This window comes from Tamandua tetradactyla, chromosome 5 (genome assembly GCF_023851605.1).
Source record: "Tamandua tetradactyla isolate mTamTet1 chromosome 5, mTamTet1.pri, whole genome shotgun sequence".
In the NCBI taxonomy this organism is placed as follows: domain Eukaryota; kingdom Metazoa; phylum Chordata; class Mammalia; order Pilosa; family Myrmecophagidae; genus Tamandua; species Tamandua tetradactyla.
In genome coordinates, this window is record NC_135331.1 from 178,007,021 (window position 1) to 178,275,976 (window position 268,956).

At 39.0% G+C, this 268,956-nt stretch overlaps 2 protein-coding genes and 1 non-coding gene across 5 annotated transcripts; 1 reads left to right on the forward strand and 2 right to left on the reverse strand.

Annotated features, from left to right (window-relative positions):
* Positions 1–55,480: 55,480 nt before the first annotated feature.
* Positions 55,481–55,551, reverse strand: TRNAS-GCU (transfer RNA serine (anticodon GCU)). Its single transcript has one exon. It is a non-coding gene; the product is annotated as a tRNA-Ser (tRNA).
* A 40,844-nt stretch (positions 55,552–96,395) lies between these two features.
* Positions 96,396–103,868, forward strand: VGLL2 (vestigial like family member 2). The gene is made up of 4 exons (XM_077159307.1): positions 96,396–96,630; positions 98,794–99,103; positions 100,876–101,397; positions 102,603–103,868. The coding sequence occupies exons 1-4, from the start codon at positions 96,550–96,552 to the stop codon at positions 102,641–102,643; spliced, it is 954 nt and encodes a 317-aa protein (XP_077015422.1). The 5' UTR covers positions 96,396–96,549; the 3' UTR covers positions 102,644–103,868.
* A 7,011-nt stretch (positions 103,869–110,879) lies between these two features.
* On the reverse strand, positions 110,880–242,352 carry ROS1 (ROS proto-oncogene 1, receptor tyrosine kinase). Of its 3 annotated transcripts, none has more exons than XM_077162741.1 (44): positions 241,917–242,352; positions 230,987–231,031; positions 227,295–227,354; positions 225,543–225,569; positions 221,111–221,171; positions 217,470–217,618; positions 216,665–216,803; positions 211,487–211,688; positions 210,767–210,843; positions 209,192–209,314; positions 208,848–209,032; positions 208,015–208,112; positions 204,386–204,882; positions 202,867–203,079; positions 202,018–202,128; positions 200,791–200,969; positions 198,760–198,951; positions 193,599–193,699; positions 168,940–169,154; positions 168,448–168,608; positions 167,942–168,086; positions 165,638–165,900; positions 163,630–163,693; positions 163,122–163,324; positions 161,112–161,317; positions 159,939–160,225; positions 158,966–159,142; positions 155,772–155,974; positions 154,048–154,192; positions 152,947–153,179; positions 152,682–152,858; positions 148,838–149,006; positions 147,962–148,079; positions 145,347–145,537; positions 143,583–143,666; positions 140,421–140,556; positions 139,217–139,379; positions 137,452–137,516; positions 136,433–136,562; positions 128,616–128,713; positions 128,188–128,391; positions 127,012–127,146; positions 121,028–121,191; positions 110,880–112,833 (listed from the first exon to the last, which is right to left on the reverse strand). In XM_077162741.1, exons 1-44 carry the CDS (start codon positions 242,037–242,039, stop codon positions 112,520–112,522), a joined length of 7,032 nt encoding a protein of 2,343 aa, XP_077018856.1. In that variant the 5' UTR covers positions 242,040–242,352; the 3' UTR covers positions 110,880–112,519. The 3 variants fall into 3 exon arrangements, 2 of the variants coding, with proteins under 2 accessions (XP_077018856.1, XP_077018855.1); XM_077162740.1 differs by having other exon boundaries at positions 168,940–169,157; XR_013176386.1 differs by lacking the exons at positions 110,880–112,833; positions 121,028–121,191; positions 127,012–127,146; ... (3 more) ...; positions 137,452–137,516; positions 139,217–139,379 and adding an exon at positions 142,090–142,257 and having other exon boundaries at positions 140,457–140,556; positions 168,940–169,157; positions 241,917–242,347.
* Between the last annotated feature and the right edge of the window lie 26,604 nt (positions 242,353–268,956).

Consider the following 268,956-nt stretch of genomic DNA (forward strand, 5'->3'; position numbering starts at 1 on the left):
GCCTCTGTTTTCCTCACCCAGAAAGGGCAAGGTGACTCCTAACCCATCAGCTAAAATAAACTGTGGCTTCCTGCCTGGAGTCTTTCAAACCTGTTCATCTTTTCTGATTAGCTTTTACCTTCAAGTAGTTGTTCTCAGAGTTCTCAAGGGGGATCAGCAGTTCACATCACTGGGAATCTTGCTGAAAATACAGATTCTCAGGCCACACTTCCAGACCCACTGACTCTGATATTCTGGGGATGGGGCACCGAGATCTGTGCTCCATTTATTCTGATGCAGCTACAGTTTAAGAACCATTCTCTCAAGGATACAGGCACAGTGAAAAACAAACATATCAGAAGTGTGGAGGGGAAGGCCAGGGAACCACTGATCTCTTTCCAAGAAGGCCTAAAACCACCACTTTTCCTTTCTTTATTCTCCCATTACAATCTCCAGATAAATAATCCCACCAAACTTTTTTTCTTTTAAACCTTTATTCCAAGTACTATATAAATCAGTATCTTTCATTAGGGAATTCTGATGTACTGTGCTTGTGTCGATTAACTTAGTATCCCCATCACTCACTCACACACATGCACTATGCACACATACACATGTATATACTATATCCTATCTGGAAAGAATATATTATGTATTTATCTGGTGCAATTGTTTTAAAAATGTATATAAAGACAGCCTTGAAAGTAGTACAAGTCATAAAAGGGCAGTCCATGTGTGTGACGGTGGGATAAAAGGAGGTGGGTGGGAAGGACAAACATGCTCCTTTCTGGAGGTAACAGGGGAACCTCAGAGATGCAGCATTTCTCTTTTGATAGCCCATCCTTACATCTTTGCAAAAATGCAAGCAGCGCAGGCCTTCAAAGAGTGACGTGCAAAATGACAACATATATTAACTCTAGGTAAAGAGGAGCACTATGAGTGGTCTTAGGCTTTAAGAAATCCACTGAGAATCACAGTATTGAGTTCAGGACACAAACAAGGGTCATGAGACGCCACAACCAGTGTTCCAACGGTCTCCAAAGTAGGATGGGCCCCCCCCAAGGCGGTTCAAAATAGCCCATGAGGGTGCAGGGAGAAAACAGCAGCACTTCTGCTTTTAATTCATTTTATCTATAAATGATAAAGAAACTAGAGTATACTAACGCTAACACGCAGATGAACACTGACCCCTTAACTTAGATGGTTACATGTGACATGGTGTAGGGGTTCCACCAAGGGGCTCCCACGCATGCATTTGCTTCCAGAGAGTCAGAATCTATAAGCAAACTTGTGATTTTAACTCAACTAACCCTTACAAAATGTATACACAACTTTAAATGGTTCTTAAAAGAAATCAAGTTCTGAAAATCATACTAATAAGGCATGCGCAGTGGAAAGGAGAAAAATGAGGATGTGATCATTAGGTCTTCCAATAATTTGGCAACAAAAATTCTACTGAATAAGAAGATAGTTTGAAATGAATGTTCATAACCACTCTTCTATATAATGACTTTGCCTTAAGTATATTTTCTTCTTGAGACAATAGCAAATAATGATATAAAACTATTATGACTGAAACATTTGCAAATGAAATGAATATCTATGACACAAAGTGAAACCTCTAAACATTGTCTTGTTTGTTTGTTTTTAAGGTGCATAGTCCAGGTATCAAACCCGGGTCTCCTGCAGGGAAGGGAAGCATTCTACCACTGAACCGCCCATGTACTACTTAAAAATTGTTTTAAGCAAGGTTCAAAGTAATGCAATTTAAAACTCTGAGCCTATTTATAAATTTATTTTGTGGTTTCTTACTTATTAACAAAAGTTTTTGGAAATTAGGCTGCAAATTTTTCACACAGAAAAAAATGGCTAATGTAGATTTTTACTTGCAATAAAAATGGTTGAAAAATCAAATGAGATTGATAAGGTGACAAACTAAATTAATTCACTTGTCAGTGAATACTGTTGGAACGTGCCTGGAAGATTTAAAATATCAGATTTATTAAATAATATGTGTTGTTTGTAATATAGTTGGTTGAAAGTAAAAATGTTTCTAATGCCTCTCAGCTTACAATAATTGCTAGATTCAATTTCAATAATGAAATACACAATAAAATGATTTTTTGGTGAACCATCCACCAAAGAAAAGGATGTTGCAGAAAAGATATGTTAACAATAAATAACAATCAACTAAAAAAAAGTTTATAAAAAAAACAGAAAAGTAATTACTGTTGAAGCAGTTATTTTCACTGAAATTATAAAAAAGATTCCAGAGTAAATTTATAGAGCCAACAGCATACTGTATCATTCATAGGTAAGGGTGTTTTTTTTCTGTAATTACTAAGAGATTTATTGTATAAAATTGGCTTGCATGAGCATGGATATTGACAAGGCTGAATTCCATAAGGCAGGCTACGAGTTGGGAACTTGAGTGAAGATTTTGGTGAATTCCCTAGGAGAAGCTGGCTGGCTGAAGTAGAGAGGGAAGTTCTTTCTGATTGATGAAATGATCAATTACCTGTAAGACCCTCCTCCCCAGCCAATTGGATGAGAACCCTTTTTTTCTCATGATTGAAGGCAATCTTCTTTTTTGACGGTATTCAGGAGCCGAAGGGGGCCTTCAACATCCTCCCATTTCCAGTCCACAAGCGAGTCTGTAGCAGCAGCTCCACGATTATTTGCAGAGCAGGCCCCACCCAGTTGCTTGCTCTCCAGCTCCACTTAAATCTCCAGGTTTCTTCTGAGTGTTCATTCACCTGCCCTGCTTTGGGGCCATGGTTCTCCGGACACCTCTTGCTTAGTCCTATCCAGATCAGCTCCATCCATATCTCTAGTCAAAGTTTAATCCCTTTTCAACTTCTTAAACAGTCCCTGTATGGGGTACTGCTGACTTTCACAGCTTCAGAGCTGTTACTCTGAGTCTCAGGTGTCACATAAATACCTGGAGTCAGGGAATGACCAGGATATATACAAACAACTCAGTGTTTCAGAATTCAGAAATAACAGTTACAACTCCAGAATAGATATGATTACTGTAAGAGCTTGCAATTCAGACCCTTTGCAATAGGCCCCAACCTGATAACCCATGCTCTCGACTTCAATTCTCCGAGCTTGTATATTATAGCTAGTCCATATGCGCGAGGTATGATAATATGTGCCTTTTTTGTTTCTGCCATTTCATTCAATATACAGCCCTTAAGATTCATTCACCTAATCGCATGCCTCACAACTTCATTCCTTCTTGCTGCCACTCAGCAGTTCGTTGTATGTATACACCATGGTTCCCCCTTCCTTCCCTTAATTCTTGTACCTTTAGGCATAGGCAAGTTTTTATAACAAAGAAATCTAAACCTGTGGTGCAGTGCTATAAAATGACATAGGTAGGGTGAGATTTTTTTTAAATAAGAACTTTGAAATATCTTTGTAATATTTTCTAATTGGATAGGGGTAGGGTTAAAAATTAAAAAAAAACACTTTACATCACACAGGGTATCACTAATTATTTTATTGCAACTTATTTTAAAAATTATATCTTTTTCTTCTACAGAAAGGCAAAAAGGATTCTAAACTCACTGATCTTTCCTGTGGTGACAAAAAGTTGTCGTTAGTATTCTGCCTAGCATTACCAAAAATAAAAGATCACATTTACTACGTATTTTCTAGGTAATAGTGCTGTCTTAGTAACCGATAAGAGAGTAATTAATTGCTTGGGCAATTAATTGCTTTCTGAATTAATTCATGCTTCAGAAAGTTGGAAATGTTTCCATTGCTAAATGATTTTATTGCTGGAAACAATTTGGTCACCTTGAGAAAATAATTGAAAAATTTCGCTTATTTTTTTGAACCAATTTGTTAAAAATATAAACGTGTACTATCTTCCTCTTGGTTTCCATGAAAAAGTGATTAACATCTGGGAAGATGGAAATTTGCTAGCCAATTCTCAGCAGAAGTTGTTGAATACATATTGGATTAAATGGGACTGAAAAATGAGCATTGTTATTTAGTAATTCAGTCTTAGTCTCCAGTCTTAGCTTATATGCACAAGTATATGAGAATGGAGTTTTCATTTTTAAAATGATGCACACATAAGCACAATTTTGATCAACTAGTTGACTTTAAATAGGCCATGATTAGGAATTTTAATGCATTGTGTTTGCCTAGCTGTATCATTGTTCACATGACTCATTCTATTGAATTTTGGGGGCCAGATAGAGTTATGTCTACTTGTCTAAGCAAAACAGTACGAAATACTTCTCTTTCATGACATTTACCTTACCTGTAATCATTTGTTTAGTATCTGTCTCCCCCCTACACTCTAAACTATAAGTTTGGAACAGGGTCTGTTTTATTTGCTACTGACACTATATCCACATCCAGACTTGCACTAAATAAATAGTTGCTGAGTGAATGAAAGCAAACAAACAAAAAAGAATATTGTATAAGCCTGGCATGAGATTTTATTTAATCCTCAATTTTCCTTCCAGCCAGTTGCATATCCTTGAGCAGATCCCTAACCCGTCCAAGCCTTAAAATTTCTATCAATAATACCAGGAGGTGCATCCTTGTCCAGTTACCACGTGAGAGGGCCATGTGGACCAAATAAGGACCTCTACATGAAAACACAATATTCATAGGTAGATGTTGCCATTTAAATACGGTATATAAGGAACGTGTCTGTCTTAGGCATCTTGGTTTGTCTTAGGGCATTGAGAGCTATATAAATGTAAAGAAAAGGGAAAGTCATTATTTCCATTCCAAAATGTATCACCCCTAATCTGCTCTCTGTATCCCTTCTGCCCTGTATTTTTTTCTCCGTAGTATTTATCACTGCCTGGCAAAGGATACAAAATAATTATTTGTTCATTTGTTTATTGTCTGTCTTCTCCACTAGCTAGAGTGTTATCTCTTTGAGTGTAGAGATTTTGTTTGGTTCACAGCTGTACCCTGGTACCTGCAACAGTGCCTGGTTACATAGTGTGTACTTAGTGAATATTTGTTGAATGAATGAATGAATGGAAATTTGAGAAGATCATGGGTGCCATGTAAGGTTAGCAATCATACTGCAAATAGTTCCTTGTTTTTTTCTGTTATATTTGTAGACTATAAGTTAGCATGCTGCTGAGGCAGGTTTATTCCTTGTTCCCAATTTGATTCTATTTCGCTTGCCTAGAACCCTTTAAGCACAGTCACTAGATCATCCTTTTACTGGGAGCATGACATTTTTGTAGAGAATGGTGGAGCAGGTGTCTCTGCTCTCCTCTAAAGCTTCTCTACAGTGTCTTCACAGCTCAGACTCCTGTGGGAGCACTCAACCCTCCACCAGGCACTCAAAACTCTTGGAGAGAGAATTTCTTCTCTAGCCAAGTCCGAGCCACCCTGCTGGGTGGCCAAAACACAATGCATTTGATCCACACAAAGCAGCAGGTTTGGAATGTCTCCCATTACTAGGAGTCATACACAAAATCAAATTGACTAAATCCTTCTGGAATTCCTCAAGGCAGCAATTTTCCTAGCTCCCAGTTCCACCACATTTGCTGTCCTTTACGCCTGCAAAATGTAAACTTTTTAACACCTCTTCTCACTCTGTCACTCATTCCTTCAACCCAGTTTCAAGTGCCAGGAAGTTTGAAAAAGAGGGAGAAATGAGCTGCATAACATTGAAACAAATTGGAAAACAAGAGTAATGTATGTGATATAAACTTAACTCATTATGGATGGATATGGTTATATCATATGTCCCTACTTAAGCTTTATGGTCACTTTAGATTTTATTCATTTCTGTAGGTCTGCAACATTATAGAATTAGGATGATTTTATTAGAATCTGACTACATTAATTGAATCAAATGGACACTCAATTTAGGAAACATCTTTAGGCTTTAACATTATATCTTATGCTCTCCATCATTTAAAATGAAACCCTCACATCAGTACACAGTTTGTTTTGGTTTGTTATTAATGCTTTCCTCATCCCCATTGTTTAACGTTTTAAAATAGCAATTATTGCATTCATCCAAAAGAAGTTTCTTTAAATAAGAAGTGCTTTGTTTTGACCACAGACAAATTATATTAAAATTGCAGCTGCCTCTCAATAGGTCTGTGGTTCGGCAAAAAACAAAAATCCTTCACTGGTTGCTGCTGTTACTTGTCTTTGCCTCCATCTCACCAGCCTATGCTGGAGCTCAGGCAACAATGTCAGTTCACACCTGCAGGAATAACTGATGAACATTTGGGGAATGAATGTGGGTGAGTGAATGACTGCCAGGTAGTACACTTCCAACTAGCAGGAGGACTGAGAGCCCGTCCCAGGAACTGCCTGTCCTTGAAATATGGTCAACTGTAGATGTAAAAAACAAAAAGGTGGGGAGGGGTATGTGTGTGCAAATCTTTGCCAACAACCAGCCAATAAAATGTTTCAACATTTTGGTAATTCAATACATATGAAATTAGGGTTTTCCAAATTTAGTCAGTTCATTCAATTATCACTTTGGTTGAGTTATTTGAACTTAATTCAAATCTGGATCTTTAATTGCTGCTTAGAATATCTTTTAAAAGATTTGAAGTGATATAGCATTGAAATAGTAAGTTATTGTATATGCCAAAGCATGGAAGTAAGATTGTGAACAAATATTTACAAAAAGTGCAGCAAATATTTGTCACTAGGGACATAAGTAAACTTCCATATTTTCTTAGAAAGTTCACAAAATACAGAACACAGTAAAGAAAGAAATTGGATTTTATTAAAAGTTATAGCTTTTTCTCTTCAGTAAATACCACTTAAAAAAAAAAGGCAAGCCATTGGCGAAGAGAAGATATTTCCAATACATATATTGACAAAAAGACTATTATACAGAATAATAATATGACAAATCATTTCATAATAATAAAGAAATGGACAAAAGTTTTGAACAGACAAAAGATACACTAAAGTCTACCAGTCATTAGGGAAATGTAAATTACAACCACAGTAAGGTATTACTGTATTCACACTAGAATGGCTAAAATTGAGCTAGTAGCAATACAATCTGTGTTTTGTGTCCTATCAAAGAGCTGGGACAACTGGAACTCTCATACTCTAGTGATAGGAATGTAAGATTATACAACCATTTTGGAAACTGACAGTTTCTTAAGAAGTCAAACATAATGCCCCAACTATTCCACCTCTATGTTCTTATCCAAAAGAAATGAAAACACGTGTCTGCACCAAGACTTCTACATGAGTGTTCACAGCAGCTTTATTCAAAGTAGCCAGGGACTGACCTGACATCCAACAACAGGTGAATGAACAGAAATGTGTGGTCTATCCGTACTGTGGAATTAAAACCCAGCAATAAAAAAGAATGAATTACTGACACAAACAACAACATGGAGAGATCTTAAAATCATTGTGCCAAGTGAACAAAGTGGGACCAAAAAGTACACACTGTACATACTACTTATATATAATTCTAGAAAGTGACAGCAATAAGATCAACAGTTGTCTGAGGCTGGCGGTTGAAAGAGAGAGACTGCAGAGGAGAAGAGGAATCTTTTGGGGTGCTAGAAATGTTCTGTATCTTGATTGTGGTGATGGTTTCATGATTTATATTCTGTCAAACTCATCCAGTTCTACACTTTAAACGTTCACTTTCATTTGTGAACTTTATTCTGTGCAATTTATACCTCAATTAAAAAAAAAAATTTAGGCCGGCTTTCAAATGAAGGAGTATAAACTCTAACTATAGGTGATTTAATTAAGAAAAAAAGTCACTATAGATTTAACAAATCAGGAAATGGAGACAAAAACTCTCCATCATTCTCTGATGAGCTTCAAGTTTATAATGTCAACCCTCAAGATCCTAAAGAGGTCAGGAGAACCAGCACAGCTTATGTAAAACAGAAAACACCATGTTATTAGAATGATATACATAACTGCTATCACCAAAATAATTCAGAAATGCCTTCAGACTATAAAAAGGCTCCCTCCCCTTACCAACATCGCCCTTCCCTTTTTTCTTTTTATCGTAAAACTTATCACCTGCTGCCTTAGGTTGGGCTCCTTGGCAAACCTTCTGAGTTGGAGATTAGGGAAAAGGACATTCATTAGGAAGTGCTTGGGATCACAAGCTGCGAAGAAAGAAAGCAGGATTGGGAGGAGAAAAAGGGAAAAGTCAAGCTGTGGTGCAGTCCCAACAAAGGTCTCAGCTAACATCACAGGGACTGGTAGAGCTGGGACACCCTGAGTTGAAGTGAGAGGGTTGAGCTTTCATATCCCTTGATGTGAGCTGAACTTGGGAGAAAATGTCACCTTTGTGAGGCAGTTTCCTTCAACCAAAGGAATCCCAAAAGAGGACCGACAACAGAAGGTTGACTTCTGTCAGTCACTGAGAGAAGTAAGTGGGTACAGCATCAAAGCACCCACCACACCGTGGCCCAAGAGTCAAACAGCTCATCTATACACTGTGATATTGTCCTCCTCTCTCAGCTCTAATATAAGCTCCATAATGGTAGGGTCTTTGTTTACTAATATTTACAGTGCCCTGATACATAGTAGGACTCAAGAAATACATTTACATGAATTCCAAAGCAATTTTTTGTCTATCCAAGTTTCAAATGACTCTTCCACTTTAAAGTTGTGTCTTGGTGTCTCTTTCAAGCATAATTTCTCTGGGACAAATTTAGAAAGAGCTACATGATCACTCAAAAACCAAGAATTTGACTCATTATTGCCTCTAGGAATTTGGGGATGTGTTTCCTTCCCTGGGACCAATTAAGGACGAGCCTTATTTGAGTGGTGGAAGTTCAGCAGCATTTTAAGAAAAAAAGAGAAATGGATTGCCAGAAAGGATAACCAATCAACAAGTAATATTTCAAAATAGTATGCTTCCATAAAAGAGGAAAGGAAGAGATGAGGAGAATGTAAATGTGTGAATAAACATATTCCTTTATCAAGTGTCAGTATTTAAGGTGTTTCTTTTTACTATCACAAAGTTGTTGCTAAATAAATGGTGCAATGGGTATGTATTTAAATAAAAGAAGTATGGAACAACTCTACTCTTGAAGTTTGTAAAAAACATTATATTTCAAAGGTTCTAAAATGCTCTTGCAGTAAAGAAACCTGATTAATCTTACATTACCTTACTTAACTCAGTTTATCAGCTTTCTTGTCCACAGAATCTCAGAATTTAGTGTTCTGAGGAACATACTTTAGAACATGTTGGCTTAGAATATAAACTTGTAAGACACATAATTAGAAACTAAAAAATAAAGTTCAATATATGAGACACTTAAATAATTTTTCCAGTGTTTTTATCCCTCTTTTTCTTCTTGTCTCCCTTACAGTAACAAAGGATATCTTCTTTTTATTATTATTCCCTCAAAGTTGAGTTAGATATTTCTAAATAAAAGATGAAATATCAGGAATTCCAAAGTCTAATTGTATGCTACTGGTTATTATATAACCCTAGGAGAAACAAAGACTATTTTTAAATATGGGTCAGAATCTATTCATGAAGGTTACAAAGGGTAACCACCAACTGCTATTTTAATGGAATTACAGGGCAGGCAGTGTTTGTTACCTAGCCCGCATTCTTTCCTCCCTTCTTCTTTGCTTACACCGCCTTGATTCGGCTGTTAGGGCAATTGGCCTGGTTAAGTACTCACTTGCCTGGTCTCTTTTAAAGCTAGGAATAGAGAACCACACGACACAGTTCTGGAGAGTGAAGTCTGCAGGGGAATTCAGCGGTATCTTGTACTTTCCTAATATGTAGACACAGATACCTCTAAAGCTGGTCTCCTCCCTTCCCTTTCCTCTTCTTGTCTCTAATATGGTCAGGATGTCCAGCGCTGCAGTAGCCATTTTCATCCCATGAGGTAGTATGTATGAAGACAGAGCAACATGCGAAGGATTTCAGAGTGGAATGATAGGAAATGCTTTGTTCTTTTAAGACATGACTGAGAAGCTGAATCTTCCAATACCATCTATTTTAAGACTTTTTATACTATAGGAAAAAAATCTCTATCAAGTATTATATTACATCTAAACGTGATCCTAACCAATACAATGTAAAGCTCACATCAACTAGAGAGAAAGCATAGGGTAAAATAGAAATGTATGCAGGTGAACAGAATAAGGAAGAAAAACTACCTTAAATTCCTTTTCTTTATGCCTATAGTTTAATAACACAACAGATTTGACCACTCAAGAAAATCTATTTACTTGGACCCAGATTCCAACATAGCTACTCTGTATAAGATGAAGTAGGGTTTAGTGATGGAGAACCATGTCCATTGTGTGGCCTCGCTATACCTAGTATCGCTATATTCTTCTTATTTCTTTTCTGAAGTGTTGAACTTTTAGGTTTAACTTCTCATTGAAATGATATGCCATGTTAGAGAGTCCCAAAAATGAAATATAGAAAAAGCTCTACGTAGCACACATAAAGACTATCTAATTCAATACTGTAACAACCCTTGGAAGCAGCTTTCTTCCCAGGTGCAATCATATGCTTACCATGAAAGCAACATAAAAGTTAACTCTGGCCTAAAAGAATGATTATCCTTCGGTAACAGTCTCGGTGAAAGAGAGTGAGAAAATCTGGGTCCAGATGGTCCAGACAGGACACAGATTTCTTCAAACAAATGGACATCTGAATCCAATCCAATATTTTATTCCGTTTTTTCTGGATTCCAGTTCTACCTCACTTGTACTCTCACACTTACTCTCTTCCCATCAGATTCCTTAAGAATGGGTTTCCTCTGTACCGTAGGGCATTGGTGATTTTAAATCACCTGGTGATTATAGGCTCCTAGAACTGAAGAACTTATTTGAAATAGTTAAGATGTAGGACAGCATCACAGAACAAGCACTGAGGACTGAAAGATCTTCCTGCATCTCAGAAACTTCTCCACAAGGAACAGAATAACTGTCAGTCAAGGACCCTCTGATGGATAGCCAACTGCCTGATCACATACAAAGCCAGGCAAGTCTAAAACGAATCTATTCATCTGTAAACAGTGCCCACGATCCACAGAAGCTTTTTCCCAAGTGGAAGATCTAAACAAAATTATTTTACATTATTGAGATTTCTCTTTAACAGTGTTGCCCACTTTGGTTGAAGTCGACTTTTCCCAGTTTCCCGGGGCTCCCTATAGGCTCTAGATCCAAACAGTCTGTTCAATTTCAATTTAAAAAAGAAAGGGAGAGACTGACTATGAGAGTCACACTTTACACGTACACTAAGAAATAATAGATTTATAGGAAGGGTTACTGGTTGCAAGTTCCTTTTTATTTTTATGAGTAAAACTTACGTTTTCTAGAGATGCTAGAAGCTCAGGTTTCACAACCCTGTCTTTTCCCATTAGTTCCACTTACCACGAGGATAGGTCATGTCACCCACTAAAAGGCACTATCTGATCCCCTCCCCTAATCTGTTCAATATTTTTCTAAATGAATGTTGGGATTATATAAATTGCATTTCATTTAACTCCATAATGGCTTTTTCCACAGCTGGGTTTGCCTGAAGTAGGGAAGAAGCTGTACTCTCCTGCTGCAAGGACAGAAATAATTTTACAAAGTATAAAGGCACTAACATTAACTCAACGTATCAATCTTCATGTCGTTAACATATTGGTATGCAGATCAATAACATTTGCCTGCTTAATATTAATAATAAAAATAATTTATACCTCAGATATTCATCTCCTGATTTTTAAGTTATTTTTTATGAGAAAGAAAACTTGCTTTAATAGTAGTCCTGCCTTTAAAAGACATTTTGAAATGTCAAATACCAGGTTCCCCACACATATTTTTGAGAGAGTCTTTAGTATTTGATTTTAATGGCATGATTGCACTGGGAATTTTGAGGAGAGGTCCCCTTTATGTTTGCCGGAGAAGAATGGACAATCCAGTGCTCTCCTGGCATCTAGGGAGCAACTGGCCCTGGACAATTTATGGATTAACCAGTTAAGCCTGCAGTTGCTGCTCTGCCACATTGTCGTTTTTTAAGACCCAGGAAGCACTGACATCACTGTGGAAGTATAGAATTTAATTTCACCAATAAATCAAATTCAGCTCAAGCTGTTAGCAATACTGTCACATTTACAGAATTAGGCAGAGACAAAATGACTCAATGGACTGATAATAAGATAAAAAGTGTTTTACCTCCAAGACCTTGCTTTTGACCAGGCCCATAAAAGGACCCAATTTGGAAGGCTCATACTCTGCAGCGCCAGTGCCCAGGTCGCTCTCAGAAATGGCCCTGATGAGAATCCACACAGGCAGAACCACAGACACAGGAAGGCCAAGTTTTGGGTTTTCATAAACAAATAAGTGGTCAAAGGGCTGGATGTGGTCAAAAGAGATGGCCAAAGAGCCAGGCGATAGACTTTAAAAGAAAAAAAAACAGCTTTAAAGTAGCCAGGCACAGGCATGGCAGAAAGGATGGTCACCCCCACACTAGACACCCTACTTTGTCTCTTCTTTAGACAATGAGAAAGACGTCTAGAAAGAGGTGCTATCAGGATGCAGACAGTCAGAGCACGTGTCAATCCTGTGAAAACTCAATAAACGTCTTTTCCTTTCTTGCTCTGACCCTGCTTCACTTTGGTAGAAATACAGAACTATTTAAAATTCATTTCAAGGTGAGGGAATCCCATGACAAGATCTACTTCAGGAAGATAAGTCACAGCAATGTGGAAGAAGGATTGGGGAAAGGCAGATTGGATTGGTCAGAACAATAATATTTATAGACTTGTGCTGTCCAACATGGGTGCCACTAGCCCCGTGTAGCTGTTTAAATTAGATGCTTAGTTAATTCAAATTAAAATAAAATTTAAAATTTCATCCTCTAGTTGCATTAGCCAAATTTCAAGTGCTTACCAGCCACTTGAAGCGAATGGCTATGATATTGGACAACGCTGGTTACAGAACATTTCTAGCATCACAGAAATGTCTATTGGACAGCAGTAGGATAAGGAGCTCAGGAGGGCCTCCATTCTGTTTGTGGCAGTGGAAAAGGAAAAAACAAGAAACTCATCGTCCTTGGGTTGTTCAATATGTGTTAAGTAATGTGCCTCGATGTAACGTTTCTTATCTCAGGTGATCATGAACTCTACCCTATGGTATACATGGCCAAAAATAAGAAATTAAGTTTCAGCAAAGTTTCTTCCTCATGGACAACAGCAAGAGAGTGATGACGGTTAGAATAAATCCAGGCAAGTTTATCTCCACACCTTCCATGGATATGGATGACGATCCTCACCACATTTGGGAAGAGAACCTTATACAATGAATATCCTAATGTTATATTAGACTTCCAGCTGGAATCTTGAAGCCATTACATTACATTTATGGGCTTTTCTGTCTAGCAACCACCTTTCTGCCTCCCTAGACCTGTGAAGCAAAAAGTCCTCCACAAGTCTACTAATATTTAGAAGTCTGTAAGTCCCCTCTTTGACTACAATTTTTATCCCTCTAATTCTTCCACTCACATTTACTCCCCCCACATCCCCTATATTGGCTAGGTCAGTCTCAGCCGCTACAACAAATAGCCCCGCAACTTTGTCACTTAGAGCAATGCAACTCTATAAACCAATCCACAGACTGTTAACTTTTCTGTAACAAGATGAGCTTGAAACAGAATGTAAAACAATACACTACTTCCATTATTGAGAAAGTCTTGCTATGAAAAAAAAATGTAACTGAATAGAATATTGCCGTTAGTCATACGACTGATTAAGCTCCTTTACTCCTCTCAGACCTGGAACAAACTGATTTGGGACAAACACCGGCTGATGACTCTTGCTTAGAATAGCAATGGCTCAGGGATTTGTGACTTTTTAAAGGCTTTTGTTATGTTTCCAAAAGCCTCGATCCTACAGGCATCATCCATGCTCTCCAAAGATCTGAATCCACTAGTCTTGAAGTCTTTCAAATTCTCTGTTTTGCTTTACAACTCTTGAAATGGCTATTGATCCTCACCCTTTCTTTCACAGCAAGACATGTCAGCAGTCCTCTACAATGATGAGCCTTCCTCTTGAGCTAACCTCCACCTCCTAAGTCCTCCAGCAACTTAATTTATAAATTATTCCTTTTTCTCCTATACTGTGAAGTCTCTAGCTTCTCTACTGTTTTTTTTGAATCTACATCCATACTCGTCTCCTTCAGCCTAAAAACCCCCTCATTCCAAGCCTGCCTGAGCCATAAATAAGTTAACATCATAACTCTTGCCATCTCCCTTTCCATCCAGATTCCATTTCCTAGCTAGTCATACTCTTTCCACCATGCTACTGAACACACTTTAACAATAATGACCACAATGATAACTGGCATCTTAAGTGTCTATTACGGGCCAGAATTTACAAAGTGTTGATCACTTTGTAGAAAATATTTCTTTAATTTTTCATCACACAATGTGAAGCAGACAATTATCATTAAACCTACCACATTGTGGAAGAGAAAAATTAAGGCTCAAAGATGTTAAGTAATTTCTTGAAGGTCACATGGCTACTGAGCTTTGATCTTTTCACATCTAGTTCTACCTGGTCTCTCCTTGGCATTTTCTGACGTTCCCTGACATCCCAGACCCTGTCTCCTTTTCTTCTCCTCTCCTTGCAATCTTCTGTTTGTCCACAGGGGGCGCCCTGAGCTCTACATTCTCTCAGTTGGTGACCCATAGTTGTTGCCTTCAGGGCAGACCTGTCAGCAGCACAGCTTAGGGGATTCTGTTCTTAAATTGCCATGCTGTCTGAGGGAGGGAAGGATGCCTGCACCTGCTGTGGCATTTTTCTATCTAGCCAGGCTTTGAGGCATCCGAAGACTTGATTCCCCAAAAGAAAGTGAGAGAAGCACGGGGGTGGGGGAGGAGCAGGGGCAATGAATGGGCCTGCCTGCCAGGCCTGCAGGGAGTGGCCAGACAGCAAACAAGACTGAGAAAGAAAGAAGCAAAACCAGAGAAAGGCAATGCCCAAATATCATCCTAAGAATTCAGTTTTGTGGAGAGATCACGTGACCCTGTAACCACACTTAGCAGGGAGCTGGCTTGCCCCCAGAACGTGCCATTGGGTTCTAACAGTCATTTCAGCACTGTCTGAGGAGTGGATTTCTTACACACAGCTGCAGCATACCAAGCTTCCAAGCTTTCCCTCAGGTTCTCCTATGAGATGGACCAATTCTCTCTCTATTCTGAAAAACACCTTATTATCCCTCCCTGATAACACATTTACTTTTCAACAAGTGCCTCCCATGCCCTAGGAGTAAGTGATTACAGTGAAGCCTTCAGGTGTCTTCATTGACCAGTGACAGAATATTTGGGTGGCATCAAATCAAGCTGGGTAGGCAGCTGTCCTCTCCCTTAGAGATATGGCCCAGTTAAGGGTGTGATGAGAGAGTTCCCTGATTCCGTATTGCATCCATCATCCCCTGAACTTGCATGCACTTCCTTGATTCCATTTGCATTTCCACATTCCTCTTGGTATCCAAAGTCTAATTTTCACATTCCCTAAGAGGGGGGAGTGAAGGGGGCATCACTGCATCCATTTGGCTGCTCCCATGGAAGCCATTATGCTCCTGATCCCAAGCTTTGCGGCACCCATTTCCCCCACTTATGTGAAGAGGCTGTCAAAAAGCTTCTCTTAGCAAGGCAGTGTTGGGTTACCAACAGCTGGTGGTTATTCTCTGAAGCCAGGCTCGGGGCTACTGGGCGATGATGGGTTAAATGCGTGGCAGTGCCTATGGGTGGTTGCAGGAGGCCAGGAGACACAGAACCTTTAACCAGAGGATGGCTCTCACAGTGGGAATTACAGAACCTGGCAAGACAGCAGGGAGAGCTATTTCAGGGTGGACAGGCTTTCCAGCACCCAAAATAACATCCTGTAGGAGGCTGCCTAGTGGCCCCCATAGAGGTCAAGCCACCTCTGCTCTGTCAGCACGAGCCCTTTGAATCATCTCAACACTTTCTATTTAGCTAAGCTCTTCCTCTCCTCATCCCCCACTGCTGTCCTTCTCAGGCTTTAGATCTAGCTTTGAAATGTAGAGGCAAACAAGAATCATGTTATCTTTCTACGTGGATTAGGTAGAGAATGAAAAATGGGTAAAGCACAAGGAACCAGGGAACGAACATCCTCCTCTGATCTACAGAACCATGGAAGTCCAGCGCTGGGGCAGCCTGTGGAGATCTGGCTGGACACACATTGCCAAGATCTCTCCCATGAATTTCAACCACCGCTGATCTGTTCCTTGAGTCACTTCTCCTTTTCCCTCAAAATGGGAGAGCTGTATATGACAATCATCCACACAAAGGTTTCTCCACCACCACTCACTCCCCATTTCTCCTAGAGGCTTCCAGGCACAGGGAGTTAAGCTAAAGATTCCCTGGATTCCCCACGACATAGCAATCGTGCTTCAGGGAGTTTCTGCAGCTTGTTATGAGAGATGCCACACGAGGTTCCTGGAGGGTATATTTTCATTTAGTCTGGATGTTTGGCACACTGAGACCATAAACAGAAGCCCAAGGTAGAAATAGATGGCGTGACTGGTTTACCCAGACAGTGCCGAAAATATGTAATCAATTAATGGTGATAATAAAAGGTCTCATTGGAAGATAAAATGACAGTTTGCTGGGCTACAGCACATTCAAGTTTCAGCCTAACAGCTTACAGGCATTTAGGGTGACTGATGGACAAACATGAGAACTATGCAAATAATGAGAGTCCCCTTTTATGTTTACATTTCTGCATATTTCTGGCTATTTTTGCAGATAGACAGATTAGCAGCCCTGCTGATAATTTGATCTCTCTGACAGAAGTGAAAAAAATCATTCACCCATCCCAGAAACATTTCCCATTAGGGCGGTGTGCGAAAGTAATAAGCTGTCTGGGTGTTACTGTGTAGACAGAAGCCAAACACATGACCAAGCAGGGGCTTCCTGAGGCAAAATCAGCCCAAAAGGGGATAAAAATGAGCAGTCAGAGCAAATCACATCTAAGCAAGTAAGCATCTGGTCAAATGAAACTTCAAGTATTTCATTCAAATAATTTAAGACCACAAGAATTTGTGACATGACCACAAAGGAATGTTGTAGAATTTACTCATTCATTCATCACCCAACTTCTTTTACTTGCATGGAAGCGTCATGAGGGCAGAGATTTTTGTCTGTTTTTGTTCACTCAGTGAGTGTCTAGTTCATAGAGCCAGCTCAGAAAAATATTTCTTGAGCTGAATTAATAAGCTCATTAATTATTCATCAAATATTTAGTAATCAGATAATGTGGCATCCAGTGGTTCCCATTCTTTTCTAGTTATAATCCTTACCTAATTATTGTACAATTCCTCATCTAAAGGATTTTCCTTCTTTTGGGGCTGTATAAATATCTCGACTTCCCCTGAGTTTGATCTTTGAAAAATATAACATTTTTTACATAAAAAAGAAAAATTAATAATAATTTAAGCCTCTATGACATGCATTGACCTGTCAACATACCGAATAAAAATTAAAAATGATTTTACAAGAGGCAAATGATTATAATGAGTTTATACAAAAGAATTGCTTTCTTTTCCCTACTATGGTTATTGAGGATTTCAATTGCACTAAACACATTGAAATATTTGTGTAGATCTTCAAACTAAAATTAGAATTTTTAAAAAATTCAGTCAAGTTATTTAAAAATGCTAATCATCTACTAACAAAAATACAAATGCTTATTTGACTGAATTCATCATTTAAAAACTATTTTAGGTCAGCAATGAGATACATTTTAGAATAGCTAAAAATAATGTTTTCAAAACTGACAATACCAAATGATGATAAGAATGTGAGGCAACAGGAGCTCTCATTAATTGCTGGTGGGAAAGTAAAATAGTACAACCATTTTGAAAGACAGCTTGGTAGTATCTTCCAAAGCAAAACAAATTCTCACGATGTGATATAACAATTGTGCTCCTGGGTATTTACACAGCTGATTTGAAAACTTATTTCACGAAGAAGTCTGCCTGCAAATATTTATAGCAATTTGACTCATAATCTCAAAAACCAGCAAACAACCACGATGTCATTCAATGAGTGAATGGATAAATAAGCTATGGAGCATCCACATAATGGAATATTACTCAGCAATAAGAAGAAATGAGCTATCAAGCTACAAAAAAAAGACAGATGAATCTTAAATTCATATTACTAAGTGAAAGAGATCTGATTGAAAAGATTTGTAATGCTTTATTTCAATTATATGATGTTCTGAAAACATTAAAAAACGGTGAAAAGAACAGTGCTTGAGGGGATTTGTGGGGAGGGGGTTGGATTGGATATGCAAAGCACAGGTGATTTTGAGGGTGTGGAACTATTCTGTAGAATACTGAATTGGTGGATACCTGACACTGCATTTGTCAAAATCTATAGAAATTTACAGCACAAAGAGTGAATTTCAATGTATGCAAATTAAAGAGATCAGGAGAATCACAGGATGGAATGCAGACTATGACAAAATAATCTAAATGAAGGGATTGGGGGTAAATGGTGCTGACCCCATAACTTTGAAATGAGTGGCGTCTATAATGCTAAGAGCAAAAGTAGCTGCATGTAAGCGCTATGTCTAGTTGGTAAAGTGGTTTCCACTAGGGTTACAGAGGAGCACTTTTGATGCTACTATACCTGTATATGAGCAATTAAGTAAATGGATGGCAAGTGGTGGGAGCTAGTCTCTTCACTATTGAAGAGATAATTTTCAGATAAAAAAGGGGAAGAGGCCAAAATGGTCAGCAGGGTAATGGGTTAGAGTTAGAGACATCTAAATGAATTCAACCTGCCTTCTGCCTCTTCCTGCCTCTGCTGTGTCAGTCTAGATTTCCTCTCCTGATGAGGACTTTAGTCACATTGGATTAATGCACACCCCAATTTGATTTGGCTTCATCGTAACAGAATCTTTCCAGATTCCATTTGCAAATGTGTATATACCCACAGGACCAGAGGTTAGAACTTGAACGTGTCTCTGTGATATTATCCAATCCACGACAAGAATTTATAGACATGCATGTTTATACACATTACCATACACACGTGTATTTCTTTGCTCTGTCAGATGAGAATGCCCAGAAACAACAGCATCTCAGTAGCAATGAGCATACCTAGTCCACAGATCTTGGTTTCTAATACAAATCTCCACTAAAAGAACCAGGGCTTCTTGGATAAATGGCTGATGCTAGGATGTGAGCAGGAAATTTATAGACAATCCTGGAGAATCTCATGCTGCCAGAAAATAAGGAAGTCCTTAAAATTTTTACAAATTAATAACAGTAAAAAAAAAAGAAAGAAAAACCATGAATGGCAGTATGTCAGAGATACAGGAGCTAACTGAAACAGCTCCCAATAGCAAAAGATGGACCAATTTGAGCAAAAAAATAAAGTAGTATTAGATGATAACCCAAAGTATAAAATATCCATGAGTTCATGTTGATGTAAATAAATATTGAATAATTAAGTAAGTAAAGGGGAAGATATAAAAATTCCATGAAGTAGAATTCAAAATAATTTATGCAGTTACTTTGCACTTAAGGAGCAGGGCCATAACTCCCCAGTCCTGAGGTATGGTTGCACATAGTGACTTCCTCCAAAGAGTACAGTAGGGAAAAGGGAAAAGTAGAGTAACTTTATAGTAGAAAATCTTGACAAACAGTACCTTAGTCAGGTGATAAAAGTCAATATCAACAGTGATAAGTCACATTGATATTATGTACCTCTGTTAAGATGTGATGAGAATGGCACTTTATCTCTGTGGTCCTCAGCCCCCAAACCTAAAACCCCTGTCTAATCATGAGAAAAAAACAAGATAAATCCCAATGCCAAATCATCCTAACACAATCCCTGGCCAGTATGCCTCAGAACTGTGAAGGTCATCAAAAACAGGGAAAGTTCAGGAGTTGTCTGCATTAGTCAGTTTGGCTGAGTTATGGTGTCCAATTGTTTGGTCAAACAAATATTGGCCTGATTGTTTCTATGAAGATATTTCATGGATTTAAGTCATTAGTCAGCTGATTGCCTCTATGACTGATTACACCTACAATCAACAAAGGAGATCGTTTTTCAATGAGAGAAGTCTCATGCAATCAGTTGAAGGGAATGTCATAGATGAAGCCAGCCAGCTTCTCCTGGGGAAATTTATCAAAGCCTTCATCAGAGTTCCCAACTTGTAGCCTGTCCTATGGAATTCAGACTTGCCAATCCACACAGCCTTGTGAGCCAATACTAGAATAAACTTTTTATATGTATATATCAGTATTTATCCTGGAGAACCCTAACTAATACCCCACCCAACCAAGAGGAGCCTATGGGGACATGATGGCTAAATGTAATGTGGTATCCTAGATGTAATCCTGGAACAGAAAAAAGACATTAGGTAAAAATAAGAAATTCTGAATAAGCTGCGGACTTTAGTTAGTAGCGATAAATCAATATTGGTTCACAAATTAGGAAGTGTATGACACTAACATAAGATGTTAATAATGAGGGAAACAGTGTAGGGTATACAGAGACTCTATGTACTATCTTCAGAATTTTGCTGTAAGTCTAAAACTTTTATGAAAAAAATAAGGTCTTTTTTTTAAAGCAAACTGTTTTAGCTATGTGCAGAAAAATCAATCGCTGAAATACATGTTCTCCAACTAACTAGACTGTGAGATGCTTGAGTCAGGGGCCACCTTTTACATAGTATTTTCCTCAGAGTGTAATGTGCCTTTGGTTAGAGAGCTGGAGATGATCTTTACAGATGCTGGAGATGATCTTTACAGATGCCTATTGAAAAATTTGGACTGAAGACAGGGGCTACTTATTGATCTTGTTCAGCTTGGACCACTCTCTTGCCCTCAAAACAAGTAAATATAAATTCCATTTTAACTTATGCCAACCAAGCTCAACTCATGATAATTTGCAACTCATCTTGAAGTTCTCATAGCTTGACTTATGCTTGACAGATAAGAGTGATTTACTCATTCTTCCTCTGGGCCAGAGGATTTACACACAACTGACACAGAAAAGACCAGAGATGTCTTAGTAGACAAAATAAAGACATTTGTATCTCTAGCTTAGATATGATTTTTTTAGAGCTAGGCTCATTTACAAGTGCTTTCTTGAGAGGTCTGCTTATTTAATTCTCAGTCATCCTACATCTGACCTATCCTCATTCAAAATCTTAAATATCTACTAAACCTGCTATTTTGCTACATTCTCCCTTTCAGTAAAATGGTGCTACCATTCACCCAATTGCTCAAATTGGAATCCCAGAATCAAATACCTTTGATCTTGACAATGTCCTCTTCCTCTCCCTCCCATATCTGTCACTAAGGCCTGTCAAAAATGCTTAACCCCTTATCAAGTAACCATCAGCTCTCACTTGCACCACTTTGATAAACTAGCAGGTTTTTCTTACTCTCTCAGCCAGATGATTAGGAAGGCTGGAATGCTAGAATAGGTGAATACATTTATGAGGTCACAGCACCCACCAAAGAATTTTGTTCCACTGGCGCACCCAGAAGACACATCATTCACCAGGACCATCAGGAATGCACTGTAAGACGGGCATAGTTATCACCAAGAAAGTCAGCGGGAGCTCTTTTCTGCAGGCCAAGGTTCACCGTAGAAGAAGTGGTCATGGAGCTGGACTTGTTAATAGCCAAGGGAATAATGGGAACCACTCAAGCATTAGAAGCAAAATGGTGATGCTTAATTGCCAGTAGCCAGGGGCTCAACTATGGAAAATGCTGACAAGCCTAGAAAAGCAACCTCCTCTCCTTGACATAGGGAAAGTTATGGAGACAGTTAACAGAACATGGCACCCTTAGGAACCAAATAAAAGATCAGCCAATAAGGGTGCTGCTTAGCATTATAATCATAAGAAGGCAAGAATGGAAGAGAAGGAGACTGAGAATTGCTGCTCCAATAAAAACTTAGCACTTTTCTCAGTTCCTGGTGTCTGTTTGTATTAACCAGGGTTCTCCAGGGAAACAGAACTGACAGAAAAGAATATATGTATGCACATATTATGTAAATATTATGATATTTATTATAGGAATTTTCTCATGCATCTGTGGGGATTGGCAAGTCCAAATTCCATATGGCAGACTGCAAGCTGGGAACTCCCAGGGAGAAGATGGCTGACTGAAGTAGAGATAGAAATTCTTCTGACCACTGAAATCATCAGTTCTCCCTTCAAGGCATTCAGCTGATTGGATTAGGTTTCCCTCATAACTGAAGGTGATCTCCTTTGTTGAAGGTAGATGAAATTAGTCATTGATACAGCCAACTGACTGATGATTTAAGTCCAGAAAATGTCTTCACTGTAACAATCAGGCCAGCATTTGCTTGACCAAACAACTGAACACCAAAGTCCAGCCACATTGATACGTGAACACTGTTTCTCATCACATTGTTTCTCAGAGGACCACATAAGATTTTCCTTTGATCTAGGTCTTGTTCCATGCATCCTCCCTAAATTTTATCATTAACTTCACAATAATTCTATGAAGAAGGAGCTATTATCACTTGCATTTTGTATATGCAGAAAGTGAGATCCATGAAGGTCAAGTAACTTGCACAAGATTACACAGCAGAAAGGTGAACTGTAAACTTGCAACTTAAAAAATTCCCTTTTTAAAAGCCATTCAATTTCTGGTATATTGCATTCCAGCAGCTTCCGCAAACTAAAACAGATTTTGGTTCCAGAGAAGTGGGGTGCTACGGTTTGCAAATACCAAACATATTGGGATGGCTTTTTAAATGGATCAGAGGAAGATTCTGGAAGAGTTGCGAGGCATTTGACAGAGAAGTCCTAGAATGCTTTGAAGAGAGAAATTTGGACTCTAAAGATACTTCCAATAAGGCCTTAGACAGAAATGATGCACATGTTATTGCAAACTGGAAGTAAGGCAACCCTTGTTTTAAAATGGTAGATGATCCAGCAAAATTGACAAATGGTTTTGCATAGAAGGCAGATTTTAAAAGCCACAAGCTGGGATACTTAGGTGAAGAGATTTCAAGTTAAATGTGAAAAGTGTTGCCTGGTTTCTCCTTGCAGCTTATAGGGAAATGCTACAGGAAATGTTATACACAAAGAACTCGGCATCTCAGAATTTAGAAATAGCAATAAGCTTCTTTACTTATTGTTTCCTTGGCACTTTAGATGAATACAATTCTTTAAAGCTAGAGGCCAGATGGGACCACCAACCCCTATGCACTATGATTCTTTACTTATTGCTTCCATGGTGCTTAGAGAGCCACTCAGCCTTCCAGGACAAATCCACTTCCTTTAACTTCTAAACCTATACACATGCTGAAACTCCCCTCCATATTCCTTTCTCTTTAATTCAGTAGAAACAGATTGTTCCAGTTTTCTAGCTGCTGGAATGCCACACATCAGAGACAGATTGGCTTTCAATAAAAGGGGACTTATTTAGTTAACATATAGTTCTTCAGAGGGAAGGTAGCTAACTTTCAACTGAGGTCTTTCATACATGAGAAGGCACAGGGCAATCTCTGATGGCCTTCTCTCCAGGCCTCTGGGTTCCAACAACTTTCTCCAGGGTGATTCCTTTCTGCATCTCCAAAGGCCTGGGCTGAGCTGCAAGTGCTGAGATGAGGTATGCCGAGTTGCTTGGGCTGTGCTACGTTGAGCCCTCTCATTTAAGCACCAGCCAATTAATTCAAATATCATTCATTGCAGTAGGCACACCTCCTAGCCGACTGCAGAAATAATCAGCAACAGATGAGGTTCACATGCCATTGGCTCATGTCCATAGCAATAGAACTAGGCACCTTCACCTGGCCAAGTTGACACTTGAATCTAACTACCACATATCCACCTCTTGTCAACTACATGCATCACCTTAAACAATATTAGAGCACAAAAAAATTCTCTTCTAGCTGTGGACTTATGAATCTCAAAACAAGTTATCTGGTGTCAATATGCAAAGGAGGACATTCACAGGATACAGGTTTTCATTACCATAAGGAAAAATTGGAAGGAACACAGGAGTCACAAGACTCAAATAGTTCTGAAAACCTGCAGGGCAAACACCATTGGATTTCAAAGTCTGAAATTCATTTATCTTTCAGCTTTAGAAAATGGCAGTCCCACCCTTTCCAAGGGCCTATACAGTGGCCCACATCTTTCCAAATCAACCTCGAGGGACTATTTAGGAGACCACTTTTATCTTGGCTCCACCCTCTCCAGGCCACACCTGGGCTCTCTGCCATTTCTGGGGCACACACTCAACCCCTACATGTGGTGGCAGTCAGGCTCTCCCCAGTCCCCAAAGAGCGTGCTGTACCTTTTCCAAGGCCTGAGGTGGCACAACTCTTCCATCGCAATGAGGTGGAGACTCATCCTCTCCACATACATGGGTGGATCCACTCTCCTGGCTGAGACTTCTTGGCTTTAGACCCAAGCTTCCATGGTTCTCACTCTGCAAACTCCAACTTGTCCCTTTGCGTGTTCCCCTTTGTCCAGATTGGCAGTGGTTTCATTTACACCAACAGTCTCTTCAAGTGCTCCAGGACTTCTCCATCATTCTCTTCACAGTTCCTCCAAAATCTTCCGCTTATCCATCAAAAAAACTGATCCAACATGTCTGGTGTTTGCAAACTGCAGCAGCACCCCACTTCTCCGGTACCAAATCTGTCATAGTTTGCTAGCTGCCAGGATGCAACACACCAGAAATGGTTTGGCTTTCAATAAAAGGGGATTTATTTAGTTAACGTATAGTTCTTCAGAGGAAAGGCAGCTAACTTTCAACTGAGGTCTTTCTTACATGGGAAGGCACAGGACAATCCCTGATGGCCTTTCCTCCAGGCCTCTGGGTTCCAACAACTTTCCCTGGGGTGATTCCTTTATGCATCTCCAAAGGCCTGGGCTGAGCTGCAAGTGCTGAGATGAGGTATGCCAAGCTGCTTGGGCTGTGCTACGTTGAGCTCTCTCATTTAAGCACCAGCCAATTAAATCAAACGTCATTCATTGCAGCAGGTACGCCTCCTAGCCAACTGCAGATGTAATGAGCAACAGATGAGGTTCACGTACAATTGGCTCACATCCACAGCACATGAGGCACCTTCAGCTGGCCAAGTTGAAACCTGAATCTAACTACCACACAGTTCATTTTCTAATGATCTTTATTCTTATCCAAAATGAAACAAAAGGTAAAATGTTTAAAACCTAGGGAAAAAAAACAGCATCAAAGGACACGAAGCAGGATTCACATTGTTCAGCAATTACAACGTGGTCACAGATGATTGGTAAATGGCAAAGCCTTGTCTTCTATTCAAATTGTCTGCCAAAGAAGTCCCATTTCTCTCAATTTGTGACAGCTCTTCATTTCAAATTTATGTCATTCATTTATTCACTTGACAAATAATCGAATATCCATCTAGTTCTAGATACTGGCAAGTCAGTAGAAATCAAATACAGGCAAATGTGAAACTTCTAAAGGAAAGACAAATATTAATAAAATAATTATGTAAAGAAATGTAAAACTATGACTTTGGTTTGTGCTAGGAAACTAGAGATTTGATCCAGCAATGGAGTTCAAAAATTAATACCTAAAGTTGAAAAATTTTTAAGTAAGAATAATGACATGCTATTTAGATTTTGGAGGAACGTATCAAAATAATAAGCTAAAGAAATGAAAGTGGTTATCTATGTTAAAGAAGAAATAGGAGAAAGGAGACAAGAAAATGTTATTGTTAAATATTACTGAATAAAATTCAGCAAATCTGTTGGTACGATTTATCACACCAACTATTTAAAGCAGAGAAACCTATGATCATCTCAATAGACTCAAAGAAAGAATTGAATTTCATAAATTTTTTAAAATTTTAACCAAACTAGAAGTGGAAAGGACTTCTTTAACCTGGTAAAGTGTTAACCTCCAAAAACCAAATTATATTAATGGTGAAATACTGAAAACATTTTTTGATTAGGAATGAGACAAGGAACCTATTATCATTGTTTGTATTCAATATAGTACCAAAAGATTCTACTAGAAGTATGTGAAAAAAAATTATTGTTGGAAAAGAAAAAACTGAGTACTATCCAAATTAACAACAAAGAAAAGTCAGAATAACCTAGAAATTATTAGAATTAATTTGAGAGTTTCAAGAAGCAAGCTGAGTATAAGAAAGAATGGTCTAGTCAACAAGTTGGCATGTTACAACTCATTAGTGATATGAAAAATTCAAATTGGATCCACTCCTCACATGCTACACAAAAATCAATTCCATATATAAAAAAGTAAAAATGTGAAATTCAAAATTTTAAAGTACTTAGAAGAAAATATACTTGAATTTATCTTTATGACTACCAGGAAGACAATGAATTTCTAAACAGGACACAAGTGATCAAAAAAAGATTGATAAATCAAGAATTAGATTTAAGATATTTTTATCAAAATATAACATGGAGTGAGAAGAAAAAACAGATGTAATACCAATAAAAGATTCATATCTGGAATATAAGAAGTAGTTTTTGCAAAGTAAGGACAAAAACACATTCAAAAAATGTGCAAAAATCTTCAACAAAATAAACATATAAAGTATTTCCACCTACTTTCTTTCTTCTGCTTGGTTTTGGTTTATTTTGCTCTTCTTTTTTTAGATTCTCCTACTGTGAGAGTTGGTCTCTGATTTGAGATCTTTCATCCTTATTAATGTAAATATTTGTAGCTATAAATTTCCCTGTCAGCACTTTCTTTGCTGCATCCCATGTTTTTGTATGTTGTGTTTTAATTTTCATTTGCCTCAAAATATTTCCTAATTCCCTTGTGATTTTTTCTTTGACCCATTAGTTGTTTAAGAGTGGATTACCTAATTTCCACTTACTTTAAAAATTTTCTCTATAGTTGACTTCTCACTTTATTCCATTGTGATAAGAGATGATGCATTGTAAAATTTCAATATTTTTTCATTTATTGAGATATTTTGTGACCTAATACATGGTATTTCCTAGAGAATGATCCATATGCACTAGAGAAAAAGTGTATTCTACTGGTATTGGGTGAGGTATTCTATATGTGTCAGTTAGGTTTCATTGACTTGTTCAGGTCTTCTATTTCCTTATTTATATTCTGTCTAGATGTTGTATCTATTCTTGAAAGTGGTATATTGAGGTCTCCTATTATTAATGTGGAATCATCTATTTTTCTCTTCATATCTGTCAATAATTGCTTCATATATTTTGGAGCTCTGCATTAAGTGCATACATATTTATAATTATTATGTCTTCTTGTTGAATTGACCTTTTATCAGTGCATAGCAACCTTCTTTGTCCCTCAAAACAGTTTTTAATTAAAGTGTATTTTATCTGATATTGCTGTAACTATTCCAGCTCTCTTTTGGCTACAAATTTTTTTCTCTCCTTTCACTTTCAACCTACTTGTGTCTTTAAATTTAAGGTGAGTTGCTTGTAAACAGTATATACTTGTATCATGCTTTTTTTTTTTTTCCAGCATGGGCAGGTGCCAGGAAATGAACTGTATCATGCTTTTTTATCCATTCTGCCAATCTCTGCCTTTTGACTAGAGAGTTTAATCCATTTACATTTAGAGTAACTTATTATCATGCAGGATTTTTTCTTCCATTTTACTTTTTTGTATTTGTAAGGCTCATACTTTTTTATCCCTCAATTCTTCCATTAATACCTCATTTTCATATTTATCTGGTTTCTGTATTTTACCATTTTGAGCCCCTTCTTATTTCTTTCTATATTTTTTAAATATATTTTCTCTGTGATTACCATGGGGCTTAATTACCATTCTGAATCTATAATTATTATATTTGATTTGATACCAACTTAACTTCAATAGCATACACTGTTCCTATACCCCTGCATCCCCCCCATGTTTTTGTTGTGTTTGTTACAAATTATATCTTTATATATGCATATCCAAAACAATATAATTACTTTTTTATACATTTGCCTTTTAAAACCTGCAAGAATTAAAAAGTGGAAATACTTACCAAAAAATACAATACAATAGTACTGACATTTCTAATCACCCATATGATTACCTCTATCAGAAGTCTTTACTTCTTTCATTTGCTTCACTCCACTTTCTAGCATCCTTTCTTTTCAGTCTGAAGAACTCCCTTTAGCATGGCTTGTAGGGCAGGTCTACTGGTGAGGATTCTCTCAGGTTTTGTTTGTCTGGAAATGTCTTAATCACTCCCTCATTTCAAAAATCAGTTTCACCAGATATTAAATGTTTGACTGACATTTTTTCTTTAAGCACTTTATTTTGTTCTGCTGCCTTCTTGTCTCCATGGTTTCTGATGAAAAATAGGCACACAATCTTATCATGGCTTCTTGTACATAACATGTTGCTTTTCTCTTGCAGCTTTCAGAACTCTCTCCTTGTTCTTGATATTCAACAGTTTGACTACCATGTCTCTGGGAGTGGTTCTTCTTTAGTTAACCTTGTTTGGGGTTGGTTGGGCTTCTTGAATGTGCATATTTCATGTCTTCCATTAAATTTGGAATGCTTTCTGCATTATTTCTTTGAATATTCCTTCTTCCCCTTTCTCTCTTTTCATTCTGGAATTCTTATAAGATTTATTGGTATGCTTGGTAGCTCCACAGGTCTCAGGTTCTGCTCACTTTTAAAAATTCTTTCATCTTTCTGCTTCTCAGCTTGAGTCATTTCAATTGCCTTGTTCAGTTACTCTTTCTTCTGTCTGTTCCAATCTGTCATTAAAACCTTCTAAGAAATAATTTCAGTTATTGTGGCCTTCAATTCCTATATTTCTGTTTGTTTCCTTTTTAAAAATTCTATCTCTTTATTCAGAGTGTCATATTGTTCATCATTGTTTTTCTGATATCCTTTAGTTCTTTCTCTGTAATTCTCTTTGTCCCTCTGAGTAGATTGAAGGTGATTTTTGAAAAGTCTTTGCCCAGTATATTCAAAGTCTGGACTTCTTCATTGCTGGCTTATGAATTTTTATCTTGTTCCTTTGGTGGACTGTCATTTCCTGTTTATTTGTCTTTTAATCTTTTGTCACACACTGCATGTTTTAATATTTTATGGTATTGAATATGGGGCTTAGTCCCTGAACTGTCTGTTCCTTGAGTTTGTATCCAGATAGTAGTATGACAAGAGATTTCCTTGAGTGCCAAGAGCTTAAGCAAAATCAAACAAACCAATGCAAAAGAACACCTTCCACAGTCTTTGCAAATTGACTCTGCTGTTGCTCTTCTTTAGAGTTCAGCCCTCCTATAAAGATGACCAGCCCAAGTCAAATGTAAAGAACAGGGTCCTTTCTGTCTTTTCTAAGCCTACACCTTGTCATATACTTGTGCTTGCTCATGGTCTCAAGAGTGCCTCCAATTATAGGAATCCCCTCTTTAATAACTATGAAATATCCCCTTTCCAGGTGCGCTATTGTTTGGCTTTAAGCACATAATCTTTTCTCTCAGGCTGCTTTGATTTCATTGTTTCTTACACTGCTTTAGCTGTATGCATGCTGTTTCTGCCTTCATGGCAAGTTCTGGGAGGGTGAGCCAAAAATAAGTTTTGTATTTCAGTCTACAGGCTGTCACTCAAAAGTTTGGCACCAACATATGGGAACCTTAGTACATGCATAGGAGTGACTCTGCACCCTCCAGAGCAGGACAGAGACCCACACCATGCCAGCACAGAGGGCTAGCAAGGGCACATGAACTTTTCCTACTGTTTCTAAACCTGTAATTACTTGATTAGGCACTCACCCAAGTACTGCAACTCTTTAATCTTTTACAGGGGTTTTGAGAAAGATGGCTCTAACAGTTTTTGTTAGCTGTTCAAAGATCTGTGGGGGAAATGACACCCTGGAGTGTATTTTGCAGTCCTCTTGGCCAACTGGAATGCCTGGGTGTCTTTTAAATATGAACATGTACTCTTAGTTTTCCAGAGCTTCTACACAAATCCTATACAATGGGTTGACTTAAACAAGAGGAATTTATTGGCTAATGGTTGTGAGTTTAGGAAAAGTACAAAATTGAGGGAACAGCAAGGCAATGTTTTCTTTCTGAAGATTTTGGTGTTCTGGTATTGGCTCTGTGCAATCATTGCAGCTCTTTGACTTTTATCCCTGCCTCCCATCAAATGATCTCTCCTTTCTTTTCCAGGCTCATTTGACTTCCAGTTTTAGTCTCCTTCCTGTTCAGACTATTTCTGAATTTCTTCTTCTTATAAAGAACTCCAATAATCCAGATTAAGAACCAATGTGATTCAGTTGGGTCACACCTTAACTAAAAATACTGTCTCCAAGAGATCCTATTTAAAATGGGTTCATACTCACAGGAATGTGGAATAAAATTAACAATATGTCTAAATTGAAGTATATAATTAAACTACCACATGCACATACTTTTCATTCCAAGGGATTCAGACTATCCCAGAGAAACTCCTTTAATTTGAATTAGGAAACATTATATGAAAATACACATAGTATTTGTTCTAGTTTGCTAGCTGCTGGAATGCGATATACCAGAAATGGAGCAACTTTTAAAAGGCGGAACCTGGTAAGTTGCAAGTTTACAGCTTTATGGCCATGGAAATGTCCCAGTTAAAACAAATCTATAAAAATGTCCAAATTAAGGCACTAACAAGAGATTACCTTCACTCAAGAAAGGCCAAGGAAATTCAGGGTTTCTCTCTCAATTGGAAAGACACATGGCAAATATGGCAACATCTGCTAGCTTTCTCTCCAAGCTTCTTATTTCATGAAGCTCCCATAGGGGTGTTTTCCTCCTTCATCTCCAAAGGTCTCTGGCTGCCTGCACTCTTGTGGTTCTCTTGGCTCCATTGTGGCTCTTTTGTCGTTCTGTCACTCTCTTCAAAATGCTTCCTCTTTTAAAGGATTCCGGTAAACTCATCAAGACCCACCTGGAATGGGTGGAGACATATCTCCCTCTCCTCAAAGGCTAATACCCATAATTGGGCATGTCACATCTCCGTGAGATAACCTAACCAAGTTTCCAAACCACAGTACTGAATGGGGATTAAAGAAAAGGCTTGCCTCCACAAGTGGATCAAGATTAAAACATGACTTTTCTAGGGTACATAATCCTTTCAAATCAGCAGAGTATTTATAAGAACAAAAAAAAAAGAAAACTCAACTACATGTAAACAAGTGGACAAATGAATCATTTGTGACACAGAAAAAAAAAAGGAATGTTATACAGCCATGGAATCAAATGAACCACAGCTTCATGCACAACTTGGATAAATTTTAAAAATACAATATTGAGTATAAAAAAGGCTCAGAAGATCTACTGAAATTATGTTTATAAAACTCAATGACAAAAAAAATCAATGGCAAGAAAAACTTTTCAAAAATACGCTTTTAAGAAGACATATACATTTGGCAAAACCATTCCATTTTTAAGACAAGAAATGATAAACACAAAATTCAGGATACTGTTTACCTTTGTTTGAGGAGGAAGAAGCAAAGAGGGGATTTGGAAAACATACATTTATACTTTCAACGTTGTAGTCCCTACATAAGGGGTTAGAATTAAAAGAGTGATTTTATTGTTATGCCCAATTACATTTTATATTACACGTTTTATATATCAAATTTTACATTAAAAATATCTTAAAATATTATTTTTCTTTCTCCTATCACATTGAAACACAAATTCTCACAATTCTTGGACAAATGTACAGAAGGTTTCTTTTCTGAAGATTTATACTTACTTCACCTCTGGTCTACTGATAAGTATCTCACACACGCACACATACACAAAGACACACCATCACCTGAATTTTTGTGGCAATGTAATGTTGATCCATTAGAGTTAATTGTCAATAGACCTTTATAAAAGGGGCTTGGAAAAAAGGTAACTGCCATTGAATCACTCACGTTGGTGGGCATATAAAAGTATATAAAAGTGGATAAAATTCCCTATTATATCTTTGCCTCTTTTTAGCTCCCTCATGTGGCCACCAGAGAAAAAGTCAAGCATTGCTCGTTATTAGAGATGCATTAACTTCATAACAAGGCCTATATTGGTATTCCTATATTTTACTATCATGTTGTGTTTATTTGATAGGATAGAGATAGGCTTATTTACAGAAACAAGCCATAGAGGAAGTTATTGATTCTCTCTACAGTTTTATTACTGGAGTGTTGAAGAAGGGAAAAACAAAGCATGTTACACATGATAGAAAACAGGCAGGGAAGTAATTCTTAAATTAACCAGCAAATCCAAAGTGTGTTCTGCAGAACATAGTGTACACAATTTTCTTAGAGAAACAAACCATTCATCTAGAATCCAAGTTACTTTTCAGGCATTATTATCAATTTGTTGTACGTGAGTTTGAGAAATTCGATGTATTGTCTCCACTGGATAGTCACAGTGAACATTAGCTGAGTAAAGGCTCTGAAAACTCCTGCAGTCAAAAAAATCGGTTTAACTCTGTGTCATCCAACACTGCTCCTTAACAGTAACATTCTGCAAAAGTACTTTTTAAATATATCTTGTCTTAAGACTTAGTGAAACAAAATTTTAACTCCTATAGATTGTTGCATTTACTTAGGAATCTGATTGTTGTCCTAAAAGTGACACTACCCAAAATAAAAAAAAAATTCAGACAATTTAGATAAGTATAAACTTGAAAGACCCCCTCACTTCACCTTATCTTACTACTCTCTCCAAAGTAACTGCTGCTTAAAGTTTAGTTTGTGTACTTCCACCCATTTTTATGCAATTAAAGAGACAATTGAGATAGGTAGGAAGGTAGATGATTGACAGAAGATAGATGATTAGATAGATAGATAGATAGATAGATAGATAGATAGATAGATAGATAAATAGATAGATGAACAGATAGAAAGATATAGATAGATAGATAGATAGATAGATAGATAGATAGATAGATAGATAGATAGATAGATAGATGATAGATAGATATAGATAGATAGATAGATAGATAGATAGATAGATAGATAGATAGATAGATAGATAGATGATAGATAAATGATAGAGTGCTTGTTTGAAGCTGCCATGTACTCCAGGAAAGGCCATGTTCTTTCAATCCATTTCTATGGCTGCAGACATGTTGTGGTTGGGACCTCTTACTTAGGTTATTTCCATTTAAGATGTGGCCGAGCTCATTCAAGGTAGGTCTTAATCCTTTTATTGGAATCTTTTATAAAGGCTCAAGGACAGAAAAAGCCAAGAGAGTTTAGAGAGAAAAGCCCCAGAGAAGCTAATAGAGGACGCACAGAGGAAGCCATTGAAACCAGAAGCTGAAAGCAATGAAACCCCAGCGTGAAAGACCAGCAGATGCCAGCCACGTGCCTCCCCATGTGACAGAGCTGCCCCAGGTGCCAGCAGCCTGTCTTCAGAGTCCAGGTATCATTCCGTTGATGCCTTAGTTGGTACATTTTCACAGCCTAAGAACTGTGAATTATAAATGAATAAATCTCCATTGTAAAAACAATACATTTCTGGTATGATGAATTCTGGTAGCTTTAGCAACGGAGATAGATAGATAGGTAGATGGATGGATGAATGGATGGATGGATGGATGGATGATGGACGGATGGATGATCAATAAGTAGATATGACTAGACACTCTAATATCCATAGTTTTTCATAGATGGAATTATAATCTGTATTAATTTTCTCTAGGACTTTTTTGCATTTTTAGTAGCATAGCCAAAAGCACACTTTTTTCTATTTGCTATGGAAATGTCCAAACCTATCACAGGTAAAGAGAACGATACAATAAACCCATATATTCCCATTACCCTCCTTCAACAATCATCAACACCTTGCCCATCTTGTTTCACCCATTGCGTACCCACACTTTTTAATTCTGGGATATTTTGGAGCAAATCCTATACCACCATGCCTTTTCACCTGTAACTATTTCATTTTATACCATTAATTGATAGGAACTTCTTTTTATACTACTAATTACCTAACTACTAACGTACCCAACAAAATCAACAGTAGTTCCTGGATGTCATCTAATGCCCAGATCTTGTTGAAAATTTCTCTAACTGACTCAAAAGTTTTCTTTTGTAATTGGTGTATCTTTGTATAGATGGACCAAAGAAGGCCCTCATTATGTACCTTATTGTTTTCCCCATACCCTCTCCCATACTTAGCCTTTAATACTTGCCAACTAATAGGCAGTAATTATACATTTGGTTTTTTTTTTTATTTCCTTGATTACTAATGGAGTTAAACATATCTTCATATATTTGTTTGCCTTTTATCATCTTTTTGTGAATTGCAAAAACATTTTCTTTGTCCTTTGTTGTGTTTTTCCCCCTTAAATATTTGTAAGCATTCCTTATATAATCAGGAAATCATTCCTTTCTTCTCATTGCATCACAAGCATTTTCTCCTAGTCTGCTTTTTGTTTTTATAACTTTTAAATTTCATTTGTTTGTCAGTCTTCTCCTCTAAGACCCCTGTAATTTGATGGTATTATATTAAAAAGTAGTCTGAATTTGTTTCTTTGTCCTGAGAATTGTTTTCTCACCAGCTATTGCATATCGATTAGTAAACAGCTTCCCTAGCATGGATTTTAGTCAAATTCTAGCCTGGTCTTTAGGAAGACATTCTGCAAATGATCTGAATTATGCATACAAAATTTTACTTCTACAGCACACACACACAACAAAAATAGAGTTAAAACTCCTAGCCCAAGCTTCAATTTTGTATCCTGAAACCACAAAATATTTTTTTGACCTAAAATAATAGTTAATATTTTGAGCAGCATTTGGCAATACCAAAAATCTAGTACAACCAAAAACAATTCGAAGGGGGTTGTTGAATACTCCCTAAAATGGAACGTTGGTTATCCAGGAATATTCAGAATGATCTCATGCTCTTTTATCAAAATAACTTTTGGAGAGATTATTTTAAATGTATGTTTGAAATCTTACTTCATGAAAACTAGAGCTCTAAAACCCTCTACCATCACTGCAAGCCAGGGAAAATACCATGACAATTTTGATGCATATTTGTAGAATACTCTTTTATGCATATTATTTCTATTGAGGGTAGAACAGCTGCAACAGAGAGTCAGAGAGAAAGAGAGAGAGAGAATTAATACATGGAAGTAGAGGGAAGAGAATCTTATGAATTTTGTTAGAAAAAAAGAAAAATGATCCCAAAAGAAGATTCAGGAGAGTTTATGGTTTGTCCTTTCTCTGACTTCAAGGAACAACACATTGATATCGCTTCTCCATTCACTCAGACAACTGCTCCTATGTTTACCAGTGTCAATATATGTACCCATACGACATGGGATTTCAAGACAAAATATTATACAAGTAAAGATAGTGGTTCTCTCCAATAAATCACCTCTCTGCTTTTCTTCTACCTTTGGCTTCCCTATTTCTCGTAAGCTTTGAATCTTTGAAGCTACTCTCTTAAAGCGTGTCATACGTCCCGTGTCCAAGTATGGTCGCTATGAGGGAGCTGTCACTGAGAGTCCTTGTGGAAAATTAATGGCTAACTACAGAGGACAAAACTGATAGGACAGATGGCTCTGTCACCACCGCCAGCCTGGGAGGCTGAAAGAAACTCAGTGTCTGGGCAAATACCACTGCGTTTCATACACTTGCTTCTTTGTTAATCCGATCTCCCTGTCAGCAGCTGTCCTTCATTGTTTGGATTGGGGGTGGGGGTGTGGAGAAGGTTGTTTCATTTTCTACAGACATGTTCAATTTCTTAATGACTCAAAGGACACATTTCAGAAATTCCTGGAAACCTCAAACCAGAGAGGCGACTTCTCTGTCATTTCTTTAAAGAAAACAATGAAATTTCTACTTTGTACAAATGCCAATTAATATTGGTGTCCATCCTGCCATGGATTACCGAATTTAAATTCTTTTAAGAAGTTCTGTAGAAATCAGCTAGTGAAACTTCACATCCTAAGCTCATATCCAGCTAATACCAACACATAATTACATTAATACAGGTAGGGGAGTAAAAGGTCAGTATGGTAAAAACTAGTCAAAATAGAATGATTAGATGAGTCATCAATTTTCTGCTTCTCAACAGTGTTTTAGAGTCATTTAAATATCCTTTATATTCCATTCCCAGCCCAGTAAAAGGCAAGGTAAAATAAAGTTATAAGAGGTTCACAAAACATGTTTCCTCTTCCTCTATCTTTTGTCCAGCCTGAAATCTCACTTCTCCATCACCAGGATACCTCTGGTGTTAATAGCTGGCTTCAGAAAAGTGGCAGAATGGCTAAGCTTCTCAAGTGTCAAGGTCATGCTCCAATTGAGCAACAAAAGGATATTCCCCAGGACAGAGAATCACCAGCATTCTAGTTCTGCATCCTTTATAAAAAAACAAACATGCATCCTTGCCAGGAAAAGTATTTTTCACATAAATCCTTAAGAATTTTCATCAATATGTAACACTCCTTTCATTCATTCATTAATGCTGTTTGATTTTTAACCAGGGAATTAGCCTCACTCCTGTGACCCTACACAAGGAATGATCACAGATTTCACTGCAAACATCATTGGTGCCTCAGTTTTCCTTAGAGTCTCCTTTGATTTTTTAAAATATTTTCTATTGGGTAATATAACATATAGACAAGAAAGCAATAAATTTCAAAATATATTTTAACAAATGTTATAGAACAGATCACAGAGTTTGGTAGGGTTACAGTTTCATAATTTCAGGTTTTTCCTTCTAGCTACTCCAAGACACTGGAGACTAAAAGAAATAACAATATAATAATTCAGCAATTATACTCATTTGTTAAATCCTATCTTCTCTGTTACAACTCCGCCTTCTCCTTTGATCTTTCCCCCAATCTCTAGGGATATTTGGGCCATGCTTTTTCTGACTTTTTCATGTTAAAAAGGGTGTCAACAATATGGGATAGGAGGATAGAACTAGTTGATGCACTTGGAGAGGCTGGGTTTCAGGACTTATCTGGCCTAGGAACCAACTGGAAGTTGCAGGTTTCTGGAAAGTAAACTAAGTGTGTGAAGCTTTAGTAGAATCTCAGAGCCTTAAATGTTCTTTAGGGTTAGAGTAGCATAAGAGTAGCCTCCAGAATAGCCTCTAGACTCTATTTGAACTCTTAGCTACTCATACCTTACTTTGTTTTGGTTTGCTTATACTACCAAAATGCACTATAGCAGAAATGGAATGGCATTTTAAAAAAGAATGTATTAAGCTACAGGTTTACAGTTCTAACACCATAAAAATGTCCAAACTAAAGCATCCAGAGAATGATACCTTGACTTAAGAAAGGCCAATACTTGTCACATGGGAAGGCACATGGCTGGTGTCCACTGGACCTTGTTCCTGGTTTCATTGCTTCTAGCTTCTGATGCCAGTGGTTTCCTCCATTTGTCTCTGGAGGCTTCACTTAGCTCTTCCAGGACATAACTCTGGTTCTGGCTTGCTTAGCATTTCATGGAAAGGCACATGGCAACTTATGTTGGGCTCTGCATCTTCAAACATCTGTGTCTAGGTATCTCTGTCAATTCTGAACCCACTGTTTTCTCCAAAATGTCTCCTCTTTTAAAGGACTCCAGTAAAACAATCAAGACCCACCTTGAATGGGCAGAATCTAATCAAAAGGCCATACCCACAACTGGGTGTGTCGCATCTCCATCGAAACACTCTGATTAAAGTTTTCTACCCTGAACAATTGGTCTGGTCCCATAAGATTGGCTCAGGATGAAAACATGGCTTTTCTGGGGTACATAATTGTTTCAAACCAGCAAATATTTTCCCCCTTTTGATCAGGAAGGTGTTGTCAATCCCATGATGCCAGGACCAGGCTTATCCCTGGGAGTCATGTTCCACATTGCCAGGGAGACATTCACCCCTGGATGTCATGTCCCACATAGGGGGTAGGGTAAATAGAGAATCCATATCTGACCAACAAAGGAGGTTTTCTGGAAGTAACTTTTAGGCGTAATCATAGGTAGGCTTAGCTTCTCTGCTGCAGAAATAAGTTCCATAAGAGCAAACCTCAAAATCAAACGTTTTGCCTATTAACTTGAGAGTCCCTAATATTTGAAACAGTATTAGGGAGTTCCAAGGTAAGGAAGTTGATAAGTTCCATATTTTTATAAGTCTTATATTTTTATGAGTCTTAGGTGTCACATAGGTACCCAAAGTTTCAGAGAAATATCAGGTTATACACATACAGCACAGCATCTCAGAATCTAGGAATAGCACTTTTACTTCCAGATTAAATGAGACTACTATAAAAGCTTACAATCTAGGTCCCAATTTTCTCATTAGTATTTTCTAAAAGAGACCATACAACATTTGCTCTTTTGTTTCTGGCTTTTTTTGCATGACATAATGTCCCTAAGGTTTATTCACCCTCATTGCATGTCTCACAAATTTGTCCCTTTCTGTTGCCGCACAATATTCAGTCATATGTATACCCCACAGTTCATCTTTCTGTTTCTCAGTCAATGTAGACTTCAACCACCTCCATCCATTGAGAATCATGGGTAATGTTCAAAATAAACAATTTTCTGATGTTTTTATAGTTATAGTCCTAGAACTCTAAGGAGCCATTTGCTACTTCTTGAAACTATTTGAAAGCTTCAGGAAGGTCATTACTTTCACATGTTCTCTCTGCAAATAGAGGGAATAATATTATGGAGATCCTAATTTCTACTTATATGGATGTACAGAAAGTGCCCTCAAAGCAACCTATTCAGTTAGCAAATACCTCATCTCACTTGTTAGAAAAAGTCCATGCTAAGAGACTTCCCCTGGGATTCAGATCTCACAGTCAAAGTATCATTGCTGTCTGGTGATGTGACCCTTCTCATTGCCAAATCTGATTTGTAAAACTGTTCTGCTAAAGCCATTTGTAAGGGGATTGAGCAGTGCCTGATTTCTTGGCATCCCTATATGCCTTTTACTAAACCTTATAAATATTAAAAACTGTGTCACACAAAGTCTGAAAATACTTGAATAACAAATCAAATCATTTGAAAACAATGAAGAATTGGAGACTAAATTGTTATCTACATGGCTTCATCTGAGCCTCACAAAACACAAGTGGTGTCCTTCATTATCCATGAGAACTAACCAATTCCAACTCCATGTTCTTAAATCACATTAACTGAACAACTATTGCATTAAGGTACAAAGCACTGGCTACATCTCCTTCCCTCTCTTTGCATCTCCTTGGTTTCCTTTAATTCCTGCAACTCTAGCTTTCTCCCGTTCATGTATGCATACTGCCATCCTCACATGACACAGTACAATGTATATTTTATATTCTCCCCACTCCTCCACAGGCATATGTTGCATTCCGTCATAAAGCAAACCATTGTAATTGAATTTGCTGAAAATTAATGGATTTCTATATCTTTTTATGTGCAAGAATAACCACATAAACAAAATTTCAAATAGGAAAAAAAGTCAAACCACCCTTCAATTTCTATGCATAAACAAGTATATATTGAGCATCTACTCTAGGCAGAGTTTTCTGAGAGAATATAAAAGAAGTATATGGAAGAAGTTCTCAAATGTGCTTCAGGGGTCTTCTCAGATGTGCTTCAGAGACATGTAGCATTCTCAAAATGATTTTAGAGGGGTGCATGAAGCAAAACTATTTTTATAATGTTATTAAATGCTGTTCTAGTTTGCTAGCTGCCGGAATGCAATATACGAGAAATGGAATGGCTTTTCAAAAGGGGAATTTAATAAGTTGCAAGTTTACAATTCTAAGACTGAGCAAATGTCCCAATTAAAACAAGTCTATAGAAATGTCCAATCTAAGGCATCCAGGGAAAGATACCTTGGTTCAAGAAGGCCGATGCAGTTCACGGTTTCTCTCTCAAGTGAGGAGGTACATGGCAAACATGGTCATGGTTTCTCTCTTATCTGGAAAGGCATATGGTGAGCAAGGCTTCATCTGCTAGCTTTCCCTCCTAGCTTCCTGTTTCATGAAGCTTCCCAGGAGGCATTTTCCTTCTTCATCTCCAAAGGTCACTGGCTAGTGGACACTCTGCTTCTCATGGCTATGTCGTTCTCTGCTCTCTCAGAATTTCCCCTTTCCTCCTTAATGTTTCCTCTTTTATAAGATTCCAGTAAACTAATCAAGACCCACCTGGAATGGGTGGAGACATGTCTCTACCTAATCCAGTTTAACAACCACTCTTGATTGAGTCACATCTTCAGGGAGATAATCTAATTAAAGTTTCCAACATATAGTACTGAATAGGGATTAGAAGAAATGGCTGCCTTCACAAAATGGGATTAAGATTAAAACACGGCTTTTCTAAAAAGTACATATATCTTTTCAAACTGGCACAGATGCTATTTGCCTTTTTCTCACTTACTCTTGCACAAGTGTTACTGAAGTTTTCCTGAGAATATAAGATAAGTGATTTCTTAACAGAGTGATTGCAGAAGAGAACCAAAAAATTCTCTTACAGCTGAACTGGGAGAATGAAATTTAGAATACATGGCACACGAAAAGATTACTACTAAACGCTCTGTAACCAAGTCATACTTGGGATTATCAATTTGAGCTTCTGCGCTATAAAATGGTTATAACAAAATTTACTGAAGAGTGAGGTTTAAATGAGATTATTGAAGCCAAACAGAACATTGGAAAACCTCTAAAACATTGGACACATCCTGAATGAAATTCTCTTTTTAAAATGAAAATTCTGTTTTTAGTTAGGAGCTAACACTCACAAGTCTGTGAGACTTTAATTACTCATATTCCTTTTCTCTAAGAATCCCAGCACAATAAAGAAATGGGAACGTTAAGGACTGATGATGACAGGGAGGGAAAAGGAAAGACAATTTGGGGTCACAGGTTACTTCAAAGGGACAGAGAGCAGTTAAAGAGCCCTGGTTCCAGGATAAGGAAGGTATACAGAAAGTGCCAAACACCAACGGCAAAGCACAGCTTGGTGGTAAAACTGAGGCCACTCTGGCCCTATGACTTGGCTTTGGTACTTGTTAATTACATGACCTTGAGAAAATTACATTTTTAAGTCTCTTTTTTTCCATTTATAAAATGAAAATAAAAATAATACACACTTCCTTGGGAAGAGAACTTGCTCTTGTCTTTGACTGGCCTTTCCCCAAATCCCTTGTTTTAAGTCTATATCATTCTCCTCAGGTAGCAGACTTTCAGCCCTTGCTCTCTGTGGTAGTTCCCTATTGTGTTTTATATTTATTCATTATTATGTCTATTATTACCTGTCTAGCCCCCTAGAATGGAAGCTCCATTGTTATGGTTTGAATTGCACCCCTTAACAGATATGTTGAAGGCCTAACATTTGGACCTGTGAATATGAACTTATTCTTAAATAGCATTTTTGAAGATATTTATTGGCTAAGATGAGCCAATATGACTGGTGTCTTATAAGGAGAGAAAATTTGGACAAAGAGAGAGAGACAAGTAGAGAGAGAGAGAGAGGGTGTGTGATGGTCATGTGAAGGAGGCAGAGATTGAATTATCCTGCCGTAAGCCAAAGAACACCACAGATTGCCAGTAACCCACCATAAACAAGAGTACTGGCATGGAATGGAGTCTCTTCTTTAGGAGAAACCATGGCCTTGTCTACTTGTCAGTTTCAGACTTCTAGCCTCCAAGAAGATGAGACAATAAATTTCTGTTGTTTAAGCTAGCTGGTTCATAGCACTCTGTTATAGCTGCTCTGGAAAACTAAGAGACTTATGAAAGCTCAGATCATACCTATCTGAAAAACACCTCAGGTTCACTTCTGTATCCTCAGTACCTGGAAACAGTAGTCTGGATAAAGGAATACAATTGTTTAGTGTGGGAGCAGACATGTAAAATCAGTAGAAGGAGATTACTTAGTTGGGTATCGGATTACATTATTTGAATTATCATGTAGTTGCTTAAACTATCTTATAGAAGTCATTATAAAGTACCTCAAAGCTCACCTAAATTGGTTTACATTTTGTTGGCAGTGTATCTAGTAGAGTATTCCTTGGATTTAGTAGAACAAGTGTTCATCCATCCATTAAATCATTCGTCTATCTACTTCTCTACTGTGAGTCCAGAACTCTGCTTAGTACTATAACAAACAAGATAAGCATGGTCCTTAACTGCGCAGAGTTTATAGGTTACTGGGGAAGATTATTTCTGAAAGTAATAATTCTTTTTAAAATATGGGCGTTGTGTCAGGGGAGATACAAGTTGCTATGGAAACAGGGTTGTCCATGTGGGGCAAGGAGAGGGAGTCATCAAGGAAGTCTCTCAAAGGTAAATTACAGGAAAACACCTGACAGATTAGTAGGTGTTAGCCAAGTAAAAAGAGGGGAAATTGTTTTGTAGGTTGAAAACCCCAACTGATTAAAGTTTCTGAGATGAGGCTGAGTGCTTTTGACAATGAAAAGGAGCTCAAGAAAAGTGGGAAGCCAAGGAAGGTTTTCAAGCAGGGGAGCAACCTGATCAGAGGTCGTGATTACCGCATGAAGGATGGGTTTGGGGGAGAATCAAGGCTGAAGTAGAAAAGACAGTTAAGAGTTATGGCAGAAATCCTTATGAAAGGCAGTGATGCCCTCCGCTAAGGGATTGGTGGAGTGAACTTTGAAAAGTGGGACTCATTCAGAGATCGTGAAGAGAAAGAATCATAAAGTTCAGTAGCCAATTGGATGCCTGAGATGCGAAAAAAGGAAAGATCAGTGGTGGCCCAGAAATATCTAATGTAACCCTGCTGTTTCATGCCCCATGGTGTTTGAAAAATCAAGCAGTCTCAGTCCATTACCAGAAATAAAACAGCCTCAGTCAGAGTTAGTCATGATAGACATCTAGAGCAGGGTGTAAAATATTTCTTTACTGTTTATATTCAAGCGAAGTTAGCTTCGGATAAATGCCCAGAACCTCTTCTCCTTTATCTTCCTTGCTTGGAAATCCAGACTTCACCCCACATCTGCTCCTTCTGGCTGAGATTGGCAATGTTCCAACATCCTTTGCCAGAGATTACAACTGTCCACTTCTATTCTATGGTTGAAGAACAATAGGGAACTTCAGCACAGAGAATTTACAAGACAAATACACCTCTTCTTTACTACTATTCCTCACTCACAGAGTATAATTTTGATGGTTTTCTGCTCGATCTCTTCCTCCCCACAAGACTGGAAGAGACAAGGAGCCAATGAGGACAAAAGCTCCATCCTGACACAGTGACTTAGATGACTAGACATGGGAATGCAATTCACAGGGCTAAGGTGCACTGGAAAAAGAGCAAAGATGGGGAGAAGTGTCGTGATGAGATACAGGTCAGCATTCAGAGACTCCCAGAACAAAACTGAATTAATGAATGAACTAGTAATACATATAAAATAATTATGGGCATATAGAAGTTAATTTAAACAATGGAAATAAATAAGTTTATAGACCATAAGAGAAATTCCCAGGACAGAACTCCAAGGAATCCCAACATTTAAAGCACAAGTAAAGGAAAACTCTATAAAGGTAACTGAGAGGAGGTGGGTCAAGAGATAGGAGGAAAACTAAGAGAGTGCGGTGTTATAGAAGCCAATGGAAAAGAACATTTCAAAATGTAGGGAGTGAGATCAGTTCAATGCTGCTGAGAGATCAAATAAGATAAGGATTAAAATGTGTCTTTTGGGTTTGGCAACAAAGTCACTGCAGTCCTGACAAAAAGTAGTTTAATGGGTATGCTGGTTTGAAACTGTCATGCTCTTTAATCCTCATTCGATATTGCTGGGTGGGATCTTTTTTAATGCTTCCATGGAGATGTGACCCACCCAATTGTAAGTAGTACCTTTTGATTTGGTGATTTCCGTGGACGTGTATCTCCATCCTCTCAAGGTGGGATTACTTATTAGAGTCTGCTCTAGTTTACTAACTGCCGGGCTGCAATATACCAGAAACAGAATTAGTTTTTTAAAAGGGGAATTTAATAAGTTGCTAGTTTATAGTTCTGAGGCTGAGAATCCCAATTAAAACAAGTCTATATAAATGTCCAACCAAAGGTATGCATGGAAAGATACCTTGGTTCAAGAAGGCCGATGAAGTTCAGAGTTTCTCTCGCACATGGAAGAACACATAACAAACACAGCCAGAGTTTCTCTCTCATCTGGAAGGCACATAGTGAACACAGTCATGGTTCCTCTCTCATCTGCAAGGGCGCATGGTGAACATGGCATCTTCTGCTAGCTTTCTCTCCTGGCTTCCTGTTTCATGAAGCTCCCTGGGAAGCATTTTCCTTCTTTATCTACAAAGGTCACTGGCTGGTGGACTCTGCTTCTTGTGGCTATGTCATTCTGCTCTGCTCTCTCTAAATCTCCTTCATTCTCCAAAATGTTTCCTCTTTTATAGGACTCCAGAAACTTATCAAGACCCACCCGGATGGATGGAGACATGTCTTCACCTCATCCAGCTTAACAACCAATCTTGATTAAAATCACATCTCCAGGGAGATGATCTAATAACAGTTTGAGTGGCTGCATTTACAAAATGGAATTAGGATTAAAACATGGCTTTTCTAGGGTACATACATCATTTCAAACCAGCACAGAGTCCTTTAAGAAGCAACCATTTTGGTAAAAGCTTCAGAGCCCACAGTGCCAATAGAGTCCACACAACCAAAGATTTCTGGAGATGCAGAAGGAAAACAGCCCTTGGTAAGCTTTATGAAATGAGGAGAGAAAGCTAGCAGAAGCAACCGTGGCCTTCCCAGCTGACAGAGGAGTTCCAGACCCATCTGCCTTTCATGAATTAAGGTATCTTTTCCTGGATGCCTTAGTTTGGACATTTTTATAGCCTTAGAACAATAAACTTGGAACTTAATAAATTCCCTTTTTAAAGCCATTCTGTTTCCAATATATTGCATTCTGGCAGCTTTAAAAAATGAAAACAGTGGGATATAATATATTTATTTGTCAATAACAATATTTTTCTTCAAGTTTGAGTATTATATAGCCTGGTAATAAAACTATAACATTTTGATTAATGAAAGGTGCCTGACCAAACCCTTTTCCAATTCCTCTCTAAGTATTTTGCTATGCATTCAATTGAGCAGTATTAAGGAACTTTAAAGACATGGTACTCTTTTGTTGCTCAGATGTGACCTCTCTCTCTAAGCCAACTCTACAAATAAACTCAGTACCCATCCTCCCTCCTTGGGGCATGATTCCCAGGAATGAGCCTGGCCCTGGCATCATGGAATTGAGAATGCATTTTTGACCAAAAGGGAAAAAAAGAAATGAAACAAAATAAAGTTTCAGTGGTGAAGAATTTCAAATAGAGTTTAAGAGGTCATTCTAGAGATTATTCTTATACATAACATTTTTAGTTTCTAGTGCATTAGAATAGCAAGAAAGAAACAGCTGAAACTGTTGAGCTGCAATCCAGTAGCCTTGATTCTTGATGATGAGTGTATAACTATACAAATTTTATGGTGTGACCATCTGATTGTGAAAACCTTGTGACTGACACTCCTTTATCCAGTGTGTGAACAATTGAGTAAGAAAATAAAAACAGAGAAATAAGTAAATAATATGGAGAAATAAGGGGAATGGGATGTTTTGGCTGTTCTTTTTAGTTTTATTTTTTATGTGTGTGTGGAGTAATGAAAATGTTCTAGAATTTATTATGTAATGAATGCACAGCTATATGATGATACTGTGAATCACTGATTGTATACATTGGATGATTATACACTATACGAATATATCTCAATAAAAATGCATTTTTAAAAAGATGGTATGTTTTGAGGTTAATTTAAATGCCTTCTTTCCTGATTGGTCACTCCTGAGAAAGCATTAAATCCTCCAGTTGGTGAAATATTGAAATAATTTATTGCAGGTGGAAAGCATCTTCAGCCTGAAAGTTTCAATGGAGCAGAAGCGTTAGGCAACAAGGGAAAGGTGCCCATACTAGACACATAATGATGGGAAATGCCAGAAGCTTTAGAGGAATCGAGACACCCCATGAATCACAGCTACAATTAAAGGGAAGAATCTGAAATTACCAGAGAGAATGTGATAACTTGCAAGTGATTATATGAGCGAAGTGGGGATGTTATTTGGTTGATTTGGTTTGTTTCTTTTTTTATTTCTTTGGCCCTGGTTTTAAATATTGTGTGATAAAAACAGTAGCAGCCTAAGAGTCTGGTTGCTCAGGTTTAGGTCCCTCAACAGACAGCAATGAGCTGTCATCAGACTTTCTCTGAACTTTTATGGTTAATCTCAGTTAAGTATAGAGCTATGTGTGTCATATAGTCATGTCTGATGTGAAGACAACTACTTCTTTATATAAGTCACAAGTTCTATCAAAAGATGTATTTGCCAATCTCTCCACCCTTCTTGCACCTTCGGTCTCCCTGTTTGTTTACATCTCTCTCTCTCTCTCTCTCTGTCACATCTACTTGAAAAATCTCATCTCCATAATCACTGAAAAGAGAAATGCTTTTTTTTTTCTTCTAAATTCCTTCATAAAAGGTATGTGACAATCATGCACTACCATATTGGGGTATGGTAGTAGAGTAGTAGAATAATTCTTCTACTATTATCTCAAACTGCTATTGAAGAGTCGAAAGGCTACTCTGGAAGTCACTTTTTTTTTTTTTTATTAATTAAAAAAAAGAAATTAACACAACATTTAGAAATCATTCCATTCTACATATGCAATCAGTAATTCTTAATATCATCACATAGATGTATGATCATCATTTCTTAGTACATTTACATTGATTTAGGAAAAGAACTAACAAAAGTCACTCTTATACAAGCTTCAGTTAGACATTGCTGCCTATCACAACTTGCCAAACCCCAACCAGGACCACTCCAGCCAATCCTAAAGAACACCTAGGGCAATATGTAAGATTCTACAAAGGTTCCATGCACTAGGGTAAACTTCCAGAAACCTACAATCTCCGATGGGTCCCTGGACCATTTAAGTCCTGAAACCTGGAGGGCCCAGCCTCTCCAGAACATCAGCTAGTTCCATCTCCCTACCCCATATTACTGACAGCCCCTCCCAACATGATAAAGTTAGAATGGTCATAGTGCAAATACCCCTAAAGAGTGGAACAGAAAGATCAAAGGTGATGGTGGAATTATACAGAGAAGGTAGGGTTTAACAAACTAATATGACTATTGAATCATTAAATTGATATTTCCTTTAGTCTCCAGTATCTTAGAGCAGCTAGAAACAAAAACCTAAAATTGTGGAATTGTAACCCATACCGAACTCTGAAATCTGTTCTACAACTAATCATTTTGATATGCTTTGAAATTTATTGCTTTTTTGTATATACGTTATTTTTCACAAAAAAGAAAAAAGTCAATTATGATAATAAAAAAATATTTATTCCTTCTAGCCTCCTATATTCTGGGGCAGCTAGAAGGAAAAATCTGAGAGGATTGTATGGTAGCCCATGATAAACTCTGGGATCTGTCCTATAACTACTTGTTGAAGAGTGTTTCGAAAGCTATTGCTTTTTTTTCTTTGCTTTGTATATATGTTATATTATATAATTTAAAAAGTTTTTTTAAAAAGCTGCTGTTGAATTTTTGTGGTTGTTGTTTAATTTTTCTTTCATTTCTGTCTTGTCGCCACAAATAGATTGTGCACTCCTTGACAAGAGAGACATATTAGGATTTATCTCTCAATTCCCCACAACACCATACCTATAAAGTGGGCCGCCAAAAGATATTTACTAATATGATTGAAAAATTATGTGCTAAAATATTTTTGAAAAGCTTAAAACTATTATACAAATGTAAGGAATTATTGTTCCTATCTTTTGTTTTCATTTTATGACAACCCCTCATCTATCAAATACTTGTCAACTTGAAAGAAAATACTCGAACATTCCTCCATAATGCAAAATACTTCCAAATGCTGACATCTTTGAAATCAAAAAAAAAATTATATTACTCTAAAAGATATATCTGTTTGCTCTGCTTGGGTCACCATTCATATCAATAATGTGATATGTTATTGCTGCTCCTTAAACTCTCCTCCAATTGTTCCAGACCTTTCTTGACAAAATTGGGCTGCTGTGGCAACACTGATTGTTAGAAAGCCAGAATGCAGTCTAGTTAGTTGGTCTATTTTAATTCTAATTCTGCATAATAGAAGCAGTTTGCTAAGATGCATGTGACTGAATTGGCCCATAGATAGGTCCAATTTCTCTTAAATAGACATCTCCTCTTTGTTGAAGACAAGTGTGTCTTGTCACAATTTGGCCCCCTAATTTTAGCTACAAGGGTTTGCCTAGGCACCAAGCTCCAAATCCAGGCCAGAAATAGGCAGAAGAGTGACGGTCATGTGTTTAGCAAGAGCCCAGGCAACAGGCCAACACACATTGGAGCTAGGGTGGAATTTCTTGCCCTGCGAAAATGTAGTGCTAAATCTTCCTCTCCCTCTTCTCTCTTTCTGAACAAGTGGATCCCTCCTGAACAGTGAGCTGTCACCTGAAACTAACAAGGAGGCTGTGTCTCCCAGCAATCTGAGCTATGGTCAAAAGTGCATGACCTACCAGCCTTGACATGCCAACTTGGACCACAATTTCTGGAATGGTTGGGAAAAAATATTTTAATGTAGTTCAGTTTGCTATACTATTTTATTAGTAACTTCAAAAATTCACAAAATACAGCTTTCAGGAGCCTTAACATCCTCAGCACATAACACGTGGTGGTTCATTTTTTACTATAGGAAATGACCTCTTTGTTCTTCTACCACTTACTCTTTCTCATTTTGTCTTTTTTTGTTTTTTGTAAATGAAATCTCCCACTCACTTCTTTCTTTCCTGCCCCTGATTATTATGGGTGATAAAAGGATATTTTCTGTGAAAATTCCTAACTTTATAAATGCATCTTATTGTACTTTATATATTTAAATTCAATCCATACTGTCTGGGGCCCTTACATCCCCTTTCACAGAAACTCTGCCATGTGTTAACATAGGCCGTAGAACCAAAAGTAAAAATAGCATATTTGTGAATTCATTATTTGTTTTTTATAGTACCAATTCCCTAGGAGGCTTAAGAGGACATAAGAATGAAAGAGTCAAAGATCAGGAAATATGGAAAAGCCCTCCAACCTAGTATAAAATCCCTAAGTTATTTTTGGAAGATTTTTCATAATTGTTAGGTACCTACAGTTGCTAAAATTCAAAAAGCACCATATATTACAACCAACCACCAGGTTTTAAGATATAATTAAATTTCGGCACCCTACTAAAACACTTTACCTTATGGAAATGCCTAAGGCACGCTAATGTGTCCCATTCAGGGGGATATCTGACCTTCACTTGGATCTGAAGGGCAGACCCAGGCACCCCTTCATATGCGAAGGGCATAGGCCTCAGGCAGCTTTTGCCCAGGGGTAGTAGAAATGGATTTGCCATGATTCTTCCCTTTTCACTGTTTCCAATTTGAATTACATGCTGCAGGTAGGGACACCCTCCCACTGCAGACCTAAGTACCCCAAACCCCGGTAAACAAACCTCTGTGATACAAATTAATTCAGTGAGCTGTCTGAGCTGACCAGTAACATCGCTGATTAGCTAGTGATCTGGTAAATGGAGATGAGCCAGGGGCATATCTGATGATCCAAGCTTAAATCAAGGAAAGTTCTAAGCATTGTGTTAAATATTTTGACCATCATTCTTACTGACCTGAGATGAATTCTGAAAGCTTATTTGGGAGTCTTAGAAGGAGAGAAAAGTGACTTCTAGATTTTTGGTCAAAAAGCACCCCCTCTCCCTCTGTGAAAGTCATCCTCCTGGACCTAGGATGCTTCTTCAGGAGGAAAACCCCTTGGGTTCCAGGGACCCACGAGGCTCTCTCCTGCCACCAGACCTTGACACCCTTTGCTTTTGCTGTTGCTTTCCTCTCCCTTAGGCCCTTTTGCCTGGCTAACTCCTACTCCTCCTTCAAGTCTTGGATTCTGTTCATATTTTGTAATAATTTGCTGACAAAGTTTACTTCCTGTTCACTGGCAGTTTCTGTCCTACAGGCAGCTCCTAACCCTGCACTCAGGCCAGAGAGTTCATATTTGTGCAGAGGCCACAAGGATGGGGTCCAGGGATGGTCTTGCATACCAGACTCCGGCCTCGGTTCAGAACTGACACCATACAAAGCTCCTCCTCTCTCCCCAGGGCTGCCATTGCTCCTGCCTCTGCTCCTGTCATTGCCACCCCTAACTGCACCTTGGTTTCAGCTGTGGCTGCCCAAACTGCTCCGGCGCCTGCATGCAGGGCAGCCAGGCCAGATGCAAGGGACCAAAGCACTTACACAGAGATGTTACTGCTACTGCTACTGCTACTGCTGCTGTTGCTGCTGCTGGCAGGGGGAAGGGGTACCTCCTCTGCCTAGATGCATGCCCCTTTGTCCCATTGAACTTCACCAAAAGCTCTACATTCAAAGACTAAAAGACTTAAACTTTTGAGAAGTCCACAGCAGGACATTACAATAAGCCTGGGGCCCCTTTTGAAAGGAGGGATCCATTGTGACTACAGTGGGTAAAGGGAGTCTTTCAGGTAGTCTGGGGACAGGTTTTTACCTTCTCTTAAAGCCTTAAGAAAGAGCTTATGATATGTCCTGTGGGGCACAAGGGAGTCATTACCTATTTTGAAGTGCGGAAGGGACATTAAATTTTAGAAAGGACACTCTGGTGTCCAATCTAGTAAAAGACTAGCAGATGGATCAACCAGAAGCCTGCTCTGAAAGACAGGCAAACGGATTGGAGGGACTGAATTTGGGAACGATAACAGATTCAAGAAATAAACACAGTAATTTGAGTACCAAATATGTGGTAGGTACTTTCCAAACATTCTCTTTAATCCTGGCACAACCCTCTAAGGTGGATTTTATCTCCATTTTGCAACTCAGGAAGTTGAAATGCTGGGGCACTAGCTGCCCAGGTCCGCACAGCAGGCAGGTGCAGAGCTGACCTTCAGCTCTTCCCCGGGTCCCCACTCTCTCCTTCCAGGGTCTCCACTTCTCAGCTTGGGGAGGAAGTTCTAGAAGGTGGTGACTGATCTCTGCAAGCTCCAGGGAAAGGAAAGAGTCAGATTCATTTAACATCTTCTCCTCTCCATCCCCCAGGTCCTCAAATTGCCCGCATCTATTATTCCATTTGTCCTTTTTAAAACTCCTATGAGATCAAAAGGACTAAGGTCTAACAGGGAACACAGGGCGGTAGACTCTGAAAGTCAAGGGTACAGAGTCAGTCGGCATCTCTAAACATTCCTTCCCTTTCCTTACTGCTTCTACAGTTATGGTCCCACAGTGCTCCAGTTGGGTTGGGTTTGGTGTTTGCTTTTTTATCTGCTACCATACCTACGTGTCTCCCCTTCGTCACTATAAATTTGGCTCAAAAGCCTTGGGAAGTGTGTTTATTTCCCAGACTGCAGAGATGCTGCCCTCATTTGGTTCAAGAATAGCTCACCAGGCAGGGTTCGGAGAAATGAAAGAGATAAAGATGTAAATGAGTGAGGTGATTAGCACCCAGTCAGCGCCCAATATATGTCAACAGCCTCAGTCACTAGGAGAGATGTTTAAAGGGCCTTTTGCTTTCCTTATCTATCACAGAGCACTTGAAATCCCTTACTCAGTGACTATTCCCATGCTGCAGAGAAACAGTCACAGCCTCCAAAGAGAAAATCACTTTGCATTCATCAGTCAACAAAAATATATTGAATACTATGAAAAAGACACTATGCTTGATGTTTTAAAAATCTGACATTCCCTATTCAGTTAACCTTAAAGTTCTTGGCAATTGATAACACTGGAATATATTACATGGGGCCACATATGAACAAACTAAGAGAATGAGTCTTGTGGAATTACTTCGTCAGGTCCCGGGCCAGCTCTCCACAAGCAACGACATTCAGTTACTCTCAGTTTAAATAAGTCAGGAATCATTTTAGCATAGAAAGTTCCAAAGGACCAGTTCATTTTCCATTGTACCAATCCTTGTGGTATTATTCCTTAAGAAATGAATATTGAACTGCTTAGCCATTTTTTTTTTCAGGATAAAAATAAAGTTCAACTCAACATTTCAAGCCTACATAACAGTGAGGGAGGGGCTCTCACATTAACTGAGCAATGGCCTTGTGACACATACTGAGAAGCCCCTTTGCATACATTTCCTCATTGATTTTGACAACACCATTTTTACTTCTGTTTTACAAATGAAGAAATTGGGACTCAGAGAAGTGAAGTTTAATTGACCACATATCACAGCACTACTACCAGACAGAGCCCAGAATTTTATAGTAATTCTGTCTGACTTTAAGTGATCAACTGGTGTCAGAAATCAGAACTTATAGTTCATTCCTGGACCCTTGACTAAGTAGCATAAAAAGCCAGCACATGAGTACAAGCCTATCCCAAAGCAGAAATGTGGTCATACTATCTAAGAGAGGTACAATGTCATTTACTTCTTTTGTGATTTCAAAGCTAATCGCTATTCTGCAAATAAACAAATTGTTTCCTGGAGTTTTAGTAAAATTAAAGCCGTAGAACAGAAATAGCATTCTCATAACAGGTCCTCAGAAAACATCAGCTTCTGTAGGAAAGTGAGAAACCATTGCTTCCCCCACTGATAATCCTGGCAAACCCAGAAATACTGTGAATGAGCTTGAGTTAGGCAGCTGCTTACAGTTGTATCCTGTATACTCTGCTTAGCAACAACCTTTTGGTCATCCAATGCTGAAAGAGCCATGGGAGCTGTGTACTGACCCCATGGAATGTCTGCAGCACTGGACGGACTGGGTGCCGGAAGGCAGGAGATTCGAGAAGGGCTGGCAAGTGTGGGCTGGAAGGAGCCCGCGGCACTGAAAGACGTACATGTGTCCAGTGCAGGGAAGAGAGTTGGGCCACCCAGAAACATCTGATTGACCAAGCAGAGGAAAAGGTTACTTGGATAATCTTTTGAACAGACTGAAAGTTGTACGAGGTACCTGACTCCCCAAGCCACGCATCCGAAGTACATGCCCTCTCTTCACCTCCCAGCTCTCAGTTGCTCAAAAAACCTTACAAAGTCTCTTGCATTTCTTACCTACTGGAACCCACATCAACTTGTGTTGTACTTATTCCTGCTGATCTATTACTGTCATGAAGAGGTGAGTCACCTCCTTCCCATTCTTGTCTTCCTCCTCCCCCTTCTCACGTCTCCTCTCCCAGATTTCCCTCCAGTACACAGAGGATATTGACAGAAGCAAGATTCCAGCAGGGCCTGAGAGGTGACCCTGAGCTGCCGGGATGAGGCTTCAGACATATTCTCTTAGAAGGAGAGAGCCTTGAGGCGTGAGCTCAAGAGGATAGTGCAAATCACCTGTAATCCCATCACTAAAGAGACAGCCATTAACATTTTGATAATTTCTTTCCAGGCTTTTTAATATACCTAGAATTTTTTTGGTCACAAAATTAGGATTATGCCAAAGTTGTATACATAGAATTGTATGCAGCCTGCCTTTTCACTCAAGATCATATATAATCAACATTTCTTCATGTCAATGAATAGTCTTAGGGGACAAGATTTTTTAAATAGCTTCCTGACACACTGTCTTATAAATATAATTTATTTAAGCATTTTCCTGTTGACAGCATTTGTATTGCTTCAGGGGATTATTATCGAAATAATGCTGTAATAAAAGTCCTGCATATAATCATGTCTGTACATTTATGTTTATTTCCATAAAAATACTAAGAGCTCATATTTACTGGGTTTAACTTCACACTTGTTATCTCATTCAACCCTCACAGAAGTAGGTACTTTTATTTTCTACATTTCACAGTTGGATGGGGGCACGGAGAGGAGTTAAATAAATTGTTCAAGATCACACAAGAAAAAATAGCAGAGTCAGGTTCAATTTCAGGCAGCCTTACTCCAAAGCCTGAACTCAAATGCTCTGCCGTGACTTTCTAGACATGCAATTCCATGGAACCAAGGTTGTGGAGATATTTTAAGTTAGTGTCTGTTTGTTTGTTATAAAAGTAATTCCTAAAACTGGTATAAGAAAAATCCAAATGGCAGAGGATGGTATTAAATGAAAAGTCCCACTCCCAAGGGTAAGCCCTAAACCTTTCTTCTCTTGTCTTCTCTTCATCCTCCTTTGTCTTCTCATTTTTGTTGTTGCTATTTTGATGAGTCCCATGACAATTTTCAATAAAGAAGAAGTTTGGGGACCAGGAGTTGGGGTCAATTATTGAAAAAGTCAGTTAACAGGGGAATCCTTGAAAATGATACATGCAAAACATGGCTGTGTGGCCAAGGCCTCTTGTCCTATTAAAGACAAAGCCGTCCAGCATCTTGTGATCTGTCATGTATTGACCACAGCTGTAATGTCCAGTCCAGGATTTACAATCTTAGAATGAGGAGTTGAAGCCAGCTACATAGAAAACTCAATCTGTATTGCCTTAGTTTCTTGTAGTCTTTTACATTGCCTGCCTGCTCCTAATCCAACACCAGTATTTTTTTTTAGCAACGCACCTTGTAAAAAACAAAGCGTGTTCAAAGCATTCAACTGACTTTTCAGAAAAAAGCACCTCTTAAATCACTCATTTTTTGCTATCAAAATTTAATGTTTTCATTATGATAATGAAATGTATGTATGTAATCATGAAGACATTTATATAATTGTGTATATAGTAACTTAATTATGTACAGATTTTTCTTGTCTTGTTTAGTCAAAGACAGGTCTGTGACAACACAACCGACTCTTGTACGTGAGCGTACAAGTGAATTGATGGGCACCGAAGTATATGAACATCTAGAGAGGTCATTTCGGAGAACTACAGTTTTATACTCATAGCTCTGTTTTTTAATATGTCAGCTTTGAGAAACACCTAGTAACTCCTAACTGTGAGCCCAACACTTCATACCAGCTCCTCTCTTTCCTTCTTTCGTTAACATTACTTTAATTCTTCTATTATTTGCCTTTTAAACTTAAATAACACCTGACGCTCTCTTTCTTGTCTCAATTTTAAAGAGTGTCTCTCAATACCATGCTATGTCAGAAGAGCGAATTCCCCCCACATCTCTTCTCCATCTCCACGTTCCAACTTCTAACAACTATATCACTATTTTTACATTGCCTAGGCTTATAATACTCGTTTTCCAATCTGTAACTATACTTAAATTTTAAGTTGTCTTATTTATAGTTTGATTCTAAAAACTGAAAAAAAAAAGTGGCAAGATTCTGTAAGTCTTCACAGCAGAAACAATAGTATGATTGAGCCCATAGAAAATGAAATGGCAATTCTATCTCCATATATCTGTGCTGTTTAAAGGAGAGTGATACATGTATATGTATGGCAAATGAATTCGTATTTCTTCTATTAGTTAATAACCCCAAATAATGTAATATTTTACCTTGTTTTATAGCTGGACTATACACACATTTTGGAGGGTGTGTGGAACATTGCTGGAATATCAACTTCCCCTTGTTTCTTGTTTTATTTTTTTGTGTGCTGTCTGGTGGCGTCACATTTCATTATTTTTCCATGTGAAAAATCCCATTATTGCAGCACCATTTGTTGAATTTTGTTTTTTTGTTTTGGGGGAACTGCATGGACCGGGAATTGAACCCAGGTCTCCCGCATAGCAGGCAAGAATTCTACCACTGAACTACCCTTGCACCCCCACCTCCTTGATTTTTATTTTCATTTATACTATCATTATTGATTCTTAGATATCATGCCTAATTTCTCAGATCTCGTCCTTCTTTTGCTAGAGTGAATTTTCTCGTAATTTATAATAGTTGGTGCTGTTCTTATAAATAATCTCCTGTCAATCTGACTCTCGTTTCTCTCTCTGGAAACCTTTAGAATTTTCTTTGTCTTTGATGTTCTTTAATTTTGTAATAAGGTAGGTAGTTGAACAGTTTTGTTATTCAGCATGCTATGTACTTTTAGATCTGAGGCCTTATACTTGCTTTATCAAAGAAATGCTCAGTCCATATTGTAAATATTTTCTCCCATCTGTTTACTTTTTTCTCTCTTTCTGGGCCTCCTACCAAAAATATGTTGACATTTTTACTTCTGTTATCCATATCTTTCAAATTTTCTTTCCCTCCTGTTTTGTTCTACTAAAACTGCCAGAACGCAATATACCAGGAATGGATTGGCTTTTTCAACGGGAATTTATTAGTTTATAAGTCTGCAGTTCTAAGGCCATGAAAGTGTCCAAATCAAGACATAAAGAGGAAGATACCTTCTCTGAGGAGAGGCCGCTGGCATCCAGGTTTCTCTGTCACATGGGAAGGCACATGGTGACGTCTGCTGGTCCTTGCTCCCTGGGTGCTGGTTTCTGTGGCTCACTCACTCCTCCTCCAGGGATTTTCTTCTCTTTCGCCTTCTCATAAAGGATTCAGTAAAGGATTAAGACCCACCTTGAGTGGACTGGGTCCCCTCCCAATGGAAATAACCCAACCACTGGTCCCACCCACAATAGGTCTGCTCCCACCAGAATGGATTAAAAGAACATGGCCTTTTTCTGAGGTATATAACAGCTGCAAACTATCACACCCTTACAACTTTTTATCACTTTTGATGGCTTCTGAATTTTTTGACTTGGTCTTTCAGCTCACTAAATTTACTTTTGCCCATTTTTCACTTCAACAATTATAGTTTTCAAACCCAGTATCTTCAGTACAATCTTCTTCATGACTTGGTGTCCCTGTTTCATGTCCCAACATGCTGCTTTAACATTTTTATTCTCTGTCCCATTAGTTTGGCTGTCTCTGTTACAGAGGTTTCATTTTTTATTTTTCTTTCATCATGTTTTCACTACTCAGAGTTCCTATAATGTCATCTGTGAACTCATTTTTTATCTCCTTTAGGATCAGCAGCCTCTTCCCCTCCACATCCAGGCAGCATCCCATTTTCTCCACCCCAGGCACTGAGCTTAAGTGAAAGCAGCCTCTCTCCTTTCTAAATGCAAGGACTGAACAATAAGGAGAGGAGAGGGAGGAAGGCGTCACACTCTCTGCTGTCAACTCTCTAGCCTCTCTAGCCAGGCTCCAGACAGTGAATGATCTTCCCAGAGCAAAGCTGAAGGGAAAGAGGACTCAACAAGAAATCTTTATTCTGGCTCATCCACTTCTGTGACTCCTGGACCTCTCCCACCTCAGTTCTTCACTCTTCCAATTCTATTCAACCATATTCTAGCTTCCCAAAGCTGTCTCATAGGATTTGGGTTACTTCCTTGGCACAAATCCATCAGCTTCCCTATTTCTCTTTTGTATTTACTGAGTTAAGGTTGGGAGGTATGGTGGTTTTAGACTGCTTTCACCCCCAGAATAAAAAAATATGTTCTTGAGTCTAATCCATTTCTGTGGGTATGAATACAGTAAAAGTAGGACCTTTTGATGAGGTTACTTCAGTAAAGTGTGTGTGGCCCAGCCCAATCAGAATAGGTCTTAATTCTACTAATGAAGGCTTTTTTTTTTTTTTTTAAGAAGAATGGGTTCATAAGCGAGAGAGAGAAAGCCACAGGAAGCAAGAAGCTGAAATAGAACCTGGAAGAGAAGGAAGAGACCAAGAGATGCCACCATGTGCCCTGCATGTGACAGAGGAACCAAGGATCACAGGTAGCCAGCCCAGAACACTGAAGTTTATACAGAGAAAACTTTGCCTTGATGATGCCTTGATTTGGGCAATTTTCCAACCTTAGAATCATAAGAGAATAAATTCCCATTGTTTAAGTCAAACCATTTCATAGTATGTGCTTGAGCATCCTAGGAAACTAAAACAGGAAAGGAATAGAAGCCCATGCTAATTCACCATCATGGTGTTTATTGTTGTTGTTTCAGAAAAGATACAAAGAGTTAAAATATCTGAAAACTTACGTATCAGTCACCTCTTACATAGCACTAACCTGTCTCTCATTCCAGCTCTATGTGGGCTCTGCTTATTTCTCACTTTCTACTCTCAGGCTTCCCTGATGAGCCACCACCAGACCCTGCTCGGCACCTGTCATGATCAGGTTTATGTGTCAACTTGGCCAGGGGGTAGTGCCTGGTTGTCTGGTCGGGCAAGTGCTGGCCTGTCTGTTGCTGTGAGGAAATTTCATGAACTTAAATCATGACCATGTTGGCAGCATCCACAGCTGATGGCATTTGCAATCATCTAAGGGGAGTGTCTTCTGCAATGAGTGATACTTAATCTAATTACCAGAAGGTTTTTAAGGAGGACTTAGAAGAGACAATCACTCTTCCTACTTCAGCCAGTCAGCCTCTCCTGAGAGATTGTTGAGGAACTTCATTGGAGCTGCCAGCTTGTGGCCTGCCCTACAGATCTTGGACTCTACATCCCCATGGTTAGGTGAGACACTCTTATAAATTTTATATTTACAGATATCTCCTGCTGATTCTGTATCTCTAGAGAATCCTAGCTAACACAGTGCCTATCCTCACAAATGTGGATCCCACTCAAGTTGGGGGTTAATGGTACAATACCATATATCCAAAGAGTGACAAAATCAATGAATAAGTTCATTCACTTTCTCATGGCTTCAGGGGTGCAGTTCCATGAATCCAGCAGTTAATCACAGTTATTCATCAGTCTGATAATGCGTCTTCATATAGACTCTTCTTCTTTCTTGCTTCACTTTCCCTGACCTCTATGATTGGCTCATGGGATTGTACTCACCAACAAAATATTACCAGATAACTACTCAGCCTCAGTTCTGTTTTCTGGCAAAAGCAAATATTTTGGTTTCCTGGGTGCTAAAGCAAATACCATGCAATGGGTTAGCTTCAACAACAGAAATTTATTGGCTCAGAATTTTGAGGCTAGGAGAAGTCCAAAATCAAGACGTCATCAAAGCAACTTTCTCCCAGAAGATTGGCATTTTGGAACTGGCTACCTGCAATTCCTGCTCCCCAAGTTTTCTTTCACGTGGCAATTCTCCTGATGGTCTCTCCTGGTTTCTCTTCTGGGTCCTGTTGACTTTCACTTCTGGTTGCTCCCTGTGGTGTCCTTTTTCTGTGTGGCCCTCCCTATAAGGTCTTCAGTAACAGGATTAAGATCCCTCCTGATTCAGTTGGGTCACATTCATCAGTGGATCCTATCTACAGGGGTTCACACCCACAGGAATGGATTGAGTTTAAGAACATGTTTTTCTGAGGTACATTGCTCCAAGTCCACCCTTTGGACCACAAAAAGACATACAAACTATATTAATTCATCACAACTTACCAAAAGTTTTACTCACTTAGGCAAAAATGCTAAGTACAAAGCCTCATCAAATTCAGATATTGGTGTGGTCTGTCCTGGGGAAAAGTTCTTCTCTTTGGGGACCTGTGAATCCTAGAAAACAAGTTACCTGCTTTCAGTATATAATGGAGAGACAGGCAAAGGGTAAACATTCTCATTTCACTAGGGAAAAGTTGGAAGGAAAGCAAGAAACACAGGTCCTAAACAATTTTGAAACCCAGCAAGACAATCTCTATTACATTTCAAGGACTGCGAGTCATCTATAGATTAATGAGTTTGACAAAGCCTAACCCATGATGAGCAGTCCTCGCTGCATGCCAAATTAATATCCCTGGGTCGGATGCTCTGTCTCTACAAGGGCTCAGTAACATATCAGAAGTTGGTTTTTGAAAGATATTTGATTCTCCACTACTGATGCCACAGTCTTCTGCCAGAATGTTGTGGGTGGCAGCTTTTTGTGTCACTAAAATGTGGATGAGAGCAATATTCCCAAGTATGGAACATGCTGCCTCCTGAGCCTAAAAGGCACCTGAGGCATCATCCTTCCTTCTTAGTGGTGGGAGGTACAAAATGCAATTATTTATTCCTTAGTTTGGTGATATGCCACAGAAAGCTCCAGACACTAGGCTCCTCAAAAGTTCAATGATGTGACATGTGCCTGAATCTTCAGGGATATGTGTGCCTTGTTAGAATCTTCAGTGTACTTGCAAATTCTTGCTCATCTGGTCCAACTATCCTGATATCATCAATATAATGGACGAATGCAATGTCCTGTGGTATATCTACATGGTCTAGGTCCCTTTAAACTATATTGCAGCAGAAACAAGGAGAGTTAACACAGCCATGGGCTAGATCATATTTTCTTGCTCTTTCTTCTTATCTTTTCTGATAGGGGTAGAAATGTTCACACTCAGCAGAATATTCATCACATTCAACATAACTGAGGGTGTCTTAATCTACTCTAGAAAAGATATCACATCTGACATTGATGCTGCAATTGAAGCCACCAATTGATGAAGTTTCAGTTAGTACACTTCTATCCTCTAGGATTCACCTGATTTTTGTAGAGGTCAGACTGCTGAATTAAATAAAGATGTGATGGAAATTACCATGTGCTTGGTCCTTTAAGTCTTCAAAGGAATTATTCAAAGGTGCCAATAATCTCTGCATTCTCCCTCTTTAATGGAGAATTCCACAATTATATCTTCCACAATTATAGTTCCTACCTCACAGGCCAAGGAACCATCTTATAATTGTATACAACTCTAATTGTACTTTATAGGACAGGGGCTATTTTCTGACATACATTCAATGAGATTCATGATAATATTTTGGGTCTCCTGGTTTCAGTGTCAACTTGGAAGCTCTGCCTGATAGTTATTGAAATATGGACATCTTTCTCTTTCCTCAGTTTTTGGTTACATGAATAAATGGCCATAAATTCCTTAGAGGTAAGATTGAGGAACTACTTGCTATAATGTTGCAAAGTCCTTCCTCCTGGAGACTCAACCTCTCCTTCAATATAATGGATTCCAGCTTCTGTCTGATAACTGGCTCATGACCAGAAACTGAACAAAGGGCCCTGATCTTCTATTGTGGCATCTTAGCTTCCTGATCATCCATCCTCCCTTTTTTTTCAGGTGACAAAATTAAGCAACATCCTCTCTAGCTGCCCATCTATCTTGTTCTTAGAATCGCTATTTTATTAACCATCTTCATAGCTTTCTGCAAGTCAGCCCTCTCCATCTGCCACTCCAAACTTATTGCTCATACAATACCTGCACCTACTTTGTTTCTGATGGTTGAGTGCTACCACTAGACTGTTATTATTTTGGATATCCTATCATTCCCATTATTATCAGTAAATCAAGTTCTGATAAAGCATCTTCTACCATCAATTTTGACCTCTGGAGGACAATCATAATTGAGCTTCTCACTGATGCCCACTGGTGACCCTCTCACCAGTGCATACCTCCATGCCTCAAAGGCATCCTGTATCCAAAGACTAGACAGTAAAGTGTAAAGATACAACTCCTTCACTGAAATTTGGGACAACTTTGAGGGGTGACCCTGGTTCCAGAGCTCCCTCTAGGGTTGGCTGATATCGTTGTTGCAACTTCATCACTCGTCACCTTTTCTCTTTTAGCTCCCACACAGTCATTGCACCCGGTAAATTCCTGAATGAAAATCTGTCTTGGACTTGTCTTCTCAGTAATTTAAAAGCTAACCAAAAAATTATTTCTTTTGGATCTGATTTACCTCTGATTTATTGGCAATGAGGACCCCATCATGATTTTCGGTGAGAGAACTCTCTTCAGCTGAAACAAGTCTCAGAAAGGGATTTGGCTTTCAATAGTCCCTGCAGCTCAAGGAGTAAGTGTGTCAGTCTTGAAAGATGGAATCTTGGCAGTACACCAACAGTATCCATTATATTTATATTCTCTGAGTGCGCCTCATTTGTAGTAGCCCATTCTTGTTTTATACTACAATATGTTCTTGACTTTCTCATAGGATAATAATTGGGCTTTAAAAAATATTCTTGTTATTCTTTAAATAAACGGTTTCCTTTGAGTGATCGTAATTGTCTGTGCTGGTTTGAAACTGTTATGTACCCCAGAAGAGCCATGTTCTTTTTCTTGATCCAATCTTGTGGAGGTAGACATTGTTTAGGGTAGGACCTTTCGATTAGGTTGTTTCCATAGAGATGTGGCCCACCCAATTGTTGGTGGAACCTTTTGATTAGGTGGTTTCCATGGAGATGTAACTCCACTCATTCAAGGTAGATCTCTTTTTTTTTTTTTACATGGGCAGGCAACCAGAAATCAAACCCGGGTCCTCTGGCTTGGCAGGCAAGCATCCTTGCCTGCTGAGCCACCTTGGCCCACCCTCAAGGTAGATCTTAATGTGCTTACTGGAGTTTTTCAAGAGGGAACAATTTTGGAAAAAGTTCAGAGCCAACATACACAGAGATGTTTGGAGATACAGAAAGAAAATATCCTCAGGGAAGCTGTTTGAAACCAGAAGACAAAGGACCAGCAGACACCAGCCACATGTCTTTCCAGTTAGGCCTTTCTTGAGTTAGGGTATTTTTATCTGGAAGCCTTAGTTTAGATGTATTTGTAGCCTTAGAAATGTAAACCTGTAAATTAATAAACTTCCTGTATAAACCAACCTGTTCAATTCCCAGCCCATGTACTTCTCACCCAAACAAAGAAGGAAACAAGCAAACAGAAAAACCAAACAAACAAACAAACAAAATCAACAAATGGCACTGCAATAAAGGGATACTCACATGGAAAAAAGAGTGAAATGTGACTTCCATCGTACAGCATACAAACTAAAACATTGTCCATTTTCCTTCTCTTTTTTTATTGCTGAATTTCCTAAAAATATATAGTGCTCTTTGGTTGTTTAAGAATGGAAGACTTTGTTGATTAGCATCAGAGTCTACTGTTCTGGTGTAGGTCTGTTTCCCCAACATGACTTTCTCCTAATTAGGAGTGCTGAGCACCAGCCAGTAGGATATTGGCTGGCAGCTTCTCTTTGAGGTGCTCTGGAGGGGTCCACACAGCAGTCTGGGTACCTTTCATCCCAAATGTCAAAATAAGGAGAATTTACTCTGGGGCACTAATTCCCACACTTTCCCATGTAGAAAACCCTAAACTTTCCCATGTAGAAAGTTCTAAGTCTTAAAAGAACAGCCCCTGTTTTTAGACTGGGGATAAATGGTGTTGCCACTCATCAACAGATCTGTGTAGAGGAGTCCAGAGTATTTCTAGAGCTTTTGATACTTACTGCTAAACTGTCCTACATAAAAGTTTTGCTAATTTATCCCCACCATTTCACACTCTTGAAAACAAAAAGTATTATAATTTTTAAAATATTTGCCAGTTTTATGAGCAAAAATTACATTATGTTAATTTGCATTTCTTTTATTATTAGTGAGCTCAAACTTTTTTCATGTATTTATGAGCTCCTGGTTTCCAAATCTTTTTGAAGGTTAGGGGAAGCAGATGAGTTCTTAAATTCATAGTACTGCTATTTTCTATGCAACTTTGCATTCTGGAGATACCACAGAGAGAAAGAAGAACTAAAAATTTTATTAATATGTCACTTGCAATGTTTGCTTCCTAGCCTATATCCAGTTCATTACAGCACAAATTGATTCTATAATGTTTACCAGTCAGGTTTAATTAGTTGTAAGTTGTTTCATATCTCTAAGCTTCAACATTAAGGATATATTTAGGCAGCCCTATGAGCTATGTCATTTTTCCAGATATAACACACTGACGCTGAACCAGGCAATCAGATAATAAGTTATGAAATTACTATGCAAGGACACACTGTAAGCAGACAGGATATTTCTGAATCTGGAAAGTATCTGTCCTAACAAAAGACTGACATATTCATATGTTCCATCATGACATTGTAGGGTTTCTCTTGCAAGCTTGAATAATTTCTTCTTGCGCCTGTCAGCAGTCAGCGGATCACGCCCACAGGTTGGCTCTGCCCTCTTCTCATTGGCGACGGGGACGTGATGGACAGCAGCAGCTGCCGAGTCTCAGGCTCTACCTTCAGCCTAAAGAGATCAGGAATTGAAATGCTTCCGAGACCACTCACTCAGCTGTCCGGTGAAAAGCCCTTGTATGGGACTGGCATCGTGTGCACTCGCACATGACCTGAACCTAAGAGTGTTTGGCTGATGGAAGAAACAGTGACGCTCCATTTCCACTTTCCCCCAACCTACAGACACAGCGTTGGGACCTAGGGCTGCAGGCATATCGGGGGTTGGGGTGCTAAATGGTCATTTCTAGCTCAGCCTTAATGCGTGGGTCAAACGTTTTTGCTGAGGGGCCAAAGTTAAGCAAAATGAAAGGGGGTTGGCCCTCCTGGTGCCTGGTGGCTGCTAACCTCCAGATAGTGATGCCCCAAGCTGGCGCTTATCAGGTGCGTCTGGGAATGTTACGTTCACTAAACCTGTTAAGCAGAGTGTGGGCGATAAGGAAGAAGTGGCACAGGAAAGAGGAAACATCCGTGGGTGCTGGGACTTCTCAGAGACTCCGGACTGGGCAGACCAGTGAGTTTTATACAGCCGCTCTTCTGAGAGTGTGGATTTGGGGGCTGAAACTTCCTAGCCTCAGCCTTCCAGGTAACGATCATCTAGATACTAGTATTGACTATCTAGGGGCTGGGGAGCTATGGCCTTTTAAAAGCTCCAGTTCCTAAATGTGGGGCCCCTGTTGTCCTTAGGGCTTCTCCAATGAACAGCTGACTTGCTTCTGGTGAGTATCAATAAAATCTGGAGGCTGAGAGACCCGGCTAGGCTGACAGCAGCATCTGCTGCTCGTCCATCATCTCATCCAGCCAATAGAAATGGAGCATGGGCAGCGTGGCCTGGAAAGGCCCTCACTATCCCCCTCTGGTTGCTGTGCCAGATGAAGAAGTCATTACTACTCAGGCCTGGAAAAGAAACCAAGGATGTCTGGAGGGAATAAAAGAATGAGAGAACAGGATACAGTCAGCCAGTTGGTCGCTGGAGCACGTTACATCCTCTGGGCACTCTTTCCAGATGCCTTGCATTTTTCAATGTGCAGCCACTTTCCCCATCCCTTCACTGGGATTCGAGGTTTTCAGCATCCTTGCACAGTGTACTGTTTGGAAGAGTGATAAGGATGTCTTGAAAAACAGAAACAGCCATGTAGCAGCCCAAGAAGAAATTCAGAGTTTTCTCAAGGTCTTGAGATTAATTCAGGAAGTACAGTGAGGGAACCTGGGTCCCTTAGAAGAAATGAAATGTCATTTAGAGAAAGTGAGAATGAAATGATGAGACACGCAACTATTCCATGTTCACCCAACATTACCCACATTGTCTCTGTGCTCAGGACGTGTGTGTGTGTTCCAGGGCTGCTCCCATCAGTATTTTCATTTCTTGTCTCCCAAAAGCTCTATGGTTATTGACAGTGGTGATACTGAGAATATCCTCCTTCTAAACAATGCACAACATTTGCAAAGATTTTTCATGCTCATCCTTCAACTGACCGTAGACAAACCCTAGGAAATAAGAATAATATGTGTGGTCATTCCCATTTTAGAGAAGAAAGCACTGAAGGTCAGAAAAAGTGTGATCAGGCTCAGGTGGTGGAGCCAACAGAGGCTAAGGAGGAACTTGACCTCAGATGTTATGTTTCCAAGTCCAGTACTCTTTCCATATTTATGGGTCGCATTACATCAGCCCTGTCCGCAACTCAAGTAACAGCAGTCAGCTGTGATCCAGAAGCAGAGACAAGGTGAAATACATAATATATAGTACCTGGGACGTTTGTCTGGGGTATGTGAAGAAAGTCTCATCATACACAACATATCAGTGTGTATGCATGTGTGTGATTATTCTTTTCATTTTAATCTGTTCATTGACTAATAAAACTTGGAGCGGCTGAATAATCCCAGCCCCTTTTGGAAGAGCATCCCCTCTCATTTGAAATTTGGTAAACTTTTCTCAAGTCCTTGGGAAATGAGAAAGGAACAAGGGAGCCAATTAATTTATGCTGAGGAGATACAAAAAAAAGGTAGAGTTTTGTGCTTGCAATAAAAGAGCTATTTTTTAATTTTTAAAAAGTAAACTATTTCACTTTATTATCCTATGGAAATGATTTTTAAATAATAGTTAAAAGCAGAATTAATGCAGAAAGACATTTAGAAATGGCAGAACATACACAGCAGTAAATTAGATATGCTCCAACTATTGTCAGCTTTAAAAAATGCCTTGTCTTCAATTTTATTTCTTCAGAAGCCATTCCTTTAAATGTTCCTTTCTTTAACCTTATCCCCTTTACAAAAATGGCATATATGACAATAAAACCTCTTTCCCACCTCCTTAAAACTACGTAAGATAAAAGGGCTTTATTGCTAGCTTAAACCAAATATAGTAAAACAGCATGCCCAACCAGTTTCTCATTATTTTGAAGCCAATATTTTTTGCTATTTTGACTTTCCTCACCAATTAAGAGATTTGGATTAGACACTGAAGCTTGAATAGATTTTCACAGGCCCTCAGAGTAACTCTTAGCAGACTTTAATTCATAAACCCTGGAGAGCACTGACTCATCACAAACACACTTTACAAAGCACATCAATTAAGAGAGAAGAAAAAATATATATTGATTTTTTTAGATAACTTACATAATGATTAGGGTTATAGGATTAGACCATTAAGAATGTAGAAAAATGGAAATTCCACGAAGACCCAAATTACTACCTCTATTATCAAAGCAATGAGAGCTTTGGCTCTTTTCCTAACTTGATCCCAGGACAGGCTTTTCTCCCACCTTTAGATCCATTTGTCTCCCCAGTCGCATGAACCAAAACAAAAAAGTGAAAGAAGTAAAAAAGTAGGCATTAAAAACAATAGCCCTGAGGTTCCGGAAAGATGGTGGAATGGGTTAGATGGCGTTCAGCCCTGCTCCAAGGAAAAGTTAGAGAAGGAACTGGAGGGTGACTGAGATGGCGACTCCAGACTGCAACTGACCTAGGAGAGTCTTGTGCACCACAAAGGGCAGCCCTGGCTGCAAAAGCTGAGGAGCCGAGAAGCAGTGAACTGGAGTCTAATGCTGAAACCCAGAGCGCTCAGGAGTGCATGGACCGGGAGACAGCGACTAGGAAGAAAGCCAGGCTGCGTTCCTTGTAAGCGCTACCCTCACCAGCGCAGCCGCAGGACTGTAACTCACCCCACACCGCACCTGAACCCCGTCACCTGCCCCCACTCCCCGTGCTCCAAGCGCCCCACCCCACCAACCCCCAGTGCATGTCCCCACCCCACACCCACACCCCAAGTGCATCCCAACCCCCCCGTTCCTGTACCCCTCCTGAGCACTACCTCCCCCTCCCTGCTTCCTGCAGACTGTCACCAGTGCCTAAAGCCTGTGGGTACTTACCTGGAAACCCAGCTACACCGGCCCCCAGCCCAAGCAGTCACACGGCCTCACCCCGCCCTCCCTGAGCTCTGAGCACAGGTACATCATTTTAGGATACTCCTATACCCACGCATGCGCACGGCCTTCAGTTATGCCCGCCAGCTCTGGGAAAGAGCTGACCTGCACAGCCAGTCACAGCCACCCTCAACCCCTGTAGACATAACACAGACCCGCTGCCATAGCTCTGAGCATGCACACAAAGGGTCCCGCACTTTAGGCCAGTGCACACCAGGGTTACACCCCCCAGACCCGTGCCCATGCAGAGCTACATCCACCCTGGCCGCTGGGCCATGTTCACAGGCACCAGCATAGCATCCCCAGCCTGTGTTTATGCCTGCACTACAACATATCACCGCACTGTTGAGTTCTGCCGCATGCCCTGCATCCAGCTACACATTCATCCTGCAAACACAAGGCTTTCAACTACTCAAGGAAATCAACTTCCAAAGTAAATCAATCAAGATATATACATGTGATGAAAACAAGAGAAGATCACTAAGCATATCACAATACAGACAGATATAGCCCAGCCTAAGGACCAAATCAAAAAACCAGAAAAGACACAGACATTGGGACAACTAATCAAAAATGTTCATATACCTCTACTAAATAAAATAAGTGGCACGGCTAATGACATAAAGGAGATCAAGAAGATGGTAGAAGAGCATAAAGAGGAATTTGAAAGAATAAATAGAAAAATAGTAGATATCACAGAGATTAAAGATTCTGTTAACCAAATATAAAACATACTAGAGACACACAACAGCACATTTGAAGAGGAAGAAGAAAGAATAAATGAACTAGAAGGCAGGACAATTGATTTTGAACACTCAAAACAGCAAATGGCAAAAAAGATGGGAAATTTTGAATTGGATCTCAGGGAAATGATGGACAAAACAAAGTACACAAATATAAGAATCATTGGTGTCCAGAAGAAGAGAGGAGTAAAGGGCTAGGAAGAGTAGTTGAGGATATAATGGGGGAAAACTTCCCAACCCTTATACAGGACATAAATATACAAGTCAAAGAAGCTCAACAAACTCCAAACAGAATAAATCCAAATAGGCTTTCCCCAAGAAGCATACTAATCAGCCTGTCAAATGTTGAAGAGAAGCAGAAAATTCTGAAAGCGTCAAGAGGAAAACAACCTACTACACACAAGGGAAACCACATAAAACTGAGTTCAGACTACTCAATTGGCATCATGGAAGTGAGAAGGCAGTGTTATGATATATTTAAGATCTGAAAGAGAAAGACCTCCAGCCAAGAATTCTGTACCCAGCCAAATTGTCCTTCAAAACTGAGGGAGTGATTAAAATTTTCACAGACAAACAAATCCTATAATAATTTGTTAACAAGAGACTGGCTCTATAAGAAATACTAAAGGGCGTTCTGCCAGTTGAAAAAAAAAAAGACAGGAGAGGAAGGTACGGAGGAGGATACAGAACTGAGGAGTGCCACTAAGGGTAATTTAAAGAATACAATGAGAAAGAGGGAAGAGAATATACAGATCTGACAAGTGAAATAAAAAAAGATAAGATGGTGGATTCAAGAAACATCTTTTCAGTAATAACTTTGAATTAACCTAAACCTAAACCTACAGATTGAAATTTATAGATTGGCAGAATGGATTAAGAAATATAATCCAGCTATACGCTGCTTAGAAGAAACTCATTTTAGGCACAAGGATACAAATAGATTGAAAGTGAAAGGATGAAGAAAGATTTTCCATGCAAGTGGTAACCAAAAGAAAGCAGGAGTAGCTGTACTAATATTGGACAAAATAGCCTTTAAATGTAAAGACATCATAAAAGACAAAGAAGGACACTATATACTAATTAAAGAGACAATTCACCAAGAAGAAATGGCAATCATAATTGTTTATGCTCTCAATCAGGGAGCTCCAAAGTCTACGAGACAGATATTGGCAAAACTGAAGGGAGCAATAGATGTTTCAACAATAATAGTAGGAGATTTCAATACACCACTCCCCTTTATAAACAGAACAACCAAACAGAAGATCAATAAGGAAATAGAGAAGTTAAACAACTTGATAAATGAATAAGACCTAACAGACATATATAGGTCATTACACCCCAAAGCACAAGGATATGCATTCTTCTCTAGTCCTCATGGAACATTCTCCAGGATAGATTATATGCAGGGGCACAAAGCAGGTCTTTATAAATTTAAAAACATGGAAATTATTCAAAGCACTTACTCTGATCACAATGGAACAAAGCTGGATCTCAATAACCACCAAAGAATGAGAAATTTCACAAAAATATAGAGATTAAATAACATAATTTTAAACGATGAGTGGGTCAAAGAAGAAATTGCTAGAGAAATCAGTAGCTATCTGAAGATGAATGAAAATGCGAATACAACTTATCAAAACTTATGGGATGTGGCAAAGGCTGTGCTGAGAGGGAAATTTATTGCCCTAAATGCCTATATTAAAAAACAATAAAGAGCAAAAATCAAGGATTTAAGTGCTCACCTGGAGGAAATTGAGGAAGAACGGCAAACTAACCACAAAGCAAATAGAAGAAAAATAACAAAGATTAAAGCAGAGTTAAATGAATGGGAGAACAAAGAACAACAGAAAGAAGCAATAAAACCAAAAGTTGGTTCTTCTGAGAAAATCAATAAAATTGATGGGCCACAAGCAGGACAGACTGAAAAAAAAAAGTGAGAGAGAGAGAGAGAGAAAATGCAAATAAACAAAATCAGAGATGAGAAGGGTGCATTATCAGAGACACTGAAGAAATAAAAGAAATCATAAGCAGATACTAAGAACAACTAGTTCAACATGCCAATGCATTTTTAGACAACTTAGATGAAATGGACAAATTCCTGGAAACACACAAACAAGCTACAGTGACTCAGGAAGAAATAAAAGATCTCAACAAACCAATCACAAATAGATTCAATAAGTCATCAAAAATCTTCGTACAAAGAAAAGCCCAGGGCCAGACGGCTTCACCGGGGAATTTTGTCAGACATTCAAAAAATAAAAATAAAAATAACACCAATCCTGCTCAAACTTTTCCAAAAAATAGAAGGAAAGGAAACACTACCTAACTCATTTTGTGTAACTAATATCATTTTAATACCAAAACCAGTAAAGATGCTATAAGAAAGGAAAACTACAGGGCAATCTCCCTAATGAACACAGATGCAAAAATTCTCAACAAAATATTAGCAAACCGAATCCAACAACACATTAAAAGAATTATACACCATGACCAAATGAGGTTTATACCAGGAATGCAAGGATGGTTCAACACAAGAAAATCAGTTTTAAAATTAATTTTCGAATTTCACAAATCAAATGCTTCTGCACCTCAAAAAACTTTGTCAAAAAGGTGAAGAGGCAGCCAACTCAATGGGAGAAGATATTTGGAAATCACATAGACAAAAGTTTGATATCCTGTATACACAAAGAAATCATACAACTCAACAACAAAACAAACAACCCAACTATAAAATGGGCCAAAGATATGAATAGGCAATTTTCTGAAGAGCAAGTATAGATGGCTCAAAAGCACATGAAGAAGCACTGAAGAAATAAATAAATAAATGGGAGCTCCTCAAAATTAAACACTTTTGTGCATCAAAGAACTTCATCAAGAAAATAAAAAGACAGCCTACACAATGGGAGACAATATTTGGAAATGACATATCAGATAAAGGTCTAGTATCCAGAATTTATAAAGAGATTGTTCAACTCAACAACAAAAAGATGGCCAATCCAATTACAAAATGGGAAAAACACTTGAACAGACACTTCTCAGAAGAGGAAATACAAATGGCCAAAAGGCACATGAAGAGATGTTCAATGTCCCTGGCCATTAGAGAAATGCAAATCAAAACCACAATGAGATATCATCTCACACCCACCAGAATGGCCATTATCAACAAAACAGAAAATGACAAATGCTGGAGAGGATGTGGAGAAAAAGGCACACTTATCCACTGTTGGTGGGAATGTCAAATGGTGCAACCACTGTGGAAGGCAGTTTGGTGGTTCCTCAAAAAGCTGAATATAGAATTGCCATATGACCCAGCAATACCATTGCTAGGTATCTACTCAGAGGACTTAAGGGCAAAGACATGAATGGACATTTGCACACCAATGTTTATAGCAGCATTATTTACAATTGCAAGGAGATGGAAACAGCCAAAATGTCCATCAACAGATGAGTGGCTAAACAAACTGTGGTATATACATACGATGGAATATTATGCAGCTCTAAGACAGAATAAACTTATGAAGTATGTAACAACATGGATGGACCTAGAGAACATTATGCTGAGTGAGACTAGCCAAAAACTAAAGGACAAATACTGTATGGTCTCACTGATATGAACCGACATTAGTGAATAAACTTGGAATATGTCATTGGTAACAGAGACCATCAGGAGATAGAAATAGGGTAAGATAATGGGTAATCGGAGCTGAAGGGATATGGACTGTGCAACAGGACTGGATACAAAAACTCAGAAATGGACAGCACAATACTACCTAACTGTAATGTAATTATGTTAAAACACTGAATGAAGCTGCATGTGAGAATGATAGAGGGAGGAGGGCTGGGGACATAAATGAAATCAGAAAGAAAGATAGATGGTAAGGATCAAGATGGTATAATCTAGGAATGCCTAGAGTGTATAATAATAGTGAAACATACAATGTAAAAATTTTAAAAATGTTTTTGCATGAGGAAGAACAAAGGATTGTCATTATTGCAGGGTGCTGAAAATAGATGATAACTAATACTTTAAAATGTCACATTATGTGTGAGACTAAAGCAAAAAATGTTTATTTGTTACAAAATTTAGATTTTGACTAGAGCATTTCCTAATATAACTCATGTAGATAGTTTGAATGTCATAGGTACATGGAATCTTAGGTAGCACATGAGATTTCTTGGTTTGTCCAGATAGATCCCCCGATGAATCCCAGAATGATTTGATCAGTGACTGGAAAAGTACTTGCAAAGCCCCCTTCGGGGAATGGTGAGTGGGGAGAAATTCAACTTCCCCAAGTTGAATTCTTGATATTCTCACAAGCAGTGTGGACAACCAAAGCTATAGGCTGAGCCCCCAGTCTTGGAGTTTGTTCACATGAAACTTAACCCCACAAAAGATAGGTCAAGTCTACTTAAAATTTAGGCCTAAGAGTCACCCCCAAGAGAGCCTCTTTTGTTGCTCAGATGTGGACTCTCTCTACAGCCAATATGATGAGCAGTCTCATCACCCACCCCCTGTCTGCGTGGGACATGACTCCCAGGGGTGTGGACCTTCCTGGAAACGTGGGACAAAGATCCAGGAATGAGCTGAGACTCAGCATCAAAGGACTGAGAAAAACCCTAGAATGAGCTGAGAATTAACATCAAGAGACTGAGAGAACCTTCTCGACCAAAAGGGGGAAGAGTAAAATGAGGCAAAGTGTCAATGGCTGAGAGATTCCAAACAGAGTCGAGAGGTTATCCTGGAGGTTATTCTTACACATTAAGTAGATATCACCTTGTTGTTCAAGATGTAGTGGAGAGGCTGGAGGGAATTGCCTGAAAATGTAGTGCTGTGTTCTAGTAGCCATGTTTCTTGATGATGATTGAACAATGATATAGCTTTCACAATGAGACTCTGTGAATGTGAAAACCTTATGTCTGATGCTCCTTTTAGCTACTATATTAACAGAAGAGTAGAACATACAGAATAAAAATAAATAATAGGGGGAACAAATGTTAAAATAAATTCAGTTTGAAATAGTGGTAAATGAAAGCGAGGGGTAAGGGGTATGGTACGTATAGTGTTTTTTTCTCTATTATCATTTTATTTCTTTTTCTGTTGTCTTTTTATTTCTTTTTCTAAATCGATGCAAATGTACTAAGAAATGATGAATATGCAACTATGTGATGATATTAAGAATTACTGATTATATATTTAGAATGGAATGATTTCTAAATGTTTTGTTTGTTAATTTTTTTTAATTAATAAAAACGTTATAAAAAAAAGCACGTGAAGAGATGTTCATTTTCATTGGCTATAAGGGAAATGCAGATCAAGACTACAATGAGATACCACCTCACACCTATAAGAATGGCTGCTATTAAAAAAACAGGAAACTATAAATGTCGGAGAGGATGTGGAGAAACTGGGACACTTATGCACTGCTGGTGGGAATGTATAATGGTACCACTGCTATGGAGGACAGTTTGGCGGTTCCTTAGGAAACTAAATATTGAGTTGCCCTATGACCCAGCAATAGCAATACTTGGTATATACCCAGAAGAGCTGAAAGCAATGGCACAAACAGACATTTGCACACCGATGTTCATAGCAGCATTATTCACAATTGCCAAAAGATGGAAACAATACAAATACCTATCAACAGACGAGTGGATTAATAGATTGTGGTATAAACATACGATGGAATATTATGTAGCAGTAAGACAAAATGACATCCTGAAGCACATGACAAGATGGTTGAGCCTTGAGGACATAACACTGAGTGAAACTAGCCAGACACAAAAGGATAGTTACTGCATGATTCCACTTGTATGAGCATGGTAAAGGTAAAATCAGAGGATTTTAATACAGAATATAGAGGACTTAGAGATACAGTAGAAGCTGCAGATGAGTGAATGGTTAACCATTGAGGTCGAACTCCAAGGTAAGAGAATAGATAGAAATGAAAGTGCTTCTCTTGTGGGTCTATAAGTAAAATTACCATTTTGAAGATGAATAAGATTGAAAGGGGTTGTATAGACCTATGTGTCCAACTGATTCACACTAGAAATATAAATTAGTTCTTGCAAGAATTACTTCAAAGGTATGATTCATGTACAAAGAATATTTAAGTCCAGGGTACAGGGGGAAGACTGTTATTGCATGCTCTGTTTAAAAGGAAACCATCAGCACTCCCATGGCAACAGCAGAGGTAAATAATGAGGGAAGGGACAAGAGTTAAGAGGAGGTTTAGATTTCCCATCTGGAGAGGGTGTGTTTATTGGTTATCTTTCTCTTGCAAACAATGAAATTATCTAAAATTGAGAGTGTTGATGGACTTTGGGCACTTTACATGATGCCTGATGAATGCAAGTGGAGAAGGATGCGCTGACTGAGAAGTAGATTCATGAATGACGGTGTATACCTATGATCAAATGCTGTGCTGCTACAAAAATGAACGAAGTTGTGAGGCATGAAATGATGTAAATGAACATGTGGGACATTTGGTGAGGCAAAATAAGCCAGAAATGAAAGAAAAATTATGGTATGGTCTCCTTTAGAAAATGCTTATAAGAAAACAGGGGCCTAGACTGTAAGTTTTTATAGCAGACACATTTAGTCCAGGTTGGTAATTATTATTTCTGGATTTTGAGAGGCTATTTATTTATTTAGATATATATATAGAGAGAGATAAGAATGAAGCCCATCAGATCAGGTTTAAAGTAATTCAGGACACAAGGATAATGCAGACATTGTCCATATTTTAGAACCACACATACTTTTTGAGACCAAAGGAAGAAAGATTTATTTAGTCTGGAACATAAATTTTCTGTAGCACATAATCTAACTCAACCTATCTGTATAGCTCATTTGAACAACTGAAACACAAGGAGCCCAGAATAAAAAAGAAGTCCTTTAATCCTATATAACTTAATGTAATGCCTGGATACATCCTAGAGTATATAAAGCAGATAATCAAAAAGTATTGGCCAAGTCCCTTGAGGGATAGGAGAGAAAATATGGGACTATTAAACTTTACCATCAGGGAATCCCCTGATATTGTGTCAAACATTAGGGGCACCCAAATCAATAGGCCATGCCCCGATCTTGAGACTTACTCTTGTGAAGTTTATGTACGTAGCAGAGAAGCTTAACCTACCTATAGACATGCCTAAGAGTTACTTCTGGAGGACCTCTTTTGTTCAAATGTGGCCTCACCCTCTCTAAACTCAACTCTGCAAGGGAAACCATTGCTCTCCTCCCTTCATGGGGCATGACATCCAGGGGTGCAAGTCTCCCTGTTGGCGTGGGAGATGACTCCAGCCCTGGCACAAATAGAGTCAAGAGGCTACTCTGGAGGTGGCTGTTAAGCAAGCTTCAGTTAGACCTTGCCACCTATCATAACCTGCCAAACCCCAATCAGGACCTTTCCCACCAATCCTAAAGAACACCTAGGGCAGTATATAAGAGTCCACAAGGGTTCCATGTACTAGTTAAACTGTCCAGAAACCTACAACCTCCAGATGGATCCCTGGATCAGATAAGTCCTGAAACCTAATGGGCCCAGCTTCTCCAGAACATCAGATAGTTCCATCTCCCTACCCCAAATTATTGACAGACCCTTCCAACTTGAAAAAGTTAAAATGACCATAGCCCAAATACCCCTAAAAAGAGGGACAGAAAGATCAGAGGTGATGGTGGAGTTTTACAGAGAAGGTAGGATTTAACAAATGGATATGAATGCTAAATCATTAAATTGTTATCTCTTTTAGTCTCCAGTATCTTAGTGCAGCTAGAAGTAAAAACCTAAAATTGTGGAATTGCAACCCATGCCAAACTCAGAAATATATTCTACAACTAATTGAGGTGCTGCGCTTCGAAATTTATTGCTTTATATATATATATATATGTTATTTTTCACAAAAAAAAGGAAAAAAGTCAATTGTGAAGATATAAAAATATTTATGCCTTCTAGCCTCCTATGTTCTGGAGCAGTTAGAAAGAAAAATCTGAGAGGATGGTATGGTAGCCCATGACAACCTCTGGGATCTGTCCTGTAACCACTTGTTGAAGAGTGCTTTGAAAACTATTGCTTTTTTCTTTCTTTGCTTTGCATATATGTTATATCATACAATTTTAAAAAGTCTTAAATTGCCCAAAAAAATCAATTAGGTTACCATTTTCAGAAATATGACCAATAAATCTTGGCCTTTATGTCAAAAAAAAAATAAAATAACCCTGTGACAGCCCTGTGCTGTGACTACAGATGAACTTGAAAATCTGTTAAACTAATTGTATCATTTACGCTTTCATTAGGAACAAGCAGGAGATAATAATTCTAAATTACTGTCTTTGGTATAACAAGTCTAAGTCTTAAATAGGACTAAAAGGATATTCCAGAGTGATGTCTGATTGATATTGCAGAAATAATCCTTACTTAAGAAAAAGAATTCTAGCATTCAACATGCCTTTGATACAAATTACAGTGCGATGGTAACATTAAAAGAAAGTAATTCATAACATCAACTCCTATAGTATCTAGAGCAATGGTTGTCAAACTGTAGCATGCATCAAAATCACCTAGAAGGTTTGTGAAAGCACCAATCACTGGAACCGATGTCCAGCAATTCAGATTCAGTTGATCTAGGAGGGGATCCCAAAATTTGCATTTCCTTCAAGTTCCCAGGTGATGCTGATGCTACTAGCCTGAGCATCACTCTTTGGGAGTCACACCTAAAGAGTCACTAAGATAATAGGAAGTAATAAATGGCCTTTGGTTTTAAACCAGAGAAATTTATTGATGAGCTAAAGAAAGATATTTCAGAGGAAACATTCATTCAACAATTATTTACATGCCCACTAGAAGGGAGAAACTGTTCTAAATGCTAAAGATACAGTGGCAAGCAAAACAGACAGGGACCCTGTCCCCATGGAGCTCATGTTCTAGTAGGGGAAACACACAATAAGCAAGCAGCCATAGTGCTATTAAAAAAATGAAGTTGAATAAGGTGATAGAAAACAATGGGGTACGGTGGGGTTAGACCTGTTATTGGGAAAAGCATCAAGAAAAGTTATCAGGAAAAGCCACGTGTAGAGGCTTGAAGTAAGTGAGGCAGTAATCTATGAGGACTGCAAGAGCCTTCTAAGGAGAGGAGTTCAATAAAAAGTCAAAGACAAAGAATTCTGTTATTGCTGCTACATGTTTCACCACCAATCTTCAAGATCAGCTTTGACCAATGAAGGCATTTTTGGCTGGAAACACTAGAAGTTCTCCACTGAGAGAACATAGAACATCACTTGCACACACAAAGAAACAGATAGTGATGACATTTGGGGAACAATTCAGAAATTATATGCAATATTTCTAGATCTGCTCAAAGACAGAGCATCATGATGAGACATGTCAAGTGTGACATTACAACCACTCTCAGACACACAACAGGAATTCCTGACCAAATGTTAACACAATCAAATTTAATTTGGCCAAGATATGAGATGCATGAGGAGAATGAAGCCAAACCACAGAAAGTCCTCAAACACTGAATCATGGACTTTGGCAGGAGATGAAATTAATTTTGAATTTGTGCATTTGAAACAGTTATTGGTATGAACTATTGTCATAGCAATAGTTACAGTAGACCCGTATGCTCCTGTTTCTCATTTTCTTTAGAATAGTTTGATATTTAAAAATTGGAAGGAAAAGAACTTAAGAAATTCTTGTGAATTTAGATATTGCTTTTAGAGACAGTGAATATCACAATGGAAGTGATAGCAATTTATAATGTGAAACTAAATTAATTTGTAATATTTTCTGTAATAATGATGATTTCACATGTGCTAACCCATGCCAATGTTTGAGCCTGATACATAAAATTCATGGTTCATTTCTAATTCTAATTATTCATTTGCAATTTATCATTGACAATCCCATTTGCTACTGCCTGAGTAGAACAAAGTTTCTTTGAATTGAAATTAATAAAAAAAAAATTACAATGACTTAAGGAATGTTGACATTACTGTTGATGGAAAATAAATTATGTTAAATCTTCATGATAAAATATAATTAGTAATTTTGCTGAAATAAAGGCAAGAAAAGTACGTGTTCTATCATGTTGTTACTCATCCAAGCAGCAGCCCATCAACAGAACACCTAAACATGTGTCTTTATTTTTTGCCAAATGTAATTAATAAATATAGCTTCACACATATTTTTTAACTTTTTCTTATAAATAATATTTTCAAGGTGGGAGAACAGAAACCCAGGAATCGAACCCAGATCTTCGGCATGGCAGGTGAGAACTCTGCCACTGCGCCACCATGGCCTGCCCTTTTCTATCCCCCCTTTTTACCCTCAGAATGCTGGCTCCCAGGTCACCTGTCCTGCACCTCCTATGCACATCCCACCACCAGGCCTGGCCTCCTGAGAGAGGAAGGAGGCCGGCAGGATATCAGCATGTAGTGATGAGGCCCAGCCTGTTTCCAGGATGAAGAGAAGCAGTAATCGGTGGGGGAAAAAAAGCATTGAAAAAAAAAAAAGGATAGGGTGGGCCATGGTGGCTCAGTGGCAGAGTTCTTGCCTGCCATGCCCAAGACCCGGGTTCGATTTCCGGTGCCTGCCCATGCAAAAAAAAAGGATAAAAGAGAAAATTGGGATGCTTTATAAAACAAGGTACCAAAGGAGTTGGGGAGTGGTGAGGATGGTGAGGATGAGGGAAGGCATCCCCTTGGAGAGAATGATGGCCGTCTCTTTGCTTAAGAAAAGATGATACATAGATAGATAGATAGATAGACAGAGAGAAAGTTATGGATAAACAATTGTTATAGATGGTACATAGATAATATAGATGGATAGATGACAGATTATTGATATAGATAGATGATGGCTAGATAATTGATATAAATGGTGGACAGATAATATAGATGACAGATGATTGATAGATATACATGAACAATATAGATTGACATACAGATATAGATTAAATAGATAATAGATAAAGAGATTATGCATAATAGCTGAATAGATTATATAAATGATAGATAATAAATGTTTGATAGATTATAAAGATAGATAGATAATTAATCATTTTAACAGCTAAAGAGATATTGATGAGATTTCCTCAGAAATGAATAAAGGGCTGTCAGCTCCTTAAAGGGCCTAGAACTTCATCAAATACTCACATCATTGAATATATTACTTCAACCTGAGTTCTGAGATGAAAGTGTATAACAAAGGAGGATTAGTGACTTGGAGAATGTGGGGGAAAGTTAGAAAAGGCAGTGTCAAGTGCAGCACTATATAGAAATTCTAGAACTTAATAGGCAAACTAAAGGAAAACAGAAGTAAAAATAAGACTCAGCCCCATATCTGTGGGCAGTTCATATCTCAAACATGAAAGAGACTTCCTAGGTAACTTGGAATATAACCTGTAAGATAATTTTGTTCTTGTATAAGATCTCAAAAAGTGGAAAAGAAAAAGAAAATATACAAAACCTGGGAACAAACCAAGTGTACTTCAAACAATAAATGGATAAGCAAATGGTGATGCAACAGAACACTGCTCAGCAGTGAAAAGGAGAAACTGCTGATACAGTCAACAGCTTGGTTGAATCTAAAATGAAGTCAGCTAAGTGAAAGAAACCACACAAAAATCGCTATATGCTGTATGACTGCATTTGAATGGCATTCTGGAAAAAGCAGAACTACAGGAACAGAAAAGCCATCAGTGGTTGGAAAAGGCTGGAAGTGGAGATCATTTTTTTCTGAGCTATATAACTATACTATATCTTTTTTACATGGGCAGGCACCGGGTCAAACCCGGGTCCTTGGGCATGACAGGCAAGCATTCTTACCTGTTGAGCCACCGTGGCCCGCCCGATATAACTATACTATATCTTGATTGTGGTGGGGATTATACTTCTGTTTGCATTTGTCAAAACTCATAAAGGTGATTGTTTTCTGTATATTAATTATGCCTTAATAAAAATTATTTTCATGTATCCAAGAAAAAGAAAAAAATACATAAAGAAATGTTGCAATGCTGAGAACTGGTAGGTGACTTATCTCTAATTTCTTGCCTCTCCAATTTTTGACACCCCACTCAGATTGTCAAGATGTGATATACTGTTAGTATATGATTGCAAGTTAGAAGGCGAGTAAGTGGAAGTGATTGGTGCACAGTTAGATCACTCTTGTATGGTTCACTTATTTATACCACTCCATTTAAATTGTGAAGTGCACTTAAGTCTCAAATTTAACCCAGGCATCTCACTTGAAGCCTATCTGGTTTAGGTAGAAGTGGAATGTAAGCAAAATATTTTCAAAGTCCTTGTTATGAGACTGAAACAACATAAATGAGCAGTTACTACAAGCAGTAACCTAATCCTCTGGCAGTTGAAAAGGAGCTGAACTTTTATAATAAAGGCTTTATGGGAAACATTTTCCTAAACTGTTTGCCATGATAATCCATTGGAATAAATTTGTATGGTGAACCCAATTTAACAACCGTGGGCTTCAACCATGCAATAGTTAAACAAAGAACACTTGTTCTTGGAGAAGATAATTATCCTCTGTGTACCCTGAATTTCATAGTTAAATGTATCTGATTACCTACCCTAAAGTAGATTTCCTTCCTTTTCCAGCAGCTGAGAACCATAAGGCTTGAGATGCAATTGTTATTTCCCAAACTACTTTCTTAAAGAGCTTGCAGGTCTACCCACTCAACCCAACAAGGAAACTCCCAAATTTTCACAAGCAGGCATTTTTTCCCTGAAATTTATGGATACTTTCCAAGAGTTCTGAACTCTAAGAAGATGATGAATTAGTATCTAAATTTTATAAGACTTTTTCCTTTTCCCCTAAATCCAACTGTTTTAAGACTTCCTGCACAAATGTAAATCACTCCTTAATACAGATGTGAACTATTTAGATCATAAAGAAGAACCCAGGTAACAGAAGTAAAGAAAAGATAAACATTATTAGATCCAACCTATGCATATACTTTCTCTGCTGCTATAAGTTTCTGAAATTCTAATCTTCTAAAGAATAAAAGATTTAAATTTCTTTTAAGCAGACACATGCAGCATCTTAGAAAATTACTTCAGGAATAGGTTTGCCTGCTTTGGTATCAGCCTCTGCAAGCAATATTGCTGGACTATCCAATCACAAGAAAATAAAAAAGGGAGAACAAGAGTTGCCTTCTTGTTTTATATAAATATTTTACTTACCATCTTAAGGACCATGGCATTATTAATGCTCTCCTGGTGGTGAAGAAAGGGCCACACACATACACACTAGGCTTTATGGGCAGGAAAGAAAAGTAACCCTCCCAACTTATTATGGCATATTCAATGAAAGTACTTTTAGCTATGATAAGACTTCAATGTGAATGAAAGAAGTTATTTTATATAAAAGCAATGACTTAAGCATTAGATTTGGTTTTTATCCGAACTGTGGACAAATGTATTGTCATCTTTACACTGAATTATTTCTCTGGTTTTTCTCCTCATATGACTGGATGGAAAATAAAATTCAAATTCCATATGTTGACCTCAAAAAAAACATAACATCTCCAACTCTTTATATGAGGTTAGCTTAATCTTGATACAAAACCAACTAAGGACCCTATAAGAAAGAAAAACAACACAATTTCACTCACAAATATAAATGAGAAAATTCTAAACAACATATTATCAACCAAATCCAGAAGTTTGAAAAATATGAGATATCATAACCATCACTGGTTAGCATTAGAAAGTCAATTAATATAATTCACCACATTAATGGGTAAAGGAGAAATTCATCTAGTCATCCCAGCTGATGCAGAAAAAGTATCCGGCAAAATTCCACAACTATCATAATTTTTAAAATAAACTCTTAGCAAACTAGTTAGAGATGGAAACTTCTAATAAATAGTTTCAACAAAAAATTGGCAGAAATTTAGACATTTAAAGTGTAATATTTCAAACATTTACAATCGGGAATAAAGCAAGGATGTCACCTATCACTATTGCTGGTCAGCATTGCATTAGTATTCCCAAGACAGTCCAGTAAAGACTGAAAAAGAAACAAAAGGTCTAAGCATGGAAAGAAAGAAGGAGAAAGGAAGTTGTCATTATTTACAGATGATATTATTGTCCATGTAGAAAATACAAAAAATCTATAGGTAAATTGTTGGTATTTATAAGCAAGTTAGCAAGGTGATTGTATACAAAAATCATTATACAATTGCATCTTTCTTCATCAGCAATGATAAATTATAGAATCATTTTTAAAAGATACCATTAACAAGGGCAACAAAAAATACAAAGTGTCTAGGAACACACCTTGAAAAACATTTGAAAAGACCTTAATGAGTCAAGGGCTAATTCAGGTACTTACAGAGTCAATGGCAAAAAGATGCCAGTTATTCCCAAACTGATTTGTAAGGTTTTTCATAGAAACTGGCAATCCCATTATAAAATTTACATAGTAATTCAAAAAGCCAAAAATAACCAGACACTCTTAAAGATGAAGAATAAGGTATGGGTACATGTCCTACCAGATATCAAAACTTAAATCTATACTCAATAGGACAATGGGGTATTTGCAAAAGATGAAATAGATCAAGTGAACCAAAGAAACAATCTAAAACCAAATGCATGCATATATAAAAACTTGATTTTTTCAGAGCAGCAGATCAGTGGGACCAGTATGGAGTATTCATTCAATATTGCTGGGACATTTGAGTATTCATATGCAAAAATATGAATGAAGGTTCTACTTCACATGTTATTTAAAAATCAATTACTGGTGAATTAAATAAATAAATGTGAAAGGAGAAAAAACAAGCATAGAAGGTAACAGAACAATATTTCTATGATCTCAGGAGAAAAAAATGTAATTAGTAAAACACAGCAAAAGAAAAACATAAAGGAAACAATAATATTTTCAGCATTAAAATTAAGACCTGGTCATCATAAGAAACTGTCAAGAGAGTAGAAAGACAAGCTACAAACAGGAGATGATATTTATATCACATATAAGAGGAGATGATATTTGCATTGCATATATATATACATATATATGTAAAACTCCTATGACTCTATCGGAAAAAGACAAGTAACCAAATGAAAAAATATGCAAGATACATGAATCAGGCATTTCATGGAAGAGGCAACATTAATGGCTGTGTTAGTTTGCAAGCCCTAGAATGCAATATACCAGAACTGGAACAGCTTTTAAAAAGGGAATTTAATAAGTTACAAGTTTACAGTTCTAAGGAAGTGAAAGTGTCCAAATTAAGGCACCAACAAGAGGTTACCTTCACTCAAGAAAGGCCGATGGGTTTGGAACCACCGTCAGCTGGGAAGTCACATGGCTGGCATTTGCTGGTCCCTTGCCCCTGGGCTGTGTTGCTCTCAGCCTCCATTCCTGTGAGGGTCGCTCACTTTGCTGCTCTGGGGCTGGATTCATCTCTTGGCTTCCCTGGGCTCTCTCCAGGTTCTGGTTTGCCTAATAGCTCATGATGATGTCTACTGGGCTCCAAGCATCTCCAAACATCCGTGTCTCTCTTCTCCAAGTGTTGGCATCTGTGTCAGCTCTGCTCTGATGTTTCTGCCGGCTCTGACATTTCTGGTTCTCTCCAACATGTTTCTTTTTCAAAGAATTCCAACAAACCAATCAAGACCTGGAGTGGGTGGAGTCATATCTCCTTCTAATTAAAAGATCACACCCACAATTGGGCATGTCACATCTCCATGGAGATAATCTAATCAAAGTACCCAACCTACAGTTTGGAATTAGGATTAAAAGAAATGGTTGCCTCCACAAGATTGAATTAGGACTAAAACACGACTTTTCTGGGGTGCACAATATATTCAAACTGGCACAATGGCTCCTTGTCATCAGTCATCAGTAATTAGGGAAATGAAAATGAAAATAAAATTCTGATACACACACAACATACTGGTCAAATTTAAATATCAACAAGACCATGTTCTGGCAAAGATGTGTAGAAACGGGAACTCTTTCATCCCTTGTTAGTGGGACTACAAAGAGGTACAATCAGTTTAGAAACATTTGACATTACTTGATAAATTTAAGCATACATAAACCCTATGATTAGGAATTTACTCCCACGTGTATATTTTAGGGAAACTCTTGTACATACATGCCAGAAGGCATGCCCATAGCTGCAGTTTTTATATATCAAAAGCACTGTAAAAAACACAGATGCCCGTCAACAGCTGAATGAATAAACTTTAGTTTTACTCTCTGCAGTAGACTGTTATTCAGCAGTGAAAGTCAGTGAATTACGACTATACATATCAAGATGGATTAAGATAAAAAACACAATTTTTAGTAAAAAGCAGGTCACAGAACAATAAATACAGAATGAATCAATTTACACAATTACACGAAGTCCATAAACAAACAAAACTTAACAATATATTAAGGATTTGTAGATGGCAAATCCTTAATTTTTTTTTTGTAGCTGGCAAAACCTTTTTTTTTTTTGCCATTGTAGATGGCAAAACCAATGGAAAAGGCAAGGAAATGCTTTGCAAAAAAATCAGATTTTGTTCATACTCTCTTAAATCTCTGATGCCATGAAATGAGATATCTTAAACAATGGGAATTTATTAGCTTACAGTTTGAGGCCAAGAAAATGTCCTAATCAAGGCATTATCAAGGTGGTACTTTCTTCTCAAGAACAAGCTGCTGGTAATCCTTGGCCCTCTCTGTCTCATGGTTAAGGCACATGGAGGCATCTGCCAGCCTCTCCCTTTTCTTCCAATTGTTTTCTCTCTCTCTCTTTTTCTCTCTCTTCCATTTAAAAAGGACTCCAGTAATAGAAGGACCCTGAATGAGGTGGGTCACACTTTAACTGAAGTAGCCTCATCCAAAGACCTTATTTAAAATGTGTTTACACCCACAGGAATGAATTAGATTTAAGAACATGTTTTTCTGGGGGACATACAACTTCCAACCACCACACCATCTATTTTGATTTTTATAATGAATGAGGGTTACCTTTTACTGAATGCTTTTCCCACATTCATTAAAATAATCACATGGTTTTCTCTTTTAATCTGCTAATGTGGAATATTCCAATTAATAGATTTGATGAATTTGAATTCCTAGGACAAAACCCACCTGGTCATAGTGTGTCTTTTTCTAAATACCACTGAGATCAAATTGAGTGTAGTCTACACAGAATTTTTGTAGCAATGTTTCCAAGAGTTATTAGTTAATAAGTTTATTTTTGTTACCGGTCTTTGTCCAGTTTGGGTACCAAAACTTTTCCTATTCTCTCAGTCTATATATGAAAAAGGACTGTATTTCTTAAAGAGTTGATCACACTTGTCTGTAAACAATATGCATATGTTTTCTTTTGAATGGAATAAACTTTTGATAAGTAGTACAATTTTTTAATGTCTTTTTATTTCATATAAAATACTCTAAGTTGTGTAACCAAAACATTCTTCCCTTTTTTTCATTTGTGTTGGAAGTGACAATGTTTCCAGCCTCAAGTAAAGGATGATGATTGGTCTAAGCTAGTGATAATAATCTCCTTTCCTAGATCAAGCTTCCCTTGCAGCTGGGATGGCCACATGATCAATGAAATAAGAGTAAGTCTGTTAGAGGGAGGTGTAGGGAGCTCAAAAAATGCTTTGGCTTCTCTGAGTCAGAAAGACATATATTGAACAAAGGGCACAAATTAAATAAAATTTGCATATATAAAATATGCAATAATATAACTGCATATAATTAAATATACCTGTAAGAGGAGATATAATTTGGTTGTGGAAATCATCCATATCCCGGTATATGTGTCTTTGAGTAGATGTATACATAAAACCCTACATGGATGAATAGAGGATTGATGATGATGACAAGAGATAGATAGATAGATAGATAGATAGATAGATAGATAGATAGATAGATAGATAGATAGATATAGATAGATAGATAGATAGATATAGATATAGATATTCTGCACCAGTATACCAGCAAATGGAAAATACTGATTTTTAAATACACATGAAACATTACTAAAAGTCCTACCGCATCATAATTCACAAAGGAAATATCAAATATCAAACAACTATCATATCTAGATATCATATCTAGCCCATCCTTTTTATGCAACCAAATTATAGATCAAAAGTAAAAGGTTATTAAAACACATACATACTTAGGAATACTCCTAACTCATGTATTAAAGGGAAAATAATAGTAGAAACTACAAAATATTTGTAATTGAATTACAGTGAAATATCACAAACCAGAATTTGTAGGGTGCACAATAAAGCTGATTATTATTTTGTTTTTCTGTTTACCTTTACTAGTTACATGAATTCATTGACGTGATTTCTCAATTTCTGCACTCGCCATTATTTCTCATACCTCATGCCCTTGCTCCGAGTTTTCCTTCTTTCTTGTTAAATAACACCCTTTAATGACGTCTTTAGTAGGAATCTAGTAGTGCTTGATCTCTACATCTTTTTCTATTTGGTCTCATTCTTCGATGATAGTCCAGGTAGTGTTTGTTCTCTCAGCCCTTACAGCACATTACTCCACTGTCTACAGACCTCTTCTGTTGCTCAATTGTCTGCCATCAGCATAACTGTAGTCACTTTGTCATCCATCTTTTCTCTCCAGGCTTTAAAGTTTTCTCTTTATCCTTGATGTTTTACAGTTTACAATGGATCTAGGTAGAGATTTACCTTCATTTAACCTGCTTAGCACTTGGAATGCACCTTCAATCTCAGGATTCATGTGTGCTTTTCTTAATGTTTGGAAAATCCTTAATCACCTTTCTTCAAATTTTGCTTCTTGGCCCTTTCCTCCATTTTCTTCTCCTGTCAATCCTGTTTGATATACAGTGGAACTTCTCAACCTCTCCTTCATATTTATTTATCTCTCCATGCTGTATTCTGTGTCTATTTTCAGTGCTATATAATAATTTCCAGACAATCTGAAGTTTATTCTCTCCATTGAATTGATATTTTCATTTTAAGTACTCTGGTTCATTTTCATACCCTCTTGCTTGCTTTCATCTCTGTCTTTTTAGTGTCACAAATTTTTGTAAATTTTAAAATAATTAATAATCTTTCCTCACATGATGAGTTCTGACCAAACAAGGATTACACATTTTAGTATATAGCATTTACTCCCTTGCCTTGCCATTTTTGCACTTGTCTCCACCTACCTGTCACACCACCTACACACACACGTCTTAGTGTCCAGCCTGTCCTTATGACTTTATTTCAGAGCTCTGGCTCCAGTGCAGAAGCAGGAATAACACACATCCAGGTGCAGAGTCAGGGGATTGGCCCGTTAGTTCTTGGCCATGGGGCTGTGTTTTTGCCTTCTGTCTAGCCAGGATAAGAGCTTTAACACGACATAGCCAAGGTAGCGGGTCAACAGCCATTCTCTCATCCTTTTTTTATGGGAATGAGCACCCAAGGCAGGAGTTGGTTGGAGCTAAGAAGTCTAGCTCAGGACTTTGGTTCCATTTCCCTGCAGGAGGCAGGAGCGTGCTGCCAACTTACAGGCAAAAGACCAGCAAGCCAACTTAAGCCTTGCTCATGCTTCTGAGTTTCTTTTCTACTTTTTCTCTTGGAATGTTGATTTTGTAACTGGGGTCCAATGATGTTTTCTGGTTATCACTTTCTACATTTTTTTTTTTATTATGTCCTTATTGAAGCCAGAGAGGTCAACCTAATGGTAAAGTCACTGCCATCTCCAGGAAGGAATTTTCCCAATGTTCTTTAGGATAAACATGGTAGCAAAATTCCTAACTAAGTTAAGAACCCCAACATAACAGTACGAGTTACTGCTCATTTCTTTTAGAAATCTACTGATGAAGCATTTGCCTGCCTTGGGCAGGGAGGGGGACTGGGAGACTACTAATCACTCGACAGGAAGTTACGATTAGCAATTCTAGAAAATTTATTTCCTCTATTAAATAAACTATATATTACTGTACACTGAAATATATAGTAATTATATGTAATTTGATAAAATTGAAAAAGTTCTAGTTTCAAAGCTCCAATTTTACCAAGTAAAAGAATGGTTGCTTTCTAGCCTCAGCCTCAAGAAAGCTCCAAAAGGCTGGACTTTTATTTCTGAGGTGCAGAAACTGGATGTACATACCGTACCGTGTGTTAACTCAGGCCCACAGAAAGAAAACCTAATGGGCAGTTTGGCCTCCAGTGCTGCATACCAGAGAGCTCCACTTAACTCACCAGGTGCTCACAATACAGCTCTCTTCCGTATTACATTTCCCTGGAATCCCAAAGGATCTCCGGCTAATTAATTCTGCCAAACCTTTAAGAATAGGCTCCTGCCCATTGAGAATACAGAACACAGAATTATTCCTTTCAAGTAAATTTCATATATGCTATTCTTTGATAAGGATCTCAGGTTGGAAAAAACCCTCGCATTGGAAATGCATACAAACATTAAAAACTGTTTCCTCATCAACAATGAATGTGTTCCAATTTCAGAGTTTGGAGTCATAAACATGTTTAGGGATCATTTAACACAGGTCTTTCTTGTAACTGATGAACAAACTGAGGGCTTCAGGTATGATTTCATTTCAGACCCCATCTCAGAGCACAGTTTCTTGATCCATTCCATCACTCTTTCCATTCTACCCTTCAGCCTCCTCCATTCTTAAGTTGCTGAGCTAATGTCATCAAATTGAGACTGTATTTTTTTTACAGAGCAGGCAGACCAGTGTCCCATGATGTGAGGGCAGTTGGTTGAGTTCCCAAAGTGTGGGACCTTTAGAATTATGGGCACCCAGCGATCAGCAGCCATCCTTGTCCACCACTTCCTGTGCTGCAAATACGGCAATCAGCATCAGGGTTTGTCCCTTTTTTCTTCTCCTTTTCGGAGCTGGATATTCTCTGCAGTTCTCTATGTACTTGCCTATACAACTCTTTGGCAACATGTATTTTGATGTCTTCTTTTTGGCACATTCTATTGGGGTTTTCTTTCTTCTGAGATGACTCTCAGTGAGAAACTCTCTAACCTTTGCTTCCTTTCAACTTGTTGGTATAGTTGCTCAGTTCAGCAGTCCCTTTAAAAAAAATTTATTAGAGAAACTGTGGATTTACAGAACAATCATGCATAAAATACAGGATTCCTATACACCTCCCCACCACCAGCAATTGCATTTGTGTGAAAAAATTGTTACATTTGATGATAGCACTTCTTTTGTTATTCTATTTTTTACATTTGTTACGACTGATGAGTTTATTAAAGTAGTACTATTAACTATTGTCCATAGACCACGAAGGGGTACTTTTTCCCCATATTCCTAGCCAATTTTTTTCATGTATGTCTTTATTACTCATCTACCCCTACACTGGAAAAGGAGGTATCAGTCACAAGGTTTTTACAATCACATGGTCACAAGATGAAGGCGATATAGTTACACAACCATTATGAAAGGTCAAGGCTACTGGATGACAGCTCAACAATTTCAGATATTTCTTTCTGGCTATTCTAATACACTTGAAACTAAAAAGAAGTATCTATATAATGCGTCAAAAGTCACGATCATTTCTTAAATCTTAACTTCTCAGTTATAACTCTTCCTTCTCATCTGATCATTCTCTCAATCTTCAGGGATCTCTAGGCAATGACCTTCTAACTTTTCATGTGGAAAATGTTGACATTATGGAATGAAAGGAATGAAACTGGTGAATGTTCTTAAAGAGACTGGTACCTCTGGGTTTTAGGGCTTATCTGACATAGGAACTGTCCGGAGGCTTTAAATTTCTGAAAAAATAAACTTAATAGGTAAGTTATAGAGTCTTACAGTGCAGGGTATTCTTTAGACTTTTCAGAAATACTTTTGGTTGGGGCTTGGCATACTGTGGCAATTTGCAATATCTGGTTAAAGCTTACATAACCTCCAGAATGAACCTCTTGATTCTATTTGATATCGTTTAGCCACTGGAACTTTTTTGTTTCATTTCTTCCCCCTATTTTGGTCAAGAAGGCATTGCTGATCCCACGATGCCAGGGCCAGGCTCATTCCTGAGAGTCATGTTGCACCGTAGCATTCCATTTTAGATGCACAACTGCAGCTTATTTTTCTAATAACAGTTTTTAAACAGTGAAGTTATCATGAGGCATTACTGAAAAGCTGTTTTACCACATTCATTATCAAAATAATAAGGAGAACTGCTTACAAATACCCCAATCCTTCATACAGCTAGGAGAAAAGTGACAGACAACGATACAGCTAAGAATTTCACATTTATCTTGCCTCTGAGCACCCACCTAGAGAAAAAGAAAGCTAAAAGGTAAAAAATACGTGATCATTTTGAATCATTTCAGAATCACCATCTTCTTAAAATACTTTCAAACACCAGTAGACATTAATAAATTCATGGCCATATTCTGAGCACATGTATGTCGGAGAAAAAATTTGCTTTGGAGTACAAATATTAATCCACTAATGTGGGAAGACATTTCCTTAGTGAAAATCCACTTTGAGACCTGAATTTTTCAGCTTCCTTTCTTATACTGTCACATTATCTGGAAAACTGCCAAATCTCCACTTTGACTTACCTCATGGCAATAACTTGCATGAGGCATATAAAAAGATATACTAGTCTTCGAAATTCATATTTTAATTTTTTAAACTTTTTTAAAAATTTAAGATAACGTTAAGCACTGGATTATTTTACAGATTGATTGGTTCATCCCTGAAAAGGAAAGATGAAAAGACAATACTGGGTTGTCTGTGGTGGCTCACCAGGCGTTGCTCTTGCCTGCCCTGCCAGAGATCCGGGTTCATTTCCTGGTGCCTGACCATGTGAAAATAAAATAAAATAAAATAAAATACTGGCTGGCAAGGTTTAAATTCCATAGTCAACACCTGAATTTTTCCCTGAAAATATGATGCATAGTATATGGAACGAACTCAAGAACAAAATTAAAAGTTGTAGTCTGCAGTGGCAGACTGTTTGCCTTGCATGCGGGAGACCCAGGTTTGATTCCCAGACCATGCACCCCAATCCCCACCAAAAAAATTTTTTAAAGGTGTAGTCTGCTTTGGATTCTACTAGGCTAAGTGTCCTAATGCCTGGCAAGCTTCACACTACATGACGCAGCTAAGGCATAGTTAAACCTTATTTACTTATGCCATCAGGAAATTTGTTTAAAAATTAGACACAATAACTAAAGGAATTAAAGACAAGCAATGTGAGAACAGCAGTGGGTGCAAAAAATTCTTCCATGTATGCCAAGAGAAACTTCCTATGAGTGCATTTCTAAGAAGCTGTTTCAAGAACTCTTGAAGCATGTGACAGGACGTCATACTCAGATGGATATCTTCACCTTCTGTCTGTTATTGCTGTGGTCTCCATTTAATCCCCTTAGCATCCTGCTGAAACGAAGTGTGCAAACAGCAGTTTGGGGATGGATCAACACCAATACTGTCAAATATCTAAGCCAACAGTTTAAATCCTTCAGTCTGCTCCCACCTTCTGAATCTGCAAATTCCTCTGTGTCCCTGTATCTTACAAAAGGAGCTATACAGATTGCTTAGTTTCTAGGCTTTTATCTTCAGAACCTGTTTCTTTAAAGAAAAAAAAATTCTGCTACAGTCAGAAATTTAAGATGCAATTATAGGGACTTTTCCACTCAAAGTAGAGACAATTAAGAAATAATTGATATATCCTCTTTGAATTCTCTCTTTGTATCCAAGTAAATATCAGAGAACACAAATTTCTTTCTAATTTTTCCTGTTTTGTAAAAATATGACAAGACAAAATATTTGCTACACATCTATTTCAAATCTCCTTTGTATGTTATTATAACAATCTTGTATGTTACCATTTTAAATTATTTGGATATGAATTTAAATTATGTCATAATTTAAACTATGTAATATAACTTTCTACTAAACATTTCATAAAGACTCAGAGCTCATTTCTGAAAGATGAATATGGTATTAAATACATTTCTCAATCTTAAAACTGGAAATAAATGTCAACATTAATTCAAGAGAAAACTGAAATCAGAAAGTTGTGATTATTTCACCTGAGCTAAAATTTACTTGTATACAGTATGTGAAAATGCAGTCTTAAAAACATGAAGGAGAAAAAGTTTAACTCCCTTATAATAACCAAACAGATGTCAATAATCACAAAATAGTCTCTTCTATTTATTTGTGCAGACCGTGGAGAATTTTTACTATATGGTTAATTTTTACAATGCAGTCTGCACTGGTAAGAGCTAAGGGAACCCTCTTTTTCTTTTTCTGTTTTTCTTTTTTCACTAAGTCAAACTGGAATTCCTCCATTTAGTTCACAGTGAGGTTTCAGAGCATGGGATATTTTTTCCTTTGTTTCCTTAAAATAAAATCACCATTTAGACTCTCCAATTACTAGAGTATCATTACTAAGTAAAAATCAATGCCTAGAAAAGCTGGCTTTCGCAGACATGTTTTCAGCTAATGCTATTAATAACTTCAATCACAAAATCTTATCAGCTACTTTCCTAATACATCTCTGCTCAGGAAAAATCTCTGCTCAGGCAAGGATGGGTTTACAGGGGATCTTCTATGAGATTACCATCACATTCTTTCTCTTTGGTTGGCAGAATAAAGCAGCACAACATTTAAGATAAATAGAAAAATGCCAACACTCATGACACAAATAAACCATGCATGAGGGAGACATTGGCTGGGGGCAGGTCAGTTTTCCAAGTTAGCTCCTTTCATATGTCCTTCCTTTAAAGTTGCCTCTTTGCAGATTTCAGAATAAGATGATGCAAGTGGACAGAAAAATTCAGAAGGTAATGAAGTCAGTTAACCTGTGCAAATAAAAGAGAGACACAGTCTTGCAAAAAGAAAGCATAAAGCTTTTTATCACAAAGCTATCTTGAAATAGCTACTCATTCAAAAATAATTTAGCTTCATTTATTAAGTTTGATGACAAAAGCATTTTTGTTTTCACAGTTCTAGATAGCGTTAGGATTTCAGATTTGAACTAGAGTATCAAAAGGAAATTTTGGTGGAATTAACTTTATTTCCACGTGGTAAACTGCTTCCTAGCAGCTCAATAAATTGCCATGAGTCTATCATAAAATGGAATTCATTTCTCAAAAGCAGTTCTGCTATTCCCACTACTCAATTAGGGATTTAAAAGAGATTAGGTGCAGTTAAGGGTTAATTTCTCTGTTTGTTGATCTGTTTGGCTGTGGAACCCAAGTACCTGGACATTTAACTAGTTTTCAGCCTCTTCTCCTAAAATAAATGAGGAAGAGGAAAAGAGGCAGGGAGAAAGAGAGCGAGGGGGGAAGACTTCCCCAGCTTTCTCCTTCACCCTGCAGCCCTCAGGCTGTTTGACCAGGTTTTAATTATGTTTTACTTTCTGCCTCAGAAGTAGAAGCAAGAAGCAATCTCATTATTGAGAAATAACGCTTTCATGTAAATGACAGCTTTCCAAAGATAGAGAAGAGACAGCGTGCTCCAATCCTTCCGGCAAATTTTCAAACTCTGAACTGTTTTTTTTTTTTCTCCCTGGCTTTGGATAGCGGGTGAGGGAAATGTTTTCCTGCCGAATTCGTGACTGACGCTCACTGGCCCAATTCACTGTATTCCTTTAAATTCCTGAGCACCCATTACCTTCACTTAGCTTCATTAAGCTATTTTACAACTTTTAAAGGGAGTTTGGGAAATGTGAACAGAAAGTAGCTTAGGTAACTAAAATCACGTTTCTGTTCATTTTCCTCGTTTAAATGTGGGAAATTGCTGCTCCTGCAATCCTTTTCGAAAATAAGTAACATGCTTGCTTGCCCTTGCTGGATTCAGAGAGATTCTCGTTATTTCTCCTGCGCTTGTGGGAAAATCGAAGTTCTCCTGGTTCCATACACAAAGTAAATGGAAAATGTCAGGACGGTGTGACTGGCCCAGTGGCAGAATTCTCGCCTGCCACGCCCTGAGACCTGGGTTCGCTTCCCGGTGCCTGCCCATGCAAAAAAAAACGAGGGAGGGAAGGAGAGAAGGAGAGAAGGAGGGAAGGAGGGAAGGAGGGAAGGAGGGAAGGAGGGAAGGAGGGAAGGAGGGAAGGAGGGAGGGAGGGAGGGAGGGAAGGAGGGAGGGAGGGAGGGAAGGCAGGAAGGCAGAAAGGCAGGAAGGAAGAAAGAAAGAAAAAGAAAAAAAAATGTCAAAGTGAGCGGGTACTGCCATTTAGGGAATGGCTACCTGGAGGGGAGCGAGGACTAGAAAGGGGTTCCCGAGCCTGGCCCAGCCCTGCGAGCCGGTGCATGCCTCCCGGGCCGTCTCCCGCGAATCACACAGGCCCCTGCCACGCCGTGCAGGGCAGCGGCGCTCGAGCCACGGATGCGGGACAACCGACACGCTCGGGCCACGGATGGGCCGACCCAGAGATGCTCTAGGCGGGAGGCGGGCAAAGCGGAAAGTGGACGGCGACCGCGGGAGCTCGGCAGCAGGCCGCGTTCTGTCCAGGCTCCGGGGGGTCCTCCAGACTGACTCATGCCGTGCGGGCCAAGCCCTGCCCAGAACCAGGCGCGGGACAGTGCGGGGACTGAGACCGAATTCAGGAGGCGAACTGTCGTTGTTCCAGTGACCGGCAGTTCTTTTTGCTCCCAGAAGAAATGCAGGTAGCTGGTGATTTCCTCCTGGAAGCTCCCGGGGCGGGAGGTGGGGGCGGGAGAGGTTGCACTGTCTCACCTGTGCACCAGGAGAGTCGGGGCTGCAGAAACCGTCAGGGCGCAGCCACACACACACACACACACACACACACACACACACACACACACACACACAGTTTGAGTAAAACTACACTAGAAAGCGGCGATCTTTATTATAAATTCAAAATTTTCGTTAAAATAGATTCCACTCTGGTTAATTAAGAAAACTCTCCAGTCGTTCAGGACGTCTCACCATTTATAAACCGGGTTGGAAACACGGAGTCATTCCCGATTTACACTTGGGGCAAAACCAAAAATCCAATTCCGAAACAATTTGGCTTAAAATAGCCACGTTTTAAAGACAACTGTACCTTGAAGGATGCATTTATTCGCACGTCGTCTTTTTAGAGCGGGAGAACCGATGGCAGGCTTGCTACTGGCTTTCACCTGGGTGACAACTAGGGACCGCCTGCTCCAGTACTCCGCGCTGCGCCGCCCTTGGGTCCCGGCTCACAGCGCTCCCGACCCCGAGCTGGCCGGCCAGCCTCCCGGGAATGCCCGTCTGCCACCAGACCCCGCCTTACAGCCTTGCCTCAATTCCCTTCTAAACGGGAAGGACGGAGGACTCCACTCTGTCACACCTCCCCTGCGGGGGGAGAGGGAGGATGCGGAAAGAGGGAGAGCTTTGCAGAAAGCAGGTCGGAGCCGGGAGCGCTCCCCCGGCTGGAGAGAGGCCGGCCCTGCGAGTTTCACAATCTCAGAGCATCCTCTTTCACCTCTTTAGAACGAACAGGAAATCGCAGTATTAATATTACCAGCGGAAGACGCACAAATGCCCTCTCCCTGCAGCTCCTATGAGGTCTCTTCTTAGAGCAAACGAATTCTTGCCCCACAATGTTAGGGAAACCTTAAGGGATGCTGGCCGAGGTGACCCTGCAGGGAGAGCCAGGCGGCCCGCGCTGGGTGACGCCTCCCCGACTCCTCGAAAGCAGCTCGCACCCATGGGTGCCAGAGGCGGGGCGCGATCCACGCGGGTGGCGAGGGTTGAGGGCGAGGAAACCAAAGGCGGGAGGGGACTCAAGGGGGCGAAGGACCCAAAAGAACCGAACAGAGTGAGGGAAGCGAGCAGGCGGCCGGAGGCCCGGGTCCGAGGCGGGGCTAAGCGGTGGAGCAGGGCAGCGGTTTCAGGCTCCAGCCCCGGGCCTTTCCCCGCAGAATGGGCCGCTCCGCGCCCGGGAGGACTCCGGGGCCAGCCTGTCTGCGACTACCCGGCTGCTCTCGGGGTTCCTGGGGACAGCCACGTACCTTGGCGCACATCACCAGGCCCTGATAGCAGAGGCGCTGCCCCACTTCTCCATCCCCGAACGCGCGCGAGTGCGCGCGCTCACACACACACACACACACACACACACACACACACATAAACACACACACACTCACTCACTGTCCAGGGTGGGGCCGGGGCTCTCTCATGAGACCTCTACCACCCCCACCCCCTGGCACCAACTTTCTCCGGGTGCAAGAGCCCCCATATCTCCCCTCTCTCCACAAATACCTCTCTCTCCCTCTCTCCCTGTCTGTCTGTCTCTGTGTGTCTGTCTCTCACCTATCTGACCCAGGGAAACCTTACTCCTCTCGGTGCGTGGGCTCGGGGTCACTGGCGCGCGGCAAGGAAGCCGGGAGAAGCACACCCGCGCCCCCTCGGGCACGCGCTCCTCGCTGCCCATTGGCCCCCGGTTCCCGCCCCCCACCGCCCGCTCCCCCTCCGCGGCCCCTGCGCGGCGTCAGCACGCCCGCGGGCGTGGGCTTTAAATGCCCACTAGCGGAAGCCCCGACGCTTCTGTCCCGGAGCGCGGCCGGGGCTAGAACTGCAGGGGCGGGAGAGGCGGGAGGGAGCCAGAACCCGAGCCGCGGAGCGCGCTACCCCTCGCTACGCCGCCGATGCCTCGGCAGCTCGGCCCTCATCGGCGCCCATGCAGCATCCCTGCGCTCCGCGGAACGAGAGTTGATGGTAAAAGACCCAGCCGTCTCCGCTGCGGGGAGCCATGAGCTGTTTGGATGTTATGTACCAAGTCTATGGTCCTCCGCAGCCTTACTTCGCAGCCGCCTACACCCCCTACCACCAGGTACGTGTCTGCTCCCGGCCGGGGCTTCGGGGACGGGTGGCGCGTCCCCGGCTTCTCCAAGCTCCTCCTGTACCCCGAGGTCCGCGGCGTACCCGGATGCGGGATTGCCCGCGCTGCCACCGGGTTGATTGTGCAGTTAGCCAACCCCTTTATCTCTCCCGCTTGCCTCACGGAAGACAACTAAACCCTGCTAATGCGCGCCCGGGTCTACCCGGGAATAATCGGATGAGGCTGGCGCTGGCTGGATTTTCTTCTTAGAGTTCATTGGACTCCAGGTTTTTCTAGATCCGGTGGGGGTGCGGGGAGCTGCGGGCAAAGCCCAAGCAGAGCAAACCAAACACTAGTCTTAAAGATGAGACTGACACCAAAACAAAAGCAAAAGTCTGTCTCTGTCTTTTTTGTCTGACACTCAAAGACCCGCGTTCTCATTCCTGCACTGTTATCCAAGGAATACTTTCATGTTTCCATTTCAATTCTCCAGCAATCAGACCAATTAATTCCATAAGCATCAGATTCGTTGCAAAGAGCACCTGGCAGAGAGCATCGGTCTTGTAAAGATCGTTTTACAAAGTTCTGGGAAATATTATTGGCATGTGAAGCGCGCTTGCTAGGTAATACTTCCCCCGTTCTCGAGCCTGAGGAGCCTGAGGAGCCTGAGAAGCCCTGCCTCCAAGTCTAAGACCATTATCTCCGGTTCTGCAAACTATTCAAGTTTCGTTTTATCCTGCCGAGTTCTCTCTATCTGGCGAACAGTTTTTCTTTCCATTTCCTCAGCTAAGGCAGCAGAACCTAAAAACAGTAGTCCTGGAGAAAAACGAAATTGCACAGACGGGGACAAGCCGTAGGGGGCCAGAGCTTTGGGTAGACTGAAATATACCCCAATGCCAGGGGCCATGCTTTCCTTAATTTTCCTTGCAAATTTGGGAATGTCTATTCAGAAACTTTGTAAAGAATTAATAATGAAAGGGGTGGTGCCTTGGACTTTTATTTCCCTTCCCCTCCTTCCTTTTAAACTTTCCAACATGGAATTGAGTTAGTCTCCATGTTAATTTTAGGAATCACCAGAGTCCCTTGCTGTAAGCCAAATGGGGAAGACATTTAGGAAGTGGTGATAATACTAAATAACTCCAGTGTTTTGGCCCCACCTCTGAGATGAGCTCCATCCCAGGCAGGGACTGGGGCAAGCCGGAGAGAAGTGGGCTGGTTTTCTGTTTGCTTGGTCCTTTCTTCTCCCACTGGGGCCTAATCTACTGCATTCATATGTCCGATGCTGCCACTCTTCAAGGCCATCTCTGCCTGTATAACACTTGAGCTCTGCATTCAGTCCCTTGCTTATTTCTAAGAAAATGTCCTCAGCATCTACATTAGGTTTTAAAATTATGCTGACATTGTCATGACTCAACCTCAAAGTCGGATGTGAAACTTCTTCCTTCTGCTCCCTTTTAACCTCTTGTTTCCTCACTGTGTGTGGCTGTGGCAAGGGGAATATGCTCAGCAGCCTCTGTTTTTTTTTTCTCCATACTTAAAAGATTCTTTCAAAAAGCGAGACACACTTCAACGGCTGGTTCATGGCTGACCAAACAAACGTCAGCCCGCATTTATTAAAATGATCCCATTTCTCCAGTCACAAATTATCCCACAATTTTACCCCCACAGGACTCCTTCTTTAGTGGCACTACTTCCCCATCTCTGGGGACAGTTCTTCCTTTTCATTCCTGGTTGCTTCTAGTGGATTATGTTGTTTTCCTGCTCTATCATGAGGATGCTTAGCCCTGCATCTTGTCCTGTGTCCTAGATCCTCGGGCCCTACCTACACTTGGGTGCCCTTCATCTTTGGAGCCTGGTTTTAAAAACAGATCTGTTCCGAATTCCTTCTTTTGTGCCTTCAAATTCAACTTGTACCCTGAACGCTTAGGTGTGTACGGGGACCTTGGCCCTAGTTTTTGGTGTGCTTTTCCTGTGGCCTGGGGCACCTCGGGGAGATAGAGGCACAGAGGAAGCAGGTGGCGCTTGGCCTGCTTTTATGCCCAGAGCACAAGACTTCGGCACAGATGCTAGGTTCTCTGTGGATACTTGGGGATCCAGATGAGGGAAAATGCCCTGACCCCAACTGACCACACCTTTTGAAACCAGCATCTACTCTTTCTCTCTCTCTCTGAGCAGAAACTAGCCTATTACTCCAAAATGCAGGAAGCCCAAGAGTGCAACGCCAGCCCCGGCAGCAGCGGCAGCGGCAGCTCCTCGTTTTCCAGTCAAACCCCGGCCAGTATAAAGGAGGAGGAAGGCAGCCCAGAGAAGGAGCGCCCACCGGAGGCAGAGTACATCAACTCCCGCTGCGTCCTGTTCACCTATTTCCAGGGGGACATCAGCTCGGTGGTGGACGAGCACTTCAGCAGGGCGCTGAGCCAGCCTAGCAGCTACTCCCCCAGCTGTACCAGCAGCAAAGCCCCTCGGAGCTCCGGGCCCTGGCGGGGTGAGTAGGCACCCGCGCAGGGGCAGATGGCAGGCCCTCTCGGCCTGGGGTTCACCTACAGGGGCCCAAGGAGATGCTAGCGAACGAATTCTAGGTGTGAGTAGAGGGGTGAAGAGGAGAATTGGGGGAGCTTACAAAAAGTGAAGATAGGAAGGGCAGGGGCACATGACCTCTTGAAGAGGCAGAGGAGGGCAGGGGCCTGGAAAAAACATTAACCTTGGAGTTGGGAGACCTGGGGTCCCATTTGACTCCACCACATCCTACCTAGCAATATGACCCTGGGCAAGTCTCTTAACCTCACTCTACCTACTGGTCCCTAAAATTAGACTGCTTGCCCTCCTAGTGGTCCCCCAGAGGTTGCTGTGAGACCCCAATATAACAAGGGCACGTAAAGGTACTGTGGAATTGTGAGACTGGCAACTCCCTCCCAAACAGGGGTAAAAATCTTCACCTCCCACAACCTGCAGGCACTTTCCCAGTGTCCGAAAATTTGCCCAGAGGGAAAGCCTCTGGACTTTTCACTGCAGGCACAACCTGCTGGAGAATGTCCTTTAAAGCCTATGCTTTTTGCCACATTCCAATTATTTGAGAAGCCTTGAAGCAGAGCTCTTTTTTTTTTTCAGTAAAGCAACAAGAAAACAAATTTAGGTGCAGCCAAACATCTCTAAGGAGTTTCCCAAAAAGCGTCCTCTATTTTTCTATCCCTCCCCACAAAGCACTGCTTTATGCTACACAGGAATAATTATTTCTTGGACAGGTCAACTAAATCTCCCTTCTATTTTGAAGCCAAATCTCAACCTCTTTCGATTCACAAGTGTGATGGAAATAGCTATTTGGTGACCTTTCTCACTAAGCTTCCGTATTTTGGTGTGAAATGCTGAAAAATGAGGGCTTCACTGTAAAAAAGAAAATGAGTATTACACGTTGGAGGAAATGATGCCTCACCCGCTTTTTTTTTATTCTGGCAGTTTGCACAAGCTTTGCCCAGAGAAGATCCAAAAACATTAGTAATGAATACAGAACGCTTTTGATTCTCCAGTTGCCGAAATATATATTTTTCAACAGGAAGATGGCTCAGTACTTAGAATGCATTTTTCAAGGCATTTAAATTCTCTAGTATATATGGTGCAGAAGTCTTCCCGATAGCAGGTGTTCAGTAAAGGCTCCTTGAGTTAAACGTCTTTCTTTCCTTCCCTCCCCACCGAAGGCAACAAATTCCATCTAAATGCTGTTTTCTTAAAATACTGCCAGGCACTAGGGGCCAACACTGATACTGACCATAATAATTCTGGGAGATCCAGGAATTTCTGATGCAGAAAATGTGTTTATTAAAACAACGCAAATGGCCTTTCCTTCACGTCTCCCTATGAAAATAAGACAGTTGCCCTTTTGATATGTCTACCCTTGTTTGAGTTCTTGAAAAAAAAAATATTTGAAAGAAGGTTTCTAGAAAGGGGGCTAATAATAGCAGGACTTCGAAATATGCCAGTGGACTTCCAGCTTAGCAGAGGCCCTGGAGGGGCACATTTTCCGGAGCAAGGGAAGCTGACACGAGAGAGAAGGCAGTGAGATCACTGGGGGGCCGACCCGGCGGCATCTTTGGCTTGAGGAGAGGCTGCGGGCTGGGAACGGGAGCCGCCGGGGCAGCTGAGCCGGAGTCGGGGATGCTCGGGCGCCCCCGCCCACCCCCGGGTTCCGCACCGGGGGCGCCTCTGCGAAAGCCGGGGTGACGCGCCCTTCTTGCTTCCTTTCCTCCTCTCGGCGGCCTGCAGACGGCTCCTTCCCGATGAGCCAGCGTAGCTTCCCCGCCTCCTTCTGGAACAGCGCGTACCCGGCTCCGGTGGCCGCGCCCTTGGGCAGCCCGCTGGCCGCCGCGCACTCGGAGCTGCCCTTCGCCGCCGCGGACCCCTACTCGCCGGCCGCGCTGCACGGCCACCTGCACCAAGGCGCCGCCGAGCCCTGGCCGCACGCGCATCCGCACCACGCGCACCCGCACCACCCCTACGCCCTGGGCGGCGCCCTCGGCGCCCAGGCCGCCTCCTACCCGCGGCCCGCCGCCGTGCACGAGGTCTACGCCCCGCACTTCGACCCGCGCTACGCGCCGCTGCTGATGCCCGCCGCCGCCGGGCGCCCTGGCCGCCTGGCGCCCGCCCCGCAGCCCGCGCCCCGCAGCCCGCCCTGCGAGCTCTCGGCCAAGGGCGAGCCGGCCGGCGCCGCCTGGGCCGCGCCCGGGGGCCCCTTCGCAAGTCCCGCGGGGGACGTGGCGCCGGGCCTGGGCCTCAGCGTGGATTCAGGTAAGCCAAGGAGGGAGCCCACAGGGCGACCCTATGCCCGACCCTCTTAGTTCTCTCTTGAGACCCTTGCGGCCGTGTGGCAGGAGGATCTGCAGGCGAGGTTGTGTTTCAGCAGATAGATGCTTTTGTGCCATCGGTGTGGGCGAGATGAGAAAGTAAGACCCTGCCCGGCCTGACTGTTAAATATTGCGGAGAATTTTATTTTTTTAATCACATTTGGCAGAGAGTTCTAGCTCTGCGCTGTTCATGTGGCTGTTGAGCCCTTGAAATGTGATGAGATCCGATTGAAACACGCTGTGAATGCATAATACACCCTGACTTCCAACACTTTGTAACAAAAAAGGAATGCAGATTTTATCTCATTCACATTTTTATATCGATTGCATGTTGAAATATATTCAGTTTATAAAATATCAGATATATTGCGTTAAATAAAATATGGGAAGTTGGTTTCACCCGTTTCTTCTTTACCTTGTTTCAATGTCGTTGCTAGAAAAATTAAAATTAGATATGTGCTCCCATTGTGTTTCTATTGGACAGCGCTGATCTAGAGTACCTGCTGAGAGTGTAGTTTAAAATCCTGTGCAGCTTGACACTTATAAGCAAAGAAAAATGTGATTTTTATGTCAGCTTAATTGCCAAATTAAGTAGGTTTCGTAAAAAATGTAAAACGTACCTAAGAATATGATCTTGATGATGATGTAAGGTCTCTGACTTAAGAGTTGAATTTCAAAGGTGCATTCAAATAAAGGTTTGCTGGTTTGTTTTCTTTTATTTCTTTTCAGTGGAAATGAAAAAAGATTATATAATAACTGCAATCCTTGGCTTGTAGTCTTGCCCACTCCTCCCTTCCTTCAGATGAAGATTTGATATTTCCATTTGCTTTGCTTTTACTTTCTTCCCATCTCCCCTCTTAGATAAATATGACTTTCACAATAAAACGGTGGTGTTTGCCTTTCTCTTTCCTTAAATATTGTGTGCCTTCCCTCCCCCGCCTCTGCTCTCTCTCTTTTCTTTTCCCGTCCCCTCTCTCTCTCTGTCTTATTTTCTCTGTGTTTTCAGGTTTGCAGCCTCAGGACAAAAGCAAGGATCTGTACTGGTTTTAGACAGCCCACCTTCTTCCCCGTAGGTCTCTGCGTAGTGTGATTGCGGACGATGGGAGCTGGTCCAGTCGGTTTGTAACAGCTTCTGATCTTGGTTTGCAGCTCGTCGTTATTCCCTCTGTGGCGCGTCCCTCCTGAGCTGATCTGCTGACCCAGGGTTTCCCCTTCCCTTGCCCTTCTGACCAGCCATGGAGGCTTAGCATCTGTGTCCCTCACTTCATGGACGAGGATGTGGGGAAAGGCGGAGACTTCAAACTTCTTGGTGTATTGGGGAAACAAAACCAGACAAACAAAAAACATCTGCGGAGCTGTCGACTAATGCCAAAAAGAGCAAATCCCGAACCTTGGAATTACGTTTAACACTCTTGGCCAATTCACTGGAAATATCTGTGGTGAGATCCTTTAGTCAGGTGATATGATATCCTAAGCTTTCTTGGAAAGGGGGGGAAGAAAAAAACAGACTTTGGATGTGAATATTTTTTATGCTGATGTGCATTATTTCATAAAAGTAGTGTGATAATAGCACTACTGATGTCAGTATCCTCAAACTTTAAAAAATAAATGTATTTGTATTTGCATCTGAGACTGTGGTTGAGAAGTAAAAAGAAGCCGATTCCTTCTTCCTCGCTGTGTTGCCTCCAGCTCTCCTCCTGCCCACTCCCTCTCAATGACACACACACTCCGGACACAAAGACACACTTTTTCCTGTGGGCTATGACCATGAAAGCCTCAGCCTGAATGTGAGTGGCAAGTGGCTTATCTGGAGCCACCTGCCCACGTCTTACTGAAATGCAGCTGTTGTAGGACAACTGTTTAAAACTCCAGAAATACATCGACCAAGGTGGCACTTCCCAGTGTTTGGCACAATTGTAATTGCACTGGATATAATTTAAAAATATAGGTCATATTTTTTACAAGGAACATTTTATGATGCAAGAAGAAACCCTTCACTGCCTTCTCTTCCACAAATTCTGTCCCTCCCTCTTTCCACCTCTGGATGACGAAAGCCACAAGAGACCCCAGTTGTCTCCGTGGAGAGGAACTAGGACTCGCCACAAGGGAAGGACATGTCCATGGAGTCTCCGATACCTCAGATATTTTTCTCAGTCTCTATGGTTGTGATTTGGTCCTTTTGTGCCGGGACATGGGAAGGAACCTGGGTGTGGACAAAGCTGAAGGTGATGAGGAAGAGGAAACAAACATTAAAGATATCTGTTTACTACAAGTTCACTGTGTTCTTTCATGAAAGGAAAATAAATGCCTCAGTTATTCTCTAGTAGAATAAAATTATTTATGGTAGTATGATCTGATTTCAGTAGGTAATATTATCTTACATTTATATATACTTTTGTTTTTCCAAAGTGTTTGCTGTGCTATGAGATCTGTTACCCTAGTTCTACTTCTCATCATCCCCAGAGATGGAAGGTTAGGCATCATCCCTGTTTTACAGATGAGAAAGCCAAGCCTAGAGAAGCAACTTAGAATCAGAGACCGAACAGAAAGCATTACCTCTAGACCGTTCAGTCAGACACGGTTTATTCTGCAATAGGAAATTATTATTACTTCTTGAATTCTAGACTTTTAGACAAAGTAGAATCAGCCATTAAGGCCTGTTTTTGAAATGTGTTATTTTATATTTTAGTAAACTGTGCTAAGAAATCTACTACTAGGTAAAACAAAAAACAGAGAGAGAGCGAGAGTATTATTAAGTAAGAAATTGATAGAATATCTCTTTATTTTTTTTATTGAGGCCAAAAGCTTTTTGTGCTACTTCACTAAAGTGCCCAAAAGAGAGATTTTGTGTTTTGTTTAAATTTTCTTATACATTGTTGAAGCATAAAAATATCTGTTCAAATCTTGATCTTCATTATAACATGAGAGGCAAATATAATTTATCTTGGATAATAGTCTCAAGAGTTGGGGGACAGTTACGGGACCTTCCTCAGAGCATGAGGTTAGTAGAGTCACCCATCACTTTCTTCCATCTTGGGACCTGTGAAATATATGTGATCATTATAAGAGTGATACTATCATTTTTGCTCAGGTGGAAGGTATCATATGATTATGCTGAGATAATACTGACAACAAATGTTTATTGTATATCATGCACCAGGCACTGATCAGAGAGCTTGATATGGGTAGCTCATTTAAACCTCACAATTCTGTGAGGTGTTGATCATGATGATCCTATGAGAAAATTTGGGCACACAGAACAGAAATCATTTGTCCAGTCACATAGCTTGTAAGTGGCAGAGGCTGAACGAAAACCAGGCATTCTGGGTGCAGGGCCTGCGCTCTCATCCACGGTCAGGCTCTGGCAAAGATGAGATGTACTGCTCATCTTTGGACATCCTGCAGCATTAATGGATAAAGAGCATGAAAGAGGTAGGGCAGCAAAAACATACTTTGTATAACTTACCGATTCCCAAGTCTGGACATGGGACATTGTCCAAACCCCTTCATCAAATGGCATTACCTGGAGACCGTTCAGCCAAATAAAGATTTATATGTTGCTCCGGAAAAAAACCATTATTATTTCTCTTATTAATTACTTTCCATATTTAGTAACCTTCGCTGCTCTGAAGTTCTTCACACCCAACCTAACCAAGTCGTATAAGAGTTAGCCTGAGGTTTGGACACTGAAGCAATAACTAAAATTAACTTTGGACTTCTCTGTGGGTTTTTTTTTAATCCATGTTCCACTGGCAAATCACTTGTGTATACAAACATAAATACAATGCATTAAGTTCCCATGGAGCTGTTCCGAGTCTGCCACTGAGCATGAAGTGGGAGAGGAAAGCAGGGCAGAGCATTCCGTGCTAGACATCACCCATCTCCATTCCTCACCAAAAGAGGCTCTTTACCTGGGTCCCACCTGTGCTAGGTGGGGCGCAAGCTCTGTGATCACAAAATCTATGATTAAAACCCACAGGGAAGGTTTCCCAGCCCTAAGGTTCTGATTACTGAAACCTCTGTCCCAAGCTGCATCTGACCTGAATATCAGGTTGCTGGTGAGAGACTCATTCACTGGAACTGGCCTTTGCAGCAGTCCTGAACAGACCGTCCAGACCAAAGAGCCATGCTCTAGCACCCTGGCTCGTGTGACACACAAAGCAGGGCATCTCATTCCATTTTATACCTGCCTGAAGTAGAAATGCGAGATGACCTGGAACTCTAGTGATTTGGTTCTGTGTAGAGAGAGCATCAATGGAAACTTTGGTCAATGGCTAGTCCTAACTGACAGTCTTTAGGCCTAGCAAGTCATGCAAAATATGAACTCCCATGCCTGCCTTGCTAATATTAGTGAAGCCAGGCAGATTAGAGAAGGCCCTAGTAGTTGAAAAAATAATGACATTCAAAGACAAGAGCGATGACCCAGAGAAAAGGCAAGCATATATTATAGTTGGTTGGGGGTCTCTGAGAGAATGACTCGATTCTCCTCTTCTCATACCCTTTGTCCCTGATGTCCTCACCCACAGCTTTCCTTTTGCACTTGGCCTAGGCTGGGGAGAGGTGATGAAAACGGGAGAGACAGCTCTCCCCCACCACATAATCCTTTTGCCAATTGCCCTCTGGCTGAGAACTCCGTCATCCAACTAAGCGGAACTCTATCTGTTCTACTCCTTTAGTTTAAAGCGAGATGCCATCCCTTCTCATTTCCCCTTTGAAGTTCAATGTGTGGCAAATTATAGCAATGATTAAAAATTGATTGGGCCTTGGATGGGAAGGAGGGAGAGGTGAAGGGTATTGGGATTCAGATTCCTTGACTGGAAGCTTCTTTTGCCTCCCTTTCTGGGTAAGTACTGTATTTTCTGTGCCCATTTGCTTCTAGGGGGACTGTGACCTCTGATTTGCTTAGAATCACAGACTCTGCATTGATGTGCATCACTTATACATATTCTATCAAAATAAACTAAGAAGCTCCTTTTTTTTTAAGCAGTTAATGATTGGCTACTTTGGAGGTATAGGAATAAAGAAATAAAACTTAGATTACTTTCCATATAAATGTCATCTGGCTTTCCATAAAAATGCCATATCCATAAATTGCCTCTGTTAATGTAGTTCAGTAGGATGGTGTCAAAGCGTGGAATAATGATTGAAAGATATTAGAAAAAAACTTCTTAAGTAAATGAAACTGCAAAGCCTAAGATTCCTTTATAAAATTGCTTTTAAAGTGTGTTGACATTTTGCATGTAAATAATTCACAATTCGCTTGTGCTTCTCAAAGTCTGTGTTCTGTATATTGCATTCTTCCTTCCTAGATTTTTAGGATTTATTATGTTTTCCTAAAGTCTGGAGTAAAGGAATAAATGTCCTAAAGACAGTATCATTATCACAGTTGCTGTGTGTATGTAACTGAAGTCTTGACATTTACACAAGGAACAGGGTTAAGCAAACATAAATTGCACATTTACTGTCCAGGAGCTCTCCTTTATCTCCCATAAATAAACTCTAATAATACAAATAAATTATACACACATTAGAAACTGCTCACCAGTATCTCACACGCATTCACACACACACACACACACACACACACACACACACACACACACACACACTGATGCAGGCTTAAAGAGAAATCAGAGACACTGGGCTCTCAGACAGGCACAGTCACAAATGATAATTTTCACTTGATGGACCAACTATACTGCTGTTTCCTTGTATTTAACTCCAGCCCCAGAGGGCTGAATCAGGAAAGAGACACTTGATAGCTGCTGTTTCCGTGGTTGAAATATTTGTGAAGTTAGCGCATAATCTGAAAGCAGAAGCTAATAAATTATAGGGTGCTAATTGGAGCTGGAGTGGAGTTGTCAATCATAGTATCCTAAATACAGAGAGACCCTCATAACCTAAAAAGGCAAGGCAGACTCTAAGAACAGTTCGCAGTTGTTTCCAGCCCTGACCTCTACTTCAGCAAACCCAAGTCCAGGCAAGGGCGACCACTGAGAGTTAGCAGAGGTGATTCTGCTACTTCAAGCTCACTTCAAGAGGATACACAGATTCTCTTTTACAGGAAAAGAGTAGAAGAATACTTTTCTGGAGAATTAATGTTTAACCTTTAGAGAAATACATATATATAGTTCTTTATTTTTTTTCATTTGGAATTTTTCATTTAAAAAAACAAGTTTGGCCCAGTAAGAGAAAAATCTGAAGTTCTCTTTAATGTTGTGCCGTCTCTGTCCCCAATTATGGTATTTTAAATTAGTTTTCCAACATACACTAATGGAATTAAGCTTCTCTTTAAAAAATTAAGACACACAGATTTTTCTGCCTTACTGGATTGCATTTGTGTCACCTAGAAAAATAACAGCAGCATATTTCCAATTCTTTAATTTTGTTCTTAGTGTCTCTGAACAAACTCTACTTCTGTTTGTCTCTCAATGTTTTGAAATGGCTAAAGGGATTTTGCTCAAACGATCCTCCTCTGTCATCATTTCCATTTCCTATAATGAATAAATATATGTGTCATTATATATAAGCAATTTAGGTTAAAAGTGAGCTAAACCTTGGAAAATAAAACTAAAGTATTGACATTTTAAAATCCTAGTCAATATTTGCATGATTCTAACGATCCAGTGTCTGATTAGAAATATTTCTTAGCAGCTATTTACTTTTGAAGTGCATAGTTTAATCTCTGAGTGTATTTGCAACTAGGAAAATACACACTTACCCTTTAGTTTGGAAACTTCATGATTTTTATTGGCATGAACACTGTAAGCCTCCTGCTCCATGGTTTTTGCCTTCTTCTCATTGTAGATTTAAGACTTGGCTACCCATCTAATTTGCCCCAGGAACAATATGCCTCATTAACCACCTCCACAACTCTGTATGGTCAAGCCCTTTTGGCTTCCTCTCCATCATCATGTTGATTTGGGTCCCCTGACTTACGCTGTCAAGTGCAGCCATCTGGCCTCTACTATTTCAGGGCCCCATCATACTCATGGGGCTTAAGGAGCCCAGCTCTGTGAGAACCTCTCCTACCATGAGCCCATTACCAGCCTTCATTGCTCATTATCACTTTGCAGGTGATCAGTACAACTTGGTAACAACCAGTCAATTCCACTGTTGGCATTATTCCCTCCATAACTTTCAAAGACCTGAATGCATTAGCAAGAGTGTTCCCCTCAACCAGAACATTTTCCCAAGTCAACACTGGTGAAATCTTCAGGATTTGGGCTGCTGTCTTGTGCTTGGGAGGCTCTATGGTCCACATACCACTAAAGATTGGGTCTTCTTCTTAGCTATTGGGTAGTGAGTAATCCAGACCTAAAACCCTATCTTTCTACATGTTTTCTTGGATTACTTCTGGAACTATTTATATTAGTTAAGGGCCTCCAAGAAACAGGCATCAAGTAGATTAGTGTGCAAGAAATTTATGGGGGGTGGTGGTGGCATAGAAGGATAAATGGGGAGGGGACAAGAGTAGGCAAGGAGAGCCTTCAGACTGCAAAACAGGTCTGATCCCTGTAAAAGAAAAGAAGGAATGGATAGGAAGATCCTCAGATTGCAGTGCAGTTCTGGGAAAGTCTCAGCCAGACACTTTTAAAATTGCCTGTTAGGGGAATTCCATGTCAGACAGGAATGACCCATTTCTAGCACCCCTCTGTGCTCAGTCATTGGCTGGGAACAGCCCAGAGGAAGTGTGCCTGGCATTAAAGTCACAGTACATCTGAAGAAATGGCAGCTGGATTTTTCAATTAGCTCTGCTCCCACAGCAGATACTCTTGAAGGAGATCTGAGCAGTGCATCTCCATGGCCACCACAGTTGACCATATAATTTATGGTCAGAATAGGGTCACTTTTGTAATGAAAAGGGACCCTGGTAGTAATTACTCCAGGACAAAGGCATAAACTGGGACTATCTATGTAAGCTAGGACGTATGACAATAGTATTTGACCTAGTTCATAATCCCCTCCTCAAAACACTTTGTTCACTTGGATTCCAGGAGTCTACTCTCCCTTGAACTTCCTACTACTTTTCTGGCCATTCCTTCTCAGTCTTATTTAGTACTTGCTCTTCAGCTCCCTAACCTCTAAACGTTAGAGTTATTCTAGCCTCAATCCTTGAACTTTCTCTTCTTCTAATACACACCTTGGGGTTTGCTTAGCGAATGTCAAAGCTGGTCTCAGCCTCATCTACACAGTGATGCCTCTCCAGTCTGAACCCGTCTCTAAGGGATTCTCTCCAACTGCATACTCAACAACCCCCTTAGATCTCTGATAATCATCTCAAAATTAACATCTCCCAAACTGAACCTCTGATTGCCACCTTCCCCCTCAAAATGAATCATTCCTCCCGGCAGTCTTCTGGACTCAGTAAATGGCAACTTCATTCTTCCAATGTCTCAGGTCAAAAATCTTAATCTTCCCTTCTCTCAAACCCCATATCCAATCCATCAGCAAAAACTTTCCAAAGAAACACAGAATCAACCACTTTTCCTCACCTTCTCTGGCCTCACCCTGCTCCAAACCATCATCCTCTCTTGCCTGGTTAACTGTATTCCCCCCAGTCTCTTCTCCACACAACATCCAAAATGATCCTTTTAAAACCAAAGCCAAGTCATATCTTCCTTAGGTTCAAAACTCCCCAATGTCCTCCCATCCCATTCAAAGATGGCAGTCTACAATGGCCCTTGTAATCTGCTTTCTACCACTCTTCCCCCTTCAGTCCAGCCTCCCTGACCTTCATGCTGTTCCTTATACATGTCAACCACGCTTCCATCTCAGAGAAGAGTTTTGAAGTTGCTTTTTCCTCTGATACATATCATATAGGTCACTCATTTCTTTGGGCTACTTTTTAGTAAATAATACATTTTATCAAGTGCCATTTTTAGCCAGTGCCAATTTTTTCCTCTTGATGACAAAATCTAATTTCTCCAGATTTAGTGTTTGCTATTGCCAACCGGCTGTATTTTATCAGTTATTATTATCTATAACAACGTTTACATTTGAGATTTTTGCCACTGTCTATTTCATTTTTTATTATTTTTTTTTTGGGGGGGGGTGCATGGTCCGGGAATCAAACCTGGGTCTCCCACATGGAAGACAGGCATTGTAACTACTGAACTACGCATGCACCCTTGTCTATTTTATTTTGAATTAGATTTTTCTAACAGCATTAGTCATTATGAGCTATTAAAAAGACTGCTAGTTTGCTTTTACTTCTTAGCAAAACCTCCCAATTTGACAAATTTTATGGACTGTTTCCTTCACATATTCTATAAATTCTCTGTTGTCTGAGCTGTAATACAAATGTATTGTAATGCAAATCCACCTCTTCATTATGCCGCTGATTCCTTTGCATATTCCAAATTAAAAGTCTGTGGCAGAGCAAAGAACCTGGCTGCTGCAAGCAATAGAAAAGATTCCAGCTGGTTTAACAGAAAATTGTTTATTCACAGGGTATAGGGGTAACTCACAAACTCCCTGGGAGGGCTGGAGAACCAGACTCAGAGGCCATGGAGCTGGGACCGGGAGAAATGGCTAGAAGCAGGCAACAAAACTGGTCCAGTCTGGCTACCCCTGCAGGTGTCACATTCACCAAGAGCACTTGCCCTGGTCCCTGTTTCTTTGCATCCCTTAGTGTGCAATTAAGACCCTGCGGTGGGCATGTCTGAGTGATCACATGCCTGCCCAGTCCTGCAGGAGGTCCTGGGGGAGGAAATGGCATAGGGTTCCCACTCAGACTTTAAAGGTGGAGTGATTCCCCTACACAGGAAGGGATTTCATATGAGGGGCAATCAAAAGGAATGATAAATGCCCATTAGACAGTCACAAGATCAGGGAGTCAATACCCTGCCTTGTTCAGGGAAGTGTCAGATGTGGCTAATGGCCACAATGCTGTGAGCCTTTAGTGGGTGATTCCTCACACAACCAGCATGCTGACTTCCCGCCCGGCCTGCCCTGCAGGCGGCCATCCATGCAGCTTCCCAGGCAGTGCGCAAATGAGATGAACTCAGTTATGCAACCTGGAAGCATAATGCATGATCCTCTTCCACACAAGTGTTTAGCAAATGTTACCATCAAAATATTTGTCCCTATATCTCCCCGACATCCTGCAGACTGCACCTGAATAGCCCACCGAACGCTTTCATTAGTTTTCCTGGTAAAGCAGCTGAGGCTTTAAGATTTAAATGGGTAACTGCAAAAAAATATTGGTTTCAATTCAGAGTGGGTGAAGATTTAAAAAAAAATTCTCATTTTGTGTTTAATGAAAATCACAGAGCTTGAGTTAATATGGTATAATCGCTTATGTTAATGTTAAACAGGATTTGATTCTAAATACAATCTTAAGTATTTTATGGATAAAATAGATATGGCAAATTAAAACAACCTTGCACACTAGTTCATTTCCATAATAGCACACAAGTCACAGGGCAAGTTTTAGACACGCCAAAGATCGTGCAGTGCTAAACTTTAGGATTTACAGCTCATCATGGTCCTATTTTCAATGTGACTGAAGCTGTTTCAAGCCTCCAAAATACAACTATTTTACAGTTGTGATTAAAGACAATATTTTATTGTAGTAATTGCTTTCCAAATGGCTTCTCATGTCATAGGCGCTGATTCTTTTGTATGTGTAGTATTTAGTCATTTCCTCTGTCTCCTTTGGGAACCGGCCCCCTAAGCCTACTTCTCATCCCTCTCCTATAGGTCCCTGAATAGATTTGTTTCTGTCTTTAAGCAAAATGTTTTTGTTACAGCGCAGACTTAAAGGTAAGTAAGGGCCTACAGGACCTCAAGGTAGAGGAAACAGTGTTTCCCTTCCAGACTGGTGAGCCTCCCTAGCTTTCCAAATGCTTAGTGATTCACCTCTTAATTCCACTGAAACTGGTAAGGGGATGGTCACAATCGAAACCAAATGGCTCTGAAAATCAAGATCAGAAGTCAAGAACTTCCAGTGTTAATTCACCCATTGAAGACCACCACAACAGCTTTCATTCTACCAAGGTTTCCTTTCGGTAACTACTTAATGGGAGTGTTTGTCTTGACTCTGTATTTCCCAAACACAGTCATTAATCAGACCCGTCTCCATCTCTGCTGTGAGTGAGATGGGCATAGTTCAGGCCTTCAGGCCTGCCAGGAGAAGGGTAGGAAGCCACTTGTTTCTCTTGGCAGTTATCTTTGTCTGCATGTGGTTCCTTCTCTTCTTTCCTTAGATCACAAGGTTCAGATTCCTTGGAGCCCAGAGGACCCTCTGAATTTTGTTCACCTTGGCTGCATTTTGTAGCTAGTACCATGTAGTTTAAACCTTCTTGATTCTTGGTTTCTGTTAAAGCAACTGGCGTAACATCATCTGAATTCAAACGAATCACATTGTCATCTTCATCTGTGGGGAAAAAGAAAAAGGTATCTAGCATCTATTTGGTTTCCTTTATTTGTAAAGGCTACATGAGAATTTGTATGGGCACCTACACAACAATACTACCTTGCACATTTGTTTTAAAACTGTTTATAAGAACCTTGAATGCTAAGGGCTGGGGATACAAAGTTCAATAAGGCATAAGGCACGCGCCCTGCCCCTGAGGCTGCTGCAGCATCCCAGGGGAGCTGGCCTGTAAGCCCATACGCTAGAGGACCACATGGCTGGCAGCAGGCAGGGTGATGGGCTCTGTCTGACCAGGTGGACAGGCAGTGGTCTGTGTGAAAGGAATGACATGGCCAGGATGTTGTCTAAAATACTTGCCCTTTCCTCCTGCTACACCAGCTGAAATATCTGCCTTTAAAGACGTATTCCCTTACATTAAGTAGTTTAACCACCCATTGACATAATATTTATTGAATGCCTCCTACACGCCAGGCCCTGGTGAGGTTCTGATGATACAACAATAAACAAAACAAACTTGTTGCTTGTTAGAGTTTATGTTCTAATGGGGGCAGACAGACAATAAACTAAATAAACGTCAGGCTATGATAAACATGGGGGAAGGCAGGTACCAGAGCATGGTGGTGCTGGAGCGGGGCCCTGCCTCAGATAGGGTGGGCAGGAATGGACTCTCCATTGAGGTGAAATTCAAGCAGAAACCTGAATTAAGTGAGGGAATTGGCCAGGTGGATATCTTGGGAAGAACATTCGAGAAGGAGAGAATAGCAAGAACGAGGGTCCTGAGGCAAGAGCCTGCTGGTATGGCATGAGGAAGAGTGAGGCAGCCCTGTGGCTGCACCCCTTATATTATATGAAATATATTCATATTATATGAACTATAATAAGAATAATTCCAATAATTATTGCTGTTGTTGTGAACACTCAGTACTTACCATGTAGCAGGCACGATTCTAAGTGCTGGACTTATATTAACTCATTCTCCACCAATTAAGTAGGTACTAATATTCCCCATTTACAGATGAGGATATTGAGGCACAGAGGAGTTAAGTAATTTGCTTAAGGGCACACAGCTGGAATTTGGACAGAGACTGTCTGCTTGCGTCTGTCCTCGAGGAGGGACAGGGTTGAGGTGCTTGTGAGGAGGCACCACTTGGGCAGTGCACCCCACGGAGCCCTAGGGAGGTACAGAGATCGGACTCCTGTGTGGGGTCGGGTGAGGGCGGCAACAGGAGAAGGGGCAGCTGGAGGGTAACTAGGCTTCTTCACAATCAGGCTCATATTGTTTTGTCTTTGTCTACATAAAGGCGGATCTTTTTACATAGGACAGTGGGAGAATTCTTCTTGGAGGGTACTAGCGGAGCTTTGGAAACATTTCACAAAATTCTGTGGAATCAAAATAAATAATTTTTAACAGGTGCATATAGTAGGAAGCATTTGTTTCTGTAAATGCTATCAATCTCTGGGTGTTATTATCCAGATGAAAAAAGCTAAGACTAAAAGTATTACCATTCTTTCAAAAACAATCACATAACAAAATGAGAAACATTTCAGTAGATAGATGATGATGATGGTTCAGCATGAGAGTGTCCAAATGTGCACACTGAACAGGGGTGAGTGTGCAGGGATTCCCCACCCAGCCCTGATGGTCACCAATGTTTGCTCTATTTAGAATCTATTTAAATGGAAATAAGGGGAAAATGCAATAGGAATAGGGGTCGCACCTTCGTATCTACTTCCCCCAATGGAACTGAATGCATCCACCTATTTATCAAGTTCCAAACCTGAACTGCAAGCCGATTTTATTATGAGAGTATATGAACTACTGTCCCTTCTCTGTATTTGTAGGTGCACATTTCTCTTTCCCACACCATTAAAGAATAAGATGGCCCCATTACAGGTCATGGGATCTTCGGCATCATCTCATTTTCCTCTTTATTGTTCAAGCATCAGCATCACACATTTCAAACACATGGGTAGTCCGAGAGTGTTGTCAAGTATCTCCCCCACAGAAACAACTTTGGAAGAATCTGTGCAAGGACCTATGGAGGGACTCACCTGTTGAGATTATTGCTAATACATACTGATTGGCATTGCAAAACTCGTAAGAATGATTCCCTACATGTGGTAATAGCAATTGAAAATATCAAAAGTTTTTAGGAAGAAGTAAGATGTTTTTAAATAGTCCAATGGCCCAGATTATTGAGGCAAGTATGACGTTCTTTAAAGGCTTAAGGAGATTAGGCTAAAGGACAGTAAGAATTCCAAGAAAATCTTGTATCTACAATATGGGTCCAGCTGTTTCATAGCCATTAAATAGCATATAGGGAAACTTCCTACAGAAACATGATTTTTTTTTTTTTGCAATTGTTGGGTTGTTTGTAAAGAATCTTTTATAGAAGGCAAATGCTTTTCACAATCTGTGATATTACCTGTCAAAAGAAAATCATTAGCTAACTACTTCATTTGTTGGTAACACTTACAGTAGTATTTAGTAAGCAGAACCTGGCAAGCTTTCAGCAATTGGAACATCTTGTTGCATAAAGAGCTTAGAGAAACTGAGGGGTGGAGATGGGGGCCAGTGTGTTTGTTTTGTTTTGCTTGTTTGTTTTTGCTTAAAAACTACTTAACAGAAAGCCTGAAGGCCAGACCTCAAAGCAGATATCCCAAACAAAGACAGCATGCACCCACCAACCCTCTCTTTAAAGGGGAAATACTAAAATCAAGACTTCCAAGTAAGACTCGGTATTTACAGGCAAGACATATGCTGGCTGCCTGGCTATGTTTAGAAGAGCCGAGGAGCATTTAGATTTGTTTCCTGTATAACTCTGGGACTGATGAGATGATGTTTACCCAAATGTGTGGATGAAGTCACTGGGATATTTTTACTAAATGCCCAGAGGGGTTACTAATCTCTCTCCACTCCTTCTTCACCCCATTAGGTCAGTAGGACCACAGGCTAGGCAGGTTATTATTGTTCCCTGTAACCCTAAAATCCTTTATTTAAAAAAAAAAATCCTTCCAATAGCTTTCTTATCTTCTCTTACGTCTCCAACAGTAACAGTGGAGACAGAAATCTTACTGATTTGCTAAATATGCCCACCAGTCTGCAAAACAGCAAACTATTATTCAATCCATTCTCTCATTAGAAAAGTAATTAAGTTTAGGTTGAATAGGAGTGGCAGGATGAAGAAAAAGAATGAAAAACATAGTTTGCATACTTGCAAAGGATAGAAATAGTGGAACAGTCCCTTCAAGGCAAGCCAAACTAAACTTCTGTCAGGGCATTGAATTGTTTGTTTCTGTCTAAATTATCATTTGATTATATTCCTCCACCACTACTCTGCATGTACATGTCTGTGTCTCTATTTCTATGAGTACTATTCAGAATTTTAATTTAGCTTCCAACAACATGGCACCTAAATAAATTGGTCATAATCAGGGAAAATTAGTGTATTGTTTCTAGAAGGTCATAAGTGTAAGTCCTTTGACAATGACTAGCTGAGCAGCACACTATCCATAGCAAAATTGGGGAGAGTGCATGAGCAGGCCCTTGCCCACAGCTGAAAGCTGAGAGTACTGACTCCAGAGCACAGCTAAACTCTAGTCCCACCTCAACCTATGACCATGGAAAATTCCTTAACCTCAGTTTTCTCATGTGTAAAACGGAGGTAATAATAATACCCACTTCATAGAGTTGTTTTAAGGACTTAGTGTGCTAACCAACTTGGCACACAAAGTGGCACATAAAAAATTGCCAAAAAATATGATTTATTATTGCAATTGAAAGCCATTCACAAAAAGAATCTTGTTCTGTGTATTACCTTTGATGGTTGAGTATCTCAGCCTCATAGATGAACTAAATAATGGACCACAGCAAAAAGACTTTCTCAAGGGTCCACGGAGACTTCTCTGGAGCCTCAGGTGGAACTGAGAGATTGGGCCTTCTCACACCCATTATGACTGCCTCTGTGACTTTTTTAAAGACATCTGCACCCATTAGAAGGAAAGGAGTCTATCAGTCAAGAATTGACTTTTAAAACAGAAGTAATTGATCTCAAAATCCTTGCATCTCTCTGGAACTCTTCCCCTTTCTGCAGCATTTGACCACTTCCTTCTTCCCTCCTTCTGTGAGCCTCTCTGCTCCCTAGGGTTTCCATGACAATGCTCTCTTCCTGCCTTGTCCTCTCAATGCCCACCAGGTTTCTTGGCCAGTCCCAGTCCCTCACACGTTGCCTTTTCTCTGGATCCCACTGACTGTTTGCTTCCCTTATTATTCTGTACTCTCTAGTTGAATGACCTCCTCTACCCTTTTGACTTCAGCTACCTGTATCTACAAAGTCAGATCTTTCTACTGAGCTGCAAGGCTTTGTCTTGACTGTGCCCTGGGCTTATTCCATAGCCACCTCAAACCAAAGTCATGCAAAGCTGTTCTTCCTCCTATGCTCCCATCTTTGAGAACAGCACTGCTTTTCACCTAATTTCTCAAGTCAACAGGATTCACCATTGTCTCCTCTTTCTTCTTCACCCAGTTAGTCATTAAATCCTATAGCATCTACCTCTGTTGTATCTCTGTATAAAGAAAATGTCCTCTTGTCTGTACCTGTTACCATACTTTAATCAGCTTTCATTAATGTTCATTTCTTTCCTTGATCAGTGTGACCAATAGCCCTCCAATTTCATCGCTTGCCACGACTGGCCCCCATGTGTAATCACCTACTTGCAGTTCTGTGAACACCGTTTCCTGTACCTCCCTGTCTTCCTCCACACTGCTCCTTCTACCCTAGAATGACTGTTTTACCACCTCTGTGAAGAATTCAGCTTAGAAGTCACCTCCTCTAGCTGGCTTTACTTGAATCTCCTTCTACTTACTTTCCTCTGGACTCCCTTAGAACTTGGATCCCCTCTCAATGACAACATAGAATGCTTGTCTCTGGGCTTCTGGCAGAAAGTGTAGTATAATATTTGCTTATCAGATTTGTAAAAATTAAGAAAATTGATTATATCATGATACAATGGTATATAAGAAGTTCCTTGCACTTTTGATGGCATAACTTCTTTGGAGAACAGTTTCATCTGGAAATCTACTCATAGATATAATGGCAAAAGTATGCAAAGATAAGTTGTACTATAATGCCATTGCCACATTGTTTATATTAGCCATAAACTGGAATCATTTGATATGTCTATCAAGAGGGATTGTTAAATAAATTATGGTCCATCCATACAGTGAATTATTATGAAACTATTAGCAATAATGAGATAATCTATATATGGATATGGGAAAATGTCTATAATATATGAAAAGAAGAATTCCTTTTAAAATATGATAATATTTCTACTATATATATGTATGTGTATATAGGTCTGTGGCATATAGTTTGTTGGGACATATACAAACATAAAAATGGAATGTTTCTACAAGTGGTTGAATATGCATATAAAATATCCAGAAGTAATAACTAAATTGTTAACTCTAACTAGCACTGGAGATGGAGATAGGAGGAAGTAGGAGACTTACTTTTTACTCCACTTAAATAAATTTTATGTTTTTTTTATGACAAACGTGAGTAACTTTTATAACAAAGAGCTTTAAAATGTAGATGCAGGTAGCAAGAGCAAGTATTACAGCAAGAGCAGTTATTTTGACCAATTACTGGAAAAGTTAGAAGGAAAAACAGAACCCCTTTTTTCGTTCATGTGAAATAACATGGAATCCTTTTTAAAACCCTTAAAGTGAGAATGATTATGAGTAATTTTATAAGGTCTCCAAAAACCATATTTGTGATTGAGTCTGAATCTAATTAGTCAAGGGCTGCTTTCCAAAGATAATAGCAATGATTTAATAAGAAAAGCGTGTTTTCAATGCCAGGTAAGACTGCTTTTTGCCCCTTCAATGCCTATTCAATTCAACCAGTTATTGCTGTTTATCTATTTTAGGAACAAATGGTATCATTTTACATATTGGCAGGCCACCACAGACAGTGGTTCTTCTAAAGTTTCCGTATGTGAGGTTAAGACAAATAAGAGGCAGCCAGGCAGGAGCAGATTCAAATGGGTTGAGAAAAACAGTTGTATATAACAATGGTCTGGCCACCCAGCTTTCCTATGGGTGAAAATATGGCACCAAGACAAGGACAATTTTCAAACTCACCAAAAAAGCAGAGCTTGCTATTAAATTTACCTACAAAATTAGTTTTTCAAGGGAAAGAATTGCTCTTGCCTCTTCTTTATCTTTAAAGCAGTCAGCAGAGCACAGTCAATTCAGGTAGCTAACACCCAAAATTCAATGACTGTCTGTTGAAAGAATATTCCAAAAATTTTCCCAAATTTCTTTCAGAGATTTTTAGATATGTAGAAAGCAAATTTTTAGAAAATAAGAAAGACGTAATAGTAAGCAGAATGGCTTAAGATTGTCCTTATCCTGTGTAATCTTCAGAGAAGTGATCACATTACATAGAACCTTAAGCAAGGACAAGGTTGGTACAGAGGCTATAACTCCAAAATGATGGGCTGGTGGTACTCTCACCATCTGTTCAGTTACAAGGTGAGAAAGTAGGTGGAGCCAGGTTGCGACTCTTAAAAAGCCTTCTTCTGATGAAGGCTGGGGTGGATGCCTGAGGTTAGCACAGTCCTTTCCAACCTGTCGTTGAACTCTGTATGTCAAAGGAGTCATGGGCCCAGTCTTATCTCCATTCACACCATGGCCCCTACGTTAGTCACAACACACAGCGCACAGCAAACAAGTCAAGTACACATACGTCCTTGGGCCGTTTCTTCTCTGCGATTAGTCAAATGCAGCACTGAATATAAGGGTTCCATCAGGGCTGCAGCAGAGACCAACTCCATGACAGCCAGTCAGTCACTGCAAAGACCAAGAGGCCTCATTTGAAAGACTCTCAGTTGAGATCCATCTTTCCAGGTTCATTTCTAAGCAAGAGTATCTGCGTTTGAACCATCAAACACAGGATCCTGTGGAATTGTAATAACAGGAGTGAGTTCTAGAAGAGATGCTGAGGATCTTCATTTTTCTGCAGCCAATTAGGTAAACACTTGGTAAATATGATTTTTGGAATGACTGCTGTTACTAATGGTGTGTTTTAATTCTGTGTGGTGTTCTTCCTTGAACTAAAAGGCTTAATTTATTGCTCACAGTAAAATGATTGCAGAGGATTACTGACTTATTTACCAAAATGCTGAACAGCCACGGAATCATAGTAGACCTTTGAAGGTATGGCCAACTACAATAAGCAAAGCAAAATTATTAATAAATTATTAATAATAAAATGATTACTATCAATCATTAATATGAATAAGCAGAGCAAAAGTTTTGCTTCCTTATTTAATGGTGATATTACTACCTTTAAGTAGGTAATGTCTTTCTTCTGAAAAGTTAGCATTATTTCAACAACTATTATTAATCCAAATAAATAGATGGATAAATAAATGGTTGAAAAATGTCTACTCAACACATAAGAGAACTAATGACTATAAAAAAATTATTGACGAAGTTGAAGTTGAAAAGACTTCACATTTAAATACATTGATATCTAAAAAAAAAATTACTTGGCAGTTAGAGACAATGGCTTAGATATATACACATAGTAATATGGATGGATCTCAAAAACAGTACTTAATAAAAAAGGATAAAAGAAATACATAACACAATAGCATTTGTGGATACAAAATGATACCCATTTTGCAGGAAGGCATACAAATAAAAAGATACACTTCAAAGATATGAGAATTATTGCCAATGGGGAAGGGAGGGAGGGAGAGGAATATGGGGATAAATGCACTAAACAAACAAGCAAAATGGAAGGAGTCCTGCATAGAACAATAACAATAATGTACCACAAGCTAAGAGTATATAATTAACTCAACTCTGAACTCAAAGTGCAAAGTGGGGGTGGGGGTGGAGATGGCTTGGGGTGACCATGAACATGTCATCTAACATGTTAATTCTCCTATTAACTACCTTAGATTATAAATCCAGGGAACTTATCACTATCCTTTGGTTTTTGTTTTAATTTAGTGTGAGGCACTCATTTTAAAAATAATCTTCAAAGAGGAATATAATAAACAATTACAATTATTTCCTTACCTGCCCTTACATGCCTTCTGTGTACATCCTGTTTTATCCTTTTTCAGTTAAAGCTGAAGACAAGAACAGAAAATTCTGAAAACGAATCAAACTTACCTTCAAAGCCTTCATTGATAACTCCATAGGTATTTACTTTGTCACTGCATTGGGAAGGACTATTTATGGAGAAACTCCTGAATAACTGAAGCTGGTGTTGAATTTCATGGAAAGTAGGTCTTTGGTCAGGTTCTTGAGCCCAGCATTCTGACATTAAATTCCACCTGCATATGTGCATAAAGACAGGAAAGCAAATGGGGGTTGCATATTATTATAAAATAACCCTGGTAAGGTCATATTAGATGTAAAAGAATTTGGGTTTTCTATCAATATTAATCATTAATATGAATAAGCCAGAGCAAAAGCTTTGCTTCCTTATTTAATGGTGATACTACTACCTTTAGGTAGGTAATGTCTTTCTTCTGAAAAGTTAGCATTATTTCAACAACTATTATTAATCCAAATAAACAGATGGATAGATACATGGTTGAAAAACGTCTACTCAACACGTAAGAGAACTAGTGACTGTAAAAAATTATTGAAGAAGTTGAAAAGACTTCACATTTAAATACATTGATATCTAAAAAAAAATCTAAGATTTACTCCAGGTCACACAGAAATTTAATGAGAGAACCAGGGATAGAAATCATGTTCTATTTTAATACTCTTGCTCTTCATCACACAGATATTTAATGAAAAGATTCATTTCCCAAGGTACATTGATTGAATGTATCCGTTTCTTAATTGTTGCCTAAGAAATGTCTATATAACACTTTTAAACAGTATTCACTCCTTATTAATTCATTTATCTGGCACTTGTACCACAAACTTTACTCTCAGGGCATATCAGATAACAACCTGATCCCCAGAAGATTTTTAATGGGCCCATTTCTTCCTTGGAAACTTCTCTCTTGGCCTGCCCATGAGCTTTGACTCACTTCTGAACTTAATTATTTGTCTACATTTTTGTCTCCTTCATTAGACTTTGAGTTGAGTGAGGTTGGGAAGAAATTCTTATTCCTTCTTGTCGCCATAATACCTAACAAAGAACTTGGAACTTGGTAGGCACACAATGAATGACTAACCAATGAATTAATTCAAATCAATCAACAGTTATTGGCTACAGGACCATTTGCATCTTCATGTAGTATCAAATCTACAGTATTCAAAGCGCAAGTGCTTCACCACCACATATTTAGAACTGAGGGCATAATGTTTCTTAGAAAAGTAATAATGATATCACATTGGTCGACAATCACTTAGCACTTATTGCATGGTAGGCAATGTGCTAAACATGTTGTATGTATTTTCTCATCTTCAAAGAAATCCTAGGGAGCAGACATCATGGTTCTTCTTTTAGGGAGGAAGAAATCAAGGCCTAAGGTTGCCCTAAAACTTGAGAAAGAGAAGAGAAAGTAAAATATTATAATTCTTCACAGGAAGTATATCCCTTCTGAAAATAAAGATTCAAAGATATTGGCAAAGAATGGATAGAATTTGTCAAGGTTTTATCATATTTCAATTATAAAGTTTTTGTTTATTTTATTTATTTATAACTTGCCTTATTCTACTAAGGATTCAAGATACTTACTGGAGATTATATAGAAATAGAGAAAGAAAAAAGAAGTAGAGGAAGAAGGAGGGAGAGGAGGGTAGGGAGGGGAGAGAGATAAGCAGTCCTTATAGCTGCTTCTTAGCCTCCCTGCCCCTCATCCACTCCAAGTACCCTCCAGAAGTTCAGTATTTTGTTTAATTTATGTAATTAATTAATTTAAGCACTTCTTTCTTCTTTTTTTTTTTTTCCATCTATGGGGGCTTTCTTTTTTTTTTCTTTTTTTTTCACATGGGCAGGCCCCGGGAATAGAACCCAGGTCCCTGGCATGGCAGGCAAAAACTCTACCTGCTGAGCCACTGTGGCCGCCGTTTTTTTTTTTTTTTTGAAGGGGGACTTTAATTTATATATTTGAATCCAATCATTATTCTTAACTTTCTGATAACAAAAACACATGACTTTTAGTTTGTAAAACCTTTTTGTCCCACTATCCAAATAACGACTGAACTGTCATTTTAAAGTAGAGAAACACTTGTGCTCTTCACCAGCAAATAACCTGACAATGGAATATAATCAGGAAGCTTTTAAGAATTTAATAATCCTAAAAAATGTATTTCTTACATCTTTCTGCTTTTGCATATGGGATACTTAGTATTCATTTGCATAATTCAATGCCTTATATTATATACTGTGCTAAGCTATAGTTACAAATATTCAAGGTTATGTTACTGGACAAAGGCAGTGGATTCTTGCCCTATGTGCTCAATGACCAATTCCTGAGACACGGGGGTTTAAAAGAGAGAAAAGTTTATTACTAGCCACAAAGCAGATCACATGGACTACTGGCCAAAAAATCTGTCTCTCCAAACTGCAGTAATTCTGACAGTTTTATAATATCAAAGGATGAGCAGGTTTTAATGAGGACCATAGTTCTAGGTGATGTAATTAGAGGTGATCTAATTACTGGACATGCACACATTGATTACATGCTTAGTCACAGAATATGTGTAAGAAAATATCAGTCTTAATATGATGATGGGTGTGATTCTTAGCATTATAATAAGGTATAGGTCACTTAGATTAAAATCTAAGCAACTGCGCATGTCAGGGGGCCCATTTTTGTTAGATCCAGTCTCGGCCATTAAGATAAGTTTGGACTTGGGTGGGTTAGTTCTGGGCTGACCCAAGACCCTTCATTAATAAATATTAGGGGCTGTCTTTAGTGATCACAAGACTCTCAAGTTGAAAAACTGGATGAATGGGTACAAATGAAGTTTAGTCACAAGGTTTTTACAATCACAGGGACAGAAGGTAAAGGCTACACAGTCATTATCAGGGATCAAGGCAGCTGGATTACAGTTCAAAGATTCCAGGTATTTCCCTCTATCTCCTCTAATAAACCAGAAGGTAAAAAGTAATATCTATATAATGATTCAATAATCATAAAAATCCCTTAAATCCTAACTTCTCAGTTACGGTTGTTATTCTAAATAAACTTATGAGAGGTCATCCACTTTTGTTAAAATTTACCTGGGCTAGTTTTCGTAGATCTAGAAAATTACTCATCATTATACTTGAAATATCTCATTTGATTAAATGTTCAAATTTGGATGCCTCCATTTTCCATGTCAACCCTTTACTTTGCCTCAATTTTATTTTTGATTTGCAAAATAGCACAGGGCTAATCAGCCATGTTCAATATTAGTCTCTATTAATGTCCTTGAATTCATAAAGCAATTGAAATTCAACAGATGAAAATTTCATTGCATCTTTCAGAATGAAGAGGGTGAGTTTCTGTAAGAACTTAAAGCACATAAAACACAGGTTTCAATAACTCCCTTCTTCATTATATCCAATCCAGGAGCAGCCAAAACTTGCATGTAAGGGTGCATACATGCATGTAAGGGGTAAAAATAAGATGGCGAGCCTCCCCTACTCCCATTGTTGCCTCCAGTATTTGAGGGACTCTACAGCAGCCCCAGTTGCTACTGTGACAATGCCCTCACCTGAAGCAGACTGCCCTTTGATCCTGTTTCTTCTGTGAATGATATGGCTGTTGTACAAACTAAAAGATTGAAGAGAGTACTGATGACTGGACTTTCCACCCTATATCCCAGGTTATGGAAAGATGGGCAGGAATGCTTCGAGACCCCGCATTCCATTAATAGCTGAGCACTGTGCAACCATCTACGGACTCACCTGACCTAGAGTGCAGCCAGGTGCTGAGTATTTAAGCAGTGAATAAAAGGTGCAGCATGGCTCAGTGTAGACTTTCAACCCTCTAAGCTGGGCTTGTGATCTCAGAGAACAGCTTCAAATAAAAGCCAGCTCCCTCTGTACTCTAAGTAGAGTAGTTAATCTTTATCATGACAACTTAAGGCCCTGGCCAGATTGAATGGCATCTCTTAGAGCTCCATTTCCTAGCACAGCTTGTTTTCCTGGTTGGCAATGGAACTTTAACTCTTCCTGGGGCTCCACAGAGCCACACAGCAGTTGGAGGGCCTGGAGAAACACTTACTTTTTTTACTGATCATGTTCAAATGAACTTCAAAGCCACCAATGGAAAATTTGGATTGTACTGAAAACTGTATTTTTAAATAAAAATTTAGATTTTACCAAAAACTACATGTTTTTATAGAAATTAGAGCAGTAATATGATCAACTGGTGAATTATTCAAGATAAAATAGTCTTTTCCCACTCATAATGATGAATACTTTTCTAGCACTTTCTAGCAATCCCTCCTTCTCTTGGTGACATTTTTGATAGCCTATGGCTACAGCGAAGTCTAACATACTTACATTTTTCTCCTTCACAATACAGCAACTTATTAGTCACGTTCCCCCCCAAATAAAACGAACATGGTCAGTGAAAATGTACCATTGACTGATTCCTAGGGTGCCTATCCCCCCAAACTGCATGAATTTGATGAGGCACATTACCTTTTAGGGGGGGAAATAGGCCAGATGAAATTCTAACAGCTTAATGAAAATGTTGTGTCATTGAGATTCTGGGGCAAATTTCTGAGAGTTTAGAGGACATGTAAGAGATGTATAACAGTGGTTAGTTTTCTGTTTTACAAAAATTGTTCATTTCATATGTAGCTCTGCTGTTTTAATTTTTTTCCTCAAGCCCTACCTCGAAGGTTCTCAAATTCTATATATTTTCTTGCCCTTAATTTACAGAATTTTTTTCCATCTTCCCCCAAATATCGCTAATCATTTTTTCAGGCACTGTCATCAAACTCGATCAGGTTTGTGTATATCTAATCTACCTGTAAATACCTTGGGGACTGTAAAAGCTAACTCAGAAACAAGCAGTGATTCAAGTCTTCTAGCTGGAAGATTTCAATACAAAACCATTCCCCAGTAGAACATCCAACAAAAAGGTGCCCAGTTCTTAATCATCTTTTGGCTCAAGTCTGAATAATCCTCTAAATAACACAGCAAAGTCAAGGCAGTGCAACCATGGTGTGCATCCGCATACTGCTAATTCCTTCTGCACTTGTCTGTACCACGCAGTTTAGCACTTTATTACATATTGGCTTGTGATCCAACTATCCCATGTGTGCGTCTTTTCTTTCAAAATACATTCTAAGATGCTGAAGAGATGTGCCCTGGCTTAAATATCTCTGTATTCTGTACAGTTCTGAGCATGGTATCAGGCCCTTAATAGACAAGTTTATACTTATTGATTACTTATTCTTTTAGAAATTTCTTGGGTAAACACCTCTTGAAAAAAGTTCCAAGACTTGACATTTCTTTTGCGTTTGTTCAAAGGAGGCAGATTAATACTTAGCATAATGGCTTGCCTTTTTTAAAAAAATAATTAGATCAAAAATTAGATCACTCTCCTAAGGATCACAAATTTACTAGAACTCAGTAGTGGCCAATTGAATGACTAATACATAGGCACTTTGCATTAAGTTTATATACAGCTGACAACTTGTGTAATTTTTAGTTGCACTATATCCCATGGATTAACATCAACTATATCAACAAAGACCACTTAACTTTTAAACAATAGATTCCTATTTGAGAAAATCTTTAATATGCAATTAAAATATTAGCCAAGTCAGGTCTCCCCAAATAAAATGTGTATGTGAGTGCACACACACACACCTATATAGTTTAGTTTATTAGAATTAACTGAACTAGGAGTATAAATGCAATCTAATCTTCTAAATTTTGTTTCTGAGTGAAATATCATGTGTATATATGGATAAAAAGAAACCATCTGCATATGTAGAATGGAATGATTTCTAAATGTTGTGTTAATTTCTTTTTATTCTTTAATTAATAAAAAAAAGAAACCATCGTGTATTTAGTAAATTGAATACCACAAGCCATTTACATATCATGTGGAATGTACAAATACATAAATTCCAGTTTCCATTTTAAATACCATACCGTTGAGGCATAGGTTTGCATCTGTACATGTTTTAGTTTAGTTTTGTTTTTTTGGGGGGTGCTTATGTTAACATAATTAACTTACAGGTCATCGGGACAATTTCTTGGTGGCTCCAGTCTGCCTCCTGTTTGAACATAGACTAAAACATCAAGGTTGGAATGAGCCGGGTAAGGCTGATGGCCAAGAGTTAAAATCTCCCAAATCAGGATTCCAAAAGACCTAAGGATATCAAAGGGTGTGTTTTCATTATGCTATCACAAACATCAGATTTACAGCAGTTTCTCTAAAATAATTCCTGGGGCTACTGGGGTCCACTTCATGATTGCTGTTATGAACCCCACAAAAGACAAACAGGTGACCTGAGAGCAAGTGATCTTCAGGAAAAAACCAAACAGGCAACTGCCTACCTTCGGAGGTGACAGGAAGGCATAGTGGGGAAGCCCTGTGTGTGTCCACGTGCATGTGTGTACACACACATGTAAGTGTGGGTGCACACACAGGGCCACTGTGCTCCTCACACTCCACTGGCAGACCCCATCATCTAAGGCTCTGAAAGCGGCAATATGCAGACACACCTGCAGGTGAGTGTGAGAGACTTTCAGCCTCCCCCCCCCCCCCGAGTTTGAGCACAATAGAAAGCTAGTAAACATGGAGAGGGAGACGTCAATAAAAACCCACAGCACTGAGGACCAATTTTATCTCATTTCCAGCTTTGCCCAGGGCCATTCCAGTGTAAAAGGTATAGAACAAATCAACTCTACATAAGAACAGCTCTAATTAAAAGCATGGGTCAAGAAGCAAAAATGGGAGGACTTATTCAAATAATAGAGAGATGTTCAAACCTCACCAGTTCCCTAATCTTTTTAAGATCCATCATTTAAAGTCTACATATGAATTAATCACCAAGCATCCCCAAATAATAGGCATTTGTACAAAACTTGGATATTAATTTATAAGTACCAATTTCCATTAGTCACATGCTTCTGTATACTTGGAGCAAAATAAAATACTTGAAGTAAATGTATCTATTTCATATCCATTAGTAAGATAAAGAATTAGAGCTGACAGGGAGGAGTGTAAGCTGATGAGACACTGGAATAGTCAGTCCCCTATTGGCCACCAGCTTTCATTTAATGTGAGGGAAATCACTTAATCTCTCTGGTCTTCTGTTTTCTCACATGAAAACAGGATTAGATGACCTTTTAAGACCTCTCTGGCTCTGACTTTTGATGCCATTTCTCTGAGTCCTGTTAAGCTCACCATACATCAGATTGAGTTGTGAAGATTCCATCCATCAAACTCTCTGGAGCCATCCACCGAACAGGAAGCAGGCCTTCCCCTCTCTTTCTATAGTAGTCATTTTTATAGATATCTCGGGCAAGTCCAAAGTCCCCGATTTTCACTATGCGTGATGGGCTGGTATAGTCTTTCACTGAGACAAGGCAATTCCGGGCCGCTAGATCCCTATGGCAGAAACTATGTTTAATAAAATAATAATAATAATAATAATAAAGTTCCAGAGCTCAGACCAGCAACAATAGGAGATGTGTGGAAAAAGAGACTTCACAGAAAGTTACTGCTATTTTGAAGGAATTAAAATGTGTATTATCATGCATGCTTCACCCAAACTACAGGTGATTTTTGTGCCAATATCCATACATAGGCTTGTATCGAGGATGCTACCATACCTGTGAATGAAATGCATCTGCTCCAGGTAGACACAGCCTTTTGAAATATCTACACACAGATCTACAAGGTCAACCAAGGCAAGTAATGGACCGTGAAACTGTAAGAAATGAAGGAAAAATAATAGGCATGTTTCCAATTTGAACAAAATACATGTATATGTGTATGTATATATGTACATGTACATACTTATTTATGTGTTTAAATGTATGGGCTTTTTACCCAAATAAAAGAAATAAATGACAGACTATATTTGGTAAGCAGAGGATGAGACCTCTATTAGAAAAATCTCCACGTGTCAAGTTGGATGCCCTCGTTTTGCTACTTACTAGTTATATGATCTGACTCAAGTTGCTGAATTCACTAAGCAGCTTCTCAGAGCTTTGCAGGATTCAAGATAATGTATATATATATGACTGTAAATAATAGGCACTTAATTTACAGTCGTTGCTCTCAGAAGTACAATGACCATTTTATCAGTGCTAGCTACTTCCATTATTGGCCCAATATCATGCTTTAATGCCAGGCATGATATGACAATGGATTTGTTCCTTATATGGATCCCAGAGTAATTGTTAGCAATACTCTGTTTCAAGATCACAGATTATTCCTATCAGCTAAAAGAACCAGCACAAATATACAGTTAAGCCTATCCCAGTTGCAACAATTTCTAGGTTAAAAAAAAAGGGTAAAATTTTTATTTGCACCATAAAGAAAAAGCTCCAAGTTCCTGCCCTGAGGCTTCCTGCATATACTGGAATCTATCTGCCCCTTTCTATTTCATTGCAATTACCCTGGCTCAGGCCTTTACCATCACAAATCTGAACCATCCAAAATTTCCCACCTCCAGCCTCCTGTGCTAGAGGAGAACACAGCTTGTCCTAGAACCCAGCTGTGATAGCTGCCTTTGTTGTGGCCCCGTGCCCATGGAGTCCCTTATGAATTCCTGAGCCAAGTCTCTGCAGAACCCCAAGTGTGCACCAGCTTCTCTTCCTACCCATTAATTTCCCATTGTCTCTCTTCACATTCCGTGACTCAGCTACATTGGACCAACTGCCATTCCTTACAGTTGCTTAGCAGCTCTCGACTTCTCCCCTTCATTCCTGCCATGATTTTCCTGGAATGTCCTCTTATCCTTGATCTCCACCCATATCCTTGAATGAGCATCCTGTATAATTTCCTACCTTCAGATCCTTTGATTCCTCATTGATGCGTGCTCTCAGGTGCTTCTCCCCTGGCAAGCTCATCTCCTGTCCCAAAGTCAGGAGTATTCCTGACATTCTGGAACTCCGCATTGCCATGGTCACTTATGACCACACTTAGGTCTCATATCTAGGCTCCTAAGACCCAAACCACCTGCCCCATCCCTGTTCAGGTCCACAAGCTACCTGTCTCATGGCCCATGGCTGAGTGCCTGCTGGACTTGCTGACTGGATCACTAGTTCCCTGTGACTGGGATGCTGCTTGGCTTTTGGGAAAACCTACTCTACTCTTCATGACTTTCTGTTGGCCCAGAATCCTACTTCTCAACTTGTCAGTGGCTAGCATTTATTCCCTACTGAGAGATTTTCATGATGCTGCCAGCCTGCCTACTGTCTGCTGCCTGCTGCCTGCTTGGATGTCTAGCCATCATCTGCTCCTGATATCTCCCATGACAATGCTCTGCCCCCCTGTTGCACCTCATGTTGGGTCTCCTTGATTCTAGATGCTACCCCAGAATACCACCACCTCTTGCCAAATCTTCCAAACATGTTGAACCTCAGTCTGGGTCTATCCCTGGTCAAAGCTTTCCATAACTCAGTGGGAAAGTAGAGTTTCAACTGCTGTTCTGTCTCCCACTTTGGTGGTGTCCCAAACAGAAGACTTCCTTCATGAAGCCTTCCCAAGGTGTCCTCGGTTGGAAATCATTTCTCTCTCCTTTGTGCTTCAATGTATGTTCTCTACTCCCCTCCACTGGACCTTCCCACTTTTTACCTCAAAATGGTTATTTGCAGGAAACTTATATCCCTTCCATATGGCAAGTTCTGTGAAATCAAAAGCTGTATCCTTCTGTTCCCTGAACAGTCAAAACACCCAGAGAAAATCTGATGAATTGTAGCTGTAGCTACATATTTACCACTATGGATTTTATTATTTCAACGGGTTTATTACTTTTTCTATCTTAATACAGTCCTAGAATGTCAAAGTTAAAGAGTCTTAGAAAGCTTTTGATTCAATATCCCATGTTATAGATGAAGAAATTGAGGTCCTGAAAAAGAAGAGACTAGACTAAGGTTAATGGATATACTTTTAGCATTTAATCCTTATGCATTCAAATGAGCAAAGCAATCTGGAGGCAGGGGTGGAGTGAATTGGGAAAGGACATTAGATAAAAGGGGAAGGAAAAAGGAAAAAGAAAGGGCAAAGGAAGACTCAAACAAGAAAGGGTAGGCAGAAAGCTATAGATGTCAGAGAAACCCACCTCGTCCTCTTGCCCCATTTCTCTTCCTAGAGCTTCCAAGCCACAGTAGGAAAGAGACACATGTAAGTTGCAATAGTTGAGTAAGGACAGAGAGAGCTGTGGGAGGTATAAGCACTTTATTGAAGTGTTTCAACTCATGGAGAGAGAAACAGGAAACAGCTGAATTTTTCCCAATAAGCTCTTTCAACTCTGCTATGTCTAACCTCCTTTCCCTGTGGGTGTTGAGTCCCTTGATGACATCTTGGCCAGATTTCATATTTTTGTCACTTGGTAATAAGACGGTCCCACTTTCCTTTTTTAAAAATTCAACCTCATTTTTTTTTTAAACATCAATCCCTAAACTCACTTTAAAGGTCTTCTCTTCCCCTCTCTTCCCTTTCTCCCTGCTGCTGCCCTTTTTCTAAACTTGGCCTCTTTCATATGAAGGCCCAGGAACTTCTAGAGTACACACTACACACATAACCCCCTTCCAGTCTTGCCAACACGGGCTGTTCCAACAATTTTCTCGGGAAAACCTCGAGACCAGAGACTTCAGCACCATCTCTAAGTTCAGGTGTATCCCCAGACTTCAGGAGAACATGTCCTATTCTCTCTAGAAAGCTCCTACCCTGCTCCAAGATGGCAGCCCCCAGGGGTCCATTTATAGGTTCCACGGAATGAACTGCCAGCCTCTTCTTTTGGCTTGTGTTTCTTATCTTTGAATTCAAGATGGGAAAAGTATCTTTCCTTCAGCACCCTCCCTGCCCACACACAGGAAAGAGGATAAAAGCTTTTCACAAGGAACAGCACCATCTACACAGGATCTCTAGGACTCTCTCCCTCCCACCAGCCCTCAGCTGTGAGGAGGAGAGCTGCTCCTGCCAGTTCTTCTGGCTTGGTGCCTCCGAGCACTCCCTGAGGAGAGACTGTTGGCTTCAAATGAACTTAGCAATGAGGTGATCTTATTGGCTGTAGTGTTCTCCTGTAAGTGCTGTACCTGAAGGCTGCACTCAGCACCTACAGGCACCCTGCCCAATGCTGTTGAAGTGAGTAGGTCAGAGACACAGAAGCTGTCTTGGGCAGACAGCCGGAAAGGTGTTGGAAGAACAGAAGGGCATCTGACAACCGATCACTCCCATCATGAGTAAGAGTGATTTGAATAAGGTGGATGCGTGTTGGCTTATGGTCCATTGTCACCCCCTCTTCCCCTCAAACAGAATTCCTAAAACATAATCTACAAACTTTCTTATGAAGGACAGTGGGTTGTATGTATGCGTTTTTAGTTCCACTATCCCCCAAACTTTACTAAAATGACAGTACAAGGGGAAATGTTATAATCTCACAAGGCCCATATCAGGAGAGCAGATAATAGCAAAGGAAAAATTTTAGAAGAGGGAAAGAAGATGAAATAATGATTTAGCAGAGCCAAGAGAGATGAAACCTGATGGTCTGCAGAGAGAGAAGCTGAGACTTAAGTCATTTTTTATCAGAGAAGCCCATAAATTTTCTGGAATTACAGGTAGCTGGTATCTCTGAATGCAGAGGTAGAGGCAGAACTGAAAGCAGGAGGGATGGCTACAGGTATATTTAAGTGCTGATTAGTTTCTACCTCCCTCACCCCAGGAAGAGACCGGAGGTTTTTCTCTGTGCTAAACAAATAAACAAAAAAACTGAACCCAACAACTTCAACTTCAAAGATACTAGGCAGCCTGAGGCAATGTGCTGAAAGTAGAGAGGGGGATGAATGAGAGTTCACCAGCTGAGTCTTGGGCCCTCCAGCCCCTTCTCTCTCCCAGCTCTATGAACTGGGACATCAGTTTATTGCCTAGGGCAGGAGATCAGCAGATTCTTCTCTGGTGAAACTGACACACTAGAGACAAGATCTAGATACCATCATTAGGGGTCCCCTTCAATGGAACTATAGGGTCCCCAACTGAAACCAGAAAGAAGTTTCCACAGACTCATATGTTCCAATCCACTTCTGAGGCTTCGCTATTAAATATGAAGAGCAGTCAAGAACCCTCAAACACCCATGAAATATTCTCCCATTGAAAAGCAGAATCCAAAACAAAGAGATAAAAGTAACACTTTTAAAACTGCAATTAGTACACGATTAAAGATGAGAAGATACTGCATCTATGAAAACATGACAGAATACTATTTTTAAATGCTGTGAAAATATGAGTCTATGAAAAATAAAAATATGATATTGGAAATTAAAAATTATTTATAAAGATTAGAAGTTAAATTTGAGAAGATCTGTCAGAATTGAGAGCAAAACGACAGTTGGAAACTGGAGAGAACAGGTAATAGAATAAGAAGGTAAAACAAAGCAGTTCACTATCCAGCCATCAGGATTTCTAGAACAAGGAAAGAGAGGAAACAAAGCGTTTTATTTATTATTGAAGAAATTATATGAGAAAATTTTCCAGAGCTGAGGGGATGATTTTTTGGACTGGAGTGCCAGAACAATGAGTTGAAGTGGGTAACGCTTACCAAAGAAAAGTTCCTAAATTCTCCAGAGAGAAAGACAGGCAAAAGGCATGTCCCCAATGATAAGTTCAGGAATCAGAATAACATAAGACTCTTTGATGCAGATTCTAGAGGCTGGGAAATCAAAGGTACAGTGGCTTTATTTTTTAGGAAAAGGGTTTCCAGACCAAAATCCAGTCAAGTTATCAAGCATGAGAGAAGCATCACGGACATTTTCAGACACAAACATCCCAGAAAGAAAAGAAAAGACAAAAATAGATTTTTGCCTCACCTAAATGTTTTCTCAGAGACATAATGTGAAAGATGCCTCCCCAAGATCTTGTTGGTTTGTAGAGATTGGAGGGATGCCCTGGTACATCTCAGGGTAATCTGGGCAGAAGATGAAAAAGTATTTGCAAAGTTCTCTTAAGGGACTGGGGGAAAAGGTGGAAATATTAAACTTCCCTACCTGGGAAGACCTGGTATTCTCACAGTCAATGGGAACTGACAATTTGATGGGCCAAGCCTTCAATCTTGGGCTTCTTGCCCTTGTGAAACTTATTTCTGCAAAGGAAAAGCTAAGCTTATCTGTGATTATGCCTAAGAGTCACCCTCAGAGAACCTCTTTTCTTGCTCAAATGTGGCCTCTCTCTGTAAGCCAACTCTGCAAGTGAGCTCACTGCCCTTCCTGCTAGGTGGGATATGAATCTCAGGAGTTAAATCTCCCTGGCAACGTGGGACAAGACTCCTGGGGACGAGCTGGGACCCAGCATCATGGGGGTTGAGAAAGCCTTCTTGACCAAAAAAAGGGAAGAGAGAAATGAGACAAAATAAAATTTCAAAAAGGCTGAGAGATTTCAAATAGAGCCAACAGGTCATTCTAGATGTTATTCTTATGCAGTATATAGATGTCTCCTTTCAGTTTTTTGGTGTATTGGAGTAGCTAGAGGGAAATACCTAAAATTGTTGACTGTAATCCAGTTGCCTTGATTCTTGAAGATGACTCAATAACAATAGAGATTTTAAGATGTGACCATGTGACTGTGTAAACCTTGTGAGTGACACTCCCTTTATCCAGTGTATGGACAGATAAGTAAGAAAACAAAAGGACAAAATAAATAAATAAATAAATGGGGAAGGTGAGTATGGGATGTTCTGAGTGTTCTTTTTTACTTTTATTTTTTTGGAGTAATGAAAATGTTCAAAAATCGATATGATGGTACTGTGAATCTGCTGATTATGCAATTTGGATGAATATATGGTATGCAAATATATCTCCATAAAATTGCATGTGAAAAGAAGAGGGAATAAAATAAACAAAACGATGTCAAGGGATAGAGGAGACTAGAAGTGTAACAAGAGTTGAAGGAAATAACCAGCTAAATGTGAAGAAGCCCCTGTGAGACAGCTGTGCAAATGGCCTAGAGGACAATTCCTCTACTGCCTCCAGGAGAGAAGGGCCCAAGAAAAAAATGAAGTGTGTATCTGACCATACTGAGGAAAGTTTTATCATCCTGTCAGAGCATTTAGGTATATCGAAAAGTAAGCAAATGTGAAAAATAAGAAGCATTTATTAAACTAGCCCAAGAAAGAAAACCCAATCACAGCATTTGGGTAACTCAGCTGCAAATAATAATGACATAGTGAATAATACTATAAACCATGAGCGTTGATTTATCCAAAAATTGTGATAATTCTGTCAGAGGATGGGGGAAGCAAAGTTTCTCTGTGTGCAGTGTTCATGGGCTTGGATGAGTACTTAAGAATGTCTAAGGAAGTTAAATCCTTATCTTCCACAGTAGGCAATCAATAGATTTTTCCCAAAATTGAAAAATCAATGTGCAACAGTATAAGAAAGTATCTAGGAACATGGAGGTAGAAACCAGAAGAAATGCTCAGGCCTGGGACGTGTAATGAGCTAGAGCCCAGGGCTCCTGTTTTTTATGATAAGCCTTGTCATATATTCTCATTTTTTCAGCCTTATAATGTATTACTTTGATATAAATAACCCCCCAAACATTTTTTAGTCCATAGGTGATGCATTTATGTTTTGAAATATTTAAGTCAGAAAACCTTAGTTACTTGTCTTATTTCCTATATTTCTCATCTGAAATATAAAGTAAGCCTGTGCAGGGGCTGTCACTCCTTTCCCTATCCAGTATTTGCAGGGTCCATACTGTACCTATTCCTGCTATAGACACTAGGGTTAGAAGAGGAGATTGATAGGGGCAGCATGTAGTAGGCAGAACTGCAGAGCTCACAGATATGTTGTTACGGAAAACAAGAAACAGGATGGATGATGTTGGGGGGCAGTGGACAATGTTTGAAATCAAGTGTTATGTTTTGGCCAAAATAAAATTGAGATGCCTCTTAAAATTCAAGAAGATTTATCAACTGGGGAGGGACATAGGAATCTAGTACTCATTAAAGAGAAGAGGGCTGGAAATATCACTTTGCACAGGCAAGCCTATATATGAAGTACAGAAAAATTTATGCCTTTCTTAAGTTTACACAATCCCTTTTCTCCAGAAAAATATGATTGTGGCATCCAGGGACCTATTTTCCCATGAAACACAGAAAACAGGTTCACATAACCAGAAAATGCCAAAATTATAAACCCCAGGATTCTAATTGTCCTCATCTAAACTAAAGGACATGTAAGAATTCTTTCTTCAGAAGTTGTCTAAGGTTCTGCCATCAGCCAAAACTGCATGCTATTTAATTTTTTTGTGTTTTTTTGAGGGACTCTATTCTATTGCTAAAGTGTTTTATTAGCCCTACAAACAGAGGACTTACAAGAATTTGATACAAACTTTGAGTTAGTGTATGACTGTGACTGCATCCTATTTAGGTTTTGACACGCTGGATTTTAGAAGGGCCTTAATCTTGCAAAATCCCATTTCCTACCGTTGTCTTCCGGGCTCTCCGCAAATAAGAGAGAAGGTCTCCTCCTTCCATCAACTCTAGGATTATATACTGGGGTTCGTTCAGCAAACAAACTCCAAGCTGCTTCAGAATGTTTGGATGATCAAACTTGCTAAAAGGTGGGAAAAAACAGATGGGATCATATCACAGCAAGAGAAACCTAGCAGGGTTTCTTTATGGAGTACAGCAGTTCTTTACCCATGGATCCCTTCAAAACCCCTGACTTTTCTCCCTGCTAAATGGAAGCCTCATTTTCCAAAACTGAGCTGGTCTGTGTGCAGGCCTCAGGGAGGTAATATGGCAGCCCCTAGTGGCCAATGCATATGGATAAAATAGGCTAATTTTTAGAAGAAATAATGCTTTTTAAAGAATTTTATGTTTTGGAAAAGAAAGGAATTTTGACTATTATTTGAAGACATTGTGTCCTTGGTCATCAAGAGAATGAAATATCATTCTCTCCATTATAGAGAAACAATGCAACCAACAGTGTGATTATAGGTTTTTTCAAGACTTCAGAACAGTAAGCCCCTAACCTAGTAATTAGAACCCATAGCAGGGAACCTCCACTGGCCATCACCTCAGGTCTTCTTTTTAGGATGCCCTTGGGGAATTGTCACAGCCATAAACTCATGGAAACCTTGCTGCAGACAAGTTCATCATAAGAGATAGTTTCACTGCAGTTCTATTTGACCCACCATCACACATTTAGAATAACACAAGCATGTTTAAAGTAGAATACTTCAGAATCCACTTCCAACCCTCTTTACTTATTGAAAGACAAGAGGATCTTTTCCCTGTGGACTGCCTGCCCTGGCTCAGAAGACTGGCCACAAGAGGGTACATGCTGCTACAGACACATTTCTATTTAAACTTTTCAGCCACGATTGTTTTAAGGCACGCTCTATCATGTCAAGTCATTTTGGATGTTAAAAATCCAACTAGCAGATATAAACGCTTCCTACCCATACCAAAGGAAAATGTTTTCAGAATTATCCCAATACCTCATCAGATGGGCCTCCTTCAGGAATTCAATCTTCTCCTGATCTGTGGAACCCTTCTTTAAAGTCTGTGCGATATACAAACGAGCCAAGGATTAGGGTAGCAGATATTTCTGTGAGGGCAGTAGGTTAATAGAGAATCTTTGTTTTCTTTTACAATATTCACCTTGAAAGCTAGAGATCTATAATTCATGGGCATGTGCTTTGTAAACCTACTCAAATGTTAGCCTCTGTTATTGTAATTATTCAACTGGGAAAATCTGCTAGAGAAGAGATCTAAGAATATTTACACAGTCTACCAGATGAGTCGTTTTAAAAAGAGACTGTGTTTAGTTTTTAGGCCAATTGCTTACTTTTCAATGTTTTCTACTCATATCTGTTTCCGCCTGCTTCCTTGCTAACAATACCTTAATTTATTTCTTGGACACAAGGTGCCCAGTTCCAGGCAATTGGTCAGAGTGAATCATGAAATTCCTGTTGTGCACTTTTCCAGCCTTTCTCACAAACAGGGATGGCTATATTACTCAGTTCTGGTCGATGAAATGTAAGGAGGAAATGTAAGGGAGAGAAGCGTGTGGAAAGCTTTTGCTTTCCTTTATATGTATATATAAGATATATAAGATATATATATCTTGCACCATCCCTTCCCCTTCTCCCTGTCCTGAATAATAGACGTGATGCCTGGTGCTTTCGCAACCATTTTAGGAACATGTGACAAAAAGCCTGTATGAAAATCAAGAGAATTTCAGAGACTCTGCCTCTGACCTTGCAGCAAAGCCAGTATCTTGATATAGGAGGGAAAAATAAACACTTGTTCAAACAAGTTGAAGTTGGAGTAAACCCAAAACCTTCTTGAATCATATTTAAGGTGATATGCTTTTCTAATAATTTAAAACATTTTTGAATTATAAGATTTGGAAGTGGAGAGAATTTTGCTGACATTTCTAGTTATAAAGCCCAACCTCAAGGCAATAGATCTCTATCAATAGGGAGGAGTATAATGATCTGTTACATAAAAGAGTCACGATCCCTCCAGAAAAATAAATTTTTACAAAATTGTGACAGTATATCTAGTGCTTCTTAAAAACTTCATTGAATATACCTTGATGAATAACTGCGTCATACCAGGGTTGGCAAACAATGGCTTGTGGACCAAATTCAACCTGTCATCTATCTTTTTGTACAGTCTATTAGCTGAGAACAGTTTTTACACTTTTAAATGGTTGAAAAAAATCAAACCAATAATATTTCATGACACAAGAAAGTGAGAAGGAATGAAACTTTCGGAGTCCATAAATAGTTTCATTGGAACACAGCCACACTTGTTCATTTGTGTGTTGTCTACAACTGCTTCCACACTGCAATGGCAGAGGTGAATAGGTGCAACAGAGACCCTGGGCCCACAAAGCCAAAAATATTTACTACCTGCAGCTTTAAAAAATGTTTGCTGGCCCTGGTCAAGTAGCTTGAGAATGTATTTTACAACCCCTGTTCTCTTGTAAGCATATTTAAAATGTCAAGAACTGTCTGCTAGATCTTAGCTAATTAGTAGCCTGAAAGGTGGCGTAAACCCTAAAGATTGTGTATGGATTGCAAAACCTGTGAAGGAAATGAAAAATATGATGATTTCTGTAGCCACGTGTAGGCTTCTACCATCTATCAGCTTTCTTTTCAACTAAGATCACTGGCCTCTTCTAGTTGTGTCCATATAAATCCAAAAGTCACGTGCTGATGGTACATTTCAAGGAGTTTCAAAGATCCACCTTACCTTCACTGCTACTTTGGTTTCTCCACTTCCAACTCCTAAGATATCTACTGCTGTCCCTTCATATACTTCTCCAAAGGCCCCACTTCCCAACAAGAGACGGAGAGTCAGTTTTTCCCGAGGAAAGGCAGGAAGACTTTCAATCTCATCTTGGGTCGGAAGAGTACTGTAAAATAACGATATTTTTGTTCTTCCCAAATACGGAAGATTTACTGGTTTGAGGGCTGGTGGTTATGTTTGAGAGAGAAAGAGCATCAGCAAGAAAAGAGAAATCTCTCAGCTTTACAGCTTTGTAGTGCATTCTATGTGACATCAGTGACATGAAATTTTACATCCTTATTCCTTCCCTTTTCTGCCACTTTTACACAGACAGAGCACGTTACTTAGCTTCTGGGCACCTTCCTTTCAATAGGAATGTGTGTGCGTGTGTGTGTGTGGGTGTGTGTGTGTTGCCTCATGATTTTTACAGTACCTTGTATTGTGAAAAGTTATTGGCTCTTCAGATTTCCAATATGTGTAAAACACTGCCGTAAACTACCAATAGCCTTTCAGTGAATAAGCACATCTGGACTTGTCAGTTAAAAGTCCTCTTGACTACTTGAACATTGAGTATTTTTGCAAAGAAGTCACCCCGGAATAGGTGGTGTAGGACATCTCTGTGACTACTCCAAATCCTTTGTTTTTCAGTCTTGAATGATATGTTTCTAGGAGCAAGGCCTATCTGTGTCCATACAATTTCATTTTGCATAGACCACAATACAGTGTCTTGTCCAGAAACCCTTAAATATTTTATTTAATTCTGATGACAACAGACATTCAAAAACTCATCTAACTCAAAGAGGTTTTATAGAGGAATCACCATGTAATTCTAAAAAAGGAACAAGATCACCTTAATGCCACCTGCGTGAGACTGTTGGAATGCCTCTTTTCTCAAACGTCACCTCCAGTCGAACAAGTCAGGTTAGCATCGATTTTCTTTAATTGAGTCTTTATCTCCCTGTTTCACTTATTTCTGAATTAAATGATAAGGCACTAGGAAGCACAGTTGACTTGTCTTTGATAGGATAATCATGCAACTTGTTCACACCAACCACATTTGAGAGTAGAAGGAGGTGTTATTAATAAATACGCCAGGCAGTCCTGGGTGCCCTCGCTCAGCTGCCACCCCCACCCCACCCCAGAGCCCCAGTGCAGCCGGGCTACGTACTGTACAGCATAGCAGGCGCTGGCCAGGCCCACTCCACCTGCCAGACCCCGCAGCTCGGCCAGCTCTTTATCTTCGTGGGTGAGAACCGACAGCCCTTCCTTGGGAGTTTTTTTATTCTTTAATCTTCTGTGCCAAACTATAAAGAAAAAAAGAATCCAATTCACAAAACAAAATGCTGCTTTCTCTTCCCTTTAGGAAATTTTAACAACATCTCCTGACTGGTTATTTGTATGAACACTATTGGTAGAATAACAAAATTTAATTGAAAAGCATGCCCAAAATAGCAAAACCAATTAAATCTAGGTACAAAGTCATAAAAAAACACATAACGCATACCGCATCACTTTTCATCTTACTTCTCAGAGTGAAGTTTAATATATTACTCGTGGCTGTTATGTTAAAGTATCTCAATATTAGAATTCAGTTCTCACAATCAACTAAACTACCATCAAAATAATCCCCAAACAAAACTGCACACTAATTATTAGTAAAACAAATTCATTTCTGAGTGTAGACATGGCCTGCTTATTCAATCTGGTAGAGCTGAGGTGTTTTCAGTATAATGGCATGTTAAAAAAAAAATCAGAGTACAAGAGTGTATATCCATATTCATGTTAACATACTCAAACACACAGAAAAATAATTGGATTGAATTCCACCAAATGTTATCAGCGATCCTTCCTAGTTGTGGAACTATAGGCGATTTTTATTGTGCTCTTTATACTATGAACAGATACTGTTTTTATAATAAAATTGTTTTTTAAAAGATTGAAATACAATTATGTCAGTGGGTCTCTCTCTTGAGTATGCCCATGCTCAACTCTCAAGCATGTACTTACTTTTCAATAAGTTTTTATCACTTGCTTATAAAAAAAAATTGTGTCAGTAAAATTCTCCATCTATATTAGAATATTGGCTCAGAAGCTGAAAACATCAAGGATGCTTTGGAAAGTGATCATTCAAAATTGACATTATTTCGTAGTACTTTCTATACCCAACAGGCTGGAGGTTTTTTCAAGGAAAATTCTATTTGAGGGACCACACAGGGAGATATCTTACATACCTTTATTATCGAAATTGTTCAAACCTGAAATGCTCTTACCACCTCTCTTCATTTTTAACAGCTGAGCTTAAGCCCCACATCCTCTAGCACTGTCTAAGACCACCACAACCCCTGCTGACCTCTCATCTCTGAAATAAGACTGATCGTGTCTACTCCTTCTTCATCACTACTTGTACATTTCCTATATGGTTGTCTTTTATTGTCCTTTAACACACATCTTTCTATTTATTTTTTCGCATAGGTATGTCTTACCTGCGTCATTACTGGTGAGCTCTTTGAGGTCAACAATTATATTTTACTGCTCTGCTCTCAACAGAAGGCTAATGTTGCACATTAGATATGACCACTTACCAAAGCAAAAGCTGTGGATGCTTATTTTTAAATAAATGTTTCAACTTTATATTTATAAGTATGACTGTTGCGTGCCCTCATCAAAACAACGTATTTTTAAATAATTGCTACTTTTCATTATTTGAATAATTCAATCTTATCTCATGCACTCACATATACCTACTAGTAAACCCACATGCACTGGCTATTAAAAGCAAAGAACCGAATAAGTTTAGCTATACTAAAAAATCCATGAGTTCAAAACAGAATAAAGACCTTTAAGTCCTGAGAAAGTCAGATATCCATTGGATGTCTTGAAAGCACAAAGGGTTGTCTGGAATTATCTCATGTTCATCCACTACAGTTATGGATTTAAACAATGGTGATGTACAAGTAGGCAAGCAAAGGTCAGATGAAGGATTCTTCATGTAATTCTCCTTCCCACTAGGAAAGCAGACAAGCAGTCAAGCCTATATGCCAACTGCCAAATATACTGCAGTCATATGCGTAATTCTGGAGGGGCAGGCTTAGTGGTACAAACATCAGCTGTGCAATACTTAGACTCCCTGGAACCACAGGTTAAAATCCTGGCAGCGTCAGCTGAAATTTTTAGCTTTCCAAGTTAGCTGAGTGAGTTCCACATATTATCTGAGTGGAACTCTTGAGAAGAAATCTCAATTCAAGTTTCAACACACTCTCTAATAGTTTATGACTCCAATCAGCTTGGGAGAAGAATAAAGATTTAAAACACAGTGAGATATTGGCTTTCTTTATCTCAAGAACGTTCAACTTTACATTTGTAACTTTCCCTTAAAATTTCCCTTGTAACTTACTTATGAATACAAGAAGCTGCAACTTTCTGAACATGTGCTTGAGCTTTCCTTTCTAGTATCATGCTTTCTTATAATGTTCCAGTATGTCAGAGATTCTTAACATTAGCAATAAATAAGCTAGCCATATATCTTATCACTCAAGTCAGAACATATTGGGATTGAAAGTGCTATTAATATTTACGACGAAACAGAAGGCATAAACCAAGATGTATGACCACCCAATAGGCCCAATATTTGACCATCCCTTTTGGGTTTGTCATTGCATTTTCTCATCATTAAATTAAATTTGTCACAAAGAAAAATAAAGGGCTTTAAGAAATACTTCTTTGATATAAAGTGAATAATAGGAAATAGCTAGCTTTCTCTCTACTAACTCCCAATTCTTCTTCTTTCCCAGTCACTTATAAATAAATAAGCAGGGATTTGATATAAGCAGGTCAGATATATAAAAGCAAAAGTTGATCCTAGAAGCCCTGCTCAATCCATCCCAGGCTGTCTGCCTTGGGACCAAAGCTATCCTGACCAAGAATTTTCACTGGCTTCACATTAATCCTTCACATTTTTTAAATACCCAGAGTTATTTTTCTCTATTTATCTCAAACTATAAGTCACAAAATGCTCATTAGCCAATCAGAAGCACATATTTCAAAAATAAAGCTAAAAATTGGTACCATGATGTATAAATACAGATTTTTTTCATAAAATAGTTTACCTTGAGATGAGGGGGAAAAAATCACAAATTGGTGTTGTGAAAGTGCAGCTAAAGGTAATATTGAGAATTTTATGAACTACTGCTTTGGTATAAAGTGCATAGTGGAAAATATGAACTTTTCTTATTTAATAAGGTCATGTTTCATGTGGGAGATTAAGAGATAACTCAATCAGTACGAACAAATAAACAGCTTATTACTTACTTTTAAAATCAATTATACTTACCAAAGGTCAACAGAATTATAACAATCAGAAATACTCCAATTACAGTAGTCAATATAAGGCTTGTTTCTGGGACCCAGAAAGTATCTAAGGAAATAAATTAGAAAAAAGTTAATTTACAGAATAAACATAGACCCAGTCTTACTTAAGCACACACACAGTTACTAGTTAAGTTACTTAAAATTGCTGTGGTGAAAGAACATATACCATGGTAAATCAATATTACGGCTATTTTTTTTCCCCAGACAGCCAGTTTAACAATGCATTACTAGAAACTGGAATACACACACTTAATTTTCTACTTTAAAGTGAGGAAATGCACAATCTTTTTTTTTGCAACTTAACTGAGATATATTCACATACCACACAAACCATCCAATGCATACAATCACTATCTCACAGGTATAATCTTTTTAATGAATTGAGGACAAGGAAGGCTCAATCTCCATATATTATATAGTTGGGCTTATTATTCTACTCCTTCATACACATGTCGTTCCACGTGTTTAAACTTGAGGATATAAGCATGAAAACATGGTACCTTATCTTAACCAGTCTTAGTGGAGTAGATGAGACAGAAACATAGACAAAGGCTTGGCAAACTCCAGCCCATGGACCAAATGTGATCACAGTCTGATTTTATACTGCCCGTGAGCTAAGAATAATTTTTATGTTTTTAAAGCATTATAAAAAAAAAGAATACAGAGCTACAGAGAGCATAAGTAGCCTGCAGAGCCTAAGATACTTACTATTTGGCCTTTTTCATAAAAAGTTTACCAAAGTGTGATACAGACAACTAACTATAGTGGAATAATAGGTGGGTGGTGTATGTCAAATGCCCTAATTCATTTTGCCCAAGGAACATCAGTTAAGCATCACGATGGGTTCCTTCAAGCTAGGCCTTGAAGGATGAAAAGAACTTCACTTGGCAGAAAATAAAAGGAAGAAAATCCCAGGTAAGGGATGCCTGGTAAGTGGTAGGAACCTGCATTCTGGTCTGAGGGAAATACCAGGCTAACGATCTAGTGTCCTAAAAGCTTTTTACCCATCTGCTATCGCTCTATCACAGGGATATTGAGAGATGAACCACAACTGGGAGACAGATCATGGAAGGCCTTAAATGCCAGAGGAATGTATCTATACTTAATTCTGAAGGCAGTGAATGGAGAGCCATTGCAGGTATTTCCGAGGTGAGCTGAGAGGTCCACTTCAGCTGGACTAACTGGCAACAGTGTGATGGGAACCAAAGTACAAGGAAGAAGTGATAGCTGAAATTTGGAAAGCCAAAGTGGAAATAGAAGATGGAAATTCTTAAATCAGCAGAATTCGGTGACTGAATAGACAGTAAAATCAACTACGTCACTGAGGTTTCTAGCTTATGTGATTAGAAAGATGTTATATTATAAACTAAACCTGGATGCACAATGGAAGAGGAAGATTTGGGGAGAGAGACAAAGTATAGTTTTAGGTGTATTGGGTGTAAATTAAGAATATCAGGGACAGGATAATAAGCAAGGACAGGCAAATACCAGATGATGGACAACCTTGGAGGCCTGTTTAGAACTATGCCCTTGAGATGGTATGCAGAAAAATGATATTACAATAATGATGTTTTGGGAAGATTGCATCATATGAATTGAATAGTCCAATAGCTTGGATGATAAATTAGATGGTCATCCTATCCAGTGATCATGTTAAGAATGCACTTCTCTTTATCATTGAACCTTTGAGTGATAAGTTTATGTATAGACAGATATGGTAACATACCTCCAACTAGTATAACATTCTCACTAATTCCACTATAGTCACCAAACCCTAGCTTATTTGCAGCTGTTACTCTGAACTGAAATGTTCCTTTCAGGTTTTTGGACTTCCATGTGCAAATGCTACTGCAGGATCCATTAAATGCCACCTTCCACCTTAAATTCTGGTTCTGTGAATCATTTGAAGTGCCCTTCCTGAAAAAGAAATAGTAACATAGTAAATAAGAAAATAAATGTGATGATATGTGAGTTATTTCTAGATACTCATATATCACTTTAATGACAGAACTCCAGAGATTCTCCTATTGCACACTTTACCCTTGATCTCATTCCATTCACATGATTTGGCTACAGAACACAGCAAGGCCTTACAAAGTCATCCCAGAGATGCATGGGGCCCACCAACTCAGTCCACCAAGAAAATTACAAATAATCAATGGCTAAGAGAAAGCTGAACTCCTTTTCCGACCATTAGAATGTGTAAACATTGTTCAGAATTCAACAACTCATAAGGCAAGTATTTCATAATTTTTATCATGGGAGTTTTTATTTTTTTCATCCTCAGTCTTTTATGTCATTTGTGGTTTACTCATACCATATTTGGATAAAGTACAGAATATAAAATGGACAGGGAAGATGTAATATTTCAGCTACCAAAGTCATCGCTGTATTTGAGATTCCAAGGTTCAGTTTTCCCTTTGTATTGGCCTATACTGTACCTCAAAGTAAATCCACATTGTTCATATGAAACATGGGAAATGTACAAGAGTAGAGTTCAAAGACGTAGCATGGAATGCCTTTTAATAGAATTAGAGACCGAAGGCAAGCTATAGGCCTTCCAGTTATGTTCTTCTCTGATAATGTAGTTCTTTTCAGGAATGAAACTTTTCAGACTGCAAGGTTTTTAGAACTTATACCAACCCACAGAGAGCTTAGGAGGATGTAGTGGAAGCGAGTTCTGCACTTGCTAACTGAGTGGGAATAACAAGAACAGTGAGATCTGAGCCTTATGTGAGGCATGGAATGGGCGAGAATAGCCAGAACATCAGGGCAGCCACGTCGGCCCTGGTAGCATCAGGAGCTAAAGATCCTGGAGGGGCATCCCTGAGTGAAGCTTTATGTAGTGTTTCCGGACATTTAAGTAAAATCTCATGTTGGGCATTGACAATTTCATTGTTCAATCCAAACCAAGAGAAACAAACCCTTAGAAATTTGTAAAGTGGCCATTGAGGAAGAGAGAGGAGCCCTCTGACATTGGTGGGGTCCCTTCTACCAGAGTGCACCACACTGGTGCCGTTCCTTTGTTGTTTCATTTGATTGAATCTTCACGACAACCTAAAGGGTGAGATACCATCATCCCCATTTTATAGCTGAGAAGTTCATAAAAGGAGCAGAGCTGGGATTTAAACATGGTCTGTCTGGTGCCCACACCCATATACTTTGCAACTACTGTTCCATCAGCAAGTTCCCAGAGATGAACTAGATAAAGCCCTGACTGAAGAACTCATTTTGAGAAGGTACAATTCATTCTCTTATGCCATAGTCTACATCTTGGCAGTGGAGACCTGGGACAAGGAGAGCATGCCAAGTATTTATATGGAGCTATGCACTGAAGGATGAGAAGGTCAGCAACACTAACGGGTCTACCAGGAACCCTGATGTAGCTTCATTGGCTTTGACAGCCACAAGTCACCAAGACATGTCTGCAGACCAGAATCTATTTTACTCTGCGTGAAGAATCATAACAGAAATTTCGAGAGGGTTTCAATTGGAAATAGGGACAAGGTAATTCTCTAACATGAGCAGGAAAAAATGTTAAGGTTGTGGGAATGCCAAACAAGATGAAGCAAAAATAGATCTAAAGCTCAAGTTGCCAGGACTATAATTATGGAAATGACTTTTGTCCTTGGAGCTTCTTAAAAGATGGCTTCATAGTCCTGTGAGGGGAGTGTCTTTGGAATTTGGAATTCTCCCCTCAAGTTGGCATGAAATCAGTCCATCTGAGCCAGGATGGTTCACTGAGCTCCCCATACTGGCCACATCTGAGGTTGCAGGTGCTTGTCAGCTGCAGTCTTTGCATGGGCTGCACATTTTTCAGTCCCAGGGAGCATGCTGCAAAAATCTGTAATCTTCTTCCAATGTGTGGAAAATCCTGCGTGATTTAGACGCTTCAGATTATTTGGGATTTTGACCTAATTTTACATTCTGAAAAATACCTAGCATGTTGCTGGTTCCACTGAACATTATCCATTTTGCTAAAACAAATCATCATCAGAAATTTGCATGCATACCATCTCCTAACATCAAACATCAGTGTTACTTTTCGAACAAAGTAGATATTAAGTAAATATTAGTTGCATGAGCCAATGAATAGAATGCTCTCCATTAACATTGCAGTTCCTGAGAAGAATGTGATATGACATAACAGGTGTGCCAAAACTGACCTCTAGGAACTGAGCAAAGAAAGGAATGATGTACTCAAAGCTCTGAAATGAAAGATCCTTTGCATCTCTTTATAAATAGACTTCTATAAGTATTGGTCATTTGAACTTAATGGTACCTCACAATTAACTAGTTAGCTCTTTGTGGTTTACAAAGCACTTTTGCAAACAGACATACCTCATCTCAAGGATATAATACATAACTCTGCTTCCATGATCTTCTGCTTTTTCCCACTGTATTGAATTTTTACTTCCTTCCAACAATTTTGGAATGCCTGGTTTACTTGGGACTCCAGCTTTAGGGACAAAAGAAAATACCAATTGATCTGTTAGAAGTACAAAATATTCTGCATTGACATCTTTCTATAGAATATGACTACTAGGGGGAAATATTAAAGAAATTAATTTAAAACATTAAGAAATATTCTCATGTGAAAACATATTTTTAAAATTTAATATCAGAAGCTTTTATTAATGGGGAATGATGGATTAGTGATAGGATTAACAATGTGTCTTAGGTTGACATAAAAATAAGTGATAAATGCAAATAAGGGAAGCTAATATAAATTTTAGAGCATTTTCCCTCGATTCTTTTCAGGATCAACTTAGAATTATGGTGTAACTTTCAAACCACTGGCCAATTTAATGTATTTTTCAGAGTTTTTATTTTTAGTATCTAGACATAGCAGTCAGAAAGTAAATATTTGTTGAATACTCAATAAAACTATTTTCATTTAGTTCTCATTGAAAAATATCATAGAAACACTGAAAATCAGAATATTGAAAGGAGAAATTTGGTTCAGTTCAGGATTCTTCAAGACCAGGTCAGTATTATCTCATTAGAAGATACTGCCCATAAGGACTCCTGATTCTTTACTTTTTTCACACAAACTTGAGAAATAGTAATTTAAAGTATCACAAACATACCTTTCTTTCTTTCTTTTTTTTTTTTAGGAAAGAACTCATCCTCCAGAGTTGGTAAATAAGTGATGAGAAGAAAATTGTGAAATTTGCAGGGTGCAGTTTCCTGAGAGTGTTGTCTGTTACTACTCACCTTTTGTTGTAAAGCTTTCTGGAAGTGAGGTGCTATTTTCTCCTGTCACGTAAACCACCACCACTCGGACATTATAAGGAGTGAAAGGTTGTAGGTCCGTGATGTTACAGACATATGCAGGACCTTGGCTGCACGAACCTTTTATATGGTAAAACTCACTGTATTTCCACTAGGGAAAAAAGTCTCAATTAACAATTTTGTTTCGTTACGAAAGCACAGAAGTTCGCAAGCTTATGGCAAGTGATTAAAACTTAAATAAAATTTACTTTCTCCTAAAAATAAGAGCTTTTTAAATAGATATTTGATACCAAACATTATCCCCTACAGCCACTTCATATTTTATGTTAATCTATAACTGCCTTCAGTGGCAGTTGTTAGGATAAGTCCAGGGTGGAACAGGCAGGAACTTCTGGCTGAGAAGTTTCAGAGCTGTGACTTCTTGCTTTCCCTAATGGAAGACACTTACATTAATCAGTATTCATGGCTGAAGGACCTTGTGAGATGAAGAAATGATACCTTCATTCCAGGGGATTGCAAATGTCAAAATAATAATATTGTTTTACATATAAATTATTTGAAGAAGTCCACAGTGGCATGCACATTAAAAATATTTCATTTTTTCCCCAATGCCCTCTGCAGAAAAATGAACAGCAGTCCTTCGCTGTACATAGGAAGCCTAGATCCCTGTAAGGAAGGAAATTTATGCCTACCTTCACTCAGCTACTAAGTAGCAAGGTTGGAGTTAAACACAAAAAAAGTTTGCTTTCATTCCACTTTGGATATTGAGTCTCTAATTACACCTATCTTAAACTTTTTTCTCTGTGACATTGCTAAAAAAAATTAGTGTGTGTGGACACTTAATAACATTATTTGAATATTGTGATTTTTTTTCACTTAATACGCAAATAGAACATGAGGCATTTTGTCAAGGGTTCTTGGTGTGTTTTCCCTAGTAGAGAGTCCTTAGAAGGTCAGTTTCCATAAATAAACTTTACATCTCCTTTTTCATTTAGCATTCATCAAGGTCACATCATTTCATTGGGTGAGCACTTTATATTGGTTTTCTATTCAGTTAGGAATGATTCTCTACAGTACCTCCAGGGAGGAGACCGCCATGTTACAAAATGAAAGGAATGAAAAAGAAACAGAAATGTCAATGTCAAGGACATTGCTGCATTACATTTATAAATGTATCAGCCCCACACATAGCGGAATAAAACAGGTGTACCAACTCCATACTATTCAGAGTCCTTTGAAAGAGGGAGAGAGATGGATTAATTACTAAACCCCCAAATTTTAACTCTTTTTGGTTCTGTCACTTTAATGATTCAGTGCAGAAAATGACATTAGGTGAATAGTCTAGGTGCCTAAGATTTCCAAGGATCTGGGAATTCTAAGAGCTCCATGAAATATCAGAGAGAGATTTGACTGAGTTTTGGGAGAAAGGAGCATCAGTGGCTGCTAGAAAACCTAGAGACTGGCCTCACTACAGCAACGAATGTTCTGGACAGCCCACCAACTTGGAGAGGTGCCATGAGCTATTGCAGCAAATCACAGGGGAGGGAGGGCCTTTCATTTGTCAGAGACCAACAAGTGCAAGGGCAAAGGCTGCTTGAGAGGCATTTTCAAATTATTGGTAAGGGGAGGGGGAGTGTGATATCTCAGATTCAAGAACTTCAGAAATTTTGGGTTCCAGTACGGACTACCCTGGACAATTGTGAAAAATACAATTTTAACTTCAATGTACTGTTTTTTGTTTGTTTGTTTTTTAGCATAGGCAGGTACCAGGAATCGAACTGGGTCCCTGGCACGGCAGGTGAGAATTCTACCACTGAGCCACTGTCACACAGCCCTTATACACCATTATGATAAATATCCTATGGAATTTAAGACCTGAATTGAAACTTAACCTTGGTACTCTAATTCCCTCATATTCCAGATAAGGAAACTGAGATGGAAAAGACAGGGGCCCCCAATTTATCATTTTCTCCCTTTTTCCTTTCTAACAAATTTCTAAATAAAAAGATTGCATTCACCCATATTCTTCCCCTCACCCCGGAGTTTCAGCATGTGACTCAAGGGAGTATGGACATATAGGGTCATTCCCAGCTATGACATTATGTGGTAGAGTCAAGTTGCTTAAAGGATATAGAGATTTCTGACCATGTGTTGCTCATCAACCCTCTCAGAAACACATCTTTCTACTGTGCTCATCAATTTGTACTTGTATGTTGTCACACAAGTAGAAATTACAATATCTTACATTATGAGCTTCATGATCTTCTGACTGGTTTATCTGGAACCTGTGTTGAGCAAGTGTGAGCACAGAGGAAATTTAGAAACAAATAGCACTATATGAAAGTCATGGAGGATTGGAGCAGGATCCCCCCCCAAATTCCAACCACTGGGGTGGGTGACTCAATGACCCATTCGTGATGCCTTCTGCAGACAGAACTCAAGTAGGAGTGCAGGAGGGATGAGCCAGCCCCTGGGTAGACCTCTACCTGGCTGTGTGACCTCTGGCTCATCATGGCCCACATCCCTGTCTCCACCACCTCATCAGTAAAATGAGAGAAATGGCTACTGAGCCATCTCTAAGGTCTTTTCCATCTTACCTCTTTGATCTAGGAAGTGAACTTTATGTCCTTCCCCTTGACTTTAGACTGAACTACATTTTTTCTCAAATACATGTGCCAAAAAAGGTCACTCTCCAACTTCTCTGAAGTCTTATAAGGTCACTATTTTTTAAATAAGCAATAATTTATCATAAACATGCCCAGTAAAAGAAATCCAATTAAACAATAGCCTTTGATCTTACCAATTCAATATTCAGTATTGTTTTATATTTTTCCTAGTTTTTGTCTCATGAGTACAAGATCATAAAAATATACAAGTATTTTTTTAAAGCATCCTGGAAAACTTCATTTTCAAAGAAATAGGCCATGACTATACTGATTTTTTTTTAACTTACCACTGAGTAAAACATTCCTATCTTTACTAATGAGTTCACATGCATAGGCCCATATATGCACAAATGTACAAATGTATAAATACACTGAATAAAAGTGAAACTGACATTTAGCAATTATAACAACGAATATAAAAAAGGATACTAATCCTTTCAAAGGGTGTCACTTTAAAAGTCAAAGTGCACATGAAATATCTGTGAATAAGTCAAATTCATTGATGTCTTAAACTTCAGTGGATATTTTTATGTTTATTATATAAGATTTTGATGAGAAGCCACTTACAGTTTACAACCTAAGATCAGTAAAACTACTTTAGAATAAACTGGTTTACCTTTTCCTTCTCTCCTGTTACTCCACACCCCTGAATGATTGAAAAAGCATTTCTAGTCAAGATTTTGACTTATCTCAGTTTTCATTTTTTGTGATAGAAAACATCAAATTGTGGTGGACCTTAAACCAGAAAACCACGCTGATAGCCCCTGAGCTAAGTAAAAATATTATGAAATTAGAACACCATACCTGATACCTCTTTTACAAGGAGCCCTTTAAGAGCACATTAATCTCTCTAGAAATTCTTCCCAGCAGAAATCAGTCTGGATAGCTCACCGCTTTTACATGCCAAGTCTGAATCAATAAATATTGTAAAATCTATTCTATATGCAGAAGAGTGCTCTATGGGTATGAAAAGGCCTTCCAACTTCTTCTACATTATAAAATAAAGATTTGCATTCAAAAGTGTATAGTATCCATGCACTTCCCAAAAAACAAACAAAAATTCCAAATGGTGCTGCAATAATGGGATACATGGAAAAATAATGAAATGTGACCCCGCCATACAACATTTATTAAAAAAACAGCTATATGGGAAAGTCTACCTTCTGGAGTTCAAACCAAAATCTGCTAAGGTTAATGCCAGGTGGTGCCTTCCATTCTAACTGCAAACTTGTGTTCCCTGGAAGCAGGGCACAAGGCTTCTCTGGGGTGTGAAACGTCTCGACAGTGACAGGATGACTTTCAGCACACCACATTTCCTCGGAGTGGCAGGCCAGCACCTGTTTGTAAAAAAAGAACAACTAATTAGCCTTTTTTGAACCTGTGCTTGCAAATGGCAATAATATGTGCCCAATGTGCTCAGTGTACCTTTAATACATAGAGTTTTCCACCAGACAGTCCAGTAACAAGCAGGGTGAGCCTTCCACTTGGAAATTCACTTTGTCTTAAAGGAGTTTCAGGGATGAGGGGCAGATGTGAGACGGCCAACTGATAGCGGATGGATTCTTTAGGTCCATTTGGCTTGCGAGATTCACTCCAGGATATAAGGAGGCTGGTGTCAGACTGCACGGTTATGTTAATGGGCCAAACTGCCTCTGGCACTGAAATAAATAGCAAAGGATGAAAAGGGATGTGGCAGCATCACTACAAGGTGGAGAGAAGTCATGAGATCTTGGTCGAGGAATAATCATATCATGTGAGCAGAATGAATGACTGCTGTTCAGAAGAAAAGCCAGACTTTCCAAAGTTAACAGGCTCCCCGAAAGGGTCTCACTTATTTCTGCCTAATTACCAAATCAGTCTCTGACAACTGCTAAAGGATGTGGCTGATGATGATGAATGACCCGATTCCAGTGAGTTTTGGGAATGTCATCAGCGACACCCAAAAGAAATGGCATCACCTCATAACAATCACCAGCTCTTAAAATGCCTTTGTAGATTCTAGATCTGGTTTCCTTAAAGCAACAATGTTCTATTAGTTTAAATCTCAGTGGTCTCAGTGGAAATTGCATAGGGAATAAGTTTACTGTTCCAGTGCTTCGCTGTGTGTACTGAGACTTAGGAATATATGGGAGGAGAGTGGCACTATGTGGTGAAACTGATATATTTTTTTTCTTGGTCCAAAAGTATTTTGTTTTGTTTTTTTCTTTTGCCTGGGTAAGCCCAGGGAATCAAACCCCAGTCTCCGGCATGGCAGGTGAGAACTCTGCCACTAAACCACAGTTCCCCACCCTCAAAAGTATTGATTTTGATGTTTCACCCTTAATTGCTTTTCATCTTGAAGGAATGTTATTCCTCACCTTGAGGAATTAGAATCAGGGGCACATCATCAAAATATTTTTCTATAAATGCATTTTTCTTATCACATAATGATTATGCAGCATTCAGGAAATAAGTTAAAATAAAGACATACACACCACATATATCATCACATATAAAAATAAAACCTACATCACGTCCATAGCTTACCTCCGCTTTTAGTTTCTCCCCAGATTTCTTTTCCCAGAGGTAATTGCTCCAAAGGATCTGAATAATAATTCTTTACAGCTATCTGTATCATATATGTTGAAAATGGTTGTAAACCTTCAATAAGGGCTACACGCTCCTGAAATTCCTGTAAGTAATTTTTTAAAGTCAATATCTGATTCTTGTTTTTTTGTACAAATTGGGGAGAAATTATTTAATCAGAGAGAAAAAAAATCAAAACACTAAAAAAAAAAGTTAATTTATTTATTTTTAAATTCTGGATCATTAATGACAACATTCATTGTTCAAATCTGCCCAGACCTGAGTTTGTTTAATATCTCCAGGAATAAATACCAAGTAATTGACAGGCTTTAGTCACTTCTGTGGCATTTACATAGGAAGCAAAATTCCCAAAAGAGGACACTATTTTATCAACATTGCATTAGAGATTCAACAGGTTGGTATTGTAAAGATGTGACACATAAGGAATGGAAAAAAAAGAAGAATATATCACATTATATAATCCTTCTTAGATATAAAATTTATGATAATAAAAAGACTTTCTTATCATACCGGTTCTCAACTTTGGTTGAGATTTGGAATCATCTGGGAAGTTTTTTAAAAAATACTGATACCCGAGTCCCACCCCCAGCAATCTGATTTAATTGGTCTGGTGTGAAACCTGGGCCACATAAATTTTAATTTATCATTTTGGGTTTTTTTTTTTGGCAGGGGTGATGCATGGTCCTGGAACTGAACCCGGGTTTCCTGCATGGAAGGTGAGCATTCTACCACTGAATGGGCCCAGAGATTTTAAAGGCTGTGATGTACAGTAAAGATGGAGAACCATTACCTTAGCCCCATGTTAATCAAGGTGAAGACAATAAGGTAAATCAGCTCCAATAATAGACATCTGATACCACAGGCCCAACCCTGGACAGCCAAGTGGTCCCACCCATCTCTGAAATGACTCCTTTCAGAAATATGAGAAGAAAGGTTAAAATAGATATAACAAAGGGTAGTATTAAAAAATCATGTGGACTTTCTGGCAAAGCACATAGTCTTTAACATTTGATAGAGACAGCCACTTTCACCTTTTCGATCGGCTAAGTAAGCCAAGCACCAAGCAAAATACAGACTCTGATTCGATCACTAGGACAACTGAAACACTAACTGCCAATGATGATTGAACTGTGCCCATTCATTTATTCATCCATTCAAGAAATAACTAGTGAATGCCTCTACATTGCCAAGTATTGTGCTAGGGCTATAATGATGCATAAAAATGCAAACATAGCCCCTGCATAATAACGCATTTCACAACATACAGGAATCGATACACAACAGTACAGTGTGTAATTTTTATCTAATGTACATGCTATGGAAAGCACATGGTAGTGTTCTTTCTGTTCAAATCAACTTTCTATCACTTCCTGGGACTAATTAGATAATCAAAGAGGGGAACAGGGCCAATTCCTTCAGGGTACTCAAAAACAGTTACTGTGACAATACATCAAATGGCCCAAGTTCATGTGCTATACCTCCCAGAAAGTAAGCTTAACTTACTTACAGAAAGACTAGAACACAACTTGTTTTGATGAATCATCAGCTGTAAAAAATGGCATTAAGAGTAGTGCATTTTAGAACATAAAAGAAAATTATTTGCTGTGGCTGAGAGTCTTATTTCAAGAAAGGGCATTTTCTGAAAAAACAAAGTCCAAGCTTACCTGCACTCCGTCATTCAGGTCAGAGCTGTTAGTCCTGCCACTACCCCCTCTGTAATACACCAGGTATGTTGGAGTGGGGCTGGTGATGCCAAACCGCGTGAGATTGGTCTGGACGGGTGGTAATCCGATGGTGAGGCTGGTGTTAGTGGCATTCAGTATAGTTAGTTCCTCTGTATCTGATACTGGAGACAGAAATGCTTTATCTGAAATAACAAGAAAGCAAAATTACATATATACGCATGACTATAAATAGGAACAGCAGATTTATTTAAGATCAAGATATATCACAGGTTACGGAGACATTTATAAAACATGCATAGATTTTGCTTGAAAGAATAAATATGAAAATATCTTTGAAATGATACTGTCTTTGAAGAAGCAAAAATGTTTGTATCCTGATGCTCTGTGTGGCAGAAACCCCTAGACTGTACCCACCATCCTCCCCTCTTCTTTAAGTTCACAGACACCTGATATTGTTCAAGAAGGTAGTCTCTGGGGGTGCGGAGGGGACTCAGAGTTCCCTCTGCAACCCAGGCGGGCATGTGACACAGTTTTAGCCCATCAGACATAAAGTGGGCATCTAGTAAAGTAGGACTTCCAGAATAAGGGAGAGACTTCTCTGGTACACACCTCTGTCCTTCTCCCTCCTCCCTGTCCAGAATGTGGACACGATGCCTAGAGGTGGGGCTGTCATTCCGTGACATTGAATAAAAGACACAGGCAAAAGACGTTGGGGTAAAGACAGAAGTCCAGGTCCTTGATGACTCCGTGGAAAGCTCCTGTGGTCCAGCCACACTGGCCTGCCTGCAAATGGTGGCAGACCTTTCGCCTCGCCAGCCCTTTGCACAGGCTGCGTCCTCTGGCTGGAATGACCTTCCACACTTATTAATCCCTACTTAAGGCTCAGCTCCTGCATCATCTCTCCCACCTGCCCCCCTGACCACAGAGATGCCCCTCCTCTGTGCTCCCACTGCACCTCCCACATTCCTCTAGGTTACACAAGCCACACTTTGGGTTTTGTTTTTGTGTTTTTTCATTTGGTGCTTTCTTGTCTTGATCCACCATTAGAACGTAAGTTCCTTGAGCTGGGGTTGGGTAATTCATCTTTGTGCATCCAAAGCCCAGGACAGTGCCTGATGCATAGAAGGTGCTTACAACAATGTTGTTGATCATTATTAATTTGGGTTATCAAACTATTAAAACAAGCTGTGGATTTGGCAAGTAAAGAAAATTAGGGGGAGGCTGGCATGTCTAAATGACTTGATCAAGTCATCTCCTTCACTTATCAGCTTCGTGGCCTTGGGAAAATGACTGCTAGTCTCCATACCTCAAATCACCTTCTAAAGAGAGGGTAAATCTAGCTCACAGACTGTTGTGAAAATTAAACAAAAACTGACATATATATATATTATATAGCACTCTATCCTTGGCAGGTAGTGAGCATTATAGATAAATGGTAGCTACTGTTATCATTGTTATCATTATGAGGCTTAGCAAGGCTTTTGCAAAATTAGGGAAAAGAACGCTGGCCTGAGTTGGGAATTTCAGATATGAATACCAAAATGCAGAAAACAACGTTTGGAAAAAACAAGTGCACATGTAAATTTTTAGCTGTGTAGCTGTGAACCTAACTTTGAGGATATTTGGAGGTAAGGGGTGGGAGATGGATAATTTCACTAAAGTTACAAAGTGGGCCATGCTTCCCTTCAACCAGCAGTGTGCTCTGTTGGTGCTGGTGCCTGGTCTGCACCGTGCGTGGGAGAGTCACTTAAGCAGCCTGGTCTACACTGGGAATGGGAAAGTCACTTTAGTAGCCAGAATAATAATTGCTCCCCAAAGATCAGGTACTTTTGCCATTCCCTTAGGTTAACCTAACTGATGTGATGGGATATGCTGAGGTGTTGGAAATTTTATCCAGGATAGGAAGACAAGTTTTTTCCACACATTTTTAAGATGTTAAATGCCTCAAAAAAAAAAAAAAAAAAAAAAAAACAACCAGGTAAAATGTAGTTGCTTAAAATTCCCAGCAGATGGAGCACAAAGTGCCCTTAATGAATGCTGGAAGGCAGAAAAATAAAATTGATCCTTTTTTTTTTTTTTTAAAGAAAATGACAGTATATTAATTATGTTTTAAAATTAGCTCTAGCTATAAAAACTCAGGTTATTTTTAAGGCTTTTATTTCTAGGGATGTGTGTATGCTGTTCAACTTCAAACAGACATGACATGGAAGTACTAAATCTATAATTAATTTCCCCAAATGGAGAAACTCATTATTTTACAAAAATATGCACTAAAGTTTATTCACAAATTCTTCCATTTGTTTCCAATTTACATATTTTAAAACTGAATATATTTAGGTAAAAGGAGTTTGCACATTCATTTCTGTCTATCTCAAGGGGGTTGTACTCAAATTAGAATGACATTGGCACCTTATGGCAGAAACAGCTTTAAAAAGGACCCAAAATCATTTTAGGTTTGAGAGCCAATGAGGCTATGCAATGATTTCTTTGGTTTGCTTTGCTTGTTCATTTTTCATTTCATACATTTTTTTTTCATTAAGACCCACAGTAGAAAATACAATCAGTCCTGCTATAATGCAAAACATGCATCCTTAAAAATCACCATATTATGCAAAATCACACAATAAAACCTACAGGGCTCATGGGAAAGGTGGAGCCAGGAGTATAACACTCAAAACTTTGTTAGTAACACATTAAAAAACAAATTAGGAGCCCAACACGATGGTAACACCATTTTACACATGTTAAATGGTTAAGGAATATATAATGCTACAAAAAAATACAGCATTTTACCTTGCAAAAGACCTGAAGTTTTATGCAATGCTTTTTGGTACCACTGGGAGGCCTAAAATACCATCAGAGAAGAAAAAAAGACAGAAAGAAAGTATGGAACTGAGAAGAGGAAAAAGATAGGGAGAGGGGATGACAGGACGAGATGTCCTGTGGCGAAAGTTGTGTACTACAGGCTGAAGCATGTATACCCAGGGCTAACAGCAGGTAAGTTTTAATCTAGAACTAAGAGCAATCACAGTGCACACTAAAGACTGACTTAGATTTTGGAACAACTCTGAGAGTACCACATAGAGGATAGAGGACAGCATGTAGGAAGAGACATTTGAGATTCTGACCCTACACTGGGGCGAACAAGCTGATCATGAATCTGACATTTTTACCTGGAAAAGGCTGCATAACTGGACTGTAAGCCAAGAGGTGTTCGCTCCTGGGGGCCTTCACCTGAGATGGGATGGCCCCGATTCCTTTCTTTACTTGATAAATCTGTGTGCTGTCCTTTGCCATGACAATCCAATACAGAAATTTCCCATCCACAGTTAAACTCACAAGAGATTTTCCTGTTGATTAAAAATATATAGTAAAATAAAGAACAAAATACATGTATCTTAAGTTTTCTATTCTAAACAATATATGAAATCCTTTTCCTGCATTATAGCTACTAAGTTCTAAGTTGTTCTATTATTTCAATATGAAAAGCAGCTTATGGCATTAGGCTAAGGGTTTTATGAGTGTTTTATGAGCATCACATCAAGCCAATAAGGTAAATGCTATTACTGTTAGCCTCATTTTGCAGAAGTGGAAACTGAGGTTTAGAGAAGTTAAATTACCCACTCAAGGGCATAAAAATCAATAAAGGGCAAAGCCAGGATTTAAAATCTGTCTATGTGATTCCAAGTCAATATCAGTCTGAACAAAGGTATTGGATTGTATTCTTTGGGCTCAGCTGCCTCCTTTATGTTTTCAATCAGTGATTTGGGATGAAAACATAGGAAGCATATTTATCAAATTAGCAGACAATGCTTAATTCACACTGTCACTAGTAGGTTCATTTACAGAAGAAATTCAAAACCATCTCAACAAAATCGGAAATGGACTGAAATTTAATAGGAACAAGTGCAAAATCTTAAATTCAAATTTAAAATCAACTCTAGACTTTAACAGATGAAATAATCCAGCTTAATAATAGTTAACGTGACAAAGACGATGGGTTTTTCAAATGGCAGGCACCCAAGAGCTAGTGCCACTCTTAAATGCCATGTGTACATTCTTTTGAGGCTCTATGGAATGCAACAATAACAGGACAAGAGGAGCTGTCACCACTGATGGAGATTTATGTACACGTCAGCATCTTACCAAGCATTGCAGGTACTGTGATAACTCGCCAACACTGACATCCTTCCATATCCATGGCCCAGATCTCTTGCCCTCTGACAAAATATATGCACGGTTTCTTTAAGTCAGAGGTATCAATAGCCATTGCTCCACTTAACTCGAATTTAGTCACATTGCAAGAACATTGTCTCCTTCCACTGTGATGGGCTGTGGCTGTGGGCTGCAGAAGGCGGTGCAGGCTGTGGCGGCTAACACTGTAGTAGAACATCTGACAGCCCAAACTGGAAACTTCTGTCCAATACAGGCGACTACAGGGGAAAAAAAGTCCCTGTGACTTAATAAGTAGAATATATCAATGGAAATATTTGTTTCTAATGAACATCGATCATGAAAGCATTCCTAATGTTTAGGGGGATACAAACCAGACTTTGGAGAGAGCATGTCTGAGTCCAGTAACTTTCTTTTAAAGCAGAAGAAATCACAAAGAGTCTAAGTGATGGGATCCTCCAACGATTCCTCAAGAAATGTTTTTACAGTTAAAGTTTTGGGCTTTAATGACCTTACGTACTATGTTTAATGGCTCATCAATGTCTGTAAATATGAAAGATTTTTGCACACTTAATCACAGCCTGTGTCCCTTCCCCTCCTCTCAAGTTTTTCTGCTTCTTTTTGCCCATTAACAATTTAGTTTCAAAACAGCCTATAGCCATGCTGATGGCACAAATTAAATTTATCTTTCCAGCCTGGAAAAATGCTTCTCAGTTACTGAATGGAGCCCATAACACTTGTCTTATGAGGTCATAAGCACATTAAGATAAGCGAGCCCAGGAAGAGCATTTGTGCAAGATATGCTGCCCATCTTGCCTCCTGCTAATCTCCTGCCACTGTCTCAGTTCCCTTCCTGTCCAACAATGGGGGACACTATTAAATTTACATATAAAAATCTACTCTTGGTTTCCTGTTAGTTATTAGCCTAACTTTGGGTTAGCCAAATTGTCAGTGTGAATTAAGTTTACATGTTTGGGGTTGATGGCTCACAAAATGAGAGTTATTTACTGTAACTTCATATAGTGAACCAAGAACCCCCAGCATCTTGTTTTCCCATCACTGACTTCTAATATTAAAACAAAGGCATTACGTTTTGTATGTCTATGTCTGTTTTCATCACAATAGAAACAGATACACATCACATACCTTAAGAAAGGATATGCAGAAAAAGAGATTATTGTTGAATTCCTGCTGCAAACCTTCAGCACTCTGGGTTTTTTCACCTTGTGTTCAAGATCAACATCAAATATTTGCATTCCATTTTGTGATTCTTTCAGCACAAAGTAGAGGTGCCTTGAAATCCAGTCAGTGGTCATAACTGTGATATCAAAAACCAGTGCATCTCGGAAAATCTTAACAGTAGGTAGAGAATCAGCCAAGAAGATAGTGGTCATTGTTTTGTTTGTTTTTCAACTTAAGGACTTTTCTGTAATTACCCATATTGTTTATTTACTGCACTTCTATGTAATTCCAAAACTCAATAGTTCTGGATTGTACACCATAAAATACTGCTATCATTAGCCCTCATCTCATGCTGCTTATTTTCCCCTAGATAATTTCAATTACTACCATTCCATCAACTACAGTACACAGACAAGTGCTACAAATCCATCTTCAGGCAAAATGCTCTCCTGGAGTTACTAACACAAATGTCAAAACTCCTGACTATCTCCAGACTGAATGACTCCCAAAATAGAAACAAAATTCATCACCCTACCTCAAAAGTTCTTTTACTCCTGCACTTTATAGTTTTATGAATTTCCAATACTCACCCAAGGAGCCAATCCTGATGAACATGGTTCATACTCGACCTAGTAATCCTCACATTTACTACCAATAGCGAATTAGTCCTATTTTAAATATCTTCCTTCTCACTGCCTCTCACCAAGCACAGGCCCTTAAAATTTTGTGCCTTTTATTCCTGCAACATCCTAATTGTCTCTGGCTTTCCCCCTCTAAGTCATTCTTTACGGTTCTATCAAAGAAATCTTTCTAAAACACAACTTGATCATGTTAATGACCCACTAAGTCTCTTCAGTGGGTTGCTCTTGGCTCCAAGGCTGACGGCTCAGTCCTTGGCACTATAACTGTTCAGGTTCCTGACTACCCCTCCAGCTTTGCCTCCACCCTTACCCCTATCTCCATTCCAAGCTCCCTCTCCTTCCCTAAACATGCTTGTTTTCCTGCTTTGTAGTGCTCCCTCTGCTTTTCCTACCTTTACCTGGCTCATTTGCAGATGTCTTTTCCCTCTTCCACCACCACCCCAAGCTGCATTGGGTGTCTGTTCTCTGTGATTCCACCACATCCTGGTCGTAGCATAGCAGCTGTCCTAGGCTGCCTTCCCTATTAGCTTACATTCAATGAATGCCAGGCATCGTGCTAAGTGCCTCACATGGATTATCTCATTTAACCTCATAAGAACACTATGATGCAGATACTACTTAACCACAGAGGTTAAATAACGTGCCAATGCATAGCCCAAATGCCCCTAAAGAGTGGGAGAAAGATGGTGATGGAGGAGTTATACAGAGAAAATATGTTTAACAAATAAGTGTGATTGCTGAATCATTATATTGATATTTCTTTTAATCTCCAGTAATTTAGAGCAGCTAGAAGTAAAAGCCTAAAATTGTGCAATTGTCACCCATACCAAACTCTAAATCTGTTCTACAATGAAGTTGTGGTGTGCTTTGAAATTTATTGCTCTTTGTATTTATATTATTTTTCAAATAAAATTAAGTGGAAGTGAAAAAAATAATAATAACATGCAAATGGTCACATTTCTAGAAAGCGGTAAAGCCAGAAATCAGATTATAATAGTCAGATTCCAAAGCTCATGCTCCTAATTACTAAATGATACTGCCTTCCTAATGTTCAACTAACACTAGAGTGGACTTGCTAAAGGGATGGACTATGATTTTTACCTTTATATCCCAGGATCTAACACAGTGCCTCAAACTTAATAACTGTTTGCTAAACTAATCCTGAATGGCGTTTGCCTAAAATCTGCTCATTCATGACTAAATATAAAACTTCTGTCCTATTCAACCTTTGTAACTCAAGAGTTCAACCACTCGCCAGTCACTTTCATTACAAGTAGAGTGATATGTAAATGCCCTACTTCCTTTGTTTTGAAAGAACTGCATTTTGAAATACCTCCACGCTGGCATGGCTGTGCAGGTTCAGAAGGAAGATGGAGTCTCCTTGGGCATAATACCCCATCTCGTTATCAGCCGTGTAGGTCACAGCACTGATGTCTCTTTCTCCTGAAAACCTCCATACAACTTGATTTTGATCCATATCTAAAAAAGCTATCTTGTTGCCAGTAAGAGTTATGAGGTATGGAGGCGGGTTGATTGCTGAAAGTGAAAAACAAGGAAACAATATATGTGAAAAAACTAACTGCAACTTGAAAAGCTCTCTTGATTCAACATTAGGCAGTCTGGAAATCCACGGCCCCTTTCAGGTCCATTATTCCACCAGTCTCAGTCAAGAGGCCCACTAACCCTGGGTTTGTTTAAACATGTTTGGGTGATGGTAAAAATTATTCTATTTGATCTTAACTTCAGCTCAGAAACAGTATTCAGAAACCTAAGGATACCAACAAACAAAAATGTTTTTAAAACACTATTTGTCATCTGCACAGATTTTAGATAATAAATACCTGAAGTTTTGGTCTTTGCTATGTCAGAAAATGGTCCTGGCCCTTTAGATGTGAAGGCTCGAACCTGAAGAAAGAAAAGGGGACAAAAAATTGCACTCAGCGGTGTCTTTGGTGGCAATAACTAAGTTCTGAGACTGATAAATTATTGATGTTTCATGTTCCACTCCTGGTAAACAAAACAGTTATTTACATCTAAGTGCCTAACAATAAATTACTAGAAGAAAAAGCAATGCCCCATACTCATGCTGGTTTTTGTTATAGTTTTTCTCTAGAGAAGTGCCCAAATATGGCACAAATATCTTTGCAAAAAAATTGAATTTCCAAAATACGCCTTCAGATAGTTCAAAAATTAAATGACAAAGAACATTTAACAGCAACAAAACTATAATGATTATCGCAAACTTACACTTACCTTGAATTCAAACAACCAGAAGCTTCAAATAACTAAGTTTTCTGTGCTTTTTAAAAAGGGTGTTAATAAAAAGAAAGTAATAATTAGACCTTATATGTGAAAGCAAATTGTGCATTTCAAACCACTTTCATGTACATTATCTCTTCTGATCCTCCAAACACTGAGAGGAGAAACTTGATAAGGACCATAATCAAGGTAAATAACTTGTCTGCAATGAACAGATAGACACTGGCATAAGAACTGAATCTCCTGAGGTCTGTATATTTTTCTCCCCATTGCACCACGCCATTTCCTAATAGCAAATTTTTAAACAACTTTATTTAGGTGTCTTCTATTGTGTAATAAGTCAATTTGATTTCCAAACCCTACATATGTTCAACAGCGTACAAAGATAATTGATATCCACAATGACGGCTCAGAAAGATAGACCCAAGTGCTCTCTCAGTGCTCAATAAAACATTGGATATTTTCATTATACTTACGTATTCAATATATTTTACAATCTTTTCTCGAGTAATCTGTGTATGATATATACATAACTATATGATATGTATCTATATGCTATATATCTATATATGACATATCTATCTAGCTATCTATCTGTCTGTCTAGGCAGGCTTTGTTTTGCTTGGGACCATGCTAACTGAACCTTGCACCTATCATAAACATGTTCTCACTTAGCCTGGCTCCATGGTGACTGAGATTTGAAACTACATTAACATATAGACAGATATACCTAACCAGAACACATATAATCTAAAAATAGAAATAGGTACCGTTTTTAAGTTTTAATTACAGCTTTTTTGATTAGTATATTTAGATCTGAAAAATGATCAAAATATTATTAAATTAGAACTTTACAAAAATAAAACAGAGGGTTAAGAAACTCCAATCTGTAAAACACCCCCAAATCTTATTGTCCCCCCCCAAAAAAAAGGAAAATAACTAAACATGCACAACATTGTCACCAACCTGGTATTTACTGATGATATGAAAAACATGAATATGTTTCTCATTAGTGGAAAGTTATCTTATGTGACATTTGAAATGTCCATAGGCGGGTAACAGCTGTTTTCTTGACTACAAATTTTACTGACATTTTCCTCTATCAGCAGCCAGGTGGAACCAGCCAATAAAAATTGTAAGATGTCACCCACCCAGACCCTCCACTTTTAGTTCCATTAACATCTTCAAGTCAGGACCCCCAGGTGATACACAGAAAGAACTCTAGAAGTCAGGTTATGACATACCACTTATAGTCACATGACTTTGATAACTGCCTGTTAAACCCGGGGACTTGAATGTTTCTTCACAGTGTGAGGAGTACATGATATAAGAAATATGAAAGCACCTTTCATAGGGCATGGCCTACAGTAATAGTGTCCAAAAGCAATGGTTGATTCAGCCTGAAAAGTACCATGAATGTGAGAGAGTTGCCAAAATGTCCTTTACCCTACCTGTCCATGTCCCTTCCTCTGCACTGTTGCTGTCCATTGACCCCTGGGATCACAGTGCACCTCAAATTATTGACAGACTGGGTTCCAGAATTCTGCTTTGCACTATTAAGACCCCAATATCCTGTTTTTGCTCTCATACCTGGAAGCAAACAATGTACCCAGGACTCATGCCCTCAAGTTGAAAAGACATCACTGAGGGAGTGACATTGACAGCAATCCAGTCTTTGAATGTTTTGTTTGTGTCACTTTGGTTGGATATTTGATAGATAATTTCATATCTTGTTAACACACCATTTTCATGGTTAGGTTTATTCCACCTAGATTCCACCACAACTTCATTCTTGTTGCTGTATTTTCCACTCGACAATACAAATATCCTGGGATTCTCTGGTGCTGATGGAACTGAAAAGCAGAGGCACAGATAGGGCAGAAAATGATATAAGGCTGGCTTTTACCATTTACGATGAGGGTGTGGAACAAGTGAGCAATAAGTATTTCCCTTTCCAGACACTGAGGTATATCTATTTTGCACTGAAAAACCTTCAGGAAAGAATATTGCATAGATTTATTCAGGAACCTCTCCTGATGTTTCAGCAAATCTCACTGACTGGCAAGACTTCTTTCTTTTCAACCCAAGTCCCTCTTTCTACCACTTAAGCACGTCTGTCTTGTCTGTGCCCTGTGTAGAGAGAAGGTGGCTGGTTTTCCTTAGAAAATGCAATATTCAGTCTCATGCTGACAGAGTGACTTGGCTGGAGCTGGGAATGGTGGTCAGCAGGAAGGAAGGCAATAACTCTAGCTAGCCAGCAGCCAGTGTCTGATGTGAAATACAGCCTATCGGGGTCCATCCTTCTCACCCTGGACCCCCACTCCAGGAGGTCCAGGAAGTTTGGGGAAAAGCTGATAGTAAGTTCGGGATTCAGACTAAACAAAATCAAGCAATTTTGTCTCACTGAGTACTGTAATCAAAAGAAAGTCCTTGGCTTGATTTCGAAGTCATTGCACCCTTATTGTCCTTCTTTCTTGGGGTGCCTCCACAAGGTCCCCCATTCCAATCACACTGCTCCTCAGTGTTCTACACTCACACCTGTACTCAACATCCAGGCCTTCTTACGTTGGTACTGCTTGCATGGGCTACCCTTTCTTACTCCATCAGGGCCCAGCTAAAGTCTCTGCTCTTCCTTGGCCACACCAGTAGTCTGTCCATCTCCCTTTCCCAAGAATGCCTGAACAGGCTTGGTAAAGAATGAAGCCTTCATAGTATTGTCTACTCACTCTATGTCATTACTGCTCACTTGTCACTGTCTTATTTTTATTATCGTTAACCATATATGGTTACTCTCCCCACCATTCTATGAACTCCATTGGAGAAAGATTCTCTTGTTATTCCTCATTAAATCCCCCTAAATCTAGCATAAGACTGGCACACAGCAAGTGCTTAATAAATGTTGGCCAACCTGAATAATTTCCCAGCTATATTGCAAATTTCTTGAAAGCTAGGACCAAATCTCATCATTCTTTTTATGTCCCCAACAGGGAGCTGAGTCCTGTTGAACCCGAAGCAGACTCGATAGGTACGGCTGAATCCATTTCCTCGAAAGGATCCAGACAAAGCTGGCATCCCAAGGAAACATCAATCAGGGAATAACTGGATCCAATGCTAACTGCTTCAGGAGCCACCCAAGTTCCACTAAGTTCCTGCTGTGAGACTCATGGATAAACACTGATGAAAGAATTGTGACAGCATGACATGCAAAGGCGAATGCACATCTATGTTTATTGAGCTCTTACTGCCTGCCAGGTCCTATGCTGGGAGGTTTATACAAATTAACTCAAAAGCATACTATTGTTTACCAATATTTGTGAAAATAACCAAATGAAGATTTGATTGAACTGTAGTGAAAAGTCTGAACCAGTCTCAGCCTGCCTCTTCTGAGCCTTGTTTTTTTTTTTTTTTTTACACTGGGCAACTGCTGGGCTTTCATTTTCTTTCTTGCATAATTGAGGTAATGGCATCTGCCTTCTCTGCCACCAGAACTGTATATGGATTAAATGACGTTTCTGACACATGGTAAGTATATAATAAATGTTTAATAAAAGAACAATGCATATAAACGTGCTCTGTACACTCTGAAGTTAATACACATGTAAAGATATGACCTAACAACCTTTTAAAAATACATTCTAAAACAAAAAAAACATTAAAATTGGACAAGTGAAGCATTCATTAAGAAATCTTTGAAATATTCTTTTAGAAGAAGTTAAGCAGCTTTATTTTAATGGGTCTACTCTAATCTCCAAAAAAGTCACTCCAGAGTATTAAATTCATACATATCCACAGAACTGGAAATTATTTTAAAATATTATTAATTATCTATTTCAGGTCATGGGAAGTGATAACATTCTCTTTTTTTTTTTTAAGAGAGATTTTTAACCCTTGTACCTGTTTCAGGTGCTCGAAGTGACAGAGATGTTTTGGGACCCTTCCCCCAGTAGGTGTAAGGAATGACAGAAAGATTAAATAAGACATAGGGCTCCAGCTCTTCCACAGCAAATACAGGAAAAGGCTGCTGTTCAATAGCCACAAACTGAAATATAAGCACAAAACATTACTTTCTTTTCATTCCTAATTAACTAAAACTCTCCTAATTTTGACTCACATGGACAGGAGAAAGTTTGCAGCTTGGGAAATGGTAAGTTTGGGAAGTCCCATATTTTACCACCCAGACCAGTTAAAAGTGTCTGTCATAGCAGTAACGTTAGCACCAACCACAAAGTGGTCCATGACTAGCTGTAAACATGTGTTATTAGGAATAATCTTACTAAGCAAATGCTGTGGGGACCAGAAAAGAGATGGATTTGGCAGAGAGAAGACAGTGCAAGTCAGTGTGGTGGGGCTGAGGCATATGGTACAATCTGAGAGATGGAAGTTTCTAGACAGTCCCATACCTTAGAATGAGTGCTAAATTCCACACTGTAGAAAATCATGCCCCATTCCACAGCAGGGGGTGGATTCCACAGGATTCGAAAGCTTGAAGCATTTCCTTCAACCCTAAATGAAGATTCTTGAATAGAATCTGGGATGACCTTAGGAGTAAAGGAAAAGTTCCCTATGGGATAGAAGAAAAACATAAATTGGGGAAGAAAGAACTTAGAGCTACCAATTATACTAGATATCCTGGAAAATTAATTGAAACTACTAATAATTAGTAATAAAACAAAATTTCCCTTTTGTCTGAAATTTTTCAAAATCATCTTTTCCTGACTTTTCCAGGCTGTGAATTTGGGGTTAAGACTAAACTGACCTTAAGGAAATCACGCGATACTACTAAAGTCTTTTCTCCTCTTAAAACATAATTCTTCAGTATAAGCTCCAATTTAAGCATTCATTTGACCTTCAATGTGTGTGGGAAGTGGGGAGGCAGGAATAAAATATCGTACCTGGTAGAGGCTTGAGAGATGTCTGAATAATTGTGAACTGGGTAAACTCGGCTGGTTCCAGGACAGAGACACTGGTTCTCTGACCTATTTCTTGTGCTGTGATAATCCGAACGCCATTGATCCAGAAGAGCCGACCACTGTAGTACACCAGTGCGTTCTGGGAAATTTCAGACATGCTCCAGGCTGCAAACGCTGTGATGACGGGGTCGCCAATGCTGCTAAAACGTAACCCCAATAAGTGAGTGGCAAATGCAAGAACTGGTGAGAACGTGTGTTTGTGAGCACATGTACTTTTGTGTACAAGAAATCAAAGATTAATTTCTTCGCAACAATTAGCATTTTTCCTAGTTCCATACTATGGTGCTTTTTCTACATTTTTCTTAAAGTAGATCTAAAGCAAGTTTTCTAGGGCCTTCCTTTATCATTACTGTGGTGTTGCAATAGCAAGAGTGATACATAGGCGGCAGCTTTTTAGAAAAATTTTTGTGTTTTTGGTAATATCCTACATCAAAGGCACAATCTGAATTCCCGTGACTTCATTAGCACTGAAAGCAATTCTTTAGCTTGACCCATGTGCTCCTACAATGCCTGTATTTGCAGATGAAAGACATGAGGCAAGGGACTTCCAGTCCTTGGAAATAACTTTCCCATTCAGTAATGAGACAAGTAAAAACCAATGCTCAAGTATGTATTCACCGTCTGCACAGGAGGCTAGCCTGCCTGCGGGTGTGGGGCAGGAGGGCTCTGAGACCAAACAAGCACAATCCAGTGAGTCACATTGTAGAGACACTGATTTAGGATTTGGATGTTACAGTAACTAACAAAAGGAAGCTTATTAAGTCTGAAGTATTGGGGGGAAAAAGGAGATGCCCCCAAAAGCAAGAATGTGGGGACATTTATCTAGAAATGGCAAGACACAATAGTTCCTGGATCTGGTGGCAATGAGGACTCAGGACCCTGGCGACAAGGGACAGCGTCTGTTAAGAGCAGAGTTTGTCAAGTCTCACAGCCTGCAAGGACAGGGCATCCTGCCAGCTATGCATCCTCCTTCACTCAGAGGGCTCCATCTCACACCCAACTCAGCTGACCTGGATGAAGGATGGTGTGGCCTGCATGGTCCTCATGGCTAATTTCGCTCCTAAAAAGGACTACACTCCTTTGTGAATTAGAAAACTGGCCGTCTCAGGGCTCCTGGAGGCAGTGTACTCAGAAGCAGGCAGAAGCGCATGGAACAACTTAATCTTTCTAAAAGTGTGACGAGGCAAATAACTCAACTTCTCCTTCAACCATCTGTAAAATGTGGAGATAGCAATGCCAATAATTCTGCATCTAGAGGTGGCAGGGCTGATTTCACGTCATCATAGTTTTCTCAGGACATAAAATAAATGAATAAGTCAATTCCAGGACCCACGGCATCCACCACGGACAACTAAGCGGAAGTCAATCCAGGAGAAACAGTCTACGCTTGGTTTCTCCTCTGGTTCCGCCTCCTTTCTATGTTTGGCTGGTCACATTATTTCCTTCTGTCCACTGCTCTAGCCTGCTTGGTCCTTTTCCTTGGGCAACTCCTTCATCCTTTCTTCAGTGATGCTTATCAGCTTCTATAGCTTAGTCAAATGCTCCTTTCAGCCCAGGGAGTTCAAGTAATCAGATTACTGGTTACATTTCTTTTAGAGGTTTTTTTTTTTTTCTGTGATAGGGAATTTTTAGCACCCAATAAAACTTTCTCAGTGATACTCAGCCTTTTGGAGTGGTGGTTTAATTTTTTTTTTAATGATTTCTCTAAATCTTTTTAAAGTGTTGGTAGTTTTTTCTTTATACTAGGATATGTAAAGTAAAAATAAATGAAAGTTTATTTTGTGAATTTCACAATAACCTGTTAGAGAAAATTGAATTTGCCTTAGGGGACCATAGCTAGGAATTGTGGGTCCTATAAAGGAGTATATATATTCACTGGAATTTTTGCTAAGGCCACTTTTTTCTAATAAAATCCTATTCATCCTCACCCACTTAATTGTGAAGACAGCATCTGATTTGCCTTTGGACTTTTACTCACTTGCCTAATTTTACATTTTGTTGCTTCTGCTCCTCACTAGAACTTTCCAGTGATCTTGTGAAATATACAAAATCAAATTCCACATGAAGGAAGCTCAACAAACAGGACACCGCTGGCCTAAGAAAGGAGAGCCTCCTGGATTACCCATTGAGCTCCTGCCCCTACAATCCACCATGGGCCGCAATGTGCTCCCACCAGCCTTACTTGCAGAGTTGTTTTTTGGTCTGTTTGTTTCAGCATTCCCTCCAAAGTCCCTGGGAAAGAGAGCTTCCCTGCAGGGCTGGCCTGGATATCCCCTAGTTGCCACTGGCTTGAATTTCCCCTAGTTTGCAGCTGAAAACTCCTCTCTCCTATAAAAGTCTCAAGTGTGCCAGAGTTAATCCAAAAATTCTTGACCTCTGGTGTTCAGCATGACTTCAACACTGCCTCCTCACTTACTCCAAATCCTTCGGTCCTCAACAACAAGTAACGTTAGACTTGAATCAAAGTTCATCCCAAAACTCATAAAAAGGCATGTGTACTTTAAATTATTCTACAATGTATGAGATGCATATAGCAGTCAGCTGGAGTTGCTCTACTGAAAGTTGGTTCATTCATTCATTCATTCATTCAGCCAATGTTAATGTGCCTAGTTCTGTCTCAGCCACTGGGAATACAGTGATAAGTAAGACACTCCCTGCCCTCAAAAAATATACAGCCTATCAGAAAGGCAGATAATTAGCAAATCATTACAGCGTTGAATTGTACTGAAAAAAGGAATATAGAGTGGGTTCCTTACTAAGAACACCTAACCTCTTCTGTCAGTCCAAAACTGCCTCTCCCTGAGGGAGTGATATTTAAGCAAAGCCATGAAAACTGAATAGGAATTAAGCAAAGGAGTTGGGTTTGGGGACCATTTCAGGCAGAGGACACAGCAAAGCAGAACCTTTGGAACAGTGTAACCAGGGCAGATCTAACAAGCCTGAGCTCTCAGGACAGGTGCACCCTTCTCAGCCTCCAAGTCGGCTGTGCTGTTAGCTGGTGGCAGGCTTGTTCTCTTATAAACCAAAGGGAGTCAGGGCACTTAGGAGAGAGAAGAGTAGTTGAAGGGCAGCTACAGTCAAGCTCTCAGGTTCAGAATACCTCCAGTACCAGCAAACAGCTGGCCTCACTTTCACTACCAGTTAGGTCCGTACTGACCCAGCTTGGAGCCACTGGCCCAATGACTACTGAGCCTTTAGCACGATTGAGGGGCTGAATTTTTAATGTTATTTAATTTAATTTAAAGTTAAATTTTGAATATGAATATTTGATTCAGTTATTGGAGAACATTTCAGTATTTTAGAACATCCTGAGTATGTAAATCTAATTTTTTAGCTGCAAACTTTATGAAATCTAAAACACAGATCAAATATTTCCCACAAAAATTTAGCATCCTAATAGGGGATACTGTAAATGTAAAATAGACGTTGATTTTCCAAGAATTAATTCCAGCAAAATGTAAAATAACACTGTTAAGTTATACTTAGGTTACATATTTTCAATAAATTGAACTAAGTAAAATATATTATTAAAACCCATTTTACCTGTTTCTCATTACTTTCTTTTAAGAAGACAACCAGGAAATTGACAATTACATATCTGGCTTGAATTTTATTCGTATTGGACAGCACTCATCTAGATTCATTTTTAATTGGGATTAAAAATATAGAAGATGGAATTTTGGTTAGACATTAGGAAAAACTTCCTGCTGGTAGGATGGCTTGAGGTTCCTGTCTCTATGTACAGTTTTGTTTTTTTCTCTATCCTGGTATGTTAAAAGCAAGACTTACTTAGAGAGACAAAAATACCGATCCTTGGTGCAACCTCTCCAAGAGCTACCTACTCCACTCAGAATAGACATGAGGAAGTATTATTAATTTTGAAATAAAGAAAGGTATTTTTTAAAACTGCTTACTTCAAGAAACTTCCTTTTTCTACCTGCTCAATCCAATGATAATGATTTTGTGGATGCTTAAGAGGCTGGGCTTTCCAAGAATGCCAACTAACCAGCTCTCAGAGATGTCTGGACACAGAGAATGGACTGAGATCTCTCCAGACACTACCCCTTTAAAAATCCTCGGCAGCTCACTGCAGACAGATACTTTGGCAATCAGATTGTAATATCTTAAGATTCTAGGGAAAGGAATGGCCAATTTTCTATGGTTCATAGGTGGAAAACCCACCAAAACCTTGTGCCATAATCCATGTAAAATAATTGGTTAGTCAGATTTTTTTGTGTAGCTACACACATATTCATTGTATGTGTATATGTAAATTTACAAACACATATACATATGTATATATGCACATAATATATTCCTTTTTCAAAGTTTCCATGATTGAGAGATTTTCTACCTACAACAACAAAATGCATCTAAATGCAACCTTGACATCGTCTTCATAGAGCAAGAGTTCTTGGACTTTGTAAAATCATAGACTCTTTTGGAAATATGATGAAAGGTATTGATCCTAAATTTTAGGGCATTCACACATACCCTGAAGCTCTCCATGAGCCTCCTGCAGGGACCAAGAACCCAGAAACAGACCTAGTCTAGGAACTCAGTCTAGGAATCTGTCACAGAACATGATCTTTAGGCTTAAATTTAATCCTTTCCTGACCCTCCTTCTGATATTAGGCAGATTTATGTGCATCTCTGGGTTTCAGTTTCCTCTTATATGAAATGAAATGATCTCTAAATTCTTTCTCTAAATGCTATAATCTAATGATTTTATGTCCTGTACTTTAAGTTCATATATGCTGAAATTTTAATGAACTCTTAAAGGCCAAGAGTGGCCCAGCATGACAGTTTAGAATTCCTGGGAGCCCCAGAACACAAAGTGAGCCCAGCCCCATTCACCAGTTCTTTTCTGTAGGTCTCCATCAAGTGATCATGGAAAGGTGACAAAGGGCAGGAGACTGAGAGAGAACTGCTCTGTAGTGTAGGTATGTGAGGCCGGCCTAAGTCGAGAAAAAACAAAACTGTACATAGAGACAGGAACCTCAAGCCTGATCAAGGGTGGATCAGGAGAACCTACAGATATCTATCCATACTCCAGACACTAACTAACACCAGATAGAAGTCCACTGCCTTTGGGTAAGAAAGAAGCAATCTGCTACTAAGAGTGGGAAAACCAGCCCACTGTGAACCCCGTATTGGCAAGAGGCAGAGGTGTCATATAAGGGAAAGGAAATTGCTAATTCCAGAATTCTGCACTGAAACAAAGCAGAAATTATTTGTCATTGAGGGGTGAAGGCAGGTTCTATGAAAGTCCCATCTCTAAGGCACAAGTGCACAGAGCATACCTAAACTGATAGGGGAGCAAAAGAACACCTGCCACCACCGCTGAGAACATGTGCTGAATGCCAAGCAATAGCAGACTGCTACTGGTGGAGGGACAGAAGGGCGGACAGAGATGGTCCTGTGATGCAGACACTCAGGACCTGCTGAAAGCTGAGGTGGAGCTGGAATACTAAAAGAAACTCTCTTGTATTAAGGCCTAAAATGAAACACAAAGCAGCGACAGTACAACCCTGGAGAAATTTGAAGCCTGGTGCACACTGAAAATAACTAAGGGTACAATAAATCCTAAACTCAGCTCAAATTTGAAGCCTGTTGCACACTGAAAATAACTAAGGGCACAATAAATCCTAAATTCAGCTCAACCACAGACAAGACTGATTCAACCCTTCACAATCATGGCCTTACTAAAGAAAAGGCATACCCATTTGGTAGCATATTATTATTTAAGTTTTTATTTTTCTTTTGTACCAATGTTGAACATATAATCAGGAATAATAAGACAAACAATAATGCAAGAAAATGTCACCCACTGTCAAGAGATAAAATATCCAGTAGAACTAGAACCAGTGAAGTCCCAGACCTTGTGATTATGAGATAGAGGCTCTCTAAAATAACTATAATTAGTATATCAAAGGATCTAGTGGGAAAGGAAAAATAGATATATGTACAGAGGGGTTTTATTAGCAGAGAAATGGAAACTAAAAGGCAAATAGAAATTTAAAAAATGAAAACATAATATCAGAGATGACACATCCTTTCAATGGATTTATTAGCAGACTGGACACAGTAGAAGAAAGAGAGTGAATTTGAAGATAGGTAAATTGAAATTGTCTATAATGAAGTACAGAGAAGGAGAAAAGAGTGAAAAAATATAATAAAGAATTCAAGGTCTGAGAAATAATCAAACGGACTAATAGTGTATCATTGAAGTACCAGAAGGAAAAGGGAAAAAAAAAAAGAATAAAGCACAAGAAATATTTGAGGAGGTAATGACCATGAATCTTTCAGAACTAATGAATGACATTTAATCACATTTTTCAAGAAGTTGGAGGAGTCTGCAGTGGAAAAAACACAAAGAAAAATACACTTTGGCACATCATAATCAAACTTATGAAAAATAAAGCTAAAGAGGAAATGTGAAAACATCCCAAGTAAAAATAAACATTGCATATCAAGGAACAATATAAGGATAACAGGCAATTTCTCAGAATCAATGGAATCCAGAAGACAATGGAATGCTTTTTTTAAATATAGAAATCTTTCCAAAACAAGAAAATCAATTATCATTACAGAAAAGAATATAAACAACAGAATTTAGAAGGTGGAAGGCAGAGAACAGGGGTGGAAAGAAAAGAAACGGGTAGTTAAGAGATACTGTCGAGGGAGATATGGGGCAAGATGGCAGTGCAGGGAGGTATGGAATTTAGCTAGTCCTCTAGAGCAGCTAGCAAATAGCCAGGAACTGTCTGGAACGACTGTTTGGGGGATCTCTGTGACTGGACACATATTGTACACCAGTCTGGAATGGTTGGAAGGGCCGAGATCACAACACAGAACTGTAAGTAAAGACCCTAAAGCACAGAGGCTGGCACCGATAACCCACGGGCATGGCAGGCTGTGTTGGAGACAGTTCCTCATGGGAAAAATAAACATTCTTTACTAGGAACAAGGGAAGGTAGCTCAAGCAAGCTCCAATTATGGTTTCAATGAACAAATGTGGACAGATGAATACAAGATCCAAGCACAGATAAACCCAGAGCAAGCAGGAAAGAAATCCTGATATCTCTTACAGAGAAGAGGCAGAGCTGGTGGCAAAAAAAAAAAAAAAAAAGGATTTTGAAGTCAGCCAAGCTCAGAATACTGGAAAAGGACTGTGTCCCAAGGAAAGAGGCATACAGAAGCAAGTGCCAATTGCAGCTCCTGACCAGTGAACCTTGGGGGTGGGGGACTGGCTCTGAAAAGGGATTTCCTTTTTTTGTTGTTTTTTTAACAATTCTAAGTAACTCATCAGAAGGTGGAATTTAGATAGGTCTGAGATAGATACTTGAAAAAAAAATAGGTCTGAGAGACAAAGTAACTAGTTAAGTGAAGGAGATAAATCCCTTTAGGTATGTATCTTTCCCAGGTAAAGGGGGCTAGTCCACATCAAGTGGTGGTCCACATTCAGAGAATTTAGACCTCAGGGGCTGGAAAACAGAAAAAACTTAAGCTTTCCTTCTATCTCAGCCTCTCTCTCAACCACACTCCTGGCAGGGTCAAGGTCTACTGAGAATTAATGGCACCACACCACTTTATGGTTGAGAATTAAGGTCCCTGTACCACTTTACACCAGTGAGGAGCTGCAGGCTGACAAGTGCCACCTGCTTGGCAGGATAGGAAAAGCACAGAGTCCAGAGGCTTCAAAGATAAGTCTGCCAACCTTCTGGATCTCATCCTCAGGGAAACTTGATTCTGATTATAATTTCCTTCTGAGACCTGAGCCTCTCTGGCCTGAGAAAATCTGACTGGGGTAGATACCTAGAGAGACACTCCTCAAAATAAAGGTTCTATACAGGCAAGGCAAGAACCAGAAAAACAAGAGCTGAAAAATCCTGATCAGTTCATCAAAAGCTATACTAGAGGTCTAGATAAGTTGAACTGAATGCTAAGAACATATATAGAACAAAACCAACCTATAACAAAACCCTAGGTAAAAGAGTGAGAATGACTTCCACAATAAATCAGGTGCCTAGACATCACAAAAAAATTATGAGTCATACTAGGAAAAAGAAGATATGCCCCTGTCAAAGGAGGAAACTGACACTTCAAATGAGATACAGGAATTGAAACAAGTAATTAAAGATATTAAAACAAACATGCTAAGTCAAATCAATGAGTTGAGGGAAAATATGGAAAAAGATATGAAAGACATAAAGAAAACACTGGGTGACCACAAAGAAGAACTCAAAGTTTGAAAAAACAAATGGGAGAACTTATGGGAATGAAAGGCATGACACAAGAGATGAAAAACAAAATGGAGACTTACAACAGCAAATTTGAAGAGGCAGAAGAAAGGATTAGTAAACTAGCAGACAGGATATCTGAAATCCTACACACAAAAGAACAGATAGGGAAAAGAATGGAAAAATATGAGTAGAGTCTTGGGGAATTGTATGACAGCATGAAGCATATGAATATATATGTTATGGGTTTTCCAGAAGAGAAGAGAAGGGAAAAGGAGCAGAAAGAATAATGGAGAAAATAATCTCTGAAAATATCCCATCTCTTGTGAAAGACATAAATTTACAGATCCAAGAAGTGCAGCTTACCCCAAGAAGAATAGATTCAAGTACTCCAAGACACTTAGTAATCAGATTGTTAAAAGACAAAGAAAGATTCTGAAAGTAGCAAGAGAAAGTGATCCATCACACATACAAGGGAAGCTCAAAAAAGACTTTGTGTGGATTTCTCAGCAGAAACCACAGAGGTGGAGGTGTGCAAGATGGCAGCTTAGTGAGGTGGAGAATTTAGTATGCCCTCCAAAGCAGCTAGGAAATAGCCAGGAACAGTACAGAACAGCTGGGGCTACATCAGTGACCAGACACACAGCATACATCAGTCTGGACCAAGAGAACTGGCTGAACCCCCACACAGAATTGTAATTCCCCCAAGCCTGGAGGCCAGCACCCCTCACCTACTGGCTCAGCAGGCTGTTTCCCTGAGGGGAAAGGGAACAGATTTTACTAGCAGCAAGGACTTAGCTCAATCAAGTTCCACTTGCAGAATTAATTAACAAATTCTGACTACTGAAAATAGGCCCCCAGCTCAAAGAAACCTGGAATAAGAACTAAAGGTACTAGAAGTTTTTGCCCCAGCAGAAAGGGAGCTAGGCTAATTAGAAAAAAAAAGAGGTTTTTGAGTTGGAAAGCACAAAATACTGCAAAAGAGCTGGACCCCAAGCAAAGGGGGCATATAGAGCCTGGAGATACAAAGAACCAAGTACCAACTTAAGCTCTTGACTGATAAACCTAGGGAGCAGAGGTCCAGCTCTGGGAAGGCTTTTTTTTTCTCTACTTCTTAACAGGTCATCAGACAGAACTGGAAGCCTTCTCAGGCTCCAGCAGTGCTCCATGCAAGGGCAGAATTAATTTATCTGAGAGACTAAGTAACTGATCAGGTGAAAGGAGTTAATTCCCTAAAGGGTGTATCTTCACCAAGACAAAGATGATGCCCAGCTCAAGTGGAATCCTTCAAGGAATTCAGGCCCCAGGGACTGGAAAACTGAAGCAATTAAAGCCAACCTACAACTTTACCTCTATCTCAACCATGCCCTGGCAGGGAGAGTCTTCTGAAATTAAAGGCACCACCTCACTTTATGCTGGTGGGAAGCCATGGGCAGGCAAGCACCACATGCTGGGCAGGATGGAAAAGCATAGACCTTAGAGGCTTCTTAGGAAAGTCTAACAACCTGCTGGGTCTCACCCTCAGGGAAAACTAAGGCTGACAACTCTTCCTCCTGAGACTTGGGCCAGTTTCATCTAGGAAAATCTGACTGGGACCTATAATACCTGAGGAGACTTTCCTCAAAAAAAAAAAAAAGCAAAAAAAGACTCCATATAGGCAGAGCAAGAAAAAAAAAGGGATGTAAACTTCTGGTCAGTTAAACAGAACCTATGGTAGGTCTAGAATAAGTTGAAATGAATGTCAAAGAATGGATAGATAACAAAGCCATCCAGCAAGAAAATCCTAGGTAAAAGAGAGAAAACAACCTCCAGAATAAGCTAATTAAGGAAATCAAATTACCTAGATGTCAGCAAACAAAAACAAGTCATACTAGGAAAATCAAAGATATGGCCCAGTTGAGGGAACAAAGCAACAATTCAAATGAGACACAGGAGTTGAAACAACTAATTCCAGATGTTCAAACAGATGTGGAAAAATCCCATCAAAAATCAAATGAAAAAGTTAAGGGAGGATATAAAGAAGACATTGGGTGAACAAAAAGAAGAAATCAAAAGTTTGAAAAAACAAATCACAGAACTTACGGAATGAAAGGCACGATAGAAGAGATGAAAAAGACAGTGGAAACCTACAACAATAAATTTGAAGAGGCAGAATGAAGGATTAGTGAACTAGAGGAACAGACATCTGAAATCTGAGGCACAAAAGAAAATATAAGGAAAAGAATGGAAAAATCTGAGCAGGATCTCAGGGAATTGAATGACAATGAAGCATACAAATATACATGTGGTTGTCCCAGAAGGAGAAGAAAAGGGAAAAGGAGGACAAAGACTAACGGAGGAAATTATCACTGAAAATTTCCCATCGCTTATGAAAGACATAAAATTATGGATCCAAGAAATACACCATACCCCAAAAAGAATAGATCCAAATAGACATACTCCAAGACACTTACTAATCAGATTGTCAGATGTCAAAGAGTAAGAGAGAGTCTTGAAAGCAGCAGAAGAAACACAATCTATCACATACAAGGGAAGCCATAAGACTATGTGTGGATTTTTCAGCAGAAATCATGGAGAGGGAAGTCAACAGTATGATATATTTAAGATTCTAAAACAGAAAAACTGCCAATCAAGAATTATATATCCAGCAAAACTGTCCTTCAAAAACGAGGGAGAGATTAAAATATTTTCACACAAACAATCACTGAGAGAATTTGTGATCAAGAGACCAGCTCTGTAAAAAGGAAGCACTACAGGCAGAGACAAAAAGGCAGGAGAGAGAAGTCTGGAGAAGAGTGCAGAAATGAAGGATATCAGTAAAGGCAAAAACAGAAAAAAAATTTTGATATCACATATAAAATCCAAAAGACAAAATGGTAGAAGAAAGTACTGCCTTTATAGTAACAACACTAAATGTTAATGGATTAAACTCCTCAGTCAAAAGACATATACTGGCAGAATGGATTAAAAAAACAGGACCCATCTATATGCTATCTACAGAAGACTAATTTTAGACCAAGGATAAAAATAGGTTGAAAATGAAAGGGTGGAAAAAGATATTTCATGCAAACAATAATCTGAAAAGAACAGGAGGAGCTACACTAAAATCCAACAAATTAAACTTCAAATGTAAAACAAAAGAGGCAAAGAAGGACATTACGTATTAATAAAAGGAACAATTCAAAAATATGACATAACAATCTATAAATATTTATGCACTGAGCCAGAGTACTGCAAAGTACATGAGGCAAACACTGACAACACTGGAGGGAGAAATAGACACCTCTACCATAACAGTAGGAGATGCCAAGTCCCTGCTCTTGTCAATGAATAGAACATCTAGACAGAGGCTCAGTAAAGAAACAGAATTTGAATAATATAACAAATGAACTAGACTTAACAGACAGTTACAGAACATTATACTTCAGAACAGCAAGATAAACATTTTCCTCAAGTGCTCCTAGATCGTTCTCAAGGATATATAATATGCTGGGTCACAAAGCAAATCTCAATAAATTTAAAAGGATTAAAATCATACAAAACACTTTCTCAGATCATAATGGAATGAAGTTGGAACTCAATAACAGGCAGGCCAGAAAATTCGCAAGTATATGGAGGCTAAACAATGCACTCTTAAACAGCCAGTGGGTCAAGGAAAAAATCACAGGAGAAATCAGTAAATATCTTGAGGCAAATGAAAATAAAAACACAACATATCAAAATTTATAGGGGAGTGGGCCATGGTAGCTCAGCAGGCAGAGTTCTCACCTGCCATGCCAGAGACCTGGATTTGATTCCCAGTGCCCACCACTGCAAAAAAAAAAAAGAAAGAAAAGAAAAATTTATCAGATGTAGCAAAGGCAGTATTAAGAGGGAAAATCATTGCCTTAAACGCCTATATTTAAAAAGAAGAAAGAGCAAAAATTGAGGAATTAACTGTTCAGGTGGAAGAATTAGAGAAAACAGCAAACTAACCCCAAAGCAAACAAAAGGAAATAAATAATAAAGGTTAGAACAGAAATAAATTAAATTAAGAACATGAAAACAATCAAGAAAATCAGCAAAACCAGAAGTAGGTTCTTTTGAAAAAATCAATAAAATCAATGGGCCCTTAGCTAGATTGATAAAAAGAGAGAGAGAGAGAGAGAGAGAGAGAGAGAGAGAGAGAGAGAGAGAGATAAAACACAAATAAATAAAATCAGAAATGGAAGAGGAGACAACCACTAACCCTGACAAAATAAAGGAGGCAATGAGAGGATACTATGAGAACTATATGCTAATGAGCTAGACAACATAGATGAAATGGGCAACTTCCTAGGAAGTTGAAAAGCATGAACAACCAACATTGACTCAAGAAGAAATAGATGACCTCAACAAACCAACAAGTAAAGAGACTGAAGCAATCATCAAGAAGTTCTCAAAAAAGAAAAATCCAGGACCAGGTGGCTACACATGTGAGTTCTACCAAGCATTCAAGAAAGAAATAATACCAATCTTGCTCAAACTCTTCAAAAAAATTGAAGAGAAGGGAAAGTGGCCTAACTCATTCTATGAGGCCAACATCACCCTAATACCAAAGCCAGACAAAGATACCTCAAGAAAAGAAAATTACAGACCAATTTCTCTAATGAATACAGATGCAAAAATCTTCAACAAAATGCTTGCAATCTGAATCCAGCAGAACATTAAAAGAATTATACACATGACCAAGTGGGATTTGTTCCAGGTATGCAAGGGTGGTTCACCATAAGAAAATCAATTAATGTGTTACACCATATCAACAAATCAAAGCAGAAAAACCACATGATCATCTCGAGTGATACTAAAAAGCCATTTGACAAAATCCAACATCCTTTCTTGATAAAAACACTTCAAAGCATAGGCGTAGAAGGGAACTTCCTCAACATGATAACAGGAATGATATAGGAAAAACTCATAGCTAACATCATCCTCAATGGGGAAAGACTGAAACTTTCCCTCTGAGATCAGGAACAAGACAATATCACTGTCACCATTGTTATTCAATATTGTGTTGGAAGTTCTAACCAGAGCAATCAACAAGAAAAAGAAACAAAGGCATCTAAATTGGAAAGGAAGAAGTAAAACTCTCACTGTTTGCAGATGATATGATACTATATGTTGAAAATCCTGAAAAATCTACAGCAAAGCTACTAGAGCTAATAAATGAGTATAGCAAAGCAGCAGGGTACAAGATCAATACCCCAAAATTAGCAGTGTTTCTATACACTAGTAATGAGATATCTGAGGAGGAAATCAAGAAGAAAATTCCATTTATAATAGCAACCAAAAGAATCACATATTTAAGAATAAATTTAACTAAGGATACAAAAGACCTATACACAAAAAACTACAAGAAATTACCAAAAGAAGTCATGGAAAACCTAAATAAATGGAAGGGCATGGTGTATTCATGGATTGGAAGACTAAATATAGTTAAGACGTCAGTTCTACCCAAATTAATATATAAATTCAATGCAATGCCAATTAAAATCCCAACAACTTATTTTGCAGAAACAGAGAAACCAATAACCAAATTGATTTGGAAGGAAGGGTGCCTCAAGTAGCAAAAATATCTTGAGAAAGGAAAATGAAGTGGGAGGTCTCACACTACCTAACTTTAAAGTATATCATGAACCTACAGTGGTCAAAACAGCATGGAACTGGCATAAAGATAGATATACTACCCAATGGAATCGAATAGAGTATTCAGAAATAGACAGTCTTATCTATGGACAATTGATCTTTGATAAGGTGGTCAAGCTAACCCACCTGGGACAGAGCAGCCTCTGCAATAAATGGTGATTGGAGAACTGGATATCCATATGCAAAAGAATGAAAGAGGACCCATATCTTGCATCTTATACAAAAATTAACTCAAAATGGATCAAAGACCCAAACATTAGAGCTAAGACCATGAAAATTTTAGAAGAAAATGTAGGGAAGTATCTTATAAAACTTGTAATAGGAGGAGGTTTCCTAGATTATAAACAACCCAATTTAAAAATGGGCAAAAGATATGAATAGAGACTTTTCAGAAGAAGAAATACAAATAGCTAAAAGGCACATGAAAGGATGTTCAACTTTACTGGTTATTAGGGAAATGCAAATCTAAACACAATGAGATATCATCTGACACCTACTAGAATGGCCATTACCAGAAAAATAGAAAACAATAAGTGCTGGAGAAGATGTAAAGAGAGAGACACACTTATCCACTGTTGGTGGGAATGTAAAATGGTACAACTGCTCTGGAAGGCAGTTTGGCAGTTCCTTAGGAAGTTAAGCATAGAATTGCCATATGATCTAGAAATCACATTACTAGGTATATATTCAGAGGACCTGAGGGCAAGGACACAAATGGACATTTGCACACCAATGTTTATAGCAGCATTATTTACCATTGCCAAGATATAGAAACAGCCCAAATGTCCATCAGTGATGAGTGGTTAAATAAGCTGTGTTATATACATGCGATGGAATATTACACAGCTATAAGACAGAATAAAGTCATGAAGCATATGTAACAAACTTGAGGACACTATGCTGAGTGAAATTAGCCAGAAACAAAAGGACAACTACTGTATGGCCTTATTAATACAAACTAACATTAATAAAATAAATTAATAAGTTAACTTGGAGCATTGAAGTTAAGAACACAGGTTATTAGGAGATAGAAATAGGGTAGATACTGGGCAATCAGTGCAGAAGGAATACAGACTGTGCAACAGGACTGATTGTAAAAATTCAGAAATGGCATATTATGAAACTACAGTGGTCAAAATATCATGGTACTGGCACAAAGATAGATGTTCTAACCAGTGAAATCGAACAGAGTGTTCAGATATAGACCCTCTCATCTATGGAAAATTGATCTTTGATAAGGCAGTCAAACCAACTCACCTGGGACAGAACAGTCCCCTCAATAAATGTGCCTAGAAAACTGGATATCCATATGCAAAAGAATGAAAGAGGATCCATATCTCACATCCTATACAAAATTAACTCAAAATGGATCAAAGACATAAACATTTGATCTAAGACCATAAAACTGTTAGAAGAAAAGTAGGGAAATATCTTATAAATCTTATAATAGGAGGCAGTTTCCTAGACTTTACACCCAAAGCATGAGCATTTATAAATAAATAAATGGGAACACCTCAAATTAAACACTTTTGTGTATCAAAGAACTTTGCCAAGAAAGCAAAAAGACAGCCTGCACAATGGGAAACAATATTTGGAAATGATATATCAGATAAAGGTCTAGTATCCAGAATATATAAAGAGATTGTTCAACTCAACAACAAGAAGACAGACAACCCAATTGTAAAATGGGCAAAAGACTTGAACAGACAGTTCTCAGAAGAGGAAATACAAATGGTCAAAAGGCACATGAAAAGATACTCAAGTTCACTGGCTATTAGGGAAATGCAAATCAAAACCACAATGAGATATCATCTCACACCCACCAGAATGGCCATTATCAATAAAACAGAAAATGACAAGTGCTGGAGAGGATGTGGAGAAAGAGGCACACTTATCCACTGTTGGTGGGAATGTCAAATGGTACAACCACTGTGGAAGGCAGTTTGGCGGGTCCTCAGGAAGCTAAGTATAGAATTGTCATATGACCCAGCAATACCATTGCTAGGTATCTACTCAGAGGGCATGAGGTCAAGGACACAAACGGACATTTGCACACCAATAGCAGCATTATTAACAATTGCAAAGAGATGGAAACAGCTTAAATGTCCATCAACAGAAGAGTGGCTAAATAAGCTATGGTATAAACATACGATGGAATATTATGCAGCTGTGAGACAGAATAAAGTTATGGAGTATGTAACAACATGGATGGACCTTAAGGACATTATGCTGAGTGAGATTAGCCAGAAACAAAAGGACCAATACTGTATGGTCTCACTGATATGAACTGACATTAGTGAATAAACTTGGAGAATGTCATTGGTAACAGAGACCACCAGGAGATAGAAATAGGGTACGATATTGGGTAATTGGAGCTGAAGGGATACAGATTATGCAACAGGACTGATTGTAAAAACTCAGAAATGGACAGCACAATACTATCTAACTGTAATACAATTATGTTAGAACACTGAATGAAGCTGAATGTGAGAATGATAGAGGGAGGAGGTCTGGGGGCACAAATGAAATCAGAAAGAAAGATAGACAATAAAGACTAAGATGGTATAATCTAGGAAGGCCTAGAGTGTATAATGATAGTGACTAAATGTGCAAATTTAAAAATGTTTTTGCAGGAAGAACAGAGGAAGGTCATTACTGCAGGGTGTTGAAAATAGATGGTAATTAATATTTTAAAATTTTAACTTATGTGTGAGACTAAAGCAAAAAATGTTTATGTGGTACAAAATTTATATTTTGACTAGTGCAGTTCCTAATATAACTTGTGTGGACAGCTTAACTGAACACCATAAGTTCATGGAACCTTGAGTAGGGCATAAGATTTTGTAGGTTTGTCCAGAGTGATGCCCCAATAAACCCCAGAGTGATTTGAACAGTGAGTAAAAAAGTATTTTCAAAGTCCCCTTGGGGGAGTGTTAAGAAAGGGGGAAAATTCAGCTTTCCCAAGAGGAGAATTCTTGATATTCTCACAAGCAGTGGGGACAACCAAAGCAATAGGCTGAGTCCCCAATCTTGGGGTTTTTTCATATGAAACTTAACCCCACAAAGGATAGGTCAAGCCTACTTAAATTAGGCCTAACAGTCACCCCCAGGAGAACCTCTTTTGTTGCTCAGATGTGGCCTCTCTCTCCAGCCAACACAACAAGCAAACTCACAGCCCTCCCCCTGTCTACGTGGGACGTGACTCTCAAGGGTGTGGACCTTCCTGGCAACGTGGGACAGAAATCCTAGAATGAGCTGAGACTCAGCATCAACTGATTGAGAAAATCCCTAGAATGAGCTGAGACTCAGCATCAAGGGATTGAGAAAATCTTCTTGACCAAAAGGGGGAAGAGTGAAATGAGATAAAATAAAGTGTCAATGGCTGAGAGATTCCAAACAGAGTTGAGAGGTTATCCTGGAGGTTATTCTTATGCATTAAATAGATATCACCTTGTTAGTCAAGATGTAATGGAGAGGCTGGAGTGAACTGCCTGAAAATGTAGAGCTGTGTTCCAGTAGCCATGTTTCTTGAAGATGATTGTATAATGATATAGCTTTCACAACGTGACTGTGTGATTATGAAAACCTTGTGTCTGATGATCCTTTTACCTACCTCATCAACAGATGAGTAAAACATATGGGATAAAAATAAATAATGGGGGAACAAATGTTAAAATAAATTTAGTAGATTGAAATGCTAGTGATCAATGAAAGGGAAGTGTAAGGGATATGGTATGCATGAATTTTTTCTATTGTCTTTTTATTTCTTTTTCTGAATTGATGCAAATGTTCTAAGAAATGATCATGGTGATGAATATGCAACTATGATGATAATATTGTGAATTACTGATTATATATGTAGAATTGAAAAAAATTCAGAAATGGATAGCACAATACTACCTAATTGTAGCACAATAATTAAAGTACTGAATGAAGCTGAATGTATAATAGAGGGAGAAGGGCTGGGGGCACGTATGAAACCAGAAGAGAAGATAGAGGAAAAAGAGTGAGACAATATAATTTAAGAATACCTAGAGTGGACAATGATGGTGATAAAATGTACAAATAAAAAAAAGTTTTTGCATGAGGAAGAACAAATGAAGATCAATATCACAGGGTGTGGAAACTAGATAGTATATGGGAAAAAGTACAATCAATGCAAGCTAGGGTCTATAGTCAACAGTAATATTGTAATATACTCCCATTGAATATAACAATGGCATTATGTAAAACTAAATGTCAATAGGCAGGGGGCATGGGAAATGGGTATGGATTCTTTTTGGAAGAAAGGGAAATGTCTTTAGATAGAGTATGGTGGTAAAGATATGTCTATATACTTAGATTGGATTGTATGATATTGGGTTGTGAATAAAACTGTTTAAAAATGAACAGTGAGAACTAAGTGCTAGAGAAAGTGCAGAGAAAGAGATGTATCTATTTACTGTTGGTAGGGATACTGAGAGGTGCAGCCCCCTGTAGGGCAGTGTGGTTTTCCACAGGAGGCTAGTAGCAGGATTGCAAAATGATTCTGATATTCATTATATACCTGGAGGAACTGAGTGTGGGGACAAGAATGGACATTTGCACAATGGTGTCTATGGCAGCACTGTTCACAATCCACAATGGGTGGAGGCGGACTAAGGGTACAACGACTGAAAAATAGAAGGGGGAACTATGTGTATACATACAATGAACTACTGACCAGCCACAAGTAGGAATGAAATTGTGAGGCAGGCAACTAGATGAATGAAACTTAAGAACTCTATGTTGAATGAAATGTCAGAAACAATAAAATAAATATTATCATGTCTCACTCACATGGACTAACTATAATATAAAAACTTGGTGAACTGAATAGAGAGTATGGGTTAACAGGTTGGGCCTATTGTAAACAGTCTTAGATTGTAGGCTCTTATAGCAGTCATATCAATTCTGGAGTTGTAAGTGCTATTTCTAAATTTTGAGATACTTAGCTATTTGTGTATAACCTGGTTGCTCCCAGAAACTTCAGGTATTTATGTGACACCTGAGACTCAGAGTTAGAGCTCTGAAGCTATGAAAGTCAGCATTATTCTACACAGGAACTATTAAAAAAGTTGAAAAAGGGATCTGACTTTGAGTAGAGATATGAATGAAGCTGACCTAGATAGAACTAAAGTAAATCAGAATACAGGGTAAAGGTCAACTTCTGTGTGAGACAAAAGGGAGAGATGTCTATTTGGTGCAAAATTTATATTTTGGGTAATGCATTTCCTAATTAAGCTTGTATGGTCAGTTTAGTTGAACATCATAAGTACATGGAATCTTGAATAGGGTGTCAGACTTTGTTGGCTTGTCCAGGTTAGTATGATTCCCCAATGCACCAGAGTAATTTGGGAGGTGAATAAAGAAATATTTGCAAGGTCCCTTTTTGGGGCACTGGGGAAAAAGGAAGAAATATTTGACTTCCCCATTTTGAAAATTTCTGATATTCTTGTAAGCAGTGGAGACAACCAAATCAACAGGCTGAGCCCTTGATTTGGGGTTTGCCCCTATGAAACTCATTCTTGCAAAGGAGAGACTAAGCCTACTTAAAATTAGGCCTAAGAGTCATCCCCAGAGACCCTCTTTTGTTGCTCAGATGTGGCCTCTCTCTCAAAGCCAATGCAGCAAATGAACTCACTGCTCTCTACCTCCTACATGGGATATGACTCCCAGGGGTATAAATCTCCCTGGCAACAATGGGACAGAAATCCTGAGATGAGCCAGGATCCGGCATCAAGGGGTTGAGAAAACCTTCTTGACCTAAAGGGAGAAGAGAGAAATGAGAAAAAATAAATTGTCATTGGCTGAGAGATTTTAAACAGAGTAGAGAGGTTATCCTGGCGGTTATTTTTCTACATTCTATAGATATCTCTTTTTAGTTTATGATGCATTGGAGTAGCTAGAGAAAAGTACCTGACACTGTTGAGCTGTGTTCCAGTAGCCTTGTTTCTTGAAAATTGTATAATGATATAGTTTTTACAATGTGACCGTGTGATTGTGAAAACCTTGTATCTGATGTTCCTTTTGTCTATGGTATAGGCAGATGAGTAAAATGTTATGGACAAAAATAAATAATAGGGGGAACAAAGGTTATAATAAATTGGGTAGATGGAAGTGCTAGTGGTCAATGAGAGGGAGGGGCAAGAGGTATGGTATGTATGAGTTTTTTCTTTATTTTTATTTCTTTTTCTGGAGTGATGCAAATGATCTAAAAAATGATCATGGTGACGAATACACAACTATGTGATGATATTATGAGCCACTGATTGTATATCATATATGGAATGTTTGTATGTTAAGAATATTTGTATGTTTGTATGTTAAGGTTTATCAATAGAAATATTTTTTAAAAAAGAAACCATAAAGGCAAGCAGGCAGTGGTATGATATTTAAGATACTGAAAGAAAAAAACTGTCAACCAAGAATTCTATATCTGGCAAAACTGTCCTTCAAAAATGAGTGAGAGTTTAAAATATTATCAAACAGACACTGAGAGAATTTGTGATCAAATGATCTGCTCTACAAGAAATCATCAAGGGAACACTACAAGTAGATAGGAAAATACAGGAGAGAGAGGTCTGAAGAAGAGTGTAGAAATGAAGAGAGTCATTAAGGGTATAGAACAAAGTCATGATGCATACAACTACATCGCTGAAATTTGAGGGCATTATGTTGAGTAAAATTAGCCAGAAACAAAAGGAAACATGCTGTATGATCTCACGAATATGAAATAGTATGAGTGAACTTTGAGAGTTAAAGTTGAAAACACAGGATATCAGTAGATAGAAAGAGGGTAGAGGTCGGACATTTGATGTTGAAGGAGTACAGAATGTTCAATAGGATTTATTGTAAAGATCCAGAAATGGAGAGTACAATACTATCTGATGGTAGTACAATATTGTAAGGACACTGAACAAAGCTGTGTAATATGGTTGAAAGAGAAACCCAAGGGCAGGTATAACACCAGAAGAAAAACAGAAGATGAAGACTGGGACTTCATAATTTAGCAAAACCTGGAATGGACAATGATATTGACTAAATGTAGAAATATAAGAATGCTTTTACATGAGGGAGTACAAACGAATGTTAACATTGCAAGGCATTGAAAATGGGATGGTATATGGAAAAAATTATAACAATGCAAACTAGGGTCTATAGCTAACAGTGATATTGTAATATACTTCCACTAAATGTAACAAAGGCAATATACCAAAGCTAAAAGTCAGTAAGAGGAGTAAGTAAGGGGGGACAATGGGACTTTTGGTGGTGGTGTTGTTTCTTCTTTTTATTTTATTTTTATTAATTTATTCCTCTTCTTTCTTTGCCAAAGAAATGGAAATATCCTCATATAGATTGTGTGATGAATGTGTAACTATGTGATTATAGCAAGAACCACTGATTGTCTACTTAGGATGGATTGTATGGTGTGTGAATGAAACTGTTTAAAAAATACACAGAAAAATACATGTGCTGGAGAAAATGTAGAGAGAGTGATGGATCTATTCTCTGCCGGTTGGGAAGTAGAATGGTGCAGCCCCTCTGGAAAGCAGCGTGGTGGTTCCACAAGAGGCTAAGCATAGGGTTGCCTCATGGTCCTGCAACCCTATTATTAGGTATATACTTGGAAGAACTGGAAGAAGGGACATGAATGGACAGTTGTACACTGTGTTTGATGGCGGTGCTAACAATTTGCAATGGATGGAGGTGGCCTAAGTGTACATGAACTGACGAATGGAAGGGCGAACTGTGATATACACATACAATGTAATATTGAGCGATGCAAGAAGAAATGAAGTTGAGAGGCATGCAACTAGGTGAATTAACCTTGAGACAATATGTTGAGTGAAATAAGCCGGAAATGAAAAGGCAAATATTATAACACTAATATGGATTAGCTATAATGTGCAAACTCTGAGAATTGAATTTGAGAGCATAGTTTATCAGGGGAAGGCATATTATAAAGGTTCCTAGATTGTAAGCTCATAAAGCAGTCATATCTATTCCTGAGTTATAATGGCTATTTCTAAATTCTGAAATGTGAAACCCTCATCTGGTCATCCCTTGGAACTTTGGGTATTACGTGACACCTGAGACTCAGACCTAGAGTTCTGTAGCTATGATAATAGCATTACTCCATGTAGCATCTGTTTAAAAAGTTGAAAAAGACATCAGATTTCAATTACAGACATGAATGAAATGGATCTAGTTAGGACTAAGGTAAATGAGACTGAAGGGTAAAGGACAATATTGACTGTACTTTAAAACGTCAACTTCTGTGTGAGACCAAAGAAACCAATGCTTATTTGGTGCAAAATTTATACTTTCTGTAGTACACTATAGGAAGAGATGTTTATTTGGTTCAAAATGTATATTTTCTGAAGCACACTATCTAATTTAACTTGTATGATTAGTTTATTCAAATACCACAATCACATGGAAATTTAAATAGGGACTGAGAACTTCTTGGTTTGTATAGGTTAGTGTGATGCCCCAATATATACCAGAGTAATCTGGGCAGAAAGTAAAAAAGTATTAGAAAAGTTCCCTAGAGGGACTAGGGAAAAATGTGAAAATATTAAGCTTCCCTACCTGAGGAATTCATGGTATTCTTTTTTAAAAAATTTTTTATTTATTCATTTTTTAATTGATAAGCCAAAACAACATATAAACATGAACATTCTTAACATACAAACATTCCATACAAAGTGTACAATTAATGGCTCAAAATACCATCACATAGTAGTATATTCATCTCCATGATCATTTTTTCTAACACTTGCATCACTCCAAAAGAAGAAATTAAAAGAAAAAACTCATACATACCATATCCCTTACCCCTCCCTCTCATTGACCACTAGTATTTCATTCTACCCAATATATTTTAACCTTTGTTCCCCGAATTTTTTTTCTATACCCCTTATCGTTCCCTTTCATTGATCACTAGTATTTCAATCTACTCAATTTGTTTTAACATTTGTTTCCCCTATTACTTAGTTTTAATCCATATTTTTTACTCATCTGTCCATATCAAAGATAAAAGGATATTCCTGATATTCTCACAAGCATTGGGGAACTACCAAATTAACAGGCCAAGCCTTCAATTTTGGGACTTGCCCTTATGAAACTTATTCCTATAAAGGAGAAGCTAAATCTATTTTATGATTATGCCTGAGTCACCCCCAGAGAAACTTTTTGCTGCTCAGATGTGGCCCCTCTCTCTCAGCCAACATTGCAGGTGAACTCACTGCCCTCCCCCTATGTGGGACATGACTCCCAGGGGTGTGAATCTTCCTGGCAATGTAGGTTATGACCCCAGAGATGAGCCTGGTCCTGGCATTGTAGGATTGGGAAAGACTTCTTGACCGAAAGGAGGAAAGGTTTCAGTGGCTGAGAGATTTCAAACAGAGTCCAGAGGTCATTCTGGTGGCTAATTGTCTTGCAGTATATAGCTATCCCTTTTTAGTTTTTAGTGTATTAGAATAGCTAGAAGGAACTACCTGAAACTGTCGAACTATAACCAGGTAGTCTTGATTCCTGAGGATTTTCTAACTATATAGCTTTCTTGGTGTGACTGCATGATTGTGAAAGCCTTGCGACTGACACTCCCCTTACCCAGTATATGGAAGATGAATAAGGAAATAAAAACAAAAAATAAATGGATAACAGGGAGAGATAAGGGGTATGGGATATTTTGGAGTGTTCTTTTTAATTTTTTTTATTCTTATTTTAATTTCTTTGTAGTAATGAAAATGTTAAAAATTCATTGTGGTGATGAATGCACAACTATACGATGATACTATGAACCAATGACTGTACATTTTGGATCATTACATAGTATGTGAATATAACTCAATGAAATCGCATGTAAATAAAGATACTTTCTAGGGGTCAAGGAATAAGAAATAACATGACATTTTTTCTTGTAAGAGTATAATAAAAAATCAATGAAGAACCTAAAAAAGGTACTATAATTATATGAGAAATAGGGAAGAAAGGTGGAGAGAGCGAGCTGAGGTATTAGCTATCATGACCAGAATTTGGTAGATGTATATCTAAAGGTGATAATCAAGAAGTAGTGATGAAGGCATCATGTTTAGAGACACGGAAGTAACCACCAAAAATGACTGCTTCTAAGAACCAGAGCTGAGGGTGGAGAAGACCGTAGTAGGGAAACGGAATTACAGATTTTAATTACAGGCCCTTCTGTAACATCTGCTCTGTTTAAGCATGCTCATGTATCTCGATTTTTATAAAAATAGTTTTAAATTGTCATCCATTTCCATGGTTAAAATAACTTTTAAGTTTAAAATAATTTAAAGACTTTTCTAAATTGAAAGGATTATACCTGGTTTTCTACAGAGCCATACACTCTGCACTCTTTTCACACCTGACCACAGCATGTGCCATGTCCTGTTGTAATTGGTTGTTTAGAGATCTATATTTCTCCACAAAATACCAGGTCTCCTGAAGGAGTGACTTACTATGTTTGTTATCCCTAAGACCAAGCACAATGCCTGCAGCATGTGGGTAATTAGTAAATGTGTATTGAAAGAGTAAGTGAATTCTCAAACATTATCCATTATAATAATTATAATTATGAGTCATTTACGTCCAATTCTCAACCGGTTGCCTTTGAAGAATATTACTTACTTCTGACCCCGAAGAGCAGCTGTGTACAGGTTCATACACTGACTGTCTTGAACCAACCAATACAGGAGCCCATCACTGAGGTCTAACGTGAGAGCAATTACCTAAATAGAAAATCAGGCAAGAAAGTGAAGCAAAGACATGCTTGAAGCACACCTTTATGAAAAAGTCACACATAAACTATAGGTTTCTATCTAACGTTCTATCTGGAATGATACACCACTAGTGATTTTTACCTCTGGCTGCATATAAAAAATTACGTCACTATGCCTATTACTATGTATTTTGAATATAAGCTTGATTTCCTAAAAATTCCCAAAAGGCAGACACTGTATATTATTCTCTCTTATGTACTTAGCCAGTGCTTATCCAAGTATGATTCCCGGGCAAGCAGCATCAGCAGCACCTGGGAACTTGTCAGCAATACAGATTCTCAGGTCTCACCCAAGTCACTGGATCGGAAACTCTGGGGGCCTAGCAATGTGTATTTTAACAAGCGCTCCAGGTAAATGTGATGCATGCTTAAGTTTGAGAACCAGTGCCCAGCACGATGCTTGACAAATCAACATAATTTAGTTAAATGAAAAGAATAAGAACTCGAAGAGAATAGGAGCCCCGTGTATCATTTCACTGCTATTGGAGCCCTAAGGCAGGCATTACTGCCTTGCACATGAGAAAGCAATACATTCTCTTCACAAGAGGAGAGGAAATCAAGAAAAGACATCTTTAATGCAAGCTAGCTCCATACTATAAACAGGTGGTAATTTCAAAAGTTAATGAGCAAGTTGTTTGGAATTTGTAACCCACTTTCCTAAAGAAACCATATTATAATGTATTCTAACAGTAGTCAGACTCTCAAACTAAAACTTATCTAATCTGAAGCTTATTTAATATATTTTCCCACTGTTAGGCCCATCTACAAGATATGTTTAATTCAAGATTCAAATCTACAGATTTAGGCACTCCTGGTAGTATACTGAAAAATATATATTCCTACATACACTATTCCTACATAATACTTAAACCTCAGTCTTTGGACTTACTATTCTCTCCCCACACTATGCTCCTTGGCTAGATGTAGGCATTGCTTTCTCAAATATCCACTGTCACAGAGGCCTTCCCTAATTAACCTATTTAAAATCCACTTCCCCCTCCATCACCATCACCTTCTGTTATTTTGCCTGCTTTTCCATCTGGCACTTACCATCCCCTGACATACATAGACACATTTGCTTATTTGGAGTCTATCTCTTCTAAATAAAACACAAGCTTTATGAGAGCAGTAACTTTATCAGTTCAGTGCCATCTCACTTGTGCATAAAACTGTACCTGGCACATGGATGCTAAATGCACATTTGTTGAATGAATATATGCAAAATTTGTTTTCTTTATTCATTCCTTCCTAGGTCTTTTGAAAATTTTACGTCATGAAGTAATGTAAACCCTATAGAGGCATGACTGTGTCTCCCCTGTTTGCCTGCACATAGTAGAGCTGAATATTTATTGACTAACTGAATTAATTGTTTGGAAATTTTCTACAATTCCTGAAATACAGACATGTAATAATCTCTGATATGTTAATGTTTCATACCAAATGGTTTAGAAGTTCCTTCCCACAATGGTTAGAGAGTTGACATTTAATTTAATAAGAAAGCTAATTTCCAGATTAGGAGTGAAAAAGACCTACATCTTCAAGGGTCAAACAAATACCATATTCAAGAGCTGAGGGTTCGATGCATGAAACACTAGAGGGTAAGCCCAGCAATTAACAGCCCCTGACTCAGGATATTGACCTTGGGGGATGGAACAGGGAGTGGTGAGGACTATGGTACATGAACAGTCTGCGCCCAAATAAATAACAAGATATCTGAGTCACTGGAGAAGTAGATGCTCTTTTTCCTGCTGATTTAAACCTGGATGCATGGATCCTAGAAATTACTGGCAGTCTTGGAATTTCAAGCAGAATGCCTTTAATGAGTCAACACTAAAGTGGCAGAGCTGGGCCCTTGTCTCTTGGAGGTACTGCATCAGCCCTTACCTGAAGCTCCCCATAACCCTGGCCTCTTCAGCCACAAGAGCCAATCAATTCCATTTCTGTTAAAACAAGTGGATCTCAAGCACTGCTATACCTGAGAATTACCAGTGGAGTTTCTAAAATCCTCAATGCCCAGGTGGTACCCTATTAAGTTATAATCTCTGGTGGTGAAATTCAGTCTCTACTATTTGTTTTTAAACTCCTAGGTAATTCCAGCGTGCCACCAAATTTGAGAACCAGTGGTTTAAGCCATTTTGAATTATACATTCTGTCCACTGCATCTAAAAACATCCTGCTACACTTAAAATATACAATATATGCAAGGTGTTATGCATTGTAATTTGATAGACTTATGTATATATAAAGTTCAATTTCCAACTGGCATTTGAAAACCACATCTCACTACTCTTACCAAATTTGTCCTCTTGCTACTATCCATATCTTTATTTTATCTTCGGTTTTCTAGGGGAACCCTGAAGGAGGTCTGTTTCTCCTTTGCAATAGAGTGCATGAGTTGGAAGTTATTCGCCAAGGGACATTCTCTGCTTTCTTCAGGTTTATAAATATTTTTCAGATAAACTGAGATGGCCCAGAGTCTGCCCTATCTTTAGTAAGATACAGCAGCATTCAAACAAAAGTGTTGAGTAGTGAAAAATTTTAAAACAACACAAAAAATGTCCAAGAACTAACAAACTGCTTGCAGACAGATCATCCAAAGCCTACTACAAGGACACCTCTTGAGTCACATGGTTGTAAGAGTCTTTCACTCATCATATAAATCACAGTCTTGTCTGTGACCAGTCTCAACTCACTCTTTTCCCAGAAGGTAAAAGTCTATTCTAACAATTCTCAGCCTTGAGCAGTTGGATCACATCCTTCCCTCAGACTAAAGGAGATATATTGATTATTCTTCCAGTCAGAGTAAAATCAGGCTAGTTGTACCTGGTAATTTAAAATGAAATACAATGAGGTTTCTAGATTATAGATTGACTCTAGTTTTTTCTCCTACAAAAGGAGATTCTGTATTTCCACTGCTGGAACATAAAAAACTATTCAAACCATAAGTAAAATTCAGATTTGGGGTCATCATCCCATTTCTCTGCATGAGTCAGTCAAGCCCATATTTAAACAGATCAGAGGTTACCACTTTACAGTATTGAGGACTTCTCAATATGGTAAATCTTCGGTTACCACTGCTACTATGCCTAATAATGCCCATTTCTTGGAAATAATTCCTTTGGTCTAAACTAAAACCTTTATGTTAAAGCTTAACTCTAGGGTAAAATATATACTATATGCAAAAAAAAATATATATATATACACACACACATTATGAATTGGATTCATCAGATGTGGCAAAAATATTTTAATCATTTCACTTCATTTTCCCTTTAAATCACACAAATATTAAGTTCTATAAATAATTGGCTGACTGTATTTCATTATACGTGCTGATTGAGAAGTGTCTTACGATTCCAGGATAAAGCTGGGAATGACATAAAAATGAGTGACACTGAGATGAAGAGCTTTGCTCAGTGCAAAATATGCCACCCTCAAGCCACCCACCAGTATTGAGAGAGGCGAATGGACAAAGACGTCACACTCAAACTGGGGAACAAGAACAGAGATTCGCACAAGCAGCATCAGTCCCCAGCATGTGAGAGGATTTGGAGTGGGAATTAAAGAAAGGTGTATTTCCCCGAACATGCCGAGGCGTCTGATGACTCCCTCATTTACGGAAAAGGCGCACCCAAGGCCATTCCACAGCTTCCTGGGTGGGAAGAGCGCACAGAGGGGTGGGACACTGGAGGCGCATTGACAAAGGCCTGGGGTGGAGAGGAAGCTGCACTTGAGATAATTTCTCTAACAGGTTTTACAAAAGTGAAAGTGCTTTTTTCAACACTTATATACAGTCATTAAAAATAATCTTTCTTTTGGCTCAGACTCAAGAGGCCCCAAAATAGACACAGGGGACTTTTTCATTATTTGACAGAAATGATTAATCTCTGGATAAGGTGTGCAAATTCCAAACTCTTTGAAATATCTGTTTTATAACGTGTATACCCAAAACTAGGTCTCTTTAAATACTCCAGGAATGATAGCCCACATTCCTGCGGAATTGGGTATCAAATGAGTCAACAATTTGCGTGTATTTATATGGACTATAATTCTATACAGCATATGTATATATAATTTTTACTGATCTAATTATATCTGCGGCATGCATATTTTATCTTTATCCACAGGGGAAAAAAAAGACTAAAAGAAAATTAGAGAAATAATTTAAGGGCCATCCTAGGTAGAAGTAATACAAATGATTATTTCTTCTTATGATACTTTTCTATCATTTCTAAATCTTCTACAATATACATATATCACTATCATCTCAGAAAAAAATAAGATTCAGAATTTTAGATGGATAGGTAGGTAGAAGGCAGTTAAACACGTTCAGGAAAAATAAACATTGCTTCTAGAAGTTGGAGAAATAAAAACAGCATTCATCTTAGAAACATTCCTAAATTAGGTGTGTTTTTTCAGATTGAGTTAGAATGAAAAGAGTTAAAATTATTGAGCATTTACCATGTGCCTACAACTATTCTCACTATTTTACATGTAATTACCTCATTTAATCTTTACGATGACCCTATGAGGTAGTTATTATTCCCATTTTTTTTTCAGGTAAGGAACAGACATGATGTGGTCAAGTAATTTGCCTAGGGAACCTACAGTTTGTAGAGCAGTCAGTAACCCAAAATTGATGGAAATAACCTTAAAGATAATACTAAAGGCTAAAATATCTAATCATCGCCCAACAAAAAGCTCAAAGATATCCAATAAAAGTCCTCAATCCTGCAAAGCAGTAAGAAATTAAAAGGCTTTTAAGTATGAGCCCACTAAGATAAAGCAACCTAGAAAAATCTCTATTATATTTTGATTCATTACATCAATTATGAAAATCAAATAAGGCTTAGAGAAATTAGGTTATAAAGCGTACTGAAATAACGTTTCCTATAATGAGATTTAACCCTAACCCTAACTACTCACAATAAGCAGAGATAGCATTATCATAAAGAAATAAAAGCAATATTTTGTATTATTAAATGATCTGATCTTATTTTCATCAGTCACCTTGCTCCCAGAAAACCAAGGTTGTGCCTGTAGCGTGAGGGAACTTTCCCCATTTAGCCTGGTACTTTCCACTGAATATAGCGTGGTCCAGTACAGATATCCACCAACTGAATCCACCACCATATCATTCACCAACAGTTTTACATGAGTCACAATGTCTGTGTGTCCTGTCAACACAGACTGCCTCTGTATCTGTAAAACACAGTAGTATGGTCAGTTAATGATTTTCAAATAACATCATTATTTCCAAACAGTTCACTGCAATAATTAGTAAACTCCTGTCTTCACCTATTCATTAGCTCAACCCCAAATATTTACAGCCCTATGCATGTGCCAGAGAGCATGCTAAGCCCTGAAAATACATCAACAAAGCGACATGGTGCCTGCCTTTACAACGCTTACGTCTTTTCATGCCTCTACAGAGAAGGGAGGTATATTTATTTTGAAAATACTTGCTGTTCCTAAGCATATATCCAGACAAGCTAAACACTACTGGATATTTTATTGGGTTCCCAAAGAAGATGCACACAATCTCATAAATGATAATGCCTCTTCTTGCTCTTCTCTACCAGGATATTTCCCAAATAATAATGACTGCAATTATTGGGTATGTATTTTGTACCTGGCGCTGTCTTTCTTTTTTTTTATCTTTCAAGTATTAGCTCATTTAACACTAACATTGGCCCATAAAGAATTTCTTTCCCTATTCTTTTCACAAGTAAACTGGGCTCAAAGAGCTCAATTAACATCCCTGGAGTAAAATCGTTTATAAGAGACAGACCAAATATGGAAACCACCTTTTATATCCACTCATCCATTTTCTCCTTCAAAGCTATTTTTTTAGGGGGCATTTTCTGATTAACCCCACTCAGCTTCATTCTGCCTTCATAGCTTTGGCACTTAGGAATTGAGCCTGCACCATATTGCTGTGCCTTTACATTGCTTTTTATGTCTCTTCTACCATTTCATGTCTACTTTATCTCATCCAAAGAGCAGGCACAAGTGGTGATTGTTGCACAGACTGAACAGTGATTCAATATGTTCAAATATTCAAACCAACTCCAGAGCAGAATTCTTTCCATTCGTACCACACCATCTCCTAAGTGCAAGCCTCCATATTGGCCAGAAATGCTATCGAAATAGCAAGTGGTGATTTTCTGAACAGACTGAAAATGACTGAGTTTTACACACATAAAAAAGGTCCATTCTATGTCACATGAATTATATCTCAATGAAACAGCTAGTTTTTAAAGGAAAGAGCCGGAACATGTCTACTATTTACTTTATATTCTCTACTATGCCTATTCTCAAAGCTCTTGGCATATTTGTAGTAGTTAAATGATTGGTTAATGAATAAATGAATGGATAGTAGGTCCCCTCCTGATTAGAAAATGAATTCAATACCATTTCTTGATCCGTCAGGCCAGTGTTCTCATAGGCAACTATCCTTCCCCGCACAGGCACCACTACACTGTTGTGTTGAATATCTTCCTTTTCCCTCCAGGCCCACCCTCCACCATTCCCCACCCTACGCTGTGCCCCTTGAGGCTGAAGTCTAGGGACTGCACCCATGGGATCCCATACTCTGGCTTCCAGTGGGCCTAGGCCAATGGCAGCACTGGAAGATCAGATGGGGAGAAACTCAGAGTGCAGAGGGTCTGGAGAACTCATTCTCCTGGCTTGCTCCTTGCCAGACCATATATTTTGACAGTGGGTACTCATGTCAACAACTCTCCATATAGCTACAGCTCTGACAGGTTCATGTTCTTCTTTCCCTTCCCCTTCCTGCCGAGAGATAATGTCTTCTCAGACTTGCTAGCCCAGAGGACGCTTCCCATTCTTTTTAGTACATCAAGTAGTGAAATAAAATTTTCTCTACAAATAGATGCATGTAATTTTGCAAGTGGGTAGGTTTAAAGATAAATATTAAATAAATGATAGCATAGGTGGTCACAAAAATGAAAATGACATGCAAATCACTGAAGTGGGAGAGCATTTTTCTTGATCATCTAGAATGCTGAATACACTTACCACATGTGTCTTTCCAGCCCAGTAGAGATAGTGACCCAACCACTCAAAAGCTAAAGCCCCTGCTCCTGCAATGTTGGATATATGATAATTCTCAGAGACATCTGTCCCATTCAGCAGCCACACGTACACATCACCTTTTGTGTCACTGTAGTAGAGGCTGTTGTTATACCAATCCATGTCTCAAAACAAAATGAATTGTTAAGAACAGTTATTTCCCATGTATGTCAACATAAACCTGAATCAACAAATCACATGTGCATGTCAATATATTTTTTTATTATCAATACATTTTTAAAGCACATACTACCATAGATATTCACCAGAACATCAGGAATAGGTCAAGAATATTCCAATGAAGTTCTTTCAAAATGTTCGTCCCTGGGACTAGGAAGGGGAACCAATACTAATTGAGCATCTCCTCTGTACCAGACACGGTTCCAGACAAGCTCCATATCTCACTGAGCTCTCACAACGATTCTGTGGCGTAAACATTATTCCATTTTTGAAATGGCAAACCTGAGGCTCAGTGAGATTATCTATTCTGTTCAAGACCTCCCAGCTGAAGAGAGGGACAGCTGAGATTCTGATCAACTCCAGAACAGAATTCTTCCCTTTCGCACCACACCATCTCCTAAGTACAAGCCTTCATATTGGCCAGAAATGCTATTGAAATTTTAGTGGCCAAACAAATTGATCAGCTAGTTGAAGAATCACTGAAGATGTCATCTTCAGGCAAGATCACTCTTCTACTGTTCCAGAAGGAAGGCTTTTTTACATTCTAGTATCATCTGGGAAAAATTACCTATTCATTACTCAGTAGCCGTCCTTGCCAACAAATTCTTTCATACTCCTTATTTAAAACTTATGCAGCAGTTCCTTGAAGTCTTATAGCAAACTTATGGTAAATTACTCAAGTATAGTCGACTTTGTGGAACTAGGTTGGCTGTTAGTGTGAGGCAACAGTGATAATTAAAAACAGAATGGAAGTATATCAAAGCCTTCCTGAAACAGGTATCTATTAAGCAATAACCTTGCATGTCTTGACATAAAAAATAACAGTTACATTTGAAAACTGACATTTCTAAATAGCATCACTGGAGACAGAGATCAATCAATATTTTTTCCCTTACATTACTGAGCTAATAGAAAAAACATTCAATTCTTTTGACTTATTGCCTAACTGGGGGCATCTTCTAAGTAGAAGAAAAAAACGAATTTGGTGTTTACCTGACACATTTCCTATATCAGAGGATAAGAATTCTCCTGGGCCAAAACTATTTAATGGTTTACTCCAAAGCCCATCTTCTTTCACAGCCATGATAAATGGTGGCTCTGTAGCTGTTTGTAAAAAAAAGAAATATAAAAAAAAAAGCACATTCTTTCAGATATATGTCTTATACCCCAAGATTTCCTTGATATAAAATAAAGCAATGTCAACATTTTGAAAAACACTGTGGAGGGATATAAGTAATTGTATCTGTTTTGTAGAATTATCTATCATAGCATGCACATTTCTGATTTTTTAGTAAATATTTTATCTTGAATGTGAAGAGAAATGAGTGGTGATGTTCCCACTCAACATTGCCATGAAAGAATGTTTCCTTGCTTTGACTACCAGTAGCCACGACCCATTTGGAGCACTCAGGAGTTCTTGTGATAGCATCAGTAGGATAAACAATACAGCTATCCTTCCATGTTCTTTCAGCCAAGAACATGGAATTTAGCATAATTCATACCCCCTCAACCTCCCTCACCAAGACCATCAGAGTTTAAGGAGTGCTATTGCTTAATAGCCTGTGAGAAGAAAGAAATCTATGAAGAAGAAGACAAGTCCCTTATATCCTCAGCTAGATCTCAGGAAGTTTAAAACGCTAGAGTAGAAACAAACATTAAATATCAGACACTGCTTTATTTGCTTTCCTAATTCCAGCTATTAAACACATATTCAAGAGGTTGGTGTACCCTCAATTCTAATTTCTCTACCACATTTGTGGTTAGAAGTTTTATCGGATGCATAGGATTGGGATGTGCCTCTTTTTGTCAGAATCACTCCCTAAATCAAGAACATTGTCTCACCTGGCACCAGCGTGGTCCCCACCGAGGGCTCCGACCATGGGCCTGGCCCCTGGGGAGAAGTGGCTCTCACAGAAACCTCATATTTCGTAGAACTCTGCAGCTCAGCTACATTAAGCATAGTCCCACTTATGTTAGAGAAAAAATGAGTGGCTTCAGGAAGGTCCTGGGTTGACACTTTCACCTCATAAGTCCAGTTCTGCCAGGCAGACAGGCCTAAGTAAAAGAGTTAAGCAATATTACTAACCAGGATGACATCAGCAGGGACAAAGAACTGTCAATAAATTCATTTACAGCCTCATCTTAATTGGGAGAGTGATTGGGCAGTAATACCTGGTGCCCCACTAATCATCAGGGTTACTTTGACAACATGGCAAATTTAATAGGCTAGGACAATTTGCATTCTTTCCATGCCACATATTCTGCTCCATCAAAGAAGACTCTCTTTCCAACAGTCAGGAGGGTACTATTCTTCAGTAAGCTGTAGGCAGGGTTGTATGGAATTGTTAGTACGGTTCTCTCTAACACCATAAAGTATAGCCAGACTCTTAGTGAAGAAATGTTTAATGATGAATCCCTATTTATAATTCCAGGTTTTCATATAGACCCTTCCTCCAAGAAGCTCAAACAATAAAAATTAAAAAAATTACCTACTCGTTTTCAACCACTTTTGGCATATGCAACAATCAGGCATAATTAACTTTGTCTCAAAATTGAAACTAGCCAATATTTACTGAATACTTATTATTTTCTAGACTGTGGGTTGGTAAACCCAGCCTACTGCCCATATTTGTAGATAAAGTTGTTTTGGAACACAGCCATGTTAATTTGTTTACATACTGTTTGTGGCTGCTTTCTCATTAGGAAGGCAGAATTAAGGCGTTGAGACTGAGACCATATGGCCCACAAAGCTGAAAATATTTACTACTGGCCCTTCCGTTCAGGGAAAAGTGTCTACCCCATTCCAGATACTATTCTAAGTGTTCCCTGTATGTATCCCATAGAGACATATAATTAATATTTCCATTTTTTCAGTTGTGGAAATCAAGGCCAATGCTCAATCTGCTCCTAAATGGCACGGCCAGAATTTGAACCAAGGAGGCTAGTTTCAGAGCCCACCTGGTTTCCCACCACGTATCCTGGAGCTGGAGAATCAGGTTCAGAGAGTTTGGAGAATTGCTCAAAGTCACACAAGATCTCCATGGATACAGAACCTGACCCCAGGTGTTCTGTCCCCTGGCTAATCTAATCACTCTGCCTGTAAGATTAGGGCCTGGTGCCTAGTAACACCAATAAATGCTAAAAACCTTCTGTTGGGATATACATGGGAAAAACAGAAATCCTCTCAATGCAAAACTAATCAGCGCAGAGCAAATATCTAACAACTTTTTCTATTTTTTTTCTAAGTATCTGTTTCTGGCTGTTGACTGAGTATCCCATGTGGGCCTTCAAAATCGAGTAAAGCAGTCCACACCCTCCTCTCCCGGGTGGAAGCCAAAGCCGGCCGGGGACAGGCACTCACTGGCTCCTACGGCGAGGGCAGGAGGCCTCCACTGGACCAGGGCCTGGTGGGAGCCAAACAGCACGGAGAGCTGCTGAGCACGCCCCGGCACAGGGTGCGGCTGCGTGGATGAGCCCAAGATGACCAAGTTACCAAACCCAAATTCTTCGATGTGACTCAGGTCACATCCCACGATGAACTCATAGAAATACAGGGAGTCCTGCTGGAAAACAGCCTTGCCATCTGTGACCAGGAAGTGGCCGTTTTCACAGGCAAAGCTCTTCACATCTGCAAAGGGGACGTGAGGCAGCACCAGGTGGGAAGCCGAGCCATCCAGAAAGGTCGACATGAAGCCTTGGGCGGTATCGTTGAAGTAAATGACTCGCTTGGACTGTGGCTCTACTGCAAAGTCCTTTAAAGTGTAACTCTCCACAATACGCACGGCCTCAGAGGCACGACCGGATGACAGCGGGAGAGTTGCTCTATAGATGCCATCTCTCAGGAGATAAAAGACGTACCTGACACAGGGACAAAAGAAGCCCAATGTGAGTCGATGCGGGCGTGGATGACTAATCCGTTTGCTGACTGCTTTACCTGTTATACAACCTGAATCATTTACAGCGGTCGCTGAGTGTAGGGTTTCCCAAAGTGCAAAAGGATAATTTTTTGTGCTAATTACCAAAGATGTGCCCCACTCATTTGGGTTACAAACTGGAAATTGGAAAATTTCAACATAACCTCCTAATTCTTAGAAGTTTTAAATTATTCTTTAAAGAATCAAAGAATTGAAGAACAGAATGAATGTTTAAAGCTTCCCTATGAGGCCTACTCTTAAAGGAAAACATTATTTCAAATTAAGTGGCTCAGGGGGCCACAGTGGGTCAGTGGCAGAGTTTTTGCCTGCCATGCTTGAGACCCAGGTTCAGTTCCTGGTGCCTGCCCATACAAAAGAAAAAAATTAAGGGATTAAGCATATTACTTAATATAAAACAGTTTTCTCCAAAATGTACAAATTCTTAGGTCTAATTCAGCCAATAACTTTTCCTGTGCATGGTGAATGAAAAAAATGGAAGAAAGCAAAGCATTTAAACTGTATATTTAAAAACTGACACAGGTAATTACTTTGCTAAAAATATTACAGCATAACTACTTTGCATATATAGTGGACTAAACTTTTTTTTAAAATATTTACAGTTGAGTCAGGCAAAAGGACTACTATATTATATACCATGAAAAAATACTCCACAGTGACCAAAATTGAAGGGTGGGACCACACAGCCATGAGCAGAAAAGAGTGGAAGAATTAAAGAAGCACACCTGATCTAGAGCCAACGCTCATGATGATGATGATGATTTTTTTTTAATTTTTATTTTATTATTTTTTTTTGGGGGGGGGGGTGCATGGTCCAGGAACCAAACCCGGGTTTCCCACATGGAAGGCAAGCATTGAGCCACTGAACCATCTGTGCACCCAATGATTATGATTTTTAATAAGGAAAAAGCACACCACCAAAATATTTCATTGAGAAAACAAATCTGGAAATGGAATTTTACTTAACACCTAAAACTATTCATTTGGATGTGGTTAATTTGGAATTTGTGATAATAGCAATAGATGCTAATGAAAGTATGCTTTTGGTTAGTAAATCTTTCTAAATTTTCACAGCCCCATGGATTGGCAGCCCTTCACTTCTGTGGTCCCCACCTCCTAGGGATGGTCAGCACAACTGTCAAGAAGTTTTCCTTGCCCTCGTTCAGTCCTGCTGTTGTTCCTTTGTTGACTATTCCAAATCTTTATCAATGTCCTAAATACTCTGGTGGTGGAATAATATCCTGAGGTATCAATACATTTTGGGAGTGGGCCATGGTGGCTCAGCAGGCAGAGTTCTTGCCTGCCATGCCGGAGATGTGGGTTCAGTTCCCAGTGCCTGCCCATGCAAACAAACAAATAAAAAACCATTTTGGGTAGGACCCCATGTTCTTAAGGGAGAGCTGTAGTAGGCACAAAGCAGCAGTAGCTGGCTCTTAACTTACATAACAGCTTTGTGATCTTAGACAATTACTAAATATTCCTGTGCTTTGCTTTCCTTATCTATAAAATTGGGAGAACACACATACCTACCTCTAGGGTTGATCAAGGATTAAATGAATTATTGTAAGTAATGCACTTAGATATGCATATGAAGTGATTAATAAATATTATGATCATTTCTAGTCAAATTTTAAAATCTAGGTATGAATCTATTTTATTCTAAAGGAAAATAAGAACCATGGAAGACCTCACTAAGATGAATTTTGATTGATTTATTTAGTGGGTGAAGTTCATTATCCTTAGAATAAGTCATTTTCTGTAATTGACAGCAACAAGGTTACATTTCATAGACACTTAGACTTTTACAAATGGGGAACATGAGACCCAGAGAGTTTGAGAATTGCCCTATATCAGAGTATTCTTTTGAAATATTCTGTAATTTAGTAATGAATTCAAACCTAAGAGATTAAAATAAATCTGAAGTGAATTATGAATGAGAATAGAAAAGCTAGATTTTAAGTCAATACGAGAAATTCCTTTTTCAAAAAATTCAATTCATGAAAAATAAATGGTGTCACAAGCTGTATTTTTTCTTTTCTTTTTACTTTTGCATTCAAAATGAAAACAACTTTATTCCTATAGAAGAAGAAAACTTTTATTCCTTCAAAAATTGGGCTTGCTTATTAGCTCCTAGGCTGTTACTCTCCTGTCACGTTTAAGAAAGAATATCCCCAAGATAACTCTCTATTTTTTCATCTTTTACATTCATGGAATGCTTTGAAGTACACAAAATAAACTCACAGTGAATACCTCATTTCATCTTCAAACTAACCTAACTGGGTATTAGTATCTCCTCTGTACAAGTAGATAAAACAAAAGTCACACACAGGACATTTCTTGCTCAAAGACATACTGTATTTAGTAGCACCTCTGAGCTAAAATATATCCATTTTCATTTGTGACTCCAGTGGGGGGGAGTTATTTGTGATTGGAATTTTTGCTTGTTACTATCGATTTTTGCCTTCTGAGGTGAATCTTAGCAGCTCTTGCTTAACCAGCCCCTGGACAGGTAAAAGAAACAGACTAAAGGATGAACTGGAGCTGAACTGCTCAACAAAAGAAAAGGGTAAGAGTGGTGTATGGGAATTCTGTCCTTTATGCACGGTTTTTCTGTAAAACTACATCTTTCATTTTTTTAAAATGTGCCAAATAAAAAAAAAAAAACCCAAAAGGGCAATTAAAGGAAAGAAATGGGGGCAGAAAAGGCTTCTCACAGAAAGAACAGAGGGGGCCATGAGCCCCAGGTCACACCATAAAACAGTGACAAACCCAGGACTCGAAGCCAGGTTTCTGAGTGCCAGGCAAGAGGTCTCTCCATACGCCCAGATTCTGCTATGAAGGAGCAAAGCTATTTAACTAGAGTAGGCTTACAGCAAGTTTGAAAGAAATTGCCTCCTACCTCTAGAATGTGAAGACTTGGCTTAGGTCAAATTAAATTTACCTGAAATAAGATACATGGATTGGCTCATCTGGTTAGATGTTTCACTAGCAAGCAAGTTTCCCAAAGAATTTTGCCAAATGGAGAAAGAGAATTTGTATTTACAAGGCAAACACTTACCCATTATATGAATCAGCTACAATTTTTTGAGGTATGATAACACTGGGAAGAGTAATCTCCTCGATGGTTGAGCAGTTCCCCAAATCACAGACACATACCTAGAGAAGAAAATACACACCAGCAGGATTAGCATCCATCTATACCCAATGAGGCCAGTATTTCCTGAACATCTCTTCTGTGTGTGGAATTGCGCTAGCCACTGAGCAATCTTCCTGACAACAGTAGTGTTAAATGACATACAAAACACTTAAAAAAAAAACGTTCTCTAAAGGCAGTTTTTATATTCTATAGCTTAATGACTTTATATCTCATCTTCCTTGTTTGTGGAGACTCTCAATTATGTTTAATACTTAAGTGATTGCCAGCCTTGGTAATGGCCTTTGCTTCTTGTGATAGGCCTGTACCTTCCAAGGAAACAGAACTGGAAACACATCAACCCTATATTCTCAAAGATTTCAGTAATAACTGTATTTTCAGTTGTTTACTAAAGTTCTCCCTGGTCCTTACATTATTTAAAATGCTGGCAGCTGATTTTGACCATTATTGGCAATCTGAAAACACAAGTAACACCACTATCTTCGATTGAGTCATGGCTCTGAAAAATTACAAAGAAAGATGATTAAAAGGTAGGTCAGGACTAGTGTTCAGTCTGCTCTGGCCTCCTTTAGACAAGACCTATGATTCACTGTTAACCTAGTGTCTGAAACTTGGTGATTACTCAGTGAGGTTCATCAAGTGAAAAAAAATTATGTTAACTTGTAAGTATCCCCAGATGTGCTTGTGTATATCAATCTATCAATATACAGTCATTCACTTTAAAACCTCAGACTAACCAGTTCATCCATGATGAAATACATTCTTTGATAAAGCCAGTCTATGGAGATGGAAGAAATTAATCCTGAACCTCTGTAAAAAATCCTCAGGTCAGATGCATCAGACATGTTGACAGCAGTTTTCACCCATATGAGATTTCTTTCTGAGAAATAAACAACTTGCTGGTGGACATTAATTGATATTCCTAGAAAAGCCATGAAAATGCACATATATGATTATATAACAACCAAAATGAAACACTCACATGAAATATCATTTATGTCTTTAATTTTTAATAAAGAGATTAAAATAGTCAACATGTTTATTTTCACACTGGGGAAACATTTCTCTCCACTATACTGACCTGTAATATTATGGTGTATAGCATCTGTGTGAAGGCAATGTGCTTCCTCTACTAAATGCTTTAAAGATCTCTTTCTCAGAGAAGATTTTCTGGATAAAAAGAGCCACTGTTCTTCTTCTTGAACTAAAAAAACACAACAGTATTTGGAGACAGGTAGACCAACCATATAAAGATTGACGTATTAGAGATCAACACCAATCTTTCAATACCACCCCAAGGGGATTAGCACTTGAAAGAGTATACTTGGAAGGCACACAGACATATCACCTGTGGCATAATCCACAATGATTCCGTGAGTGGGAGCTGGAAGCATAGCAGTAATCAGCAGGAATTATGCCTGTTTGCCCCAATGTATCTCCACAAATAACATCACATGAACTATTATGGTTCTCAGCGGCCTCTCACTCATTATCCTCGGCCATGAGTAGGCTTGGTGAAGGAGATCCAAACGAGGCCAGGATGGCTTTTTGCATTATACGCACACATATAGACAGACATTGATTGTCTCTGTATTGCCTTCAGTATCGCTCCTTTAGTGGCAGGACAAAAGTTCTTAGAGAAATGAAATATATGATGGCTGCAGAACTCTTCTTGATGTTCCATTCAATTGGAGAAGGATGCAGGGTGTGTTGGTGAACACTTTGAAGGCAATTAATAAATGCTATGCAATAATCACCATAACAACAACCTTAACCCGCTCTATATTTAACTCACCCTTTGGACAGACTTCCTACATAACAAAAATACCACTCTTCCTAGAGCCTAGCAACAGCCAAAAAATAAACACTGGTGAGAGATGGCATTTGATACCTACTGGCATAGGTGTGTGCAGATTAAGATGAGAAATGGTTAAATCAGCAAATGGGGTTTGGGTGAAGACAGAAAACAGATATATAGAACTACGAATCTTTGCATGTTATTAAAAATTCTTACTCATGTCCCCAAAGAATTTCCAGCACCACTTAGAGATCATTTCCATGCATCACTTTGCTCATCAAGGCTACATAAAATATAGTACTCAGTCTCTCAAAGCAACTGCTAAATTGCCAAAGCCCAAAAAGGTTACTCACAAAATAATGAGAAATGCTAATTTGGTAGATTGAATATTGAAAATGTTAAAAAGCAAATTATTCAAGTCCAGCTGTAGTTTAAAACCTAAGGAGACTGAACGAAAACAAAAGACATCTAACATATTAAATGATGATAAAGGAAAGTAATAGGACAGAAAGGTTAAATGTGTCCCAAAGTGTGTAAATGTGAGTCACAATCATCAGTAATTTCAATTGAAATCAAGGATTTGTTTGAGTCCATATTTAAAGTCCCTTAATTTTTTCATTCTAATTTTTAAATTCCTAAATTCTATATGAGAACTTTCCATTTAACCACTTACCTCTATTTGTCAAAAACTTAGATTCACTTAAAACTGAAAATTTACCAAGTGCCCAAAAGACAGTTTTGGTTTGAGGGAAAAGGTTGGGTATTGAGGTCTACCAGATGGCCCAGGACCTGTGGCCTGCACCTACCCTTGGAATCCCTTGATTCCTATGTAACAGAATGAGCAACTCTGGGCCATACCTGCTGTGGATGAAGTGGTAATACTAGATTCTGCTTCCGGCCCCTCACCAACTTCATTTACTGCTGCAATAGAAAACCTATTCCAAAAACAATTCAGAGAGATGCATTTCACATGGCATGTTGTGAATATAAGATAAAAATAGGAGCAATAACATTTCTATTTAAAGGACCATGTGGCAGTGTATGTGTCTAGTTTCTTGGGGCCACTGCCCAGCACTTAAATGACCATCAATCACATCCTTATTTGCACTCCCCCTGGAACTATTCAGGGTCATGGGGGGTCAAAAGCTGAACTCTGCTATCTCGATGACCCACACTCCTCCCTTAATCTAAAGAGGCCTTAGTAAATGCTGGAAAAGCTAACATAATAAAACAATCCCCCTAATGGTTAATAAAAATACCATGAACAGGATTTGACCTCCTTTCTTTTCCCCTGTTGGATTAAATAAAGAAATTATTTTCATGGTATTGATGATGTGTCTACTAGCAGATGCCCGTAATACCGGAGAAACATTTGAGAATGTTTTTGTTTATAATGGTGCCATCTACTAAACTATAAAATTAAGGAAAACCACAGTAATTTCAACCCACCAGCAAGCATCAATGGCATATCTTAAATAAAATACATTTAAGATGGATTTTTAAAACAATATTTCTCAAATAATTTTAATGCCTGTGGCCGTGCCAATCATATTTTCCTCTGCACCACTTAATTCTTACCTGTATGTGGTATTTGGTAGAGTAGAGTAAAACTGGAAACTGGTTTTCTGTGTCCCTGAATCTAATTTCTGAGTTCTGCTGGTCAGCCTTAAGTTATAACCCAAAATAGGTCCGCCTGGGAATTGCGGTGGAGCCCAGCTGACTTCCACAGTGTCGGGACTTGAGCTTTCAATATTTCTAATAAAAGGAGCAGATTCAGGAACTGGAAGAGATAGTGATGACAAAGTGAACATACAGGGTTTATGTTTTTAAGGTAGGCTAAGAAAAAAAGTCTTGTTTTTCTGAAAAGTTAACAGAAATGAATTATTTTTATTCACATTCAGAATATGTTATAGAGGTAAAGTGGCAAGATAACTATGAGTTGCAACTCTTGATCCTTAAAAGACATGTTAGCTACTTCTCCAACAGAATCCTTCAAATGTTATTTTCCTCATGCCTAATTTATGAAATAAATTAAATATAGATGTGCACTGAGAGGACAATGTTTTAGGAAAAAAGGAGTAAAAAAAAAAATCTCGAGACCTAAATAAAGTGAAATATGGGACGGAAAGAGGTTAGAACAGAGAAGAGAATTGAAATGAAACTGGAGTCAATGATTAACAGGAGTTGAATTGAGTGAGTCCTAGGTTCTTTTTCGGTGCTAGGGTGCCAGGCCTCACTAGTTTCAGCTGATGATATGGGTTCAGATAAGCCTGAATGAGAACAATCTGCTTCCCTTTTGTTGGCATCAGTCCAGGAGACTCAGACTGGACATTCCTACCCCTAGGTCCCAAGTCCTTAGAATCCAGGTTGATTGGGCTAAACAACCCCCACTTCCCCTGCAACAGGTTAAAGGAGTATGCACTAAATTATTAAGCATTTGCTCATAGATATGAGAAGCTACCAACGTGGCAAAGAACCAAAAGGAACCAAATGATCCGATGCCTACCTTCAGTTTTCTTCCTTGTCTCTAGAATTTTCCTATCCATGTCTCCACCTACTTTTCAAACCCTTTCCCCCCGCAAACCATATTCTTTATTTCCTCTTTCCACATATGTGGAAGGTCAACAATGTCACTTTGCTCTTGACTAGACTTCTTTCCATCTGAACACTTTTGGCAAATGCTATTCATCACCAGTGACTCCTAGGAGTTAGGAGAAATGAGAGCATTCACGCTTACACTGCATGAGTTTTCAAAAATCCCCTTAAATGGTCCTTCAACCTTTCTCTGATCCAATTTCTCACCAAATCTCAGACTCAACTTTGGCAGACACAAACATCTTCACACCTCATCTGCTCCATGCTCTCAGTCATCTTGGTGAGCAGGAAAGGAGGAATCATTTCCCACTGAATCAAGATAGGGGGTGTCAAAAAGCCTAGACTCAATGCCCAGATATCATCTGCTCCACTTCCAGCAAGTTAAATGCCACCTACATACCATCCTGTGATTATCCAAATCTCCTTACCAAAAAAATTCTTCTCTGAAAGACTGGGATTTCTTGTCTAAGAACCATTCATTCTTAAGAAATTATCTTCAGAAGGGTCCTGTTAAAAGGCAGTGACAGCACCTGAAATCATGTATTTCCTGCAGCTAAAGGAGAACAGGGGCTGTGAATTACATTTATAAATTTTGATGAGAGCTCGAAAAGTGAGAGAGAATCTAAAGCACAAGATATTATCCATGGAAAGGACATCCAATGTGGGATCTAGGAGGCCTGAATAAGGTGCAGGTGTGTGCATCCAGAAGCAAGGCCGGAAATGGAAGGTAATGTTTGTTACCTTAATGTGGTAGTTAGGTTCAGGTGTCAACTTGGCCTGGTGAAGGTGTCTAGTTCTATTGCTGTAGACATGAGCCAATGGCATGTGAACCTCATCTGTTGCTGATTATACCTGTAGTGGGCTAGGAGGCGTGCCTGCTGCAACAAATGATGTTTGATTTAATTGGCTAGTGTTTAAATGAGAGAGCTTTATATAGCACAGCCAAAGCAGCTCAACATACCTCATGTCAGTACTCACAGCTCAGCCCAGACCTTTGGAGATGTAGAAAGGAATCACCCCAGAGAAAGTTCTTGGAACCCAGAGGCCTGAAGAGAAGGCCAGCAGAGATCACCCTGTGCTTTCCCACATAAGAAAGAACCTCAGTTGAAAGTTAGCTGCCTCTCCTCTGAGGAACAACATGTTTTTAACGAAATAAATCCCTTTTTATTAAAAGCCAGTCCATCTCTGATGTGTTGCATTCTGGCATCTAGCAAACTAGAACACTTAATTATTTCAATTTGGGCCCTGAACCAAGGTATGTCTCCAGCACTGGAAATGTTCCAGCACTGTTGGAGTACATTGCTTTGAGTTAGGAGGGATCCATGTATTCCACGTTGGTCTAAAACATTCCAAGCATGGCCATAGACAAGTGGCTGACCTGATGTTCCAAGTAGGGATGATCACAGTGGAAGTGGCCACACATACCCAGACAAGCAGGGAAGAAGAAAATTTCTTGGACAACTCCATCAGCTGCTCAGTTCTTCTTAAGCACAAGACCTAGTTCAATCTGAGACTTTCTGCACTCAGCAGCATCTCCAGAACTGAGGGATAGGGGTATCTAATACCCTACCTGGAGCAAGTCCTCCTCGGTCACCTTAGCTAACTCTTAGGGTAAGGGCACCAGATAAATCTCCATGTGTCTACCCTAGGTAATTTACCTCCCTGCAAGACTTCTATGCTTGAATCTTTTTCCTGGTGTGGAAGCTGTTCATCCACTAGCCTTTCTTCTCCCTTAGTAGATGGTACCATCCATAAGTTTAGACTAAAACTCTAGGCTATCAAGCTTGATCTCCTGTCATTCCACATTGAATCTGTATAGCAACCCATCAGTTGGGTCTTCAAAATAGATCACAAACCTTTCTAAGATTCCAATCACACCACCCCATCACAACCACCATCTTCCCTAGCTTGGGTTCTTGGCTGGTCTCCCTGCCTTCATCCCTGCCCACCTCCACTCCCAGTCTATCCTCCATTCAAAAGCCAGTGAACTTTTAAAAATCAGAATCAGTCCCTCTCCTGCTTAAACACTCCAAACACTTGCTATCACACTTAAAATAACATCTATGCCCTTTACCGTAGCCCTACAGGATGGGACCTCTGGCTACCTGTTGGTTCCTATGTTGCCCTGCTCTCCACCTCATATGGCATCCAGACACACTGGCTGTTCCTTAAGTACATCGAGCTCATTCCCCCTGCAGGCCTTTTGTCCTTATTGACTCTTCTTCCTGGAAAACACATCTCAGATCTTTGCATGGCTTCTTGACTTGAGTCATCTGAGGCTCTGCACAAATGCTACTTTCAGGGAGGCCTCCCCTAACCCGCCCTAAAATAGCTCCCATCCTCAGTCACTGTCCATCACTTATCTTATTTTATTTTCTTTCTTAGCACTAACTATTACCTGAAATCACACTGTATTGTTTGGCGAAATGCCTCTTTTTTTTTTTCTTTTGCATGGGCAGCACCAGGAGTCAAACCTGGGTCTCTGGCATGGCAGGTGAGAACTCTGCCACTGAGCTGCAGTGGCCTGCCCTGGGGAAATGTCTCTTCATTCCACATGGACTTTCTCTAATGGTCATATTTCTCACACTACTCCTATTTCTCCTTGTGGAGGAAGGTGAGTACCTGTTTAGAGACAGCAGCCATTGAGCAACTACTCCAGTGGTGGAGGTAATAATCCAGAGGTCTTGAAATAAGAAATTTGGTCTCTTTATCCTTCCTTCTCTACCCACAGCGTACAAGACAGCAACATCTGTTCTTCAACTCAAACTTTCCCTGAAGTAGGTTGTTCTAAAGTCTAAGCTGGGGAGTAGGGAGTTGACAATTCCACCCCACTTTGGCTCACACTACATCATCCAGCTCAGTCTTCATCAGAAACAATAGTGCTATTCCTTTCTGCCATCTGCTGATCCTTTGTCTCTCATTGTTTAGGACTCAGGCTAGGAAGAGAGAGGCTACTTACTGGGTTGCCTCAAAGCCATCCAAAATAGTTTTATTTAGTTCCTCATTTGATTGTCTCCCCAGTTGGAATAGAAGCCCAAGAGTGTTACTTTGTCATCCTGGGTTCTTAGAATAGTAACGGGTGTATAATAGGTGCTTTAAAAATAGTTGTTGAGTGAATGGGGAAAAAAGTAACTGGTGTATAATAGGTGCTTTAAAAATAGTTGTTGAGTGAATGGGGAAAAAATTCCCAACTTTCTCTTCAATTTTGTTAAAAGTATAAGGTGAAAATGATCCACTTTTTAGGGAAATCAAGAAAAGAGGTGAACCTTTCTAAAGATTTCATTGTTACACAACCATATAAGCTTATGACATTGGCAACTAAAAGACTGAAAAATACGTCAATAAATAAATACAGTATTTGGATTCTCAACATACCTGGGCATCCTTCACCCAGATTACTGCAATGGCCATCTAGTAGGTCTCCCTGCTCCTTTCCGCACCCCCTGGGCAATAACCAGTGTGATTCTTTTAACTAGCAAGTCACATCACGTTATTCCTTGGCTCAAACCCTGTAATCATTCCCCATTCACTCAGTAAAGGCCACAGCCCTTAAAATCCCACTGTGATTTGCACCTGTCTGACCTCTTCTCTTGCCCCCCACCTGTCCGACCTGTTCTCTTACCCCTCTCCTTCCCTCCCTCCCTCCCTCTAGTAAAGCCACTTGGGCCTCCTGGCTGACTCTTGAGCAGGTCAGGGATACTTTGGCCTCAGAAGCTCTCCAAGGGCCACCCCTCTGCTGGAATGCTGTATCTCCAGGATCTGCCTATCCAGCTCCCTCATCTCATTCAAGTCTTTGTGCAAGCTTCACCTCCCCATCGCAAGAGCATATGGTGACCTATGCTCTCCTCCTTTCGTGACCCACTCCTCAAAAGACAGATTCTGCTCAAAATGTTCCTCTTGCCACAGCACCTCTCACTTACAACATGCTGTCCTCATTTCTTACGTTTATTGGTTAGAGGCCCTTTCCTCTGCCAAAGGGCAGAGACCTTTGTTTGCGTCACGGAGGTCTCCAGTGCAGCACTTGGCATGAGGTCAGGTATCCCATTGCTGATGGACCAATCGATGAAGGAATAATTGTATTCCACTGTTTAAAATAGACAGAAACTAAACCAATGTTTGGGATCATCTCCTTGTTTCATAAACAACATGTGCAAGCCATACCTCCATGGGGATGTGTCCTGTAGCTGGGACTTGGTGGGGAGTACAGCTGCTGCTGGACGGTGAAGATCCAAACCACTCGGAAAATGTATTCGGTGAAGGGATGCAGGGGCTCAACCACATATGACAGCTTGGAGACCGCCTAGATCAGGGAGGACAGCAATAATCAGGATTCATAGAGGTAGCACTGTACTTTGGGACTCGAGAGCACAGATTAACTTCTAGAAGACAGGGCGCCTTTTGGATACTGGTCCACCCAAAGCCTGCCAGGACAGACGAAATAGAGGCCGGGAGCTTAGAGCTGAGCATGCAGATGTCAATTTGCATAATTCCCACAAAAATTCTCTCTTCAAAACAGCAGAATTTGTGGATTCAATTATTTGGCAGTTGCCTCTAGGCAATTTCACTGTACTTTTTCTATGTAAATATGCTTGGTGTCTTGTGAATATTTTTCTATGAGCCCTTAAACGTGAACCTTAGACAACCTTTCGAAAGGGCTATGAGAATCTCATCCCCACCCTCCATCCTACCTGGAATCATTTTAGGTGCGATAAGAAAACTGTGACTGAAGGGATGAATGGCGATATGATACAGTGCTGAAGGAACATTATTTATGTCCAATATTATATTTTGCTAATAGAATAATGGGTTAGTCATTAACACTTTACAGAGTAACAGAGATTAAAGTTCATCTAACCCAGCCATTCATTTTACACTTGAATCTCCCCTAGAATGACTTTATGGCCTATAATTATATGTACTAATTTGGCACTTTTGATAAATGAAAAACACAGACAGCTTTTCATACCTCAGTGTAAGTCCAGCTTCCTGGAAGTTGGGTATATTTCCACTGAATGATATATTTTATTCCAGAGACATTGGCAGCATTCCATCGTAATGTCACATGGTGGCTTCCAATAAAAGAAGCAAAAGGAGCAGTAGGAAGGCCTGCATTTTCTGGGGAGAAAACAAGAATTCATTCATCATGTGCCACTGTCCTCAAAACGCCAGAGAATATGCATTTCCTCTAGCACTCTCAGCATTCTCTTGCCATTTGCCACAATATCCGGTCTGCACAGTAAGTGACTTACACAGTCAAGTGCTTGATATATCTTAAAAATCAGCTGGTGTGTCTGAAAGCTTTTGTCCCCCCACAGAATTCACTGTTACATTTGAGGACAGCCATTTTTATGGGCGGGCAACTTGGAGTGCTGTGAGACTGTTCAATTTCCTCTCTCAATACGACCCTTTTAAGGCAATCAGAGTGAGCATCGGGCATATGGTTCGTGGCCATAAAAGTGCAAACCATTGACATCTGAGGGCTCAGCCCATAGAGGCTACCTCTGTTGCTTCTTCTATTTTTGGTTCATTTTTTGGCTATTATCTTTGTCTAAGCAAAGCATAGTTCCAATTTTCTTCCCTTTTATGGCATGAGACCCTCAAAGCAGGAATTGGTATATGCTGGGGGAAACTTGAGAAATTCAATGACAGAGTTGTCAGCAGCATGAGGAAGAAGATTCGGGGGGTATTAGAAAAGACTGGGCAGAAGGGACCAGAGTTACACAAGTGCAATTAAATGTAAATGTCATAGCTAAATGTACATATAGATTTCAGAGCCATGGTGATGCATATGGAAATCAGAGGTAAAGCAGGTTCCTTCTGAAATATCAAAATGCGAGTAAACCCTATGAGGAAGAGAAGCTAGACTGAGCTACTGCTCTCAGAACATAGCAGAATGCACAAGAGAGGGCTTGAGAATCAGAAAGCTGGTTTGTAATTCCAGTTACATCTCTTACTAGCTATGTGAACTCAACCAAGTATTTAAATGCCATGTGCCTCAATTTTCTCATCTGTAAAATGAGGTTAATAATAGTGCTTGTACCTCTAAGGACAAAAAGAGCTAATACCTATAAATTATCCTGAAAAGTCTGACTCATAAATACTTAATAAATATTAGCTATTTTATTTCAATATAATATTAGCTATCATCATTCCTCATCATATGAAAAAGTGGCATGGAGGGTATCTAAAATAAAATTATACAGCAGAACCACAGGTTAATGGAACAGGTGCCATTTATATCACAGACAAACAGGTGCATTGGCAAAAAGATTAAGTGCATGGGGAAAAAGATTCACTATCACAAACTGAAGATTTAGTTCTGTAAGGACAAATGCCTTTATTTCATTTGTTAGTGATACATATACAATGATCCACAAACAACAGGAAATTTAAAATAAAGCACTGATTATGCTTGTAGGTAAGAAAATTGTATAGATTGGTAGTATAATTTTAGAATGTATATTTAAAAAGTTGTAAGTCAAAGTTTTCCAAACTATCTTAGTTCTCGAGTCCTTAGCTGCTCAGCAATTTTTTCACAGCTCCTAAGACCAAAAGGAATGTCTAACAATACTGGTTATTAAGTATTATAACTTAAGTATGTATGTTCTAACAACTTAATTGTTCAAAAAATACACATAAATTTAAAGAACATCTATGTTTGCTTCAATATTAAATAACTGTAACTACAAACTAATGGGACCTGCATGCCTGTTGAGCACTGCACAACTTCTTCAACTGTGGGGTTAGACTGAACATCACCACCTTCATTTCCTGTTCCATGTTGAATATTGTGTAATACTTGCTTTCTATCATAGTAATCACCAAAAACCTAGCTTGGCAAAGAGGTGATAACATAGAAAGGAGTATAGCATAATCTATAAGTTATCACATTGTGCTGGTTTGAATCTGTCATGTACCATACAAAAGAGCATTTCTTTTAATTCGTTCTTGTGGGGGCAGACTTATTATGGGTGAGACTTTTGGTTTAGGCTACTTTAACTGAGATGTGACCCAGCCCATTCAAGATGGGTCTTCATCCTTTACTGGAGTCTTTAGTGAAGAGGATAACAGACAGTAAAAGCCCAAAGAGCTTAGAGAGAAACATCCCAGGATAAACAAGCAAAGACCCACAGGAGGCAAGAGAGAAAGCCACTGAAGCCAGAACCAGGAGAGAAAGACCAGCAGACATCGCCATGTGCCTTTCCATGCGACAAGGAACCCCAGATGCCAACGGCCTTTCCTCAGGGAGGGTGTCTTCCTCTTGATGCCTCAATTTGGACGTTTTCATGGCCTTAGAACTTGAATTTGTAAACTAATAAATCCCCATTGAAAAAGCCAACCCACTTCTGGTATACAGCATTCTGACAGCTTCAGCAAATCAAAACACCCATGAATTACCTCTACCCTCTAGTTCCAGTGCTGGATGTTCAGTAGCCCTGTATGTCTCTAAAATTGAAAATACCCCATGACTTCCCAGGAGGTTGATGTGATGCCTTGGGACACCACAGTTTGGAAACCACTGAATGTCAATTTTATCCAGAGCTAACACCCACTAGGGAGAAAAAAAACACAAAACTTACTACCACTACTTCCCCAAAGAAATGTCAAGGAGGATTTTTGTGGAACACCAAAGCACAGAAGCAAATCAGGACAGCAAGGCAACATCTTCCTTCCAATGTCCATGAGCCACTGAGAGTAAGGAGCTAGCCACTGAAACAAGTACAACATCATATGGAAGAGCCACGCATCTCCCAATCTGGAGGGAATGATCTGTCTCCCAGTAGCAGGGGAATTCTGCCTAGGGAAATCTGGAAAAGGGAGCTGCTAACATCCAAGCTATGAGTTATCAAAGTGTGGGTCTTCCAGAGCAATTAACACACCAGGGCAAAGCTACTTAGACACATCCAATCTGCTCTCACACCAGGCAGACGGCTGAAGACATATGCACCCACGCCCCCAACTTACTCAAAGTATAAAACCAAGAAGTATAATTACTTCTCTACATCTTAGCAACTTCCCAAAGCCTTGGAGGGAGCCATGAACATAATAAGAACTCTATTCAAAAACTGCTAGCTGAATAATGAAAAGCACGTTAAATAAAATATTCCTATTCTTTCATGAAAAGTGGCATTCCCTGACATCAAGTCTGCTCTGGATTTATGTTTTTCTCTCATTAAGACAGAAACGATTGCACCTACTTAACTTGAGGGCAAACTCTGGTCCTAAACATCAGTCATTTGCCACATTTCCCTGTTTTCCTCTGAAAGAGGAGTCTGGTTGAATTATTGAATCTCCCCCCATTTCCCTCTCTCTCTAGAGAGAGAGATAGATCTGTGCTTTTCAGACTTGTTTGACCAGGTCCCAAGGTAAGAACTACATTTAGCAAAATAACATAGTGCATACATAATTGTTGAAAAAGAAAAAAATATATTGAAACGGTACTTTTTCCCTACAAATATGTAAGTGTGTATGTATATGTGTGCATGTATAAATCATGCTGAGATACAGAAGTCCAGATATTTTACTATGGTGTTCATTAACCTTAAATAAGCACAAGTCCCTAGAGCCGTGCAGATTGTGTAGCAACAGTCAGATGTGCTTTCTTACCTAGTACTTCCTCTTCATAGGCCCCCTCAGCGCTGCTGCAGCCGACCTCACAGGACTCTCGCTACAAAGGCAGGGAGAAGCCAGTTAGTGCAGCCTTTGTCCTGGTTTACAGATAAGCTTCCCATAAATGTTGAAGTCTGTATGCCTGATACAGAAGCATACCTGTGCTTCAATTATTTCAACTCTGATAACCTTCCCACTCGCTAGTGGGATTAGATCGACACTTTCCAAACTTCTTTGACCACGTTCCATAATAAATACATTTAACGAAACAATTTAGTACATATACTTTGTTGAAAAAGAAAACAAAATCTTGAAACTATGCTTACTTTTTCCCTTCATTTTTAACAGCTGTGTTGAGATGTATTTCACATACATAAAATTCATCCATTTAAAGTATCGTGCAATCATCACCACAATCTAATTTTAGAAAATTTTCATCATGCCCCAAATAAACCTTGTAACTGTGATGCAGTCTTACAAGTTAGGTTCTCTTGCTCCATTCTATTCCATTTCATTTTGTTTAATGTGACTCTTAGTTGTTGTTAGCCACATACTGAATAGCTGCCAAAAACAGGGCAAAATGTCCTAATGACAGCAGTATCACAATAGAATAAGTGTTTGCTCAAGAACCTCACAGTATGTGGTTCCAAATTGGAACTCTCCCATGTTATATGATCATGAAAAATTACTGTTATTTTATAGTATTGGATAGTATAGTAATATTTAGGCTTTTATTTGATATAATAGTGTGGTTTGCTTTTTAGGCATTAAAGTGTTTGATTTGTTTGTTTTCTGTTTTTATTCCGGTAACATATATACAACCTAAAATTTCCCCCGTTAAACACATTCATATATACAGCTTAGTGGACTTAATTACTTTAATGTGACTCTCAGGTCTTTAAATTGATTTCATGACCCCTAATGGGGTCACATCCCACAGTTTGCAAAAACATTGAGCTCAAGAATGCAGTTATATTTTTGCCATCTTGGTCAAATGTTTGACAAGCTAATAATCTATAGCTCTGACCAAAAATGATGCTTAAGGATTGCCTATTTATTTCATATATCCACACCTTCCTTGGGAAATGCATAATGACAATAAATTTTATTGTAGCTGAACTTTTTAATGGCTTTTTTAATACCAATGTTGAATTTTAAGGTGTTCATAAACTTAACGATGATTAACATACTGCCTCATTAACCAAAAACATTAAAATTCTGATGACTGACACAAATTTCCTAAAATGTTTAACCTATGCATCAGCATTAGTTATTAAAAAAAAAACACTCAGACAAAATGCACACATTGTAAATCTTCAGCACAAAGGTGATCAATCTTCCTGCTCTCATTCAATTTATAACTATAACACCTAGGAAAACATGCTATTGTTTCTCATGATAATTGGGGAAACCATACCATAATGCATTTGCCTCAACATTCCTGGCAGAGAAGGGCTGTAAATTGTAAATGCTAACTGGTCAATGTTTGTTCTGAGCACTAAACGGAAGTGGAACCCGATAAGCCCTAGTTTGCTTAGTTAAGGATTAATTGAAATACCTCAGTTTGGACTCAGGATTATTTAACTTAAAGGTTTAGTATACTTTTCACTTCCTCTTTGCATGTTTTAATAAAACGTACTCAACATATTTATTAACTGCAGAGAAATTATTACATAATATGGTAATCATTTGGAAATCTAGCTAATTCTGACCATCAGGGAGAAATTGTGGGTTTATTTTTCTTGTTTTTCAGAGGAAAATATATAATAACATTCCAATCTATCTGCAAATTTAAATGCCACTTCAAGTAGAGGCAAAGCTATTGCCTAGGCTTTTGCTCCCTGTCTGTCTGTCTGTCTCTCTCATTTTAAATTCAGCCCTGAAATCCACATGAGTCAGTCTAACATTGGACTTCAAATGAGGTTATACAATGTTTTTCATGCTGAGAGTTGCCAACAGAGAATCCAAAAGTGGTTGGATTTAAGGAATTCACAGAATCTGAAACTGGAGTCCCTGGATGGGACACTTACCCAGCATATTCCAGGCCACTGAGCTGCTCTCCCCACTGTGGAAATCAAGTTCACTCTTCCCAGCTGCTCCATCAGCCTGCTGTCGCCACTCTCAGCCACATTCCCATTTGGGCCACAATAGATGAGACCCTCTTTCTAAGTGTCCCTCTGCCTCTACCCTTGTGTTTCCCAAACTGGGCACAGGGGCTGCTAGTGCCGTTTCTTCCGTACCACATGGAGGACATACCCCACGGGCCCCTGGAGGTGGCCTCTGTGCAGCCTCTGCATTTAAATTGTGACATTGTTTCCTGAAAAAATCATTTGCTCATTTCTATGAATATTTATTGCCTTTCACATGCCAAACACTGCTCAGGTTCTAAGAATGTAGCAATGAGCAAGACAGGTGGATTCCCTTCTTTATGGAACTTATATTCTCTTGGAAAGGAATAGAAAATAACCAAGTACCAAAATTAATAATAATAAGATCCAGCTACGTAATGATAAATGTTGTGAAGAAATTAAAGCAGGTCAAAGGCATAGGGCATGCCTAGACTTAGTGTGATCAGAACTGTGTGACACTCAAGCCAAGACCTGTGATTAGAAGGAGCTGGACTAACTGAGCTCTAGGGAAGAACAGAAGGAATAGCCAGGACAAAAACTTGAGGCAGGAATGTGTCTGGGTCTGGTATACTCAAGAAAGAGGGAAAAGCACAGAGAACAAGGTTGTGGGGCACAGGTGAGGTCAGACAGAGGGGAGGCAGTGGAGCCGGGAGGCCTTGGGAGTTTGTATTTTTCTCAAACTGCAATGAGAAGCCATAAGGATGTTTGCAGGAATGATATGATCTAATTTGTGTTTTAAATTATGAAAGATAAGCTATTTCACTAGCTATCGTCTTTCCCCAAGTTTCATTTTGCCAAGCATTCAATTCCAAGAATATTTCCTCCAAGGAATTTGAATTGCAAAATTTCCAAGCTTCCTAGGTTGAAGCATTAACGGTTGGAGAGCTTTATTTTCTCAAGGTGTGGGCAGCTGAATTTAGTGTTCAGTTCTGCTTTGAAGTGTAACTTTTTTTAAAAAATAGCAAGTACAAATAGAAAAGAAGACAATAATTGTATGTCACAACACTAAGAAAATATTTGCATTATATAATCACAGCTATGTGGGCAGCAAATGACTAAGGGGACCAGGGGCCTCCTTACTTCTGCATTCCCAGGCTGCTCAGTGCTTGAGAGACTTTAACTCTCCCTGGCTTTTCTGACATGACACAATCTTCCTAGCAGATGTTCTTTAGGGTAATTTTGCTTTTATCACATAAAGGTGTTCTCAGAATGTTGTTGTTGTTGTTGTTTTAAATCTCAATCAAGACAGGTCTTTAATTACTGACGTACATGTGGGACGACTTTCCCTCTCTTTTTTATCTCTTCTTAGCCAACCCCAACCTCCACCCACTCTCGAGAGAAAAACATCACTCAGGTACAGAATAACCACAGCCCCCTGAGAAAATATTCCAGTGGTAGTTTTTGTTTTCACTTGTATTCTCCATCACAAGTGAATGCTGCTACTTTACTGAAAGGTGCTGATTTAATCTCCTTCCCCCATTTTCTCATCTAGCACAAGCAAGACAGAGTGTTCGTTCTGTGGTTTCAAAGGCATTTAGATAGAATAAAACTTTAAAATTGGGAAGTGATGTCATTCCTTCTTAAACACCTATTTTCAGGCAATCTAAAATGGATTCTGAGGGGATATGGCCTGGGACAGCTAAGCTTGGTTGAAGAGGATTGAATAGGCAAAGGTCAAAAGCCTAACCTTTTATTTGAAGAAGAGGAGGGAATCAAGTGTGAGGGACAATGGAAAGATGGCTGCCAGGAGCAGCTGAAGCCATTCATGTGATGTGATGTCACTGAGGGCAGCGCTTCTGCTCACTATTTTGTCTCGTGCTGGCTCTCAGGACAAGCCTTACTAGCACGCGGTGAAGAAATAAATGTGTTTCAAGATGCTGCCAAAGGATTGTGTTGAATGAGGAAGAAAAAGGTAAAGAGTTCTCTTGTAATATACTGTTTTTAATGGTAAGCACTATAACTCATGGGGAGGAAAATGAAATCAGCAGAGATAAATGTACCCCTGGACAGGGCCCATTTTTTTCTCCTCCCTCCCCCAGGCTCCAGGAACCAGACTAGAGTAATAGCTGTGTGTGCATTTGTAAATGTACAAATAATGTAGCAAACATGTGACCAAAATAGAACTATACAGTCATTTTATGCCCAATGGAATAACACTCCCAGGAAGAGCATTTATGCACATTGAGAATGATTTAAGTTTCTTCACAAGAATATCTAACATCTTATTTTAATCGCTGTTTAAAGAGAAAAACTTAAGACATGAGATTTGAGGACATCTTTGTAAGTCATTGCCAACTCACCTCACAAATGGCGGCAAAGGTATCATTCTGCATAGAAAACAAAAGGAAAGTAAAACTACTTAAAATCCTTCTAGTTGTAAATAATTTTGATGACACTCAGCTATCTGTTTCTTCCAAGCTAATTTCTTGGCCCACCACTGCTAACAACCAATGACAAAACACAATCCAAAAGCAAGGGAGCTGGAGCTGGGAACTTCAGGCCAGTCAGCCCGCTGTAAAACGGAGGCACAGGATGGCTGTTAGGAAATCCCAGTCAACCAAAAGCTACTCTGTGAAGGGCCAGGTCAGAGGGTCAAGGAGTGCTTTTAGACACCCAAGGGAGACAAAACTTGACATGAAGACTGTCAATAGCCTTGGCTAGCAGAGGCCAGCAAGTTCCTCTGCTCATCCACTGTAGCATCCACAGCACTTCCTGTACTGTTGCAAGACCACAAACAGTGCCTCCCATGGATTCATTCATTCATTCAAGTAGTGACTGGGAACCTGCTCCGTGCTGCACTGTGTGGCGTGCAGGGATCCAGGATGAACAAGCCAGAGGCTGTCCGGTCTGATGGGGCTTACGTGTTAGGGAAAAAGATATTGAACACAAAAGTAGACACATATCTATTTAAGCTGCAGTTTGTGAAAAGTGCTTCCAAGGAGAGATGAAAGTGCTCTTAGAATGTAGGCTGGGTCCTAAGGGAGAGTATGCCACCCGTCTTTCTGTAACTTCTGCTCTATGAGGCACACAGTCACAGAAGTGAGAGGGGCCGAAAGAACTCCTGCAAACGAGAGCTGGGAGCACATGCTCTACTGTGTAAGAATGACTACGAGCACTATAGGTAAGGAGAGTTAATGTCCTCAGGTAAGTCTCAGCACTATAATTGGGCCCTTTAATAGAAAATTATATTAATATTATCTAATGTTACTATTCTTAATGATTGAACCTCTGACCTGAACACTTGAACAAAGGTACCCCCTTTTAAAGGACAAAATTCTTCCCCATGGGAGAAAAGCACCTCTACTATGCAGGTACCATCAGCAGGAGGAGGATTCTATTATCCTTATTGATTGATGAGGAAACTAAAGTACCAAGGGGTGAAGAACCTTAAGCAAATTACACAGTAACTTAAAGGTCAAAACAAATTATAAATAAAAACAGTACCTGGGGGATGTATTTTCTACATCATGTGGAGTGGGCCCGGGTATTGTAACCTTTGGGTCAGACTGCTACCATGTTCCCTGCAGAGAAGCTTTGAAATGAACTTAGCCCTGCTACTCAAAGTGTGGTCCTGAGACCACCACCTAAGGCACTAGTCATAAATTCAAAATCTCAGGTTCCACTCAAGTCCTACTGAATCTGAATCTGCATTTTTATCATTAAACTTTAAAACTTGGAGGATAATAAGTAAAAAAAAAAAAAAAAATTAAAAACTAACAAATAAAAATTAAAATAAAACATGGGAAACATAAGCCTGGGAAATTTAACAAATACCTAGTATTCCTTAATCAAGTAGAAAGCCTTTATAGTTAGAGCAATTGGGCCCCCCAGTCACCCCTGGGTACATGATTCGCAAGATCCTTGCTTGGCCTCCAGATGCAGTCTCCAAGTAGCTCTCCATTTCTTTCCATTACTATTTAGGCTTCTGTAGTTTTTCCTTGAGAGTCAAGCAAACTCATCAAACAGCAATGGCAATTCCTGGGAATCCTGTTAGAGAAGTTTTCTCTTGAGGGAAGTGTCCATACCACAGCAGAAGTATAAGTCATACTTACACATTTTAGTGCACACTTTTCCTGATCAACAGAGTCCCAAAAATGACATCCTTGGATGCACTGCAAGAATGAACAGAAGAAAATGGTGACTGAAGAAACAAGACTTTTTCTTGTCACCTGAAAGGGCAATATAATAACAAAAAGGATAGCCCTGTGTTTTAGAATGGAATCTTCCAAAGAAGCTATGGCCTCAAAAGAACCAAGACCTTTGGGAGTCTAACAGTCAGAACAGGACTTGGTGTGGTTCACTGCAGGATGGCAGGGGGTGAGAGGTGGAGGGGGCAGAATTAAGCCCTGTTATGGGCTGTGTTAAGCTCTGGAAACTAGAACCTAGAGGACACCCAACCTCAGGGTCCACACTCTCCAGCTGGCAAAGGAGAAAGTCCAGGACAGCATGGCATCAAGCACATCATGGGCCTACGAAGTGTCCTTCACATGACAAGCAAAACCTAAATGCTTAAACAGTTCAGGGAAGTCTACGAGCCTCAGGTTTCATCTGCGTAACAGCAAAGAGGAAGTAGGAGGTCTGGTAAGAGAACAGCTGACTCCCTGCACAGGCAGGATTCCCATCACATAAGAGATATAAGGTGGGGATTGCATTTTGAGAACAAACTCAAAGCCTTGATATTAGGATGGGAGGACTAAAGCACAAAAATAATCTAAAAGAGAGCATGCCTGGGGTCTGACTTTGAGAACCACGCGTATCCAGTTAGGATTGAGTCCTAGACACTGGAGCAGGGCTGGGCTGTGGCAGTCAGTTGGCTACACCAAGGGAATTCAACTGGGCCTCATAAGAACATCCAAACCCACATCAAGGCAAAATTGTCTTTCCCTCAGCCAAAGAAAATTATAGACGATCCCTTTCTCACAAAAATGGCTCTCAATTTAATGGGAGGGGGTCAATATTTCAAGACTGAAAATGTCCTCCCTCCGGTGGCACGGTGACTTATACCACCACTGGACATATGGGACGCTGACCTTCCTACCCTAGATAACACAGCCTTGGATGTGGAAGCTGTCACAGTGCATGGACCAGCTCCATCCTGCTCTTTACAAAACCATCTGCCATTTGCAGGCCACTACCGTCCTTTGGAAACAGTGAAGGACAAGATGGCGGAGCCAAGAGCTCTCACCCAGGTTTACACATGGCCATAGGCAAATCCCCAAAGAGAAAATGAACAGTTCCTGTTACTTTTATGCAAATAGAATACAGATTGAGAATATGTTAGTAAAACTCAAACCTACACTTATGTTCTAAAAAACATTGGAGGCATTATAGGCAAAGGGCTTAACTTAGACATTTTCAGGGCCTGATGAAAATGATTTAGACATACAAAAAAAAATACGCTGCAACATAAAAAAAGAAAACTGGAAAGTCATAAAATTTAAATTCTACCAAACATAACATCATTTCAACCAATCATCTATAACTCAACTCAGTTTATATGAATTTATGTAAATTATTTTTAATATGGGATAGGAGAGCATTGAAATATATTTACTATGAGGGAAGGTAGGGACTCCACAAGTAAGAGAATTTAAGGATTGGAAGGCATAAAATAAAACAGGTAAAGCCTAATTGATATGGATTTTGAGGGCATTGGCCTTGATTGGGTGACTTTTCTTTCCTTGGTAAAGACGCTCATGAGAGGCACTGCACACCTGTTCATTCTTTAACAATCATTGTTTACCATGTGCCGGGGATGCAGTACTTCAGGGAATGCAGAAATAAAGAAGGCAGCTATCACCCGCAAGCAGTTCACATTCTTTAATAGTTTAAATAATATGTAAAAGAGAACGTTGAAAGTCCCTTGATGAAATATTTCAATCACGTTCAGAAGTACCACAAAAATGGATTATAATATTTATTTAAAATATTATTTATTCATAAACTATATCCCAACAAAGTAAGATTTCCCTAAAGCAGCAATGTGTTAGTCTAGTTTGAAATATCAACATCTTTCTCATCTTAAAAATCCCTCCTTTGTCTTATTTCTCCTGCATCTCTCTCCTTTTCACATCCAGATTTTTTTGTACTTGACCTCCTAGTTCACTACTCAATCGTGGCAATTTGGCTTTCACTCTACAATGCCCTGGGAATGTTCTCCCAAAACAGCCACTGACCTGCTACTGGGCAAAGTACACCTGATTATCCTTATCGTAATTGACTTGTCCGCACCTGAGACTGCACTGCCCGTTCCCTCCGTGGGCCACGGTGACACCCGGGTCCCCTTCTCCTCTCAGTTCCTTCTCAGTGTCCTTTGCTGTCTTCTTTTTCCTCTCCAACCCATTATGCATTTGGGTTCTTTCTCCCGCTTTCACTTCTTACTCTTGAAGTTCTCCCTGAGCAAGCGTTTCCATTACTTTGGCTTTACTGCCTGAGACCTGTCAACTGCCATATCTGTAACTTCAGCAGAGACGCCCCCTGAGCTCCAAACCTGGATATCCAATCACCTGTTGGACTCTGTCCTTTCGGTCCCTACGGGCACCTTAAACGCAGCATGCAAATAATAAATTCCTCCTTTTCTGCCCTCACATCTGCTCTTTATCTCCTATGTTTCCCATTAATGTGCTGCCCAAACCAGAAACCTCCCCTCCCACCACGCCCCACCCTGAGCAATCCATCACAGGTTCTATCGACTCACCTCTTCATTAACTGGAATCCCTCTGGGTTCCTCACCCACTTGCCCTGCTTTTCTTCTGTGCCTACTTCCTCTTGCCGACAGACTTAGGAGGCACCTCTCCTTCTTCCACATTTAAAGTGATCTTTTTTAAAAAGGCAAAACCTGATCACACCCTTCTCTTACCTAAAACTTTTAAGTGTCTCTCCATCACCTTTTGGATCAAGACTAAATTAGCAACTATGGTGTACAGAACACTTCATGACCTGGCTCCCAGTTAATTTGCCAATCTCTTCTACCCCTCCCCGCCCTCCACACACATGCCTCACTTTCCAAGCAAACGGAAATACTCTTAGTTTCCTAAACAAGCCAGCTGCCTCATACCTCTGTGCCATGGCACAGGGGCTCCCTCTGACTGGTATACTCTTTCCCCTCTAGTCCCTCTGGAATACTTTTCATCTTGCAAGTTTTATTCAAAGGCCACACAGGCAAGTGAAGTGATTCTCCTCTTGTGTATTCTCTTTGTCCCTCACACACACACCTCTACTCTGGCCACAGTTTTAGGTAGGAGACTACCTCCTCTACTAGGATGCCCTGATTTTATTCATTCTTCAATTCTAGTGCCTGGTATAGTGTCTGCTTTATACTTACGCTTCGAGTGGTCAATCACAAAACACTTGTTGGAAAAATAAATTCACATGAGGAAAAGTAACGAAATCATAAAATGCAATCATCAGAACACACACTGAAGACTGCCTAGTCCAACACTCTCAGATAACACATGAGAAAACGAAGTCTCACAAATATTAAGCAATTTTCCCAAAGCCATCCTGCTACGTAGAATCAAAATCACAGATTTGTATTATCCCTGTGTTCTTTCCACAGCAACACACTGGGACCCTGAGTTTATTTTTACATACCACATAATTCAGACTTTTCAGCATGTTAGATTGACCTCCTTCCAGCAAGTACAATTAGCAATTACTCTTACTGTAATAAAATCTGACCATTGTCCCCTTTTTATCAACACGAATACTGTAAAGATCTTGACAAAGGGAAACAATTACTCACCGGTTCACTCAGATTATGTGGTGTGCCAATCTCAATTTGCCTGCCCTGAAATGAAGAAGGAGGTAATAAATACCAGTGTTCAACATTGCATTCAGTGTAACCCCCACACCTTAAAAAAAAAAAAAAAACTTGCTGGAATAGAAGGGCCTCCTTAGTGTTTTTTCACTGTAAAGTAAGGTAGCATATTTTAAAGTCAATCACTAAGTCAGACAAAATGCCAGTGCAAATTATGGATGAAAAATGTCTAAGAATTCTACAGAAAATCCAAAGGAGAAGGGAAGAGTGTGACTTTAGGGTGGTTTAAGGATGATGGAGAGATTCTCATGCAGAATTAATAAACTTCTGACATTAGTCATTGAGAGATTTCTGGATTAAAGATGAGTTGCAGTCAGACTTTTCTTTTTGTAAAGCAGTTCTATTAAGAGCAAAGAAATAAATACAAAGTTAGAATTCTCTATATATTAAAATATATTATTGTTCTGTTTACTGCTCACATATTCACAAATTTTAAGAGCATTTTTATAGTAATGCGAACTAAGGGAAAAATAAATCTATATCCTGCTCATCATCTTCCCAGTCATGATTTGAGTGGAGCCCTTCCCAAACACAGGAGCTGACAAAGCATGCAATATGGGCCTTGGATAATCAGCTAAGTCTTCAAACATTGTTACATGGATAGGATCTAATTTTCAACCTCACTCATTAAGTTAATTTAGAATTATAAGCAAGGGAAAACTAAGTGAATATTTCTAATAACTCTGATTGACACTGATCAGAACCTCCCCTTCAAAAGCTCGCTGAATTAGAACCCACTGAATTAGAGAGGCAATTAATCCAGCAAGGGACCTGATATCTGTCCTTGGCTGACCCAAGGACATATCTATAGCAAGATATGTTCCAAGAGATGCTAGAAAGTCCAAAGGGGATTCAGGGAGTGGGTCAAACCTTCTGAACAGCTGTGCTTTTCAGAAGTGGAGACAAGACATTCCACCAATCTCACTAGGCACTTTCTTCCCTTTTCCGTGGCAGCACCATCTATCTACCTCATTCTTCATTCTATCCCTAGCACTTAGACCAGTGTCTCATGGATAACAGGTGTTCAACAATATTTACTGAACGAATACAGCCATGAATTCAAGGTCGCCTCCCACTTAGGAATGCTCCAGATGTCTTGTGCCTTGGAAGCATCACATAATGGCCTCGTATTGTGGGAGTTTACTTGAGAAATAATCAGCCACAGGAACCAAAGAACAAATGCTGCCTGTTATTTCTCTCTTGAGGTGTGCAAATGAAAAATCCTCTAAGCACCAATCCCTGACCCTCATAGGGAAAGGAGAAAGATGGTTAGTATGTTGTTTCTAGATAATAAGTACTTAGCAAATAAGAACTGTATCTTTTATTGCCAAGTGTTGAATAATATTTTGTTTCCAAGATTTTGTTCTAAATGAGGCTTTTGGTCCCACTTTCCTCATCACAATGACATAAATTAGGTAGAAGACAGTGAATTCATGATTGAACTTTTCCTACTCCTGCAAAAATTTCTGTTACCTCCTCTCAAAAAGCCTTTAGGGTGGAGAGAGAAAGGAGAGGACATTGCCATGAGAAGCCAGGCAGGAAGACAAGCCAAGCAACCTCAAGCAGCCAGCATCAAAATTCTGCAGACTTTGAGGAAAAAGCATTGCTTTGCTGGCAACTTGATTTTGGACTTCTGTCCTCACAATCATTGAAAGAAGGAAAAAATCGTGATAACATGAAGAGCAGAGAATATCAAAGGAGAGAAGAGACAGGCAGAGAAATAAAGCACCACCCAGGAAGAGTTAGAGGGCCCAGGCCTGATGATGCAGCTTCTGCTGCACAGCCTGCCCTGTGATTTCATGCGGTTTTTCTCTCCTCTGTGAAAGGAGTTGGCAGTGGCACCCACCAAGAAGCAACAGCAGTGGACCTCTAGAATATGAAGATTTGAAGAGTGTGACTGGGATCCCATGGAAATACGTCCAGAAGGATGAGATCTATCCATGCAGTCATATTTTTTTGCCCTGCAGTTTTCAAAACCAAAGTTCTGGAGTTGCTATTGAAATTCATCGCAATGTCCCAGCAGCAGTGGCTTTCAGAAAGTGATTGGACCTTGTCTTCTCTGTTTCCATTTCCTCAGTTAAAATGCATAGTATATTTGAAAATGATATTTATTTCATTGTAAATAGAGCTTGGATTTCTCTGTACGTCACGGCTGAGTGCCACACCTCTGTGCTCTGCTTTCTGTGAGTTAAGAATCTCTAAGAATCAAGAGAGGCCACTTCCCAGTTGCCATGATGGAGGGAGCAACAGAATCACTCTTTGTTCTTACATTTGGAAATATCCATTGTTTAAACAACGTTTAACTTTTTCTTTTTACTCCTTTTGTCCTCCTAGCATTGCCGCATCCCTACTCTTTCTAGTCCTGTTAGCTGGAAAGGATTTAGTTGGGGGTGGGCATAGATGGCCTAGGAAGCAGTTTTCTCCTTTCCCTTGATGGTTGAGAGTGTGACAAATTTCTCCTGTGAGTGACTAAATTCTGGAGTCTATGATTTCTTCTGGTTCCTACAAATCTTACTTTTCGTTTAGAAGCCCTTTATGTAGAAAGAGGCCAAGGTAAAGTTTCTTTCCCTTTTATGCATCACCCTAATACATTCCCTTTATATTTCTCCCCACTGTAGTCTTAAAAATTACTACCATCCTAGAAAGTTAGGTGTCATGGTAAGAAAAACCCTCCCCATGGTGGTAGGTGGAACCCAGTCAACCTCAAATGGTGTAAAAAACATTGATTTTGCATAATAAATCTGCAGCTTATGATTATGCGGTGTTGGCTAAGTTATCTACATTTTCTGAGCCTCTTTCATCATTCTTAAAATGAGGATAATAGCATATCTCATGGATGGTGAGAATTAAAGGAAATAATCTGTGCAAAGTACCCAGCTCTAAGAAAAGTTAGAAAAGATGGAAGTCCCTTAGCCCATCTGTGATTCATAGTCCCTTATCATGAGCTGAAAGTGTCCAACCTTGCATGTTAATAGGTCGGACACTTTCCTTAGAGCTTCAGGAACAGTAGCTCAGAGAGCCTCAGCTCTTGGAGTCTATTACTATCAACCTTCTGTGAGAAATTAGGGTCCCGAGCCTTAAAGACAATTGTGTCCAAAATTACACAGCTGATTGGTAGGGCCAGGATAATTGACTGCAGAGGGCTGCTCTCATTGCTGTATGTTTCAGAGGTATCATTACCCTATTCAGTAGATAAATAACGTTTTTGTGAAACATTGTAAAGAAGAGGAAGAGAAAACCCATGCTCATGTAAATACTGGACTTCTTAAAAAAATCCTCGGGAAATTTTACTTCAACGATAACGCTTCAATGTGGGAAACTATCTTGTGCAAAATAAAATGTTTACTTTCCATGAAAATATTAATTTTGGCCACCCCCTTAATTTATGTTATCCTGAATTGCAACTTGTCTTTTAATATATATTTTCTTGCATGTGGGTTGTTTCAGATATCACATGGCAACATAAAAAGGCCTTTGAAACTCCAGATACTGTGTCAAACATTAGGGACAACCAAATCAATAGGCCAAACCCTTAATCTTGAGGCTTGGTCTTGTGAAGCTCATTTACGTAGCAGAGAAGCTTAGCCTACCTATATGTATGCCTGAGAGTCACCTCCAGAGAACCTCTTTTGTTGCTCAGATGTGGCTTTTCTCTCTCTAAGCCCAACTCTACAAGTGAAACCATTGCCCTCCCCACTACATGGGACATGATATTCAGAGATGAAAGTCTCCCTGGCAGCGTGGAAGATAACCCCCAAAGGTGGAGCCTGGCCCTGGCACTGTGGGATCAACAATGCCATCCAGACAAAAAAGGGGGGAAATAAGTGTGACAAATAAGGCATCAGTGGCTGACAGAGTTCAAATAGAGTCGAGAGGCTACTCCAGAGGTCACTCTTACACAAGCTTCAGTTAGACAGTGCTACCTATCATAACTTGCCAAACCCCAACCAAAACCATTCCTGCCAATCCTAAAGAACACCTAGGGCAATATATAAGATTCTACAAAGGTTTCATGCAGTAGGGTAACTTTCCAAAAACCTACAACCTGCAGATGGGTCCCTGGACAGATAAGTCCTGAAATGCAGAGGTGCCAGCCCTACCAGAACATCAACTAGTTCCATCCCCCATCCCATATTATCAACAGAAAAAGTTATAATGGGCATAGCCAAATATCCCTAAAGAGTGAGAGAAAGATCAAAGGTGATGATGCAGTTATACAGAGGAAGTCTCATTTAACAAGTGAGTATAAGTGCTGAATCATCATACAGATATTTCTTTTAGCCTCCAGTACTTTAGAGCAGCTAGAAAAAAAAAACCCTAAAATTGTGGAATTGTAACCCATATCAAACTCTGAAATCTGTTCTACAACTAATTGTTGTGATGTACTTTGAAATTTATTGGTTTTTTTGTATGTAGGTTATTTAAAGAGAAGGAGGCGTAAAATAGAGAAGGCAGGATATGACAAATGAATAGGACTGCTGAATCATTCTTTTGATATTTTTGTTTGTCTCCAGTGTCTTGGAGCAGCTAGAAAAAAAAAAAAATCATGGAACTGTAACCTATACCAAACTTTAAAATCTGTTCTCAGAAGGAAAGATCAATGATAAAGACTGAAATGGTATAATCTATGAATGCCTAAAATATACAATTATAGTGACTAAGTGTACAAATTAAAAAATGTTTTTACATGAGGAAGGAAGGTCAATATTGCAGGGTGTTGAAAATAGATGGTAATTCATATTTTAAAACTTTAACTTGGGCTGGCCATGGTGGCTCAGCAGGCAGAGTTCTCTCCTGCCATGCCAGAGACCTGGATTCGATTCCTGGTGCCTGCCCATGCCAAAAGAAAAAAAAAAGTGTCTAAAAAAATAACAATTTTAACTTATGTGTGAGACTAAATATTTGGTACAAAATTTGTATCTTGACTAGTGTATTTCCTAATATAACTTATATGGACAGTTTAATTGAACACCATAAGCACATGGAACCTTGTGTAGGGCATGAGATTTTGTAGGTTTGTCCAGAGCGATGCCCCAATAAATCCCAGAGTGATTTGAACAGTGAATAAGTATTTGCAAAACCTTCTTGGGGGAATGGCGAGAAAGGGAAAATTCAACTTCCCCATTTGTAGAATTCCTGATATTCTCGCAAGCAGTGGGGACAATCAAGTCAATAGGCTGAGCCCCCAGTCTTGGAGTTTGTTCATATGAAACTGAATGCCACAAAGGATAGGCTAAGCCTACTTAAAATCAGGCCTAAGAGTCACCCCCAGAGAACCTCTTTTGTTGCTTAGATGTGGCCTATCTCTCAGCCAACATGACAAGCAAACTCACTGTCCTCCCCCTCTCTACGTGGGGCATGACTCCCAGGGGTGTGGACCTCCCTGGCAACGTGGGACAAAAATCTTAGAATGAGCTGGGACTCAGCATCAAGGGATTAAGAAAACCTTCTTGACTGAAAAGGGGAAGAAAGAAATGAGACAAAATAAAGTGGCAGTGGCTGAGAGATTTCAAACAAAGTTGAGAGGTTATCCTGGAGGTTATTCTTGTGCATTTTACAGATATTCCCTTTTTAGTTTAAGGTGTATTAGAGAGGCTGGGGGGAAGTGCCTGAAACTGCAGAGCTGTGTTCCAGTAGTCATGTTTCTTGAAGATGAATGTATAATGATATAGCTTTCACAATGTGACTGCGTGATTGTGAAAATCTTGTGTCTGGTGCTCCTTTTATCTACAATATTGACAGATGAGTAAAAAATATGGATTAAAAACAAATAAATAATAAGGGGAAAAATGTTAAAATAAATTGAGTAGATTGAAATACTAGTGAACAATGAAAGGGAGTGTGGTAAGGGGTATGGTATGTGTGAGCGTTTTCTTTTTTCTTTTTATTTCTTTTTTCTGGAGTGATGCAAATGTTCTAAAAAATGATCATGATGATGAATATACTACTATATGATGATATTGTGAGCCATTGATTGTACACCATACACAGAATGTTTATATGGTAAGAATATTCATGTTTGTATGTTGTTTTGGTTTGATAATACAAAATAAATTTTTTAAAAATATGTTCTATAACTACTTTTTAGAATGTACTTGGAAATTTATTGCTTTGTTGTACATGTTATATTTCATAATTTTAAAAAATATTTTAAAATATTTTTTAATAAAATAAATATTTTATTTTATTTTATTTTTTTTTATTTTTTTTTTTTTTAAAGGAAAGACAGAGAGAAGGAAGGAAGGATAGAAGGAAGGAAGGAAGGAAGAAAGGGAAACATCTTTAAACATTTTCTTGTTTTATTGTATTCTGTTTCTCCGTTTTTGTTACATGGGCTGGGGCCGGGAATCGAACCGAGGTCCTCCGGCATAGCAGGCAAGCACTTTGCCCGCTGAGCCACCGCGGCCCGCCCTTTATTTTATTTTTATTGCTGAGTGGAGTGCCTGTCAAGTGATCATGGGCAGGGTATATCTGAGCAAACAGATTTTTTTTAAACACACATAGCTAATCTGCACTCACTTTCCATTCTCCTGCTCAGTGTCAACACAGCTAACATTTATTGAATGATTCCTAAGGTCCCAGCACTCCTCTCCGTGTTTTACAAGGAATTTATTCATTCATTCAATCAATCATCTCAACAACCCTATAACGTAGGTACTCCTATTTTATAGTTGAGACCCAGGAAGTCTAGTAAATTGTCCAAGAGCTGGGACTTGAACCCAGCGGGGCTGCCTCCAGAGCTGTGTTCCTAACCCTGGCAGGGGACGCCTCCCATAATTTGCAACAACTTCACGTTCCTCACTTGGGACCTTAGGAGGCCCCCACTCTACCTATCTTCGGCGGCTCCAATCAAAAGACAATCTGTTTCCGGTCTTAAGTCCTCTCTTTGACTAAAGCTGACTTCCTGGCACCAGCTCTTCCGCCCTGCCCACCTCAGCCGGAACTAAATTCATTCTCCAGTTCCTACGCTAATAAATGGAACAAAGCTGCAGTTTTGTCCCACATGTGTCATTTGCTCCCGGTATTAATGTTTTAAACGTTTCATGTACTGTCTAAATTTAGGGACATAAATAGGATGATATTTAATTCATAAGGCTCTGGGAGGAATTAATTAATAATGCATTGATTATTAGAGCACTAGCAGTTAGAAAGCTAATATTAGCATTAGGTAACAAACTTACCAAATCTTTTACGTACATATCTCTGATTAGCTATGTAATAATTTCAGGTAAATTTCTTGGCATGTACTTGAAGGTGTATTTTCCCTTTTAATTTTGATACTTAGTAACCCGTTGTTTTCTAGAAAGCCATCCATTTCCATCCTAAACAACGGATCATTAAAGTGCCAACTTACCTGCCCCTTTACCAGTACTGTTACAAATATTTTTCTTTTTGTCAGTCTGATAGAAGAAAAAATAGTTATTTTTATTTTGCAATTCTGTGGTTGACATATAGGGGAACAATTTTTTCGCAAGCTTTGTAGCCATTTATATTTCTTCATTTGCAAAATGATTGTTCATATTCTCAGCTTGTTTTCTTATTCTATTGATTTGTAAATGCTTTTATGTATATTAAGGTTGTTAAAATTTTGTTTCTCATATGTAATACTTCTCTCAGCTTTGCTTTTATTTTATTCTATTAATGTGTTGCCATACCATGGTTTAACTTTTCTAAATAGTCAGATTTATTGATATTTTCTTTTAGAGATTTTGGGTTTTTAAATTAGGCTGTTAAGTCATTTCCTGACCCAAGATTATAAAAATACCCTTATTTCTTCCAATATTTTTATGGTGTGTAGTTTTTTTTTTCTTATTTGCCTGTTTATGCTTAAATTATATCTTTTTTATATCTCCTGGAAATCATTTGACTCTTGGAGTGATATAGGGATTCACTTTTTATTCAAAATGGCTAGTCCCCCATTGGTTTGAACTGACTTCTTTGTTATATTCCACAGTCCTCTGATATGGCTTTATTTTTACACTGTGTTCTGTTTTAATGACTGTCTATTCCTACAACACTAGTAGCTGTGCTAATTTCTGGATATTTTATAGAATTTTTCAATTAGGGCTTTGTTCCATCGTCTGGTTTTAAAGTTTTTAAGTTGATATATTAAAAAGATATTAATTGTTGCACATTACTTTTTTTAGCAGAATAACCTTCTGAACTGTATGTTTCTAATAGTCCTTCAGTTGATTCTTTTGAAACTTCAGATGCAAATCAAAAGAAAAGTGTACTGTCATCATTTTCTAATATTGTTAACACTGTAATACATTGTATTTGTCATAGCTTTTAATCGTTTAGTGTTAGAAAACTTAACTTCTCAATATGTCAAATATGTTGTAACTTGCTTGAGGGCAGCTATCACATAATTTACTATTTTGGTGTCCCCAATTTCACCCACGCAGAGATGAATACACACACAGAAAGCTCAGGAACATTCATCAGATTGAACTGATAATTCTAATGCAGTACTTCCCAACACTGGTTCTCAGTTGCTGGAAAGTGTTACTCAGTAAAAGGTGTTTGTTGTCAAAGAGATTTAGAAAACCGTGATTAACAAAGCGTTTAGCATGTTACTGTGCCCTGTTGATTTACAAAAAGATTTAGTAAAACACACTTCCATAAAGTATTTAACTATGAATCTTTTTAAAAATTTTTCATCAAAGATCTCATAATCTTAGTATTATGAAGAACATTAACTTATATTTGTGTTTGTTTTCCTGCAGCACATGGAAAATATTAATTCAGTTTATACATGTAATTAATGCATGTCGATCCCTCAATTAATGCAAAATATCCATGCTTAACCACAGAACTGTGATTTGTGCATCTTCCAGCAATTCTAACATTCCTCGGAACAAAACTCTTTTGTCTCTTTTTAAAGAAAAGATGCCTCAATATCAAGAAGTACCCAGTGAAATCAAAGGTGACCAAAGCAAATGTAAATAGGATGGCACAGATAAAAAAAAAATGCACACAATTTAATAAACATGACCTTTAAAATACCCTCCCCTGATCTATGGCTCTTTTCACCTGTTCATCCACCACACTTTTGTCCCCCCAGCTCCCCAAGTAGGAGGCCCAGATGGGGGACATTTATCACATGCATTGGCCAAATTGGTAGAATGTGTGTCTCCTGCGGTCGCTGCAGCATCAGCTGTGCCCTTCTCCGGAGGCGGTGAACGGAAGGCAGCTGAACAAAGGAACAAACCGTCCACTCCGACTGCCAAACCCCAACATCAAGGAGCCCACACGCACACAAATAAGATGAGAAAAGACAAAGCTAAACGAAACTAAATAAAATAGAATGAGGACTGAGATATTGGAAACACCAAAATCGGTTCAATAGTAGGGGAGTTAACAAACATTTTATGGTAGTACATTCATAAGGTGGAATACTCTAAATATATTAAAGATCCTATTTCCAAAACAAACAAAACCTTAAGGGCAGAGGTGATAGCTCGTGATATATATGTTAAGTGAAAAATCTAAGTGCACAACTGTGTGAAATATATATATATAATATATGTGAATTTCATATATATGATATATTGAGGAGAAAAATATGTAAAGAAAATACAGCCAAACATTAATAGTGTTGGAATTGTTTTTTCCTAAATTTATTCTTCCCTGTTTCTTCTTTATCAATAAATATTTTACAACAAAGATGTATTCCTGCTATTATTAGAGCAAACAACGTATTTTAAAGAAATAAGACATGTTAGAGCACCCTTTTCCATTTTTAAATTTAGGTTACACCTAAAAATTTGAAGCATACAATTCTAGACTAATGGCAATAAAGTTTGCAGCAAAGATTCATAGGAAACACCAAGCTTTAACAAAATCGCTACTACCCATTATAAACTTGAGTGTTTTACACTGCAGTTTAAATTAAATCAAAACAGTGTAACGAGTAAATTCCTTTTTTATTGTGTCACAAGATTCTACCTCCAATGCTTTAGCACAACAATGAGACTATATTTGGTGCTTTCACCATTTTTAAAAGTATAATTCTAAATAGTGTTTTATGTAAGCTATCAATCAGTGTCTTTAGATACAATGAGTGTGTCTTTCCCTGGATATTTTCACACAAAGAATAAAAAAGACTATTTTTCGTTGTAATATTTTGTATATTTTGCATATATATACATACATATACAAATATGTATATACATATTTTGGATAGCTGGGATTTAAAGTTGACTCAATGACTGTTCTAAGCAGAACTAAATCATAATAACTGGAAAAAAGATACTATAAAGTATAGAAGGCATGACACTCAGAAATAAGAAGAAAACACTAATTTCCTTATCAAAAACCTCACTGAAATAGTTCCAATGCACAGACAGACATAAAGGGATTTACAAATGTGTTGCTTTTAAGTGAAAATGGTGTTTTACGGGCCATCTACCTCTGCTTCCTTGGTAATCCAACTCCCTGAACAGTCAGCCATCCACAATATAAGTAAGGCGGTTTGTCTGGAACTAAAAGGCATTACCTTGAGGCCAAATCTAGTTCATGTTTCAAGATCAAGATAAATGATTTTATAATAAATGAGTTTGAATTGGGATTTTTAAAAGCACGCAAAATTGATTCTTTTTCAGCCTCCTTTAACTAATCCCCAACCTCTGCCCCCCCAAAAAATTTATTAACAGATAACTTAAGAAAATAAAATAGCTCTGCCCCACCTTTTGCAATTATAAGAATTCCTAACATATTTCAGAAAAACAGTCTTTTTTTTCTTGATACACTTTTCATGAGAAAACTTCACAAAAGACTTCTACTGACTGTGACAGCAGTTGAATTCTGCATATTCTAGCTCCTACAAAGGAAGATATTAGACAGCAAAACTTACCAGGTTAATTACACATGACTTTAAGCAGCTGTCCAAGACTGTACAATGCACCACAGAAATCCATATGCAGCCAAGAGCTGCAAATTTGACAAGTTTCAGATTAAGCCAGTAAATGTTCTTCATCGCTTCCCCAATGGCGGATTGTTAGACAGCCGTTCTTCTAATTTTCTCCATTTCATATATGAATCCTTTGGATTTCATCACTTCAATTGAGTGGCTAGAGGACTTGTTGTTTTTCTCTAGGCCTCTTTGAATATCTTTGTCTTTTAAAAGACTATCTTAACCTTTAAGAGGCCTTCGATAACTTGTAACACTCACATACTGCTATTTCATAACTTCCTTTGACTCCCATAAATGAAAGTCACTCACTGACTAAAGGTTAGATCTCAGAAGAGCACTTCACATGGAAGGTAAACAAAGTAGAAAACGCAAATTGCATTTCGGTGTGTGACACGTGCACACTTGAACCTGGAATGCTTCAGCAGATCATCCACCACCTTGCTTCTTTGAGTGTTGGTTCAACTATGCAGGAAATTGGGTTTTGGCCATCTATCTATGCTTTAGCAAACGACTGCAGGATTAAAATACAAATTACTGGAAAAATACTGGTGTACATCAAGTACAATGCAGCAGAGAGGGAAACGGAACTTTTGAAACCAAACCCACATTTTAAAATTAAAGAGCAAACAGAGCTGCAATTAGTAAACAAATACCCTGAGGGTGAGTTAAAGACAAGGACATTTTTTAGAGCACTCTCAGAATTTTACTACATATTAACTAAAATACTGCCTTATCAGGTCTATTGAGACACAGAGCTGAGACTAGACACCAGAGAGACCCCAGATAAGGACAAGTGTGGCTGCCTTGAAAGGAAAACAGTGTACAGAATTTCAATTAGCCCAGCATCAAGATAAAGGTAAGCTGAAGCCTAAAACAAAGAATTTTGAAGTCTGCAAGGTACAGAAGTGAGTCATTCTGGAAGGCTAGCTTTAAAGTGTTTTAAAGTGTTTAACACTTTAAAGCCAGATATTTTGTGTGTGTTGTTTGTTTTTATGACAATATAACATGTCAAGTGAATTTCCTTGTCTTCTTAAATAAATTATACCAAATGCTATATCTTAATGTCATGAGCTTTTAACTATGAGCAGTACATGAGTTTTTGTTTTGAGCTGAATATTTTTCTGATAAATATTGACAAAACAGGTATAAAACATAAGGATAGACGGACAATGAGCCCAGCACTAAGCCCCAAATCTTTTTTTTTTTAATTCTCTAAGGTCGACCTCCTCTTTGTTCATTTTCCTCATTCCTAGGAATGTAGATTTAAAAATATGCAGCTAACGATTTCCTGATCAGAAGAATACGACCAGCTTTTTACAAAATACAATTGGATCAGAGGATGAAATACCTGGCCAAAGAGGTTTTCTTATTGCCCCCAAATTTATCTTCTTTCCTATTGCTAGGGGTATCTTTTGCCTTATTGGCACAAATAAGATTTGTAAATTTTGCTTTGCTAACAAAATGGGCTACCAAATACTTCCTTGAAAACCTAGGAACATTCTTCTGTCTCACTTGATCTAACATTTTTGATGGATGTGAAAAAGAAGAATCCTTCCATTTCAAGATTCTATACTGGTTCTGGTTTATAGGTGTGGTAGTTAGATTCAGGTGTCAACTTGGCTTGGTGAAGGTGCCTAGTTCTATTGCTGTGAACATAAGCCAATGGCATGTGAATCTCATCTGTTCCTGATTACATCTACAGCTGTCTAGGAGGCATGCCTGCTGTAGTTAATGATGTTTGATTTAATTGGCTGGTGCTCAAATGAGAGAGCTCAACATAGCACAGCCCAAGCAGCTCAGCATACCTCATCGCGGCACTCACAGCTCAGCCCAAGCCTTTGGAGATGCAGAAAGGAATCATCCTGGGGAAAGTTGTTGGAACCCAGATGCCTGGAGAGAAGGCCAGCAGAGATCGTCTTGTGCCTTCCCACTTAAGAAAGAACCTCAGTCAAAAGTTAGCTGTCTTTCCTTTGAAGAACTATATGTTAATCCCCTTTTACTGAAAGCCAATCCATCTCTGGTGTGTTGCATTCCAGCAGCTAGCAAACTAGAACAGATTTTGGCACCAGGAGTGGGGTTCAAACCCACATGTCCATTGAATAACTTGCACATAGCTTTGCACTAGTGCAAAATGAAGTGTGTCCAAATATAATTTCTTGCAGCATTGCTTGTTTCAGGAAAAAATTGGAAACAATCAAAATCAAAAAGTTGAATAATAGGATACTAGATCAATAAATTCATGTAAGTTTCTCCATGTGGTTTCTTTGCATGGGCGTGTTTAGACTTCCTCATGGTATTGTGTTATCTGGCTGATCAGTCTGCTACCATGGTAGATTAGAGCTCTGGTAAAAGTGCTCCAACTCCCAAAGCAAAAGCTGTACTGTTTTTTTTTATGGGCCAGCATCAGAAAACACAGGAGTGACTTTGCCACATTCTATCAACTCCAAGAGAATCACGAACTTGCCCAGATTCAAGGAGAGGGGAATCAGACCCCACCTCTTGATGTAGGAATGGCAAGGTTCTAGAAGAATATGGAGGGCACCAGGGATTGTTGCAATCTTTTTGGAAAATACAATCTGCCACTACATAGGCAGTCATTGCTTTGCATACACATTTTCAGTTACTGTGGCTTAATTAAATGACATTATACCCCAACTACACAGTTCAAATTTCAGTTACCATGATATATGAACTGTGGGTAATAACATAAAGTCCAAGCTTCAGCTGCTCACTCGAGTTCACAAATCACTGTGTAAAGGACATATGCCTATCATGATAGGTGACCAATCACATCACTTCTTTAAAATCCTGTCAGGGATTGGTAACTGCCCATCAGTTATTAAGTACACACACTGACAGCAAAGCATGTAATTGGGTTGCCTTTTTGTCTCCCAGTGGTCAACCCACGTGATATTTAACAAAGTGACATTTACAAAAATAAATAATTGAAAGAGGTGATTAGCCCACAAAGATAAAAATGCAGCAAAGAAATGGAAAGTGATCGCACTGGAAGTGGAATTCAAATAGGCCATAAATGGAAATTGTAGTAGTCTGAATTCTCATGTACCCCAAAAAAGTCATGTTCTTTTAATCCATTCCTGTGAGTGTAGACCTCTTGTAGGTGGGACTTTTTGATTAGGTTATTTCAATTGAGATGTGGCCCCCCCTCTTCAAGGTGGATCTTCATACTCTCATTTGAGTCCTTTATGAGAGGATAAAACCCATACAGAAGCTAAAGGATGAAATTAAGCAAAGCGCATAGAAATGGTCCCAGAGAAGCTGAAAGACAAGGACTCACATACAGAAGCCAAGAGAGGAAGCCACTGAAGCCAGAAGCTAGAAGTAATGAAACCTGGGAAAGAAGGATGAACAGATGTCTCCATGTGCCTTGCTGTCTGGCAGAGAAGCCCAAGTCTGCCAGTACCCAGTATTCAGAGAAGGCAGCATCTTATGAAGCCTTAATTTGGAAATTCTTCATGGCCAGGGACTATAAGCTTGTAAGTTCATAAATCCCCATTGTAAAAGCCAACCCATTTCTGGTATATTGCATTTCATCAGTTTTAGCAAACCAAAACATAGTATAGAAGAAATAGGTGAGTGTGGAAATGTTGATAACTGCTGCCATTCTACAGACTATAGATGCACAGCCAGAGGAACAAAGTGAAAATGCACTATTGAAAAAATTGAGGAAAGTGGTTTTGATGAAAAGGATGAAGTTGTCCCAGAGGAAGTCACAATGCCATAACACATCACCTTAAGGGACCTCTTAGAGATATCTCATGACATTGAAAATGCAAAGGATAAAATGTTAGACACTGATATAAGCTTAGGAGTATGACAATTTGCCAAGGCACAGAAAAGATGCTTTCTCTGAATCCTAACTTGTGAAATAAGAAGAGGCAGAGGCTCTCCAGCCAACACAATAAGCAAACTCACCACCCTCCCCCTGTCTACGTGGGACATGACTCCCAGGGGTGTGGGCCTTCCTGGCAACATGGGACAGAAATCCTAGAATGAGCTGAGACTCAGCATCAAGGGATTGAGAAAATCCCTAGAATGAGCTGAGACTCAGCAACAAGGGATTGAGAAAACCCTCTCGACCAAAAGGGGGAAGAGCGAAATGAGACAAAATAAAGTATCAATGGCTGAGAGATTCCAAACAGAGTTGAGAGGTTATCCTGGGGGTTATTCTTACACATTAAATAGATATCACCTTATTAGTCAAGATGAAATGGAGAGGCTGGAGGGAACTGCCTGAAAATGTTGAGCTGCGTTCCAGTAGCCATGTTCCTTGAAGATGATTATATAATGATATAGCTTTCACAATGTGACTGTGATCGTGAAAATCTTGTGTCTGATGCTCCTTTTATCTACCTTATCAACAGATGAGTAAAATATATGGAATAAAAATAAATAATAGGGGGAACAAATGTTAAAATAAATTTAGATTGAAATGCTAGTGAGCAATGAAAGGGAGGGGTAAGGGGTATGGTATGTATGGATTTTTTTCTGTTGTCTTTTTATTTCTTTTTTCTGAATTGATGTAAATGTTCTAAGAAATGATCATGATGAACATGCAACTATGTGATGATATTGTGAATTACTGATTATATATGTAGAACGGAATGATCATAAGTTAAGAATGTTTGCATTTGTTTGTTATAGTTTTTTAAAAAATTTAAATTAATTTTTAAAAAATCTATGGGAAAAAAAAAAAAGAGGCAGAGGACAATCATAAAGTTTCCTCGCTCATTATTAAAATAAGTTCACCGGGGCAGGCAACGGTGGCACAGTGGCAGTGTTCTCGCCTGCCAGGCCAGAGACCCGGGTTCATTTCCTGGAACCTGCCCATGCAAAAAACAAAAATCAGTTCACCTGGTTTCAGCTTGCACAGTCAATTTCACGTGCTGCACCAGCATGAGAAGTGAGGACTGCCTGTTGACAGTGGTTGTCTCCTCAAGGGAGAGAGAGTATTCATGACTAACCACTTATATTGACTAAATTTTGTACCATGTGCATGATTATCAATATTAAAAAATAGAAGTTTTAAAAATATTCTGTACCAGGGATAAGATTTACAAGTCTCCAAATTCCTCTCGTTAGGATACTCTAAATATGTAAGCATTCACACACAAAAATTGAGTTCCTCAAAAGGGTCATTGGACAAAATTTTCAAGGCCACAAGCCTCGTCATATTTGCCACAGCACAACTGGGCATCATCAAGGCAATAATGATAACTCTGGAGGGATAATATTTTGCGATATTATCAAGGAGCCCTGCTCCCATTTAAATCCCTTGCACAGAGTGCATTTCAGCTTCATCCCTCAGGGAAGGAATACTATAGGAAGCAGAGAACAAAAATATTAAATAATTGACTTTTGAGTTTCAAAAGCCAAGATCCTAGCTCAGAGGAACAGAAGCTGAAAAAGAAATTAAATTCAGTTTCTGGTCTGCAATTTGTACGTGCCACATTATTATCAAATTAAAATTTTATTTTCAGCTAAGACCTTGGTGTTTGAAATGTAAAAGCCAGTGTTCTAACACTGTCAGTCTCTGCATTCAGCAGTACCATGCCTTCCCTTGAGGATCAAAGATGAAAACAGAATCATTCACTATAGGTCTTGTGTTTTAAATAGTGAAAGATAAAATCAGGATGTCAAGGCACAATTTGGGGTCTTTTGGGCTCTTCCTGGGTATTTCTTTACTTCTGAGTACACAGGGGATTTTATTGTTTGTTTGTTTGTTTTTAGTATAATTATTTCAAAAAGCATTTTGCCCAGCTGTTTCCCAACCTGGAGCTTTTTTAGATTCCTACAGTTTTAGTAGGCTGAGTTTTTTAAACGAAATTGTATTGAGATACATTCACTTACCCTATAATCATCCAAAGTGTATGATCAGTGGTTCACAGTATCATCATATAGTTGTGCAGTCATCACCACAATCAATTTGGGAACATTTCATTAGTCCAAAGAAAAAGAAAAATAAGAATAAAAATTAAAATAAAAGTAAAAGTAAAAAATAACACCCAAACTTTCCATACCCGCATCACACACACACACACACACACACACACACACACAATTTATTTCTGTCTTGATCTTCTTACTAATCTGCCCATACGCTGGATGAAGGGGTTATCAGTCACTCCCTTCATCCAGTTTTTGAACTGGATTGTGAAGTTTTTCACATTCTTACATTCATTCACTCCATAAAAGCTATATAGTTATGCTATCATCTTCAAGAATCAAGGCTACTGGATTACAGTTCAATAGATTCGGGCCTTTATCTCTAGCTACTCCAATACACTAAAAACTAAAAGAGGATATTTATATAATACATAAGAGTAACCTCCAGAATCACCTCTCGATTCTATTGAAATCTGTCAGTCACTGAAACTTTGTTTTGTTTCATCTTTCTTCCTCCTTTTGGTCAAGAAGGCTTTCTCAGTCCCATGATGCCAGGGCTAGTCTCCACCCTGGGAGTCAGGTCCCATATAGGGGGGAAGACAGCAAGTTCACCTGGAGTTGGCTTAGAGAGAGGCCACATCTGAGCAACAAAACAGGTTCTCTGGGGGTGACTCTTAGACATAATCATAAGTAGGCTTAGCGTCTCCTTTGTGAGAATAAATTTCATTAGGGCAAGACCCGAGATCAAAGGCTTAGCCTATTAAATTGGTGGTTCCCAATGCTTGTGAGAATATCAGGAGATTCCCTGGTGAGGAAGTTTAATAATTCCACCTTTTCCCCCAGTCCTTCAAAGGGACCTTGCAAATACTTTTTAACTTTGATGATATTACTTTGCTGTGTATCAGGGTATCTCATTAACCTGGACAAACCAAAAAGCTCTCATGCCCTATTCAAGGTTCCAAGTAATTATGGTGTTCAAATAAACTGACCATACAAGTTAAATTAGATAGTGTGGCACAGAAAATATAAATTTGCACCAAATAAACATCTTTTCCTTTGGTCTTACACAGAATACAAAGTTTTAAAATACATCATCCTTTACTCTTTAGTCTGATTTACCTTAGTCCTAACCAGAAGAAGGCTGATTTTTAAAAATATTTTTATCAAGAAATCTTCACACACATACAGTCCACACATGGCATACAATCATTGGCTCACAAAATCATCACATAATTGTGTATTCATCACCATGATCATTTTGAGAACACTCCAGAAAAAGAAAAAGAAAAAGGAAAAAGAAAAACTCATACATCCCATACTCTTACCCCTCCCACTCATTGACCCCTAGTATTTCCATCCACCCAATTTTTTACCCTTTATCCTCTCTATTATTTATTTATTTTTATCCTTATTATTTTACTCATCTTTCCATACCCTGAATAAAAGGAGCATCAGACACAAGGTTTTCACAATCACATAGTCACATTGTAAATGCTACATCATTATACATTTGCCTTCAAGAATCAACTACTGGAGCACAGACCAACAGTTTCAGGTACATCCCTCCAACAACTCCAATACACCATAAACTAAAAAGGGATATCTTTATAATGCATGAAAATAATTTCCAGGATAACCTCTTGACTGCTTGAAATCTCTCAGCCATTGGAACTTTTGTTTGTCTTATTTCTCTCTAATCTGTTTTGGTCAAGAAGGTTTTCTCAATCCCATGATGCCGGGTCCTGGCTCATCCCAGGATTTCTGTCCCACATTGCCAGTGAGAATTACACCCCTGGGAGTCATGTCCCATACTGTGGGAGGAGGGCAGTGAGTTCACCTGCCAAGTTGGCTTCAAGAAAGAGGCTATATCTGAGCAACAAAAGAGGTTCTCTGGCAGTGACTCTTAGGCATAAATATAAGTAAGCTTAGCTTCACCTTAGCAAGAATAAGTTTCATAAGGGTGAACCCCAGGATTTAAGAGAAGGCTGATTTTTAAGTGATCATTGTTTCTTTGTATGAATGTATTTAACAGTCATTAAAAAATCAGACTCATGAAGAATTTTTCATGGCTTGAGGAAATGCTAATGCTGTAGTATTAGGTTAAAAGAAACATATAAAATTGCTTATATATATATATAGTTTGAACTGGTCTCAACTATGTAAAATAAAACAAAAAATGGATAAAGATATAAAAAATTATTTTTTTCTGAGTAGTATATTTAAAAAATTTTTTCTATCCCTTTACACTTTTCTCTGTGTAAATATTGTCTGAGACTACCCTATGAGAGTGTATTGCTTCCAATGATCAGTTTTAGAAGTTTCTTTGAGGGCATTTCACAGTGCCTTCCTTGTCTGCTCCTCTGATCCCCTGTGCTCATGGTCCCCAATTTCTCCTGGATGAACCCCCCAAGTGCTGGCTCATCCCCATCTTCAGATTGGGGATGTAAGGCCAGAATGTAAGGCAGACAAAGTCTGCACTGAGTCAACTTTGTGACTCACTTGCATTTGTTGAATCTCTGCTCCATAAACTCCTCCTAAACATGCCTAAGTTTGTATCTTCATAAGTAATATGACCCCTGATGCCTGGATCCCATATACTGATTCCTGGCTGAATGTTCCTGGTCAGATCGACTAGTCTCCAAGCGTAGGACTGGTGTTCCATAGGCAGACAACCCTACAGCTTGTCCTGACCCTGCTGTCCATAGACAAGGGATCACCTAGCACCACTCCTTTAAGGTACCCAGTGACTTCTCAATAAGGGTTCTTAACAAAACAATTGCCCTTTATTTACCTATCCCAAGTATTTGCAATTTTTGAGCCTTTTAAATCTAATTGTGGGTTAAAAGGCATTGTGTCTTCATATGATTATTATGGGCCAATGCCTGGGGCTTGAATATATTTTCATTAAGGTGAAATTTTCTTTAATGGAATTGGTTATAATGGAATTTAATCTCCATGTATTTTACCCATTCTCCCTCTAGCAACTTTGATAACATACTCCTTTTGCAATAGACAGACCAGCTGTGTCTAAACAGCAAAATGTGCCTTGCATTTGTGACCAAAAGCTCTTCAGTGAGGCTCTCAGCATAAGCCCGAGATAGCTTTAATTTACTGAACATTCATCATCCTTGATGGCCTTACTCAGTCTGCTTTCCCAACAGGTCTATGGTCTTACATAGCTAATTAATCACTCTGAACCCTCCCAACCTGTTCAGATACAACTCGTGTTTGTCATACATTATGGATGTGTTCTGGAGGGTCTTCGGGCCCCCCTCACTGGGGTGGGTGCCATGACTCTCTGAGTGGGGTGGTTGTCAGTCAGAAGGTGAGACTAACAAGCCTCACAACACGGATTTTGAATAGAGACACAACTGCCAGCCTCCTTGCAAAGATGCTTGCAGATTAATTAACAGGCTTGGCCTAGAAGAAGGGTGTGCATGATACAACCAACCAAATCACTGCTATAGTCTACACAATCCCAAGGCCATGTCATATGGGCATTGGTTTTCTTGGACAATCTAGGTGCAAATAAATGTAATTCTCCTTAGTGTTACTATAAGTATTCAAACTTAATAAAGAATTTAAAAAGAAAACCTTGAATCCTAATGGAAGATATTTCTAGAAATTAAGACCAGATATTGGATGGTTGCTTAAATATTTTGAAAGCTCTCCCAGAAGGGAGTACTGCTCGAGTAGCCTTGTTAAGAGGTTTTCACCAGTAAAGTTGGGCTCTTGAGACTTTTTTCCCCTCAGTCTCCAGATAGAGAAATGTTTGAGTCTACAACAGGGTTCTCATTGTACTTCTCCCCAAGAGTGTCCCCAGTCTTTGCTCTTAATGCAGTTTTCCCACCCTGAGATGTTGGGGCCCTAGAAACCTGCAGTCTCTCACGGCACCACCGATGACCCTCTACCCACCACGTGCACACCCTCTTCGGCCAGAATTGCTGCTGTTTCACACCCTCATTCTGACATAAAATATGGAGACAGAAAAGAAAGCAGTGTTCAAGAACCATCTGATAGGTAAAGAGGGCAGGGAGAACCCTGATGAAGCATCTCGAAGCAAGGAACCTCAAAGAGAAATGAGGGCAGGCCAGAGAGGCTGAAACTTTGACCACTGAGAACTAATCCCCAAGATTTTTGTCCCTTAAAGGAGTCACAAACTTTAAGAAAGGTACAGTCATAAATGTAATTATTAAGCATAAGTGACACAGGAAAAAAAACTACAATATTGGCCTTATGACAGATACTGAGAAAGAAATTCAAAGTAAAAGTTAAAGAAATGCTACTAATTACTAATTACATAATTTATGATTGTTCACTATTAGTGACTAATTATTCTGAGCACAAAATAATCAGATTTGAATCCCGACCTCAGAGTTTTAAAAAATGGCCTTCCAAGTATGCATAAAAGTTAATCTAGGAATGGGAATTGTATTAGTAAGGGTTCGTTAAGGAAACAGAACCAACAGGAGATATCTGTAAATATGAAATTTTTATATGAATTTTCTCACACAACTGTGGGGGTGCACAAGTCCAAATTCCATAAAGCAAGCCACAAGCTGGTTAAGGTTTTTGATTAATTCCCCAGAAGAAGCTGGCCGGCTAACAGCAAGATGGAAATTCTTTCTTCTTATAGCTGAAACCATCACTTCTCCTTTCAAAGATTGAATGAGACTTCTCTTCTTGTTGAAGGCAATCTCCTCAGTTGATTGTATATACATAATAATCCATAGATGCAATCAACTGACTGGTGACTTAAATCCACAAAATGTCCTCCCAGCAACAGTCAGGCCAGTGCTTGCTTGACCAAACAACTCAACAACTGTGCTGGCTTGAAATTGTCTTGCACCCCAGAAAAGCCATGCTCTTTAATCCTCACTCAGTATTGCTGGGTGGGATCTTTTTTATTGTTTCCATGGAGATGTGGCCCATCCAATTGTGGGTGGTAACTTTTGATTAGATGGTTTCCATGTGGATATGTCTCCACCCATTCAAGGTGGGGTCGCTTACTGGAGTCCTTTAAGAGGGAACCATTTTGGGAAGAGCCAACAGAACCAACAGAGCACATACAGTCAGAGATCTTTGGAGATGAGGAAGGAAGGCACCCCTTGGGAAACCTTATGAAATGAGGAGAGAAAGCTAGCAGATGTCACCATGTGCCTTCCCAGCTGAGAGAGGTGTCCAGAACCCAAAGACCCCAGCAGACACCAGCTATATGACTCCCAGTTGACAAAGCTGTTCCAGATGGCAACAGCCTCTCTTGAGTGAAGGTAACCTCTTGTTGGTGCCTTAATTTGGACATTGTCATGCCCTTAGAACTGTAAACTTGTAACTTAATAAATTTCCTTTTTAAAAGCTTTTTATATCCATTCCAGGTATGTTGCATTCTGGCAGCTTAACGAACTGAAACAACAACAAAACTTGACCAAGTTGACACATGAACCTAACCATCACAATCTATTCCTTGTCAACCTGGCAGTCATATACATCTCATTAAACCACACTTTATCTGTATATAAAAATAATGAGTCATATTATCACCTAACAATATTCAACTGTCCTGCATACAATCAGAAACATATTAACTCTTCCCAGAATATAGTTCATGTCCTTGGGTAATATTCACTCTTAAACTTGACATCATATAACTTAAATATTATGACGAAGTTAATAAAACATATCATATGTTAAACAGATAGCATAGGAAAGAAGTCAAAGATATTTTATTTGCTTTATGTACATATATAAACATGCTCATAACAAAACAAGGGAAAATAGTCATAAGACTTCAGTCTTCATTTCTGTAACTAGTCACATGGTCCATAGCTCATATTTATAACTACTTTCTTCCATTACCCATTCCATATTCTCTTTACCCTCAGCAAGCGCCTTAGTTGGCCATGGTTCTTTGCCTTATAGGATGACTCAAGTCTTCATTCCTGAAGTTTCTGGACCATTGGTAGTCCTACCTAGATTGGGTTGTTGCAGGTTTCCATTGACTTTAATCACAGGGCTTGGTACTACTAAGAGATGCCCTAGGGGATCTCCCTATTCCAGGAAAACTCTTCTTTACCTCCATTCTGTAGTTGCAGTCCTATTTCCCCATGATAGTGAGAATCAATCACCCCAGCCAGTACAGTAATCCCCTTCCTTACCTCTTGACTCAGAGTCATGAGAATCCTGAAGTGACCAGGTAGCAGTCTTAACCTCCAATTCAATGGAATCATAGTTGTGTCTCCTGGTGGGAGAAATCCTCCTTGTAGAACTAAGACCTCTAGACCAGCAGAGCTTAACGTTGCAGTAAGAGAAAGCAAAAAATTTTCCTAGTAGATCACTAGAGATGATAGTAAGTGGTGCCACTTCCATTTCCATTTCCATACCTGCAAGGTATTGCCACCTATTTGTCACCATAATTGAGTTTTCAAAAGGCTATTCCACTCTTCTGTCGATCCATCTGATTCAGAATCATGGGGAACATGATAAGACAAGTGAATTCCATGAGTATGTGCCCATTCCCTCATTTCATTTGCTGTGAAGTGGATTCCCTGATCAGAAACAATACATGTGAAATGACAAGTCAGTGGATAAGGCATTCTTATCCACCATGGATGGTAGTTTTGGAAGAAATATTGCATGTAGGAAAGGCAAACCCATATTTCGGTTAGAACAAAACTCTGCCCCTTCCATGACGGAAGTAGACCAATGTAATGAACCTGCCTTCAGGTAGCAGGCTGATTACCTTGGGGAACGGTGCCATATCAGAGACTGAGTGTTGATCTGTTGGCAGATTGGGCACTCAGAAGTGGTTGTAGCTAGATTGGCCTTGATGAGTGGCTGTCGTGTCACTGAGCCTATGCCTAAACTGCATCCTTACCACATTGACCACTTTTTTCATGAGACCATTGGGCAATAAATGATAGTCCACTTTCGGATGGTACCTGTATATCATGCAGAGCCATCTGTAAACCAGGCCCAAGTTTTCTCTTCCTAAGTCAACTGATTGTAAGGAACTCCCCCAAGAGGCCATAGCTCTGGGCTGGGAAAGAGCAAGTAATGTGGTAGAAGTGAGAGCCACGGGTATTTGGGCCATGCCTTCATGAAATTTACTTATGCCTTCAGGACCTGCTCAAATCCTATCTTATATATACCATTTCCATTTTATGATATAGTGGTGCTGCGCACACCCAACTTTATGACTTGGTGGATCAGTCCACCCAGCTCATGATAGGCAACTCAGTTCTCATGATAATTTGGTGGCTCATGATTAAGCATTTGGTCTCTGCCAAAGCCCAGAAGTAGAGCTGTTTCTCAAAAGAAGAGTAATTATCTGAAGAGGAAGCAAGGCTTTGCTCCAAAATTCTAAGGGTCTGCATTGTGATTTTCCACTAGGGGCCAGTTAAAAGCCTCAGACAGCAGATATATTTGTCCCTGAGACTTCCAGCATGATTGGATCTGCTGGATCATATGGGCCAAGTGACAGAGCAGTTTGTACAGCAGCCTGAACTTATTACAGAGTCATGTCTTGCTCTAGCCCCCACTTAAAACTAGTAGCTTTTCAGGTCACTCAGTAAAGGGGCAGGAGTTGCACAACCAGATGAAGAATATGTTTTCTCCTCAATCCAAAGATGCCAACTAGGTATTGCATCTCTCTCTCTTTTTTTTTTTTTTTTTTGGATGTAGGAGGGGCCAGATGCAACAGCTTATCTTTTACCTTAGAAGGGATATCTTGACATGCACCACATGACTGAAAACCTAGAAATTTCACCGAGGTGAAAAATCCTGTATATATTTTTGGATTTATCTCCTATCCTCTGGCATGCAAATGCCTTACCAATAAATGTAGAGTAGTTGCGACTTTGGGCCCACTGGGATCAAATCAACAAGATACCATCAAGATAATGGACCAGCGTGATATCTTGTGAGAGGGAGAGATGATCAATATCCCCGTGTACCAGACCATGGCATAGGGCTGGAGAGTTGATATACCTCTGAGATAGGACAGTAAAGGTATATTGCTGGCCTTATCAGATGAAAGAAAACTGTTTTTGATGGTCCTTACTAACAGCTATTGAGAAAAAAGCATTTGCCAGATCAGTAGCTACATATCAGGTAACAGGGAATATGTTGATTTCCTAAAGCAATGGTACCACAACTGGAACAGCAGCTGCAATTGGAGTCACCACCTGGTTAAGTTTACTATAATCCAATGTCATCTCCAAGATCCATCTGTTTACTGCACAGGCCAAATAGGAGAGCTAAATGAAGATATGGTGGGAATCTGCATCCTTCAAGTTCTTGATGGTGCCGCTAATCTTTTCACTCCCTCCAGGAATCCAGTTTTGTGTTTGATTTATTTGTCAAGGTAGCATCAATTCTAGTGGATTCCATTTGGCCTTTTCTGTCATAAAATACCCTCACTCTACAAGTCATGGAACTACTGTGGGAATTATGCCTGTTGCTGAGTATGCATTCTGGAACTGGGGAAATAATCACAGAGCCTAGGGACCCACTGGACCCACTGTGAGACAGACCTGAATTAAAACTCCACTTATCACCTGACCTCCATAAACTCCTACTGACTGGTGTACCACAGTGAGGTTTGGGTCTCCTGGAACTAATGTCACTTCTGAGCCAGTGTCTAACCCCCAAAATATCTGATCATTTCCTTTCCCCCCAGTGCAGTTACCCTGGTAAAAGGCAGTAAGGTCTCCTTAGGGGAGGCCGAGAGGAAGAATAACAGTATAAATTTTTGGCCATGTAACAGGTTCCTTCCCCAAGGAGACCCAGCTTTCCCTTCATTCAAGGAGCTCTGGGTCGGTAAACTGTCTCAAGTCTGGGAATTAACTAAGGGACTGTGACTATCTATTTTTGTAATTCAAGTTAGATTTTGTTCACTTGATTTAGAACTCTTCTACTTATAGAGATCAAGTAAGAATTTAGTAGACTGCCCATCTATTTCACTTCTAGGTACCCCAGGCCATCACTGTATGTGTGTCAGACTATTTTGACTGCTGCTTTGAGTCTGCTGTCCATTATGGTAGTCAGGCCCACTTTGTCCTTGACTACTAAACACTCCCACTTGGCTTCTGCCAACTGGAGATCCGATCATCCCCACTCTAAGGATCCCAGTTCAATGACAGCGTTCCTATAGTAATATCTGACCTACAGAGAAGAGTGACTGAGGGTTCTTCAGGGAAGATGAAGTTAGCCTCATAAATTCATTCTCCACATTGCTGCTGAATGGTGTGACCTCTGGACATTCCTGGTATGGGTAAGCAGGTCTTACATGATAAACCCATTCTAACAGTCCAATTCAGATTTCTTTGCTTCAATAATTATGCAGTGAAAACACAGAGGTTTTTGGCAAGTCAAGAAATGGTTTTTGAAACTTAACATGTATGGATTGTTTACTAGGTGGCAAAATATGTTGTTGGGTATTTCAAGGCCCTTTATTTCTCTTATCCCCCAAAACAGGTCTCTAAAATCAAAGTCTTTATGCTTTCAATATTCTTGAAACAGAACTGTAGTTAGAACACGAATCCCCAAGTTAGCCTATGTCCAATCCTGGCTCTACCATTTAGGAGTTGAGTGATCTTAAGTTCCTTCTATTTCAAATTCCTCTTCTAGAAATGGAGATAATAATAGATTCAACCCTAACGTTTTGGTACCTACACATAGTAATTTCTCATTAGTTACTGCACCTCATTAAAAATTTTGTCATTTCAGATATTCAGGTTATTCTGACCACAGGTTAAATTAGCCCTAATAATTTGTTTATTCATTTGTCAAACAGTTATTGTGTGACTCTTATTTGCAAAATTGTACAAAACACTATGGAGATAACAGCAAATCAAATAGACAAAAATCTGTGTCTTCATTTGATATAGGCATTAGGGGAGGACAGACAGTTATAAACAAAATATAGACTAAGTTATTATATGGTAATGAGTTTTGAAAATAAAAAAAGCAGGACTGTTTTGTGGGGGGTGGGTAGCTATTTTAGATAGAATTAATCATGTAATTCTCATAGAATTTTGCTTATTATTTAATGAGATAGAAAATTAAGATTTTTAATTGGAACAGTGAACAAGTCTTGGCTAATAGTACAAGGTTATTTGCTCACAACTTTAAAACATTTGCACATTTTCTTCTTTAGCTGTTTATGTTGAAGGAAACGGTTTCTCAATATAACTTTCCATGAGAGTACTTTGTGACCACTTACAAGTAAAGCTCACTTATGAGAGCAAAGTATTTTATTTTAGAAGCTATTATCGCTGTTGTCATGGTGGAAGTACTGTTTAAATTCATAGAGCATGAAGAACTAGGAAACCATGCCTTCAGGTTTAGCAAGGATCTGCATTTTTTTATTCAATCACTTCATCTGCATTTGCAAATATTGCAACATATATTTCAGACAAAGATTCCAATTGTATCCTTCCACACAAAGGAAATTTACAACTGCAAAATTGTTGCACCACCACTCTAAAATAGAACGAGTATATTTACTCTTCCCTTTCAAAGACTGTACTTGGAGAATACTTCAAACCACAAGCATCAAGATATCTGCAGGAAAGAACCTGGCTAAGGGTGGGACTGAGCACAGCAGAAGTACCTACTACCCACCTGGGAGAGGGAGATAAACTGCTTTGGGGGCCCCAATCTTGGCCTCTAGTAAGAAGACGGTCATTAAGAAAAGAAAGTCTACAAAAAGATTTTTTAAAATATGTTATATTAATTTTTATATTTATATGCCCAAAGTTTAATATCCTATTGCAACATATTCATATAATTTAGGATGTATCTGGTGATTTTCCTCTGCCGTGAGTTTCAGGCTTACACAATTATAACTGTTGTGAATTTAAAACCCTTTCTCCTGATTCACACGGAGTACTGTCTGTGTACTATGCACTTGGGAAAGGTTCATGTGCATTGTCTCATTCCATTCTCTAAATATGCAATAAAATCATTGTTAGCATATCCATTTCACAGTTGAGAAAACTGAGGCCTGAGGAGGTTAAAAATATTTTCTCAGGTTCACACAGCAAGGAGGTGGCAGAGTTGGACACAAGCTCTAATCTATGTGGCCTTGAAGTCCATAATCTGAAACTTAACCTTAACATTAACCAGGTAATATTTTAAAGGGGTCACCAATATTCCTTTCTTCTTTTTGGACTGGAATATATAAATAGAACAGTCTTGCTCCTTTAAGGAGGAAATGTATTTTATTTATAACTATCAATTTAAAATTTAGAGTAGCCCTTATCCTATACCCACTATCCACGCACCCCCTGGAAAAAACAATAATCAAACACACTAGAGGAACAATTCCTGCCCTACAGGAGGCTGCATTTCAAGTGTTGCAATGATAAATCATTTCTCAGTTTGGGGATTTCAATAATGCTCTTAGGGTTAATGGTTTTAGGCATATTATTATATCATAATATTATACTAAAATATTCATGGTGTAGTAGGTGTTTCTCAGAATATATGAAATATCCTAACACGTTTAAAGGAACTTATCAAAATAAAATATCTAAGACTGAACATGGACAGTATACTAAGCCGTGGTGTTTGGGAACTAAAATTATCTTTACAGACATGAACTTGGAATTTCTTACCTACCTGAACCCTAGGCATGAGGTCAATCAGTTTGAGTAATCAGATTGCTTGTCCCTGACCTCTAGAATCATAAAAAATTGATCCAGTGAAATCAACTTAACAAGTGAAAAAAAAACTAGACCTCACTAATCTATTCTAATCACAAAGGCCTCCAGGTCCACAGAATTACTGTGCCCTCCCTGTTTTTGAATGTTCTCCCTGGGAGAATCTCTGTCAACAGAGGAGAACCAGTGTAAGTGGGAATGATATCTCATCAAGCTGCTCATGAATCAGAATAGTGTCCAGCAACCCAAATCTCTAGATTTGGACTAAGACTTTTGAGCTTCGAATGGATCAAGAGCTCAAATTTCCTTTTTACCTCCAATTTTTTAACATTCATGTAAATTTAGCATTTTACTCCATAACATGTTCATTTTAATATAAAACTCAGTGAACAAATGAATTAACACTGGACCAACCCACCTACTTCCAGACCTTAAGTGAGATATTTATATTGTCTATGTTAAGACATTTTCAGTTAATTGTTCTGATGCATAGTCAAAAATATCTTCATTGATACAGTCATTAAAAAAATATATATATATAAAATATCAACTGCTAAATATGAAGCCAAGCACCTTACTTTTAAGAGATATGTTTATAGATGCTGAATATGGGTATCAGTGAAAGCCAAATCAAAATAGGAGATTTTTTTATTTTCTGGTAGCTCATTCCATCAATACATGAAGGATAGGAATGGAACCTAATTAAGCCTCCAGACCACAGAGTTGTTCCTTATTAGTAAATTTTGTTCCAGATGTTTAACAATATTATCCACTTACAGTGCACTGCTGCAGCCAAGAGGCAGTGCGTTCCACTATCATATACAATATGGACAACAGAAAGCAATGCAGCTGTCATTACTGTGCTTTTTTAGTTGTTTTTATGTCTATGAATTCTCACTGAAATTTTCACTCTAAAACTCTTGTTCCATTGTTTTGAAGGGATTTCTCAATAGCTAATCCACTCTAAGCCATTTACTTCGAGTTTGTGTTAGTGTTCTCTAGAGAAACAGAACCAACAGGAGAGGTCTGTAAATATATAAAGGTATGCCATGCAACCATGGGAATGGAAGAGTCTAAAATCTGTCGGGCAGGCTGTGAAGCTGTCAGCTCTGACAAAGGGTCTGGATGAACTCCACAGGAAGCTCGCTGGCTGAAGTCGCAGTGAAAAAGTTTCTCTTCCTTAAAAGCTTTTAACTGATTGGGATATCTCATTGGTGAGAGACATGCCTTAGTTGATAGCGGATGTAATCAGCCACAGATGCAATCAACTGACTCATGATTTAACACATCAGCCTTCTGGTTTATCACCCAGGCATGAAATATCCTCGCAGCTATGGTCAGGCCAGTGCTTGCCTGAGCAGACAACTGGGCATCATCAATTGGCCAAGTGGACACCAGACCCTAACCATCACAAGGTGTTACTAGGCAATCATTCCTCTTCCTCCCCTCACCTCCATCCAAAACTCTACTTCCATGTATTCCTCTGGAAAATAGTCAGGTTTCCCAGATGAACAAGGCAGCCTGTAAGAGCATCTCAATTGACCCAGCTATGAGTAGTGATAAGATGGCTGCCTCCATATTCAGTCTAAGCACTGCCTTCATCAAGACACTTTCTAGAGGGATGGGTGCAAAGATTCCTGCAGACCTGAGACTTGCGTTGTGGGATCCCAACTCAGATTTTGGTCTGTTCGTTTTCTTTGAAACTTACTGCAGCACTTGGAAATTTTAACAAGGCAGTCTACCAAATTTAATTTTATATTAATACACATTGTCAAAGTTATTTGATCCCCTGCTGAAAGGATTTCAGTGCCTTCCTACTTCCCTTAGGACGATATATCTAAAAACCTTAAGATTGCTGTGGTTGAAAAGGCTCTCCCACCCTACCTGCTGAGCTCATCTCCCTCTTGTTTCTCCTACAGTACCCTACACCCAGCCTGACACCTTTTGGTTCTTCCCCGCCCCCCCCCACATCCCCTCTGCCTGGAAGGCCTTCCTTCTCTTGTCTGACTCATCCCTACCATCCTTCTCACCACTTCCCAGGAAGCCTTTGCTGATCTTTGAGACTAGATTTTGTTTCTTCATTATATGGTCCCATGACTCTTTGCATTTTCTTTTTGCCAACTTTTCCCACATGTAATAGTTTATTTGATTGTGACATCCATCACTCTAATTATTTGTTTAAAGCCTGTAATCCACACTAGATTGCAAACCCTTTGAAAGTAGGAGAGTTTTAGCTCCTGATTTTTTTATACCTTGGCTAATAAGTTCTTGACCACATGAAAGTGCTAATATTCAAATATTTTTATTCAAAAAAATCAGTCATATAACTCAACCTAATATCTGTTCAATAAATATTTATTCAATAAATGCACAAATGAACTATTCACTGTGGTTGTAGGCTCTCTTGGGTGTGGGAGGGGACGTGTATGAACTCAGTTGTCATCTGAAAGAAACCCTGTAGATGATGCTAATTTTTTATTTCATTAGGGTTCAAAGAGATTTTTTAATGATAAATATCTGGAACAAACTGTAAAATTGTACTCAGTTTGAAATACAAGTCCAGCAGGTTTCCTGGACTGCTTTGATCTTAGGTCAATTTTCTATTTTCTGAATGTTCTTTATGAATTTGAGATGTTGCTCAAATGGTCATGTCTGGAGATCCCTGAGTCCTTGCAGGTGAGGTCTGCATGATTTCCTCTGACCTGTGGAAAGTGGTTCCCGGACCTGACCTAGATTTTGTGCTGCCCCCAGCCCATGCCCTCCACTCTGAGCATTAGGATGGACAGAGGTGGCTGGAACCCCTTCTTCATTTTGTCCTCCTGAAATCGATGTAACTGTTTATTTAAACTGCAGTTGGTTCTCACACTCAGGAACTCATCTCCAGAAATGCCTTGCCCCAGCTCCACTAACATTAAGAACTTCACAGGAAGCTCTCTGATTTAAGTGACACACAAAAACTAGCAGTATAGTGATGCCAAGTCTGGGATATCTAAGTGTTTTGGTTTGCTAAAGCTGACAGATATACCAGAAATGGGTTGGCCTTTTCAAAGGGGATTTATTAGGTTACAAATGTTCAGTTCTAAGTCCATGGAAATATCCAAATTAAGGCATCAAGCAGGAGATACCTTCTTTGAGGAAAGGCTGCTGACATCTGGGATTCCTCTGTCACATGGAAAAGCACCTGGTGATATCTGCTGGTCCTTCTCTCCTGGGCTCTAATTCAAAATGGTTCACTTACTTCCCGCATGTCCTTTTCTTGGGGTGTTTTCTTTCTCTCTCTAAAGTCTCTGGGTTCTCCCTGCTTTTACTATTTTATCCTCTCACAAAGGATTCCAGCAAAGAGGATTAAGACCCACCTTGCATTGGGTGGGTCACGTTGCTATGGAAACAGCCTAATCAAAAGATCCCGCCCACAATATGTCTGCACCTACAAGAACGGGTTAGAAGAACATGGCTTTTCTGGGATACAAAACAGTTTCAAACCAGCACACCAAGTTAAGCTCATTCTATGACTAGGACTCTCAGCCTTCTCTCAGGCCCTTTGGATGTGGAGAATATTAAGTGAGGAAAACATCTAGGAGAATGGAAAAGGCAAAGGGAAGGGAGATGACAAATACTGCATAGAATTCTGCCCCTACCCCCAAGACTCAACATTATGAATTAAATCATTGAAACAATCATTCAACAGGCATGTTCTGTGTACCAGCCATGTGACAGTAAGTACCTTAGAGGCACTGGCTTCCTGGCTCATGAAGCCTAAGTCTAGTAAAGCGAGATAAAGAAGAAGGGGTGAGTTGATGATATAGAGAAAAATAGAAACTAGCTAAAAGAAGACAACTGAAACACACTGCTACTAAAACAATATTGGGTGGTGCAACAGTGGCTCGGTGGCAGAATTCTTGCCTGCCATGCCAGAGACCTGGGTTCTTTCCCTGGAGCCGGCCCATATACCAAAATATGTGTATATATATATATATGTGTGTGTGTGTGTGTGTATACATATGAACCCATTGCTAATTACTCTTGCTTTGGAATACTACAGAAACTATTTTGTGGGTTAGACTAATCCCTTGCCAGAAGAAAACAAAAATGAAGGAAGAACAGTGTAGGAATCTTCAGGAAGAATAAACATGAAAATACCACACCCTGTCCATCATTGGATGCTGAAGCCTCAAAAATTTCTGGAGATCCAGGGTGCCCTAAAGTCTTGAGTAGCTCTGAGAGCTTTGGGGAAAGCTCTCAGTAGCTAACTCCTGATTTGAATTTCTGATGCATGATAGCCCAAAGGAAACCCAGACTACAGTCACTGCCAAAGGTCAAAGGCCTCCTCCTTTGGGGAGAGTACCACTCCTTCACCCAAACTCAGCATCAGGCAGTACTTGGTGGCGTCAGCAACAAGAGGAAAGGTAGGGGGTGGGGTGGGGGTGGGGCTGAGCAATGGCCTCCACAAGCTGCTCCAGAGACCAACTGGCTGGCTCAAGACCCGGCTCCTTTCATGGTTACAACTCAACTTAGTGAACACTATTGTCAAACCCATTTTACAGGTGAGGAAACTGAGACTTGAGCAGTTAAATGCCTGAGCCAGGAGTCAAACGCAGATGCATCTGACTCTATTCAGGCAAAGGTTGCATCTCCAAATCTCTATTCAGGCAAAGGTTGCATCTGAAACTGATAGCTTTCCTACTCTCCCAAAAATTTTCAAGTTAACTGAGTACACAATTTATAGACATGAAAGGAGTAATTAATCATGGAAGCTTTTACATATAAATAAATTTTTCATATATTGCTTTCCTGCTCATCTTCTTTGTTTAGCTGGCAGTCTACCATAGCAGAAAACCACACCAAGGTTTCATTTACCATTTTTTTAACAGTTTTCTTGAGCTACAATTCACATACCATAAAATTTACCCATTTAAACTATACAATTCAGTGATTGTTATTATGTCCACAAAATTCTGCAACCATCATTACTAATTTCAGAATATTTTTACCACCCAAAAAGAAGCACATCATCCCTTAGTCATCATCCCACTATACACCCCCTCTCAGCCCTAAAAAAGCACTAATTTGCTTTCTTCTCTATGAATTTGCCTATTTGGGACATTTTATATAAATGGAATCAATCAATATGAAGTCCTTTGTGACTGGCTTCTTTTATAGAGTATAATGTTTTCACAGTTCATCGATGCTATAGCATCTACTGTAAGTGCATCCTTTTTTTTTTATTAGAGAAGTTCTGGGTTTACAGAACAATCATGCATGAAATACAGGATTCCCATATCACTCCACCACCAACACCTTGCATTGGTATGGAACATTTTTTATAATTGATAATTGCACATTTTTATAATTGTACTATTAATTAAAGTCCATGGTTTAACTTAGGGCTCATTGTTGGTATTCTGTAGTTCCATGTCGCTTTTTAAAATTTTATTCTGTTACCATTATATATAATCTAACATTTCCCCTCTTAATCATGTTCAGACAGTGGGCTATATATCTAGTAGTGGGATGACCAGGTCATATGATAATTCTATACTCAACTTTCTGAAGAACTGCTAAACTGTATTCCACGACAGCTGCATCATTTTACATTGCCACCAGCAATGAATGAGTGTTTCTATTTGTCTGCCTATAAATTGCTTTGGTTAGTGTTGATATCTTAATACTGTGTAGTCCTCCAAACACAGAATACCTTTCCATTTATTTACGTCTTCTTTAATTTCTTTCAGCAATGTTTTGTATCTGCTGTGTACAAGTCCTGTACATCCTTGGTTAGATTTATTCCTGGATACAACAATACTTAGTTGTATTGTGAATGGAATTTTTTCTTGATTTCTTCTTCTAATCATTCATAGCTTATATAGAGAAACACTACTGATTTTGGGGTGTTGATTTTGTACCCCACCACTTTGCTGAATTCATTTATTAGCTCTAAGGGCTTTGTTGGGGATTTTTCAGGATTTTCTATATATAATGTCATTTCTGCAAATAGGGTGTTTTACTTATTTCTTTCCAGTTTGAATTCTTTTTGTTTCTTTTTCTTGCCTAGATACCCTGGCAAGAACTTCCAATCCACTATCGAGTAACAGTGTGTCACGGTGGCATCTTTGTCTTGTTCCTACTCTTAGAGGGAAAGCTTCCAGTCTTTCACCATTAAGTAGGATGTTAGCCGTGGGCTTTTCAAATATGCCCTTTACCATGTTGAGGAAATTTCCTTCTATTCCTAGTGCTCTAGGTGTTTTTATCAAGAAAGGGTGTTGTATTTTGTCAAATGCCTTTTCTGCATCAATTGAGAGGATCAAGTGTTTTCCCCCTTCATTCTGTTAATGTGGTATATTACATTAATTGATTTTATTATGTTGAACCATCTTTGCATATACAGGGGTAAATCCCACTTGATCACGGTATATAATTATTTTGATATGCTGTTGGATTTGGTTTGCTAGTATTTTGTTGAGGATTTTTGCATCTATATTCATTGAGACACTGGTTTGCAGTTTTCCATTCTTGTGGTATCTTTGTCCACCTTTGGTATACGAGTGATGTTGGCCTCATAACGAGTTAGGAAGTGTTCCTTCTCCTTCAATTTCTTGGAATAATTTAAGCAGAATTGAGTTAAGTCTTCTGAAATGTTTAGTAGAATTCACCTGTGAAGTCATCTGGTCCTGGGCTTTCCTTTTAAAGATGTTTTCGATGCTGATTCAATCTCTTTACTAGTACTGGTTTAATGAAATTGTCTATTTTTTTCTTGAGTCAATGTAGAATTTTTCCATTACTTCTTGGTTATCTAATTTATTGTCATACAGTTGTTCAAGGTATCCTTTTATAGTTCTTTTTATTTCAGTAGGGTTGGTGTTCTAGTTTGCTAGCTGCCAGAATGCAGTATACCAGAAATGAAACAGCTTTTAAAAAGGGAAATTTAATATGTTGCAAAGTTTACAGTTCTAAGGCCAAGAAAATGTCCCAATTTTAAAAAGTATATAGTAATGTCCAATCTAAGGCATCCAGGGGAAGATACTTGGTTCAAGAAGGCCAGTGATGTTCAGCGTTTCTCACTCAGCTGGGAAGGCACATGGCGAACGTGGCAAGTCTCCTAGCTTTCTTTCCTAGCTTTCTGCTTCATGAAGCTCCCCAGGAGGCATTTTCCTTCTTCAGCTCCAAAGCTGGTGGACTCTCTGCTTCTCGTGGCTATGCCATTCTGAAGCTTTCTCCAAAATGCCTCCTCTTGGGATTCCAGTAAGCTAATCAAGACCCACCTGTGTCTCCACCTAATCAAGTTTAATACCCACACTTGACTGAGTCACATATCCATGGAGATAGACTAATTAAAATTTCCAACATACAGTACTGAATAAGGGTTAGAAGAAACCATTGCTCCCACAAGGTTGATTAGTATTAAAATATTTCTGGGGTACATAACCTTTTCAAACTGGCATAGTTGGTAATAATGTCCACCTTTTCATTTCTCATTTTCATTATTTCTATTCTCCCTTTTTTCTCTGTTAGTCTAGCTAAAGTTTTGTTCACTTTTTTTATCTTTTCAAAGAACAAACTTTTGGTTTTCTTAATTCTTACTATTGTATTTTGCTTGTTTTCTATCTCATTTTTCTCCACCCTAATCTTTGTTATTTTGTTTCTTCTTCTCACTTTGAGTTTAGTTTGCTTTTCTTTTTCTAATTCTTCCATTTTTGAGTTTAGGTCTCTGATTTGAAGTGTTTCTTCTTTTTACTGTAAGGATTTAGAGCAATAAACTTCCCTCTCAGCATTGTCTTTGCTGCATCCCATAATTTTTGGTATACTGTATTTTCATTTACATTCACCTTAAGATATTTTCTAATTTCACCTGTGATTTCCTCTTTAACCCATTAGTTGTTGAAGGGTATGTTTTAAAACTCCACATATTTTTGAGTTTTGTAATTCTCCCTCTGTTACTGATTTCTAGCTTCATTCCATTGTGGACTGGAGGATATACATTGTATGATTTGGGTATTTTTAAAATTTATTGAAACTTGTTTCGACCCAAAATATGGTCTATCCTGGAGAATGATCCATATGCATTCGAGAAGAATGTGTATCCTGTTTTTGTTGTGTGTAGTGTTCTGTATACGTCCAGCATAACATTCAAGATCTGTATTTCCATCATGATCTTCTGACTAAATATTCTATCCATTATTGAGAGTGTTCTCTTAAAGTCTCCTAATTTTAACATAGAATTGTTAATTTCTGTCTTAAATTGTTAGTATTTTTTTTCATATATTTTGGGGCTCTGCATATATATTTATATTTGTTACATCTTCCTGCTGAATTGTCCCTTTTATCAGTATATAATGACCATCTTTGTCCCTCATAACTGGTTTTGACTTAGAGCATATTTTATTTATTTATTTATTTATTTTGAAAAAAAATAGAGCATTATCATCTTAGAGTAACAGAATTTCTTTAAAAACACAAACATGGAAAAGTCTTTTAGGGTATATTTTATCTGATATTAAGATAGTCCCCTGTAAAAGCTTCTGGGAAGCAATACACCAGAAATGGAATGGCTTTTTTTTTTGCATGGGTAGGCACTGGGAATCGAACCCAGGTGTCCAGCATGGCAGGCGAGAATTCTGACACTCAGTCACCATCACACCACCCTGGAATGGCTTTTAAATAGGTAATTTAATAAGTTGCAAAAAGAAAAAAGAGAGAGAGAATTTAATAAATTGCAAGTTTACAGGTCTAAAGCCATAAAAATGTCCAAATAAGGCATATAAGAAAGATACCTTGGCTCAAGAAAGACCAGTGGGTCCAGAACACCTCGGTCAGCTGGGAAGACACATGTCTGGCATCTGCTGGGGTCTTTGGCTTCTGGTTTCAAACCAGAATTTCTTTTTGCATTTCCAAAGTCTGGGTCTTGTGCTGGCTCTCTCTGTTGGCTCTGTTGGCTCTAAGCTTTCTCCAAAATGTTTCTCCTTTTAAAGGACTCTTAAACTAATCAAGATCCACCTTGAATGGGCAGAGTCACATCTCTATCTAATCAAAAAGCCACATCCCAATAGGGTGTATCACATCTCCATGGAAACAATCCAAACAAAATTAAATCCCCAAACAATAGGTCTGACCCACAAGATTGGATCAGGATTAAAACATGGCTTTTCTGGGGTACACAATGATTTCAAACCAGCACATTTCACCTCTGGACTCCCAAAAGACATATTCATTCCATATACAAAATACACTCATCTCATCACAACATCACAGAAGCCTTAAACCATTTCAGTAACAACACAAATATAAGTCAGAAACAGTACAAAATCTCATCAAAGTCAGTTACAGGCATGATCTGTTCTAAGACAAAAAATTCTCTAGTTGTGGACCTGTGAAACTCTGAACAAGTTTCTGATGCAAATATACAAAGGAGGGAT

Excerpts from the sequence above, each read along its gene's own strand:
- ROS1 (XM_077162740.1), bottom strand. The coding sequence starts at position 242,039 with ATGAAGAACATTTACTGGCTTAATCTGAAACTTGTCAAATTTGCAGCT. Across the intron at positions 217,619-221,110 it reads CTATGAAGAGGAAGTACTAG|AAAATGCAGGCCTTCCTACT; the intron begins GTAAGAAAGCAC and ends TTTTCTCCCCAG. Across the intron at positions 163,694-165,637 it reads GGTACATTGTTTGCTTCCAG|GTTCGAGCCTTCACATCTAA; the intron begins GTATGAGAGCAA and ends TTCTTTCTTCAG.
- VGLL2 (XM_077159307.1), top strand. The coding sequence starts at position 96,550 with ATGAGCTGTTTGGATGTTATGTACCAAGTCTATGGTCCTCCGCAGCCT. Across the intron at positions 99,104-100,875 it reads GAGCTCCGGGCCCTGGCGGG|ACGGCTCCTTCCCGATGAGC; the intron begins GTGAGTAGGCAC and ends GGCGGCCTGCAG. Across the intron at positions 101,398-102,602 it reads GGGCCTCAGCGTGGATTCAG|CTCGTCGTTATTCCCTCTGT; the intron begins GTAAGCCAAGGA and ends CTTGGTTTGCAG.